At 36.8% G+C, this 288,358-nt stretch overlaps 1 protein-coding gene and 1 long non-coding RNA gene across 2 annotated transcripts; one reads left to right on the forward strand and one right to left on the reverse strand.

Moving 5' to 3' along the window:
* Positions 1–69,983: 69,983 nt before the first annotated feature.
* Positions 69,984–188,593, forward strand: VEGFC (vascular endothelial growth factor C). The gene is made up of 7 exons (XM_003899386.4): positions 69,984–70,724; positions 147,740–147,953; positions 149,555–149,745; positions 165,881–166,032; positions 184,174–184,280; positions 184,580–184,913; positions 188,092–188,593. The coding sequence occupies exons 1-7, from the start codon at positions 70,578–70,580 to the stop codon at positions 188,204–188,206; spliced, it is 1,260 nt and encodes a 419-aa protein (XP_003899435.1). The 5' UTR covers positions 69,984–70,577; the 3' UTR covers positions 188,207–188,593.
* LOC116274117 lies at positions 150,568–156,336 on the reverse strand. The gene is made up of 3 exons (XR_004182603.1): positions 156,258–156,336; positions 152,880–152,989; positions 150,568–150,651 (listed from the first exon to the last, which is right to left on the reverse strand). It is a non-coding gene; the product is annotated as an uncharacterized LOC116274117 (long non-coding RNA).
* Positions 188,594–288,358: the final 99,765 nt, after the last annotated feature.

Genomic DNA, 288,358 nt, shown 5'->3' on the forward strand with positions numbered 1-288,358 from the left:
TAATTAACTGCCACTGTATTTATTTGACTACCTGAAAGTTCTCAAGAATTGATTTGTACATAAAATTAATAGCTTCCATAATTATCATTAATTATTATCAATTTTACCCTTAAATGATATTTATGTGTTTTTCAACTGACCGATAAAATTCCAATACATGAAACACATTTCAAGGTGCATCTATCTAGAATGTGTACCTAAATTTGAAAGTGAGTAGTCAGATATTAACAATAAATCTTCCTGACACATCTTGTTCTTGTTCCTGAGATTCAATTTGATGGTAACCTAAATGATTGCAAGGATTTTACAATCATTCAACATGCAGTGTAAGTTCAGGTAAATAAATAAGTAAGACAGGCATTCAGCTTATGAGTTCCCAAGACTAAGCCAAAGGTCAAAAGCAAATAGCAGCTTTTCACCAATTAACAAGGTGAAGGCTAATTTTGATGTAGGTCAAGTTATTGTACTTGTATTATGCCCTTGCAGAGTTCAAGAATCTATTCCGGAAACAGGAAAACAGATAGTTCAGGGATTGAAACAAAAAGGCTTTATTTGTTTATAAACAGTTTTATACACTCAAAGTTGTAATACAGTTGGCTGCATATATTTAAGTATACAAATGGAAACATTTTGACATGTGTATATTTCATGAAACCATCACCAGAATCAGAAAAAGAACCTATCTGTCGGTCAGGCACGGTGCCGCACACCTGTAATCCCAGCACTTTGGGAGGCTGAAGCGAGGGGATCACTGGAGGTCAAGAGATTGAGACCATCCTGGCCAACATGGTTAAACCCCGTCTCTACTAAAAATACAGACATTAGCTGGGCATACTGGCTTGCGTCTCTAGTCCCAGCTACTAGGGAGGCTGAGGCAGGAGAATCACTTGAACCAGTGAGTCAGAGGTTGCAGTGAGCCGGGATCTCGCCACTGCACTCCAGCCTGGCGACAGAGTGAGACTCCATCTAAAAAAAAAAAAAAAAAGAAAAAAAAAAGAAGGAACATATCTGTCAATCCCCAACCCTTCCTTGCCCCTTGCCTCTTAATTCCTTCCTCGTGCCCACTTCACTCTACCACAGCCTTCCCTGGCTCTAGAAAACTTCTGATCTGTATTTGGTCACTATACCTCACATTTCCTAGAATTTTAGATTAATGCATTAATAAAATAATTTTTATGTGGCCTGGGTTCCTACACTTAGCATAATGAGTTTGAGACTAATTATATTATAATGTATATTGATAGTCCATTCTTCTGTATTGCTAAGAAGTGTTCTGTTATGTGGGGATATAACAATGGGTTTAACCACGGAGATGCTAATGGACATTTGGATGGTATCCACTTTTTTATTATTATAATAAAGTTGCTATTACTATTCACGTCCAGCTCTTAATAGGAGGATATATTTTCCTTTATCTTGAGAAAATACTTGGGAGTGGAATGACTGAATCATTTGATAGCTGTATGTTTTTTGTTTGTTTTTTTTTGCTTTTGAGACGGAGTCTCACTCTGTCGCCCAGGCTGGAGTGCAGTAGCGCGATCTCGGCTCACTGCAAGCTCCGCCTCCCGGGTTCCCGCCATTCTCCTGCCTCAGCCTCCCGAGTAGCTGGGACTACAGGCGCCCGCCACCACGCCCAGCTAATTTTTTTTTTTTTTTGTATTTTTAGTATAGACGGGGTTTCACCGTGTTAGCCAGGATGGTCTTGATCTGCTGTCCTCGTGATCAACCCACCTTGTGCTGGGATTACAGGCGTGAGCCACCACGCCTGGCCGATAGCTGTATTTTTAATTGTCAAACTGGTTTACAAATATGTTGCACCATGTACATTCTTACCAGCAGTACTTATGAATACCAATTACTGTTTGAAGTATTCAGTTCCTTGCAGCTATAGGACTCGCAGACTGAATCAAGAAAAATTTAGGGAAACGTATGAAAGAACAATATCAGGAATGAGAGCAATGACATAATTACAGACTTTACATATAATATTATGTAATTATAGTAAGGGAATATTACGGATAATAGGTCTAGCTTTTTATTCAACCTGACAAACTCTGACTTTGATTTGTGGTATTTAGAACATTTACATTTAATGTGATTATTAATATGGTTAGGTTTAAATCTATCATCTTGCTATTTGTTTTCTATTTTTCTGTGTGTTCTTTATTCCTTTTTTCCCACTTTTCCTGCCTTCTTTTGGATTAAGTACTTTTTATAATGCCATTTTATCTCCTTTGTTTGGTTATTTTAGGTGTTGTTTGGGGTATATAAAATGCAGCCCCTATAACAGTATAGTCTACCCTTCAGGAGCTATTATTTCACATAATATTTAGCTTAAAAATGTTACACTCATATTTCCTCTTCAAGCTTTTGTGCTATTTGTCACAAATTTCAACTTCATGTATTTTAGAACATCTAGAATGCATTGTTATTATTTTTATTTGGATACCCGTTACCTTTGAAAGATCTAAATAATAAAAATCTTACATATTGATCCATGTAATTATCATCTCTTCTTCATTCCTGTGAGTAAAAAAAATCCATATTTTTACTCAGTATCATCTTCTTTTTGCTTGACTTTCAAAATTTCTTAAAATGTGGGTATGCTGATCATTAATTCTTTCACCTTTTGCATATCTGAAAAGTCTTTATTTCATCAGAGGTTTTTAAAGATATTGTTGCTAGGTATACAGAATTCTAGGTTGACAGATTTTCTTTTGCTACTTTAAAGACATTGCTCCATTGACCTCTTGGTTGTGTTGGTTGCTGTGCAAAATATGTTGTCAATCTTATCTTTGATTCTCTGAATTTGACATTTCTTTTTCCCTTCTACTTTTAGTTTTTTTTTTTTCCTTATCGTTGTTTTGAACAATTTTATTATGATCTTCTTTGGTTAATTTTGTTATTGTTGTTTTTCTTTTACTTGAAGTTTACTGATATTCTCAGATATTTGACTTTATATTTTTATCAAACTTCTTAAAATTTTCAAACATTAATTCTTCAAATAGATTTCCTCCTCACTCCTTTCTCTTCCTTAGGCACTCCAGTCACAATGTATTTTAGACCACTTGAAATTGTGCCACTGTCACAGGTTACTGTGCTGTGTGCATTTTCTTTCTTTCTTTCTTTTTTTTTTTTGGAGGTGATGTCTTGCTCTGTCACCCAGGCTGGAGTGCAGTGGCACGATCTCAGCTCACTGCAACCTCTGCCTCCTGGGTTCAAGTGATTCTCCTGCCTCAACCACCCAGGTAGCTGGGATTACAGGCACTCACCACCACACCTAATGTTATTTTGTACTTTTAGTAGAGACGGGGTTTCGCCATGTTGGCCAGGCTGGTCTCAAACTCCTGACCTCAAGTGATCCACTCGCCTTGGCTTCCCAAAATGCTGGGATTACAGGCATGAGCTACTGTGCCTTGCCACTGTGTGCATTTTCAAAAATTCTTACTCTGTAAGTTTTATTCTTGATATTTTTTATTGCTATGTCTTTCAGTTTACTAACCTTTTCCTCTGAAAAATTTAATCTATTCCTTTTTTTTCTTTTGAGACAGAGTTTCATTCTTGTTGCCCAGGCTGGAATACAATGGCGCAATCTTGGTTCACTGCAACTTCCATCTCCCAGGTTCAAGTGATTCTCCTACATCAACCTCCCAAGTGGCTGGGTTTATAGGCACGTGCCACCACGCCCAGCTAATTTTTGTATTTTTAGTAGAGACAGGTTTCACCATGTTGGCCAGGATGGTCTCAATCTCTTGACCTCCTGATCCGCTTGCCTTGGCCTCCCAAAGTCCTGGGATTATAATTTTAATCTATTCTTAATCCTATCCAGTAAAAGTTTTCATCTCAGATCATGTAGTTTTTATAATTTGTTCTATTTACCTTACTTAAATTTCTTCCCCCCCCTCCCTTTTTTTTAAACATAGAATGCAAGTAACATAACTTTTTAATAACCTTGTGCTCATTATCACATATATGCCATTTCTGGATCATTTTTGATTGATCCTTCTTCTTACCATATTTCACATTTTCCTACTTTTTTCACATGCCCGATTGTTTTTAATTGGGTGCCAAACATTGTGATTTTCTCTTTGGAGAACTTTATATTTTTATAATCCTATATATATATTTGTGTTTTGTTGGGGGATATAGTTATGTTACTTGAAAACAGTTTGATCTTTTTATGTTTTCAGTGTTTTAGGTGGAACCAGAGCTGTGATTAGTCCAGAACTCTAGAGAGGCAAGGAATATTTGAGTACTGTACCCAATGTCCCATTAATTTGAAGTTTTCAGTTTTGTTAGTTCTGCAGACACTATTCCTTCTCTTTAATTCTTGTTTATGACTCTTTCCCCAGCCTTAGGAAGTTTCCTCACATGCACACATTTTTTTTTAATCAATACTCTGCTGAATACATAGAGACATTTCCACGTGTTTCTACAGTTCTCTATTTGCTTAGTTGTCTTCTGTTCCTTTGGCTTGGAAACTCCAGCTGCCTTGGTTTCTATGGACTCTTAGCTCTGTCTCCTCAACTCAGGGACTCCACAGCACTTTGGGTTTATCTGCATTGCACTACAGCCGAAAGCTAAATTACACAATAACCTGAGTTAATTGCTTAGTTTGCCTTTTCTTTTTTTTTCTTTTTCTGCCTCTCAGAGATCACTGTTCTTTCTCTGATGTTCAGTACTGTAAATAGCATGATTTTATTAATTGCATTCATTTATGTGTTGTTTTACTCCAGAAAGCAAATTCAGTCTTTGTTACTCCATCTTGGCCAAATGTAGAAGTCTCCAGATTTATTGTTATTATTATTTTAGTGACATTAGCATACTAATAAGGGTAACCCATGTAAAATGGTCCATCATCAGTCCTTTTTTTCCAACAGAAAAAGGAGTGCCTCATGTCTAATTTAGTTTTCATTTATATAGACTGCACTGCATCTAGAAGGAATGAAGAGCAACTGTTTTGTTATACATAAACCTGACGTTCCAGTGTTATACATGTTCTACATATTCTAATTCCTGGGGAAACATTTAAGGAAAGAAATGATTGGCAGGGTACAATATTCCATCATATAGATGTACCACAGTTTATCCATTCACCTATTATGAATAAAGCTGCTATAAACATTTGTATGCAGTTTTCATGTGAACATATGTTTTTTATTTATTTGGGCAAATACTAAGGAGCACAATTGCTGGCTCATGTAATAAAGCTATGTTAGTTTTGTAAGAAACTGCAAAACTGTCTTCCAAAGTGGCTGGACTATTTTGCATTCCCAATGAATAGAGTGCCTATTTCTCCACATCCTCACCAGCATTCAGCGTTATCAGTATTTTGCATTTAAGGAATAGGTGTATAGTGGTATCCTATTTGAAACTGGGAGTGTAATCTAGGCAATCTAGCTTTGGAGTCTGTTGTTTTTAACCACTATCTGCCACTGCTTCTCCAGGTTAAGTTCAAATCTCTGACTTGTGGACTGAACCCCATACCTTCCAAACTCAAAAAGGGGCTTTGCTTTATTCTGCAATATTATTTCCTCCCTTTTTAATGGATCATTCCCTTCAGCATATAAGCATGCTTTAACCCTTTTTAATTTAAAAAAATAAATAAATCCTTAGGTTCATCTTTGTTTCCTTAATCTTTGCCTCCTTTCCTGGCAAAGCTTTTCCAAAGATTTCTCTTTACTTGCTGTCTATATTTCTTCATCCTAGTTATCTTGATACTGTGCTTTCTTTCTCATTGTTTGATTGTTAATATGATCAATAATTTCCATTTAACTCTCAGCATTGGTTGACATACTAGATTCCTTATTTATTCTTGAAATATTTTTCCTGCTTGGTTTCTAGGATACCATACCTTTTAAATTTATCTCCTTACTACATTGGTCCATTGCATGTACATTTATTTTATTAATTCTTCTCATGTCCTAACTTTTATGTGTTTAAGTGTCCTCTTGACTCACTCTTCATTTAAATACTTCATCCCCTAAATGATAACATTTATTTCCACAAGTTTAAATACTATCTTCTATCTGATAATTCACAAATTTATCACTCCAACCCTTCCATATGCCCTCAGATCAGAGACATGTCAAATTGGACACTTGACACTTAGATATGAATCTAACACTTATGAAGTTCAAAATGGAATTCTGTTTCCCTCGAAGTCAAAACTCGCTTCTCTCATAGATGACCATTCACCTTATGCTTCTGCCAGAACATAGAAATCATCCTTTATTCCTCTTTGGCTCACATTCAAAAGCCGAGTTAAAACAAATTCTATTAGCTTAGCTTTCAGCATATACCTGAAATCCAACAACTTCTCACCACCTTTACTATTATTGTCCTCAGGTACTCCATGTTCCACAACTTCAGGGTACAACTTTCACTTGAAATACAATGAGAATGTTGCCCTAGAGTTTCCCAATTCAATAGACTTGATAAGATCATGCTACACCCTCATCTCTTGCATTGATCTTGCAATAGCCTCCTTGTAGTACTGTGCTTTGTGAGGAAGGCAAAACTTGTAAAGTAAGAAGAGTTGATAGCTCACACGTTCTACATCCTTTCCATCATTGAGGTTAGTTCTTATTTGTAGTCAGTGTTTCCTGAACAGAATCTCTTGGTTCACTACTCCTAAGAGATATTAGTAAAGAGTTTCATGGCCAAATATGTTTGAACATGATCCTTAATACAACCCTCCTCATGAAGATTCATAAAGTAGTTTAACATATGATAGTCTGTGAGAAGGCCTGCAGGAAAGAAAATTTAACTTTAAGCAATTTTTTTCTAATCTTATTCATAACAATATTTTTCCTCACTTTTTGCGTAAAGAAGAATGTTAATATCTTCCTTTTCACCTGGTCTCTTAAGAACAAGCTCTGTGTTCCTATCTATGCGGGGAACACACTGAAGTGAATACATTAACTCTGTTCATTATCTCATTTCCCCTTGACCATGCATGTTAGAGTCTCAGCTATATAAAATCTGGTTTATGTTAGCACTGTGGTTATTTTACCTCAAAATTAGGAAATAGGCTCCATGCTGACTATGTTAATTCCTAACTAATGAATCAGTAAGAAGGACAATGACCCCTTCTCTGATTCTTGTTTCCAGCCATTAAGTCTGCCTAAGCCAAATCTTCCAACATGGTGGTTGTCGGGAGAAGGAGAGTGTTCTCTCTGTCTCTCAATTCTAGGTTCTTCATGGATCCCATGACATGGAAATCAAATTAGAGTACAGCATAAGCTCACATCTCTTGAACAATGAGAAAGGAGTAGGAATCCTTATATAGACTTTAGGTTGAAATCATGTCTTCTAGCACATTTTACCCTAAACTCTGAAATTTGGGATGGTTTTGTGCTGCTAGACATTACTCTCTAAAATGAATTGATCTGTAAATTTTTATGCCATCTAAGAATGTGTGCTCTATGAGTTAAACCCAACTACATGTGAATCTTAGGGCCACTGACCTCCAAAATATTTCGTGGGCTGAGCATAGAAAACACTTATTATTAGAAAATTCCAATATCAGATGTTACGGTTCAGAATAAATTTAATTCACTATCTTGATTTTCCCTGAGATGTTAACATTTAAACTCCATCTCTATGCAAAGAATGAGATGATTTGTTCCTTATTAAGAGTCTCAAGTGCTTTGGTATGATAGTGGACAAGAGGCTAAAGGCCAGAAAATAAACATGGCATTTAAGCAACATTAACAATAACACAAATATGCAGCTTTTGTGCTAACTCTGACCTCAGACATTTCTCAGTGCCCAGGAGCTAGTGACACTTGTGCAACATCTTGGGGAAGAAAAGACAATATTATAAATTTTACATACTCCAAAAGATTGTCATTTATAAAAATGTACTTCCTTTACTTAAATAAGGTAAGACAAGATCATATACATATCTATATTTGCATAGCTGCTAAATTTATTAAATCATTAGATTTTTATCTATGTGTGGAAAATTATGGCCATTAAATTTTTGTTTGGAAATTTTCAACTATCCCTTTAGACATGAAGTATATATTGAAGAATAATTTTCTTCCTTCTTAATACCTGAGACCTATTTCCACTTAAAATGTTCCTTTCTCTTCTGCTCTGAGGAAGGAAACTTAGTTATTTGCAGTATATCACAAGTGAACTATGTTATATAAATAACTTTCTCCTTAAAGCACCTGTACTTATCCATAGATAAGTTAACGAGTATAAATCATCCATTTTCCTTCTGTTACATTAATTGTGGTATCTGAGTAGTGATTTCTGGTAGGACCAAATAATCTACTTCTCATGTAATGTTTTCATACTTTTAAACAAAATAATCTTTTCAGATTTTTCTGGGACTCTAAAAGAGAACTTGTTCCAGTCACTCTATCTCTCCTATTAATTCACCGTAAAACTTCTAGTAAAACATTTTAAATCTGTCTCAGTTAGCTCATAAAAAAAATTGAGCATCTCTTATCCAAAATGTTTAAGAACAAAAGTATTTCAGACTTTAAACATTTTCGGATTTTGGAATATTTGCATACACATATGCACACAATGAGACATCCTGGGGATGGGGTCCAAGTCTAAACAGAAAATATATTTTGTTTTATATACATCTTATATGCATAGCCTGAAGATAATTTCATGCAGTATTTTAAGTAATTGTGTGCATAGAACAAAGTTTGTGTACATTGAACTATCAGAAAGTAAAGGTGTCCCTATCTCTGTCACCCATGTGGACAATCTGTGGTTGCATGGCATCACCATTATTCCTGACTCTGAATTTATACGCTACCAACAAGCAATCATTTTCTCACACGTATTCACACATAGGTACTTAACAGTAAAAAAAAATAGACATGTCATAAATACAGTAAAACAATGATGTGTTCAGGGTAACTGAGCAGCACAACAGCCGCACCAGATACCTGTATCAGCTGTTAAACAACAGCAACAATAAACACCATCTCAGTCTCCACCTAGGATGCTCTGTTTCATTAAGATGCACTGTACACTGTGTTTTACTCTCTTAGGTGAGAAGAAATATCAGAAGCAGTCGAGACATCAGGAAGCGGGTGGGTCCTCTAGAGATGAAGAGACATTCTGCTGGATGACTTTTTAAAATGTTTTCTTCAAAGTCATCGGCTTCACTAACAATGGTTTTTGTCTTAGAAATCTCTCCAATTTTATAAACTGACAGATCTGCTTCTTCCAGCTTACTGAACTCCGAAGGCATATTTTTTGCATATGTAATGAGGTCAGACATCTTTTTTTTGTACACTTCACATACGGAATCCTTCAAAGCCATGACCTTGTTCATCATCATTAGTGAACATAGTCTCAGGCCTGAGGCTGCACCAGGAATAAACAGGAATAAGTGTCTTTAGTCACTGTGTTCTTAGCATTGGTAACAGAATATATTGCATCCTTCATGCTGAACTCCTTTTGAAAACCTTCTGCATCCATGCCTTTGTTCACTGCTGTTAGCCTGCTGTTCAAGAAAGTACTTGCATATTTACTCTTCATTGATATAAGGATATCAGGTCTCATGGTTGAATTCATGAAGTCAAATTTGGGGGAAATTTCATGGCATAAACATTATTTTTATGAGAATTTCAGCTGGAAGATGAGCAGAATAGTTGTCAAAGAATAATACAGTCTTGCAGTTGTCATCCAGTTCAGCTTCCCAACAGTGAGCATGAGCCACTAGTACAAAGCATTTGTGAAAACAATCAGAAAAGAAAGCTCTGGTGTTCCATTCCTTTTTGTTAGCATAATAAACTAGGAAGCAATTTATTTCCTGAAAACAGTGAGAGTGCAAGCTTTTGCCTATCATAACAAGTTTATGGTTATGCACGTCTGCGGCATTAGCACATCCCAGTTTTACGGTCCTTGGTATCCTTAATTCCTGTAAAGTCTGTCTCATCAGCTGTAACACCAAATTAGTGATGTTTCATCAGTATTACCGACTTCTTCTGGCATCAGATTTTCATCAGCGATGACCCTGGCAAACTCATCAAGGAATCTCTCCACTGCTTCATTATCAGCAGTGCTTTATTAACAAAAATCTTTAAAAATTTGATGCTGTGTCTTTACTTAAATTTCTGCAATGAAACTGTTGAATCACAGTTCTATCCAATGTATAGATCTTTGCTTGTTTCATCATCAGGATACTATTAAGTGCCATGTATTACTGTGATGCTGATGGATCCCCTCTTTCCATGCACAATCAAGATCTTCACTTTCAGCTTTATGCAGTATTTTTCTATTTTTCATTAACTTCTGTTCATTGCTTTCAGCATAGAATTTCAACAGTCTATCCTTCTGTTTCTTCAGGTCAATATAGGGTGGTCATACTCTTCTGTAAGATGTTTTACCCCTACATTACTTTCCAGTTTCTCCAATAGGTTGACTTCCTGTTCTATAGATAAACATTCCCTGTTTTTCTTATCACTGTTACCTGCAGGGTATCTGCAGGTGTTTTTGGCATTTTCAACAGTACTTTTACACTGCAGAATGAATAAGCAAAAAACACAGGGAGAAATGCACATAGAGCTTAGCACTACTTGGGGCATCACAGAGAACCTGCCATTGACATGTATGGTCTGCCTGTGTGCCATTCTATTACCCTTTGTAGGCATGTTTGCATGGGGGAATCTGAGTGTGTGAAGACTAGATATATTGCAGCTGAAAAAGGCTGGGAGTGTATTTATTCACTTAGGGATGCTGTATAAACTGTGTTGTATGCCTGCGTTTTGACTGTGACTCATCACATAAGGTCAGGTGTGGAATGTTCCACTTGTGTATGGCATCATGTTGGTGCTCAAAAAGCTTCATATTTCGAAGCTTTTGAGGTTAGAAATGCTTGACCTGTACTATTCATAATCGCTTGTGGGATGTTTACTTGACATAGATTGAGTAGAGGAAGGCTAATGAGACCTTGAAATAATTGTTTCTTTTTATTTTCTTTCTTCTCTGTTCCCTAAATGGTAGACTAAAGTATACTTTTCTCCTGATTGTTCCTGTACTCACTTATTCTGTCTTTACCTGCATTAAAGACTTTTCTTGCTAAGCACATAAGCTGTAAGATTACTGCTCAATCATTATTTGAACTGGTGAATTAGGCTTTCCTGAGAAACTTGTTGCCATTCAGATCAAACCACAGCCACGTCACTCCACTCCACTTGTATGCCTGGTAGGACCCTCAAAGCTTCTGTTGATAATGGAGTCTCCACTGTAAGTTGTCTCAGGAAGTTGCCTTAAGGAGAAAGGCCTTGATAGTACTTAACCCAGAAAAAAGAAATGTTATCTTTTTGTAGGATATAGAAATGTGACCTCTTCAATGAATTTTAATCAAATGTTTATTGCAGCTTTCTTACTATGATTTATTTTACTTTCAATATTTTTATTTCCCTTTGAAAACAACTTTCTGTTTATTTTTTCTGTTAAATCTTTCCAGCATAAATCTATTATTTTTGGCTTAAGAATCGGAATCCCCTTGTCAAAGGAAAACTTTACTTATCTGACTAATTTTGGCTAGTGTACATAAGAATATGAGGAAGAGGTGACTGGGAATGTCTTAATCGAATTAGGACTGAATTTACAATAACTCCTGGCAGAATATGTGAGAGAAAAATCAAGCAGAAAATGATGAAGCAGTTTCATAAACCTCTTGGCTTTGGCATATCTTGAAATAAATATATGATTTATTAGTATTATTTTAGCCATGCTAAGCAAAATGTTCACCATTAAAAAGACATTTTCTAGGAAGAAAATAAATACTGTCATTATTGAATGACTAGCAGCATTGTTTTGTAGCTGTTAATAAGAATAATGTATTTGATATAGATTTGTATACCTTAAACATTATGTATTAGAACATCTGTGAATACTAATAGGTGATCAATGCATTGATTACATAGAGTGTATTCTACTCATTAGTATACATGTATGATTTTTGGTTAGCTCATGTAGATTTATTCCAAATATTAAACGTGGAGGGCTTTTTCATAGTAAATTATAAGGCAAGAATATGCTATGACTATTACATTTTAATGTAATAATCTTGAATGAAAATTTACCTAAATCTGTTTTGCATCTGGAGCTGCATTTTGGCCACATTGCATCAGGAAAAACAATAAATGAATAGAATAAACAGAGGGCAGAAAAAATTCAACACAAAAGAGCTTGAAGTTCAGATGCCAAAGGTTATTGGGGCAAGCGAAAGTAGAACTGAGGACGAACTTGTATCAGAAAGAAATTACATCCAGAGAAGCCAAAGGCAGGGAAAGGTAAAGCAGAAGGCAAAAAGAAGGGACCCAAGACACTTCAGCAGTTTGGCTTGGAGAAGGTGTAGACTTGCTTGTGTCCCAGGAACAGGTGTCCCTGTGGCCTTGCTTCTACTGATCTTAACTACAGACGCTGTAAAACTTAGAAGTTACAATACTTAGAGTAAAAAACTAGAGTGAAAATGATCATTATTAAGTGCTTATGACATATATTATCTCATTAGTCTTCTCAGCTACACCTTGAGGTAAGTGCTCTTATGTCTGTCTGCTAGATGAGGAAAATGAGACTTCACATGGCTGGTTAACTCTACCCAACTCATCCAGATGGAAAGTAGCAAACTAGAATCCAACCTGAGGCCTGCTTAGTTTCAAAATTTTCTCTTATGTTGATAAACAGATCAATGCCAACAAAGGTAACCTGTATACTCTAAAGAACAGTGAAAGTAAATAAAATAAATTTTTAAAATTACTTGACTACTTTTTAAAAGGTATTTTTGTTTAATTTGCCTGAAACCTATGATAGCAAATGTTTACATTATTTGGATGCTGGACCAATGCAATGCTATGTACAGTTGTCCCTCGGTATCTTCAGGGGATTAGTTCCAGGATCCCCTTTGGATACTAAAATCCATAGATGCGAATACATTTGCTAACCATATAAATATACACGTATAGGAACTTGTTTGAATCTAATTGAAATAAAGGAAGTACTTTTTTTTTACATATAACTTGTGCATATCTTCCCGTATACTTTAAAATATCTCTAGATTACTTATGATACCTAATATAATAAAAATACTATGTAAATAATTGTTCACTGTATTGTGTTTTTATTTGTACTACATTTATTGCTGTATTGTTATATTTTACCTTTTTTTTTTCAAATATTTTCCATCTATAATTGGTTGAACTCTGAGGATACATAACCTACGGATACCAAGAGCCTACTCTGCTTGCATTGACTGTTTTTATTTCCTTGCATATGGAGGAAATAATGAGATTCAGGGGTTAGTGGGGATCCCTGACTTATAGCCAGTTGGCTATATACAGATAACCAGGGACTTGAGTTCTCAACTTTTTTCTCCATGAAAAAAAAAAAAAAAAAAACATATAAAAGGCCATATGTAGTTAAATAAAATTTTTGACATATTCTACAGATAAATTTAAGTTGATTAAGTCCTCAGCAATCTTATGTAGTGATGAATCAGAATGACAAACACACTCAACTTCTTTTTACATAGGTTCCTGTCTTCTTGGTACAAATTTAAGATACTAATCTTTAATTGTAAAAGATTAAGAATGGTTTTCCTGCCAGATGTTTGAAAATTTCTGTGCAAAAGAGTAAGATTGACAGCTATTCAGGGGATTTTCGGCCTTGTGCAATAAGGGAATGGAAGTCATTCTCGTGGGAGTAAAACCAATGCAAGGAGGAGAATAGAGGAAATCAGTATATCTGAAAAGAGTTTGTACCAAAAAATAATTGTCATTAATATCCAGCTAGAGTGAGACAGTAATGTTTCCCTGACATTTTGTAAAGAAAAAATAGGAAGATCATGAAATCCTATCTCCCTGGTGTATAATTTGCCAATTTTCACTACATTAGAACTTGGTAATAGTCCTCTGATATGTAATTGAATTATTTTTTTCCAAATTAGCTAATATTGGGAGGGAGATATTTTTAACATAGAAAAATAGTCTTCCATAAAAAAACTCATGTGTAAAATGTAATGTTCCATTCCTTCTACTGGGAGAGATAATAAACCTAGATGCTCCCTCTCCCCATTCCTTGACAGTATAAATTTTTCTATATTGATTTTCTGGTTCTCTTTTTGAAGTGTTAATTAGTCAAACACTAATAGTATTTATATGATTTCTCCATGCTATAGTTGGTCTGGAAATAATGGGTTTTCAGAAAATAGTTTTTAAAAATTCTCTTCTATATAGTAGCTTCCCCTTGTCCACATGGGATGTCCTGCAAGACTCCTTATGGATGCTTGAAACTCAGATAATACTGAATCTTGTGTATACTATGAACAAGTTTCTCTCTCCTCTACAATTTCAGATACTGGTACTAGGTTTCTTTTTTGAAATGGAATCTCATTCTGCTGCCCGGGCTGGAGTGCAATGGTGTGATCTTGGCTCACCGCAACCTCCACCTCCTGGGTTCAAGCGATTCTCATCAGCATCTGAGTAGTTGAGATTACATGGTGGCATGTGCCACCATGCCCAGCTAATTTTTGTATTTTTAGTAGTGATGGGTTTTCACTATCTCTGGCCAGGCTGGTCTCAAACTCCTGACCTCAAGTGATCTGCCTGCCTCGGCTTCGCATAGTGCTGGTATCACAAACGTAAGCCACCGTGCCCGGCCAGTACTGTTTCTTGTACAGTGTGCAGAAGGATGACACAATTAAACCCCTTTTCTTCTAAGTTACCCAGTCTCAGATATTTCTTTATAGTAATGCAAAAATGGACTAACACAAGAACTTTCACCTTTTCACTTAAAGGAAGCACCTTACAGCTTCTCTTGGCAAATCCAAGCTCACTAGCCTTGAATTTTGGGACCACTGTTAATTAAAGTAAGGGTTACTTTAACACAGCACTGCGATGATACTGCTGACAATTGATCTGATAGTCAAAGCAGTCACTAAGTGACTAACAGACAGGCAATATATAGAGCATGGGTACTTTGGGCAAAGGGATGATTCTGGTTCGGGATGGGCTGGAGAGGGACAGTGCAATATTTCATCACACTACTCAGAAAGATGTCCAATTTAAAATTTAAAATTAATTATTTCTGTAATTTTCCATTTACTATTTTTAAACTGTGGTTGACCACAAGCAGCTGAAACCATGGAGAGTAAAACCACAGATAAGGGGTAGGGGGAACTACTGTAGTGTAATAAGAAATATATTTGTTCTTTGTCCCAGTTCCTAGCACAGAGCTCCTAAAACTCTTGAAATTTCCTGATCGGAGAGTCTTCTTTTATGTATAAAGAGCTTCTTTCCACAGCAGAATGTATGCTAGTTAGTTGACTTTGCATGGGATCCCTACATAGCCTCAGTTTGGGGCTGGTTACCAGAAAGACCAAATGATTAGAGGGTGGAAACTTTCAGCCCCACCCTTGACTTTAGGGAGGGAAGAGGGCCTGGAGAATGAGCTCTATGAAAACTCTTGAATAACAGGAATCAATGAGCTTTAGAATTAGCGAACTTGTCCACCCATGGAGATGGATGCGGAAGCTCCTGTGCTTGGAAATCCTTCTGAGACTCATGTTATGTATCTCTTTATCTGGACATTCATTTGTATCCTTTATAATAAACCAGTAAACAGAAGCATCTTCTTGAGTTCTGTGAGGCATTCTAGCAAATTATCAAACCTTAGGAAGGGATCAGGAGAATCCTGAATTTATAACCAGTTGGTCAGAAGTACCGGAGGCCCAGGATTTATGACGGACACCTGAAGTGGGGGTAGTCTTGTGGGACTGAGCCTTTAAGCCGTGAGGTTTGAGCTAACTCTGGGTGTCAGAATTGAACTGAGTTGTTACACACCCAGCTGGTGTCCAGAGAATCAGGGAATTGGTTGTTGGAGTTGGAAAATCCCTCAGACTTCCCAAGTTTCCCTTTGCACATTTTTAACCAATTACTCATACTTATGGAAAGAGCAGTAGCTTCATTGATGAAACAAACATCACTAACCACTATTACTACTTCACTATGTGCCTTCAGACAATTAATTTGGGCTTAGTGAACGGTATTTAGAGACTCAAGAGAACAAGGCAATAGCCAAGATACACTTGGAAAACTATAAATCTTGAAATCAAAATGATGAACTGGTTCTATCGTCACCTTGAATTGATAAATGAGAATAACATTCCTTTAAGGTTATTCACTGTAGTGTCATGTTAAGTAGTTCTCTCACTGACCTTGGTTTAGATACTTTCTGAATATGCCATTCTCTTTACCCATTTTTATAGTTAAACAGTGAGTTAAAATATTTAGGCTTTCCTTCTAAATCATTTTCTCCATTGTCTAACTTTTTACTGCTGGTGTTTATTTTTTATTTTTGAGTTATTTCTAGCATTTCAGGATCCTAGTGGCCTTCCTGTCTGTGCAAGTCACAATACATGGCCGGCACTGGGCGTGCCCAGTAAGGTAAGACAATAAGAAATTGTCCATGGCATGGCCTTTAAAAAAAACTATAATACTGTGTTGGAATCATTCCAAACATCATAATTGCAGTTTGTTATATCTTATAGATCTGAACCAAAATGATTCTTTTTTTTAAAGATGTCATCATGCACTTATTGGGGAGGTAAGGCAATAAATGGATCATTTAACAAGAATATAATTTTGCACAGAACATTTGTCTGTGAAGGAACAGGAAACAATGTGTTTGTTGAAAAAATCTACTTTGGGTCAAGCATTATTTATTAATATTGATTGCTTTTTTACTCTGCATATAAATCCTCATCATTGGTATTACAGGTTCATAATCCCTTATATGAAATCCTTCAGGCTAAATATGTCTCAGAATTCTGAAATCTTCGGGTTTTAGGCCTGGGGTGTCTTTCTGCGGTAAACAGCATTAATACTTCCTCAGTGAAATGGATGCATATCTACACAGGATAGAATAAGTAAAGGCTATGAGTAGCCTCATGTCAGTTCTAGTCAGACATGGATTCAGATCACATCAGGTTTTTCTGCAAAGTAAGAAAAAAGTGGTCTCTAGTGGTTTGGGGGTTTCAGAATTGTGAATAAGGGATAGTGAGCCTGTACTACCCTAGTTTTATGAAGGGAAACTTGGCATCTAGAGTGCTTACTACAAGTTAAAAATAGAGAATTTAAACCTAGACTTGTCTTGATCCAAAGATTGTTGTTGCTCTATTGAACCTAAATTGAGGATTATGAAAATGTGTTCCTTCTTTAAGAGTAATTAAAGAATTGGGATTTCCAAGTGACACTTAAAATAAAAGCTGTAAAAGATTATCCATTATTGAATCTGTATTTTAAATATCTTTGAACAATTTTCCAATATGATCACCAATCACAAAATCACAGGGAAGGTTATTTTTCCATGTTTTAGAAGTTAATTTATATTCAATAAAAGGAAAGCTTCTATGCTTTCCTCACTTATCTAATCTCAAATTAACTCAAGTGGCTGTCAAAGAGATTGCTTTGACTCTGAAAGTTTGATGGTAGATTAGATTTGAAGGAACCAGGAAGCTATTATTTTCATGTCAATCCTTGTGGCCTGTTAATTAATTATGATTTATGTTCATCTGTATCCCCAACCTACAAAGATCTTTTTTTTTTTTTTTAAAGCCTACTAGAGTGTATAGGCCATTAACAAGGTATTAACTGGATATCACTGACATAATGACAATAGTTTTGCCTGTGCAAAAAAAAAAAAAAAAAGAAAAAGCTGGTATGCTATTTGACCAGAACTTTGACTAGGGTTTTAAGAAAAACATGATGTTTTATCTGGAATACTAGATGCTGCATGCTAAAACTTTGGACCAAGTAATCCTTTATTGGAAGGCCAAATATAGTCCCCATGTGTTGCAATAACCCAGGATTTTCTACACTTACCACTCTGCCCTTGGGTGAACTTCCCATGATTATACCACAAATGAAGAAACAGAGTAATTCTGGTGGAATACTTGACGCTGGAAATAATGAGTGCAATTCATGCCATACGTTTTAAGAAACGGGTTCTTAAAAATAACTAAAATTTTACTCCTACGCTATTGTCCTCAGTGAGCAAAGAATCACCAGATCATCCACTACAAGAAGATTTGACACTATAGTCAAATTGGTTAAACATTTGGCAAGCAAATTTCTATTGTATCTACAAATTTTATGTAATAACTATTTGTAGCCTAATAATTGTAAAAACAATTTTTAACCTCCATACCTAGGTCTTTACTAACAAACTTTGGTGATTCAAGAAATGAAGTTCTTAGGAATGTAACATTGAGAGCAATATTCAGAAAGGTGGAGTCATTATGCATTTTAAACGATGTTAAGTGTATCATGTACATTTTCCATATTTTTTTCCCATGGAAAGTTACAGTTGAAAACCATGCAAAGTAGCCTAAAATTAAATTTGCCTAATGAGGAAATTGCTAAATAATTTTCTAAAAAGTCAATAATTTAGATTCTACTTGTGATCTGCTTCGGAGTCATTTTTAATGTGCTCATCATGTTGGCCTAGAAATATAAACACTATGGCATATTTAGCATGAATAATTCCACAAAAGGTTTGAAATCAATTTAAAGGTGGCTTATTCTAGGACCCCTGTCCTATGATTTCAGATGGCCATCTTCTCACTGTGTCCTCAAGTGATCTTTTCTCTGTGCGTGCTTTGCTCGTGTCTTTTCCTCTTCTTATAAGGATGTCTGTCATATTGGATGAGGGCCCCACCCTTATGACCCAACTTTCAATACTTACTGTTGCAGTTACAGGGATAGGAGAGTAGGCAATTGTGTATAAACCCAGAGAGAGCAAGATATATATGTGGTGCGCGCTATTGTAACTAATATTCTACTGGCTCTTTATTAACTTCCACACACTCAGTTATTTACATGTAAATTGTCTCTTTAAGGACCCTATCACAAAATATAGTCATGTCAGGGGTTAAGGCTTCAATATATGAATTCTGGTGAACATGATTCAGTTCATAACAAGAACTTATACAAATACAGTGGTAATAGAAATAAAGAGAAGTAAAATTCGAGAGACATTTTTGTGACAGAATTATTGAATTAACTGAATGTAGAAAGTGAAAAGAATGAGAAAGGATTTAAAAAGACTTCATTGGGCATTTGGTATATGCCAGACATTTTGCTATGTGTTGAAGATTCACAGTTGAACATAGAAGACACAGCCTCTATGTTCAAAGAACAGATGTTACTTTAAAATAGCAAAATGAAACTCTATACTCTAGAATGACCTAAATTACTTAACTTCATATCTGAGCCTTAAAAACGTAAAAATTCAAATATTTACCTTTGAAAGAATGTAGACATTGGGATTTGTCCACTGTGATTTTGAAACATGAATTTGCAATTCATCAGTTTTGTGACTTTGAAGGGTAAATATTTCTGAACCTCAGTTTCTTCATCTGCAATATATGATGAATAATATCCACTTTATATGGTTGATGTCAGAACAAAATGAGTTGAAGTGTATGAGGTGTATAGGACATTACCACGTCCACAATAGACGTTCAATAAATATTGTTAGTAAAAACGCATGTAGCTTCCATAAACATCATGAGGTTTTTTGTTTGTTTGTTTTTCCTGATGGAAGAGGAAAGAGAGACACGTAAGGGGTGAGGATGTGACAGATGGGACTAAAAACTATAGAAAAGTTGGATAGAAACCAAAAGAAGCTTTGCTTTCTTCATTGATAAGTTCTCTCCTTCTCCTAGCTTTATTTGTGACCCAGAGACCCAAATCATAATTAAATACAGCAACCTGAATCATAATTTATTACAAGGGTTCCCAACAGTTTTTGGTATGAAAATCTTTCCTTAACATCAAAAAGGAATCCAGACACTATAGTAGTAGTAACTTTATTTTTAATCATTACCTAAGAAATATATAATAAAAATACACTCTAAATCCAATAAAATTTAACAGTAAATCTATATTTTATCACATTGAAAAATACAAAGATATTATTGCAATTTCTTTAGTTTATAAATATATATGTGTAGACATGAACCTCTTTAAAGTAAGTCTGTAGAACCCTGAATGTTTATGGCCCATAAATTTAGACCCATTGGCCATTTGTAGGTCAGAAATGTAGACATTAGTAGATTTCTGCTATAAACCTGGTAAACTTAATCAAGTCATTCGTTTAGCCTCTTAGAGCCTCCAATGAAATATCATTGAGATTACCTGTTCTACTTTTATGATTAAGTATTAAGTGTAAATGGAATCAGTGTAAAACATTCTCACAGCGAAAGTTCTGGTTGTCTTTTGATTCCATGTTGGCTACAATTGAAGCTATGAAAAGACGAAATGCTGTGAAATGTGAAATTGTTGTAGTAGCGGTGTTAGGAGTGGTTGTGGTATTGGGTTACAGTAGTGTTGTTAGGAGTGGTTGTGGTTATTGGTGGTTATAGTAGCGGTGTTAGGAGTGGTTGTGGTATTGGTGGTTATAGTGGTGTTAAGAAATTGGATTTGTGGTATTGAAATTGTTAGTTACAGTAGCGATGTTAAGAATTAGTAGTGGTATTGGTGGTTATAGTAGCGGTGTTAGGAGTGGTTGTGGTATTGGTGGTTATAGTAAGCGGTGTTAGGAGTGGTTGTGGTTATTGGTGGTTATAGTAGCGGTGTTAGGAGTGGTTGTGGTATTGGTAGTTACAGTAGCGATGTTAGGAGTGGTAGTGGTATTGGTGGTTATAGTAGCGGTGTTAGGAGTGGTAGTGGTATTGGTGGTTATAGTAGCGGTGTTAGGAGTGGTAGTGGTATTGGTAGTTATAGTAGCGGTGTTAGGAATGGTTATGGTATTGGCAGTTATAGTAGTGTTGTTAGGAGTGGTTGTGGTACTGGTGGTTGGTGGATTTTGGAGGTTGGTGTTGGTGGTTGCGTGGTGTTGGAGTGGATTTTGTAGGTATTAGTAGTTATAGTAAGCGGTGTTAAAATTAGTTGTGGTATTCAGTTATAGTAAGCGGTGTTAGGAGTGATTGTGGTATTGGCCGGTTATAAGTAAGCGTTGTTAAGTGGTTTGTGGTATTGGTGGTTATAGTAGCGATGTTAGGAGTGGTAGTGGTATTGGTGGTTATAGTAGCGGTGTTAGGAGTGGTTGTGGTATTGGTGGTTATAGTAGTGTTAGGAGTGGTTGTGGTATTGGTGGTTATAGTAGCGGTGTTAGGAGTGGTTGTGGTATTGGTAGTTATAGTAGTAGTGTTAGGAGTGGTTGTGGTTATTGGTGGTTATAGTAGCGGTGTTAGGAGTGGTTTTGTGGTTATTGGTGGTTATAGTAGTCATTAGAATTAGTTTAATGGTATTGAATTGGTTATAATTGCTTGGTGTTAGGAGTGGTTGTGGTATTGGTGGTTATAGTAGCGGTGTTAGGAGTGGTTGTGGTATTGGTGGTTATAGTAGTGGTGTTAGGAGTGGTTGTGGTATTGGTAGTCGTAGTATTTCCTGGGGACATGACCAAGTTTTTCTTCTACACCCTAGTTATTTGTAGAACCTAAAGCTCTACACTTACGTGTTATCTCCAAAATTCAGGTACTCTTTGGCTATTAAGTGGAAAAGATTCTTAAAGTAGTAAAACTTTTCTATCATGGCTCATGACACTTTTTGTTAGTGGAAATTGCCTAATAGTGTTGGTTGAACGAAGTCCAAAACAGACTTTCTTCTCTTCTTATAGGAAAATAACAAGAAACATAATGTTTTCTGAAGGAAGATTACATGATTAATGAGGGGGCATTGATGATACTGCTCTTTTGGTAGCATCAGGAAATCAATTAAGTTTCAGCGATGGCTAAAGTTTAAGGGAATGGGCAACACAGACAAATGTAGAGTGTTGTTTAGAGTCAATAGAGGATGTATTTAAAACGGGAGTTCCACTTGCATTTACAAAGCAGTTAATGACCAATAAGCAGTTCATATCCTTTCAAGGAGTTGAAGAATTATGAAGATGAGAGATTCAAGAGATTTAGAATTTGGTGAGAAACTTTTTTTTTTTTTTTAAGTCTTGTCACTTGTCTACTGTTAAGCATTTTACCCTAAGTGAATAAGTGAAATAATGTATATTTTTGATAAAAGTATTCTCCAAGGACAAAAATCAATGCTCAGTAAGGCACAGTCCTAACAAACTTTTTGATAATAAAGACTATGTTTCAAAAGTTAGCGGCTTTTCAAATGAAAGTATCTAAAGAAGAGATTTGAAACTGTCCACAGGAAGAGCCATTAGATTAAAAGGCTATAAACTATTAGACACCTTATTACCAGAAGAAAAAGAGGAAGAGACAGCCTGGCTGATCTTAAAGAGAGATAACAAGACCAGAAAAAGGGTTCCCAGCAGGACAGCAAAATTGGTGTGAGGAGTGGGAGAGGCAATCCTAAAGCTACAAGGGAAGGAGAAAGGAGCTAGACTGGACTGATGCAAAAAATCTGTGTCTTTCCTGGCTCTTTCCAAAGCTCCAGTTGACACATCCAAGCAAATTTTATACCTAATTTGCCTTATTTTGAGCTTGATATTATAGTTTTGCTTGCACTGTGTTACCAAATGTTATCTTTTCAATCAATCTGGAGAGCTTTATTTTCTAAAGGTTTGCTCAGTATTTTCCTCAGAGACACATTTCCAGACAGCCTGTTTCTCATTAGCTGGAATAAACAGGAGTATGTTTACAGCACAGCACCAGACTTAAAAGAATATCCTTTCCTAGGGAAGCTAGTCAGGGAATTAGCAGTGCTGGACTCAAAGGGGTGAATTGGAGTGCCCAGCTGTGACATAAGACAGAGTATTGTTTCATTCACACAGACTTTAAAAAGCAAACTGTGTAAATCTTTTTGACACAAAGGTAGAGTTTTCTTTTGAACCTGATTTTAAGCATATGAAACTGTAACACATTAAAAACCCATTTATACCAAAGAGATATCATATATAGTGATTATAAAATGTTTAACTTCTGTTCAGCAAATATTGACTACCTACTATGGGCATCACAGAGTATAAGGATGTATAAGACATTAAGTACCTCACAGTCTAGCAAGTAATCCAACTTATTGCAAAAATAAAACCCATAGAAATTGCTCATTAATACTATATGTATTACATAAACATTTCAGTTAAGTCCATTACAAATGCATGAGAATTTATCAGTGGAGGTCAGTAACCTCATCAAAGGAAGTAATAGAGAATATAATCGTCCCTCAGTATCCCTGGGGGATTGGTTTCAGGACCCCTCACAGGTACTAAAACCTGTGGATGCTTAAGTCCCCATAAAAGAATGTAGTATTTGCATACAAAATATGCACATCCTCCCATATACTTTAAATTATCTCTAGATTACATATAATACCTAATATGATGTAAATGCTATTTAAATAGTTATACTACGTTGTTTAGGGAATTGTTAGTTAAAAAAACAAAGGCTATATATGTTTAGTACAGATGCAACCATCCATTTTTAAAACATATTTCCAAACTGCATTTGGTTGGATCCACAGAGGTGGAACCCACAGATACGGAGGGCTGACAACAAATGTGTTGATAAGAGAGAATATTTGCACATATTTTTAGTATTATGAAACAAATATCAAATATCTTAGCTAGTAAAATTGATCAATAGCAAGGAAAAATCCACTCACACTTATGCAATCACATTGTATTAAAATTGACCTATCTTCTTATCCTGGAGGTAACTGTATTCTCACGGTGATCCCAGTCTACCAAGACCATAAAGTGCAATAAGAGTGAGAAATTCAGACAATAGACACTGCAGATAATTTACACATAACTAATTGGGAATGTGGTATTTAATAAAGAGACAGTAGAATGTTATTTACAGTAGCATCTCTCTCTCTCTCTCTCTCTCTTTCTCTCTCTCTCTCTCTCTCTATCTATCTATCTTGTTCTCTCTGAAAAGTTTTCCCAGAAAGACAGCAAAATTGGTGTGAGGAGTGGGGAGAGGTAATCCTACGGTTTCAAGGGAAGGAGAAAGGAGGGAAGACTAGAAAGATGCAAAAGAAATCTCAATATCTTTCCTGGCTCTTTCCAAAGCTCAAGTTAATACATCCAAGCAAATTTTATACCTAATTTGCCTTCTTTTAACCACACAGAACTATTTCCTGTAATATTCCTATAACAGCAGTTTTAAATATAGAATATTTGAAATAAATATACAACACAGTTCCTTCCTATAAAAAAGATAATTTTTAAAAGAATATATTTATATTACAGACATGTTTAATATTGGACAAAAGTCTTGTCCCCAGATGTTTGCAGCAATATTCTGGTGTCCCTCTGCTTCAGGTATTAAAAGATAATATTGAATTAGTTCCAGAAGAGAATATTTATTTATCCAAAAGAGAATTATTTATTTCCAAAAGAGCTCATTAGTTGCTTGAAACTACATGCTGTTTCTACATAGTCGTATGACATTTAACATTATTATTCTTATCACTACATTATAAATTAGATTTTAAATCCAGCAGCTATTTCTGTCTTCATGAAATAATTTTTAAAGGGATTTACATTTGCATTACTTTTTTCTTGGTTGGAATCAGTAAAAAAAATTAAGTGCCAGTTGAAAATTTTATAAATTATTACCTGTTTCTTGATGTCTCAATACATTTATTTCTGGGATCTAAAATATACACTTTTTTGAAGAGACTACATGTGGGGTAATAAAGCAAAACAAGACAAAACAAAACCCTACCATGGCTGTTTGGTGTAAGGAGAAAATGTTTTAATAGTACATACTCAGTGACTGGAATATTTTACACCACTTATGATTATCACTTTTTCTAAATATGGAGAAAAATGTATTAGGAGTCTATATAATAGTGATAGTTGTGGCTCAAAATAGAAAATAAATATTCTACAGAATATTTTGGCATATGAGATGGTGCAAAGAGAATAGAAACAGGGAGAAAGAAAACACGAACAGAGTATTTCATTCCATCAGAATGGAGCTAAATCTGAGTAGTCTCAGTTCACGTGAGCTGTGATCCTCTGGAAGTTACCCAGAAGAAACTGCTTGGAGTATCACAGTGAGCACTGGGGACGCTTTCTACTGGCTAAAGCTCAAGTGGACATCTATGTGGAATGCAACTTTTCAATATAGCCACTAGAGGATGATGAGGTCTCACCGACATACCAAAGGTGTTTTGGAGAAGGCACAGGCACACTCATTTTTGAATGTTGTCAAGTGGAGTGCTTTGATCAGAAAATGGAAAATAAAAAATCTTTCACCAGCAGAAAGAAACCTTGTGGAAGTTACAGTACATTAATAGCTAGTCTAGCAAACTTCACAAGGAAAAGCCTAAGTTCATCCAAACGTAATAGTTTATTTTCCCTGCAGTTGACCAACAATAAGGTCATTATTTTCCACTAAATATTCAGAATTATTCAAATTTAGTTTATCTTCACAATATACCTTAAAAGCAATTAAAAGCAAAACATGGAACTCTCACTTTCTTGATTTTTACCAGTGTGATGTTTAAAAAAGCAGTTTGTTTCTCAAAAGTTATAATATTCTGGGAAAATGTAAAAGAAGCTGCTGAGGGCCTTGGACTGAGAAGGTAGATGGATGTCCTGGAGCAAAGATCTTTTATTACAAACTGGATATAAAATTCACATAAGTTAAATTCAGCATTTTAACCATTTTACAGTGTATCATTTCAGTGGCTTACATAATACTCAAAACATATCACTATCTAATGCCAGATAATTTCCGTCACTCCAAAAAGAAGGCACTTATCCATCAAGCAGTCATCCCCCATTCCTCCTCCCCTCATCCCATGAGTAATACTTTTTGCCTCTTTGAATTTACCTATTTTCTGGATTTGCCTATCTCTGGATTTGCCTATTCCAGATATTTCATATAAACAAAACCATACAATATGTGACATTTGCATCTGGTTTCTTTCACTTAGCACAAGTGAATGTTTTTAAGGCTCGCCATGCTTAAATAATAACCCATTGCATATGTATACCACACTTTTTTTTTTTTTTTTTTTTTTTTTTTTGAGACCGAGTCTCTTTCTGTTGCCCAGGCTGGAGTGCAGTGGCGCGATCTCGGCTCACTGCAACCTCCGCCTCCCAGGTTCCCGCCATTCTCCTGCCTCAGCCTCCCGAGTAGCTGGGACTACAGGCGCCGCCACCTCGCCCGGCTAATTTTTTGTATTTTTAGTAGAGACGGGTTTTCATCGTGTTAGCCAGGATGGCCTCCATCTCCTGACCTCGTGATCTGCCCGCCTTGGCCTTCCAAAGTGCTGGGAGTACAGGCGTGAGCCACCTCGCCCAGTCCTGTAGGCGCCAGGCTGTGCAGGACTTCTTAAGAGAAATATCTGTTCAAGTCCTTTGCTCCATTTAAAAAAATTGAGTCATTTGGCTATTCGTTGTTGAGTTGTAGGAGTTCTTTTTATATTCTAGATATTAGACCTTTAGCAGATATATAATTTGCAAATATTTTCTCCTGTTCTAAAGGTAGTCATTTCACTTTCTTAATAATGTCTTTTGTTTGACAAAAGTTTTTAATGTTTTATGAAGTCAATGTATTTATTATTTTCTTTTGTTGCATGTGCTTTTGGTATCATATTTATGAAACCATTACCTAATCTAAGGTCACAAAAATTTACACCTATGTTTCCGTCTAAGAATTGTATAGGTTTAATTCTATAGGTGTAATTTAAAACAAGAATTAAAATTAATTATCTGACACTTTTAGGGTTAATTTTTGTAAAATGGTGTGAGATAGGCATCCAAATTCATTCTTTCACACATGGCTAAACAATTGTATCTATATTGCATATATTATTGAATTTATTTTTAGAAATTTTTGATTGACAAATCATAATTGTGTACATTCATGGGGTACAATGCGATGTTTTAATATATGTATACAGTATGGCAGGATTAAATCAAACTAGTTAACTTACCCATCACTTCACTTGCTTATCATTTTTTATAGTGAGACATTTGAAATTTACTCTCTAAATTATTTTGAAATAAAAAATACATTATTATTGACTATAGCCACTCTACAGTGGAATAGATCTAGATCTCAAAACCAATTCCTCCTATCTATCTAAAACTTTGAACCCTTCGATCAACAACTCCCTATTGTCTTTATCATTACCCTACCCCCAGCCTCTGGTAACTATTCTTCTGCTCTCCAATTCCATAACTTTATTAGATCAGATGATCTTTGTCTTTCTGTTTCTGACTTATTTTATTTAGCATAATGTCCTCCAGATTCATCCATGTTGTTGCAAATGACAGACTTTCTCCCTTTTTAGAGGCTGAATACTACTCTATTATGTATATTTACCACATTTTCTTTATCCATTCATCCACTGATAGACACTTACATTGTTCCTATATGTTGGCTATTGTGAATAAGGCTGCAATAAACACGAGAGTGCAGATATCCTTTTGACATACTGAATTCAGCTCCTTTGGAGAGATACCCAGAAGTGCGATTACTGGGTCATAGAGCAGTTTTATTTTTTGCTTTTTGAGGAACCTCCATACCATTTTCCATAAAAGGTACTAATTTACAATTTCACCAAAAATGTATGAGCTCTCTTCTCCTCATTCTCCCTATCACTTGTTTTATTTCCTGTTTTTTACCAGTGGGTGTGAGGTGATATCTCATTGTGCTTTTATTTTGTATTTCCCTAATAATTAATAATGCTGAGAATTTTTCCATGTACCTATTGGCCATTTGTGTGTCTTCTTTTGACAAGTGTCTGTTCAGGTTCTTTGCCCATTTTTAAAATCAGGTTATATATTTTCTTGCTATTGAGTTGCTTGAATTCCTTACATATATTGAATATTAACCCATTACAAGATGCATGATTTGCCAGTATTTATTCTCATTCTGTAGATTTTCTCTTCACTTTGTTATTTGTTTTTCTTGATGTGCAGCAGCCTTTAGTTTGATGTAATCCCATTTGCCTATTTTTGCTTTTGGTGCCAGTGCTTTTAGGGTCATGTCTTTAAAAATTATTGCCCAGAACAATGTCATGAAGTTTTACACCTATGTTTTCTTCTAGTAATTGTATGGTTTCAGGTAAGACCTGAATATTTAAGTTTTTCATCATTTTGAGTTGATTTAGTGGAGTACTTAGCCAGAGCTTAGGCAAAAGAAAGAAATAAAAGGCATTTTAACAGGAAAGGAATAAATGAAATTGTCTCTATTTTTTGTTAACATGATACTATATATAAAAAACCCTAAAGACTCTATCATGAAACTTTTAGATCTGATAAAAAATTCATAAGGTTGCAGGATACAAAATCAACATACAAAAATAGTAGCATTTCTAAATGCTAATAATGGGCTATCTGAAAAGAAAATTAAGAGAACAATCTCATTTATAATAAATACTTTGATGTAAATTTAACCAAGGTGGCAAAATATCTGTTAACTATAAAATGCTGGTGAAAGAAATGGAAGAAAATACAAATAAATGAAAAGATATCAAATGCTCATGGATTGGAAGAATTAATATTGAAAAAATGTCCCTACTACCCAAAGTGATATGCAAAATTCAATGCAATCCCTATCAAAACCGCAATATTATTTCTCACAAAAGTGGGAAAAAAATCCTTAAATTCATATGGATCTACAAAAGGAACTACAAAAAACTCCAAATAGTCAATACAGTCTTGAGCAAAAAGAACAAAGCTGGAGGCATCACTCTCCCTGATTTTATCTAGTCCAAACAAATACCAATCTAGTTCAAATTTGGACTTCAATCTAGTTTAGATTAATACCAATTTAATTTCAATTTTATAAGAGCTTTGCTCCTATACCACTCGATCTCCCTACTTATGTTGATATTATCACAAATTACATGTTTATATACAGTGTGCCTTCAATATAGATTTACTGTTTTATGCAGTTGTCTTTTAAGCTAGGTAGGAAAAAAATAGTTACTGCATAGCATTTTTTAATTTCAGCCTGAAGGACTCCCTTTAGCATTTTTGCAGAGCAAGAAAGTTACTAGCAATGAATGTTGCCATTTTTACATTTATCTGAAAATACCTTAATTTCTCCCTTTATTTTTGAAGAATAATTTTTTCCAATATAGAATTATTTTTTCTTTCAGTACTTGGAATATGTCATCTAACTGCCTTCTGGCTTCCATAGATTTTGATGCAAAATCAGAAGTTATTCTCATATTAATAACTTGTAGGTGACAAACTGCTTGTTGGTGACAAACTGCTTTTCTTTTGCTATTTTCCAAATTATCTCTGACTTTGATTTTTGATAGTTTGCATATAATGTGTCTTAGTTTTCCACCATTATTTCATCAAATATTGATTCTGCTCCCTTTCTTTCTCTTTTGTTTTTCTTGAAATCCCGTTATGCTTTTGTTGATATGCTTGATGGTATCCCACAGGTCTTTAGGCTCTCTTCACTTTTCATTCCTTTTTTAATTCTGTTACTCAGACTGAGCAGTCTCAGTTGACCGATATGCAAGCTCTCTGATTCTTTCCATTGCCTGTTCAAATCTGCTGTTTAGTCCTTCTAGTGAACTTTTCATTTCAATTATTGTACTTTTCAGTTCCAAAATTCCTATTAGGGTCCTGTTCATACTCTGTCTCTTCATTGATATCCATTTGGTGTGACGTTATTTTCATGATCTCCTTTAGTGCATTAGCCACTGATTCCTTTATTTCTTGTAACAAATTTAAAATAAATGAGTTGAAGTCCATACATATGAGACGTCTTCAAAAAGTCATATTATAGAAAAAAACCTATAAACTATGCATGGATTTAAAAAAAAATTTGTAACAAAATAAACTCATACTGACGTGTCTGAACAGGATAATTTTGAAGCACCAGGAAAAATAAAGCATCAGTTTAAAAGAGCCACTATCAGAGCAATATGAATTCTGCTCAAATTGAGGAAAGAACAAACATCAAATTTATGATGAAGTATAGGTTGAAGAACAGTAAATCATTGATGTTCTATGAAAGGTTTCTGGGGACAATTTTCCAAACAAATCAGTATTTTACCATGAATAACTCAGTTTAAGAAGGAAGAAACTCAGCTTAAGAAGGAACAAGATGATGCTGAAGACGAAGCCTGCAGCAGCAGACCATCCACATCAATTTGCAAGAAAAAAATTCATCTTGTTCATGTTCAATTGGAGAGGACTGATAATTACCAGCAGAAACAATAGCCAATACCATCGACATCCCAATTCGCTCTGCTTACACAATTCTGGCTGAAAAAATCTAAAACTGAACAAATTTTCTGCTCAATGTGTGCCAAACTGTTGTGAACAGATCAGCTGTAGACAAGAGCAGAGCTTTCAATGGAAATTTTAAACAACTGGTATCAAAATCCTGAATAATTTCTTTGAAAAATTGTAGACCCATATCCTTGATGAACATCGATGCAAAAATCCTCAATAACATACTGGCAAACCAAATCCAGCAGCACACCAAAAAGCTTATCTGCCATGATCAAGTGGTCTTCATCCCTGGGTTGCAAGGCTGGCTTAACATACGCAAATCAATAAATGTAATCCAGCATAGAAACAGAACCAAAGACAAAAACCACATGATTATCTCAATAGATGCAGAAAAGGCCTTTGACAAAATTCAACAGCCCTTCATGCTAAAACTCTCAATAAATTCGGTATTGATAGAACGTATCTCAAAATAATAAAAGCTATTTATGACAAACCCACAACCAATATCATACTGAATGGGCAAAAACTGGAAGCATTCCCCTTAAAAACTGGCACAAGACAGGGATGCCCTCTCTCACCACTCCTATTCAACATAGTGTTGGAAGTTCTGGCCAGGGCAATCAGGCAAGAGAAAGAAATAAAGGGTATTCAATTAGGAAAAGAAGAACTCAAATTGTCCCTGTTTGTAGATGACATGATTGTCTATTTAGAAAACCCCATCGTCTCAGCCCAAAATCTCCTCAAGCTGATAAGCAACTTCAGCGAAGTCTCAGGATACAAAATCAATGTGCAAAAATCACAAGCATTCTTATACACAAATAACAGACAAACAGAGAGCCAAATCATGAATAAACTCCCATTCACAATTGCTTCGAAGAGAATAAAATACCTAGGAATCCAACTTACAAGGGACATGAAGGACCTCTTCAAGGAGAACTACAAACCACTGCTCAGTGAAATAAAAGAGGACACAAATGGAAGAACATTCCATGCTCATGGATAGGAAGAATCAATATCGTGAAAATGGCTATACTGCCCAAGGTAATTTATAGATTCAATGCCATCCCCATTAAGCTACCAATGACTTTCTTCACAGAATTGGAAAAAAACTACTTTAAAGTTCATATGGAACCAAAAAAGAGCCTGCATTGCCAAAACAATCCTAAGTCAAAAGAACAAAGCTGGAGGCATCATGCTACCTGACTTCAAACTATACTACAAGGCTACACTAACCAAAACAGCATGGTACTGGAACCAAAACAGAGATATAGACCAATGGAACAGAACAGAGCCCTCAGAAATAATACCACACACTTACAACCATCTGATCTTTGATAAACCTGACAAAAACAAGAAATGGGGAAAGGATTCCCTATTTAATAAATGGTGCAGGGAAAACTGGCCAGCCATAAGTAGAAAGCTGAAACTGGGCCGAGCGCGGTAGCTCAAGCCTGTAATCCCAGCACTTTGGGAGGCCGAGATGTGCGGATCACAAGGTCAGGAGATCGAGACCATCCTGGCTAACACAGTGAAACTCCGTCTCTACTAAAAAATATAAAAAACTAGTCAGGCGAGGTGGCAGGTGCCTGTAGTCCCAGCTACTCAGGAGACTGAGGCAGGAAAATGGCATAAACCCAGGAGGCAGAGCTTGCAGTGAGCTGACATCAGGCCACTGCACTCTAGCCTGGGTGATAGAGCAGGACTCCGTAAAAAAAAAAAAAAAAAAAATGAAAGCTGAAACTCGATCCCTTCCTTACTCCTTATACAAAAATTAATTCAAGATGGATTACAGCCTTAAATGTTAGACCTAAAACCATAAAATCCCTAGAAGAAAACTTAGGCAATACCATTCAGGACATAGGCATGGGCAAGAACTTCATGTCTAAAACACCAAAAGCAATGGCAACAAAAGCCAAAATTGACAAATGGGATCTAATTAAACTAAAGAGCTTCTGCACAGCAAAAGAAACTACCATCAGATTGAACAGGTAACCTATAGAATGGAAAAAAAGTTTGCAATCTACCCATCTGACAAAGGGCTAATATCCAGAACCTACAAAGAACTCAAACAAATTTACAAGAAAAAATCAAACAACCCCATCAAAAAGTGGGCAAAGAATATGAACAGACATTTCTCAAAAGAAGACATTTATGCAGCCAACAGACACATGAAAAAATGCTCATCATCACTAGCCATCAGAGAAATGTAAATCAAAACCACAATGAGACACCATCTCACACCAGTTAGAATGGTAATCATTAAAAAGTCAGGAAACAACAGGTGCTGGAGTGGATGTGGAGAAATAGGAACACTTTTACACTGTTGGTGGGATTGTAAACTAGTTCAACCATTGTGGAAGACAGTGTGGCTATTCCTCAAGGATCTAGAACTAGAAATACCATTTGACCCAGCTATCCTATTACTGGGTATATACCCAAAGGATTATAAATCACGCTGCTATAAAAACACACGCACATGTATGTTTATTGTGGCACTATTCACAATAGCAAAGACTTGGAACCAACCCAAATGTCCATCAATGACAGACTGGATTAAGAAAATGTGGCACATATACACCATGGAATACTATGCAGCAATGAAAAAGGATGAGTGCGTGTACTTTGTAGGGACATGGATGCAGCTGGAAACCATCGTTCTCAGCAAACAATTGCAAGAACAGAAAACCAAACACTGCATGTTCTCACTGATAGGTGGGAATTGAACAATGAGATCACTTGGACATAGGAAGGGGAACATCACACAATGGGGCCTGTTGAGGAGTGGAGGGAGAGGGGAGGGATAGCATTAGGAGATATACCTAATGTAAATGATGAGTTAATGGGTGCAGCACACCAACATGGCACATGTATACATATGTAACAAACCTGCACGGTGTGCACATGTACCCTAGAACATAAAGTATAATTAAAAAAAAAAAAAAAGAAAAATTGTAACAGGAGATGAAACATGACTTTTCCAGTTTGATCAGAAAAAGAAGCACAAAGTAATGGCTACGAAAAGGTAGAAGTGGTCCAGTCAAAGCAAAAGCAGGTCAATCAAGTGCAAAGGTCACAACAATAGCTTTTGGGGAATGTTCAGGGAATTTTGCTTGTTGACTTTCTAGAGGGCGAAAGAACAATAACATCTGCTTGTTATGAGAGTGTTCAAAGAAAGTCAGCCAAAGCGTTATCAGAAAAACGCCCAGAAAAGTTTCACCAGAAAGTCCTCCCCTACAACAGTGCTCCTGCTCAATCCTCTCATCAAACAAGGGCAATATGGCTGGACTTCCAGTGGAAAGTCATTAGCCATCACCTTACAGTCCTGATTTGCCTCCTTCTGACTTTTTTTTTTGTTTTCTAATCTTGAAAAATCTCTGTAAAGAACATCCTTTTTTTTTTTTTTTCAGTTAATATGTAAAAAGACTGCATTTACATGGTTAAATTCCCAGGACCCTCAATTCTTTTAGTATAAACTAAATGGCTGGTATCATCACTGATAAAAGTGTCTTGAACTTGACGGAGCTTACTATGTTGAGAAATAAAATTTATATTTTTTATTTTTATCTTTTAATTCCATTTTTCACAATCTTTTTGAAATCCCCTCACAATAACTGGGCTTCCTGAGGACAGTTCCTATTGTTTTTTTTTCTGTGCGTGGGCCATATTTTCATTTTTCTTCAGATGCCTCATATTTTTTGTTGAAAACTGGACATTTAGAATACAATCCTGCACCATTTAACTATGGGAATACATTCTGAGAAATGCATCATTGGGCGATTTGATAGTTGTGCGAGCATCATAGGTTGTGCTTATACAAACACAGATGGCATAGCCTCCTACACACCTAAGCTATATGGCATAGCTTATGGTCCTAGGCTACAAACCTGTACTGCATGATGCTGCACTGAATGCTGTAGGCAATCGGAACACAATAGTAAGTATTTGTGTATCTAAACATAGAAAAGGTGCATTAAAAAATATAGTCTAAACAATTTTAAAAATGGTACCCCTCTATAGAGCACTTACGGTGAATGGAGCTTGCAGGACTGCAAGTTGCTGGGTAAGTCAGGGAGTCAGAGGTATGTATGCATGCTGCCTGACCCTTTGGGAAAGTCTCTTTACATGGAAAAGTCACTACCATCTTCTGATGCAATAAATAGAATACTAGCTCTTCTATTTATAGCTTCACTATAAATAGCTGTTCTATATAGATGTCTGGAGCTAGAACAACTATATTGGTATGTACAGTGAAGGGCAATGAAGGGTAGAACAGGAGCAGGGGAAGAATATGTTGTTCTCTGTCCATCATAGAGTTACTCACTATCCCAGTCTTGGACTATCTACCTCTGCACCTTTTCTATGTGAGAAAAGAAACATTTATATATTTAAGCTACTGGTTGTCATTAGTATTGTCAGTGGCTTTGGTTTTTTTTTTTTTTGGTTTTTCATTTGTTTGTTTCTGAGACAGAGTCTTGCTCTGTTGCCCAGGCTGGAGTGCCCTGGCGCAGTCTTGGCTCACTCAACCTCTGCCTCCCAGGTTCCATCAGTTCTCCTGCCTTAACCTCCTGAGTAACTGGGATTATATAGCTGCCCACAACACATCCGGCTAATTTTTGCATTTTTAGTAGAGATGGGGTTTCACCATGTTAGCTAGGCTGGTCTCGAACTTCTGACCTTAAGTGACCCACCTGCCTTGGCCTCCCAAAGTGCTGGGAGTACAGGTGTGAGCCACCGTGCCCAGCCTTGCTTTGTTTTTATTATCTGATATATGCAGAGAAATCTGATCCCAATACAGGGGTAGTAATGTACTTATCTCATAGAAGATTTTGTTATAATTTAACTGAGAGACAAGTGTGGAGCACTTAGAGTGACACCTATTGTGTAGTACTTTTCTGTAAGTACCAGCCATTCTATTACCTAGTTCTCTCCTTAGTTTCAGAGCCCAGGAGGAAGGAAGCAAGTTAGACCTCACTACTAAGAAACCTAGAGAAGAATGTAGAGGTCAGAGAGGATTATAGGCCATTATTAATAGAAATAGGACAAGAAAAGACCATTAAAATATTGAACCCATTTATTTAGGGACTCACATTTTTAACTAGACATGGCTGCGGGATAAAGAATTTGGTTACTCTTTGTCCCCAGTTCCTGATAGATAGCCTTTAAATTCTTGGAATTTCCTAAGAGATAGGAGTATCTTTCTTAATCATAGTGAGCCCTTCAGATCACACTTAATAGTTTATACTAACAAAGATGACTCATAGTGGGCTCTTAGTTTAGGCTAATTAGATGAATTAGAATGGGATTACCAGAAGGATCAACTATGTAATTAGAGGGTTAGGCCTTTGAACTGGGTGATAACAGCCTAATCCCTGAGGGAGGTAGGGAGGTTAGAGATTGAGTAGCATGGCCAAAAATTCAATCAATTACACCTATGTAATGAAGTCCCAATAAAATCCATGGACACTGAAGCTCAGGAGAACCCCTGGTTGCCAATACTCTTGAGTATTGCCACACAAGTGTCTGTGGAATAGAATGCCATCTAGGACTCCATAAAGACAGGACAATGGAAGCTTCAGGTTAGGCCCCCGTCAGACCTCACCCTATGAGTCTCTCCCTTTGGATGATTCTAATTTCCTTTTGGTGTAATAAAAGTATAATAAAAAATACAGCACTTTTGTAGGTTTGGTGAGTGAATCAAATGTGAAGAGGTTGTGGCAACCCCCAGATTTGTAGCCAGTTGCTCAGTAGTGAAGGTGGCCTGGGGAACCTCAAGCTTGGAGCTGGTGTCTGGAGGGTGGGCAGTCTCATGGAGGAGTGTGTCCTTAACTTGAGAGGTTTGGCTCAACCCCAGGTGGTTGGTGTAAGAAGGTCAGGGCAAGGGCAAAATAAACTGACTTATTTCTCTCTTCATTCCTTGTATGACATCAGCTTTGAAAGGCAGTGGTTTAGTTCTGAGCTTGAATTCTTCCTGTATTTAGCCCAAACTGCCTAGATGTGCCCATACCACATTTATCTTTGCATCTATTAGGCATTATGGAGTAACATTGAACTGCAGAAAATCAGTTCTCAAAAAGGGAACTGTCATGACTATCAAGAATATTGAATTTTAAAACTAAGGAAGTAACATAGCACAAGCTTAATTTGATTTGGGATTATATTACTTCTGTGGCAGATAAAAACCACAAACTCCTTAGCTTAAAGCAAACATCTAAAATAGCAATGTGAACACTCTGCTGAAAGGTCTTAACTTCAGAATAAAAATTGTGCCAGCTTTGAAACAATTTTATCTTCTTGCCAGCATAATTCATAACCCTCAATTTAAGAGCAAAACACCAAATTACTTTTAAACTAAATTTTTCTTTAGGACTACATTCCTGGAAATAAAATTTTTATAAAGAATCTAAATTCTTACAGAGAACTCCACTTGTTTGTGGAGTATAGTCCTGACTTGCTAAGTAAGCTGTTATTTTCTTTTCTTTTTCTTTCTTTCTTTCTTTCTTTTTTTTTTTTTTTTTGAGACAGAGTCTCACTCTGTCGCCCAGGCTAGAGTGCAGTGGCATGATCTCGGCTCACTGCAACCTCTGCCTCCTGGGTTCAAGCAGTTCTCCGCCTCAGTCTCCCGAGTAGCTGGGATTACAGGCACACACTACCGTGCCTGGTTAATATTTTTTGTATTTTTAGTATAGACAAGGTTTCACCATCTTGGCCAGGCTGGTCTTGAACTCTTGACCTCATGATCCACCCGCCTCAGCCTCCAAAAGTGCTGGGATTACAGACGTGAGCCACTGCAACCGGCCGAGCTAAGTTACTTTCATGGATGATTATTTCAATTATTTATATTTTTTATATCTATGTATCCATTTTTCTCCTATAGAAAAATGAGAGCTTTCTTTGACCCTCAGAAAACCAATTTTTTTTGTACAGAACTTACACAAATAATTAAGCTGATTGCCAAAATTAATGAGTTTTCCAGCATATAAGCATTTATGTGCTCAATTCCAGACATCCGTCTCATCAAGCGCTCCTATGTTATTTACAAGTATTCCCAAACATCATTAACACAAAATTCATTGCTCTGACAAAGTTTTGGCAAAAGTAAAATGGTGACTTAATGACAAGTTCCTAGAACTGAAGGGTCATTATTGATGTGAGCAGGCAAGGGCCAAGTCTGTACTCCAGGGAATTTAAGGATTCTTCTCAAATTACCTCCTACTATGGGTTTCTGGCCAGGAAAACCTGATAGTGAGAGTGGTGTCTGATTCACAGGCTGGGAGGTCCTTGAAATCTGAATAGGCAAGATAGGAGTGAGGAGCTAGGTTTTGAAGTCTGAGTTGCTGGGGTACATCAGGCCAAAGCAGATTCAGGGATCCTAACATGGTGGTGACTACACAGCTACGACGGGGTTCTACTGGCTCCATTACATCCGGCACAGAGGACTGGTCAGTGGTAGTCTTTCAGTCACGGCCCCAAAACTATCTTATAAACTTACACTCTTCTGCATCCTTGGTTTCAGATGGTGCCAGGCTGCATCTTATCCTGATCCCACATTCCTCACTGAGCAGCTCATGTGTCCCACATTGCTGATCCATCACTTTTTACCCCACACTCACAGATTTGGGTCAACTCACTCTGAACACTATTTTGATCACAACCACACATCAGCTCAGTCAGAATTAGGGCTAAAATCGAATCAGTAAAATTCAAATGTACCACTTTGGTAGTTTCCAGACATCTTGATGTTGAATGTTTTATATTTATCTAACCCTTTCAAATCTCTTACTATGTGCTAGGCACCATATTAAGTACTTTACAAATATTAATTCATACAGCTCATGATTTAGTTTTATAAGAATTATTCCTGATTTGCAGATGCAACAAGTGAAGTGTAAATAGGTTAAGTAACATGTCCAATGTCTGCCGCATGGCAAGTGGTAGAACTGAAACTCAAACCCAAGCAACTGAAACCCAGATTTCAGAATTGCTTTGCTCTGCTATGTCATCACCTGAATCTTCGTTGGATTGGGCTCTCCCAAGGCAAGACATTGTACTCAATTTGTTTCAGCAATCATAACTCACCTTATATATCATTTGACAATTTTCAGAATACTATTACAAACATCATTATGCCAAGTAAATAATGTTTTATTTGATATAACATGATTCAATATTTCTATTAAAAATTTATAAAAGTAAAAACAATCAGGGATCAACAGTTTTTGGTGTCTGAGTTTTTCCATCTTTGAAGGAATAAATACAGAGATAGTTTTTTTTCCTGTGGAATTCTTTGGTAAGAAATAACAGAACTTTTTTTTCTCTATTTCAGCTTTTAGGTTCAGAGGGTACCTGTGCAGGTTTGTGACATGGGTAAATGGCATGTCATTGGAGTTTGGTGTACAAACGACTTTGTCACCCAGGTAGTCAGCATAGTTCCTGAGGATAGTACCTGATGGGCAGTGTCTTGACCCTCACCCTCCTCTCACCCCCAACCCTCAATGGGCCCCAGTGCCCACTGTTTCCTTCTTTGTGTCCATGTGTACTCAATGATTAGCTCTCATTTATAAGTGAGAATGTGTGGTATTTGGTTTTCCATTCCTGCATTAATTTTCTTAAGACAATGGCCTCCAGATGCGTTCATGTTGCTGCAGAGGACGTGATCTCATTCTCTTTTCATGCCTGCGTAGTATCCCATGGTGTATATGTACCACATTTTCTTTATCCAGTCCACTGTTGATGGGCATCAAGGTTGATCCTATATCTTTGCTATTGAAATCACAGAACTTTGTTAGTTCTTAAAGTATGTGTTTCTTACATTTCATATTACATGTATATTCCTACATGTATACTTCATAGGAGCATAATTTATGTAAAAATCACTATTTCTCCAACTCATCTTAGGTTTTGATCCTTAAAATTTTCTACTCACTTTATCATCACTACAAAAATATTGATAGTTATTTTTGAAACTTTACTGAAATCTTGCCTCATGAAAATTTTCTCTGATTATCTCAGGCCCAAATCATGTCCTTCTGTAACACTATGTTCTGTCAGTTTATTTTTGTTTCAAAGCATTTCAAAACTGTATTCTGATATTTAATTTGTCATTTAAATTTTATGTTTTGTTCTTGTTAACTCTCTCACTATGTTGCAAATTCTCTGCAGACAGGAACTTTTCGTAGGGTTTTCAGTTCCTCAGTAACTCTGTATTTTGTTCATAATTGATGTTTATTCAATGATGTGAGAGGAATAGATTTACCTTTATTTAGGACCAACCCTGCATCAGATAAGACAAGGCACTGGATATATGCCAGTCCAAAAAAAAAAAAAAAAAAAAAAATGCTGTCATGTTGCTTACGTTGTAGTGGGGACAGATTGACAATACATGATAAACTCATTACTGGAATTGCACATGAAACATAGTTTATTCTACAGCCATGGAGCTGTCCAACCCTGATTTAAGCATGGTGGCCAGGCCTCAAGGAGAAGCAGCGAGGTGCAATGCAGGAAGGTGCCTGGCTGCAGGGCCGCATTGAGAGTACTCCACACACAGCCCATGGCAGGCCCACGTCATGAGGGGCTGAGGCATGGTGGAGATGAGGGAGGTGAAGCCTGGAACATTGTCACCCATGGTGGGCGAGGACTTTGAATGGCAGTGGGTCAGATCACAGCAGGCTTTTGGGATCAGGGAAAGAGGTAAGGCACTGTTCTAAGTGTGATGGAAACTGACTGATGTGTTTTAAGGTGAATGCCAATCTCATTTTCATTTGTAAAAAGCACGTTGACTGCAGTGTGAAGGAATTTTACAGGTAGTCATTTAAATGGCCTCAACATTCGGTCTCTCCCCTGAGTCCTACTTTCTAAAGAAGGGAAACAAATATTCCTAAAGCCACAAAATCAATCCAGAAGCAGAGGTCAAATTCAAATTTAGGTATGCGTAATCCAGAGCCTCTGATCTTTGATAAAAGAGGTCCTAATAATCTTTCAAATGAATTATTTCACTTTATCATTCAACTTTAATTCAAGATGACAATTATCTTTTATAATAGCATTGAACAGGGTCTTTATCTATGTTGTGTAGAGAGACACACGCTTTACAGGAAGAAATGGCTTTCTCTTGTTTACTGACTTTTAAGAGGTCTAGTGGCACATCTCTGCCACTTAGGAATCAGGGGCCACTAATCTAGAATCTAAAATCCTACACATCGATAGTGAAATGGCTATTTTACTCATCTGATAAGCAAAGTGAGCCAAATCTAAATTTTCATAGAACAATACTAATGTTGATAAATGTTAAGAAAAGGCTATGTTTTCTGTTTTTTTTTTTTTTTTTTTTATACTTTTTTCAGAGATGGAGTCTCGCTCTGTCACCCAGGCTGGAGTGCAGTGGCGCGATCTTGGCTCACTGCAACATCCACCTCCCCGGTTCAAGTGATTCTCCGGCCTCTGCCTCCCGGGTAGCTGTGATTACAGGCGTCCGCAACCATGCCCAGCTAATTTTTGTATTTTTAGTGGAGATGGGTTTCACTATGCTGGCCAGGCTAGTCTCGAACTCCTGACCTCAAGTGATCCACCCATCTCGGCCTCCCAAAGTGCTGGGATTACAGGTGTGAGCCACCACACCCAGCCCCATTTTTACTTTTGATGCATCTTTTCATATTCCTGTTTATCGCAGTTGTCTTGTGATCATTTCTGTAGATGAAATAGCAGTGAATTTGCCACTAAAATGGTATGCCTTGTGAGTATTCATGCCACTGGGAAGAAAGGCTTTCAGCTTGGTCGTATTCAGCTTGTGTGAACTTCTGAACACGATTACTGTGACACTGATGTATTCAGGACTATTGTATTCGTATTACTAAAGAGTCACTTTAAAATACAATATTCTCTTTAAGAGGCTCTCAGGCAAAATAAGGACTACAGATGCCTGAGAAAAGGAGTTAAGTGTCTAGAAAACAAGATTATCCTTCTTTACTTGATCTTTGGGAAAGAAAATTGAGCTGGAATGTTTCAGTTGCAGACAGCTATCAAGAATTTCACTTTTTCTTTGCCTTTACTAACTCAAGGAGCAAAGGCAACAGAGATTTCTTCTCTTTCCTTGTCTCACTGTTTTATTGTATTGCTACCCTTGTAAATAACCTAACATAAATGTAATTGGTAGATCCAGCACCCTAACACAGCTTGATAGGAGCTCAGCAGAAAATGCCCCAGATTCTACCCTAGAAGTATTCAATAAGATGCATCCTCATGATTAGCTACAGGTAGCATTTTATCTACTTTCTCTGTGTACAGAAACGTGGAAAATAGAATAGTCATTTAAAAGACAGACACATCACATTCACATGTTTTGCTGTTTGATTTATCACATAGCATGGATACTGATGGCAGGTACACTGTGTTTCCAAACAGTTATAGGAAGAATTAAGGGCCAATATTAAAACTATATCTACTTTTGCAATCCAGTGGTTTTCTCTTGAAGACAAGGCATAGTTGATGCTTTTGTTTAAAATTCATTTTCTTGGCATAAGACCCTCATATCTTATTTTAGAATATTTATTTAAAGTCAATATGAAAAATCAATAGCAAACTCAATGCCCAATCTTTTTGAATGCCCAATCTTTTGAATGCCTTTTTATGGATTATATAGTATATTCCACAAGTGCAAACTAGCTTCCTAGCACAGAATATAAAATTTTAAATTAATTGGATATGAAAGGAATACTGAGAAGTAAATTAATTTTCTGAATTTTCTGTCATTTTCTAATCACAGATAAACCTGTTCTTAAACTTCATATGGATTTTATTATTATTATATTTCTCAAGCTTGCAAGTTGGATTTAATTTGTCCAGGTAAGTGAGAAAGTTGGTATATTTCTTTAGCATGTTCTATTGTGTCAAGTATGTTTTCTCTCCTTGGATAAATTCATAATAAACAGCATGGTCTCACCCAATAATGAAACTCACATTATGAGAGTATGAACAGAGTTTTGATTTCCTGCTTTACCAGCTTGAGAGGCCAAAAAAATCACAGTTCTTTTACTAATTACATTAATGTGAACCTACATGTCCTGGGATAATCCCATTTACTTGGGAATGTTGATCATATCATTCAGGCATTTCTGCTCCTGAAATAGAGGTAATGTCAGAATTCAGGAGCATCATCTTGATGCTGGAGGACAGCACAGTGTCATGAGATGCTGGTTGCTTATTTTTGAACAGGTGTTGCCAAGCTGGAGACTCCAAGCCTGACCAATAAGAAGTCCAGCTTTACATACCACTACCAACAGCATGGATGCATCAGAGGAATGTCCTGAAAATATCATTGCCATGGAAACTTGATGTGCAAGGCAGTACTGGTTCCAAATACCACAGGCAGGAAGATCTGGAGCAAGAATCACCATTGTACACAAAGAGTATTGCATGTGGTTCCTGCTCACTGCTCTGCAAGTCTCATTATCTTACTACTGATCTAGCAAGGCCTATTGAAGGTAACCCTGGGAGAAGGGAAAGGTAAGCAAATCTCCTTGATCCCCCTTTTCCAGTGTTACATCAGCGATAGTCATTCCATACTTTTAGATACCTGAATTCCTACTTTCATGCTAAAAAAAATTATGTGTGCATGCCTGTTAAGCACAAAGCACTGGGCGAGTGCATTAGAGATTGAACACAGAGAGATTTCTGTCTTCAGGAATATTGATCCCACAAGCAGCCCTTCCCCACAACAACCTAGGCTTTGGCATCTTGCCTGGTTGCCAGCTTCAGCTCTGTATCAGGATGAGATGCCCCAAGAGAAAATCTTAAACTTTCCTGCTTACTCATCTCTATTGGTATTACCTCAGAAGGAAGAGGAAATGGGAGCTTGATCTTTTCTTTCACAGGGAGACAATTTCTGTGCTTTTTTGCAATGTTTCCCACCTTTTTCCCAGCGAATCTTGAGTTGTTCTGTACACCAAGAAGTAGCTGGAGTGAGGAAATCGCAACCTATGTCAACTTGCAAAATTTCCTGCTTTGGGCTGACTGATTACAGCTACAACAACAACAACAACTACAACAACAACAGCATCATCATCATCAGCAGCAGCAGCAATAACTTTAAATAAAGTGATCTTATTTTAAGTTTTTAAAATGAAATACCAGGTGGATAGCAAATATTTCTTTCAGAAAGGCTACTCCTGCTCTTTCCACCTCAATTTTGTCAGGAACATTCCAGAAGAAATGAAATTATGTCTATATTCATACTCCTTCTACATTCATACACTTTCATTTTCCTTAAACATCGTAACTATAATTGAAAATGTCAGTGAAAAGTCATGAACTCTATTTAGAAAATTTGCATGAATTTCCAATATAAATGTAAACCTATAAAAAAACTATCTCTTTGGCCCAATTTTGTAATCATATATAGAAAATGTTTTCTTTAAATTTTATCTATTTGAGGATATATATTTAAACTCTAGCTTTTTCATTTGAAAATACTTTTTATTGTGACATTTTCTGTTTTTCTGGAAATAGTTCTGTAAATGTGATGCATTCTAAATTGAATTTTGTATACTTTCACAATTGTTGGGGTCATTTTGATAGTTCAGTCAGCAAAAACAAAATCAATCCATACAGGCAAAAAACTTTGAAAGATTATGCTGACAGATAGAACATATAAATTTTAAAGAATCTATGACTTTTCTTCTCTATATAAACTAAAAATAGCTGTTTCTCAAAATCTTTGGAAGGAGTAAGCAAAACTTGAAATAATCTCATAGTATGAGAAGATAAAATAATTTCAATGTTTACTAAAAGAGAGTTGAAAAACCAAAAATAAATAGTTTGTCATTACAGAAATACGGTTCACAACCCTTGCCAGAGAAGCAGCTGACTTCATGAGGGTGGGGCAGGATTGCCCCTCAAGGATCCAGGATACACGGTCCCCTCCCGTTCCCAGCAGTCAATTTAGGAGAGAATCATAGTTTCCATTTAAACCACTGAAGTATAAAAGGTGTCAAACACACATTACCTTCAGGAAAAATAGGTCCACGTACCCTGCACTCATCCTTCTGAGGATTCCAGGGTCCCTAACTCTCCCCTTTTCTCTAAAGCATCAATGGGATGCTTTCAGTTGGTCATAGACGTTTTCTGGCATGGTCTATCTGAAAAATGGATCAAGGGGCTATTCTCACAAATTTAATTTCTGGTGAGACTCTCTGCTACATTTGTTTTATTTTGTATATTGAAACTCACTGCTAATTTCATTTCTAAAAATCATTCTGCTCTAAAATGATGCATGTGAAAGTCTCTGATACTGTCAATAGGAAGTGGATAAAATATTCTAAGCGTAAGGATAAGATAATCAGCTTTACAATTTACAAGAGTATGTTAACAGCACTGTGGCAACTGGTTTGCAACCTGGACTCAGGATGACCAATACTGATGCTATTTGTAATAGTATAAAGGTCAGGGCCTGAACTAAGATGCTGATTGTGAATAGAGAGAACAGGGGAGAAATTCAAGAGAGATTTCTGTAGAAGTACCGGAATCTGATTGCTTAAATATACAGAATGAAGACGTAAAGCTGGGAGGGGATAGCTCCCAGTTTTCTATTTGTTGAACTTGATAGTAAAGACATTAAAAAAGGGAGACAATGTGAGGAGAAGAGCAGGGAGAAGACAATAACAACTGCAGAAATCAAGAAAGAGACAAGAAATATGCAAGCTAAGGACAGGACTGGAAACGCCGGTACTGGAGCTAGCAGGGTACACGCTAGTTAAAGCCATGGAGGCTGATGGAATCACCCTGGAAGGGTCAACAGAGGCACGTAGCAGTGTCAAAGCTTGGAACCAAGCTGAGCTGCTCCTAGCATGCTCATATGTCCGAGCATCTTTGAAGTGAAATGGCGTGGAACAGGTCTATCATGGGCCTACTGTAACAGGAAACACAAAGAACACTGCAAAGGCCCTGATCTAAGGTAACATCATATCCTAGAGGCGGTTTTTAGCTCTGCTGACATCTGTTCCTTAGACCATCCTCAGATCAGGCTCTGTGGACTTCTGCCATCCATGCTCAGTATATAAATGTGACTAGGAAGAAGAAAGGGTCTAGAGGCAGAAGACAGAGGATTAGAGTGGCTGTACCCTCAATGTAGCTCAAAGAGTGAGGATGAGAGACTGGCCACATTGAAGGTGAAAGTGTGGGAGGTTGTAGTCTGAGCGAACCATATCAAAAACATAAGCATTGAAAGGCGTACTGGATGCATTCGAATGCGAAGTCCAGAGTCTGGTCTTGAGATGGAATGACTAAAGCTGAGGAGAGAGGAGATACATTTGATTTGAAGAGACCAGGGAACTGAGAGTCAAAATGTGAGTTGCTTATCCACATAAACATTTAAATGATGTAGCTAATGCAGAGTTAAAGACGAAGTAGTGAATTGAGTATGCAACGTTATCAATTAATAGGGTATGCAAAGGGATCGATTAGTGTGGACTTCCTTAAGAAACAGTATAGGTTAGTGAGAAAAAGAAATGTGGCTAGATAGTGTGGGCTGTACTGCAGGTGAGGGAGAATAATGGTTTAGAACTGTGCTGTGCACTGCGGTGGCCATCAGCTTCACGTGGCTATTGAATACTTGAAAATAGCAAGTCTGAATTGAGATGGGCTGTAACTAAAAATATATACCAGATATGCAAGACTTACTGCAATTAAAAAGACTTCAAAATAAGTATTCAGTTAATAATTTTATATTGATTTCAGGTTAAAATGAAAATATTTTGGATCTATTGGATAAAATGAAATACACTGTTAAAATTAATGTCACCTGCTGCTTTTTATTCTTCTTTAAGATGGCTACTAGAACATTTAGAATTTCCTCTGTGACTCACGTCTGTGGCTTACATTATGTTTCTATGGACAGGGCTGGTCTAGAAGTTTAAATGATTCTAGATAATCACTCTTTGTTCTTTCTTCCTACTGAGCACTGGTACATACAAACCCCAGAGCTATTCATTTTTATAGTTTTGATATGTAGCCTTATGATATAGTAACAAAAATAGTTATTGAAAGTACATGAGTGCAGCTGGGCATGGTGGCTCACGCCTGTAATCCTAGCACTTTGGGAGGCCGAGGCGGGTGGATCACCTGAGGTTGGGAGTTCGAGGCCAGCCTGGCCAACATGGAGAAACCCCGTCTCTATTAAAAATACAAAATAAGCCGGGCATGGTGGCACATGCCTGTATTCCCAGCTACTTTGGAGACTGAGGCAGAAGAATTGCTTGAATCCAGGAGGGGGAGGTTGCCGTGACCTGAGATTGGGCCATTGCACTCCAGCCTGGGGAACAAGAGTGAAACTCCGTCTCAAAAACAACAAAACAAACAAACAAAAAAAGTACATGGGTGCTAGCTAGGACAAAATACTGAGGGATACACTTTGTTCCCACTTCTTCCCTGATTCTGGGCATGGATTGGCGTGGGATTACACGGTTGGACAGTGAAACTATAACTGATACTACTCTACTGACCCCGGTTCCCTGTCCCTTACTTCCCTGAATATGTTCTCATGCAGGTACTTTCTTCCCTGGAAGGAGGATGTCAAGTTGGGTCACAGGTCATGTTATAGGTAATTTTACATATTAACATAAAAATTTAAAAAAGTTAAAATTTTAAATAATCCATATTACTAAACATATAGCCTGCAATGTAGAGTGATATAATAAAATTAATGTATCAGAGATTTAGGACGTCAGCCGATTTTAAGCTGTGACCTCCAATACATCTAGTGTTTTAAAATAACTCTCTTAACCATTAGTCATGGCTCATATTCACAAAGAATAAAACAGCGCTCTCTTTTTAATCACACAAATTCATTTTTTCTTTACATGTACTTTTCCCTATTGAAAACAAAAATATGGTGTCTAAAAATAATTTCATGGAATTTTTTCATGGAAGTAGTCACCTTTTTCTTCGTGCTGACAATCTTTACAGACACTGTAATAAAGCACACTGAAAATCTAAAGTGATACATAGCATAGGTTTAAGAGCAGGCCAAGGAAGACAAGAGGCCAGAAAATGATAATAATAATAGTTGTGAAACAAGAGGAAGCTAAGGAAAATCCTGGTCAATAATATTTAATTCATTTCTTCATTGCTAGAGGTAGGCCAAATATTTGCCAATGAGCTTCACAGCAGTCAGAGAAAAGACAGAAACACAATCTGACGAAATATTCACAGACCATGAGACAAGAATAAACCAGTTAGTTTAGCAAACTATATCTTTTTCTTATAATGAGCCTAAAGAAAAATTCCTGCTATAGTTCTTTAAAAATAACATACTATGTGATAGTGTTTATTCAGTCCAAGGGGAAATTTTAGGTTTTTTTTTTACAAAATTGTAATCAAATATCTGCTGGCATAAAGGCAGATACATTGACCAATGGAACAGAATAGGGTACCCAGGAATAAACCCATACATGTAAGGTCAACACATCTTTGACAAGAGAGCCAAGAATACACATCGGGAAAGGAAAGAACGTGTTTTCAACAAATGGTTTTGGGAAAACTGGATATCCACATGCAAAAGAATAAAACTGGACCCTTATCTTGAATCATATGTAAAATTTAACTTGAAATGGATTAGACTTAAATCTAAGCTCTGAAACTGTTCAATTCCTAAAAGAAAATGTAGGGAAAACCTTCATGACAATGGTCTTGGCAATGATTTTTTGGATATGACACCAAAAGCACAGGCAACAAAAGGGAAAATAAACGAATGAGACTACTTGTTTCAATTGAAAAACCTTCTGGGCCGGGCATGGTGGCTCATACCTGGAGTCCTAGTACTTTGGGGGGCTGAGGCCGGCGGATTACCTGAGGTCAGGAGTTCAAGACCAGCCTGGCCAACATGATGAAATCCCATCTCTACTAAAAATACTAAAAAATTAGGTGGGCATGGTGGCTGGCACCTGTAATCCCAGCGGCTCAGGAGGCTGAGGCAGGAGAATCGCTTGAACCCGGGAGGCAGAGGTTGCAGTGAGCCAAGATTGCGTCACTGCATTCCAGCCTGGGTGACAAAAGTGAAACTCCGTCTCAAAAACAAACAAACAAACAAATAAACAAACAAAAACTTGCACAGGAAACAACCAAGAAAATAAAAAGGCACTGTATGGAATGGGAAAAAATATTTGCCAACTATCTGACAAGGAGTCAATCTCTACAATATATACGGAACTCAGACAACTCAGTAGCCAAAAAGAAAAAAGCAAAAACAAAAACCCTCCAAATAACCCAATTAAAACTGGGCAAAGGACCCAAATAGACATTTTTTTCAAAGAAGATACCTAATTGGCCAACAGGCATATGAAAAAAATGCTTAGCATCACTAATCACCAGAATTGCAAATTAAAACCACAAGGAGATATCACCTCACACCTATTAGCATGGCTACTATAAAAAAGAAAACAGGTTACAAGTGTTGGAGATAGGGAAACCCTTGTACACTGTTGCTGGGAATACGAATTAGTCCAACCATTATAAAAAACAGTAAGAATATTCCTCAAAAAATAAAAAATAGAATGACGATATAATCCAGTAATTTCATTTCTGGGTATACATCCAAAGGAAATGGAAATTAGTATGTTGAAGGGACACTGCATTCCCATGCTTGCTGCAGCATTACTCACAAAAGCCAAGATATGGCAGCAACCTAAGTGTCCATCAATGGATGAATGAATCATGAAAATGTGGCACATATACATAAGGGAATATTATTCGGCCTTCTGTGACAATGTGAATGAACCTGGAGGCCATTATGCTAAGCGAAATAAGTCAGGGGCAGAAAGATAAATACTGTATGATCTCACTTACATGTGAAATGTGGAAAAAGTCAAACTACAGAAACTAAGAGTATAACAATGATTGCAAGGACTGGGGAATGAGAGAAATGGAGAGATGTCCACCACAGGCTGTAAACTTTCAGTTATAAGATGAACAGGATGTGTTCAGTAATCTGATTGTGATAACCATTACACAACATATACTAAATAAAAAAGTCAAAAGAACATTTTTAAAAGGAGGAAATTTAGTTTTTTAAAAAATATGAAATTGAGTATCTATATCTATATTGACACATATATATACACATATATAATCCTCTTAATCAATACTTTTCTTTCCATTACCCTGGCTTCACAAATAATTCTCTGACTGTCCAAGTTTCCCTATTACATATTAAAATTGGGTCAGTTTTATCAAGCTATTAAAAGTTAATTTTCTGGTTTTAATTGTTTAGCATCCTGTTCTCTCAAGTAACCAATCTGATTAATGGATTCTTTCTCAGAAGCAATACATGATTATGGGTTAGTATGTTACCTTTCCTGAGAACTGTATGTAATTTGATGACCTCCTGGTCATATGCCAACCTAGAGATTTTCAATTTTTAATTTTATTTAGCAGAAACTGTTTTCCCAAAGAAAAGTTAAGTGAATCTCTAATCTAACACATGGACACAGTGGGGGTTACCCCAGCTGAAGCACTGGGGCTCTGGAGTCCAGCCCTGTTAGCTTTGCCTTTTACCACACACAGTGGCTATAGAAGACGCTTAGCAGCACCCTGGCATTATGCAGAGTATGGTTGGTTTCCACACTCCTGCCTTTAAAAAAATGCTGTGCTTCTCTAGCACAATGGTAATATTTGAGAGTTTATCAACCCCTCAATTCTCTCCACCTAGAGAGAGTCCTACTCTGCCTTTGACTGGAAGCCCCCTTAACTCCCATTTTGTATGAATGTCTCATAAATGTAATAGTAAATGTGATCACCAGATGCTACTAAGTTCATTAGGATATATAAGGATTACTGAGAGGAAATAGGATTACTGCTATAAAATAGAGTCACAGAACTCAATATCAAAGACGCAAATGATTATCTACACTAGGGCAGTGTTTGACAAGCCATTAACGAGGAATCACCTGGAGAATCTGGTTAAAATGCAGAGTTAGTTAGAATGTGTCTGGGTTGGGACATCAGATCCAAAATTTCTAACAAATTCCTAGATGATGCTCAGGCTGTTTGTTGGAGGACTACCCTTTGAGGATTGAGGTTTTACGGCACCTCTTAGTACTGCCTTATACATTCACTGATGGGTACTGCAACTCCACACAGATAGGACCAGCAAGTGCTCAGAATTTTTGGCAATGAAGGTCTAGATTACCTGATATTGAATCCTGAACAGTTACAATGTTTTCTGAGAACAAAGCACATGTGAAATACAGGGAGATGGAGGGAGTTATAAATAATAACCATGACCTCATGATGTGTTGCAGATATCATGACTCATTAATTTTTTATGATTTTGTAATATACCAATTTATTGTTTTGACTTTTTTATGTCTGCAGTTTTACTTGAGGTGAGACTGGTAGATTACAATCAAGTAAGGATTGTGGCTGAAGTGTAAGATGAATAATTAGAAATTGAAAACCATGAGACATAAACTCTTGCATTTTGCAAACTAGAATTATAGTTTCAATTTGACATCATGTTTAATAGAATTATACAGGGGACAGCAATCATTATGAATTGTAAGGAACAACAAAGTATAATCTAATTCACATTTACAATAGAATGTGGCACTCAGAAGGTTTGAGGGATAGTGATACATTTAATAATTCTTGGCATAACCATTCAGAGTGGTTATAGTCTGTACTGTATACTAGTCTATGTAAATAGAAAAAAATGTAATAAAAACAGTTTACTCTAGAACTTTCCCAAGGGTCAGATTAGCTTTTAAAATATTGACTGAAGCATAGATGGATTTGTATATAATGTGTATGTGGTCTTTTCTGGAATATCATAACATAATAATTTTGGATAGTTAATCCTTAGACTATGAATTTCATTATTTTGTTTTATGTTATATTATACCATAGAAGGTAAACAGAATATAATGAATACTCATTTGCCATTACTTAGCTTCAATATTCATAAATATTCTGGGTTTTTTTTGTAAGACAGGGTTTCACTGTGTCACCCAGGCTGGAGTGCAATTGTGCAATCATTGTTCACTGCAGCCTCAAATTCCTGGGCTCAAGAGATCCTCCTACCTCAGCCTCCAGAGTAGCGGGACCACAGGTGTGCACCACCATGTCAGGCTACCTTTTAAAATTTTTTGGTAGAGATGGGGTCTTGCTATGTCACCCCGGCTAGTCTCAAACTGCTGAGTTTAAGCAATCTTCCTGCCTCAGCCTCCTAAAGTACTGGAATTACAGGCATGAGCCACCATGCGCAGCCACATTCTGCTATTCTTAAATCTATACTTTGATTGATTCCCCAATTGCCACTCAATACTATCAACAAAGATAGTAATTAATGATAATTATCTTATGGTTAAGAATAATGACAATTACTATTATTATAAGTCCATTTTAGGTATAAGATACATACACTGAATGTACTGAAATCTTAGCTGTAACATTTTCACAAATGTATACAGTTATATAAACCCAAATCCATTATGGTATAGAACATTTCTACCTTTCCAGACAATGACTATGTTCCCCTTGTTAATTACACCTCTCCCAAGGCAACTGTTCTGATTCTGTCCTTAAATTAGTTTTGTCTGCCTAGTCTAGAATTTCAATAAATGAAATTATAAGCACAACATCCTAAAATTTATGAGATGCAGCAAAACAAGTGCTAAGGGGGAAATTTATAGGTACAAATGCATTTATCAAAAAATACAAAAAAAATCTCAAATCAACAACCTACATTTACAATGTAAAGAACTAGAAAAAGAACAAATTAAACACAATGCTAGAAGAAGGAAGTAAATAATAAAGCTAGGTGCAGAGATCAATGAAATAGAGAATAGAAAAATAGAGAAGATCAGTGAAACCAAAAGTTGGTTTTTAGAAAAGATCAACAACATTGATAAAGCTTTTAGCTAGATAGACTAAGAAAAAAGGAGAAGACTTAAATTGCTAAAATCAGAATAAAAATGGGGATATTACTACAATTGTAGTACACCAACTGTACACCAACAAGCTGGATAACCTAGATGAAATAGATAAATTCCTAGAAATACAAAACCTACAAAGGCTAAAGCATGAAGAAATAGAAAATGTGAATAGATCTGTAACTAGTAAGAAGATTGAATCACTAATCAAAAATCTCATGAACAAAAAAGGTCTGGACCTGATGGCTTCAACAATAAATTCTACCAAACATTTAAATAACTAATAATAATCCTCCCAAAACTTTTTCAATAAATTGCAGATGAGGCAACATTTTCTAAATCCTTCTATGAGGCCAGCATTAATTCATACCAAAGCCTGACAAAGCACTGTAAGAAAGGAATACTACAGACCAATATTCCTTATGAAAATTGATGCAATAACTTTAAAGAAACTCTTTACAGCTTGACTTTTGTTCAAACTACTTTATAGACATTCAGAATTATTGTTGCCTTCTTAGACATGATTGTCATTTTTAAACACTATAATATTCTGTGAATTTCATTCAAAATAAATGTTTTTATTAAACATTTGATTATTACAGAGAAAATATAAGATGAAATGTAATTATTCATGTATGCTGTCAACTCTAAATGACCTATTCAATACAAAAAGCGAGTGATGTTATCTACAGTGTTTTATGGTGTTCTTTCGGAAAAAAGGCATTTCCTGTGATTTCTTTTGCAGCTTATCTGTATTCTAAAACATAATAACTATGGATGAAATCATTCTAATTTTAAACAACAATATATTTATATGTGTGCCAGTTTGTTATAATAAAATTCCTATAAAAACCTTATTGTTTTCTTTAAAACTGAAGTCTTAAAAATAACCTATTAAAAAACAGATGGCTAAATGTATTCTGTCATGAACTTAAGGTTGTCTTTAAATACAAATAACCATTTGGATGACTACACATAAAAATCTCTGATAAAGTAATTCACTCAAATATATTTGACGTTAATTTCACGTACTTTTAATTACTTCTTCTTTGGTCATTTGTCATCTTATTATCCTAAGCTTATTTTATTAATATTAATTGATTTTAGTTTATATACTGTTTACTCAAAATTGATCAAAGACCTAAATATAAGATCTAATCGTATGAAACTCTTGGAATTAAACACAGGGAAAAAGCTTCACAATATTGAATTGGCAATGATTTCTTGATATAGCACCAAAGGCACAGGCAATCAAAAAAAAAAAAAAAAAAAGACACACTGGACTTCATAAAAATGTAAAAAAAAGTTTGTGTATCAAAAGACAATATCAACAGAATAATATAAAGCAACAATAAAACTGTCATATTATAAACTGCCATAAATTATCTGAGAAAAATAGGGAGAAATAGAGATCATTAATAGATAGAGGGATGGCTTCACAGTCAGATAAGGGAAAATCATTATACAAGAAAAAAGAGGAAGGAAAGGAGGAAAGTGGATGGGTAAAAAAGAAGGAAGGCAGGGAGGAGGGAAGGGAGCGAGGAAGGGAAGAAAGAAGGAATAAAGGAATGAAGGAATTTCCATCAGTATTTTTGGGTTAAAATCTTTGGATTGAATTCCAGAAATGGCATTAAGAAGACTACTGAATTCTGTGTGTGTGGTATACCTTAATTTATTGACGTTCCCTCTGCCAAAAAAAACCAAAACCAAAAAAAAACAAAACAAAAAAACACCCAAAGCAATGAAAAAGACTTGGACATTAACCAAAAGTAGTGCTGTACTCCCCTATGTATCCTGCTGCAACTCCAATTTCAACAGATCCAAAAGTTATTTCTCCCTACTTCTCTATATTTTGGTTTGGCTTTTATGTCTTCACAGGGCTGTATATAATGTGTTGAGTAGAAAAATAAGACAAATTCTGGAGATACACACATAAGTTTTGCAGAATAGTATGAACTCAGAGAAATTAATATTAATATTTCTAACTCTGTTTCCTCATCCATAGAAAAGGTAATAAGCCCCCCACTGGATTGCTAGGAGAAACTAAGATGATGATTTGAAAATTCGATTTCCCCCGCTTTCACATAGTAGATCTTCAATGAGTAACAGTACCCTCATTTACTCATAGTCTCCAGCAATCCTTTTTAAGTTCAAACTCACATAATCAACCTAGTTTATTTCTTGGCCATCTGTCCTGTAAGTTTCTGGGGAAATTTTTTTATCCTATTTCTCTACATTCAAATTCATTTTCTCTATCTCCTAACATACCTCTATTCTGGCCCAAATAATGATAAAAATTCATTCTTCAAAAATGCTCTTCTTATCATGTCACTTTACTGTTTAAAATTTATTAGAGGGTGTTCATTACAATCAGAGTAGTAACCAAACTTACGGTCAATATCAAGCGTCTTTTCAGTTTCAGCTAATTCTAATTTGGCTTCCTTTCTCCCCAAATTTTGCAGTGTCATCTTACATCCTTCCACATGCATCTCCACCTTTCTACCCAACTCCACCATGTTTAATTCCGATCTGTATGCTGCCTGTATTCCAGCACCTTTCCCCAGAACATGCAGATTGCTCTTTTCTCATGGTCTTGCTTTTCCAATTCCCCGCTGGTCTTGTGAAGCCTTGTTTTCACTTCCTTCATGATTATTTCTTCTCATTTCCCTCCAATCTTGATTGCTTCTTGCAAAATTACTATAGTTTTTTACTATGCTTATGCTCGTTCAGGAATTTATATAAAACTTTATCTTTAATTAGTGTTCTATATTGTTAAATACAGTGAGTTCCAAGTTTCTCTTCAAAGAATCAGTATGTCAGTATGGTAAGTTTCTTGTCCTTTGTTCTCCATTTTAAAGTTTAACTTCCTCTTTCTCTTCGTCTCCTTGCCCCTAGTTTCAGTAAAAAACCTTTCCGCCAGTTCTAATCAGTAGTTCACATCTGTTCCCCTGGTCACCTGCTCCATCCTCAATCACCTCTGGTCACCTGCTCCATCCTGAGTCACCCCTGGTCACCTACTCTGACATGAGTCACCTTTAGTCACCTGTTCCTTAACTGTCCTCCCTGCCGAAACTGCTCACTGCGCCACTCTGGCTCATACCCCACTCTCTTTAAAACAGACAATCGGAATTAGCTTAGACTATGTGGTCCAACCCTAGCCAATAAGGGAATGACACAGCAGTAGGGGCTACCTGGGTCAGGAATAAGAACCCCTTCCCCTCCCTTGTTCAGGTGAGCTGTCACCATGGCTCCATCCATGAGATGCACCTTTCTATAGAAGTAAAATTGCCTTGCTGAGAAAATTCATGTTTCAGTGCTATTTCTTTTGCAGCACTGAAAATTTATTTCTAACATACATGCTAGCAATTTCATACGTATTTATTGTCTCAGGGAAAGAATGTTTTTAAAATTAATTGTAAATCAATATCCCCTAATTGTGAATATATATAGTATATGTATATTTTATATAGTATATACATATATACCCCTATGTATCTATGTATATATGTATACATATGCTATATACACACTATATACATATCTGTATATACATACATATACATATGTAGAGTATATATGTATACACTGTATACTATATACACAGATGTATACACATATATGTATATATGTATAGAGTATGTATATATAGCATGTGTATATAATGTATATATGTATATAGTACATATTCTATATATAAGTAGTGTGTATATGTGGCATATATTGTATATACCTGTATACTATATATAATATACATATACTACATATACACAATTAGTACATATTGATTTAGTATTTATTAACTATGTATATATCTTGTGAAATACACAAAGAACAATACAAGAAAAAGTCATTCTCCAACCTACTTTCAAGAGATAAACTGTTAAAAACTTACTGTATTTTCTTAGTCATTTTTTCTTTGCTTGTACAGTTAACAACTAGAATAATATTTATATGTTTATTTGAGTGCATTCCTATTTTATTTTTCTTTATCCTGCATATCTGCCCATGAAAGTCTATATTCTTTAAAAACATAATTGCACCGCACACATCTTATTTAATTAAAGATGAATATATCAACATTTGACCTCAGTTCCCACACCAGCTACCACTTAACCCTTCCCCTCATATCCGTATTTTCCAAAAGCATTTTCCATGCTCATTGTCTTTATTTCCTTGTTTTCTTTTCTCTTTTCAACCTACTGAAATCTGACTTATGCATCCAACATTACAACAAAATATTTTAATGAGATCAGCAGAGAAATCCAGTGAGTGTTTGCCAGAGCTCATCTTACTTAATTGGCAGGATTTTACATTGCCAGTGGCTACGTCTATCCTACTCTATTCTCATCCTTTGACATCTGTGACAACCCAGTTTCTCAGCTTTCCTTCTAACTCCTAGTCCACTTGTCACGTGCCTTTGTGGACTCATCCTCCTCTTCCTGACTTTTATGATAGTGTTTGCCAAGGATTGGTCTCAGGCTTTTCCATTCTCTTTATTCCTTCTCTCAAAGTAACTAGCTTCACTCCCTCAGCTCTAATTGGCAGGCATTAATGACTCTCAAATGTATATCTTCAAACCAGGCCCCTCTTCTGGGCTCCACTCTATTATATCATTAGTTAAGTATCTGATATTCCCATGTGGATGCATCACTGGTAACTGAAACTCCACGTATCTAATGTGGAACTCGCAATCTCCCTGCATAACTCGGTCCTATTCAGCTTTCATATCTTGCTGAATGGCACTTCCAATAATCCATTGGCAAAAGCTTTAAACCTGACATTTAGCCCTACAACTTTCTTCTTGTTCATTCCCGTGCCCATTAAAACAGACAATTCTGTAAACTTTAACTCTCCTGAGTCTATCCACCTATTTCCACATCTACTGCCAGTACTCTCATTAAACTTATGATCCTCTCTGGACTGAATTCTCACAATTGTATTCTGACTTTTATTTGCTCAAAAACTCTTCCAGTCTATTTTTGTCACTCTTGTCAGTGTATTCATTTAAAAGTGTATGTTTGATAATGCCACTCTCCATCCTTGGTCCATCCTAGGACCCATGTTTGACTTATCATTAATTTCCCTAAAATTCATATCCTTAACAAGTCCTACATGGCACTGTGTGATCTGGCTGAGAAACGGCGTAAGCCCTCGGTTGGAAAATTAATAAATCCACGCAGTTCAAGCAAACTGTAGGTGTAATACCTCCAGTGATAAGAGGGTTTTCAGAAAACTAAAATAATCCAGGAGAGTGAGCTCTAAACATCTGCAACCTGAATGAAAATTATTTCCTGACTTTCGCTAGTCTAATACTGTGCTTTCAATTAAAGAATATCGAAGGCACAGCTTTAGAACAGTAAAAGTGAGGAAATAATTTTCCTCCTTCTATTCTTTTGCCCCTCTACCTTCTTCCTTTTCCTTCTCTTATAGTGACTTGAAGCTATCAGAAAAGGTAGCAACAAAAAGGAGGTGGAGGGGTAGCAAAGTAAAACAATGAGAACTACCCCTTGTCTGTTGTTGGTATTGAGACTGTAATACCAGTAGGGAGAGGATGAAAGTGGTGATTTTTAGCAAAGACAGGAATTCTTTTTCAGATATGATTGTTAAACTGAATTAGGATAATAAGTTACAAAACTCAGACTGTTTCTATGTCTAGAGGACACAGGGAGACTTTTTATCATCTAGGAAAAGTTAAACAACTCATTTGGCTTGTCATCATTTTGATTCAATTGGCAAAAGTAAATTTGAGTATGTGGTAGGGAAAAAGTAGAGTTGTTTTCTAGTTAGACACCACAAATCTTACTTGTTCAATATGCCAGTTTGAAGCAGCAACATATGTGGGATTCAGTGATGGAATGGTAAGTGAGAATGAGAAATCTATACTATGCATATGATGTCTTCTATCTTGTGAGCATGGGGCAATCCTGAGATAGGAGCCATGTGGCAAAGCAGAGAGCCTTACTAACCCTGTAGCTCTGGGGAAAGCAGAGCCACCGCAATCAGCATGTACTTCTCACCCACAGTCCCTATTATGCAAGAGAAAAATATTTCACCACCATTTTCAACATGGATTGAATATATGCTCTCAAGACAATTTAGGTTTATTCCTATTGTTCCAGTGTAATTATCATTATAGCCCCTTTTAATTCTCAAAATGTCTTCTTTTCCCGACAGTATGTTACATAGTCACATATAACAGAGATTAAAGATACCTGAAGCAAAAACTGATTCAGCTGCAAGAAGAAATGGATAAATCCAGTTCGAGATATCAAAACTCACTCTCAATAATTGATAGAATATACAGACAGAATATCAGAACATCAGAGGGCCAGAGGGGATATAGAAAAGTTAAAACTATTCATCAACTTGACCTAATTGACAAGTATAGAAAATTCCATCCTACCATAGCAAAACATACAATCTTTTCAAGTGCAGATGAAACATTTACCAAGATATATAATGTTCTGAGCCAAAAAATCAAGGCTAACTAAATTTCAAAAGATTCAAGTCATAAAAACTATGTTTTCTGCTCATAATAAAATTAAGTTAGAAGCAACAGAAGGATTTCCAGGATATCCAAAAATATTTAGAAACTATATGCCACAATTATAAGTAACTCACAAATCAAAGAAAAAAAATCAAAAAGGCAAATTAGAAAGTATTTCTTACTGAATGAAAATTATGAATATTAAAGCATAACATATCAGATTTTGTGGGAAGTTACTAAATCAGTACTTACAAGGAAAGTTACAACACTAAAAAGGCAAAAGATCTCAAATCAGTGACTTGTTTATGTTAGGATACTAAAATATATATACATATATGTTTAGGCTGGGGTTAATTATATATAAAAATGTATATATTTATATGTAAGTATATGTAAATTTACCTTGAATCTTATATATTATATATACATATATAAATATATTATATTTATATATAAGCATATGTAAACATATATGTATATAATTACATAAAGTTAACTCCAGTCTAAACTGAAGAAAAAAATAATGAAGATGAGAGCCAAAATCGATGGAGTAGGAAAAAAAGGAAAAAATCAGAAAAAACAATGAAATAAAAAGCAATTTTTAAAGAAATCAATAAAATTGATAAGCCTCCAGCCAGACTGATGGGGGTTGGGGAGAGAGATGATAAAAGCTATTAAACTACTAATATCAGCAACAAGAGAGGTGACATCATCATAGGTTCCACATATATTAAAAATAATAAGGTAATATTATAAAAACTTTATGCCAACAAATGTGACAACTTAAATAAAATAAAAACTATCCTTGAAAGTTACAAAACACAAAAGCTCATTCAAGAAGAAATAAATAATCTGAATGGACTTATATTTATTAAAGAAACTGAATTAAGAGTTAAAAATCTTACCACAAAGAAAACTCCAGGTCCAGATGGCTAATTGAGTTATGCTAAACATTTAAGAAAAAATAAAACCAATTCTATACAAACTCTTGGAGTTATTTCAGCAATAAAAGGTTGGTTTAACACTCCAAAACCGGTAGGTATAATTCATCGTGTTAAGCAACTAAAAAAGAAAAACTATATGATCATCTCAACAGATGCAGACTCTCACAACTTCTATTCGATATTTTATTGATTATATCCAGTGGAATTTCTTTCTTTCCCGAAAGAAAAATAAATGCATCCAGACTGGAAAGTAAGAATGAGAACTGTCTTTATTCATAGACTACATAATCAGATATTTAGAAAATCTTATGGAATCTACAAAAAGTCTACCAGCATTAATAAGTAAATTTAGCCAGGTGGCAGGATACAAGATCTATATACAAAAATCAATTGTAATTAGCAATCAAGAATTGAAGTTTTAGGCTGGGCACAGTGGCTCACGTCTGTAATCCCAGCACTTCAGGAAGCAAAGGCGGGTGGATTACTTGAGGTCAGGAGTTTGAAACCAGCCTGGCCAATATAGTGAAACCCTGTCTCTCTCTCAAAAAATAAATAAATTAAAAAAATTAGCCAGACGTGGTGGCATGTGCCTGTAATCCCGGCTACTCCGGTGTCTGAGGCAGGAGAATCACTTGAACCTGGGAGGCAGAGGTTCCAGTGAGTCCAGATCATGCCACTGCACTCTAGCCTCAAAAAAAAAAAAAAAAAAAAAAAAAAAAAAAAAATCGAATTAAAAAAAATCAGTACAATAGCATAAGCAATTAAAAAATTGGGGAAAAATCTGTCAAAGACATACAAGACCTGTAAAAAGAAAACTACAGAATGTTGCAAAGTGAAATTAAAGAAGACCTACATATTTGGCAAGATATACCTTGTTCATGAATCAGAAGACTCAATATTGTTAGGATGCCAATTGTACTCAAATTGATCTATATCAAGTTTTGATCATTATGAAAATCGCAGCAGACTTTTTTTGGTAGAAACTTATAAGCTGGTTATAAAATTAATATGGAAATACATATTATACATATGTTTGGGTAGATTGGTCAAAATATTTTTGGCAAAAATTAACAAATTGGATGACTAACATTAGACAACTTCATGACTGATTTTAAAGCTTAAGTAATCAAGACAGTGTGGTGTTGGGCTACAGACAGACAAACAGATCAATGGAACAAAATAGAGATCCAGAATAAACCCATACATATATGGACAATGAATATTTGACACAGGTCCAAATGCAATACAGTGGGAAAAGCATAGTCTTTTCAATATATTTTGCTGGAAAAACTGAATCTCCATATGCAATTAGGAAAGGATGGATAGACAGAAGGAATATAAGAGTTGTTAACACATGAGCTTCTCCATAGCTCAGTGTCCTTGCTGATATATATATAGAGAGAGATTATAGTAATTTCTATATAATAATATTTTGGGGAGTACTAAATATATGAGCAATTGCAACATCCCTAAAAATATAGCCAGACACATAGTAGGCATGATATAGCTATAAGCCATTATTATAAAGGTAAAATGTCAATATCCATATGCAAGAAGTTCTAGAGAACTATAACAAGAGAGATACTTTGTATAGATTATTTGACTAATAATTTCTTAGAAATTACACACACGCACACACAAACACACACACACACACACACGCACACTGATTAAACGGGCTGAAACTGTGCTAAAAAAGTTATGAATGACTCCCTATGGACAAACAATGGTAAAATTCAATATAATAGAAAACAAAGAAAATGTTCTAAAATTTTCCAACAAGAATGGCCAACCATCTAACAAGGAAAAGTATCATATTTACATTCATAAAGGGGCAGGAGAGGACAGTGCCTAATCTCCTGAATTTAGGCTCAGTCAAAAACTAGCTCTGAAACATTAAACAAGATACTTCTTCATCGCTCAATTTCCTTGTTGATATAATATAGATTATAATAATTTCTATATCATAAGATTTGGGGAATACTAAATACATTAGAATTTGTAGCACCCCTAAAAATACAGCCAGACACATAAGAGACATAATATGGCTATAAACTATTATTATGCTTAGATTTCTTGGTACAATATTCGATGAAGGAATACAATAGAATGACATTTTTGAGGTGCTTAAAAAAGAAAGTCAATCTTCAAATCTGATACCATTTGAATAGTCACTTTAAAATGCAAGGGTAAAACAACAGAAAAATGTCGTAAATATAAGGAAGAAATAAAGATTAGTATATCAGACATGATATTAACAACACACAACAACACATCTGCCATTATTAATGCTTTATCCAAAATTTATTGAGAGGTTACTAGATACTAGATATTATTTTAAGTTCCTTATACATATTAACTAATTTAGTATTCACATAAACCCTATGTGACAAAAAGAGGTTCACCAAAGGTCACCCAGGGTATATATGACAGACAACCAAAAGAGTTACCCCCTTAGTAAGCCTTCTTTGCAAGATTTGTAAATCTGAGTCAGATCTCAAATACAAACCATCTGTTCCTTGTTCCCTTTCTGAGGCTTTTCTCCATGAAAGTTTGTTTGCAGATGTTATCTTTGAGAAAGGATCCTTGAGCATGATTTCAGTGGAGGCAGAAACTTTTGGTTACCTGCTCTGTTGTGTTCTCTTTCACATAAAAATTCAATTAGTGGTTGAGTCCAGTCATGAACGAAATCAAGTATTTCATAACAAACGACTGGTACTAGCAGGTTGGGACACACAGGGAAGAGTGTGCCTGATTGTTGGTTTTGGCCACCTCGTGCATGCATTTCTCTTGATATTTGAGTCGTCATGTCAAGGAATGACTAAAGGTACAGAAAGCCACATTCAAGTTAGAGAACATGAATTTTTACTGGGTAAGAAATAACAACCATCGGTTAACTATGCAGATTCTTGAGCCTTCAATGATGAAAGAAAATATAGAAGAAAAAAACGAAAAAAAAAACCAAAAACCCTGCAGAATCAAGCATGGCCATGTGGCCCAGTCATTAGAATCTACTTTTGTAAGTCTTGTAAAACTGTAAATTTTGTCAGTCTTTTGTAAGTCTGGATTTCTTTTTCTTTTCCTTTTTTTTTTTTTTTTGAGACAGAATCTCGCTCTGTCACCCAGTCTGGACTGCAGTGATGCGATCTCGGCTCACTGCAAGCTGCCTCCCAGGTTCAAGCGATTCTCCTGCCTCAGCCTCCCGAGTAGCTGGGACTACAGGCGCCCGCCACCACGCCCGGCTAATTTTTTGTGTTTTTAGTAGAGACAGGGTTTCACCGTTGTGTTAGCCAGGATTGTCTCAATTCCCTGACCTTGTGATATGCTCGCCTCGGCCTCCCAAAGTGCTGGGATTGCAGGCGTGAGCCACTGCGCCCGGCCAAAAGTCTACATTTCTATGAAACTGCAGTTCATACTTGTTGGTGATAAGACTGAGTATATTGTGTGAGTCCCTTATAATGCCTTGCCATGTCTGCCCAAAGTATGGTGGAGCCCCAAATTGGGTAAGAAATATCCAAACTTCAAAGACTTTTGTAAGTCACATTTGTAAGTCTTGAGTGGAAGCTGTCCACATCCTGCAGTTGCCATCTTGAAACAAAGATTCATGGTAGAAACTGTCTCTATTCCAAGAGCCATTTGCTTTTGAAAAATACTTTAGAATATTTAATTTTAAATCTTCTAATGAGAAGAATGTCAATCCTTTTGTCAGTGGGTCAAATCTTGTGTCTTTTCAGCTGGGAGACATGAATCCAGGCATCTATACCCTCAAGTTTAACTGCTGTTCTAGTCAAATTTATCTGCTATTTCTTTCCAATGTGGTTTCTAGGAATTTTTTTCTATGCTGTCTTTTCCAGATGATAAAGTCTTTGTTTTTCAGGTCATGCCAAGGTTCTTTGGGAGAATATGAAGAAAATGCAACTCATACTTGTTGGTGATAAGACTGAGTATATTGTGTGAGTCCCTTGTGGTGCTTTGCTATGTCTGCCCAAAGTGTGGTAGAGCACTAAATTGGGTGAGAAATATCCAGACTTCAAACATGTTACTGTCAGAATCTACGTTTCTAGCAAACAAAAGTTTCCTCTCACTTTGGAAATTAGCAAACATTGACTAGGATATTCAAAATCCATACCAAGGAGGTGACTGTATGAAACCCATTTGTAAGGGTTCAAAAGTACCCTGACACTTGAGTTTTTGTTCAGTCTCCACCTTTACAGTTTAACTAGATTATGCTGGTGCAGAAGAGACAAGCAACTGGAGACCTTCTCAGCAACCTCAATAAAATTACCCCACCAATGTCGACAAAGCACAGTGATCAATTTGTCCTTCTTGAGGTGGGAAATTTAATGAAAACTGTTTGCAAGGTTCCACCTGAGGTCCACTGGTGACAATAAACTGCCATTCTGAAAGTGACAGATTATGAATAACATTCCTTAGTAAGGTCTGAAGATGACAGGCACAGTATGAAACAGGGAGAATTTGTGGATTATTAGAGATAGCCACCACTGGAGTCATTTAACTTTGAGAAAGAGGTCATGTGACAGTGGCAAGTCTTTTGGTTGATATGATAGTGCCAGGATCAAACATTCGCAAGATCACCTTTTAAGACACAGAAATTCTCCTTGGGCATTTAAGGGCAAATAAGAAACTGAGTCCTTGATACTCATTTGGAAAGGCATCACTGATTTCCTACTTCCTTTTTCTCCCCTTTAGTTTCATTCCGTGAGGGTGTGGAGGTCTAGCAACAGGACCATTTTCCTTTCCAGTTTTTGCTTGTATGTTAAATTTCCCTATTTCTGACATTAGGCCACTCAGAGAAAGTGAGGCAGGAGCTGACGCTGCACATGCTCCAGGACCTACACCTGAATGTTTTCTACAGGTGAGCAGGAGCATCCCCCTGAGGTTTCCAACGCTGTCATCCTTGTTTTGGTGTGTAAACTCTGAAAGTTTTGTCTAAAATTTATAGCTTTTTAAAGTTCCTCTGGTTTTACTCTGAAATGTGGAGTCTCTTAAATCATACTCAAGGTATTCACACTGCCTTTTTCAACACATTTTGTTGCATTTGAGGTTCCTAATAACCTATAAATCACTTGATAGAGATCTGGGAACCCTGAATTATGTGTTTCTAGAACTACTGCAAATTTCTCTGTAAATTTATGCCTATCTTGCATAGACTTTTGAAGTTTTTGAAAATGACATTTAGCTTAGACCCAACCAGGGTTTAAAATCTGCCATAATGAGCTTATTCTGATTTGGTCAACTTTAAGAGCCAATTGGCATTTAGTGTTTCTAGATGGCCAGAAGAAAAGGGACATCAGAAAGAGTGTCAGGGAAGAGGAACTTGGAGGGCAATTGGGTGAGAGAACCGGAATAGTAAAGATAAAAGCTTCTTGAGCCAAGTGGTGATTTGGGCACATCTAAAAAAGAGCTTTTCACATTTTTCTCACTTGTGTCTTCCATGGAATAATTACTGAAGCAATTGTGGAATCTGGATTTGTATTGTAAGATTTCTTATATCAATCATAACATATATATCATTGAATGTTTGGAATTTCACTCTCTTTCCATAAGGCAGCTCTCAAATGAACAGTTTTGTTCTTACAAAAGGTTTCTCAAATGGCCTCTGAAATTCTAGATTAAGTCATTTAAACAGAGATACATAGTATTAGTTATAGTGCAAAATACATGTAGGAGGCAGGAATATGGCTTGGAGGGGATATGAACTTGGGTTTAGTCTGAGACAAAGGCAAAATGATCTGGGAATGGGTAGTCAAATGTGTTGTTTGTGTACCTCCTGCCCTTGGCTCCCCAAACTAAAGGTTAGGTAGTCTCCAGTGGCAAACCTGATAAATGTGCAGTTGGGGAAGATGGAAAGTTTGACCAAGAGATCTCATTCAAAATCAGTGTCTCACAGACAAAACAAGACTCCAAATCGTTGTATAAGCTTTTGATAAAGTTTATGGCAATATCTGTCTAGTCAATACCAATCTGAGGAAAACACCTTCTGGGCATCTAGTCCCAAGGGATGGCTCAGTGAATTGACTTAACAGGACCCGTGCTTATTCTCTTTCTTATGAACTTCCTTTTTTTGACTCCCATGAGAAAATTTTGAAGAAAGCAGTGACAAAAAGCAATAGTTAGTAATAAGGCAGATATCTATTGAGGATAAATTTGTTCAAGTCTGATGAAATAATCAAAGAGTTCTTGAGAGGAGATCTTAGGGGATAAAATACATTTAGCACTTGGTAGCTTGATAAAAAGAAAGAGGGACTGAAATCTAACAGAAGACTTAACCCTTTGTTGTAGTCAGAGTGATTGCCCCCGCCAAGCCAGGAAGCTGAAGAGGCCTCAGTGATTTGCACTATTTTGAATTTAGGATCTTTGCTTGAGCAACAAGGGGTTTCAATGGGACCTCCAAGTTGTCGAACACCCCAAAATATCAGTAGAAAACCTTTCGATAAGCAAAAGTTCCATTCAGTCGAACCTACTGCAGTAGGGAGAACGCCACCTGGACGGGGTCCTAGGGTATTTTGGGTAAGTCAGAAGCAGAACAGTTGTCGAGCTTTGGAGTCTGGACACAGTAGTTCAAGGCGGGTTTTTCAAAGTGGGGAATGGAGTAAGATTGGGCAAAGTTCATAACCTACTAGTTTAGGGTCGAACACCTGTAAGTGAGAGTTTGGGTAAGGAAACTGTTATTAATAAGCAGGCTGTTTACCAGAGTCAGAATATTATTGTCTTCAATATATTGTTTTGTCAGCATTTCCTGAGGCAAACAGTGAATTTAAGTACTGGATTGCAGTCTTATCTTTTCCAGGCTAATGTTTCCTAGAAGAAACAACTAAGTCATATGTACATAACTGGTTCATAGTTTTACCTAAGTCATGTTCACAGCTGATGTCAGTTCTTAAAGCCTATGATTTTAATATCAGAAAAAGTAGAACTTCAAGTAAAAATATCGGAAGTTAAAAAAATGACATTATTTACTACTAAGAAGAAAATTAGATCAAAATGATATGGTATCACATTATGTTAAAAAATAACAGAAAGAACTACAGTCAGAAACAGAAAAACATGTCACCAATTATAACTGGAGATTTTAACAAGTCATTCCCAAACGAGATTTGAATATTATAATAAGCTCAAAATTAATACCCAACAAAAATAAAGCACACACAGAATTAGTTGCAATGATCAGCTATATCCAGGACTACAAAGAAAGCCTGAATGCATTTCTGAAAGCAACATCATTTATAGCAAAAATTAAATATAATAAAATTAGAAATTGATAAAAATCATATAGCCCTAAACTAAGAAAACATAAATAACTTTTGGGTTAAAAATATAAACAAATTAAGATATATTTGTGACTGTTTGCCAAAGGAAGCACTACGTGTCAAAATTGAGAAACACAGGTAAAGCAGAATTTAGACAAAACTTGTATTTTAGTGATCAACTGACTGATTGCAGAGATGGGGTCTTGTTGTGTTGCCCAGGATGGTCTCAAAGTACCTTCAAGTGATCCTCCTTCCTCAGTCTCCCAAAATGCTGGGATTACAGATGTGAGTCACCACACATGGCCCGAAACTTGTATTTTTAAACTAAAAAGAAGAAAAATGAACTAAGCATTCAACTAAAAAAACTTGAAATGAAGCAACAAAGTAAAACTAACAAAGCAAGGAGGTAGGGAATAACAAATCAGAAGTAAAGTAGATGGTCAGAATGGATATTAGAGAATGTACAATGTATATACTATCATCATTATTTTGCCATCCAAAACTGTCATCTCCCATATCTACATGGGAGGCTGAGGCAGACGAATAGCTTGAACCTAGGGGTTGCAGTGAGCTGAGATGGCGCCACTGTACTCTAACTGCACTCCAGCATGGGAGACAGGGTGAGACTCTATCTCAAAACAAACAAACAAACAACACACACAAACACAAACAACAAAACCTATCATCAAAGAAAACAAAAACTCAATATGTAAAAGAGGTGTTATTCTGGCTGGGGCTCTGCTACCTAACTCTCTTTCTCCACTGACTGAGCAATGCTTTTTGAAAAACCAGATTGAGAAGACCTGTTGTAAAATAGGTCTTGCATGAAGCTAGTGATGAACTCACAAACCAGTGAAGAGGACTTTCTTAACCTTTAAAATCTGCTAGTGGCAAAAAGTGTTTCCACGGGCTAATGAAGAAAAACAACAAAAAGTCCTGAGCAACTATTCCTTTTTACCTTAAGACATTCTTAAACAACTACTGCATGATTGTTTCTGGAGACCTTTTTTTTTATTCAAGTAAACTTTTTGCCAGCATTTTCTGACTCAAAATATAGGAGCAGGAAGATAACATTTTTGTGAGAAAAAAGTTTAAATACAGCTTCCTGCTGCATTTAAATAGTACAGTAGTTAATATGATACTAATATACTTTGGATATATTTTGAGTTTGTTGGTTTTCCAGTATTCACCCACTGCTAGGCCTGTGGGTGTTGGACATGCCTGTGGTTCTCAATTTTGCTTGACTGTTAGAATCCTGATGTCCAAGTCTTACTCCAGTTAGACCAGTTCAGCCAGAAAGTCAGAAGGTGTACTCAAGCATCTGTTTTTTCAAAATCTCCTTTTGTGATGCCAAGTGCAATCAAAGTTGAGAATCATTGTAATAGCAAATGGTTGAATGGAAACTCCACCTTCTATTTAAATCTTACCCCAGTCTGCCCTTAGCTGTCTGAAGATAACTCAGTGTCTGAAGATAACTACGGCAGGCTGATCAAATACGCATATAGCAGGATGACAGCAAGAGAGTGATACACTGCCTGTGTTCCAAATCACAAAACATCTCAACAGGCTGGATGATGGACCGAGTCTGATGGGATGGAATTTCATAAAGATACATAAAAAAGCATCTTGGATACAGTAAACTTAACTCCACAAATACAGGGCAATTTAGACGTGACTAAGTAGCAGTACACATGAAAAATTATTGAGGAATTTTGTTGACTTTAAGGGTAGTGTGAGTCAACACTGTGATTTGGCTGCCAGAAAATAAACTCAATCCAAGGCTGTGTCAACAAAGGCATACTGTCCATTCTGCATGCTCATTATAGCACTAAGTACTGAGCCATGTTCTCAATCGCATACCTCACGAACATGGAAAGCTAACAGTATGGTTAAGCGGGGAAACTGGAACTGTCATCTTGGGGAATAAAAGGGATATTTAGCCAGGAGTAGTTAGCTTAGGGAGACCATGACAAATATTTTCGAAATATTTGAAGGACTCAGTTGTGGAAATGAGATTAGATTTATTGTGTAAAACTCCAGAAGTGGAAAGCAATAGAGAGATGGAAGGAAATGCTTTTCAGCAGTGTTGCTCATCGACAAATGGATTGAACAGCCACAAAGAATGGAGGGTTCCCTGTCCTTTGAGATATTTAAGCCTTCAAGTAAATTATGGGTGAGGAGTTTCAAATCTTCTAGAGTTGAACCAGATAAGAAAGTCATTTCTTCCGGTAAGATGTTATGGACCTATAACGTCAGTGTACTTAAAAGTAGATTGGGAGTGAAAGGCAGACTTTCGATGTTCTGTACACTGTTGAAACCCCTTAGCATGGTCTTCTGTAACCTGCTCACCCTGCCCCAAGGAGGCAGCCAGCCAATGCCACCAGCCCAACGGAGACCCCAGTGCTTTTCCAATGGGGAAATGCAGTCATTTTTCTTCCGATATTACATCCTTTCTAGAATATGTCTCACACACATCTCTCTTTACCAGCCCCTTTTTCAAGTAAACCAACTTCTCGCAGAAGCTGACAATATGTCTCTTTACTCTCTACGAAGATTCTGGCCCTTCTCCTCACCTGTCAGAAGTGGAGGATTCCAAAGGGATCATTAGCATCCATTCCAACAGCCTGCACTGCATCCTGAGAACTGCAGTTCTTGCATCCTCAGGCAACTTTCAACTACACAGACCAAGGGAGAGAGGGGATCCCTCCGAGGTCCCATAGGGTTCTCTGACATAGTGATGACCTTCTTTTGGAACTTTTAGAACCCCCAGGACATTTCCAAACTTTGAGCAGGGCGCTGGGGCCCAGGCGTGCGGGAGGGAGGACAAGAGTTCGAGAGCGGCCAGGATAAAGCGGGGACTCCCTCCACCCCACGGTGCCTAGTTTCTCCTCTCTCCACGTGGTCCAGGGTGGTCGCATCACCTCTAAAGCCGGTCCGCCAACCACCAGCCCGGGGACTGAACTTGCTCCTCCGGCCGCCCGCTCCCGGCAGGGGACGGGGGGCGGGGAGGGAGACATCCAGTGGGGGTCGGGGGAGGTGGGGCCGCCGGGGAGGAGGCGAGGGAAACGGGGAGCTCCAGGGAGACGGCTTCCGAGGGAGAGTGAGAGGGGAGGGCAGCCCGGGCTCGGCACGCTCCCTCCCTCGGCCGCTTTCTCTCACATAAGCGCAGGCAGAGGGCGCGTCAGTCATGCCCTGCCCCTGCGCCCGCCGCCGCCGCCGCCGCCGCCGCCGCTCAGCCCGGCGCGCTCTGGAGGCTCCTGCGCCGCGGCGCTCCCGGGCCCCGCCGCCGCCGGCCGCCCCGCCGCCCCTCCCTCCCGCCCCCGGCACCGCCGCCAGCGCCCCTGCCGCAGCGCCCGCGGTCTGGGCTCCTCTCACTCGGGGAAGGGGAGGGAGGAGGGGGACGAGGGTTCTGGCGGGTTTGGAGGGGCTGAACATCGCGGGCTGCCCCTGGCGCCCCCTCTCTCCAAAGCCACCACGCGGACCGTGGAGGCGTCCCCTGCCCCCACCTCGCGGCCCGGGAATGCGTATTTGAGCGTCCGGTTTCCTCGCGAGGCTACCTGACACCCGCCGCCTTTCCCTGGCACTGGCTGGGAGGGCGCCCTGCAAAGTTGGGAACGCGGAGCCCCGGACCCGCTCCCGCCGCCTCCGGCTCGCCCAGGGGGGTCGCCGGGAGGAGCCCGGGGGAGAGGGACCAGGAGGGGCCCGCGGCCTCGCAGGGGCGCCCTTGTCCCCACCCCTGCCCCCGCCAGCGGACCGGTCCCCCACCCCCGGTCCTTCCACCATGCACTTGCTGGGCTTCTTCTCTCTGGCGTGTTCTCTGCTCGCCGCTGCGCTGCTCCCGGGTCCTCGCGAGGCGCCCGCCGCCGCCGCCGCCTTAGAGTCCGGACTGGACCTCTCGGACGCGGAGCCCGACGCGGGCGAGGCCATGGTAGGTTTGCGTTAGGGTTTGCGGAAGACCCGAGAGTTTGCTTTAGGGTTTGCGGCGTTAGGGTTTGCGGAGGACCCGAGAACCTGCGCGGGGGAAAGTGTGTATGTGCTTTAAGCGTGTGTACGTGGGATCCAAAGTTACTGAGCTCAGTGCAGTCTGCTTTGGAGAAAATTTTTCTTCTTTTTAAATAGAAACTTGTTGCTAGAGAGGCAAGCAAGTTACACGAGTGAAGGGCCCGGAGGAGAGGTGCCCAGTGAGAGATCCCGAAAGCTATTTCAGACTGGTTTCCTCTGGGCCAACCAGGGGGTCTTGAACTGTGCCCAGTCAGCGGGGCTCTGGAGAGTATGAGTTCATTTTAGTCGGGAAATGCTCGTTTCTTTCCCCAGCGGATTCATGGGACTCCAGACAGATTCTGGGACACTGGTTATCAGTAAAGCCAGCCTTACTTTCCCGGAGTGTACATAGCTGCGGAGCACCAGGCGCTGTGCGCGACTTTAGAAAAAAAGTGTCAGGGACTTTAGTAACCAGGCTCCAGGGCTTTCAGAGTTCACTTGAAATTGGTCAGACTTGAGATGTAACAGGAGATTAGAGTCAGTTAGATCACAATCAAGCAAGGCTTGTTTCAACTTTATAAGCTCTTCATTCCTAAAATCTGGTCATGAGATACTGAAAACTAAGGTTTTTTTTTTTTTTTTTTCTTGTTTGGGGTTTTTTTGTTTGTTTGTTTTATTTTGTTTTAAATAAGAGGTGTTTAATCCTTTGCCTACAAATGTTGCCGAAATACTTTTGAGGCATTCTGATTTTCAAAAAGGATTTGTGTTTGTTCCTACATCTTACTGGCTCATCTAAAAGAGTATATATTTATCTAAAAAGTTCATACCTGCCATCGCCATAAAGAGTACGCTTACGAGAGTTCTTAAAGAAGTTATATTCGACATTTCAGTTCAAACACTTGCAGTATCCCTTGTTGGAACTACACTACAGTGGTTTATTTCAACTGGTGGCAAGTGGAGAGGTATACCTGTGGTGTGTTACAGTCAACTTTAAGTTGACTATTGATTAACACATACACAATGTGTAGAAAATAAGTAGCCTTATATTTTGAAATATTTTATTTTTATTTTGAAATACACTTTAAGGTTGAGAAGAGTAATTTTTGAAAATCAAACTACCTTTGTATTTAAATTCTGGGGAAACATTAAAATGTTGGAATGTGTAATAATTTAAGATAGGGGTTAAAGGAATGCCTCTTGAGTAAAAACAATATAAATGAAATAGCAGAACAGACTGCATTCTGTGAATTGCAAAAATAATTTTCAGTGCCTATACTCACATTGCCATAACTATAGTGATAAAAATATCTTTCTGTTCTTAAATACCACAGAAATGTAATATTGGGCTCAATAACACCTCTGATAATTTGAGTCCTTGATTTTGCAGTACCTATTTGCTATTTCTGCAAAGTCAAAACGAGTAAAAGTATGATTTAGTAAGGCAACATCTCTGTATTGGCTATGGTCCCTTCCTTTGGTTTACAGTAAGAAAATGTGCAGTAGAAAGTAAAATGAGAAGCATTCCCTGATAAGCCAATAGATTGTATGAGAGTCACTCACTGCTGGGTGAGTCTTGAATTCATGTACCCTGAGTGTGTGTGTGTGTGTGTGTGTTTACGTGTGTTATGTATAGGTATGGGATTGGAGAATAAAAAAGTTAACTTATTTTTAACTTTCAAAAGTGTCTTCATTGGTGATGTAAAATTTGCCTTTGGTGATATGGCAAATTTTACCATTGCCGTGAAAATCTCTATGCATTTTTGTTTGCAAATGTTGCTTTTGATATTTAACCATTTTTATATTCTGTATAGTGAATATGGGTTAGCATTCTGCATGTGATGTGGGTTCTTTTCCCATGTGATGTAACATCATTTCCCATATGAAACATAATCTCTCAGTTCCATAGACCACAAAGCAGTATTTCATTGCTCCATTAAAGTTTCGTTCCCCAGTGGGTGAATAGAGCCTTGACAGGGCATGTGTCATTAATGTGTTCAGTGAAACTACTGTGTCCTTGCTATGAAACATGTCACACAACTGCCAAGAAACTGATGTGAAGACTCTATGTCTCTCCCTAGTGGCCTATACAAGTGCCTCATTTAGATTTAAGCACTAGAGAAGAACTGGGGAGAAATCAGTTGTTAATTTTCTATAACTACGTGAACCCCAAGAAAATATTTCAGAAGGCAAACAGAAGATGCTAAATATCTATAAGACCAATAGATGCAATTTTTTCATAACTTTCACCTAGGAACTTTTTTAATATTTAAAAAATCAAAAATAGCACACAAGCTATGAACCAAAGTTAGCCATCCAGCCCTTCACCCCACCTGTAAAGCCATACAAAAGATTGTAGGTAAAAATCAGAAATGGAATGAAGTTCTCCTTATTCTTTGACTTGTATTTGCATTTACTGGATTCCTATTTCTAGTTATTTGTGGTTGCATGACTTACTGAAAAGTCTTAAAATGTTTCTCTGAAGGATGTTAACACAAACAAGACAGTGTCAAGAAAGTAAGGCAGGCAAAAGTAAAATTAACTGGACATGATAGGGACAAAAGAGAATAGCAAGTCCAAAGCTGTTATATTTACAGTTTTACTTATAGTATATGATTGAGTATGTTTGTCAACATCCACTCTTATAAGAGATTTCTGACATTCCTCTGAGTGATGCGGGCCATATGAGGTTTTAGATATAGAAAGTTCAATTCATCTTTCATTTTGATTTCTACTCCATTATATTCTTCTGAAATATGAATATCTGATTGGTAGCTATTTATTCACAAGACAGTTATCAAAATTGCTTTATAGGAAGCAGTTAATTACTGATTTTAGTGGCATATCTCTAAGACCCATAGATCTCTATTCCTGTCCTTTAGAGTTGAGTGGAGAAAGACAGAGGGTGATGGATTTAGATTTCATTCTGGACTTCCGGTTCTGATTCCGGTTCCTCTTGAGAGTAAGGTCCTGGCCTCCTAGTTATCTCCATGTGTCCAACCTGGAATGCTGTTTCTCAGCTCTTGCTGGGGTTTTCGCCAACAGAGGAACTGGCGTGAGACTAATGAGGGTTTCCCGAATCCCTGGGACTGTGCTTGCCTGCTTGCCTTTGGCAGTCCTGGGGTTCTTACTGAGAGTAGGAGTTTGTAACCGTTATCTGTGATGTCCATAACGTGTGTTATGCACTTCGCAAAGAGCTTTGCAAGTTAGCTTTGTTTTTCGCTACATTTCCATAATACAGACATTATTTTATTTCATTAAGGATGATGAACCCAAGATTTGAATGACTTAACCAGGAAAAAGAATAGATTTTTTTTTTCCTTTTCTTCTTTTAAAAAAAGTTTTATGGCATATAAAGACAGTCTCCGACTCAGAATGGTTCTATTTAGGACTTTTGGACTTTACAGTGGTGCAAAGTCGATACACATTCAGTAGAAACCATACTTCAAGGTTTGAATTTTGATCTTTTCCTGGGCTAATAATATGCAGTAAAATACTTTCTCTGGATGCTGGACAATGGAAGTGAGCTGTGACCAGTCAGCCATGTGATCACGAGAGTAAACAACAGGTACGCTGCTGTATATGAAGTGTATTTTCAACTCAGGAGGAATTTGTCGGGATGCAGCCCCGTTGTAAATCGAGAAGCATGTGTGTTTTAGAGAAATGTGGTATGGTTTTGGGCCTTTGGGCCTGTGATTCAGACTCCTTTCAGCCCCTCTGCTGGTCTCTGGCACACTGTAGCAGCATACAGGAAGGCAGAGAGAAGCACTGTGTGTGACTTTGCAGTTAGGGGCACCTTGTTGCATTTATTTAGGTCCTAATTCCCCACAACGGGACAAACGGAAATAAACCCAGACTTTCTTCCAGGCTTTACCACATGGTGTTCGTTTGACTAAAGATAAATTATAAATGACCTAATCCATGGTAATATTATAAGAATGACTACTTAACTGGAGGCTTAACAAGATTTCCTGACAAACAGTTTTTCAAAGTTGCGCTAAAGTAACTTCAGTGAAAGATTGTGATTTTACCTCTGCCAAATGACCTTTCACAAATAAGTGGATTTGGAAAGAACAAATTTAAGTTGGCAGAAGCATTATTATACCTCCTCTGACTTCTGAGCATATATTGTTTCACCTTTCACCAGTTACATTATTCCTTGTAGATGTGCATTTTATAAATACTATATGGGTCTACCTTTTTTGTTTTCTTGCAAACACATATTTGTAAGTACAGATTTGTATAAATTGTGGATTAAGGTATCATTGATTTTTCTCACTATAAAAACATATATAGCAGGGAACTTTAAACAAGGAGAGATGCCTATGAGTTTGATTTATAATGTAATTATAAAATTTACTATAAATATTTTAGGTTTGTGTAGTTGTTTTTCTGAAACTTACTAGTGTAAATTTTTGGGGTGACTTCTTTCCTCGGTTGATTAATTGTTTTTTCAGAGTTTATGTTTAACCATGAGAAAGCAGAGATTGTTTTTATTTAATTTGCTTTATTGGGCATCCATCATGGAATTAATCAAGTTGTACATTAAATACTTTGTCAGTGGATTCATACTGTTTCCTTGTACCGCTCATGCCCTAGTGGCTTTCAGGTGTTAGGAGTTACCCACTATAATTTTTTTTTTTCTAATTTTGAAATCCAAAAGTTCATTTTCTTTTTTTTCTTTTCTTTCTTTCTTTCTTTCTTTCTTTCTTTCTTTCTTTCTTTTTTTTTTTTTTTTTTTTAGACAGGGTCATGCTCTATTGCCCAGGCTGGAGTGCAGTGGCATGATGTCTACTCACTGCAACGTCTGCCTTGTGGGTTCAAATGATTCACATGCCTCAGCCTCCCACGTAGCTGGAATTACAGGCATGTGCCACTAGAGCAGGCTAATTTTTGTATTTTTCGTAGAGACAGGGTTTTGCCTTGTAGGCCAGGCTGGTCTCAAACTCCTGACCTCAGGTGATCCACTTGGCTTCCTAAACTGCTGGGATTACAGGCATAAGACACTGCACCCGGCCCCAGCAGCTCATTTTCTTAAATTATTTGGTGCTATAATCCTGATCTGTACTGACATAAAGCTGTTTATAGTCATCATTCTCTAATTTAAATATTTTTTATCTTCACTGGGAAAATAGTAATGTATTTATTTACATGATGCTGCCATCAGTCCTGCTGATTAATATGTCTATGCACTGGGTTTCCATAAAAATTCCAGGTTCAGAGACTCATGCAGTCTCCAGGCATTTGGGGTAAGCAGATGGATTATATCCCCGTTCCATAGGCCTTCCTCCATTGCTTTACTGCCTTGGGGCTGCCTGGAAGAGGCAGGGAAAGGTAATCCAGGAATTCAAGAAAGAAGCCATGTGGATGCTCCTAATTCCTTTTTACCCATTAGTACCAGGTTTATTTGCTCTTTAATCTGCTTCAACTCAGGGACATGTTAATCAATTCTTACTAGTGGCAGCTTCAGTTCTAAGCAGGAAATTACAGTTCAGTGTGTGATGCAAAAAATGTAGAGTGAGTGATCTTGTCTATAACAAGCTTATAATCATTTTGGAGGAAAGAATTTACTCATTAAAAATACTACAAGTGAATTAAACTGTAAATCGAGACCGTAATAGTGGTTTTGTAAGAGAGTCTTGTGAGTTGCCACCAGTTGTTGGCTAGCCTTCTGGGAGTTGCATGGGCAGGTCTGGGAAAGGTGGAATGATATGAGACCCAATGTTAAAATTGAGTAGATGCTAATTACAGAAATGGGGGAGAGAGGGATATTTTGAATTTTGAAGAATGACAGCAAAGTACAGAGGAAGTGAAGGTCAGGGATGTTTGGGGAACTAGCAGCAAACCCTCTGGTGCAAGAGTCAAGAGCTTTAAGGGAAACTGAAGGGAACATGGTGGGAAGTGTGAAAACCAAGAGCAAGTCTGAGTTTGGGTTGAAAGCAACAGGAGCCAATGAAGATTCTTTAGTGGTGTGCTGAAAGTGAGGTTTTAAGAAGTTTAACCTGGCATTGTTGCATAGAAGTGTCTAAGAAAGCTGACCAGAAGCTGATTAGAAGCTTCTCCGAAGCCATTTTCAACTGCAGGTTTCTTAAAGTGTCTGGCAGTGGCTCTGCCTTTCTAATTACAGTGGTCAACTATATACGGTATTCGAAATCCTCTATATGCTCCTGATTGCTGGTCATGATAGTGGGGATTACTTTTGACTTACTGTAGGCACCCATCATTGTGCTATCTGGATGCATTTACAAAATTATAGAAGTAGACATCTCTGCCATTATGGTTTGCATTCCAAACGGAGCAAGCAGTGTAAACAGTGGTCATGCTTAGATACACATACACACCCCCACCCCCCCCCAACACACATATACATGCATATACCTCTTAATAGTTCTTCAGACTGCCAAGTGTGACTTACATGTTCTTTCTTGCATGGCTAAGAATTTGTAGACAGTTCATTGAAATAGAATATTTAGACAATCAGAAGTGTACAAGATTAGAATCTCCATATTTGCACATATATTTATTTGTAGGTCGGTGGGCAATTAAAAAAAAGAGAGAGAGAGAGAAGGAGATAACCCTAAAGTGTCCTGGAAATTCCTACTTTTTAAAATCTGCTAACAATGAGACCAGAAAGGTGGGGGTGGGGATGTGAGGAGGTGAGTAAACTACCAAATAAACAATATAAATACTTTAGCTGTTCTTATAAAAGTTTTTTTTTTTTTTTTTTTTTAATATGGTGGAATAATTTACTCAAACTCAAGGGATGCCACCTACTAGAGAAAGGACATACTGAAAGAGGAAATATTCAAATGCACAACTTTGTGTAAAAAGCAATACTTACAAGTTTAAAAGACTCACTTCTAAAGGAGTTCGGCTTCCACCTGTCCTCATCTGGACAGGTGGAAAGATGTATATTTTGGGGTAGATCAGAAAGATGTGGTTTGTGACTTCTCTGTTTATAAAGGTTTCTATTTAGACATTTATTTTGTAATTTAATTTACCTAAAATTGGTCCCTAAATTACCATTTTCTCTCACTTTTATGCAGTAGTAAAGAATGCAGTCATAAGTGATCAAGGCTGGGATGAAAGCTAGCTATTTTGCTAATTGCAGAACTATGCACTCTGTTTACACTACCTGTGATAGTGCCTGGAAGAACTCACTGTCAATATTTCTGCCTGTTTCAGTCACATCACTGTCGCTTGTGTCAGTGACGGAACTTGTTTAGAGATGCAGTGCAGTGGATAAGAGCACAGGACCTGGACATGCCTTTCTGTATTCATGTCCTGGCTATGCCTTTTAGTACCTGTGTGGCCTTGGACAAGTTACTTAGTTTCTCTGTCGCTTCTTTGTAGCACAATGAGTAGATGCTAATTTTTAATTTTTGTTTGAGTCTGCTTTGTGTATTTACTTTATCTGTTTTTTGTTTTGTTTTGTTTTTTTTGTTGTTTTTTTTTTTTTGAGACAGAGCCTGGCTCTGCAGCCCAGGCTGGAGTGCGGTGGCGGTGGCGCGATCTCAGCTCACTGCAAGCTCCGCCTCCCAGGTGCACGCCATTCTCCTGCCTCAGCCTCCAGAGTAGCTGGAACTACAGGTGCCCAGCTAATTTTTTTTTTTTTTTTGTATTTTTTTAGTAGAGATGGGGTTTCACCGTGTTAGCCAGAATGGTCTCGATCTCCTGACACGTCTAGGCCTCCCAAAGTGCTGGGATTACAGGCGTAAGCCACCGCGTCCGGCCTAGTTACTTTATCCTTTTAAAAGTCCTCTTCCAAAATACAAAATAGAATTAATGCCTGCTTCATCAGGTTGTTTTGAGGATAAGAATGTGTATATAGGTCAGGTGTGGTGGCTCACGTCTGTAATCCCAGCACTTTGGGAGTCTGAGTCAGGTAGATCACTTGAGCCCAGGAGTTTGAGACCAGCCTGGCAACATGGAGAAAACCCTGTCTCTACAAAAAATAGAAAAATTAACTGGGCATGGTGACACGTGCCTGTATTCACAGCTACTCTGGAGGCTGAGGTGAGAAGATGGCTTGAGCCCAGGAGCCGGAGGTTGCAGTGAGCTGAAATCATGCCACTGCACTCCAGCCTGGCCAATAGAGTGAGACTCTGTCTCAAAAAAAAAAAAAAAAAAAAAAAGAAAAAATGAAAGAGCATGTATATATATATAAAGCCCTTGGAACCATGATTGGCATGTAGTAAGCTTTCTGTAAATTTGTGTTAAATAGTCTTCATGATCAGAAAACAAAGAAAATATAGCATGTAAGTTCTGTGTCCTAGACATACGACATAACTGATTATTCAGCACCTTGCAACTAATTTATTAAATTTTTAAAATTATAAGCTTGCTGACAATTTTCCCTATTTCTAAAATATAGCAAGAAGATGTAATACTGATGTTTGATTTTGAAACAGGTGAAGGAAATGCAGGGTGTTTAATCATTCAGTGTCTGGAGGCTATATAGTGTAGTTCTGCCTATAATATGTTCCCACTTTCCCTGGGTGCCTCGGTTTGTTCCTCTCCTGAAGGGCAGCGCAGGTGTCCATAGACCACACCAAACCAAAGAATCTGGGATGATGCTCTCTCCTTAAATGCCTCATTCATACTTAAGTCATTTGGCTGAAAAGGACTTTGGTACACATAAGCTTTCTAGAATGCCATATAATTTAATATGAACTCATCTTAAATATATTTAGAGCATATACATTTTCAAGTTTAAATGTTTATTAATGAAACATGCTACTGTTGCTACTTTGATGTGTAAATATCTATATTATTGCCACAAAAATAAATATGTACTCTAAATTTACAGTGAAATCATCACAGAATACCCAAAATATCAACAATTTCACTGAGGAAAATATAAAGAAAACTTAATGGTAGAATGCTAGATGCCAGAGTTAAACTTGTGTGAATTTGTTCAGGAAAACGTGATTGCACTGTTCCTAAGGGACCCTCTTCCTGAATGGTAACCAGTCCAGTGTGTGCTGTCTGAGATGTGTGGACACCAGGATGAATTATGGAGTAGATACTTTCCTTCTGTGAGAGTTAGCTGATTTGCTTGAGTACTCTAGTTTATGCAAAATAGTTGATTTTGTTTGCTGGTTCTCTTTGTCAGCTTGCCAGTCAGTGCTGTGACTTACATGGTTACCCTGTGCTGAAGACTATAGTGCTGGGGGCGTTGGAGGCCCGTGGGCAGACAGGAAAAAGGGATGAAAAATCAGTAGTGGACACACTTCCCAGCTCTTGAACAGCTGACAGCATAATTTTTGATTCAGTAACATCCAGAAAGTATTCACTTCCCTAGGATTCCAGTGCAGATGTTAGTTGGAGTATTTTAGAACTTTTGACCAGATAACCCCATTTTTAAATAGAATTTTTTTTTTCTGACTGGAACTGGAATGAAGCACCAAACACTAAATAGGCCCTCAGGTAGTATGTAAGTACATTAAAAGTTAGATAATACTATATTATTCATTCACATCTCTATGGATCATCTTTTTAAAAGTGATTTTCATATTAATATTTGTATTTCAGAATTAGAATTGTATGTAAGCATATAATAAAATGAAGCTTTATATTTCCATGCTATTATATTTTCCCAATTATAGATTTCAAATTAACATTTTAATGTGATTTTCTTCACAGTAATTTTTCATTGTCACACTAATTTATTTTTCTTTGAATTTTTTTTTTTTTAATTTTTTTTTTTTTTTTTTTTTGCGCCACCGGCCTCACTCTGTTTCCCAGGCTGGAGTGCAGTGGCATGAACGTGGCTCATTGCAGCCTCCGCCTCCTGGACTCAAGTGATTCACCTACCTCAGCCTCCCAAGTAGCTGGGACCTCAGGCACATGCCACCCCACCCAGATAATTTTTAAAATTTTTTCCAAAAATGAGGTCTCACTAAGTTGCCCAGGCTGCTCTCAAACTCCTGGGCTCAAGTGATCTGCCTTGGCATCCCAAAGTGCTGGGATTACGGGCATGAGCCACTGTTCCAGCCTAATGTCTTTTTCTCTTACAAGTGCTTTGCTTACATTTTTACTGTTAGAAACAGGATTCAAATAACTGCGTATTTAATATTCTTTTTATGTAGAAGAAACAGTCTTGAACTTGATGATACTTTTGGTTCCAACTTGCTAAAATCCTGGAAAAGGATGAAACATTTGTGAAAAAAATCAGACCGTGGCATTGCGGTAGTCGAGGAAGGGTCATGCGTGTGAGTGAGTGTCACTCTGAGACAGGCAGCGCTTTCTCCCTTGTGGTAATTGGATATGGTATGGGAAGCCAACTACTTAATCTGCTTCAGCCAAGCAGTGTTCAGAGTTTCATGCCCTTTTACTGAAATGGCAAACATAATTACCTTACCTAAAATGATGTGTTGGTAATGATTTTACCGAATAGTTCACTTGGTGAACAATAGTGAAAACAGTTCACCTTCCCTTGTCTTTGTTTACACTTAAATTAGCCCCTCCATGTCCCTCCCTGCCCCAAGAGTGGATGGATTTGGCAAATCAGACTGAAATGTTGAAGAAAATGGTCTTGACTCTCTTTTAACTGCAGTGACCACACAGCTGCTGTGAATCCTGTGACTGAATTCCTATAACCTGTAAAAGGGATTGTTATTTCCACTCACTCAAAATTTCTTGGAAGTAGCTAGTTAATATCAGATACCAGATGTGAGGCTATTTTTAATCATTGTCATTTAATTTACTATAATATCATTGCCTACATGGAATATTTTTAATTCTTTCTTTTTGTTTGTGTCTGTTTTGTGTATTTAGTTACTTTATCCTTTGAAAAGTCCTCTTCCAAGTTTATGTTTTGAAAAAGAGAACACTTATTTAGATTCATGTTTGCTTACAGGTCATGACATCTATGACTTCCCTAAAAAACAAACTAATCCTTTTGTCTCAGAGCCAAATTTTAGTTTTAACATAATAGTGATTCATTGTTTGTTCTCTTTGAGTCCTAGATCTTTCCTTTAATTTTGGTGTCTGTCCATGACAAATTAGAATTTTATTAAGGCCAAAATTATTCATGAGTCATGACCATCACACTTACAATTGGGTAATTTGAAGCTGCTTCAGATACACATTAAAGCAAATAATGATGTCATAAATTTTAATGCAATATTTTTCCCCTTCTTAACATTGTAGCAGTGAAGCCTGTTCTGTTAGAGACCAATTCTGTTTTACTTTAGAAAAATGTACCTCTGTGGTCATGTCCATCTGAGCACAGTATAGTTATTATATTACTGTAATATAGCACACAGTGACACATAACTTAGTAAAGATTAAAAATATTTAAAATTGGTGATGTTTTTGTGCCATGTTGATTAGACAGTTCTTATTCTTCTACCTGTCTTTTTTTTTTTGAGATGGAGTCTCGCTCTGTCGCCCAGGTTGGACTGCAGTGGCCGGTTCTCAGCCCACTGCAAGCTCCGCCTCCCAGGTTTACGCCATTCTCCTGCCTCAGCCTCCCGAGTAGCTGGGACTACAGGGGCCCGCCACCTCGTCCGGCTAGTATTTTGTATTTTTTAGTAGAGACGGGGTTTCACCATGTTAGCCAGGATGGTCTTGATCCCCTGACCTCGTGATCCACCCGTCTCGGCCTCCCAAAGTGCTGGGATTACAGGCTTGAGCCACCGCGCCCGACCTCTTCTACCTGTCTTAAAACTAGGAACAGTGTTAGTGTGACTGCCTCAAGTCACGTTAAGAGGACACATGTAGAAGACTGATGCTCAGGCTTCCTCTAGTACAAAACACCTGAAATTCAAATTTTGCTTTTCTGTGCTGTTTTCCTAATTAAATGTATCCTTGATGTTGAGTTTAACTTTATTACACCCCTGTTAAATATCTGCAATGTGTTGGGAAGGAGGACACATATGCCTGATTTAAATTTAATGTAATTGTATAGATATAATTTCATTTTCCATTCAAAAATTGAAATGATATAAATTAATATATGTACAGCTAAAATTAGATCTGTAATGTGGAGATGAACTCCATGCTGTCCTTTGTGCACTGTGTATTACACATGGGTATTAAATACGTGCTTCGTGAATGGGTTAGAAAGAGTTTTTTCTTTCTTTCTTTTTTTTCTTTTTGAGATAGAATGTCGCTCTGTCGCCCAGGCTAGAGTGCAGTGGAGTGATCTCGGCTCACTGCAACCTCCGGCTCCCGCATTCAAGCAATTCTCCCTGCTTCAGCCTTCCGAGTAGCTGGGATTACAGGCACGTGCCACCACGCCCGGCGAATTTTTGTATTATTTAGTAGAGACTGGGTTTCTGCAGGTTGGCCAGGCTGGTCTTGAATTCCTGACCTCAGGTAATCTGCTTGCCTCGGCCTCCCAAAGTGCTGGGATTACAGGCGTGAGCCACCGCGCCCGGCCTAAATAAGAGTTTTATTAGATACCCCTGTAAAATGCCAAGCAATCAGTTGCCATTAATAAGAACAGCAACAAGTTCCAGTTAAAGATGTACATGTTTAAGAGCTGTCGTTCTTTAATAAAATATGACCAAGATGCCTTAAACATGGGCTTTAATACGTGTTACTGTGGGTTTCACTCTGACTTAATAGTACACAAAGCTCTGAAGACGCATGGCTTCACCGGTGGTACATTGGCACATTGTTTTCTGTCCATGTTTAAGTTCATTCTTGTCCAGAACAGTTTCTGGTTTTGTAAGCCTAAGCTATTAACATCTGAGTTAATTAAATCGATAGGGAGCCTTTTATCTTTCTTTTTTTTTTTTTTTTTTTTCCTATCTGGAGGCTTTGTTTCCCACTGACATTAGCGGTTCCCTTCCTATGTGCAACAGGAAAAATGTGCATTCATTCCAGGAGCACGGTCTCCTCAGAAGGTTAAAAGTGATTGTAACTTAGAGGTTAATGTTTCACCCCAGTGAAAAGTGTTTCACCCCCCTTGATGATATGCCCCTGAGTGCTCACATAGGGTAGTACTCTTTTTTTAAACCAAAATTTTAGACACGTGTTATTCAAGTCTTCTTTACGAATTACACATTCTTTCCTTTTATGCCATCTTTGACCCTAGTATACTATTTTGCAATTAACACATTTTAAACTTCTTCCAGACAATACTTCTTCCAATAACTTCTTACTTCAAACTACTTTTACTAATGACAGAATACCTATGTCCATCACGGTGAGGAATTATTCATTGTTTACACCACCTTGTATTACTTACATAAATATCATCCTACAAAGAAAAACTACAATTCATATTGGGACTAGATTTTCTTAAATTTAAATTCTTTTGGAAAATCAGATTCTATTGGCTCTGTTGTCTTTTCATCTATAATTGTACATCTTCCCACTATTTTGATTTATAGATGATGTTATTATATTAGGACAGCTTGGCTTTTAATGTAATATTAGCTTTATGGCTTGAAAAACTTAGTACATATACTATATTCATAAATGCGGCACTGGACACTCTAGCATATGATGTGTGCACTTAATCTGAAGAATTAGACATTTTTTCCTGTTCTGTGATGATTGATTGATTGGTGGTGGGGGTAGAAGGTGGCCAGTCTTTGGCAACGTAAAATTTTGTTAAAATTTTGTCAAACTGATGTATTTCATTGCTAAATTTTGAAATCAGTATTTTTTTAGAGGGAATATCTCGAGTTTATGAGGACAGAAATAAATATTCTTAGAAAATTGAGAAGGTTTAGTCTCTGTACATGCAAACTAGGGGGTGTTTAGATCAGAGCAAATGTCTTGCAGTAGGGGTTGACGCTGGGCCATGTTTAGTCATCAAAGCATGACTTCTATTCTGGGAATGTGGTAATTAAGAGGTAAATATTATTTACAATAGCCCTCATAAATCTTTAGTTGTTCAACAAAATAACTTGCCCTCAGAGTTAGATGATTTGGCTGAAATTATTTAATTGGGTTATTCCTACTTGATCCAACATTTGATTATAATATATGTAGTAGCGCTAAATAATTTGGGATTTCTGGCCTCTGGCTGGCTGTTGGAGAAGTTTTTTTGGCAGGGGGTAGGTGGGGGACATCCTAAGGAACAACTTTCCCTCTACTAGCATTCTTTACTAGAAAAAGCCCCTATTTAGTTTTTTCCTAAACGTGTGTCTTATTTCCTTTTGGCATTGTCTTTCTTGCTCCCAGTTATAATTGTGAGCAAACAGCAATAGAAATTCTGTGTAACTTTCAGCACAGTTTGGTCATCAGAGCTTGCCAGCAAGTATGTCTATTATGAGAAAACTGCATTTGCCACAGCTAGACCATCAGCACGTGAAGTCCATTGTCTTATGTTCTGTAGTTGCTTTTTCCTATTTATGCTCTATTCTGATTCAAGTTCAGCATCTCAGTGATTATAATTGTGGGGAAAAAATTTCATTTTGAACTATAAACAGAAAAGATACCAAGTTGTTGTATTTGAAAGATTATTTTAGAATTTGGTTATACCTTCAAGTAAAATAAGCTGAAGAACCAGATATTTAGGCACTTTTTGACTATAAAATAGATACTCTACATAAAACAAGAATAGCTTTATTTTATTTTATTTTATTTTTTGAGATGGAGTCTCTCTCTGTCGCCCAGGCTGGAGTGCAGTGGAGCAACCTCTGCTCACTGCAAGCTCTGCCTCCCGGGCTCACGCCATTCTCCTGCCTCAGCCTCCAAAGTAGAAGGGACTACAGGTGCCCGCCACCATGCCTGGCTAATTTTTTGTATTTTTAGTAGAGATGGGTTTCACCATGTTCGCCAGGATGGTCTTGATCTCCTGACCTCGTGATCCGCCCGCCTCAGCCTCCCAAAGTGCTGGTATTATAGGCATGAGCTACGGTGCCTGGCCTACATATGACAAGAATAGCTTTTATATGTCTATATGTCACTTCACAGTATTTGTTTATTATTTAGCTAGTTTTTGCCTATAAACCAGTATTTAGGTATTATATAAAATCTGAGGAAAACAGTTCTATAAGATTCCAAGATGTTTTAGGTATTTAAAAGTTTTATATATACAATAGTGACTCATTTGTTATGGTATATGAATATGGACAAGAACTTAGACTGAAGCAAAAAATAACAATTAGTTACATAGCTATTTCAAAGCCCATGCAGTAGTTTTTAATGTTCAGTGAAGTTAAAACATCTCCTGTTCAGTTATGCTGGATAATAAATATTAAAGCAGGAGATATTAGAACAATACAACACTTACTGTGCTATTTATAATTTAAAATATTAAAGATAAATAATAGAATAACTATAAATATTGATACTATGATAAAAGTTTTAGCATGTCCACGTTCATTTTGATAGATACCAAAAATCAGAGCCAAGCAAAATAAAACACACCTAAAACTTTATGAATGTTAATAATTTTCTATTTTTGCCATAAATCTTTGGCCGTTGCGTTGTATTGTATTTAATAAAGAACAGTTGTTAAGCTGGGGCTTGGTCCACTGTATGTCAGTATCAGGATGGGATGATTCTTTCCTGAACCATATTCTTCTCTCTCTTTGGCTTTGGTCTCTTGTGAGGCTCTTCTGTAGGTGGCCTTGGCCACACCTGTGAAATCTAGGGCACAGTTGTGCTGCTTTTACTCATTGTGAACTTGGTCTTATGTTTTGTATTGTGCCTCTGTTCATTGGCTCCTCTTTATTTTAGTGTAATTCAAAGTGTTAATTGGAGGTTTTAAATGTAGTTTTGACCAAATTGTGTTTGAGGTCACATGTACCCAGTTTGAAAAACAAAGAAAAAAATTCAACTCACTTTCCAGCTTCCTCTGCAGCTAATATTGCCCTAGAAATGGTTCTTGCCTATAAGAGAAAATCTAGTAGGGATTTATGGGAAAACTTTTGCTTTTTTTTTTTTTTCTGCTAAGGCATTGCTTTTCTTCTTGTTCCCTTATTTATTTCCTTCCGTGGAAATGATAAAATGTTTTAAAATTTTAAAACTTTACCTTTGTTTCTCAAAAGAAGACTTTCAGACTTACATAAATCAAGATTTTAATAATTAATGTGTTGCCTCGACTATGGAGTAACTTTCTAAAGTTGTACTATCATGATCTTAATTTATTGACCCTTAGGGTTAAAATAATTTGTGTCCTTATAACCTAACATTCTTTGCTTGGCTGATAGATTTCTTTAAAATGTTATATGTTTATATTTTATACATACTTTAAGAAGCTTTATTCAATAGCCACATTTCAAATAAATAAAGGTTCTGGTTTTTGGTAAGCCTATACCTTTGTTTCTTCTAGCTTTTAAAAGTGTTAATAGCCTGGGAATGACCCTTGACCGTCTCTAATTGTTTGGGAAATTGTAACTAGAAAGAACTGAGAGAGGACAAACTTGGATGAGAAGTCTCAGAACTGATAGTAAAAACAAGTGCAAACAAGAAAATATTTTATGTACTTCATTCAGATTAATAAGGAATTAAACACTTGAACTAGTCAGAAATCTAGTTTGATTCTCGGCTTTTGCAAGCCTGAATTTGTCATCATAATCATCAAAATGAGAAATTACGAAAGAATGTTAATTTAAATTTAAAACAGCTGGAAATAACAATACATTGCATATAAGCTTATCTTCTCATCTGTCAACAACTGCTTGCAGATGTCACATGAACTATTTTAACTGCAATTATAAACTCAATGGAATGTTTAGAGGTGATTCCAAAAATGTGATTGGCTGACATACAGAGTTATTCCTAAGAAACAGGCTGTCCAACACAATTTTAAATATACTCAAGATAAGGAGTTTCAAGTTAAGGTTTTGGGTTAAAAAAATCAACATCAAATGATAAATGAGAAATAAATCTTATATTATTTTTTCTAATAGTTTATTTATAAACACAACATATTTCTATTTCATTAATTTTTTTTTCTCAGTTGTAACATTCTGGAGCTGGAGCCTATAGGCCAATCTGTAGTATATCTGAAATGATTAAAGATTTTATACTTGACAAGCCGTCTCTCTGCAGATTACTTTCTTATCCTTGGAGCAGTGGATTCATCATCCTCCACTCCAGGGTAAATGTCTAAAATCACTTCTGCCACATTATTTGCCATCTGGTAGATTGTTGCAACACCTGTGAGTCAGTATTATCTGCACAGTGTATTTCCTCTGCTCAAGGCACTTTGACCATATGAGGTGTTTGCATCTGATCAATCGGGCTGAAGCTTGCCCTAGTCTGAGGCTGGACCAAATGATCTCTAACGATATTCTTACCTGATAATCTAGAGGATACGAATCAAGACAATTCAAGTGCAGGAAGCAACAGTAAAGCATATGTTCTAATGTGTAATATATCTTCAAGACAATCTGGACCATGAAGTGTATTTTTACTTATTGAGTGTATATAGGGGGATCATTTTATAGGATTGATTATATTTTTTCATTTCTTGATTCTTTGATACTTAAATTTTCAGTTTCATATTCTCCTCTTTCACAAGTTGTCCTCATTTACATATGCAAAGATAGTTGTTTGCCACAAAAATAAACATTTAACAAACTCCAAACACATAGACTGTGTAATTAGCATAACGAAATAATAGTGGCTGAGTGATGAACAGAAGTGATTTTCTCATTTGGCTCTGTGACTTCCAAAGTTATTAACGACATTACATATTCTTTTCTATTTTATTTAAAAACTAACACTCATAAAGTTAATTCTCATAATTTTGCTGGGTTTAATAATTCAAAATACAATCAAAATTTTTATTTAGTATGCAGTTTCATTCTATTAAAATCATCTGCTAAATTACTGTTAAGTAGTCCTATAGCATACATTATTTAATAATTGCAAGTAGTGACATGTCATCAACTGTATAATATGTATTATTGATTCTGTTATTTTATTTTTCCTAGCAATGCACAGGGAACCAGTACATTTCACAAGCAGAGAATACTAACTTGTCATTTATTTAATATTCTAAATAAATGAAGCCACCTCCATAAGTGAATTTAAAAGTGAGCATTTTTAAGTTTAATAACTCAAATTTTTATGGTGTTAAGTAATGTATATTAAATATAACCTCACCCTAATGACTCAGCTATAATTAAAGAAGAATTCATGACCAGCCTGGGTAACACCATGAGACCCCATCTCTACAAAAAAAAAAAAAAAAAAAATTAGCCAGGCATGGTGGCATGCACCCAGCTACTCCAAAGGCCAAGGCTGGAGGATTGCTCAAACCAAGGAGCCTGTGATAGTACCACTCTACTCCAGTCTGGGAAACAGAGCAAGACCCTGTCTCTTAAAAAACAGCAACAAACCTACACACGAAAATTACTGCTTCCCATTGATTTTCAGTGCTATCATTATTTAACCTCTCTACTATTTGCCCTCACTTTTTACAATTTTGCTTTTATCCTTCTCTCTTCGGTCTCCTTCTCTAAGATTTCTCCTCTGCTTCTTTTATTTTTTTATTTTTTTAAATACTAGGAAGACATTTATTATTTTTATAGCTATGGTCAAACCATAAAATAAGTTTATTTCATTCTCTGGTGATTTCATTAACAATTTTGAGAGTATCAGTTAAAATGGGATTTGTTTGGGTGTAACAAAATCTAACTGTCATGGCTAAAGCAAATTGGAGTTTATTTTTCTCTAGTAACTAAAAGGCCTCAGTGGGCATTTAAGGGCTGGTACCACATGGAGCAACATCATATAATCAGTGTCCAGACTTCTGTGCTTTTTATACTTGATCATTTTTAGAGTTTGACCTTCTGTGCTTCATTCCTCGTGGTCACAACATGGCTGATTGTTCTGCAGTTTTATGTCTGATTTCAAGGAAGAAAGAATAGGGAGAGAGGAAGTTGTTGCCTCAACACATTCAAACCAAAGCAAAAGTTTTCTCTGAAATCCCCAGTAGGTTTGCCTTTACATCTTCTTAGGTAGAAATGTATTTTTGCCATTCCTGGCTGTAAGATAAGCCGATAAAGGAAATACATGCAGCTTCTAACAATATTGAAATTCTTTTTGTAAAGAAGAAAAGGAGAATGAATGCACTTTGGGTACGTGTCTTGGTCTGTTTTATGTTGCTGTAAATCACAAACTGGTTGATTTATAATAAAAAGAAATTAGTTTTCCTCACAATTCTGGAGACTGGAAAGTCCAGGGTTTCAGGGCTGTGTCTGGTGAGGGACTTCTTACCGTGTCTTCTCATGGTGGAAGGCATCACATCAGGAGAAATTGCTCCAGAGTGCAAGAACAGGTGGAATTTTATATAACAAACTCATTCCTGTGATAAGGATCACACTCCCAAGATAACACCATTAATCCATTCAGGTGGGCAGAGCCTCATGACCTAATCACCTTCTGAAGGTCCCACCTTTCAATGCTTTTGCATTGGGGATTAAGTTTCCAACACATGAAGTTTGGGGAACACATTCATGCCGTAGCAGAAGACAACTGCATTTGTGACATTGTGTCATTGTAATTTGTAGATTTGTTTTCTCCAGGTGGTTTGCAACATTGGTGCACTCTTTGTATACCCACCTGAAAGATTAATGTTACTGAAGTATTGTTTTTAAGTGAGAAAGATGAATGCTACCATGTAAGACCTTTTGACTGTCCAAAAGATTAAAATTCCAGTTTGGAGAGGTAGCACTTACATGAAAAACTTACAAAACTTGAGAATTTAAACTTGCTAATTTCATCGTGTCAAATTGCATAACAGAAAGGAAAAACTTGAAGGCCACTCCTCTTGAAAAAGTATTTGAGTAATGTCAATTTCAGTGTAAGACCAATTAAATCATGTCAAATTAATTAAATATAACATTAAAATAGTTTCTTTAACATATTGTTGTTGATTTCAGTTTTACTTTGTAATTTTTGTGACATTGGAAACAGGAAATTTTCAAATTTTGACTTCTTTTGTATCATTTCCTCTCCATTACTTAATGTGTAAACTGTAATAGGGCTTTCTGCAGCCAACATGCTCATTCTTTTCTTTCTGTTAGACTGTGCCTTTTCTGAGAACAGTTGGTACTGATGGAGATTTCTGTCCTTCCTTTTCTTCACACAAGTGTCATATGAAAATTGGGGGGTCAGCTATTGTCAGATCACAGGCTCCTCTGATAACAGAATACTGTGATTCCGACTTCGCTGTGTTGATTTGTAGATACCACACTGTGTGATCATGACAAACATCTAAGCATAAGAGGGGGAGGAAGGGGGCCGGGTGCGGTGGCTCACGCCTGTAATCCCAGCACTTTGGGAGGCCGAGGCGGGCGGATCATGAGGTCAGGAGATCGAGACCATCCTGGCTAACACGGTGAAACCCCGTCTCTACTAAAAAATACAAAAAACTAGCCGGGCGAGGTGGCGGGCGCCTGTAGTCCCAGCTACTTGGGAGGCTGAGGCAGGAGAATGGCGGGAACCCGGGAGGCGAAGCTTGCGGTGAGCTGAGATCAGGCCACTGCACCCCAGCCTGGGCGACAGAGCGAGACTCCGTCTCAAAAAAAAAAAAAAAAAAAAAAAGAGGGGGAGGAATGATTAAAATTTATTCACTTTACCCATGAAACACCTGGTACAGATGCAGTGTGTTGTCCTCACAGAGGAAAAACAGTGGTTCCTCCTTCCAGGTGACGTGTCCACAGCACTGGTACCAGATAACAAGAACCTCAGACTTTTCTTGTTGCTGCAGTGTGTCTACTTGTGCCTCTCTTAAGTGTCTGACACATTACTCATGGAGAAAGATATACCAAAATGGAAAACATAAGCTCACAAAAATGCATTTAGTGCATTTATGATGTTAATGGAAACCTTGGATACATTTCTCTGTCATTTCCTTACTATTGATATTTTACAATGTTGCTTTTATTATTCAAATTCATAATCATATACATGTTAAGCAATTTTTTTTTGGTAAGTAGACTGTATATCAAACTTGAGGGATTTGTCATGGAAAGACATTTAAAAGATGGCAGAAAACAGCTATTATAAGGGCATTTGAACTTTAGATAAATTTTCCCTTGGTCAGTTTCCATAGATGATCATCTGATACACTAGGATTTGGCCAGTTTATATTATTTACATTTTTTCCTCTGCAACTGTAGTATTTTCTTTAATGTTTTGAATTACTCTTCTTAACGTGCCTTGAATAAGGGTAATTGCACATATGCTGATGTTTTCCCATTAGGCAGAAAATATTTAGAAAAGCTATACTAGCAAAAAACAGGTTAACTTGTTTTCAAATTAGAATTTAATTATTTTATTTCAAGCTTTGATTCCTTTATTAAAAATTAAGTAAATGTCCTCGAGAGCCATACCTTGTGTGTGTGTATATTTATCAGTTACTTGCATCTTCAACTGAATGAAAGACAAGAGTAGGTTGTATTATGGCAGAGCGGTAAAAGAATGGATGTTCTCATGGGTACCTCAAAGGTCAAGTCAGAATTGGCTTCCCTGTGGATGGTAGAGAGGAGTGGAGAAGGTGCTCATCATATGGAAAAACAAGAAAAGTCTATGACAGGCCTCAGTGTTTGCCAGCTGCAGTGGAATTCTCATAGCTTTTATTAAACTCTGTGTCCTAATCTGAAACCACCTCAGGAGAGTATATATAGCTAAAATAGGAGCTCAGTTATTTTTTTCAGGGGCAGTGATCCAGAGGACACTGTAATAGAAATAGATAATTTCAAAGTTGAAAATATGTTAGATACTATTTTCATTCTCTATCTGGAAAGTCTGTATTGAGGCTTTATTCTATTCTGCTTTCTCAGATAAATACCCTATTCAGGTCACTGGAAATAATATGTCAGGTGTTAAAAGAGACTTCACATGTAGCCAAACAAACCTGCTAAGTATATTTAGAAAATCATGCTAGTGACTAATATCTTAAACTGTTTCCACAAAACAATGCTGTTAATAGTAGGATTTACCCTTTTGCATTGGAAATGAGTTGTCAAGGTTAAAAAGATGAGTAGCCAGATATTCTTGCTAAGTATGTTTTGAGAAGAATTTTAATAATATAAAGTTTTTATTAAACATAACCTATTAATTTTAAACAATAATACTGACTGAAGTCATTAGGTAGCTGTGAAAATAAGTTAACCTGGTTTTTGCTAGTGTAGCTTTTCTAAATATTTTCTGCCTAATGGGAAAAGAGGGATAAGATCCAACTACAATTGGAAGCTCGAACATTTAATCTAATCAAGTTTGCAGAACTACTATTAAGATCATATTAAGATATTAAGATCATAAGATCATAATATCAGATATTTTTTAATCTGAGGACTTCTTTCTAATAAATAGAGATTTCTTCCCAAGCATTATAGGAATATGTCTTATTGTTTTATTTTTTTTGGCATGGGTTACTAGGAAATAATATTTTCAGGGAGTTCAGGGACCCAGATTTGATTCCCAGATAATTCAGATGAACCTTCTTTAATCATTCTATTTTATGTTATTACTGGAGAGTACAGGGTAGGTTGAAACAGCATAGACTGCCAAATCAGAACTGGATATGAATTTAGTGATGTGCCTTAGGAGCTGTATGACCATAATTCTGTGAGTCAGACTTTCTGAGTCAGGCTGTGAACTGGGCAAAATAGTGTATACGTTACAACATTGTAAGAGAGCTCATTTAAAGCACTGTCTCATATTAGCTACCCATGTTCATAGTTCTGGAGGCTGGGAAGTCCAAGATCAAGTGCCGAGGGCCCACTCTTCATAGATGGTGCCTTGTTGCATGTCCCCCTCACATGGTGATAGGGGTAAGGAGGAAGCAGGCTCTCCCAAGCCTCTTTTACAAGGGTACCAATTTATTCTTGAGGTCTCCATTCTCATGACCTCATCATCTCCCGAGGGTCTGGCCTCTTAATACCAAAACACTGGAGTTGATATTTTAACATGTGAAGTTTTGAGGGACACCAACATTACAGACCACAGAATGGCGGGGTGGAGGGGTTTCTCCGTGTGGCAGAAGACAGGAAAGAGGAGAGAGCTTATGCCATAGCCCTTATTGGAGTTTCAGGGTAAAGGCAAGGCAGGGTAGGGTAGGGTAAACAGTTTAGAACTGACTGGTTTGAATAATTTCAGCAGGCTCTGAGGTATAGGATTAACCAATCCCTAGTTGCAGGATACCTGACTGTGGGAAATTAAGGCAGAGGAATATTGTCTTCTGGGGTATATGGCCAGATAAAGGAAGTGTGACTCTGGATTGGGTAATTTGCATACCAAAGGTGTGCTCCCTGCTGAGGTCTTTGCTATCTCTAAGGACTGGCAGTCCCTGGAGGGCCATCTCTCTCAAGCCATAAAGTTTTTTTAAGATGTCAAAATATATAATACACAGAAAAATTTGAAATAAATATATATATATATGTGTGTGTATATATACATATATATGTATAAAACATCCTTTTACTTGGCAGCATTTACAATGATTGATCATTATTTTTCAGCTTTGTCTTCAATGCGCTCATTTTACCTCGGTGGTGGTTACTCCATCCCATTCTCCATTGCTGGCTACTCTCCTTGAACTTTTAATGTTGAAGTGTCCGGGGCTCAGCCCACTGTCCTCTATTCTTTTTCATCTCTATTCACTTTCTTAGTGATTTAACCCAGTTCCATGGTTCTAGATATCTTCATATCTGTATCTTTCGTCCAAATCTGTCTTTTTAACTTTAAAATATAACTAGCTCCCTTTGTCATTTCCACTCAGATGGCTAACAGACATTTCAAATTTAACACATTCCCAATTGAAATTTTTATCTCTCTACTTGTCATCAAATTTGCTCTAGCTCTACCTATAGCCTTCCCTAACTCAGTCAGTGGCAACAAATTGCTCTAAGTTGGTCAGGTCAAAATTCATGGTATCATCTTTGACTTCTTTCTTTCCTACCCCACATTCAGACTCATCAGGGAATCCAATCCTCTTGGCTGTGTCTTCAAAAATATATCCAGAGTCTAACCACTTGCTACATCTGTGACCTGAGCCACCATCGTCTTCCACTTGGATCAGGGCAGTGTTCTGTTTGCCAGTTTCACTGGTTCTTATCTTCACCTCCCTAGAGTATATTCTCAACTGAATAGAAAGAAGAATCCCTTTAGGATGTAAGTCACATTATATTCCTCTCTTGTTACATATAAGGCCCCAGAATAGCTCCCTACTTCACAAAAAGTAAAAACCAAAATCTCTACCAAGTAATAGCAGTCATTGCCCTGACAGTGTTTCAATTAAAAGAGTTTAGTGATTGGTTCATTTTATAGAGGTGTGGACAGTGTCAAGGAAACAGAAAATAACTAAAGAACCTGAAGCATCCAGGTACTAGCAACAGTGGGAAGTCCTAACCACCCTAGTCCTGCAAGGGCAAGGTGAGCGAATAGTGCTGTCAGCCCTGGAAATTGCTGGGCACTGTAGGAGAGGGGCTATCAATAGGAGCTGTAACTGTAGAGTGCACACACTTCTCTAACTATGGTGAGGCACCATAAATGTGGTGAGGCAGAGGGAGAGTGAAGAGAATGATTATCCAACCTATGTTTTCTTCACATCCCAGCCAAATACTTGGCATTGTCAGTCTTTTTTATTTTAGCTATTCTGGCGGTGATGTAATGGCATCTCATTGTGGTTTTATTTTGCCTTTCCATGGAAAATGATGAAGTTGGACATCTTTTTACAAGCTTGTTGCCCATTTGGATATCCTCTTTTATAAAATGCCTGTTTAAGTGGTTTGTTATTTTTCTTTTTGGTTGTATATCTTTTTTTTTTTTTAAGACTACAATTCCTTAAACATGATTTGGTTGCCAGACTTTTGAAAACTGTGTGTCTTGCAGATATCTTCTTCTATCTCTTACTGGTGTTTTTTTGGTCTTTCTTTTTTTACTGACCAGATTTCTTTAATTTCAATGTAAGGTGTTTTTTTTTTTTTTCTTGGTTTTCCTCTATGATTAATATTTTTTATGTCTTAAGAAACATTTGTCTATCCAATGTTATGAAAATAGTCTTGTAGAAGCTTTATTGTTTTTTCACTTTCAGATTTATATTTACTATCAAACTGGAATTGATATTTGTGTAGCAGAGAGGGTAGAAATCAAGACTAGTTAATTTTAGTTTGGATAACTAGGTAACAGCATATTTCTCTGCTGCTCTGTAATATTACCCTTGTAAATAAATCATGTCTGTATACGGTTTCTTTCTGGACTCTGTTTTATGATTGTATGCTTTGTGGCATTAGTATCACACTGTCTGAAATTCTGAAGTTTCATAGTATTTTTCTTTTCCTTTCTTTCTTTCTTTTTTTTTTTTTTCCTGAAACAGAGTGTCACTCTGTCACCCAGGCTGAAGTGCAATAGTGCAATAATGGCTCACCGCAGCCACAATCTCTCAGGGTTCAGCAATCCTCCCACCTCAGTCTCCCGAGTACCTGGGACTACAGGTGCTCGCCACTACACTTGGATAATTTTTGTGTTTTTCTGTAGAGTTAAGGCTTCACTATATTGCCCAGCCTGGTCTTTAACTCCTGGGTTGAAACTGATCCTCCTGCATCAGTGTCTGAAAGTGCTGGGATTATAGCTGTGAGCCACCACGCCAGCTTCATTGTATCTTAATATTTGACAGAAATACCTACAGTTTGTTGTTCTTTAATATCACCTTGAATATAAATATTGAGATTCCATTGAATCTAAAAATTGATTTGGGGAAAACTGATATATTAGCAATAATGAGCTTTCTATTTTGGTCTTATAGCATTTATCCTATTATGTAAACATTTTTAAGTTTTTCTTTTTGTGTAGAGACCTTGCATATCTTCCTTTTCGGTACTTAGGTATGAGACATTTTGAAAGCTATGGCAAAGGATATTTGTTTTTGCATTTCATTTTCTTTTTTTTTTCTGGGTATAGTATTCTAGGTTGGCAATTATTTTCCATATTTTAAAGGTTTTTTTCCTTATTACCTTCTGTTTTTTATTACATCCACTATCAATCTTATTGTTGCTTCTTTGAACAAGAAATGATTTTCACTTTTACCATTTAAAATTCTGTCTGTGGGACCAGGCATGGTGGCTCACTCCTGTAATCCCAGCACTTTGGGAGACCGAGGCAGGCAGATCACGAGGTCAGGAGATTGAGACCATCCTGGCTAACATGGTGAAACCCCATCTCTACTAAAAATACAAAAATTAGCCGGGCGTGGTGGTGGGAACCTGTAGTCCCAGCTACTAGGGAGGCTGAGGCAGGAGAATGGTGTGAACCCGGGAGGTGGAGTTTGCAGTGAGCTGAGAGTGTGCCACTGCACTCCAGCCTGGGCGACAGAGCGAGACTCTGTCTAACAAAAAAGAAAGAAAGAAAAAAAAAATTCTGTCTTTGGATTTCAGTAGTTCTATTATGGTATAGTATTTTAGGTGTAGCTTTCTTTGTGTTTAATCTGTTTGATGATCGTTGCAATTTTTGAATCTATAGCTTGATGCTTTTTGTGATTTTGGAAAATCCTAGAACTCTATTTCTTTAAATATCCTTTCTTTATAGTCTATATTCTCCAGTTAAATATATGTTAAACATTTGCACTATCTGCTCTATAGTTCTGTGTCACTTTTCCTATCATCTGTATCTATTATGCTTTCTTTTTCTAGTTTTCTCTGGATGTTTTCTACTGATCTGTCTTCCAGTTCACTAATCCTTTCTTTAGTTCTAATATTATTAATTCAATATATCAAGACCTATTTTCAGTTATTACGTTTTACAGTTCTCAAATTTCTGTTTTGTAAAATAAATTCCATTCTTTGCTCAAAATCTTCATCTTCCTTTTTGTTTTCTCAAACATACTAGTTGTAGTGCTTTAACAATACCTATTTCTGTTTTTTTTTTTTTTTTTTTTTTTTTTTTTTGAGGCAGTCTTGCTATGTTGCTAAAGGTGGTCTTGAATTTCTGGGCTCAAGAGATCCTCCCACCTCAGCCTCCTGAGTATACAATACCTATTTTAATATCAAGCACATCTGAAGTTTCATTTTTATTGTCTATTTTTTCCATTTTTTTTGTTAGGCTTATTTGTTAATATTTTTCTTATTTGCTGACAATGTTTGATTGAATGTTTGATGCTGTATTTAAAAATTATAACTGTCTAGATTATGCAGTTTTTTTTCTACTAGAGAGGATTCAGTGTATCCTCCAGTAATCAGCTAAAAGGGGGACAGATCACTCCAGTTCCATTCAAGTATGACATGGCTAGAAGCTTTCCTGAAGCCTGTGTGTATCAGTCTGGTATGGCCTACCCACATTCCTTGGGAGTTGTCTTTCGGGATACCCATTCAGAGCCTATGAATTTATGAGATTTGTTTTCTTTGGTGTTTTCTGAACTTCAGTTTTTGTATCCTCCGCCCTGTGAGACTGTTGAATACATTCTTATGCTTTTCAGAAGATATTTGCTTAGCTTCTTTTCTTCTTACCATGGGTAATTTGAAAACTTAGTCCCTCAAAAGGAAAACCTTAAGTATCAGGGAGCTTTATTTCTCTCTTGTCTTGTGTACCCTCTGTCCGTGATCTTAGCCCCTCAAATGTGACTGTCTTTAAAGGCCCAAACTTCAATGTTTTGTATCTCCAGCTCTGTGAAAATGCTGGCTGTCTCACTTTTGTTAACTCTGTTGTTTTCCACCTGGATTTTCAGCTTCTTACCCATCCAAGGACTATCATATTATATTACACAAGGGAAAATGTTGCTCTCATAATGTCAGCTCACCTCTGTTTATTTTCCTGCCCAGGATCTTGGCAATTGAAACCTTGGCTGCCTCTACAGTTATATCTTCAAATAGGTGTTTGTTGCTTTTAATTTCACCTCATATTTCCTAGTTGTTCTCAGTGGGAACATTGTTTTGTCACAAGCTATTCCATCATGGTCAGAAGTGGAAGTTACTAAATCAACTACCTTGATAATTATTGTGCTTGTTAGTATGACTTAGTGACTAAGGGAACACATTTTTGTTTGGATAGGCCCTTGGTTTAAATTCATCTTACTGTGTTTGAGATACCATTCCATTGAAAACTTAGTTTTATCGTCTGTAATCAGAAAAGAAGACCTTTTTAAATAGGACTCTTATGAGGATTAATTGGAAAATATTAACATAAAAGAACTGATTACAATAACTATCACATAGTAAATTTAATAAATGTGTCTCAAATGATACAGAAACCTTATGAAACCTGTAAGGTTAAATCATGCATTTCTGAAAGTAATAATATTTACTTTACTCCCAATGGGTTAATATGAACCAAATCATTTGAAGATATTTCTATTAAATATTGATTACATGTGAAAGAATATAACATATACTTAAGATTTATAACAATAAATGAATGCCAGTGTACCACTACTCAAGTTAAAAATAAAATACTACCAGTTCCATTGTGTTTTATGTATATGTATTCCTTATAAATATTTCATTGAGTTTTGTTTGCTTTTGAACTTCATGTAATTGGAATGATGTTCTGTGCATCTCTTTGCAACTTGCATTGTTATAACTTGCTTTGTCTTCCAATCATCTCTGTGATTCATCCATGTTTATAACTATAGTTTTTTCATTTTCTCTTATTTTCAATGTGGTGAGATTATGTTGTATAATATCCCCCAAATATGTATTTATTATTAATAGAAATGGTGTGCTTTCTGATATTTCACTTTTGGCCCTTTTTCCTTGGAACTGTATTTGGGAATTAGTTGAAGATGAATTTCACTAGAGCAGGTTTTTGTTTGTTTGTGCTCAGCACATGTGGACACTATAAATAAAGACCACTTTCAAAAGTATTTTTGGCTTAAGGCTGCTGGAACCACACAGATAGTGTTACTTCAGACCACAACTAGGATGAGAGCTTTCTCATGATTATATCCCAAGGAGGAGGAGATTTCTTTCTTCCTTTTACCCAGAGCAAATGTTGAGACAGGCAGATTTCCTTGCAGTCTCGTTTTGTAGATCAGAGTTATTTTTCTAGTTTGCCCTTATATTGAGAGAACACCACAGATTCGTTCTAGCTTAATTTAGGGGTCTACTATTAGACTCTTTAAGAGAGCTCTGGGCTTTGTTGCCTGTTAGGCTGTCAATTTCAAAGCCCAGGTTCACCAGCTGGAGCACCTGTTCCAGGGTGAATATGACTTAGTGTTGAATACTCTCTGAATTATTTCACTTCACTTTTGCACCCCCAGGAATACTTTACCATCTTAATAGATCTTCATATGCAGACACACATATGTGTAAGCATATAGAAGTACATATGTGTGCATGTATGTAGATAAATAGATAGATAGATGCACTTTTTCAGAAAGAGTCTCTTCTACCGAACTTTTAGAAACAGAAATGTCTTAAGTCTGATTTGTGCTGCTGTGACAGAATACCTAAAACTGGGTACATTATAAAAAATAGAAATCTAGTTTTCACAGTTCTGGAGGTTGGAAAGTTCAAGATCAAGTTGCTGACAGGTCAGGAGCCTGGTGAGGGCCCAGTGTCTGCTTCTAAGGTGGCGCTTTGAAGGCTGCATCCTCTGGAGGGGAGGAATGTTGCTCCTCACATGGCAGATGGACAGAAGAGCAAAGAGAGAGAACCCATGACACATGAAAGCCCTTTTGTAAAGGCATTAAACCCACCCATGTGGGCAAAGCCCTCATGACCTAATCACCTCTTAAAGGCCCTACCTCCCCCTCATGTCCTTACACTGGCAATTAGAATTCAACATGCGTTTTGGAAGGGACATTCAAACCTTTCCAAGAAATAACCGATTCAGTTTTTATAAGAAATTTTAGAACTGTCCCTAAGACCTGGTGACTTTCAGTCCTCATGTTCTGAGCCTACATCTGATGTCAGCTACCGTGGTGTCCACTGTGCAGCCAGAGCCTCTTCAGTCATAGGTATGGGGTGAAATACGTTTCCACCTCTTCCCTGAGCTTCGCTGACACAGAGGCGGGGCAGTTGCTTAGTCGAGTGGAATAAATGCATTCTAAAGAAAACTGACAGGTCAGAGACAGCTGAGCTTACTCTTTATTGCTTTCTTACTTTTCTCTGTCTCGGGCCAGATTTTCTTCCAGGCTGATGGCTTCTTCCAACTCTGAATTCTAGTACTCTCTGCTGTTTCATTTTGTATTCCATGCCTTCCTCTCTGCTCTGATCCCTTCCGTCAGCCTGAAAGCACTTCCCTTTTATTATTTTTGTGTCCTATAAGAATAAAGTTAGCAAAGGTGTTGAGTATGTGTTTATTTTTCCAGGGTTACATAGGCACGTGTATAATGTAGGGAAACTGGTTGACAGTCAGAGACAGAAGATACATACACGTGCACCTACACACATTCGTTCACTGTTGTCCTTAATGCAGTATTCAACATTACAAATTCTTGTAATCTTAATAAAACTGTGACATAGTTTTCCTTATTTATTTAGGGAGCACCTATAAAACTCATGTATTTACTGATTTATTCATTCACTATTGTCCTTTTTTTTTTTTTTTGAGATGAGTCTCGGCTGTCGCTTCTAGGCTGGAGTGCAGGAGTGACCTCGGCTCTCACTGCAAGCTCTGCCTCCCGGGTTCACGCCATTCTCCTGCCTCAGCCTCCCGAGTAGTTAAATTCAGGCTCACCACCCGCTTCTGGCTAGTTTTTGTATTTTGAGACGCTTCACTGCGGTCTCTCGATCTCTCCTGACTCAGGATCCACCCGGGCCGGGCTCTCCTCCCAGTGCTGGGATTACAGGCGTGAGCCATGTCCTGAATGTAGTATTCAGCATTACAAATTCCTATAATCTTAATAAAACTGTGACATAGTTTCCTTGTTTCTTTATTTAGGGAGCATCTGTAAAACTCATGTATTTACTCCTCAGAAAACTTACATGGACATATAGTTATGAACCAGTTTGTATATTATGATTTTATATTCACAATATTTTTATATGTATGATCGTAGGTTAAGGATATTTATATTAGAATGTTCACTGAGGCCTTAAATAAGTTCTCATTGATACTTACATTGAATATTATCTCAATGTACTTGAGAGAAAAGGTATTGCAAGAAAAGTTAAGTATATTAGTGTATCACATAATTTAATTTTCTTACAATTTTAGCACAATTTTATATAGGATCAATAATCATACACTTTTTAAAATGTTTACTTGTTTTTGTTTCACCAATCACAAGAAAATAGAGAACTTTTTCCCTTCTACTTCTGAAGTGGAGGAAATCACTTCAAATTCATGGGATCTTTGACCTTTGCTCATGCGGCCGGACTTGCAGTATCCTAAACTTCTTTTTCCTACCTATGTATGATTTTGCCATGTGCAAAACAGTTGTTGCTAGTACCACGAGTGAGTGATGATGAGCCTAGAATACGTTCAGCTAAGATCAGTGCCACTCGAAGCCGCCTCTATATCGCATTTCTTCAGTTCTTGAAAAAAAATTCATTGTTTTGGAATCAGCAGATGATTAATGAATGGAGTATTTGAGGGGAATAAATATGACTTTGGCAAAATCACATGCATGGGAAAAAATTGGCTAGAGAAAGGGCTAAGTCTTTCATTCTGTGTTGTAGAGAACACCTTTAGCTTGTATGAAAAAAGCTCTGGAATGGATATGTGAGGGGGAGTGTTGGATACGAAAAGGAAAGAGAAAAAGCTTGCTGTGGAGTGGAATTCTCATTACATTTCTTTCTTACCTACTACTCTGGGAAACCTTCAGTTACAGGGCTGATAAATATTTATTCAGAATATATAGACAGTATAACCTAGAAACATTGGAAGATATTTTAACGAGGTTTAATTGAGTCAGATTAAATCTACCAACCACTAAAAGATGGCTTTGCCTAGAGAAATTCTTTTTTCTTTGGGTGTAGCTATTAGGGAAAAGCCTGTTGCCTTGTATCTTAATTGAAACCTATGCAAAAAATTAAATTGAAAATGGTCTATATTTTGAATTGTTTTTCAAGTTACAGAAGAACTTCAAGATCTCTGTAGGTAATTTCTAAAAAGCATAAATATCTTACAATGTGTATCTGTAACACCACCATTAAAACTTACCATTATTTGCTCTGTATTTTCCAAAACTATAATCAGAGAAAATAAAACCTGCTCAAAGTATTATTTCATAGCCTGCTTTAAAAATATCACTTAAAATGCCCTATTTTTCATCTCCTGATCTATCCCTCAAGAATATGATTTTAAAACTGCATTACCTCATTTCGACTTACCTGTTTTATGTCCTCCTTGTTATTAACTATTTTTATTTTTTTCTGTGTAAAAAGCACTTATTTCTTTACATATTTTCTCTAAATTTGGAAGCTATGCCTTATTCAGTGATACCATGTTAACATTTAAAAATTTTTAAAATATTTAAATATATTTCATTCAAACAGTCCCAATAATTAAATTTATTTCACTGGCAAATGCAATATAAACCAGTTGCTGCATCTCTCCTCTCCAAAGAGCGTGTCTTGTTCTAGTGATGTATTTGGAGATTGAAGACTTAAATTATTTTATTTATTTATTTACTTTTTTAAAATGAGAAATGAAAACTCGGATATATGCATGGTGTACACTGTGACGTTTTGATTGATGTACATTGTGGAATGATTAAATTAAACTGATGAGCACATCTAGCATCTCACATACTTATCATTTTTTGTGATGAGAACGTTTGAAATCTACTCACTTTATTATATTTACCATAGTCACCATGAGTACATTAGATCTTCAGAAATTATCCCTCCTGTCTAACTGAAACTTTGTACCCTGTACACAACGTCTCCCTGCTGACCACCGCACCAGTCCCCGAGCCCCTGGTATCCATCATTCTATTCTCTACTTCTATCAGTTTGATTTTTGTGAGTTTCTACATTTAAGCGTGATCATGCATATTTGTGTTCTTGTGCCTGGCTTATGTTGCTAAGCATAATGCCCTTTAGTTTTATTCACCTTTTGCAAATGGCAGGATTTTCTTCTTTTTTTATGGTTGAACAAAGTACCTTTTTTTCCCCCTACTCTCCCAAATATATGGGCTCAACCCCAAAATTGGCAGGTCTAAGAAATCTTTCCAAAGGGAAGTCTATTACATTTAATTTCTAAATATAAGTTGCAGAAAATTCATCATGACAATCCAATTCAATAAAAAGTATGGTTTTTCAGTTTTTACTTCAGTAAGGTATTATTTTAGTTTCTTAGCTTTTCAGAAAGTCTCAGTCTTTTCAATGAGAAACTCTCTTAGGGCATTTAAAATATAATTTGCTAACAATGAACTTTTAGATGAGTAATGGTGGCTGTTATCACTGGCCCTGGATGGCAGTGGGATGAGCTTGCAATGCCAAGGATGGAGCTGAGCAAATGCCACTGGAAGCTAAATACATGAAAGAAACCAGGATTTTGTTGCTGCAATGACTATATGATGGTATGAGTACAAGAAAGGGCTAGAACCTGGGCATCGGAGGAGAGAAGGCATTGATAGCATGGATGTAAATGACGACTGGTATTTGAATGCAATGTGGGGCCAGAGGTGGACACCATGGAAAGGTCTCAGACTTTGCATACAGGACACAAACTAAAGTAACTAACTAGGGTTAGAAGAGCAGCCCATTTTCTGGAGATAGGTTACTCAGAGCAAGAAATGCAGCAGATCAGAAAGTTGTCGATTTGGGAAGCTACTTATTAATGTACCTTACCTCCTCCCTGACAACAATCAAGATTGATAACCACATTTAATTCAGTTTTAGTGAGTAAGAGGGAGGTTTTCTAGCACCAGCTGCCAAAACTGAAAAATGTGCATGTCCTAGCTCTGGGAAGTGTCTGGTATGATTGATGCTTGACACTTGTTCATCTAAATATGAATTTCCTGGAAAAGAAATTAAACTTCTGGATGTTCATTTGGTAGATTGGTAAGGTGACTAAAGTGTGGCAAACCTCACAATGATTATGAATAAACTTTATTAAGAAAAACTGAGGCAATTGGCTTATTTGTTCTCCAAGACTGAGGAAATATTTGTCCTCAAATATATGATAGAATATTGTTTGCTGCTGGTAACCAATCTTTGCTTCCTTCTACTAATGACTTATTTTTCAGTATATCTTATTTCTCACTCTAATGAGACTATGTCTAAATAACTTCTTTCCTAAGGGCTAAAAATACAAAGAATTTTCACACATAACCAAGTAATAAAGAATCTATATTATTGAATGAATGAGTAATTTACAAAAGAAAGTGGTGAGAAGCAGTGGTGAAACAATTTCAGATTTATGAAATATGAAATTTCAGATTCAGGATATGTCCAGTGAAGTTCTGTTTCTACCTTTATGGGGATTAAGTAAAAGACTGTATATTAAATATAATGGAATAATATTCCCCCAAACATGGTAAATCTATACTTTTCCTGAATATAAATTTTCCTTTAGGACACCAAATCTTTAATTAGGTTAATTATAATTTCAGGTAGATTAAAGAGGACTGTTGCTCTTTAAACATAAGGATACTTACATGAGAATGAAATATGTGAGAAAGAATTGGAACCTGAAAAAGACAATGAAGAAAACTAGCAGAAGGTATGTTCAACTAGAAGAAAGAGAATTTAAAAGCTAAACCCAAGGTGGTGAATAATCACAAACATTTTAATGAAGAGCACTTTTTTTTTTTTTTCTGATGTTCTTTAAAGTTTTTTAGCCCTGGTAATACATACTTAGAATTATTTTAGAATTTGATTATCTATGACTGCACCAATATGATTGTGTTAGCAGTATGAGTCTTACTTTCTATTATTGAAATCATTGTTAACAGATCAAATTAGCCATTATAGTTTAATGCTCTGTGCATAGAGTGGCATGACTTAGATTAGAAGAGGTGGATAATATTGTTCTCATATTGATATTACAAGCTTTTATCACAGATCTAGAGACCTTTGTCTTCTAATTCTTGTGTATTTATCATTGCTTATTCCATTCAGGTGGCATCTAATTGAAATGGAAACGAAGACAAGTACCACATGTGTGTTCCCTTATAGCCCCTAACATTCACTGTTTAGTTATATAGGTCTAGATTATGAATGGTACTTAGAAAAAAAGTATGAATAAGGAATAATTAATAAGGAATACTTATTTCCATCACCTGTTATTATACTCTGTCCATTTTTTCCTCATTTTACCAGTCTACATTTAAGTTCTCTTTTCTAGCCACCAAGCATTATTGTCTAGCCACCATTTACTGAGTGTTTAATATGTGTCCAGAATTGAGCAGAGTGCTTTGTATATAATTCATATAACCAATCTGGCAAACATCCTTGATTTTTCATGTTACCTAATTGCCTAAACCTTCCAGCAATCTATCAGGAAGTCAAAAAGCTTCTCTTCCTCTGAAATATATTCCAAATCCATCCATTTCACTGCATTTCAACTGTTACTCTCCTAGACTAAGCTGGCATCATCCTTTGCTCTGGTGATTGCAATAGAACCTAATTGTCCTATCTGTTTCTCACTTTACACCCTTAAAATCTACCCTTAAAATCTAATCTACTTCTTGAAGCCAGCGTGCGTTTCATTGTAAATGAGATAATATCATTTCTACATCTCAACCTACCAGTGACTTCTTTCCATCATATCTGGACTAAAATCCAGACTCTGTATGGATGATAAGACCTATCAGAATCGGAGTACATTTTTTTTTTATCCCTACCACATGCCATGCCCGCTCTTTTCAAAAGGCTACAGTTCTTTCTTGTCTAACATGTAAGCACATTCTTTTCAAAGAGCCCAGAATGTTCTTCCCTAGATGGGCATGACTGGCTCTTTTTTGTGGAGGTCCCAGCTACCAATTCCTTAAGGGAATCTACCCTTCCTTATCTGTTCTAAAGTAGACACCCAGTTTCTATCATGACCCTCAGTTTATTGTCATCAACACTTCATTTTCTTTTTTTATTTATTGTTTATTCCTTAATTGATTCTACTTCTTTAGAATAAATTCCAGAAGCTTTGAAGTGTTTTGTTCATAGTTGAATTCCCAGAACCTAGAGTAATTTTTGACATTCAAAAAATGCTTGTAAGCATTTAGTACATTTTATTAAATAAGAAATTAGTATCTCCTGTAATCTCAGAATATTATAAATGTATATTGTTATCATTTAATGGATTTAAAAAGTCATGAATGTGGGAGATAAGCCCAGGGTTATCCAGTTATTTCAGTGGCAGAGTCAGAATTTGAGCTCACGTATGTCAGATATTAGAACTTTACCTATAGTCTTTGACCTCTACATCACATTATGCTCTCTCCCATGTGCCAAATTATTCTCTTAACTTACTATATTAGCTAATATATCTGTAAAACAATCTCTGGCATAGGAATATAGCATTCATATAATAAATCGTTACTGTAATGCATTGACAATGCATCACAGTAAATAATGCATTACTTAACTAGATACATCATTCAGCTGTTTAGATGAGTCATCAGCCTAAAAATATCTGACTGACTGTATAGTAATGTGGTAATACATTCATCGTAGAGAAATGAACCTATGGATTGAATATTCATAGTAATGTGAATACGAATATGTGTATCAGTAGGATTATAGATGTATTATAGTTTAGTATTTACCTAGCATACCAATGGATGATAATGATCATCTATAAATATTTCTGAGTGTTTTAATTTGGGGTTCCCTAGAAGTAGACTTTGAGACAGGGAATTGAGGCAAGGAGTCCATCTAGGAGGTGGTCCCAGGGTACTTTGGCAGGAAAATGGTAAAATGAGACAGGATGGGAGAGGACCCAATAAATGATATGTTATCAAGCAAGCTATCATTATAGGTATCTGGAGTTTAAATCTGCTGGGGGACTCTATGAAACAGTGTAGAACACACAACTCAGACTTATCATGACCAAGGTGCAAGGGAGCTGGGTATTTGTATTTATACAAAAACGCTTGTTAAACTTTGGCTTCGGGCTGCTCTGGGCAGCATAATGCCTTGTCTCCTGTCTGCTGTAAGTGGGCAGCATGGGTTCTGGCAGTAAGAGCAAAAACTCAGAGAATGAAATGGAGATGATAACAGATGGAAGTTGGACTGGTATCTACTGAAATACTGAGACCATAGACAGCTAGGCAGGCTATTAACAAGGTCTTCTAAACTACTCATATATGCATGGTAATCTGCATGCATTTCTGAATGTATACATATATACAAATTGGAATGAACAGATGAAAGGAGCTACAGAAAACTGTGAAATATAGAAATTACTTAGCTGTAATAGGACAGATAGAATATACAGACAATGCTCTTAAGTACATGGGTTTCTATTTGAATGTATATGTTGGTGCAGACCCTTGACAATCTGTATTTTCAGGAATTGTAGGTATATTTGCGAAAGTTATATTTTTATGTGATGTATAACAGTTCTCTTTAGGACTTATCAGTGGATACACTAAGAAACATTTAAATATTTTCCTATATTTATTCATCCCACTTCACACTGGCATAGATAAATAGTTTTTTGATAACTCAAATCTACCTATGTTAAACAGAATAATGGCCCCCAAAGATGTCCACAACCTACTCCCTGGAACCTGTGGACATGTAACCTACATGGCAGAAGGGGTTTTGCAGATGTGGTTAAATTAAGGATCTTGAGATGGAAAGATTATGATCCTGGATTATCTACGTGGTTCCAGTGTCTTCTCAAGTCTCTTTATAAGTGAAAGAGAGAGGATAGGGAGTCAGATTCATGATGATTGATGTGAAAAAGACTCATCTGGTCAGTACTGGCTTTGAATATGGAAGGAAGCCATGAGCCAAGGAGTGCATGGAGCTTCTAGAAGCTAGAAAAGGGAAGAAAATGTATTCTTCTCTAGAGCCCCTGACAGGCTTTGCCAGACACCTTGATTTTAGCCCAGTGAGAACCATTTTAGACATTTCACCTGCAAAGCTGTAAAAAAAAAATGCATTTCTAATGTTTTAAGCAACTAAACTTGTAGTGCTTTATGCCAGCAGCAATAAGAAACTAACAAGCTACCTAATAAACACAGATGTAAAAGCACCTCAAGTAAAAAAAAAAAAAAAAGACCTGTGTTTTAAAGATCATAGCAGTATTTCCACTGTCCATGTGTCACTGAAGTGATAAATGCTGTGTTTTGACCACTGAAAGAATTTGAAATTCGCGTAAGCAAAACTAAGTTGGAATTCTGCCTAATTACTCTCTATTTAATCTCAGATAACTTTTAATTTCTCTTTGCTTTATGTTCATCATCTAGAATATGGTTACAGTAAGTTCATTGTAAGTATTAATTTGAATAATCTAGGTGAAAGGATATTGTAGTCTGCAACATAGTAGATGCTATTTTATTTGACTTTGTTAGCAAAAAATAGTGCTAAAAGAAATCAGATATCTAAAAGATATAAACCACATAATCCTAGTCAATTTGTAGATTTCTGAGTATTTCTGTATCAAAGTGGCAAGTATATGTTGCATTTATGATGAGTAATTCATAACTGTTAAAAGATTGACTGTTAACTGAGAGTAAAAATTGTCCTTGTTATTGTCTTATGCATTTTAATTTGCATTTTCTATGCCTTAAATAGAAATATTTAAAAACAATTCATGTGTGCAGGAATAAAAGCACTTTAGTGAACTAGTAAATGGTAAACTTCTCCACATCATTCATGAGGGAGGAGTTATAAAACTGTTCTAATTCTCAATTTCCTAAAACTTTTGTAAAATAGTATTCTATGCCATCTTCTCCCTTCTGTATGTCTTCACGTTTGCAAAGATTCTTTGGGGCACAGAAATAAACAAATCATCCCTGATGAAAGGGTCATCTTAGCTGTCAGTGACCAAAAGAGCTGCCTGCTGAGGAGTTTCATAGTGTTACTACAGGCTGCCATGGACTCATGCGTGAGGAATTCACACAGCTAATCAATTCCATAAGGTGCAGTTTCTGGCTTCTCTCTTCTTAAACCTGGACATAAGGAATTGGCACTCAAGTGTTTCATCCTGTGGACTCTACATCATTCCTTCACACCCTCTGCCATTTCCTGGCCCTCCCCAAAATAGACCCAAAGCAAAACAATAATAAACAATTTGCTGTTTGAGTTTTAGTCAGCACTACCATTCACCAGCCCTTAAGAATGCCACCGCAGCTGGCTGTCACTGACTGTTTCAGCAGGATCAGGCTGGAGGTAGGAGAGGCAGGGTAAAATTTCTCCTCCTTGTAGGTTTTAGTTAATTGCTGTCAATGACAACTAGCTGTTGTGCATCTGTTTCCATGCATTTAGTTTCTACCCTCCATCAATAAATTCTAACAATCATTTATTGAACATATTCTATATCATGTACTATAGTTTTGGTCCTTAAAATAACATCTGAACATAGGTATTGTTGTTATCAAATGAGGAAGCAGACTTCACAAATAGCGACTGGGCCACAAATCTTGCTACTAAGTGGCCTAGCCGGTGGACTTGGAAGTCTAGGCTCTTTCCCTATAGCCCCTCTTGATTTTATTAGCCAAGTTCTAATTCTAACGTGGTAAAGTCCTATTTCTTCGTTATGTGTGATATAACTTAGATTTGCGTGTAAGTTATTATTTCATAGTTTTGTGTGATATAACTTACATTTCCTGAAAGGTGCTAGGAAACAGAGGGCACAATTTATATGGAAAATAAAGGCCTGAAGAGTCACTCATCCTCCAGTCTTGAGATGGCTTTTACATAGATCATATTGGCACTCCAAATGGCCTGCTGACTTTCCATAATCTTGAGTGTAATAGAGACAACACCTTTTGACTCCAAACGTACTAAGGTTACTGCCAACAAAAACCCATGTGCACATTTACATCTGACGTGGGAAATTTTAATCAGAGGATGTCTTCATCTTTTCATCACTACTGAACTGACTAAAGACTCACTCGAAGACATTTCTGTTTTAATAGTGAAGAGAAGGATGTGATTCTCTTTGCATCTCATCCCTTTATCTCTACAGGCATTGTGCTCCTATGAACACTGAAGAGTGGAGGATGGGTTTTTCTAGGCAGTAAACTTAAAAGGTGTTGTCTCTATTACACTATGGAAAGTCAGCAGGCCATTCGGAGTGCCAATATGATCTATGTAAAAGCCATCTCAAGACTGGAGGAGGAGTGACTCTTCAGGCCTTTATTTTCCATATAAATTGTGCCCTCTGTTTCCTAGCACCTTTACCGAAGCAGCCTGTCTGCCATTTTCCACTCGTTTAGTGCTTTAAAATCTTAAAGAACTTCATTAACTCCATGGAGGCCTTCAATTTAATATTGAGGATACTGGAGTATTTATCACAGAAAAGATACAGCTCAAAAATTTTAACACAATGTCATGGAAAATTAAAAAAAAAATCTATTACATTTTGGTAAGAATTGTATACTGAATTTTTCAGAATGTAAGCTAAATTGGGTTTAATCTTATACTTTATAAAAACAAAGAAATACGAAATTTACTCATGTATTTTTTTTCTTTTATGACATATTCCAAATATACAGAGGAGGACAGGGACCTAAAAGACTCAGTCACCCATGGCGGGGCTCTATCAGATTCTTTCATTTTGCCTTATGTTTCCAGATATTGTTATGAGATAAAAACTTACAGGTAAATTGAAGACCCCCATATAAGCCTTCAGAAATCTCATTCCCTGTCCTCCACCAAGTTAACTAATATTCTGAATTTAGTATTTTTATTTTTGTGCATTTTTTTCACGTTTGCGCATATCATTGATCTATACGACTTTTTGTAAATTATGTTGTGCTGAACATACATTCTTCGATATATTATTTTCTGTTTTTGTTTATGTTTTATTTTAGGGATTAAGCCTTGTTGATGCCTATAGCTTATATATATATATGGAAATCTGTTGTATGACCCATGGTTTAGCAATTCTCTGGTAGAGGATATTTCATTTTCTTCAAACATTTTGCTACTGCAATTAGTACTGTAGCAGACATTTTGATGTTTCCTTATGAAACAGAATGCTTGTCCTTTTAGTTTGTAGGAATTCTTTGATCATTCTATTAATCTTTTGTCAATTATGTGGTTGAAATGCCTTGAATTTTCAAATTTATTTGAATGAAAATACTGACAGTAGTCCCTTACGATTTTTGCCATCCATTCTATAAATAGCTATTCGTGTTTCAATTCTAAAATTCTTTGTAAGTTTTCTCTTTCATTCTTGGAAGACTGTTGACTCTTTAGTCTCTTTAAATAATTTTGTTTGGATTTTGGCTCTCTCTATTTCTGTGTTTATATTTCACTATTTTATACTGTTGCTTTGATTAAATCCTTCCTTTTAGATTCTTTAATACATTCTCATTCTTTTTCTAACTTCTTAAGTTGAATTACCTTAAATTTATTCTTCTCAGTCTTATAGTTTTTAATAAATGTATTTCATGCATTTCTCTTTTAAATTCTTCCCACACGTTTGAAAAAGTGTTCCTTTTATTGTAAAGTTCTGGTTCTCTTTCTTTTTTTTCTCTTTTGTCCTATTGGGATTTCCTGTTATAACTCATGGGCTACTGAAGTTTCCAAACATATGGAAATTTTTTGCATAAAGTTTTTGCAGTATCTATTAATTAATGATTTCTATTGTAGTTACACCATGGTCAAAAACATTGGTTCTGTAAGATACCAATTCTTTGAAATTGTTTGTGATCTTTTGGAACCCAGCTGGTGGTCAGTTTTCATAAATAGTTTTTGTACATCTGAAAAGGATGTCAATCCAGACAGGATTTTATGTATATACCTATGAGAAGAAACTTGTTAAATTTATGTTGGATATTCTCATTTTACTGAATTCCTGCTTCCTCCGAAGGGTTTAGGCATGCAAGTCCTTTAGAAATCTGAAAGTAATAATATTAGGTTTGTAATTGAAATGGCTTCTCTGTGGACTCTGCATCTTTTACTGTATTGTGAACCTTTGATGCATTGTTTTACATTTTTTTTCTTACTGGCATTAGTATTACTACATATATAATTTTTTTTGTGGTTAGTATCTATGTATTTTCTTCAGTCTCTTTCTTTTAAACTTCCAAAACAAATGTAATTTTGTTTTAAGTTATTCTTGTAATCATCATATAGTTTTATAAAAATCAAATTTGATTATCACTAATGTGTGAGTTTGATAAATCCATGTAATCAATTACTGATATGTCACAACACAATAAGGGCTGTGGTCTTCATTCTTCTGAACAATCACTTTACATTTAGTTTCAGAGATCAGGCTAATAATTAACCTTTCTGCATGTACCCAGTGTTATGACTCCTGTAAGGATTAATTTTAAAATGTTCAATATTTATTTTGCCTTTGGATTTTGCTGAAAATTTAATTTTAGAAATAAAAAAATCTCTAGTTCTTTCAAATTTTCCATTAATTAAAGATTGTTTACTGATCTATTTTTTTAATACTGCATTTTGGCATAATTTTTTATAAATGTTTACACTAATTTTCAGTAATTCAATGTAAAGCTAACAGGTTTTTTTCAAAGATGAAGAGAAACAATATGTTATAGAATATAATACCTGGTGGGATAGTTAAGTAGGGGTTCTGGAGTTTATTTTTGTTTCTGCTGCTACTTAACTATGTTATTACAGAGAAAAAAATCACATAAGAGACTCAGCCAAATTCTCTTCTGTATAACAAGAGGGAGTGACTTGCTATCTCAATTTCAGTTTTCATATTTAATGACTTACAATTGAATTTTTGATATATATTTGACCACTTTCTAAGATTTCCCTATCGGCATATTCTTAAAGTGCATATCTTCGTGGTATCGAAGCACTCAAGCAATAAGTAAAATTCTGCATCTGGTTAATAAATTCAGCAAACAGGAATTCATCAACATCTGGCATCTGCTTTATTTTACTGGCTTTATATGAATAACCGATGCATGATGACCTTTGATAAATTTGAGGGTTGCTTGAAATTTTAGTAGGGGTTTGTCATTGTTTGTGTGCTACTGTGAATTTAATATGGCAACCAACTTTCTCATGATTGCTTTACTCATGCTAGAAACCACAGCATCAACCAATCAAAAGACTGCTTAGCATTTGGTGTTATCACATATAGCCTAATTTGCACAACTTTCCAAAATATAAACACCAGGATAGAAGACACATCAATAAAATGTAAGAATTATAAGGAAGAGGAGGAGGTTTTTAAAAGTATATTATTATTCAGCAAATAATGGAAACTGATGCTTATAAACTACTAACTTAAGAGGGTTTTTTTTTTCCTTTAAAAATTAATGCAATGATAGTGCAGAACATCAAACAAAAACTGCATAGTTGATATCTTTTTCTTCATCAATGACTTTCTTATCATTATATGAGTATTATAAAAATATTGGGATGGAGATGCCAAAATTGCCTCTGCTAAATGCCATCTTTCATCCTAAGGCTATACAGGAACGGGCCTTGCCTACTGAACTTTGTACCTATAGGCCTACTACATTGCCTCCCACCTGAACCCTAGATTATAAATGGAATGGAGAGTTACTTTTCTACTCAGAGAAAAACCTTGATATTTCAGAAGGAAAAGTTAGCCCTGGACACTTGAGCATTTCTAAGAAAATAGGGCATTTTTTTTCTTTTTAAATTGTGTACCTGCTGCCCTGAATTCTCTAGACATTCTGAGCACTCTGTATATTCTTACTCATAACTTAGTAATAAATTGTGTTTATAATTTGGAGACTGGTATTGTATAATTTAGTTCACTGAAATAATTTGATCTAGTGACTTCATAGCCAGACAGAGTCAATGGATTCATAGAAATGAGAATCCAGGATTAATCACCATCAAACATTTTCAACAGGAAGTGACATTTTTTTCCTTAGAATGGGATTTTTACTACATTCAAATTTTACTAATGCTGTAAGCATGAAAATTTTGAGTCAAGTAATGAATTTGAGAATGGATAGCTGATCTTTAAAAATATAGTAACAAATGTTTCTGGGAATTGTGGCTGTTTTTCCCTTTTGGAATGATAACCAACATTTTTGGAAATGAAAACGTTGATAAATTTGTGTGGACTTAAATATGGAGTCCACATAAGATTGAGGTCATAGGACAGAAACAGTATTTGTTTCACATTTACATTGCTGAGGTATTATGAAGAGGTTAGAAAGGTGATTTTTATTTAGCTTGCAGAACAAATATTTTAAAATCACAGAGTAGTATACACTATGAAATGCCTACATATATTTATTATCCATATGAATAAAACAGTAGAAGCTGAAATATAACATGCAAGTGCTGCTGGAGAGATTTAAGACTACTTAAATCTCTCTGCTGGAGAGATCTACTCTGGAACATCAGACATGTATATTGATATCTATATATAATATTATTATATATAACATAATTTATATATTATTTTATATATCAGTATAATATATATTGTTTTATATAGATTATATTATATATTATTTTTCACTAATGTTATTTATATATATTATACATTATTTATATCCAATGTCTACATAATTGTGCATAATACATCCTGTCTCTAGTCAGTTGTCATGACAAGGGTTTTAATCATTTATACTTACTTTATGATTCTATTGTACAATTTTTATTCGACATTATTTTGGTTTTTATTAACAGGGCATATCAAACACCTCCATACACACTTTATTACAGATTTTTTTGTCCCAAATATTTTTAGCAATTTTATATCTTTAATATGAAAATAGTTTGGGAACAAGTTTCTATCATCTACTATTTCTTCAGTTATTTTTATTTTTATTTTTTATTATACTTTAAGCTCTAGGGTATGTGTGTACAACATACAGGTTTGTTACATATGTTTACATGTGCCATGTTGGTGTGCTGCACCCATTAACTCGTCATTTACATTAAGTATATCTCCTAATGCTATCCCTCCCCCCTCCCCCCACCCCACAATAGGCCCCAGTGTGTGATGTTCCCCTTCCTGTGTCCAAGTGTTCTCATTGTTCAATTCCCACCTATGAGTGAGAACATGCGGTGTTTGGTTTTTTGTCCTTGTGATAGTTTGCTGAGAATGATGATTTCCAGCTTCATCCATGTCCCTACAAAGTACATGAACTCATCCTTTTTTATGGCTGCATAGTATTCCATGGTATATAGCCACATTTTCTTAATCCAGTCTGTCATTGATGGATATTTGGGTTGGAGACAAATGGCTAACTAGAATAACCAGTGTAGAGAAGTCCTTAAATGACCTGATGGAGCTGAAAACCATAGCACTAGAACTACGTGACAAATGCACAAGCTTCAGTAGCCGATTCGATCAACTGGAAGAAAGGGTATCAGTGATTGAAGATCAAATGAATGAAATGAAGTGAGAAGAGAAGTTTAGAGAAAAAAGAGTAAAAAGAAACGAACAAAGCCTCCAAGAAATATGGGACTATGTGAAAAGACCAAATCTACGTCTGATTGGTGTACCTGAAAGTGACGGGGAGAATGGAACCAAGTTGGAAAACACTCTGCAGGATATTACCCAGGAGAACTTCCCCAACCTAGCAAGGCAGGCCAACATTCAAATTCAGGAAATACAGAGAACACCACAACGATACTCCTTGAGAAGAGCAACTCCAAGACATATAATTGTCAGATTCTTCAGTTATTTGAATGCAGATGGCCTACCACAGGACACAAGAAGTTGAGAATATGCTAGGAGAATTGCCAGCACTGCTCAGTACGGGTGTTTGCCCACATCTATCTTTTGACTCTCTCATTTGATCTCTTCTTGTGCTTCTCACTTCCCTGGGTGGCCAGTCCCTTGCTGAGTATTTCTGGCCTTCAGTATCTGCTTCTTCTGGTTCCTTTGATGCAGCACCCACTTGGGCTCTCTTCTGTAGTTCGCTAAACTCAGTTGCTTATCATTGTAATATTTCCATAATATCTGAATTACTAACTACTGTCTCAACTTAGGAGACATCCACTTGTCTTCTGCAGCACCTGACTGAGTTCTTGCCATATAAATTTTTGCTGAATAAATTCAATGTTTGGCTTTTCATGTTATCATAAACAAGACTTACACCAACAATCATGGGGAAATTTGAATAAAATTAAGATCAGCTCTGACTTTTGCAATTTTACAACTTACAAGTTAGTGTTAACAAAATGTATAAAGATGGTGATATGCCATTTTGAAACATATTGAGCGTTTTCTTCTTTAGAACAGCCTTCAAGAGAATTATGAAACACATTTAAACTTAAGAAAGCTGAGAATCAGAATGATTATTAATAATTATTTGAGGGTAGATGAAAAAGAAAAGGGAACGTTTATACAGTTTTAGTGAGAATGCAAATTAGTCCAACCCTAAGGAAAATGATATGAAAATATCTCAAAGAACTAAAAATAGAACTACAGTTTGACCCAGCAACCCCACTACTGGTATCTGGGTGGGAATATATAAGAGGGAAAGAAACATCCTATCAAAAAGACACCTGTGCTCATGTTTATCTCAGCACTATTTTTAATAGCAAAGTCATGGAATCAGCCTAGGTTCCCATCAGCAGAGGATTGGATAAAGAAAATGTGGTACATACACACCATGGAATACTATGCATCCATAAGAGAATGAAATGATGTCCTTTGCAGCAACATGGATGCTGCTGGAGGCCCTTTTCCTAAGTGAATTAACACAGAAACAAAAAATCAAATACTTCATGTTCTCACTTATACGTGGGAGCTAAACAACGGGCACACATGCACATAAAGATGGAAACAGTAGACACTGGGGCCTCCAAAATGGGGGGAAAGAGGGAGGAGAACAAGGGTTGAAAACTACCTATTGGGTACTGTGTTCACTATTTGGGTGATAGATTCAATAGAAGCCAAATTGCAGCCTGACGCAATATACCCTTGTAACCAACCTGCACATGTGGCCCCTGAATCTAAAATAAACCAAACAAAAAACGAGCAAACAAAAAGAAAGCAGAGGAACTAGGGTTTGAATTAATATTTTTGATACACGTATCACTATCTTCCTCTTAAATTATGTGCTTAAATATGTGAAGGAGGAGGAGAAGAAAAAACAATTAGGAGGCTTACTTTAATAATGTATCATTTGTAACTTTTCTTCCTAAATCTGGTTACATGTCAAGAAACTGTATAATGTGAATCCCTCTAGTTCACCCTTCCTTTCCTTTATGTACATCTTGGTTGCAATTCAGATTTTCTTTTTTCTAACGAACAGAACGATCAGTAGCAGTTGCACCAAACATTTCAATTTGCAATATACATTTAATAGTTTTTCAAGTGAAGGTTACATTTTATCTTTTTAAAAAATTATCCACAGAATAATGTGTTTTAGGATGAATGAAACCACAGTGTACTCAGTTTAAAATTAAGATCTGGTGGTCTGAGACATCTCATAGAAAGCATAATTCAGTAGCTATCTGACAGTTTCCCAATTGCTATGACACTAAAGATAAACCATACCAGATAACTCAGCCCCCTAAGTGGACTCTCTGGCCTGGCTTTTTCAGGTTTTAATGTGCCTATGGAATGTTCCAAGATAATTTTCATCAGTGTTGATTGTCCAGCTCACACAGCCCTGGGCACTAAAGTGATTGACATAAACCAAGTCGTTATTCCAGCAATTAAATCAGCAGGAATTAGCACAAACATTTTTTTTCCTGTTCTGTACACTAAAAGTGTTTTCATGCGGCAATGTTAGGATTTAAATGTAACAAACATAATCTTCCCTGTGTCGTATAACTTTCCAATCTACTATAAAGTGATTTTGAAGAAAGACAGCCTATGGAGCATTTGGTTTAAAAATAAATACCTGGACTCTTCCATGTGGCAGCAAGCAATACATAAGAGATATTGGACAATTAACAATTAATTACATTGGTAGAAATAATTGATGAATTAAGAATGTAAATTTAAATATCCTGTATATTCCTCTTTTTGGTTTAACTTTCAAGTCCAGAAAACTCTTAACCTGGTTAATTAATCGATGATAACTTTACGCAACAAACCTTTGCTGAGTATTTGCTATTCATTCATTGGACATTATTTTATTTTAATACACATGTATTAATTGAGGTTTTACTATATATGCCACTGTTTACGGTGCAATGAAAAAAAAATCACCCTAACTTGGGACAGATGTGATTTTTGTCTTTGCTTAGGGCATTTTTGGAATATTTACTTTTGAAAATGTCTCCATGACCTGTGGCAGTGTTTTCTTCTGAATAGTCTAAATGATGATGGCAAATCTAAAATAAGTAAAGTTATTTGGAGCCATATCTGGAAAATAATGTGAGTATTCCAATTATTAGGGAAGGCTAGCTTTGATCAACATGTCTCCATAACTATAAAATAATGAGATTTTTCTTTTCTTTGTGCCCTGAAAACAATTTCAAACCTATGGTTTTGGCATGTTCATAGCCCTTCTCCACAGCCTCTGGGGACAAAACTCCCAAATTACTAAACAGAGAAATCCTAGGACTCATGTACATTTTCTGCCACTCAATGAAGTAGGCTTGAGGCTGATTTCTTTCAGGGCCAGGCCTACCGTCATCAAGCTATAAACAAATGGTTAGTGCTACAAACCAGTGTGGAAACTGCCAATCATCACTTAATTTACATGTGGTATTTCCCAAAGCTCTTATATCTGATTTGTTTTATAATGTGATCTACCAAATGCCTTTACACTCTTGAAAGTTTGAGTTCAGCTGGAAGCTGAGGCACACTGGCCTACTGCAGACATTCCATAATCTCTCCTGGGTTTCCTGGACGTTGCAGGCTACTAAAATTACAAAGCATAACCTCCTATTAGCCATTTAGACTTGCAAGTGTCAACTTACTACTTACCTTGTTTTATTTTATTTCTTCAAAGATCTCGAAACCTTCCTCTCTCGATTTCAAGCTGTGGTTTGTTCCCACCATTTGCCTGGATCTAACATCTTATTCTTTGATGTTATTTTTTCTTTTCTTCAACTTTTAAGTTCAGGGGTTCATGTGCAGGATGTGTAGGTTTGTTACATAGGTAAACGTGTGCCATGGTGGTTTGCTGCACAGATTATCCTATCACGTAGGTATTAAACCCAGCATCCATTAGCTATTCTTCCTGATGCTCTCCCTACCTTCATAAGCTCCCCCTGCAACAGGCCCCAGTGTGTGTTGTTCCCTCCCATGTGCCCATGTGTTCTCATCATTCAGCTCCCACTTATGAGTAAGAACATGCAGTGTTTGTTTTTCTGCTCCTGCATTAGCTTGCTCAGGATAGTGGCTTCCAGCTCCATCCATGTCCCCACAAAGGACAGGATCTCGTTCCTTTTTATGGCTACATAGTTTCCCATGGTGTATATGTACCACATTCTCTTTATCCAGTCTATCACTGATGGGCATTTAGGTTGATTCCATGTCTTTGATATTGTAAATAGTGCTGCAATGAATATATGTGGGCATGTATCTTTATGATAGAATGATTTATATTCCTTTGGGTATATACCCAGTAATGGGATTGCAGGGTCAAATGGTATTTCTGCCTCTAGTATTTGAGGAATCACCACACTCTCTTCCAGAATGGTTAAACTAATTTACACTCCCACAAACAGTGTAAAGGGTTCCTTTTTCTCCACAACACCACCAGCATGAGTTGTTTTTTGACTTCTTAGTAATAGCCATTCTGATCGGCATGAGATGGTATCTCATTGTGGTTTTGATTTTGCATTTCTCTAATGATCAGTGATATTGAGCTTTTATTTCATATGTTTGTCAGCTGCACGTATGTCTTCTTTTGAGAAGGGTCTGTTCATGTCCTTTGCCCACTTTTTAATGGGGTTGTTTTGTTTTTTTCTTATAAATTTAAGTTCCTTGTAGACTCCAGATATTAGACTTTTGTTAGATGGATAGATTGCAAAAGTTTTCTCCCTTTCTGTAGGTTGTCTGTTAACTCTGATGATAGCTTCTTTTGCTGTGAAGAAGCTCTTTAGTTTAATTAGAGCCCATTCGTCAATCTTTGCTTTTGTTGCAATTGCTTTTGGTGTCTTTGTCATGAAATCTTTGCCTATGTTTATGTCCTCAATGGTATTGCTAGATTATCTTCTAGGATTTTTATAGTTTTGGGTTTTACATTTAAATTTTTAATCCATCTTGAGTTAATTTTTGCATATGATGTAAGGAAAAGGTCAAGTTTCAATTTTCTGCATATGGCTAGCCAGTTCTCCTAGCACCATTTATTAAATAGGAAGTCCTTTCCCTATTGTTTATTTTTGTCAGATTTGTCAAAAGTCAGATGGTTGTAGGTGTGTGACCTTATTCCTGGGTTCTCTGTTCTGTTCCATTGGTCTGTGTGTCTCTTCTTGTACTAGTATCCGCTGTTTTGGTTACTGTTGCCTTGTAGTATAGTTTGAAATCGGGTATTGTGATGCTTCCAGCTTTGTGCTTTTTGCTTCGGATTGTCTTGGCTATCTGGGCCCTTTTTTTGGTTCCATATGAATTTTACGAAAGTTTTTCTAATGCTGTGAAGAATATCAATGGTAGTTTAATGGGAATAGCATTGAATCTATACATTACTTGGGGCAGTATGGCCATTTTCATGACATTGATTCTTCCTGTCCATGAGCATGGAATGTTTTTCCATTTGCTTGTGTCCTCTCTGAATTTCTTATCGGTGGTTTGTACTTCTCCTTGAAGAGATCTTTCACTGCCCTTGTTAGCTTTAATAGCATCTTATTCTTTCAAGAGGACGGTTTGTTCAGTTTGTTTAAATTATTATCACCATCACAACCATTAAACCTTTATTCAGCAACTGAAGAATGTGCCACAATATCTCTCGGTTTGCAAAACATATTCTGTTCATCTTCTGCTTTCTGCATCTGTAGCTTATAAAGATATATAAGTATATTTTAAGCCAAATTTGTAATTATGTATGATGGGAATTGAAAACATGGGTGATTTTTAAATAATCACTAAGGATTAAAATATGCTAAAAATAGGTTGTGAAGAATTGATATGATTTTCTAAGGATGACTTTAATGGAGAAAAGCAGTTATCCTACAAAAGTTACTTAATATATAACTATTTTTATGATTATTCTGTTCAGAACATGAATTTATATTATTATTTGGGGCCTTTTCTAATCAAGTGAAGAAAGGATTTTTTTCATTTCAAACTTTTTTTAAAAATTTTGAACATTCATAAATTACATGAACACTAACAGACATAAATTTGTTTTTGGAAACATTGAATAAATTCTGGATTCATCTATATTTTATTGATTTGTGAAACATCTCAAATTTAACATAGAAATGTTAAAAAGAAATTATATTAAAAGGTTTGTTGGAAAATATTCTATATTTATTAATTTAACATAGAAATGTTAATGTTGATAAATATAGAATATTTTCCAACAAACTTTTTAATATAATTCCCTCCTTCAATGAACTAATTTTTATGGTGGTTTACATTTCTTTTTCAATGTTAGTTTACATTTGACATTAGGATGTTTATTAGTTAATACAACAAAGTGGGTGGTCTTTTCATTAATATTATCAGTCAGGCTTGTAAATAGTGCATGTTTTGTATAACCACTTAAAATTTATATACTGATACAGTATATATTTTGTTTAAGAATACTTCAAATAAAAACAGTAGTTATCATTTGTTGAAGTGGAAGGATAATTATTTAAAAATCCATCCTTAAAAGTAAAATGACTTATGCTTCACTGTGTAGTGCGTTGATAAATATTTAGTCTATAGTTTTTTCTATTGCTATGTGTTTAGCTAACAATTGTTTTTAATTTGGTGAACAGTACCTTATTAGGAATATTTCGAAAAATTTTGGGGCAATCATGAAATATTTAACAATTTTACAAACAAAGAAATATTTTTAAATCACCAGAAATATTTTCATTCAAATGAATATTTACAACCAAGATAGAGTCTTTTATTCCTTAAATGTGTATAAATTTAAACTTTAAAATACTTAATTGACTTAGTGCCTCAGAGAAAATATCTTAATAGTTATTAAGTGTTATGTGTACTAAGCATTATGCCAAATTCCATAAACACATCATCTTTTTAAATCATCACAAGAAATTACAAGGCAGGTGCATCTAGTATATTTTTTTTGCAGTAGAACTAATTGACATACAGTGAGAGGAAATAATGTACTCAAGTTCCACAGGTGATAAGTGGTACAGCTGAGTAGAATTCCAGGTCTAAAAACTAGTCCCTTAACTACTATATGTAGATGCATAGGTAGACCAGTAGTTATTTAAAGTTATATAAATCAAGAGAAAACACTACAAAATTTAGGTATAGGATATTTATGTAAAATATGGGCATTTCATTAGGAAAGCTTGCTGGAAATATGGGGGAACTTTAAGAAACAGTGAAATTCAAAGCTATCATTGTCCAAAAGCATGTGGTCTTGTGTTTTTGCGTTAGTGACTTAGGTGCTACTCACTTCCAGTATTTTTCTCCTAATTGAGAAATACCCTTTAGGCCTAGATTCCGTGGACGAGGTGGGGCTTCAAGGTGGAGATAGTGTCTTTTTTCTAGCAGGTAATGATGTAAATCCACTTTTGAATGAACAGGTGCACCTATTTCAATTAAGACGAATTAGTTTCCAAAGGCTTTGAGTTTTAGATATTATAGAAGGCTATTTAAATGTGCCAATTTACATAAAATATATTCTGAAAGATTATGGAAAACAGTTTTGTATAATTCACTGAAACAATTTCACAGTCCTCTCAAATGATGATTTTGAAAATGACCCAAATGGCAGGCACCTCTTTGAAGCAGCTGGCATGATGTTATGTGGTCCCATGGCCCCTTATATTTTCAGGTCCATACGAAATTCTCCAGAGTCCAACTTGAACCTTGCAGTATTCTGTTCAAAATTGCCCCTGTTCAGAAGCCTGCATATGTAACCTCTTACATTTTGTGTTTCACAATTTCCATTGAACTCTTCCTACACACCAGAATGGGCAAAAATAGGAATTTAATTTCTGGGAAGATTTCCTCTAAGAGCCTCTGTCCAAAACATCCAGTGCTGAAACAAGAAAAGGTGGTCCTGGCATATATTCACTAGTAATTTTTTTTTTTTTTTTGTCTTCCTGTCTTTCCTGTTTTGTGTGTAAAGAGTGAAACTCATCAGTTCAAAGACTGATGAGTCAGAATGCTGTCATTTTGTATCCAAATAGTGGAAATTTAAATTGTTAAAATAAAAATACAGAATCACTAACATTACCCTGATGAAATGATAATAAACAAAGTAGTCTTAAATTAAGAGGCTGTAAGTGTTGGATAAAGAACAATATTTTTAAAATTCTAAAGTCATATAATGAACAGAAGACAAATTTCCATTTATACCTGAAAGACTGGTTTTCAGAAGTTATAATAGAACTTGGGGATTTAAAGATTGTATTTGGATCATTTATTTTACAGTTAGAAAGTGATGTAGGAAGGAGTTCCCAGAGGAGATGAAACAAATTAAAAACAGCAAAATTCCATGACAGAGGTGGCTTGAAATAGAACCTTTTTTTTTTCAAAGCAATAACTGGCCTCTTCGTCATCTATAGATAGCGTTTTTGGCACAATCAGAAACATTTACTTTGCCAGTCATTGAAAGTAAAAAGAAAAAACAAAATTAGCTTTTAAATTACATTTATTAAATTTCTGCTTTCATACAAAGGCATAAAATTATTGTGTTTAATTTTCTTGAAGACATTATTATAAAGTTACATGCTTAGAAGTTTGTTGATTGTTTTCCCACAGCCATTTTATACCTGAAACCGTAAATTTTGGATATGAATATATAACAAATGCACATGTTCATTCTAAACATTTTCTTTTCAAATAGTTTTACATTCCTTTAGATTTCCTAAAGAAATGTAAATTCCTTCTGCCACTTAGCTTTTGCTATTTTTAGCAGTTTCTTAAAGTCTACAAATTCCTTTCACTCAATTTTTGCACTTAGTTCATAATGACTTCACATTTGACATTGATTGTCCACAAAAGGGGTTATTTTTAGTTTCCAAAGGTGAACGCTATTTGTTTTAGAAATTCTCGCATATATTTCTTAGCCTAAAGATAGGCTTTCTAACATAAAAAAGTGGTAGTGTGGTCTGTTTACTGAGCACTTGTAGTGGAACAAACTCTGTGCTAAATTCTTGGTTTTTAATAACTAATTTATTTCTTACAGTAATTGCTAAATATGCTTTGAATTATAACTATTTGCCAAAATCACAGATAATAATATAACCAAACACCATGTGGATTTCACCTAAACTGGAAGTAATTTGGTGACTTCCTTATTTAATCTTTTATTTATTGTACTTGGCCATACTTATTGTATGTTTATGTATAAAAACATGAAACAGTAGAACGTTTTACACAGATATTACACTCACTGTCTTATAAATGGAGAAACTGAGACCCAGATAATTTTAGTAACTTATTGAAAGTTACCTAGCTGATAACTAGAAGCAAAACCCAAATAAGACCACAGATTAATACTTTTCTCAAGTTCTTCAACATAATTCAATACTGCTGTCAACTCAGAGGTCTCGGAAGATGAGATCTTACCATCCGAAAACAGCAAAAAGTAAATTTCATAAAATCTTGTGTGTACCAGGCAATTTATTACTAGAAATAAATATCTTTCTATAAATAAATAAAGCAAAATTATCTTTTTAAAGTTCTTTAGATTGTTGAGAAATCAAGAGCATTAAGGTTGTGTCTCCCCTTTAAATTTACCTTTCAGTTTCTTTGGGTTTAAGTTTTTAGATGAAATTTTAAATTCCATTTAGCTCTCAGTTTATGTGTATTTAAAATTTAGATGTAGGATCTGGTTTTTTTTAATAAGGGTGAAATTACACATGGAGAAATTTTCTGTTTATAGTGAGTTTTGACAAATAGAGTTGTATAACCACCATCCCCACAGTCAAGATACATCACTTCTCCCCTTCCCAAACATACCCCTGGTGACACTTTGTGGTCATACTCATTCTCCACCTCTAGCCTTTTATGATGACTGCTGTTACTCCCCCTATAGATTTGCCTATTCCAGAATGTTATATAAAGGAATCATACATCATGTAGCATTTTGAATCTGGCTTGCTTTATTTGTTATAATGCATTTGAGATTCGTTCATATTGTGGCAGATATCAGTAGTAGTCTTCTTTTCATTGTTGGATAGTATTCCATGACATGAATGTACCATTATATTTTATCCATTTGCCCAGTTAGAGAACATTTGGGTGTTTTCAGTTTTCATTGTTATGAATAAAGCCTCTATAACCATATTGCATACAAATGTTTATGTGAACATAAGTTTTCGTTTCACCTGAACAGATACTATACAGGACTGGAATTTTAGTAAGTATATGTTTAACTTCGTAAGAAACTGCCCAACTGTTTTTGCAAAGTGGCAGTACAGATTTACATTTTCAGCAGCAAAATATGTGAGAGTTCCAGTTACTGCACGTCCTTGTGAGCACTTAGTGTTGTATTTTTAATTTTATCCACTCTGATGGGTGTGGAGTCGTGTCTTACTAAGGTTTTAATAGCATTTCTCTAATTTAATGGATTATATTACTTCTTTTTGTTTGTTTGTTTGTAAACTGTTTATTTTCTTTGGTGAGTTTGATCAAATCATTTGTCCACATTTGTGTTTTTGATTATATTTCAGATACGAATCTTTACCAGTTATGTGCTTTGTAAATGTTTTCTCACTGTTCGTCATTTGTGTGTTTTTTGGAAAGCAGAATATTTCGATTTTCTGGAAATATAATTTGTCATTTAAAATTTGTAATGTAAATTGCTATTGGCATTAAGTATGTAAATTACATGGTAAGCAATGTAAATTACTATTGGTATTAAGTGTAAGAAAACTTTGCTACACCTGTGATCACAAATATTTTCTTCTAGAAAAAAAAAGTCTCTGAAGACTTTTTTTTTTTTTCAATAAATGTGTTTTGTTTCTTCTCTCCATATTTATTGTCCAACTACCTATGCAATGTTTACATTATTTAGTCAGGCCTTTCCATACACTTTCACGGATTCCACTGATGGATAAATTGGGTTTGAAATCCTCTTTTCTCCAAAACTGACAAGTCATGCATCTTCTCATTGATATTATCTGGCTCCCCTGAATACCTCTAGTGTGGTCCATTTTTAGTGATATCTTTCTGCTCTGGTTCCTCAAACCAATCTATATCTAAGGGACCCCCAGATTAAAGTTCAATTTCATTCTTGTAACAAATTAGATGCTAATTGCTATTGGTATCAAATGCAAGAAAACTTTATGTGCAAATTTGTTAAAAGAATGAACTTGAACTTTAGTCTGGGGGTCTCTTAGATATAGATGGGTTTGAGGAACCAGAGTAGAAAGATATCATTATAAATGGATCAAACCTCTAGTTGGTTCCATTTTTTTTAACTTGGTAGAAAAAGTCCCATTCTCTTGGAGAATTCATCAAATACTGAATCCACCCCTCTTTATTTTGTCTGCCTGTTTTCTGCCTTACATTGTGCTGGATGAAATCACTCCTCTTGCCCCAATCCCCAGTGATCTTTTCAGTTGGTATTTCACAGAGTATGCAGAAGAATTTGACCTTTTAAACCATTCCCTCCTTTCAGAAACACTCTCTTAGTTTAGATTTCATGACACCCCATCCCCAGTCTCTCTCTTCTTGTCATTTCACTGGTTCACCCCCTGGGATCTGAATGTCAGATTCTGTAGTTCCCCAAAGATGGATATCTATTGCCCTTTCACTGTATAACCTCCTCTACAGGACTGTCAATCACACTCATGGTTACATTTTCCAATTAGATACATAGATAGCTGTGACATTTGTATTTACAGGGTAGGGTGCTCCGGATAAGTACAATCGTGTATCCTACTGTCAACTTAGAATTGTCACATTGATGGCTTAAATGCTCCCCAACTTGAAGGGTCAACATGAATCATTATTTTCCCACAGCCCAAACTGGTCCTCCCATAGCGTCCTCTATTCACCCTGTGCTTCTCATGACGGACACTTTGGATTCACCTGAACATTCTCCTCTCCCTCGCTATGTACATATAAACAAATAGTCTATATTTTACTACCAAATATGACTCTCAAATTTGTTTATGAGTCTCTTTGTCCAAATACAGAATGATTTCTTGTACACACAGAGGATTCAGCAAGAACTTGTTGGATGATGGTGACTATAATTGCCCCGTGTTAAAAGGTTTCTGTTTAATCAAGAGCTATGAAATGAATGTGAAATATTGCTTAAGTGGATGATGAAAACTTCCAGCTGAAGTTAATATGTAAATGTGCCCTTGAACAATGGGTACTATTTTGATGGATACAATAAAGGAAGAACTAGTTTAATGAGAGACAGAGATTACAGAAAGAGTGAGTTACACATGTGGACAATGAAAATTATTTGACCAGTACAGATTCATGTTGGGGAGTAGAGGAGAAAAGTTGTTTTAAAAAGTAGAATCTGCAGTGGCCCACACCTCTTGTCCTAGGAATTTGGGAGACAAGGCAGGAGGATCAATTGAGGTCTGGAGTTTGAGACCAGCCTGGGCAACAGAGTGAGATCCCATTTCTACAAAAAATTTTAAAAATTAATTAGGCATGGTGACACATGCCTGTAATCCCAGCTGCTTGGTAGGTTGAAGTGGGAGGATTGCTTGAGCCCAGGAGCTCCAGGCTGCAGTGAGCTCTGATTGCACCTGCTCTCCAGCCTGGGAGACAGGAAAAAAAAAAAAGTAGAATCTGAATTATGGAGACAATGAAAACATTTCCACTCTAGTGTAATAATTATATGCTCTAAAATATTGAGTTATGTATTTTGATTTTGCTGAAATCAATTTTTAAAAATCAAATGGTATGTGAAAATAGTTAAAAGTAAAACAGCTTCACTGGGCTACTAATGAAAAGCTGTCCTCTGCCTATTCTTTAGTTGTGTTCTCCAAAGACAGTGTCTTTCAGGTTTCTTTATGGTTACTATTGGTAATTATGTCCATATTCCCAATATTATACTTTTGGTACTCTTTGATGATTTTTCACATTGAGATTTTACGTATGGCTTATTATTACAGAAGACAAAGATCTGGGCTCTTATTCCTGCTTTTACTCTTCCTCCAAACCCCCATTCATTCTTTTCTTCCTCCTCAATCCCAGTCTCATCTGTTCATCATCTTAAAGGAGTTATGCTTTATCTAAGTTTGGGGATAAATACAAGTTTGTTGTTTATTTTTTTGCAGCACTGTATTATTTATTATTACTTTTTTTCTTACACAGGATTTTACCGTTATTTTAATGAATAATTATTTTGATTGTCTCTACCATCAATTATCTTTACAGTGTCTAAAGTAGTTGTAAAACTCCACTGAAAATTGGCAACAAATATAATAGTCTAAAATTCCATTTTTTTCTCTGTTCTTTCCTGGCAGCCTCTATTTTTCTGTCACAAGTGACTAGTTAGTTTCAAGGCTTATGTACAGCGCCTTTCTCTCCAGTGCTAGAGAACAATTTCCTGGTCTGTATGCTTTCTCTTTCTTAGCATTTTTCTTCATTTTATGGAAGTATGCCATATATCATGGTATAATTTACATACCATAAAATTTACTCACTGTAAGTGGATAATGATTTATAGATGTGCAACAATTACTACAATTCAATTTTCCAATGTCTTTACGATCACAAAATGTTCCCTTGTGCCTGTGCAGTCAGTCTTTGCTTCCACCCCCAGCCCCAGGCAACTAACTTCCAGTTGGCTTTCACTTTCTATAGTTTTGCATTTTCCAGAAATGCCTTATAAATGAGATTCTACAAAACGTAGTCTTTTGTGTCTGGCTTCTTTCACCACATAATGTTTTTGATGCTCATTCGTGTGGTAGTATGTATCCACGGTTTGATTTGCTGAGTAGTATTTTATTGCATTCCTATAACCTATTTTATGTATCTATATAGCCAATTGATTGATTTAGGAATTTTCCAGTTTGATGCTGTTATGTGTAATATGACTATGAATAGTCATATACAAGTCTTCCTGGGGACATATATTTATTTCACTTGGGTAGACAACTAGCAGTGAAATTACAGGCCATATTTTGTGTATTATGATTTTTCAAGAAACTGTCAAACTAGCTTATGAAATAGTATATATTTTATATTCTCATTAACAATATATACAAGAGTTCCAAATACTCCACATCTTCACCTATATTTTATGTTGTAATTCTTTTGGATTACAACTATTCTAATGGGTAAAGATAGTGATCATTTGTTGTAGTTTAATTTACAAAATTCACCCTAATAACTAATATGTTGAGCATCTTTTCATGTGTCTGTTTGCCATTTAAATACAATTTTTGGTGTAATGTCTATTAAAATATTTTGCCCTTTCTTTTTTCCTTGGGTTGTTTGTCATCTAGTTTATTGGGAAGTGTTATTCCTTTATTCTAGATAGAAGGCCTTTATCAGATATATGACTTGCAAAACTTTCATCTACATTTTGGGATTGTCTTTTAATTTTCTTAATGGTGTCCTTTGTAGAGTAAAAATTTTCAGCTTTGATGTCACCTCTAAGAAATTCACAAGAGCAAAACTTCATTTTGTTCTAACAGCTTCATAGTTTTAATGCTTACATTTAGGTATATGATATTTTATGTTAGTTTATGAGTATGGTGAGAAATGAGGGTTGTAAGTATTTTAAGTATTTTTATTGTTTGTTTTTGTCTTTGCATATGATTAACCAATTATTCTAACATAGGCTATCCTTTCCCTATTACTTTGCTTTAGTATCTTTATCAAAAGTCTTTTCACCATAAATGTAAGTTGGTTTTGTTTTCTTAATTTTGATGGTGTTTCTGGATTCTCTCTTCTGATCTATCAGTCTATCTCTAAGTCAATAGCACACCGATATGGTTCCGCTGTATGTACAAATCTCATGTTAAAATATGATCTCTATTGTTGAAGGTGGGGCCTGGTGGGAGGCATTGGATCATGGGGCTGGATCCCTCATGAATGACTTAGCTCCATCCACTTGGTCACGAGTAATTTCTTGTTCCATTAGTTCACACAAGATATGTTTGTGTAAGAGTCTGGGATGTCCCCTTCTCTCTCTTGCTCCCTCTCTCATCGTGTGAGATACTGGCTGCCTCTACACCTCCTACCATGAGTAAAAGCTTCAGGAAGCTTCACCAGAAACCAAGCAAATGCTGGTGCCATATTAAACTGTGAGCCAAATAAATCTCTTTCTTTATAAACTACTTACCTGGGTTCTGCATAAATTACCACAGTTCTGCATGGCACCAGCATTTGGTATTCCTTTATAGCAATACAAAAAAGACTAACACACACACACACTGTCTTCATTCCTGTAGCTTTAGAGAAAGTTTGAGACCTGTTGGGATTTTGATAGGTATTGCATTTATTTTTAGATTAACCTTAGGAGAAGTGTCAACTTAAAATTGACTGCTTGAATCTATGAACATGGGTGGGTCTTTATTTATTTAGATCTTTAGTATTTCTTAGCAAAGTTTTATAATTTTCACTGTACAGGTCTTAGGCTTCTTTAAATTTATTCCCAAGTCATTTTATTCTTTTGGGCTGTGAATGAAATTGTTTTCTTGATTTCATTTTGTGATTTTTCATTGCTAGTATATAAAATTCAGTTGATTTTTGTGTGTTGGTCTTGTATCCTGTGACCTTGCTAAACTTATTTATTAGTTCTATGAAAAAGACTCTGTAAATTCCTTAAGATTTTATACATTCAGAAACATACAGTCCATGAATAAATAAAGGTAGTTTTACTACTTTGTTGTTGTTTTGAGACAGGGTCTCACTCTGTTGCCCAGGCTGGAGTCAGTGGTGTGATCACTGCTCATTGCAAATCCAACCTCCCCAGGCCCGAGTGATCCTACCACCCTAGCCTCCCAAGTAGCTGGAACTACAAGTGCACTACCACACTCAGCTACTTTCTGTATTTTTTTGTTGAGATGGGGTCTTACTATACTGCCCAAGCTTGTCTTGAATTCCTGGACTCAAGTGATCTATCTGCCTAAGCCTCCCAAAGTGCTGGGATTACAAGTGTGAGCCACTGTGCCTGGCTAGTTTTACCACTTTTTTTCCAATCTGGATGCTGTTAGTCAATAAATGAATTAATTTGCATTATTATAATAGCTATAGCCTCCATATTTGATTAAAGTAGTGCAAGCAGATTTCCTTGCCTTGTTCCATATAACAGGGGGATAGCAGTCAACCTTCCCTCAAGTAGGATACTAGCTGTGGGTTTTTCATAGATGTCCCTTATTAGGTTGAGAAGATTCCATTCTATTTCTAGCTTACTGAGAGTGTTTAATCAGAATTGAGTGTTGGATTTTGTTAAATACTTTTTTGCACTTTTATGTAGATTATTATATCTTTTTTTTCTTTGTTAATATGGTTTCTTATATAAACTGATTTTCAGACATTAGATTAACCTTGCATTTCTGGGATAAATCCCACATTTTCATGGATTATAATCTTTCTCTGTATGGCTGGATTCATTTTGCTGTTTTGCTAAGAAATGTTTTGCCTCTGTGTTTCTAAGAAACATAAGCCTTTAAGAAATTTTTTTGTCTCCATGTGTTTCTTGGACTTTGGTATCAAGGTAGTAATGATCTCATAGAATAAGATGGGACATGTTTTTTTTTTTTTTTTTTTTTTTTTTTTTTTTACCTAATGTAGTTTTGGAAAGTGTTTGTGTAGAATTGGTAGTATTTTGTTATTTTCGAGAATTCACCTGTCAAGCCCATCTGGGCCTGGGCTTTTCTTTTTAGAATTTGACTTACTAATTTGGTTAGGTCTACTTGGATATAAGGTGAGTGGGTGGAAGATTTCTCTGACTCCCTCAGAGGAAAATCTCTGTAAACAACATATAACTTTCTCCTCTGATCACAGAGACTCTCCAGAGAAAAAGCTTTCTATTGCTTTGGGGAGTGTGGTGGTGAGTGGGTGGGGTTGGTGGTTAGGGAGTATATGTCTGGTTGTCAGCTATCATTGAGCCAAGGGGGACAAGGGGCGTGGAGATTTGCTATTCTTTCTGTAGACTTTCTCTTAATATTCATTCTTTCTCTCTCTCTCTGTTTCTTTCCCTCCCCCCATCCTTCCCTCCTTCCTTCCCTCCCTCCCTCTCTCTCTCTTTCTCTCTCTCTTTTAGTTCATCTTGTCCCTATTAATTGCTGTACCTAGGGTTCCTAAGTTTGAAACCCCTGTTTCAGTTTCTCTATGAAATGAGCCTTTAGGATTAAGCTAAGATTTAGAAGATGCAGTTGCTTGACTGGGCAGGGATGGTAGATAGGGGATCTGAAGGACAAATTGGTCTTTAAGTAAACTTCAGTCAATATCTCCATTTTTTATCTGTCTCTTCATTTTGTGTAGTACCTGCTGAATAAATATGTCTGTAGATCTGGGGCTTAAGATTAGTTGCTCATAGTTATTCTTATCTACAGATACATGGTATTTAGCTTTCTCTCCTGTGGTACCCCCTCTATTGATTTTTCATCTTCAAAAAATACACCAATATCTTTCCTCGTTATTTTCAACCCTGTTCATTTTATCTCTCTGGTTATAATTCATTACACTTATTTTAGTAGAGCTTTGGAAGGAAGTAGAGCTATATACCTGCTTTCAATGGGCCAAGCTTAACTAGTTATATCAATGATATTTTAACATCACAAGGGGAAGGATGTACAGATTAAGTATTTCATTCTCACTGATGCTGAATTCATGGTCCTTCAAACTGACTTTTGGTCACTGGTTTTGCTTTTTCACTTGGTTCTTTTTGGCGTTAGGTCTTTTGCAGTCACCTCTATTCTTACGTATTTTTCACCATTGTTTTCCAGTGTGGCAGAACTTTCTTTCTGATGAACTGGGGACAGTATAAACCACTGTTATTATTTTTTTTAGCTAATAAGAGGTTGGGGCCAAACAGGGAAATTCAATAAGGCTGTGTATACAAGAGACATAGAGTGCAGGAAGAAGATTCTTCAAGGTTCTGGACTTTAGATTCCAGAGTTACAGGAAAACAGAATATATCAATGGTATCCTTATAGAGCTCTGTAATGAATTTGATAAAGTTTATATACTATGGATAAAAAGGGGTTAGAGATGTAACATTGTAGTTCTAATATAACTCTGTCTTTCCTGTTCATATCCGTAGCTATTCAACTTTGGGAATGCATTTCTGAAACCATCTGTTTTAATTTACGTTGCATTACATAGAGGAAGAAAAATGCAAATAAGTGTTTAGAAGATTTTCATTTAAAAATACACGGTGAGGGGGTCTTCATTAATGTAATTTTCACAAATTAATATTTACATTAATAAAAACTTGTTGCTTTTTATAAAATCACTTTGAATCAGGCTTTATGTCTTCCTTCCTTTCTTCGTTCCTTCTTCTTTCCTTCTTTCTTTATTTTCTTCTTTCTTTGTTGCAGTTTGTTTTAGTAAGCTAGGATTTTAAAAACGTTTCTAATAGTTGACTCTTCATATTTGATTGTAATTGACTGTGAAAATAAATAGAGAAAAATATTCAGATTAAAGGGATGTGAAGTCCCTATCCTACCATTGACTTAATCTGGTGGAAGAGTTAAATATAAAAATAATTATTTGAAATGAAAATATTATACTGTTTTTTCAGTGTTCTCTCTAAAAGGAAAATTGTGTTAATTTTTTAAAATTTCTTGATTCAGACTAAACAGGGAACAACTTCTAAATTAAAACTTTATATACTGTAAAGAAACAAATGCAGCATTATAAATAATTACTTTTTGGGTAACTATAATAAGATTGTAATTAAATTACCTTTAAATTTTTAAAAAATGCTTTACTTTGAATTTAGAAACTAGTATTATTATTATTATTTATTTTATTTTCGAGGCAGGGTCTCACTCTGTCGCCCAGTCTGGAATGCAATAGTGTGATCATAGATCACTGTATCCTCGACTTTCTGGGCTCAAGTGATCCTCCCACCTCAGCCTCCTAAGTAACTAGGACTACAGAGGTGCACCACTATGTCTAATTTTGGTTTTTTAAAAAAATATATAGAGAGATGCGGTCTTGCTGGTCTCAAACTCTTGGGCTCATGCTATCCTCCCATGTGCTGGGATTACAGGTGTGAGCCACCATGCCCAGCCAGGAAAGTATTATTTATAGTTACTTCATGACACGAAAAATGAAAGCAAATTATCCATACCAATCCTCTTCTTTCATTTATTTCTTCACTGAACACCATTTGCCTGGTATGCTACGAGGGAGAAAGTACATGTGCCCGCCACCACGCTTTGGCTCATTTTTGTATTATTAGTAGAGATGGGGTTTCACTATGTTGGCCAGGCTGGTCTCAAACTGCTGACCTCAGGTGATCTGCCTGCCTCAGCCTCCCAAAGTGCTGAGATTACAGACGTGAGCCACCGTACCCAGCCCTACTTTGAAATAAATTCTTAATGGGTTTTAGTTACCCATTTAACTGAGAAATTTAACAGCTCAAGGGCTAGTAAAACTGCGAAATTGAATTTTTGTGTTTTAAGACACAGTATTTCTGGTTAAATAATTCAATTTTGTTTTACTCAACATTGTTTTATAGCAACAAATTCCCCACCCTGCCACTTTAGTAACTAATCTGGAATTCTTTAGAACCAAAGGCATGTAAGCAAGCAACAAGAAATTCATCTGGAATTAATTGCAGTACACAAAGCAGGTGTGCCTCAAAATTCACAAGTTCTTTGGGAATAACAGATTCTAAGGAGCTGATAATTAATATTCTTGAGCTCTCAAAATAAATGTAAACTCTTATAAACTCTGTGAAAGGAGAGACATTGTTTACAAGTAGCATGCCTTGAATATTCCTTGGCACATAGTAGTCATTCAATAAAAATTTTAAAATCATATTTTCCCTACTTTGTTATTTATTTAAAATATTGTATGAGATTCAAGTGGCTTCCTAGTATACCTGCCTTCTTCTTATGATTTTTACAAATATCGTCATATTTATACACACAATAGCTTTGCAAAGTATGTTTTATTATCTACATTTTATAGATGGGGGACCATAGGCTTTGAGGTGTTATTTTTATCACTAACTACATTTATTAAAAAAGTTCCTAGGACATCCAGAATGTATATAAGCTTTATTCATTAGTTAGTAGGATACCAGGAGAGACCTTTGAGGAAGGAAGTACCAGATAAGAGTGATACTTCAAAAACAGTGATCAGCTGGTGTATATGGGATGCATGGGGAGGGAGAGAAGCAGCAGTAGGGAAAACAATTTGATCTCACCATAATTTCCTACAACAAGGTAATTAAAGTATGAACTTCGGGAATAGCAACAGCAGAGCTGGAGAGGAAAGTATGAATGGGCTTCTAATCTCTTTCGCTGTTGTCATTTACTTTAGCTCTTGTGACATCTCTTACTTTGATCTTCCTCCCCTTGAAGACACTCTAAGTAAACCCTTAAATACTATGGAAACAGGCTCTTTCTTTTTGGTTATAATGCATTGTGTTTAAATGTATGGAATGGTATTTGCTGTGATTGTTTTAAGAAAAAGGCTTGTTCATGCCTTTGAGAGCTCCGGACTACAAGATGCTTAGGAATGTCTCAATTCTAGATGCAACTGATTCTTTGCCAAAATGAGGCAGATCAAGGATGGCACCTGTTGATTTTTGTGTTGGCCCAGCATCTTGCATAAGAGTGGGCATATTGTAATCACTTTGAAAATCGGTAAAACATCATGAGTCCCAGTTTCTGAAACTTTATTCTGTCTCCTGATTTCCTCCTTGTTTTCCAGATATATTTCCTCTCTGATAATCCTCTTTTTCTTTTTTGACTCTCTCTTTTCACTCAGTCTTTTCTAACAAACTTAATGGATCCTGATTATCGAGGCCTCCAGATCCTAAAAAGATGTCCTTTTAGGGGAGTAGTAAGGAATCTGATGACTTCACCTTGGAATTACCTTGCTTCTGAACACATCACACCTATTCTGAACACATCACACCTATTTGTTTGGCTTAATACTGGTCTTTCATATAACCCCTTGCAGCAGGTAGAAAAACATGTTTCTAACTCTTCTGTGTAAAGGGACATAATTAAATAAAAAGAACAGAGGCAAAAAAATATAGAGTTTCTTTGTAAATGGAAACATTAGAAGAAGAAAAAAATGAATCTCCTTCAAATAATAATAATAAATTCAGCTCAAGCCTAACTGAAAAAAGGAAAAAAATAAAATAAAATACAAATAAACTTGAGAAGAACTTAGGACAGAAACCTAGTATAATCAAGCACTGGGCTATTTGCATACCTTATTTCACAGTAGCTCGTTTTGTTGTTTCAGCAGTCTTCATATTTCAAATGAGGAAGTGAAAGCCTCAAAGGTTACAGAGATAGTATCTGGAGAAGGACAGATTGAAACACAAATATATCATTGCCCAAAACACATACGCTTAGTGTTATTTTATACCATACATGTATGGTCCTCCAAAGCTTGTTCTCTCTTAGAAAACCCAAAACTCTGTCAGACATTGTGTTAGATGTGTATCTTTGGATCTGCGTTGTGTTATCTTAAGTAGTGTGTACATTTGATTGGGGAAATTTAGATTTCACAAATAATATAGGTTTTAAGTGAGTGAAAATATTAAAGTATGCTTTGAGAATTGAACCTATTACACAGTTTAATAAATACCCATTAATATAATTACTGCTGACATGTTTACTATAATTTCCACTACTACGGCTATTACTAACTATAGCTATCTTTGAGTGTCAACGTATACAGTACTAGGCTATGTTGACATACATTATTTAATGCCATCAAGTACCACAAGGTTTTTTTCAAAAACATAATTGAAATTAGTCATAGAAGAAGAAAATGAAATTTCAAAAATTTTTGTATATCAATATCAAAATTTGTGCCGTCACAGGTATACGCCAAATAATATGCTTAGCATCAAGGCTAATTATAAAGCTGTTATAGTATGGTTTTAGCATAACATCAGACAAAAGGCTCAGTGAAACAAATCCAGAAGTCCAGAAAAAGAACCAACAACATATGTAGTCATGTGGTTCACAATAGAGAAAATGCATTATAAAAAATGAAAAAAAAAAAAAGCAGTAGAAAAGTTATTATTTATACTCTTAGGCTGAAAAAGGCCTTTCTAAAAGTGAATATAAAATACAATGACAATATATGTAGCAGAAAACACTGCAAACAAATTAAAAGACAATAAAATAGGAAATTATTTGCAATATACATAATGGATAAAAATGAACTAATACTCTTAAAATAGTGCATGAATACACTAATGAGAAACAAACTGGTGCTTCAGTAGAAAGATGAGCAAAGAACTTGAACTGAATATTGACAAAGAAGAGATAGAAATAAATGCTACATATTGCATGATGGCAAAAGTGAAGGAAACTATAATTCTTTTCAATCCTGGTGGGAGTATAAATTTGAACATCTATTCAAGGAAGATGTGGTATTGCAAGTTGAAAGGCCTCTAACACATGCTCCATTCAGATAGCCAATTCACTTTGGAATAAAATTTCCTATCCAACAGAAGTGATATAATTCTGTCAGGTATATGTATAAATTCATTGCGCAGCTGTCTATATAATGGTGAATGTAAAAAGCAACCTATTCAGACAATAATAAAGAATTGATGAGATAATTCATAGTAAAAACAGAAATTCGCACAGAAAGGAATGTAATAAAACTTTAAGATGATGATACAGATGTATAACTTAGATTTGAAAGGAAGTTCATGATTATCACAAAGTAGGATACAGAATTTATATACTACACACACACACACACACGGATCATATATATTTAAAATGTAATCTTTTCACAAAATAAAGTTTATATATAGATTGCATATATGTGTGCATGTAGTGTTAAGAGTAAAAGATATGCAACACAAAAAATGTTGTCTTCTCCAAATTACAGGGTTAAGATAATCATGCTCTTCTTTATACATTTCTGTATTTTAAAATTTAAATGATGACTATATGTAACTTTTTATAACCAATGCTAAATGTTCTAAGTAATCATACCTGAGCATTTTGGGAGGCCATATTATTAGCTCTCATTTTACCCTTTCATTTACTTCACTGCCCTGATTTCTGCATCAATTCCATTTCTGTTTATACACCCTCTGCTGATAACAATGCATACTGTGTCCATTAAAAGACATGTAGAGAATAAACTAGATTAATAAATTGCAGTAGTTCGTGTAATGGAAAACCAGTCAGCAGGGAAACCAATTGCTTTACATGATAAGGTTGAGAAGAAGAATACTCAAACACTGAAGATTATATACTATAGGATTTCACTTATGTAAATTGAAAAACTAAAAACTACTTATGTTGGTAGAAGTCAACAATTCTTGATTACATTTTGTGAAGAGAAATGAGAATAAAGATGGCTTCTAAGATGTGGTCAGTGTTCTGTATCTTGATCTAGATATGACTATAGGGATTTTTTCACTTTGCAAAAATTCATCACACTATATACTCATGATTTGTTCACTTTATTAATTAGAGGGTTTTTTTTCAAAATGGCACCTTTAATATTAGTACTACATTTAGCACTAAACAGCATTGACATAAATCGATCTTTAAAATATCAAAGAAGAAAGTAAATTTTACTGAACAGAAATATTTTAATAACATACTTTTTAATTTCAAAAGAATTTTATGAATAAACCTTTAGGGAAAGGATATAAAGTTGTTTTTGAAATTGTAGGCAAGCAAAGGAAAATAATTTTGAAATGTTTTATATTTACTTACCTAGGAATACTATGTCTGAACTGCTCCATTCTCTTCTCTTTATGAAACGAAGGATCACTGTTGAGAAATGCCTATGTAAAAAGAAAATAATATGTTACCCTGGTCAATAAATAATTCTCCCTAGGAACATTTACTAAATCTAGTTGCTAGTGGTATTTTAGATTCATTCATTAACTCATTCTGACATTTCTACCTGATTTTACACGGTGAAATTCAAGCAAATTCCAACTTTCCGATGTGTTAAGAGGCTAATAAATTACCCATACAGCTAACTTATTATATCTGACAAGGCCCACTCTTACTTAACTGCAGGGTTTCCCAATAGCGGCACTATTGACACATCAGCCTGGATAATTCCTTTTTTGGAATTTTGGCTTAATACTGGTCTTTCATATAACCCCTTGCAGCAGGTAGAAAAACATGTTTCTAACTCTTCGGTGTAAAGGGACATAATTAAATGAAAAGAACAGAGGCAAATAAATAAAGGGTTTCTTTGTAAATGGAAACATTAGAGGAAGAAAAAAAAATTAATCTCCTTCAAATAATAATAATAATTTCAGCTCAAGCGTAACTGAAAAAAGGAAAAAAAAATATTTTTCCTTTTTTCAGGGGAATGTTCTGTGCCTTGTAGAATGATTAGCAGCATTCCTTACCTCTACTCACTAGTGCCACGATTCTGAAAAGTGAACAAAAGGAGCAACAGGGGACTGTGTGATTGGAAGGTGGGGGAGGATCTATCATTGGCAAATCAACTCTGATTTGAGAACCATTACTCTACTGTTCTGTATATTGGAATATTCAAGTAATCAATTTTAGTTCCTTGGAATTGCCTTAATATTCAGTGAATAATTGCATTTGTTATTTTGTTATTTTTGGCTTCACCTGCATAGTACTGTTTTTGCAATCATATAGGGAAAAAGGTTTGAATTAATATTTCTGAAATTATTTTGCCATTTACCAAAGCGAAATCAATGAGGATCCCCTTCCAGAAAAGTCAAGCAAGTATTTTTCCGTGCAGGAAATCAGTACGTATAAAGTACTTTGTTTTCCAGTGTGTTGATTATGCAGAAGTAACTGATTGTCTACTTTGGTATTACATTAGAGAGTAAATGAATATTTAAAATTTCCTAAGAGCCTACTTAGATTTTGATATTTTTGTTTTTTGTTTTTTGTTTAATTAAAACAGGTAACGAACTAAAAAGAAGTGACTGAAAAAAATAAGATTTTATGCTGTTAATAGATATAAAAAGAGTCTGTTCTCTATTATGGCATTATTTTCAACATTTGCGATAGAACTTCTCAGACACAAATTCAACTGAAAATTAAAATTTAAAATTTCCAATTAGAAACTTCCAATATTAAGCTGAAATTTAAATATCTAATTCCAGGGTTCCCTATCTGTGGCACATCAGGTTGGTGTAGACACAGATGATGGGTGGCCTGAGGGTGAAAGAATCCTGACTCTCACACCTTCACTGAAACATTAGGTAAAATGGTTTGCTGAGGTTATGTGAAACATTTACAAATCTTGATTCCTTGGAAGGATACATTTGAATTTCTGTATATATTGATGACTCTCTGTCAAAGGGGAATTTTAAAAGTGAATTTTATAATTATGTATTGGAATTTTTCCCAAATCCAAAATTTTGTTTATTCTGCCACCTCACCCGATTTTTGCTTAAAAGAAAGTGTTTTTAAATAATTAGAATATATTTTTTAAATGTACAGATTTGCCCACCATAGATAGCTGAAGAAAACGAAAGAACCTACAAGTTCACATGTTATACAGCTGTCATTTTTACATAGGAAGGAATGAGAATATGCAAGTTTCTTTGCTATTTTAGGGGAAGAATAACTCAGCAACTAATGGTAGTATGCAGTTATTGACTTTGGTAACTACTTTATGAGAGATTAATGCCAATTTATTATTTGTTTTCTTAGGACACAGAGATGATGTGTGTAATGAAAATTATGATAAATATCTCATTTTAAAACATTTTAGTAAATTTCTTATATTGTTAATCTGACCATTTGAGCAAGTAATCCTCCTTATGCTTTACCTTATAAAATTATCTGTTGTAATGTACATGTTTTCAAATATGAGGTATTACTTGAGTCAAACTTTTAAAGATAGTATATGGACAGTTAAAAATTTCATAAACGTTTAAAGATATTATATGGACAGTTAAAATTTATAAACATTCCTTGTTTTCCAGTTTGAACATTAGGTAATTTTTTCCCCTCTCCACCAAAATACAGATCTTTTGGACAAGTAACCAGACTTGCATATGATCCTTTGTGGCTACTTCATGAAAATATGATAGAGGTTGAGTATCCCTATTCCAACACTCCAAAATCCAAAGTGCTCCAAAATATGAAACTCTTTGAGTATTAACATGACTTTCAAAGGAAATGCTCATTGAAGCATTTTGGATTTTGGATTTTTGGATTAACGTTGCTCAACCAGTAAAATACAACTATTTCAAAAACATACAAACAAATCCAAAATCCAGAACACATTTAATCCCAAGCATTCTGGATAAGGCTTGTATTGTGATCAGATGTTTCCTTTGATCTATTCTTGCCTATTATTACAGTTCTGATTATTATTATTTGATAAGAGTGTATGCTCCTGGGTAAAAGAACATTTTTCATAATTCAAGTCTATGCATTTCCAGGTGATTTTCAACTTCATCAAATTATTAAATGTGTCACATTTATATATAACATGGTCACTAACTTAAGAGAGTTGTTTGAAGAGACTGTTGGCACTGGTTTTATAGATTTTTTAGATATTTTTATAGATTTTAAATTCCGCTCATCAACAAGTCCAGAACCATGAATGGTATTAATCCCAGATGCCTCTTCTGCTTCGCACTTATTATTGACCCTCTGGGTATTACAAGTGGGACAACTTGCATGCACTTGCACCTTTTCCCTAATGGGCATCTGCACAACCCCTAGTCAAAGTAGAGAAACAAGAGAAAATTGAGGTTTTTTAAAAAAATAATAACTATGTGTGTAAAACATAAAGTTGTCAATTCTCCCCTAAGTGCTCACCTCATGTTATGACTCTTCATAACCCAAAGAGAGTTATAGAGCGCAGGAGAAACCCCAAAACTCTTTGTCATCTTGTAATTTCTCCTAGAAAGAGATATCTTGTATCATCCTTCTTCTGTTAAGTCAGAAGGGAATGCCTTTTAGGCATATGAATAATCAAGGAAGAGAATGACTCCTGATTCTCTGTAGCTCCCTGATGTTGTCATTGCACACTCAACTTTGGCTTCCGTAGCATCATAGACTCCTCCACTGAATATCATATAGGTTGCTGTTTGCTAATGCATTCATGCTGACGATTACTAATAGTTACTAGTACCTTCTAATTGATTCATCCAAGTTGGAATGCAAAATTATATTAACTTTTACGTTGGTTGAAGTTTTATTACAGTTTAGTATCCATTTGTAAGGTACTTTCTGTTTTAAACTGCACCAAATCCTTTGAAAGATAAAGGAATCTGTTAATATTCAAACAAATGACCTCAATGTTCTAGAAAACAGTGGTGTATATAAGGCTCAAGAAAGCATTAAGAAGGAACTTGACTTTCATATGCATAACATTTCCACTTGAAAGATTTTGGTATGTCCACGGCTCAGAACTCATTCTAGTTTACTGGGACCTCTTCATATTCTTCCAAACTAGAATGTGAATGTGAATGTGCCGTGGTTAGGTGGTAAACAGTCCTGTCACTATTCACTGAGATATTCACTAAACAACCCTATCAGTTAGGTGACAATGCTCACTTCCTAGGTTACTAGTCATTTAGAGTGAAAATGCAGAAGACAGATCTGAAGAAATACTGCCCCAGAACTTGGACAGTACTGAGGTAGAATAATGGTGTAAAAATTTCAATTTATCTAATAATCTCTGTACTGTGCATTTGTTTCCTAAAGATGTTATAATGACAATTCCACTCTGGCTGCAAGAGTCATATTACACTCGTATATCAAATGCCTATTTGGATCACCACAAAAACTCTATGAGAAAGATACTGTTATTTCCATTTTACAGAGTAAAATGAAGTTCAAAGAGATGAAGCCTAATCTTACTCAATTAAATATGATCTGGAGCAAAGATAGAAATCTGGGTCTTTTTAAAAATCCTTTAAGTTCTAGGGTACATATGCACAACGTGCAGATTTGTTACATAGGTATACATGTGCCATGCTGGTTTGCTACACCTATCAACTAGTCATTTACATTAGGTATTTCCGGGTCTTTTGATACTAAAGCTTCTTTTCCTTTCACACCAGTATAATAATTACAGTCTAGTGAGAAAAAGCGAATTAATTGCTCAATCTTCAAGCCATTTTTATTTCATTTGTCTGCCATAGGCTACTTTTGTCAATGATTATTATAAATTAAATAATATATCAAAGGCATGCTCTATGCAGAAATAGGAGCAGTGAAGTAAATGAAAGGGTAAAATGAGAGCTAATAATATGGCCTCCCAAATGCTCAGGTATGACTACTTTAAACATTTTGTTTTGGTCACAAAAAGTTACATATGTTCATCATTTAAAATTTAAAATACAGAAATATATAAAGAAGAATATGATTACCATAATCCTGTAATTCAGAGAAGATAAACTTTTTTTGTGTTGCATATCTTTTACTCTTAACAGTATTTGCACATACATATGCAATCTATATATAAATTTTATTTTGTGAAAAGATTATATTTTAAATATATATATGATCCTTCTGTGGGTATGTAGTATATAAATTGTGTATCCTACTTTGTCATAGAATATATCATGAACCTCTTTTCATATCTAAGTTACACTTCTATATCAACATCTTATAGTTTTATTACATTTCTTTCTGTGCTAGTTTCTGTTTTTACTATAAATTATCTCATCAATTCTTTATTATTGTCTCTATAGGTTGCTTTTTTTTTTGAGATGGAGTCTCACTCTATTTCCCAGGCTGGAGTGCAGTGGCATGATCTCGGTTCACCACAACCTCTGCCTCTGGGATTCAAGTGATTCTCCTGCCTCAGCCTCCTGAATAGCTGGCATTACAGACATGCGCCACTATGCCCAGCTAATTTTTGTATTTTTAGCAGAGACAGGGTTTCACCCCATTGTCCAGGCTGGTCTCAAACTCCTGACTTCCTGATCTACCTGCCTCGGCCTCCCAAAGTGTTGGGATTACAGGCGTGAGCCACTGTGCCCGATCTGCTAGGTGGCTTTATATATTTGCTATTATATAGACAGCTGCACAATGAATTTATACATATACCTGACAGAATTATATCACTTCTGTTGGATAGGAAATTTTATTCCAAAGTGAATTGGCTATCTAAATGGAGCATATATTAGAGGTCTTTCAACCTGCAGTACCATATTTTCCTTGAAGAGATGTTCAAATTTATACTCCCACCAGGATTGAAAAGAATTATAGTTTCCTTCACTTTTGCCGTCATACAATATGTATTATTTATATTTCTTCTTTGTTAATATTCAGTTCAAGTTCTTTGTCCATCTTTCTGTTGAAGCACCAGTTTATTTTTTCATTAGTGTATTCATGCAATATTTTAATAATATTAGTCCATTTTCATCTATTATGTATATTGCAAATAATTTCCTACTTTATTGTCTTTTAATTTGTTTGCAGTGTTTTCTGCCATACAAATATTTTCATTTTATTTTATATTCACTTTTAAAAGGCCTTTTTCAGCCTAAGAGTATAAATATAATAGCTTTTCTACTGTTTTTTTCATTTTTTAATATTGTATTTTCTCTATTGTGAATGTTATGCTTATGTTTTTCTCCAGTTGATCTTTGAGGAACAGTTTTTTTTTTAATAAATATAAATATTGTTATAGTTATTTCTCATTTTGAACTTTTACAATACTAATTTGTTTGCCTTAAAACTTCAAATAATACTTAATTGAAAGTCTCTGTCTACCATCATCCCTTTCTTAACAGTTTGGTGAATTTCTGATGTGCTCAGTCTAGGTCACAACCTGTCTTTAATCCCAGCGGACTTGTAGTGGAGAGTTTCAGGAACCTTCCAATCACACGCAGGTCCCTATTGCTCCTTTTCTTCAAGGGCTATTCAACAAGCAGACAAAAATAAACTTATCTGTTATGTTTTACTGCAGGTAACAGTGACCACAGATACACCTGTACACTGTTTTTTTTTCCCCCCAACATTATTGAGGTGTGACTGACAAATAAAAATGGCATATATTTAAGGTATATGATGTGATATTTTGCTGTACATATACATTGTGAAATGATTATAATAATCAGGTTAACACATCCATCACCTCACGTATTGTGTGGTTTTTATAATCACTTTTATAAATGTTCTCTTCAGTAGTAACCTTTTTCAATTCTGAAACACTTTTGATTTTTGAATTTTGTGTCATAAGTGAGATTTTTTTGGCAAACATTTTATAAACGTTTAATTGGGAAACTGTGAGAGGATGTTTTGTAACTTTCATTTAAACTAAGACCTCCTCTCCACCTCCACCCTTCCTGTATTCAGTAGATTTTCTATGGTTGTGTGGTATATCAGGAATCATCCCATATACTTCAGAAAGTAATGGATTAATATAAATATTTTTCTAATATAGACCTATAGAGATTAAGTGATATACTCAAATCACACCATAAATGGTAGTGAAAGTGTAAACCCAACATTCACAGCCAACTTCATTATCTAATAGGGAGCAGCACATTTCATATTCATAACTGACTTGTTTTTAGGAGACTCTGTTATAATGAGATTAGAAAATGAAATTAGATTATGTTCTCAATATATAGTACAAAAAACACTTACATAGAATAACTTGGATTATCAAAAATAGAAGTGAAAAATGCTTTTCAGATTAAATAGGATTTCAATTTTAAGGCAAATACGTTCATTTTGTGCTTCAAAAATTAGATAGGAAAACTGTAATTTGTTAAAATGTAAGTTCTTGATCCATCCAAGAAACCATGGAGAGGTGGGGGACAGTTACCTGCATTTCTGACAGTTCGTTCATTGACTCTTATTCCCACTAAACTTTGAGAACCAATGTCCAAAGTATTTACTTATACATTTATATTTAAAAGCTGGGATAATCATGACAATATAAAATAAACAATTGATGTTGTATTTTATTTGGCAGATAGATAAAGCTATACAAGTTTCCTTTTTCCTAATTCTAAGTGTAATTTAGAAAAAAAAAATTGTATTTATTTCGTAGATATGGTAACTACTAAAATATAATTTGGAATATTCTACTTAAATGAGTACACTTATATATGCAGTTAGCCATCAATAAGAATATTTAGTGTTCTCTGAACTATTTCATTTCTTTGAAGGTGGTATTAATTTTTTTTCTTTTTTTTTGAGACGAAGTCTTGCTCTGTCAGCCAGGCTGGAGCTGCATCTCGCTCACTGTAAGCTCCCTGGTTCACGCCATTCTCCTGCCTCAGCCTCCTCCCCGAGAAGGCTGGGACTACAGGCCACCACGCCTGGCTGTTTTTTTGTGTGTTTTTTCAGTAGAGACGGGGTTTCACCGTGTTAGCCAGGATGGTCTTGATCTCCTGACCTCGATCCATCCACCTCGGTCTCCCAAAGTGCTGGGATTATAGGCGTGAGCCACCGCGCCTGGCGGTGGTATTAATCTTAATGATAAAATTTCCTCTGAAATATTGAGAGATTCTGCCAAAATATAAATCTTACTGTGACATTGTTGTTGAAATTCCTTTCTTCGTGTGATTATTTGTTCTAAAATAGCTCCCATGAAAGTAAAATTCCTACTCTTAAGCATCCTGCTTAATTATATTGTATTGTTGCTGGTAGCTAAAAATAAAGCAAAGCATTAGGGCGGATTTCAGTGTAATTTTATCTGTTTAGGAGGGTGATACAAATGAATAAATTTTCAAACATACAAATTGACCAATTATTTTAAAAAGCTATGAAGAAAACAAGCTACTTTAAAATTATTTTACAATTATATCACAAAATTTTTTTCCTAACAACAAAATATATATTTTTAATTGTTTTGGTTCATACAAATTAAAATATAAATATAATTTTACCAAGGAAAGTGAAGTAATTTAGGAGCAATTAATAATATTTTTGTTAGGGAACAGAGCATAGATAATATGAAACCTAACCGTTTTAAAGTGCATTTGTTTCTAAATCCCTTAAGCTGGTAAGTCATTGATCTTGCATTTTTCTTTGACAGGCTTTTGCAAGCAAAGATCTGGAGGAGCAGTTACGGTCTGTGTCCAGTGTAGATGAACTCATGACTGTACTCTACCCAGAATATTGGAAAATGTACAAGTGTCAGCTAAGCAAAGGAGGCTGGCAACAAAACAAAGAACAGGCCAACCTCAACTCAAGGACAGAAGAGACTATAAAATTCGCTGCGGCACATTATAATGCAGAGATCTTAAAAAGTAAGTATGGGAAATAAAATATATAGTAAGCCTTATATATCAAACGAGTGGAAGTTGCCAGCCTGGTTCTTTAATTTCAATGTTTGTATCACCAAATACACCTTTAGGGCGGAAAACAAATAGAAAATAAAGAATTACTTCAAAATATAACATTTTGTGATTTCACTTTGAGTATTAAGATGACTTCTTAAAATACAAGATAGAAAGGTCCATGCATAACAACACACATTAATTTTTTCAGGCGATAGCCATTGGAAAATTTTTAAGACAGATAGCTATATTTTTGCACACTGTGTATGTTTATTAACATAAACATTCTTTATCTTATCAAATAATTATACCTTAATTTCCAATCTGATTTGGATTGAGAAATGCTTCATTTGAAATCGCGCCTTTTCAGATGCCACTTGTTGCCTTGCTGCTTCATAGATAACTGGCTCAGAGTGGGACTTAAGCTGATGAGGTATCTAGCATAAAGCTTCACAGAAAATGATCATGTTGCATAAAATGTCATAGCATCAATTGGTAGGGTAGGACTGGACAGAGGCTCATGTCTGTAATCCGAGCCGTTGGGGAGGCTGAAGTGGGAGGATTGCTTGAAGCCAGAGTCAGAGACCAGCCTGAACAACACAGCAAGACCTCATCTCTATAAAAAAAAATATATATATATATATATATTTTTTAAAAATTTTAAAAAAAGGTGGTGGAGTAATTTAAAAACCTACTTGCCTTCAGTTAGTAGCTCTTAATCGCTATAAAAGTTTGATATTGGAAAGTATTTTGAGAACAAAGGCAAACAAAATGGCTTCATGGTTGTATAACCAATAGTTTATGTCCTTTTCCAAAAATTCTATTTTAGGGGAAATATGGGAGAAATAAACTAGTATACTTAGGAAATACATCATTTGTAATGCAGAATTCAAAAAGTCAACAGTATTATAGGTGAGCTACTAACTCATCAGAAACAAAATTCCAGAGGAGAGCTAAAAGGGAGAGGAAACATTGACTTTGCTGAAGAAAGTTCAGAATGAGTCCCAGTTGGTGGAAAATAGCCTTGCATTTCACTGCAATGCAGCTACGGCCATGACATTACTCAAGGTTGCCAAACAGTCTGCCTGAAAAGGATTTTTGGCTTGAATCTAAAACCATAGCTGTTTTCTCATATGCAACTCAGTTTTAAAGAAAAATAAAATTATATTTATATTTGCATTGAGAGCACATAAATGGTCACACTATAGAGAATGAACATGACTCTCCACACATCTTATAAACTTTCATGTATTAAATTACCATTTGCCTAGGAAACAAAAACCAAACATTAGTGTTGTGGGATATTGATGTACTTTTAATAAAGCATAATGCTAATTTTGCTCATTGCCTGGCTATAGAAATGAGCTTAAGAAAATATTCTTAGCTTGTCTTTTCAATGTTGTATCATATTCTTATTCACAAGTCAATTTAGGATCCCATCAGCTGTCTCTAGTTATATATTGAACTTAAATGTTAAAATCTGAAATCGAATGTGAGTGACTTGCAGCTGCTGTGACTTTTTTATCTTGGTGGTTTCCATAAAACTTACTGATTTCCCTATGACTTGACAGGTATTGATAATGAGTGGAGAAAGACTCAATGCATGCCACGGGAGGTGTGTATAGATGTGGGGAAGGAGTTTGGAGTCGCAACAAACACCTTCTTTAAACCTCCATGTGTGTCCGTCTACAGATGTGGGGGTTGCTGCAACAGTGAGGGGCTACAGTGCATGAACACCAGCACGAGCTACCTCAGCAAGACGGTGGGTATTGCCCATTCCTGCTACCTGTGACAGCCCCTTCAATTAGAACCTTTCACTTTAGGGATGATGTGCTTAAACTTCTGGTTGCTTTAAAGTAACTTGGTTCAACTCAGGGTCTCCTATATTTTCTTTGGGGGAATGAAGTCAATTTTTTAGTATTTTGTGTTTTTGACAATACAATGTCACAAAGAAAGTAATTGATGCTTTATTGCTTGGCAAACTCTTCACATAATGGAGTCAAAGCCTCATGAAGAAAACAATAAATATGCGTATGTATGTGTGTACATGTATGTATGTGTGTGTGTGTTGATCTTTAAGAATAAACATTTTCATTTGGCAATAAAATACTTTTAAATGGGTAAGTTTTCGGATGGTGGAGAGAACAGTGCAAAGTATGCATTCAAAGTGTAAAATTAAATGCGTGTGTTCTGTGAAACAGTGGTGTAGTATTGAAATAAGCCGTCTCACTGAACAAATTGATTGTCTTCCTGACGAAAGCAAAGGAAATAACTCTGACACCAGATCTCAGATGTTTTGAATAAACTGGGAAGTTTATCTCATTAAATGGTGAGCTTCTGATAACCAGGAAATGTCTCTTAAGGTTGGCTTTGGATCAGGGATTTTCAGACCAGACACATAAACCCACTTTGTGGGTCTTATGTGGTAGAGGAGGCTGGCTGTGGAACACGCGTATGTGCTGGCGATAACCGTGAGAGTGTTGTTTGAAATCGTGTGCACCTCTGGCCTCTGCACAGAAATGTTTGGAGAAATCCAGTCCTGTGGGTTGGGCTGAAGCAAACTTCTCCCGAAAGACAAAACTGTGGTTGTCCTAATGGCCTTTCCAAGCTGTTTTTCAAGTTAGACTCACACACGTAAATCTGGCTAAATTCAGAACTGTTCTTTGACCTGGAGAATGAAAAATGAAATTGTTTGAAAGATGTGGTGTTAGATATGATTTTATGATGTGGTATGACAGAAAATTAACATTTTAATTTTATGCAAGCTTAAGCTGATCTACATGGTTTTCACTAATAAAACCTACTCTTATTTCAATATAATATTAATAGAAATCAGAGTTAAGATTACTATCTCAATTCCATGAGCTACGTTTTTTCAGCTAGTTGAATATTTCTACAATTTTTACTGTTATGATCATTTGGCCTCTGAGTTTGGAGACAGTGTCTTATTATACAACCGAAATTAGTTGCTTTTTTTTTTTTTTTTCCAAAAATTGAGTTTCTTTATATTGCTCAACCACTTGATAAAGAAACAAGCCATTTTAGATTAAGACTTGCAAGAAGAAACAAAAAATAAATTTTAAAACTAAATTTTCTGTTCAGCTTGCCTCTGCCTTAACTCTAAAGGTTAACAAAATTAAAAGTGTTGCTTTGGGGCCTTCTATCATTTCTATTAGTATCATAGTTAGTTAAGCTTAGCCAGATGAAGTTCATTCTAATTATTTCCTAAAAGCACAGCAAAATAATGTAGGGGTCATTCCAACATGTGTTCTCAAGGAAAACAGTGTGACTCTAAATATAGTCATGCATTTAGAAACTTTACCAGAAAAATGTACAGTTGTGGGAACATGATAATATTTCAGTGCTGGACAAAATTTTAATATTTTTAATAGACTAATATATAATTGTGCTATGGGGCATAGCAAAAGTTATCCTTAGTTCATTTATCCTCCCTGAATCTTTGTCAAACAACAATAAAATAAACAATAAAACATTATAGTTTAGTATTTACTATTCTAAATAAGTTAATCCTCCTTTAACAAGTTTTATTGGTATATACTTATTTTATCATAACCCTGAAATCAAACAGGATTCTTTAAAATCCTCTAAATTTTAGAACTGCATACTTTAAAATAAATTAAATAGAAATACTGAGGCCAAGCAGATATTCTCTGAAAGGTAATATTCATTTTTAAAACATATTAATAACTAAAATGTTGTTTTTATCTTCAAGCCAAACCCCTTAAGAGGAATTTTGGTATACTGAATCTCTTGACAAAAATATCATTTTCTTTTAAAGGTAGAGAAAATAAATATGGATGATTTAGGAATTGAAATATACAATTTTTGGAATGCTATTAATTTACATTTTAAAATAATCCAGTTAAGCAATATGATGTATTCTAGATTATATTCCTAATATGGTATTTGATTTAAATCAAATAGTAAACCAAGGTGCTTTGGATACTCTTTCCAACTAAGGACATAGCCTTCTCTCTGCTCTTCCTCCTTCCGTTTCCTTTCTTCAAAATCTTTTCTGTAAATTACTTTCAAGCATATTTTTTCAAAACGTAGATCCAAATCTATGGCTCTGCATGGTGGCTCATGCCTGTGGTCTCAGCTGCTGAGGCAGCAGAGGGAGGAGGATTGCTTGAGCCCAGGAGTTCAGGGCTGCAGTGAGCTAGGATTGTACCACTGCACTCCCAGCCTGGTTAACAGAGCATGACCCTGTTTCAAATATACAAAAAAACCCCCCACAGATCTGATGTCAGTCTCCAGCATGAAGGCCTTTCGGTGATTTCCCATTGCTCATAAAATAATACAAAAATCTTTTTTAAAGGTTTTATTTCTTGATATATCATAGTTGTATGTATTTTGGGGTCTTGTGTGATGTGTTGATACCTGTACAAAATGTGTAATGATCAAGTCAGGGTAATTGGGATATCCATCGTCTCAAACATTGATCTTTTCTTTCTGTTGAGAAGGCTACAATTCTTCTCTTGCAGCTTTTAAAAAAATATACTATATATTGCTATTCACTACAATTTTCCTGATGTACTGTTGAATACTAAAACGTATTCCTGCTATTTAACTGTGCTTTTGTACCCCTTAACCATCCTCTCTCCATCCTCCCTACTCTTCCCCTTCCCAGCCTCTGATAATCAGTATTCTTCTCTCTACCTCCATGAGATCCACTTATTTAGCTCCCACATAAATGAGAACATGCAGGATTTTAAAGACCCCATCTTTATCACAACCTGCAATCTCTACCCTATAGCCCCTCTTCAGCATCATCTAATGTAATGATTCTTGATCCTCTGCTTCCAATGCTCTAGGCTTTCTCCAATTCCTGGGCATCATCATGTTTCCTCTGCTCCTGGGCCTTGGCACACACACCATTAAGTTAACCTGGCCTTCTTGTCTCCTCTTTCCTGAGGTGCTAGTTCTTCAGATCTCAACTTGGGCGTCCAGTGGCTTCCGCAAGGCCTCGGGCAAGACTTTCTGACCTATTTAGATTAGACCCAATATTCGTAGTAAATGCTTTATAGTTTCCCATACTTTTAAAATGGTATTTATTACGGCCTGTAATCACGTAGTTTATAATTATGTAGTCATTATTACATGATTAATGTCTCCCTCCTCCACAAAGGCAAAAAGAGGTCTGTTCACTACTTATCCAGTGCCTGCCACAGAATCAGTGCACAAATCTCTTTTAGTACCACATAAAACCTGTGGACCCTTTCATGAGAATAAATGAAAATATAGACATATCCACAGCATTTTCCCCCACAGTTTTGGGGTGTTGATTCCCTGACCCCTAGCATTTTCCCTTTAAACCAGGCTTTAAAACTGCTGCCTTGAAGATGAATAATAATAAAATAGCTGATTAACACACTTGTATAATTTTCAGATAATGAGTCTTTTTGCCAAACAAAAGTTTATGCTATCAATTTAGCTTCATCTTTTAAAAAATATCTGTTTCTGGAGAGGAACAGAAAAGATAACTATTGGGTACTGGGCTTAGTTCCTGGGTGATGAAATAATCTATGCAACATCCCCCCATGACATGAGTTTACTTGTGTAACAAACCTCACATGTACCCTCAAACCTAAAATAAAAGTTTATATATACATAGACATATGTATATGTATATACAAATATACATACATATATCTTTTCTCCCTTATCTGTAAAAGAAACATATATAGTAATATAGTAATATATAATTATATACTATAATATATAATAACATATAATTATATATTACAGTATATTATATATTATATATACTATATAATATTACATATATAATATTATGTATATAATTACATATAATATATGTAATTATAATATTATAGTAATAATAATATATATAATACATATATAATATATGGCCATTATATATACATATGATAATATATATGTATGTATATATACATATATAATATATAATTATATATTACAGTATATTATACTAATTATAATTATATAATTATATATTATAATAAATATATAATACCATATATTATATAATTATACATATAAATATATAATATAATATATATTATATTTACTATACATAGTATATATAGTATATAATATATAATATATATTATAGTATACATAATATATCATTATATATAATAATAAATATGTATTACTATATATCTGTTTCTTTTACAGATAAGGGAGAAAATTCTTCTTTATTCTCTCATTCGTTAGTTAATATGAGCAAAAGCCAACACTACATTTTTCTTACTATTGGTCGACCAAATAAATGCATAATTTACCTGTGGGCCAAATAGATACCTAAGCATACCTTAGGTAAAATGTAAACTTGGAAAACAGAAAATCAGTATATTGTTAGTAAGCAAAGTAAGTAAATTTAGTCTTCCATTAACCATTAGTGGTTTTTCTGCGACCATTGCATATTCATTATCTGCGTTGGTCTAATTAGGTGTCACATTCACCCAATGGGTATTGGAGTGAAAGTATTTATTCAGGAGGAGGTGTGTATGCTCAGTAGCATAAAAATTACTCTATCAAGAGGGAGGTGTTGGAGAGGTTTAGGCTTTAGAAATTGCAAGGCTTGGCTGGGCCCGGTGGCTTACACCTGTAATCCTAGCACTTTAGGATGCCAAGACAGGCAGATCTCTTGAGCTTGGGAAATGGAGACCAGCCTGGGCAACATAGTGAAACCCTGTCTCTCCAAAAAAGTATAAAAATTAGCCAGGCCTGGTGTTGTGCACCTGTAATCCCAGCTACTAGGGAGGTGGCTGAGGTGGGAGGATTGGTGGAGCCTGGACGGCAGAGGCTGCGGTGAGTAGAGATCGCACCACTGCACTCCAGCCTGGGTGACAGAACCAGACCCTGCCTCAAAGTAAAATAAAATAAAATAAATAAAATAAAATAAAATAAAATAAATAAAATAAAATAGCAAGGGGCCAGGGGTAAGATGAGCATTTAGTGTTAAATGTAAGCTGCATATAGATGAAATAATTTTGCCCAGTATACTCAGTACTTAAACGTCAAATATTTGCTGTAAGAAAATTGTCTACTTTAGATCACATGGAATCATTTCTTGCTGTATTTCATCTCTTTCACCTCCCAGCTTTGCAGAATTTAGGCTTATTTTTATAATAATTTATAATGTTGATATGCATTTTCTCAGCTTCTTCCCCATCATCTGCTTGTGTGAAAAATCAGAATTTGCCTATGAAATTTCTGAAGTTTGTCTGCTTTTTGTCATTGGTTGATTTTTTTTTTTTTTTTTAGTTTTTTTCTATCCTTTTGGTAGGTTATATACTTGCAATAATCACAATATTTATACATTCTGATCTGTAATCAGTCATATTTTAAAATTTATGTAGCAATCATTTTTATTGTGTCATTTTAATTTTTTAAAGATTTGAGGATTTTGAGAATTAAAAATGTGTAGTTCATCAAAACTATGCTATTTCTCCTGAGAATTCTGACCTAAGACACCTTCTCTCCAGACTGTAACTCTCCTTGTGTTTTCTCATCTAATTTTTTTTTTTACTTTTCCCAAACCTTTCCCTCCAATTCAGGCTTCTCTGCTGATTTCTCCACTGTCCACTCAACCTTGTGCCTTGGCTTTCCCTCAGACCAGTCGGTCTGTCTCACTTAACAGTTACAACCTATTCCCCACCACCTTGTACAAATAAGCAAGTAAGTGAATCCTCTTCTTTTTCCAGTATTCTCGGTCTTAGTAAATGACATCATCATTCAGCCAGTTGGTCAAGCCAAGTTATTCTTCCTTTCACCAAAACTAATTGCTATTCGATCTACCTTGAAAACATCTCTAGGACCCATCCAGTGTCTCCGTGCTGCTAATCCCACTCTGATCTAGGCCACATTTACCCCTCACCTAGACCACTCCTCTTGGGCAAGCCTAGTAACTGGTCTCCTACCTCCATTCTTCCTTTCCTCCAATCCATTTGCCACTTTTTAGCAGTGATTTTTTTTTTTTCCCCTTAACTCTAGGTCAGATACTGCTAAAAACTCCTCGATAACATTGCCTTATTGGGATGGAGCCAGCATTCAACTAGTGTTGTGATAAGCTTGTCTTTTCTGATTGGGTTGCTCAGGCCAGCCTCTGGTCAGATTGATTGGTACAAATGTTCTAAGTTGTTAGTGTTTTGAATGAAACTCTTAAAATCCCTTAAACTTAATTTCCTGGGCCCTCAGTGATCTGGATGCTACTTAAATGTCCAGCCTCAAATGTCAATACTTTTCCCCGCAAAAACTACTTACCACTAAGACCCAAATTCTTTTCACTTTTTGGGTTATGTCAATATCTGTCACCTCCAGCATTGTAATGCTGTACTCTGTGTTTGAAACATCTCCCTACACTTGATCCCATATCTCAATGTATCTAGTTAATTTCTACTCATCCTTAGGCCTAAACGTAAATGTAACTTCCAGGACATTCTGTCATGTGCTTCCACAGCATCCATTGTTGCTGTTACTTCCAGAACGCTCTGTCGTGTGGTTCCACGGTATCCATTGTTGCTGTCTCTTAGCATCGTTACCTTGTCTCTCAGATTGTTTTATCTTTGTTTTATTCCCTAGGTGGGTTTTTTTTTTGTTTTTTGTTTTTTGTTTCTTTTTTTTAGATGGAGTCTCACTCTTGCCGCCCAGGCTGGAGTGCAGTGGCACAATCTCTGCTCACTGCAACCTCTGCCTCCTGGGTTCAAGTGATTCTCTTGCCTCAGCCCTCAAATAGCTGGGATTACAGGTGTGCACCACCACACCTGGCTAATTTTTTGTATTTGTAGTAGAGATGGGGTTTCACCATGTTAGCCAGGCTGGTCTAGAACTCCTGACCTCAGGTGATCCGCCCACCTCTGCCTCCCAAAGTGCTGGGATTACAGGTGTGAGCCACTGCACCCAGCCTTATTCCATAGGTTGTAGACTCCATGAAAGCAAAGATTGTGTTTGCTTATTACACTGAACAATAGCACAGTAGTTGGCACATAGCAAACACTTAGAAGTGAATAAAATGAATATGTGAATAAAAAGAAACAAATTTGGGGTCAAAGGTCAAATTTTGAATATACTGATTTGAAAGAGCCTGAATGCGGAGCTTGCAGTGAGCTGAGATCTGGCCAGAGCAAAGACTGCGTCTCAAAAAAAAAAAAAAAAAAAAAAAAAAAAAAAAGAAAGAGCCTGAATGGTGAATAGTGTTTAGGTGGAGATACCAGAAGTTTTGATGTATAATTCTAAAATTTTAGAAGAAGGATTGGGTCTTTAAATATAGATTTGGGAGGAAGCATCATTCTGATAAATGTCATTTAAAGCCTGGTGTGCTTATTAATTCTTAGGGCATTCATGTGTCAGAAGAGAAGAGCAAACATCAGTACCAAGGGAAAGTTAACATTCATCATTGACTGTGCCCTGCATTTCCCTCACTGATTTGTATTATCATGCCCTTTTCCTATCCAAAGGATTCACTTACATTTTTGTTTATAGTATAAGGGATAAATTTATTATTTTTTTTTTTTGAGATGGAATCTCGCTTTTATCACCCAGGCTAGAGTGTAATGGCGTGATCTTGGCTTACTGCAACCTCCACCTCCTGGGTTCAAGCGATTCTCCTGCCTCAGCCTCCCAAGTAGCTGTGATTACAGGCGCCCACCACCATGCCCAGCTAATTTTGTATTTTAATAGAGATAGAATTTCACCATGTTGGCCAGGCTGGTCACAAACTCCTAACCTCAAGTGATCCACTCATCTCGGCCACCCAATGTGCTGGGATTACAGGCGTGAGCCACTGCACCTGGCAAATAGTTTTAATTTAAATTCAGTTAGGCAAGTGCATATTGTACACCCATTATGTGGTGCTTCATACTAGGTACTAAAAGCATACTATGCACGAAGTGTAGGTATATAATGATGTATAGATCCTGCCGTAATAGAGCTAACAAATTAGCAAGGGAAATCAACATTTATCAAGTAATTAAAAGTAGTTTAAGTGTTGTGCAAGAAAAGTACAAAGGCTTATGGAAATGCATATCCAGGATGTTTACAAACCAAGGGAGGTCGAGGCCTAAAATTTCTGAAAGCAAGAAGGCAGTGTTCCCACATAGTTACTAATATCCCAAGTTCTGCAAACGTGTACTTAAGTAGAACCTTTTCCTGAGTTTATTCAATTTATTGCATTATCAATGTAATATGAATGGGAGTGTGTGATGATTTCCTTCAAATATAAAAGGAAATTTCTTATTGCTATATATTCTTAAGGTTAAAAAAAAAGAATTTTCATTTTGTTAAAAGAGTTCCAGGCACATTTTGTAGCAAAGTCACCAATTGGAATGATATAAATTGTAAGGACGATGTACCTTAGGTAATGTTAAACTCATGTTTTTTTTATAGATACTTCATAGAAATGTTTTTTCTTTTTATGGGGCTCAGTGAAGGGGAGGTTTTCAGAGTGTGTGAGGAAGCCAGCTGTTCATTGAAAAGTAAAAACATACGCACTGTGCATTCCAAAGTGTACTAATCGATAAAAACTGCTTCAAAGTTCTCCACACAAATATCTAAGTGGCTTTGAAAAGTTAAATAGATTGGATGTCTTTCCCACCTCTTTGATAAACATACACTTTGAGTATATTTTCCTATGAGAAGTTGTATATTTAAGAGATATAACCAAAAAGTAGAAAATGAATTTTGCAGGGGATAAATTATTTGGTGATGAAAGCAGAAGAAAATCATCTGCTTTTGAGGCACATATTTGGATTAAAAAGTTACTTGAATATTAGTATTTACCTTATATATTTTACTAAATCTAGGAAAGAATAAAGAAAAACAACTTAATCTCTGGAGTCTCCTTGAAAATGGTGGGGTTAAACCAAGCTCAAGAAACTAGAAGTTCTTTGCTGTGTTCATTAGTGCCAGACTAAAGAAGCCAGTTTAGTTTGGAAGCTAGGTCGCTATGAGCTAATTCTGATATATAGAGGCAGCATTATTTTAAATTCTACATTGCCATCTTAAAAACAAGCAGCTACTTCTTTTTCATTATTTTGTAAAGCAATAATATGATCATGTATATTAGGAAAGACATGCTTGATTATATTTAAGTTGGATGTTTCATAAAATTTCACAACAAAAAATATTTAAACCTAAGTAAAATATGCAACTATATAATGAAATTAGAGGTATTATTTTGCACTGCAGTCAGAGATATTTCTTCCATCAATTAAACAGAATACTGCAGCAGTCTGGAAAATTAATTTATTGCATTCCTATGCATTCAGCAAGTGGAACGTGATTTGTATTGTATCTTTAGCAAGTTAATATCTGGCAAGCACAGTTGTTAGAAATCAGGTTTTATCCTGATGTGGAAAAAGAACTCTATACCAGTACCAGTTATCAGAAGTTTCTTTAAGAATAACATTTGCCTTAAGAACATAATTAATGCATCTGTGAAAAATTCCACTTTTTTCCAATCCAAGGTACAATGAGATTCACATATTTTGTTCAGTATTTCTAAAACTCTTCAATTGAGGTTTTTATTTTAATTGTGGTACTGTGTATACTTTTTATGCATAACAATATGTTAAAATTAATTCAGTAACAAATTTAAATCTGTTAGGCTATCTGTTATTCCATATTCTTTCCCAAACCCAATTTAAGTTCCACAGGCCTTTTATAGCTAGCCATGTGGTTGCAATGCTAAGTCAAAATGCTAAGACTTTTTCCCATTTTGGGGGATTATTTCTTTAAATGTTATGTAGTTTTAAAATCTGATTTCACAGTTATTAATCATATTCTTCAGGGGGTACATATATATGTACTTAATGGACTAAAGTTTAGAATATTTATATTTAAATTAAATATGGTAGTGAGATTTCTTCTGAAGAGAAGCTGGTTATATTTAGGATATAATGGTGTTTTAGAGGAAGGCATTTTTTGTGTCATATTTGTGTCCACACAAACATTGCTTAGAATTTAGTACTAAATTATAACTCAAGATCTTCTCAGTAAGGAAGTTCTACCCGTTTTTCTTGAATAGCCTGCAAGATAAGTACAAGTAGGAATTGTTGCTTTACAGCCGTTGCTATGCTGCTGTAAACAACCTATTGTTTCAAAATGTGGCTTTATTTGATGTCCATTGTTGGTGAGAACTGACTATTAAATATTCCTATTAAAGAATGCCAGTAGATTACAACTGGGAACTTCTCAGTTGGAAACACTTTCCATTTCCTCTTGTTTATTGTAGTTTTACAGAATATACAGTCAGATGTTTTTTCCAGTTGCCAGCCTTGCTTAATTACCGTTTTTTATATGTCCTTTTGATCTTCTCCAAAACCAGCAGCTGGTATTATATGCCTAAAGTATACATCAGACTCCATAATGAATTGTATTATTACAACTTTTTTTGTGTCCTACATTGGATACAGGTTAATATCATTTATTGTTCCAGAACAATTCACTTTATTTTATAAAACTGTTTTAGAAAAATTATAGTTTTCAAAATATCAAATTATAATAGATTATATCATCAGTTAAATACATCATCAATCAGTATTTACTAAATAAACATACATACTTGGAGTTATTAGCTAGTGCTGAACATAATACATAAAGTTTATGCTCTATGAACTTAAATGTAGAACAGAAAATACTATTATATACACAATAAAGCACAAAATAGTCTGACAATAGTATCATGATTCATGTTTTCTTAAAATAATCTACTTACTGTTTCAAACATTGATATGTTTAGATAGATCTAAACTCTTTTGAGAGAAAATTCTAGTTACTGTGTTAGTTCAGATCATTATTTAATGGCAAGAACAAATTGCATAATGGAATTAAACTCCAGTGTTTATGGTAAGCTATTTGGTATTTCAGAAATTCTACCATAGTATCTCTTTCTGTGTATATGTATTTTCTCATTCACCCTCACCATGAGATTTCTTTTTTTTTTTTTTTTTCCTTTTTTTGTTTTTCTTTTTTCTCTTTTTTTGGAGAGGGAGTCCACCTCTGTTGCCCAGGCTGGAGTGCAGGTGCAGTGGCACAATCTGGGCTCACTGTAACCTCCGCCTCTCAGGTTCAACAGATTCTCCTGCCTCGGCCTCCCAAGTAGCTGGGATTACAGGCATCTGCCACCCCACCTGGCTAATCTTTGTATTTTTAGTAGAAACGGGGTTTAACCATGTTGGCAAGGCTGGTCTTGAAGTCCTGACCTCAAGTGTTCTGCCCACCTCGGCCTCCCAAAGTGCTGGGATTACAGGCATGAGTCACCACAGCCGGCCCTCACTGTTAGGTTTCTGATCAGCTGCATAGAGGCAAGGTCATTACTGATGACTGTTATCCTGAGATTCTAGCAAGGAGCTTGATATCATGTAGGTACTCAATAAATAGTTACTGAAAACTAAACAAGGAAAAGATTTTAAATAGAAATTTTAAAATTTGGAATTTCTTTAACAAAAATTTAAATATTGGCTGATGTGAATGATGATAAAGAACAAGAGGAAGAAGAGGAGGAAGAGAAATCCAAAGACTACACTGAAATCACCATTATTATTATCCCTATTTTATAGGTAATGAAATGGATGCTTGGGGAAGTTGGGTAATTTTTCCAAGTCTCAGAAGTAGTAAATTGAAGACCCAGGACTCTAATTAATGTCTGTTTCTCAAGACTAAGTAAACTCTTGTTTATTCTTACATATTTAGTGGAGTAGGGAAGTTGCCCGTGATTTGAAAAATGATATGTATTTATTTTGGTAGGGGAACATGCGAGTTTATAATGCACTTCTAATTATTATTTTGTCAGTTCAAAAATGTATATTTTTTAAGCATATAGTATCTAATTAGGAAAAAATGCTTATGGAAATTCTTAGTAACATAGGGATTAAATATAGCTATGTAAAAATTAACAAAGGGGTCTGTAAACAAGAAAATAGAATTTACTATATTTATTGAAAAGGCAATTGAAACTGTAATCATTTATACATGATAACAGTAGGTCAATCAATATACACACATGAGACCAGTACAGAAAGAATCTGAAAAATTGAAGAGGCCTCTTTAGTATATGACAAGAGCTAGTATAGGCACAATTACATCTTAATACATACCCAGACGGCATATTCCCAGTAGATATTACTAATTTTCCTGAAGTTGATAGGTAAATAAAACTCAATTATCAAGACTCTTTCTACTTTTAGTATTATCAAAGGTATCTTTCTCTGGACTCTTAAAATTTTTTCACACTGGTGTCAAGTAGCAGGTCAAAATTTGGGGATAGAGGATGTGTTTCAAGAGAAGAAAAAAATTTTTAACTTTAATTTTTCAGTCTCTGTTCCTTTTGATAAAATTAACTGAATTCAGCCTGCCAGTTGCCTCTTAGACACATAAAAGAGAAATGAGACATCAGTTATTAAGATTTTGATTTTTATTCCTTTATTTTATGTTTTGATTTTATTTCCTTTAAGTAGTTAAACTGCAATACAATTTTTCTCTCCAACTGTACTTCCATTTTATCACTTATAAAAGTCTTCACCTTAGAGGAAAAGACAGTTCTCTAAACAGTGATTTGGTTTTAGTGCTGTTTTACCTGCCTCCTTATTCTTTTAGTCAGTATATCCAAAAACACATTTCTCATAACCTTTGAAAGCATAGAGCCACACTTAGTTTTCCAGGAAGACGCTTTCTTAATGTGAATTAGCTATTCTTCATCTCACCAGAACGTTCTTCAAAGCTGCTGTTCCTGAATTCATGCTTGGTACCCACGGGTGGATCCTGATTTGTGAACGTTATCTACCTAGGCGTGGATGAGGTCTCTCCATGATCACTGATACTGCTCACTGCAATCTGTCTACCATTTGGAAAGCAGGCTGGGGCAGAATTTGGAAGGGCAGCCATCAGTGGGAGCAGGAATGATACTACCAAGGGTTAGGGGTGGGAAAACATAAAATCTTCTACAATGGCTGTTAGTATCTCAAATAATGCCTTACCTTCACTATCAGGCTCTGTCCTGTCTGGTTTCACTGGAGACAATGCCAGATCCTGCAGTGCTTACTTATTTGTTTATGCATTGCTATAAAGGAATACCTAAGACTGGACAATTTATAAAGAAAATAGGCTTAATTGGCTTATGGTTCTGCAGGTACAGGAAGCATGATGCTGGCATTTGCTCACCTTCTGGTGATGTCTCGGGAAGCTTGCAGTCTTGGTGGAAGGAGGTGCTGGTGTGTCACATGGCCAGAGTGTGAGCAAGAGAGGGAAGGGAGAGGTCCCAGACGCCTTTAAACAACCAGCTCTGGCATGAACTAACAGCAAAATCTCACTCCTTACCAAGGAGATGGTGCTAAGCCATTCATGAGGGATCTGGTCCCATGACCCATTCGTCTCCCGCCAAGTCCCACCTCTAACATTGGGAATCACATTTCAACATGAGATTTGGAGGAGAAACACATCCAAACCATATCAGATTACAAACACTGTGTGTATAAGCACAATTGTTTCTGCTGGTCTGAGCCACTTGAGCCCTTTCCCTCTAGTCCCATGGAGTACCTCTTCTTGTCTCCCATACCCACTGCTGCTTCCTTCCTATAGCCCCTGCCCTGCCACAGCCCTTGGAACCACACCAGGTGCTGGTTATCTCCTGTCAATTCCTGTTATATTTGATTTCCCAGAGACATGTGGCCCTGTGACCACATACACCTGTTTGAAGCTCTCCCCTGTTTCTCTGGCACCCCTTGACAGTCTCCCCTCCTGATGCTCCATCATTGTTATGCTTCTTCCCAGACATATTCACTAGTTCCTTTGCCTTTTCCCATCTCATAGATGTTCCTGTGCCCCGGGTTTCTATTCTTAGACATTTTCTTGTTTCATTTAGAGTGCTCATCAAGTAATCTCATCAATGTCCAAGACTCCAATTACAGCTTAAATGTTCATGACTTTTCAATGGCTCTCCTAAACTCACACATATGTGACTGCCTACTAGATCTAAAATCTTAGGTACACCTTCCTACCATCTACATTATTACAGAGCTTAAATAATCAAATTATAAATTATACAAATATAAAAAATAAGTAATTTTATGTTTATTAAAAATTGCTTCTTTTTAAAACCACTTTATATGTCTTCTATAGTGCTAGTTCTTAATACAGATTCCGTAGATATCTTAAAAGATAGAAAAATTGTAGCTTATGAAGACACTGCAGAATTCTCTCTTAAAATAGGTATATATCGAGCAAAGGATTACTGGCATTGCAGCATTTCACCTAATCAAAGATCTTATCCAATCTGTGTAAATGAATGTCTTCTTAGAGGACAAACTGGTCAAAATCATAATAGTGCCATATGTTGAGGCCACATAGTGTAGTTATCTACACAGAACTGACAGTATTGTGGAGAATACCTAGAATCTTGAGAATTTATACAGATAGTAATAACTTACATCTGTATAGCAAATAATATACATATCAGATTCATTTAGCTTGTATAATCCTTGTAATATCCTGAGAATAATGAGTCAGATGCTATCCTCAGTTTACTGGTTATCAAAAAAAAAAAAGCTTGGAGAAATTAAATGAATTTTCCAAATTTATACTATTTATAAATGGGAGAGCTAATGAAAGTCACCTGTCTGGGTGTAACCCTGTACCTATTTCTTCTAAAGCATACTGTGTGTATCCCAAGAAAGTAGCTAAATTTTTTAATAAATGTATAAGGAATGCATCTTGAATGAAGACAATATGCATTTTATAATTTAGATATTTCTGTATTTCATTATTCAGAATTCATTTTAAAAGTCTCCTTGTTGGTGTGGACGAAAGTGGCAACTAATCCTATCCCATAAATATTTTCAATGGTCTTCAGCTGATGGCGTGAAATTTCAGCAAAGGCCAAGTCACGAGGCTTTGAAGTTTGTCATCTTTTTTATCACTGCTCAGATTGCCATGAAGACACCAAGTAATACATGAATCAATTATAGTTAAATGACCCAAGTTGATCTTATCAAGCAGTTAGTGGGCAGGATTTCACTTTTACCATTTTTACTGGTAATTTAGAGTGTAAGAACCCTAGGAATTTAAATCTACTTAGTTTTACTTAATCAATGATGTATTTGTATATTTAATTTAAAACATTGTTTTTGGAGAAGGAAGAGAAAAAGAGAAGTTCTTCATCCATAAATAAGGTGTTCAGAAGGAGACCAGTTAAACTAAATTTTGACTATAATTCAGAATTGTGTAAAATTTCCTACCTTATTTCAAGTTCATTGTTTTCATAATGACTTTATCAAGATAGCAGAAACATGGCTTTATCTATTAAATTATAAATGTGTTTTTTTCTTTTAAACATAATCAGTTTATAAGAAATAAATATAAAACTACATTGAGGTAGAAATTTAGTAAAAATTAACTCTACATCTATGTAACTTATGTCTGTGTATTCAGTTTATTCAAAGTAGGACATAACCAAGCATTTCTGGGTTGTGTGACCAATAGCTTTGCTCTTAAATCACAAAGATGCTTCTGTGTGTGACACTTTTAAAATCCCTGGGATATTTTAAATGTTCATGTCAAAGAATCTATAACTTTGAAACAGTTCTTTTTTCTTGAACACATTGGTCTGTCACATCTCTGCTCTGTAATCATTAGTTGGTTATCCTAATTCTAATACGCTTCATAACTAGTGACATAAGATAAACATATGGAGTATTTATTACTCTGATAAAAGATACTGGTTAGGAGCAAGTCAGTTTTTACTTTGTAATCATAAAAAACATAGCGTCCTGCATACATTATTCAGTATTACTTATATAGAGCTAATCTCACTCTTTTTTGGACTCCAGTATTAACCATAAAAGTGCTTTATAGCATCTATATAATTTTTTCTTCTTTTTGTCCCTTCTTTGTAGTTATTTGAAATTACAGTGCCTCTCTCTCAAGGCCCCAAACCAGTAACAATCAGTTTTGCCAATCACACTTCCTGCCGATGCATGTCTAAACTGGATGTTTACAGACAAGTTCATTCCATTATTAGACGTTCCCTGCCAGCAACACTACCACAGTGAGTATGAATTAAATCCATTTTTTCTGCATCCTCTACTAATATTACATTATTTTCAAGTAAACATAAGTTTATTAAAATAACCTTTGTGAAATTTACTATAACATACTCTGCTTTGTGAAATTTACTATGACAAAACAAAGACAAAATTTGGTATAGTATACCATGAAAATAAACTGAAAATTAAAATTCAGTGGGAAGCGCATTTTAGAGGCAAAGTAATTCACAAAATAAAAGAAGTATGTCTGTGAAATAAAACACATTCCACCAGTGTTCATAAAATATCAGTAAGGTAGCTTAATTGATTTAACATCCCTGAAATCAGATATGCTAACTCATAAATCATATTAAAGCTCAAAACATTTCAGCCTTGATAAGATTTTAGGCCAAAACAGAAAGTAAATGTAAATAATTTTATATCTATTAGCATTCAGTTGCTTTCTTCAATCTTAAATATAAAAATATATATGTGTGTGTATATATATGTATATATATCTCCATGTTTCTTATTTCAGCAAGATTTGAATAGTGAAATAGTGATTAATTACTTGAAAAAAATTCTCTTAATATCATTTCAAATTGATATTCAAACCGTTATTTGTTATTCAGGTTTCCTTTCCATCTTTTTGTTTGTTTGTTTGTTTGGAGGGGCAAATGGCCGCATATATTTCATGTGATCATATAGGAGAACATGTATGTTCTCCTATATGATCATGTTCTGACCCTGTGAATAGTTGATTATGAATTCATATGAATTACTACCTAAGACCTGAGAGCTTTCTGCCCCAAAGTAGGGATGCAACCTTTGTTCCTTAGGATATGCAGTGCATGTGAATGAAACTTACATAACTCTAACATTTGTAACAAATGTATAAATAAATTGATCAAAAAACGTATATATTACAAAAAAAATTCAGAAAACCTTGCATTTTTTAAAGACTCAACAATAAATGTAATATGCAAACTATGGTCTTCCTCACTGAATCAAGTTGTACTGCTCTGCTTAGTGTGGCAGATGGGGGACGCCTTGTTTATCCAGGGACAGTTTAGGAAAACCTGGAGGATACCCTACTTTGAGTGACAGAGATCTGTCTCCTTTTACGTGAGAAAGCAAAGATCTTCCATTTATGAATATATGTATGCTAATACAAGCAAGAGACCACTACCACCTGAACTCAAGAGGATGCTGTATGTGCAATTTAATCCCCGCAGGCCCGAGAGTTCTGTTCACGTTCCTCAGCCCTGAGCAGAAACCCTTAGTGACTGCTTCATTCTGAGAGTTTTAGCCATTATCTCCATACTCATGGTTTCCAAAGTGGCATTTGAAGATCTAACCATATTTTTGACTTATAATATTTTATCTAAATATATCTTCTATTGCTATATTTGTAATTATATTAGCTGTAAGTACAAAGAGAAAGACTTGTTAAATCCTTTATTTCTACCTTCTTCATGGCAGTGTTTTTTCATTTTCTTTGAGGCCTTGGAATCACAGCGTTGTCATTATTTCTTCTTCTTCTATTCCATCTAAACACGATTGATTAGTTTGGAGGAGGAGGAGATATGTGTTCCAAGCTAAACTTATATTTCATTTCATTTCCATCACTGCCATTATCATCCACTTCATTATGCATGTCTTTGATTTAATGCAGTGATATTCATACTAATTTTCAAGCATCAAGTCTTTCTCCTGTTGTATAATGTCACTGTTTTATGAAGTAAGCTTTAAAAGGCATCATTTCATTCATCTCACCAGAAACAGTGATTTTCAATTGCTCAAAGAACTGAGCACAAATTTCTCACCATCCTATTCTGGTGTCAGCCTTCCTTTCTTGTTTTGTCTTCCATTATTCACCCAGTCTGTGTTTCACCAAGTCCTCTTCCCAGAACGGCAAGCTCATTTCCTGCTTTGTATCTTGTTTCTGTTCTGGCCCTGGCTTGTTTTCTGCCTTTCCAAAGCCCTCTCCATTTCTCAGAGTTCAGGTAAAGGTCTTTCTCCTGCATTTGTCTTGTCTAAATACCACAGCCACCTTTGCTTCTTGAATACCCATAGCACTCACTGAATTAACTTCATCCTCACGTGGCTTTATCAGGGTCTGCAAATGTTGCACGTGGAACTGGATTATGAGAGTGTTTCCAGTAAGTTTATGTCCTCTGCAACATTCAGCTAACAGTACTCAAAAATACTTGAGCCGTTCCTGTGCTCTCAGCCCTTTACCTGCATTGTCTGATTTAACCCTTAACAAAATCATCTAGAAGGTCAGCAGCAGCATTTGCCTGATTTTACAGATGAAGCAGGAAATCACACTCCAAAGCTATTGGCTAAACAATGTACATAAATGCTTGTTAAATAAAATAACTTATTTCCTGGATGTATTTTATAGCATTTGCCATGTTTTCATTATTCATATAATGAAATTATATGAATTTTATAGCATTTGCCATGATTACTTATTCATATAACAACTATCCTATACACTAGTTGAGGTCAAGAAGAGACAGGAAGCTACAGCAAAAAAAGCCTGAGTCTTAGAGTAAGCCATATCTGATTCTGAATTCAGATTTGCCACTAATTCATTCTTTATGATCGGCTAGGTGTTTTATGGCTCTGAAACTCAGTTTACTTATACATAAACTGTAAAGATGTAAAGAGGATTGAATGAAGTACTGAATGCTTATGCAATGCTTAGCAGAGTGTCTGGTATCCAGAAGGTAGTCATTAAAGGGCAGATTTATTATTACCATTAATATCCAAGTCTGATTCATTTCCTCATCCATGTGTTTTCCAGTATTTTTAAAACCACTATTTACAGTAAGAAATACATTTTATATTCCAAACCAGGATGTGTGATATACACACACATAGTGTGTGTCTGTGTATATATATATATATATGTCAATATTAGAGAGTTTTAAATTAGATAGCTAGATAACTTCACATGTAATTAGTTATGTGTAAGCATAAACTAAAACAAATTATCATTTAAAAGTATTGTCCTTAATTATAGTGCTGCTCAAGCTTTCTCATTATCACAACCCCAAGGATCCTTTTATAAACATTTTTTTCCTAATCACTTTTCCCATAAAATTTTAATATCACAAATATACTCTGTCCCTCTTTACACTATATGTATATCTGTGCTTTATATATAAAAAGGAAGTATGAAGTTTACTTTTCTATTCAATGTAGGGTTAAAAGACTAAATAAAATGTTTAAGTTAACATTTAAATTAAAAATTTTTAATCTCTTAACAGCTAACATAAATTTATAATTGTAATTGCCAAGAAACTTAAGGTAATCTATTTACTTATATAAATTGTAATATTTCAAATTACATATGCAAAGTAGCAATTGATATGAACATATAATGCAGATATAATAATTTATAAAATCATTCAAAATCACTATTTTTCCAGCAAAAGTAAAATACCTTTTTAAATAACTTCTTTAAAAATGTTCGGAGAGCTTAACTATTAACTTTGCTCAGTACGAGAAAACAACTTTTAACTTATATAGCTGATGAATATTAATTTAGATATTGCCAACTTTTTCTTTACATCATTTGACATGTAATGGTATGACTAACATTTGTAGAATTAATAATAAGATATAAATTATTATTATTTAATTCTCAAAGCTCCAGTCACACACGAAAACACCAAGGACCAAGCATAAGCAGTATCCACAGGACAACCAATGGCAGCCAATAGGCCCACATAGGTACCACTTAGTAAATGACTTTGAAATCACTCAGTCAGTGAAGAGAAAATCCTCCAATCACAGCCATCTAGTCACCATCATTTCATAGCTCATATATTGCAAACACTTGGGGTATGTTCCATTGCCAATGCTGTTCGTTTAATGGCCAAGAAAATCAAAGAGAATTTAAGTATTAAGGAATATTATTTTTTTGGGTTTTGGAGAGACAAAAATCATTGAGATACTGAGATTTCAGCCCCACCCCGGCCTCATACCCAATTTTTACCCCCTTGGGGATGATTTTACTCCCTTTATGAATATTTGCCATATTACATGTGATATACCCAAATGTTTTTTCTTTTCTGTTTTTCTTCATGAAAATATTGGTCTCAACCCATTATGAATTATGGCCCACAATTTAATAAAAACTACACTAGTGATAATATATATATGATGGACATGTAACTATGTTATGAAATTCTAACATTAGTTAAGATTTAAGAGGAACAGTCACCACCACAGTGACTAAAATTAAAAACACTGACAAAAACAAGTGTTAGAATGTGGTGCAACCAAAACTCATATGTCATCAATGGGCATTAAAATTGTTCAATCATTTTGCAAAACAGTTGACAGTTTCTTGTGAATTTAACAGGTACATGTTTATACACAATAACTTGTATACAAATGTTCTTTATTAGTCAATAACTGGAAACAACTCAAATGCCCATGAAAGATGAGTGGATTAACACATTTTAGTATATGCATACAGTGGAACATTGCTGAGCAATGTAAAAAGAATCAACGTAAAATGATCTCAGAGACATTAAGTTGAGTGAAGTAAGCTAGGCTAAAAGAAAGAGTACATGCCGTATGATTTGATTTACATGAAGCCCTTAAAAAAGGCAAATGTACTCTAGAGTGAGAGAACACAATTCAGTGTGTGTTTTGTGTTTGAGGATGTGGATTGGGATTGACTAGGAAGGGGCAAAAGAAACATTGTGAGGTGTTGGAAATATTCTATATTTTGATTGTAACAGTAGTTAATAAGTAAGCTTATGAAAAGATGATAAATTCAAACTAGCATTTTATTATATGCAAATTACTCCCCAATAAAATTGATTGTTGAAAAGCCTAGAAAAAAAAGCCTAGAAAAAAAATACCTTATTAAGCATAATTTTTAAAGTAGTTTAGGTTTAAAATAGTAGATTTCTCTTTTTTTTTTTTTTTTTTTAGTTGGAGTCTCACTTTGTCAACCAGGCTGAAGCACAATGGCGCGATCTCGGCTCACTGCAACCTCTGCCTTCTGGGTTCAAGCAATTCTCTGCCTCACCCTCCCAAGTAGCTGTGATTACACTTGCCCACCACCATGCCTGGATAACTTTTGTATTTTTAGTAGAGATGGGGTTTCACCATTCTGACCAGGCTGGTCTTGAACTTCTGACCTCATGATCCACCCGCCTCGGCCTCCCAAAGTGCTGGGATTACAGGCGTGAGCCCCCACGCCTGGCCAAAATAGTAATTTTTTTAAAAACTTTTACAATAACATGTTAAATCAAATATTTTATTCATTAGGGAGAGAGATTTCCCAGAGTCATCCATAAGCTGTACGTTGATTCACTAAGATAAGGAACACTTCTAGATCCTGTTAGAGAAGAAAAAGATGCACTTGGCTGGCTCTGAACTTAGAGCACGTAGAGTCAAGTAAGAACAACAAATATTATAGTTACATTATTATTGTTTTATTTTACTAAATATTACAAAGCACCAAGCCTCTGCCACACATTGCTTCATGCTCATACAAATACTGCTGGTGGCTCCATTCTTGATACACATCACATAGTACAGGGCTGAAGGGTATGGATGCTGTAGGTGGCTTCCAGTTTTGAGAATGTATTCTCTGATTTCTCTTTGAGTTTGAGTAGGTTCTCTAAACTTTGTTGTGACACATTTTTTTAATCTACAAAAGAGCACATAAGAATGTTATGTATAACATCATACAGTATAATATTTATAAGCTAATCTTCACTGAAATCAATCTGTTCAATAACATTATACCATATTATATATTAATCTGATATTGTATAATAGCACAATGTAATACTAATAACTCCTAACTCAAGGATGTTGTGATTTTCATAACCAGCAATCCATGTTAAATATTAGCACAGCGCCTAAAACATAATAAGCATTCAATAAACGATTGCTGCTATTTTTACTAACATCCTACAAATTCAGAAATTGAGTCTTAGAAATGTTAATGTGTACAATGCTAAGCAGCCAGAAAACTGCCAAGAAAAGATAAAAATTAAAATCATTTTATTTCTGACACCCATGTGTTCCCCCCCATATCTTCCAGCATTTCTAGTATTTACAGAAAAACTTTCAAGTCTCAATATCAGAAAGTATCATAAAAGCCAGAGGAAGTAGCAATTCTCTCTAGCAGACACAGTTAGATACCAATTTTCATATTGATGTTCTCACAGATTATTTTTTCCAATTATTTCCTCTCATATTTTCTTCAAATTGAACTCCATGTATTTCCATGGGCCCTTTAGTAGAGACTGTCTTTTCATGGAGGGAGCCATTTGTGATTGAGCAGCGATCCCCTAGATTTTCCTGCTTGGTAGTAGTGTTTATTTATTCATTCATGAGATATTTATGCCAGGTCTCTGACTCCATAACACTGTACTAGGAAATGTGGGGTACTTTTAAAATGAATAATACAATTCTTTAGCTAAAAGAATTCATGCACCAGAGTACAAACAAACGTATTATTTCTAATATAATAAGTGTCTAAAACACTATGCTGTACTTCATTCACTCATTCAACAAATAGCATTTGTGTTTCTGCTGGGTACTAATAAGGTGCTAGACCATAGAGATAGAAAGATACATAGAATTGTTACTCTGGAGGAAATTCCATTCTGGAGCCAGGCATGTAAACATACGACTGAAATCAGTGAAATAAGTGCGATGAGGAAGCGTCCTGGAGACATGGCTACAGAAGAGAGGGTATACATGAGTCTGGAGAGGTCAACAGAATCACATATGACAGCCTAGGATGGGCTCTTTCTTAAAGTCTCTTGAGAACCACTAAAAATATATATGCAGAGATGTGGTATCTGCAGTTTTGTATTATAGAAAGAACAGCCTGGTGGCAAGGGAGTATGTGGATTAGAGGAAGCAAAACGGGAGGTGGAAAAATTCAGGAGTAATCTTTTGAAATAATCAAAGAGAGAAATAATAAAGATGGTGGCCATGGCAGTGGATATGGGGATGGAAAGAAAAGAGGTGGAAAAGACATTAGAAATATAGGAACGCATATGACTTGGGAACCGCATATGGGGAATGGTAAAGAGGGAGAAGTTGAGGATGAAACTGTATGGATGACATTCAAAAGACAAGGAGCACCTGTTCATAGGAGGAACTAAGAGAACTGAGTTTTTACACATTAGCTTGAGTGCTTGTAATATTTGTAAGACATCAAAGTGCTAGAGCAATTGGAAGAGATGACTTCAACCAAAAGAAATATAGGAAGTAAGAAGACAAGAGGAACCACAGATGAAATTGTGGGGAAATCAATATTTAAGAAACAGTAATTGGTAGAGCAGACACAATAATCTGGAGAAACAATCTGTACAGGAGACTGAGAAGAAGCAATCAGAACAATCAGAATAACAACAGAGAGAGAGAGAGACCACAAAAGCCAGTAGAGACATGAGTTCAAGGAAGGAAGAACTGGTAAGAAGTGCCAAATATTAGAAAGGTTCAAGAATGACTGGGACTTACTCTATTAGCTGAACAGCATGAAATGTAGATGTTTATTTACTAATAACTTACCATAATCTGGGCACAGAGAGGGAGAATGTGTTTTGAGAAAGGGGGAGAGAAAGCAAGAGAGTGAAAGAAATTCGCATTTACACATGAGAAACTAAATCAGAAAGGGCAAGTAGATTTCCCCAATGTCACACAACTAAAAAAGTTGCAAAGCAGAGATTCGAACTAAATTTGTTGGAATACAATCCATTTCTTTTGAGGTATGGTTATTACTGCATTTTTATTGTTTTTAATTGATACATAATTATACATATTTATGGGGTATATGTGATATTTTGATACATACATATAATGTGTGATGGTTAGGTCAGGATATTTTGGATATCCAGCACCTCAAACATTTATCATTTCTTTGTGTTGTAAACATTTTAAATCTTCTAGCTATTTTGAAATATATAATAAAATGTATTAACCATTGTTACCCTGCTGTGCTATGGAATACTAGAACTTGTTTCTTCTATGTAACTGTACTTTGGTATGCGTTACCAACCTCTCTTCATTCCCCCCACAACTGACCCACCCTTCCCAGCCTCTGGTAACCATCATTCTACTCTTTACATCTGTGAGATTCACCTTTTGGCTCTCATAAATGAGTGAGAACATGAGATATGTGTCTTTCTGTGCCCAGCTTATTTCACTTAACATAATAGCCTCCAGTTCCATCCATGTTGATGCAAATAGCAAGACTACATTCTTTTTATGGCTAAATAGTACTCCATTGTATATGTATACCACATTTTCTTTATGATTGGCTTCTATAAATTAAAAAATATCAAATACCAAGGGCAAAACAAAAACAAAACAAAAAAGTGCCCTTCTACCAAAATTTGAAATGTAACAACTATCTTGTCATATTTACTAAAGATACAACCCAAATCCCCAGTCATCATTCTTCACTCTTTATTCCCAGAAGTAACCACCACTCGAACATTGTATTATTCTCACTCTTCTCTATTTTTATGGCACTGGATGTATTAACATACCAGGAGATATTATACAGTGCAGCTTTGAGTGTTTTGTATTTTAAGTTAAAATGTTGGCATTGCTTTTTTTCTCTTGAGATTATGTTTTACAGATACAGTCATATTGCTATCTATAGACCCGGTTTACTCATTTAATAACTATATAGCATTCCATTAAATAAATAAACACAAGTTTTTATGTTTTTTTTTTTCATTCTGTGACAGTGTACTATAGGGAAGTCAACACACACTACAGATTAGCAACAGTACAATCAAAGAGGAGAGAGTGGAGTCAAATAGACAAGGACCTTGAAGTTAATAGTGCAAAATTTATTAGTTACTTGGTTAGCATGGACAATGTCCCTAAAGATGTAAGAAAATAACACGTTCTGAGGACAGTTAATAAACCAGATTAATTTGGATCTTGAGCTGTGAAAGCAATTGGATATTAAATGAAAAGACAATGCTGTGATTCTAAAGCTTTGAGCACCAGCCTAGGGAATGTCACCTATTCTGTAGAGGTATTAGGGGAGCAGAGGTTGTTTCTGGGTAGAGGAATGAATGACAAGACAAATGTTCAGCATAGCCAAGAAATCTTGAATTATTTTTAATGGATAATAAATACAGAAGATAGGTATTATTGCAATTTGGAAGACAGTCACATTATGGTGGAAAAGAGAAAAAGGATGGAAAAAGATGAGAAAAAATGAATAAACCTAGCCTGAAGGCTAATTTGCCTATTTATTTATTTGCTGCCTTTTATTTCTTTTATTAAGATGTTGACATTGTTTACTCAGTAAAAGTTACTTGCTTGCAAGAAGTTACACTTACTAGGGTTTGTTTAAGAAGATTTTATTCTTATGAGAATACATCTTATTTCCAAGGAATAGAGTAGATTTATAGCCAAGGAAACCTTTGATTTGGAACTTGAGGTCTCAGTGTCTTTGGTCTATTAATCTTTAACAGATCCTCAGTCCAAATGCCTAGATATTTAAATATCCATGAGTTTTACTTTTAGCCATAATGCTTCACTCTTTCCTTTTCAATTTAAAGGTTATACATCATCGCTTCACCAAAAGAGAATGAAGCAAAATAGCATAATAACATTAATTTAATAAACTATCAGAGCAGAAATGGAGAGATAGCTCAGCTTCCAGTTAATTGGACCACAGTCTTGTACTAAATTATCAGAAACTACCGTTTTTCAACATTTTAAAATATGCATCTTTAGTCAGCCCTGAAATTATCCTCTTTGCCAGTTCAAAATCTTTATGTCCATATGCAGTTATTTTTGAAATCATGAGTCATATGTCTGTTCAGCCTCTTTCCTACAAAGCTCATTATGTAAACCTTGTCTCACACTTCAAAGGATCACCTGTTGATATGAATGGATTTACCAGTGGAACTCAGGAAAGAGATTCCAGGCTGTGAGCATTACTGTTTTTCTAAAGGGAAGGTAACTTTGATATATAGTTTGCCTGCCTTTGTACAGTTTCGTTTCTACCTTCTAAAATACGATAATTGAAAGCATCGCATTCCTATGACTTGCTGATAGATTGTGAGAAATAACAGCAAAATATATACAGCTGAGGAGACTGCATCAATATATCTCTGCACTGAGATTATGGCAGTGATTTGCCTAGAATTGGGTGCTATTAGATCAAAGATTGTCATAAAGTTTAAAGTTACATTCAACCAAACACATGGACAATTTTTGTTAATAAATATCATATTAGACCAGATTTACCAGTTGTTTTCTAAAATTTAATAGACGTTTTTTAACCATTTTGGTTTACAGAAAAAGCAGAAAGTATAGAGATTTTTCGTATAACATCTTATCCTCTGCCACGAATTTCCTCTATTTTTAACATCTTGCGCTAGCATGGTGCATTTGTTACAGTTGAGGAACCAGCACGGACATGTTATTGTTAACTAAAATCCATAGCTTACGTTAGGGTTCCCTCTTTTTTGGGTGTAAGTTCTGTGGATTTTGACAAATGTATAAATGACATGTGTCTATCGTTACAGTATCATGAAGAATACTTTTACTGCCCTAAAAGTCTCCGTGTTCCACCTGTTCATTTCTCCCTCTCCTGTATTCCTGGCATCAACCAGCCACTTTGATGTCATATCAACTCTTATACCCTCATAACATGTTTTGATTGTCATCATTGTTTTGTTTTTGTTTTTCTGTTAATGACGTGTGGCTGTTACAAGGTAATAAGACCAGAGGCTGTTGTTGAAGGACGTTTTTTCTTAATTCCTGGTTGCTTATCCTTGAATTACATGACAAGCTGATAAATCCAGTTACCATGGAATTTCCATTGTTTCAACCTGCCAATACTTCTCTCAAGCTTGTATATCCAAGAAAATATAAAAAATAATAGAGCAGAAAATCACAAACTTCCATACTTATCCTACTCTCCCTGTGTCCCCATTCCCAGTTCTGGTGGCTTTCCAACTCAATTAAATCCTGTACTTAGCCAGTTGGTAACCACACAATGTGACATGTTTTATATCCAAGTCAGTCTTAGATTAGGTGAACTTTTGTATGTGGCAGATTACTGCTTAATTTATACTCAGACAAAAAGGAAAAAATTAAACATATAAACACGATTTTTTTTTTTTTTTTTGAGAGTCTCATGCTGTTGCCCAGGCTAGAATGCAGTGATGTGATCTCAGCTCACTGCATCCTCTGCCTCTCGGGTTCCAGCGATTCTCCTGCCTCAGCCTCCTGAGTAACTGGGATTACAGGCACGTGCCACCACACCCGGCTAATTTGTATATTTTTAGTAGAGATGGGGTTTCGCCATATTGGCCAGGCTTGTGTCAAACTCCTGACCTCAGGTGATCTGCCCATCTCGACCTCCCAAACTGCTGGGATTACAGGCATAAGCCAGCATGCCCAGCCTAAACCCACGTTTTAAATTAATGCAATAGGCCGGGCGCGGTGGCTCAAGCCTGTAATCCCAGCACTTTGGGAGGCCGAGACGGGCGGATCACCAGGTCAGGAGATCGAGACCATCCTGGCGAACCCGGTGAAACCCCGTCTCTACTAAAAAAAATACAAAAAACTAGCCGGGCGAGGTGGCGGGCGCCTGTAGTCCCAGCTACTCGGGAGGCTGAGGCAGGAGAATGGCGTGAACCCGGGAGGCGGAGCTTGCAGTGAGCTGAGATCCGGCCACTGCCCTCCAGCCTGGGTGACAGAGCGAGACCCCGTCTCAAAAAAAAATAAAAATAAAAATAAAAAAAATAAAAAATAAAAAATAAATTAATGCAATGATTGTATTAGCCTTTCAAATATTAAGACTGGCAAAATTGTTACAACTATAAGTTTTCATTGATTCATCCTACTCACCATCTTTTTCTTTAATGTCTGAACAAACCCCAGCTCTGTGCACTGTTCTCCCTGTCAGTAGACTAATGGAACACGACCAAACAGTAACACAACAGACACAAACACAAGCTCATGCGGAATCAATAAAAATCAATAGAACAGAAGATAAGTCTATGTGTTCTTCGATACATACTAATAAGCCTGTGCCTTTTTAACAATTTATATGAAACCTAAAATGTATGTATTTCTGATTTCTACCTGTAATACTGAAGAATTTACTTAATAATGTTGAATATAAAGGCCACTTTTACTTAACTACTTTCCATTCACTATTAACTGCTGTTTCCAAAGTATAAGCAATCAGTCTCTGTGTACATAGTCAAGTGTATACAAGCGTCAGGCATAACAAACTCAAGATGAACACGACAGTTCAAAGACATTTGGTACAAAATTGTTGAAGCATTTTTACCCAGTGTTCTGTAGCTCTGACAATGAAAGAATATAGTTGCTCTTCCAGCTGCTATTCAGACAGAAAGCTTGGGCAAGAAGGGTCTGTATCTATATTCTTCCTAATATAATTACAGGTTTCAAGTTCAGATAACATCAGCAGTTGGCATTTGAAAACCAAAACCCTATTTTGCTATTTATCAAGATTGTTAATATAGTCAGATTTCGCTTGTTTCTTTTTTTTTTTTTTTTTTTTGAGTCGGAATCTTGCTCTGTCACTCAGGCTGGAGTGCAGTGGTGTGATCTCAGCTCACTGCAAGCTCTACCTCCCAGGTTCACGCCATTCTCCTGCCTCAGCCTCCCAAGTAGCTGGGACTACAGGCACATGCCACCATGCCAGGCTAATTTTTTGTATTTCTAGTAGAGACGGGGTTTCACCGTGTTAGCCAGGATGGTCTCGATCTCCTGACCTTGTGATCCACCTGCCTCAGACCCCCAAAGTGCAGGGATTACAGGAGTGAGCCACCGTGCATGGCCTATTTGTTTCTGTAATAAAGTACAGAACATCCTGTTTGATAACCCACTGAATAACATGAAGATGTTCTGAAGGAGTATATGAGAGCTCATGGTACCTGCCTTGAAACATGGGTTTCACTAATGCTAGTGGCTCACACTTCCCATTGAACAAGACTAGGGGTAGGAAGGCTATTTGAGGGACACAGCTATGGAACCATAGGTGCCACATAGTAAGCCAAATTTTCATTTGCTGTATTGTTGTGAAAAACCTTATTAAAAGAGCTTCCAAAGAGAGTACTTGATTAATAATGCAGTTCATATCTATAGAAATAATTTGCTTTTCAAAAAAGTCCTCATGTGTTACAGTTGAATTCACATTAAATTAGTGTTACTCATTTTGAATGATCTGTGAAGTATTTTAAGAGAGATCTGGGAAAGTAAATCGATAAGTAGTTTAACATAAATCAAGGTGCAGTTAATTTTTCTCAGTTAGAAATATATTACAAAGATCCTGCCATTTGCAACAACATGAGATAACCTGGAGGAAATTATGCTGAGTAAAATAAGCCAGACATAGAAAGACGCATATTGCTGATCTCCCTTATATATGGACTCTAGGAAAGTAGAATTCATAGATACATAATAGAAGAGTGGTCACCAGCATCTTGGGGGTGGGGGACATGGGGAAATGTTAGAGGGTGACAACTTGCAGTTACAAGGTGAATATGCTCTGGAGACCTAACGTATAGTACAGCATAGTTACTCAATAGTATACTCACGACACCCTCCCACCCCCCGACACACACAGTAACTCTCTGAGGTATGGGTATGTTAATTAGCTTGATCATGGTAATCATTTCACAGTGTATACATATACCAAAACATCACTTTGTATAACTTATATATGTACAATATTTATCAATCATACTTCAATAAAGCTGGAAAAATGCATGATTGTGTGTGTGTGTGTGTGTATGTCAAAGATTATAGCAGATTATAGCTCTTTGACAAAGAATAACATTTCAGCTCAGTTCTGACTAAGGCCAAACAAAAGGTGATAGCATGTTTTAGTTCCTTAAATGTGAATTTGAGGAGTCAAGAAATCTCCAAGTGTAGGAAAACCTCAGTGCCAAAAAGTGTGGAATATGAAAGAATCACAAAAATAGCATGCACAAAATAGCCTGCTATGATGTTCAAAGCATAAGAGCTAGTAATTATTAACCAACATTTAGAATATAATGTAGCAGAACATATTTGGAACACATCTATCTGTTAATATTTCCAAGGAGAGATAAACGCAAATAAGATTTTCTTTAACGTTAATTGTTCTTTAGTTGTTCTCACTCATAGGTGGGAACTGAACAATGAGATCACTTGGACTCGGGAAGGGGGACATCACACACCGGGGCCTATCATGGGGAGGGGGGAGGGGGGAGGGATTGCATTGAGAGTTATACCTGATGTAAATGACGAGTTGATGGGTGCAGCACACCAACAAGGCACAAGTATACATATGTAACAAACCTGCACGTTATGCACATGTACCCTACAACTTACAGTATAATAATAATAAATAAATTTAAAAAAAAAACAAAAAAAAAAAAAAAAAAAAAAAAAAAGAAAAACGCATATACTCATATTTTTGTCATCTGATTTTAACCAGCAAAAAGCAATAGTTGCCAAACCAAAGTCAAGTGAAGCTGTGAAAATAATTAATGAAACAAGTCTGGTAAAAAGCATCTTTATCCTTCATACATGTTATAGGCAGGATTGTGGTTGTGTCTGTGTGAGTGTGGTGGGGTCAGTCGGGGGATAGGAAAGTTAGTTTATTCACATGATTCTCAACGTAGATATACCTTGCAAATAATTGTGCAATTCCCTGCTTTGCGGACAAAATGTCTTTGAATCAATGTCTTTTATAAATACACTATACACAAAAACATAACTATAAACCTTTAAAGCATTTATGCACTTTAAATTGAATTTAAAGTATTAAACACTTTAATATTCAGAACTAGAAGAGAAACTTCAGGAAGGAGAAATGCTTTGGAGATTAAAATGTAAAGGAGATAACCAAATTTTACTAAACCTTCTGTCCGTCATGACCACATTTCCTTTCATTCTAAAATAACAATATTTTGAAACTTTTGACCCCCCCCCCATTTTTACATGAGAAATTTTAAATGCCAAGAACTTGCTCCTCACTTTTGAAGCAGGGTGCTTTCTTTAGGAACCAGTCTGTATCACATGCATTCTATTGGTTTGTATTTTATCATTTTTATTTTATATCATTCTGTTACATTTTAAAATGCATTTCTGAGCCCATGTCATTGATTTCATGATTCATTAATGGGTTGCAAGCAGCAGTTGGAATAGCACTGGTTTAGGTAGTGGCAGTATAAATCACATGTTGGTAAAGTGAAAGATGTCTTCCTACCAACATGGTATAATGACCACTTGATGCCAACATGGCAGTGTGTTACTTAAACCATATATCAATCAACATTGAAGCAACGTGACCAAAATGGTTGTGCCATCATTTATAGAAGAAGATTGTGAGTTTCATGCAGCCAGGAATAATTGCATTGCTATTATAGAACTTAACATAAGTTGTAACTTATTTGATGGAAGGACACTAACAATCAAGAGGATATAAATTTTAAAAACAATGATACTGTTTTGGACCATTGATAAGTACTGACTGTCTGCATTTTATCTAGAACAATATATGTTTATGATTAACCAAGAAAATATTGACAAAAATGTGCAATGAGTAGAGACTTGCCCTTGAAATTCCCTAAAATTAGTAGGAAGGTACAATGTTCTCCAGGAAATATTGGTAAGTGAAAAGACAAGATTTACAATAGTGTGTAAGGGATGCTATCATCTGTGTAACAAAATGAGAAAAAACATATATACAATTTTTTGGCAAGAAGATACCCTGAAAATATAAACCAAAAAGCTAAAAAAAGAAACTTGCTGATGATACAGAACTTCTCTGACTGTATATTTTTCTCATAGTCTTAACTCTTATAATTACATCCATGTTTGACATTTTCAAAAGTAAAAGCACAAAAGTACATAATATATTCAGGATAAAACAAATGACAGTTTATATGAAGACGGTTAGAAGCCAAGGTTTTCATGGAAGTTATTAGTATGAAGTCAAGGTAGTACATTAAAATCCAGTAATGTTAATTGGATTTGGAGGCAACAGTATGAAATGTTTTCTCTAAAAATATACACAAGAATCTCTTGCTTGAGATCAGTAATCTATTCCCAAAAATAGATATTGAGAGCACGTTTCTGTTGTTCTAAATGGTAACAATTATAGTGAGTGGAAGGTAAACCAAAACATAGCTATTTCTTGTAGAATAATTGATACCTAATAACGCCTGTAGAAAAGTGACAAACTATCTTGATAAAATCTAAATTGTATATTGTTTCCTAATCATCCAGCAATTATTGCTGTTACTAACATACAGTTGCTTTGTATCTAGTTACATGGACTGTGTGTGTGCTGTACGAGAAATTGTTACTTTATGGCATAGCATAGCAAGTAACACAGCAATCAAAAAGTTAAAAGTCAAAATTTAAATAAAAGACCCATAATACACTGTTTTTCACCATGCTAAAGGAGACATGACTCTTGAAGAAACTCAAGAAGGGACAAAGAAGGGACAAATCAGTCATTGCTGTTTGCAGAAGGTGATGGGTGGATGGAGGACAAGCGGGCAATCTTAGACAAACTGTCATATTAAGAGGAATGAAGAGACCTTCCCTATGTCTAGTAGATGCTGTAGTGACTGCTGGACAGGAAAGCTTTGGTCAATCTTCAGAAATGATGTTCAAGCTGAAGGAAGATATTGAAGCTGCATTTTGGTTGCAAAATGCAGGTTTGCTTGTTTTTCTATTGAAAAATTCCTTCATGTGATGCTGTAAGAGTTATCAGGCTATTATTAAAAGAAAGATGTATTGTCACACTGAGTATGACTGCAAAACTTTCTTAGCAAATGGCCTGTTTGTTTATACTCAATGCACATGTTAAGATGGCTACATAGGATTCTTACTCTGTTCTAAAATCAGTTTGGAATGTAACTCAACATTCTTCCAGCACATAAAGTTGTTTACAATATTATAGAGTGTGAAAGACGTAAATAAATACTTCCATTTGATGTCTGCACCAACATTAGATGAAAAAATGAGGTAGTGAGAAGTTGGTATGTATTCTGTAAATTAGGATATTTAAAACCAAAAATCCTTCTACTGGGTAAACATTAACTAGGAAAACATTCTACAGGATATACATGCATTTTTCTAGCTCTGCCCCCTGAAAAGATCTAGTAGTAATGTGATGTGATTTCAAATGATAGCCTCTAAAACACTGTTTTCCAACAAAAAGAATTAGGGCTTCTGAAGAAATGGATGATTCCAGGTGTGGAGGAGAAAATGAGCAAGCTGAGCTTGTGATATATGTTCACCCCAGAGAGGGCTCACATCACGTGGGCACCAACAGAGAGGGGTCTCAGGTAGCAACAGTGGGGCCATTGGACCATCAAAGGAGCAATTGGTGTACTTGATTGAAGCCTGTAGGTTGATAATTTTTACTAAAAGAAGGAAGGAAAGAAGGAGGAAGGGGAAAGGAGGGGAAGCAAATGAAGAAAGGAGGGAGGCAAGGAAGGAAGTAAAGAGCTAGAACAACAACAAAACAAAATATCTTTGATAACTTTTTGGTGGAGTACAGAGTGGAAATTTTGCATTACTGGAGCCTTTACAACATGGGGATCTGTGATTCAGAAATAAGTCAGTAAAGATACATTTTACATAGATGTTTCATCCAGCATTGCTTGGAAAAGCCAAAATTGGAAATGATGTAGATAGTTACCTAAAAGATAAATAAAATAAATAATGATACATCGTTTGTATGGAATATTGCATAGCCACCAAAAATAATGGAGCAGAACTCTATTCAATGACTTACAAAATTGTCCATGAGATATTGTATAATGGAAAAAAGAAATTTCAAAGTAAAAGGTCTTACCTTATATATTTCACAAGCTAAAACTCTATATGATTATACAAATCCACATGTATGCCTTAAAAAGATAAAATCTGGTGTCCTATATGACCATACCACAAATAGTGATCACCTCTGGGGTTGGAATTTGATAGCAGTTGTAGGTAGAGATAGTTTGGAAGAAAACATTCACATTTTATTTCATAATTCTTATGTTTTTAAAGCTTTTTTATAAGCATTATTTTGATACATATGTGAGCAGAGATGGTCCCTTCTAGGTACCAGTCACACCATTGCTAAACCTCACCTGTTTCTTCCAAAGGTGCCAGGTGGCAAACAGGACTTGCCCCACCAATTACCTGTGGAATAATCACATCTGCAGATGCCTGGCTCAGGAAGATTTTATGTTTTCCTCGGATGCTGGAGATGGTAAGCAGAATGATATTTTAAAGACTAAATGCCAAGGGTCTATATTGTGATTAACATATTCTACTATTAAAACCACATGTACAATATTCATCATTCTTTGAAATAAGTGACTAAAGAATAGTACATTTTCTACTTCACATTGGTATTATTTTGAACTCCTTTGTAAAGGAACATACTCATGTTTGTACACAATCCTTTGAGGGAAAACATACAAAGGAAGATGCTTTTAGAAGCTTTTGTTTCATGCCACACCCAGAACCAAGTAAGGTATAGTAAAGATGCTCTGACTGTTTGTCTAGACTCAACAGATGGATTCCATGACATCTGTGGACCAAACAAGGAACTGGATGAAGAGACCTGTCAGTGTGTCTGCAGAGCGGGGCTTCGGCCTGCCAGCTGTGGACCCCACAAAGAACTAGACAGAAACTCATGCCAGTGTGTCTGTAAAAACAAACTCTTCCCCAGCCAATGTGGGGCCAACCGAGAATTTGATGACAACACGTGCCAGTGTGTATGTAAAAGAACCTGCCCCAGAAATCTACCCCTAAATCCTGGAAAATGTGCCTGTGAATGTACAGAAAGTCCACAGAAATGCTTGTTAAAAGGAAAGAAGTTCCAACACCAAACATGCAGGTAAGAGATCCTCATGAAGAGTTTTAATTTCTCTTACTAGAAATATGTTCTAAACTAAAAGCAGTTTTCTTAACCAAAGTAGCAATTGCTTGTTAGAATGAGGCCAATAAGTTCTGAAAGATAAAATCTTATTTTTTTTTAACCAAATCTTATTTTTTTTTAACCAATGCATGAGACTGAATTTGCTTCCAAAAAAAGCAAGATGGGAGCCTTGAGGATCAAAACTAAATCCAAGTTCCGAATATACTCTAGACTAGTGGCTCCTGTGGGATGTTTTCAAAATACATCCAGGCAATCCACTCTCCCCCCACCAAAAAGTATAATGCTTTCAGACATCATTTAGGACAACTGTTCTAAATGCAGACAATTTTTATGCAAAACTTACAAACAAAGGATAGGATAGTACCATTGACTATAGAATTATACCTGGAAATGAAAAGATTTAAGCTAAGTATTTGATAGAATTAGAGAAATAAATGAATATATTGTTAAAGGTACCCAAGCCTCACTTCTTAAACTTGGTTTTGCACTCTTCTCCACCAAGAAAAAAAAAAAAAAAATGAAGTTACTGGACTCAAGCACATTCAGTGTTAATCCCTGAATCTCTTCCTCTTTAATCTCAGAGAATAAGGTGATCCCACTATTTAAGCCAGACCTGTGCATTTGACATTTTCTCCACATTCCTTCAACACTGCTTCATGCCATTCCTTCTTTCTTCTGTAACTTTAACATCTTCAGCTCTACTTTTTCCCCCTCAGTCTATAAAAGTTCCCAAATTTCTTCTATTTTATTAGCCTGTTACTGTGAAGCTGGGCATACTTTAGCAACCCAGCTCTGTCCTCTTCAGAGCTGCTCAAAAATGAGGCATTTGTTTTCACCTCTTTCATCTACCATGTATTCAACCAACTATAACCTGGTTTATGGCCTACAGTGCTATGTTAAACCTCTGTTTAAAGTTTCATTGGCCTCACAGTTGCCAAATCCAACAGAGAATTTTGTCTTTAGGTAACCTGTCCTTTCCGTGGCCTTTTTCTTCCAGCTCACCTCTTCTATGACGTGACATTGTACTTTGCTAGTTGTATACTAAATTTTCAGAGCATTTGTTCTTAATCACTTTCACTCTTTTACATCCACTCTTTACATATGGGAAGATAATGTTCTTTTTTAGCAAAAAAAGCTCGTATTCCATTTATTTACTACTATCTTCACTAATGTTCATTATTGTTTTTCCACAGTATATAACAAGTTCATCGTTTTATTCTCAAGAGTTTTGTGTCTTTATTGTAATGTACGTTTTTGATGATTTTCCTCAACTAATATTTCAGCTACTGCATAAAAAGGCTTTAGTGAATCTAGCTTTCTCATTGATTATCTTTTTCTTCCCTTATACTGCAAAGTACATCGTAAGTATCATTTTATTTTGAGAAAGAACTATATTCCAATTTTACCTACATATTCCTACTGTAATAACCAAAAAGATATTTGAAAAATGTATATGCTAGTATTTTCAGAAGGATACAGACACTCAATCTTTTTAAGCCTTATTAAACTATGTTTTATACTGAATTCTTGAGTGAGTTTAGTATACATTGAAAAACCTGAAATTCCTATGTCTGCATACAGACTAACCAGCCGTCATACTTTTCTACAGAATTCTTATATGAACGCAGACAACATTTCTATCATTGCATTTCTCCTAATAGTATACATTCTTTCAAAAAGGCTTTCTGTTTACTGCAACTCATCCTATGTTCATTTTTCTAAGTGTGTAATTCCAGACTTTGTGATATAAATTGGAGCAAAAGAAAATATCATATTTTGAAAATTTATGTTCTCCTCATTCTCTCTTAATATTTATTACAAAGTGCAGTGGGCAGAGTATATATTCTTTGGTTCATTGCCTTAATTAACAGCTTTTATGGATCATTAAGTATCATATCCCTTTTTAGTAGAGGAATACCAGTAGTCACAACTATGAATTCGCATTTGCAAAGTTTAAGAAAATTAACTAGACATGCTTTCTTTTCTAGAGCCAAATAAATGAAATATCAAAACCAAATTGCGTAGGGATTTTTGTAGCACACTTTCGATTTCCACCTCAGGTCATCTTGCACGTTTCCCTTTACACCTATTCCCGCACATTAGGCATGCTCATACTCCAAAAAGTTTTTCAAAAATAGCTCCAATTCTCACCAGGCGTGTTGACTCACACCTGTAATCCTAGCACTTTGGGAGGCCAAGGCGGGCAGATCACTTGAGGCCAGGAGTTCAAGACCAGCCCAGCCAACATGGCAAAACCTTGGCTCTACAAAAAATACAGAAACTTAGACAGGCATGGCCGCACACGCCTGTAATCCCAGCTACTCAAGAGGCTGAGACACGAGAATGACTTGAGCCCAGGAAGTGGAGGTTGCAGTAAGCCAAGATCACACCACTGCATTCCAGCCTGGGCAACAGAACGAGACTCTATTTCAAAAAATGAGGTCTCAATTCACTGGAGCAATGGGACAGGGGACAGATTGACCAGTTGGTGATTTGTCTTCTCTCTGCTACTAGAACCCGGAAGTCTAGGATGGGAGGAAGGGGACCCTACTGCTGAGTATTGTCCCTCTTACCTCCCTGCCCCAGAATGCCTCTGTTTCACCTGGAGCCCAGGTGGAAAGGAAGAGTTAGCCACCATCATGCAGCCAGCTGCCAAGTAGAGACACAAGAGTGAGGGTGGGGCTGCTCACTGAGGACCACAGTTCTGCCAACATGGCTGGTTTAATTGCCTGGAAGTCTGGGTCCCGTACAAGTCCCAGACTCATGCGAATTCAGCCATGCTTATGTGATCACAGTAAGTCAGCAGACCTTCAATGTTCACTTTCAAAATTTCTGTTTTATATTTCTTTCATCCATGAAGCAAAGAGCACTTCAAAGGAGCTAATGCTTACAATACCTCATCCTTCCTTCCATTTGTTATATCACCAAGCAAGACTTTTATTTTAAGGCCTTTCCATTCCTCTGAAATGTTGTAATTCTAAGCAGAAACAAACTTTTATAAATCTATGAACAATTGCATCATAAAATTAGTAATTTTGTTCTAGTCTGAAATATAAAAACACTGAAATACCTTGGTGGCATAATGAATCCACTGCCTTGATCTTTAACATAAGTGTGTTCTTGTTTGTTCTCCTAGCTGTTACAGACGGCCATGTACGAACCGCCAGAAGCCTTGTGAGCCAGGATTTTCATATAGTGAAGAAGTGTGTCGTTGTGTCCCTTCATATTGGAAAAGACCACATGTGAGCTAAGACTGTACTGTTTTCCAGTTCATCGATTTTCTATTATGGAAAACTGTTGCCACAGTAGAACTGTCTGTGAACAGAGAGACCCTTGTGGGTCCGTGCTAACAAAGACAAAATCTGTGTTTCCTGAACCATGTGGATAACTTTACAGAAACGGACTGGAGCTCATCTGCAAAAGGCCTCTTGTAAAGACTGGTTTTCTACCAATGACCAAACAGCCAAGATTTTTCTCTTGTGATTTTTTTTTTAAAGAATAACTATATAATTTATTTCCACTAAAAATATTGTTTCTGCATTCATTTTTATAGCAACAACAATTGGTAAAACTCACTGTGATCAATATTTTTATATCATTCAAAATATGTTTAAAATAAAATGAAAATTGTATTATAAGCTGCTAAGTTCAGTCCATTATCATCTTACATGATGAACGAAAACTGCTATCATGAAGACACTGATCTTTCTCTGCCCTTTCTTCTTCTCTAACCAGATGTCACATATGTATTACTATGATAAAAGTATGATCCTGTGAAAGACAGTGTCAGAGGACAACAGAATGCTATTGCTTCATCTCTTATGAACATTTTAGCACAGGATACTTTTGAATTTATAACCAAGTGAATCAATATGTAACATCTTGTAAGAGAGACTGCTCAGCATTGTGATTAAAAGTCATTCAGTGCTCTGGGAACATTCAGAATCTTACCTTGGTAGAAAAGCCTGCAGTATATATTAAAGTAGCTTTAAAATATTTTCACAAAAATAATCTTTTCCAAATATTTGATTTCTTCTGGCCAGCTAAAATACTTTTTGTGAGTGGAAGTGCTTCTATCCAATACATTTATAAAAAACTAAAAATAATATTTAAATGCTCATGCATGTTTAAAAGGAAACATTTCAGCCACACAATTGAAGTGCTTGTTTCATTTTCAAAAAGGTATTACACTAAAATACCTTTATATATATATATATATATATATTTTTTTTTTTTTTTTCTCTTGAGACAGTCTTGCTCTGTCGCCCAGGCTGGAGTGCAGTGACGTGATTTCAGCTCACTGCCCCCAACCTCTGCCTCCCGGATTCAAGTGATTCTCCTGCCTCAGCCTCCTGAGTAGCTGGGATTACAGACAGGTGCCTCCACACCCAGCTAATTTTTGTTTTTTTAATATAGATGGGGTTTCACCATGTGGGCCAATCTGATCATGAACTCCTAACCTTAAGTGATCCACAGACCTTGGCCTCCCAAAGTGCTGGGATTACAGGCATGAACCACCATGCCCAGCCTAAAATACCTTTTTCTAAAAGAAATATTTTGTCTGCATAAATAAAACCAAATAAGTGGTTGGTTTGTTGACAGAGAATTATATACTGGTATGTCATAACTACTGTATAAAAATAATTAGTCCTAAAAAGAGAAAATATTCCTCATAAGCATGTAAAGATGGCACATTAACTAAAACATTTTTTTTTTTGTTTTGAGAAGGAATCTCGCTCTGTTGCCCAGGCTGGAGTGCCGTGGTGCCATCTCAGGTCACTGCAAACTCCGCCTCCTGGGTTCAAGCCATTCTCCTGCCTCAAGCCTCCCAAGTAGCTGGGACTACAGGCGCCCACTAAAACATTTTTGACTGGTATAGGTGACAAATCAGCATGATACAAAGTATCAGTATCTATATATTTTGCTACAAAATAATGTTTCCTTTCAAAATTTTTAATTAGGAAGTCAGTGCCCTGAAAATACAGTGTTTTCAATACCAACTTTAAAAAATGGCTTTAATGCAACGGTTACTGAATTCCAGCTGTGTGCTCTGTACAGCATTATCATCTAGTTCATGAAGTGAAGTTTTTCATGTCCTGGAAAAGAAAAGGAAAGCAGTCTTCCAAAACACTCTTGTTTACAAATTATAGACATTTTTCTATGTTTTAGTAACAATGGATCTGAAGCTTGTGAGCAGTCAGCATATACCTTGGGCATTCTACATACTGGCTAAGGTCTAGAAAGTATTCAGACTTAAGAACAGTAAGAAAAGAAAAAAAATGAAAAGTAAATTTGACAACGGGTGATTACAAAACGAAAATTGGGATCAAAATAACCTCTTTTCATCTTATAGGGAATCACTAGTATATGGAATCACTAGTATATAAAATCCCTAGTATATAAAATGCTCCTCCTCATCTTTGAAATTCAGCTAAGATTCATTTTTTCATCTTATTGGAGCCAAAAAGAATATAAATAAACATTATGTAATCTGTTACTGTTGATCTGGCCAATCATTTTTAGATTTGATATATTTATTAATTTTTAAGCTAAATTAGAAATAAAATATATTCTAAGTTTCAGTAAGCACCCTGAGGCCATGCAAAGAATAGTAGACCCTGATACAATGACTGTTATATGTTATCAGATTTAAAAACCAACTAAACTGTGTGCTAAACGTTAGTTTTTTGCGGTAAACCAAAAAATGAAAACAGTAAATCAAAAAGTAAAGCCTGAATCATGCCAAAAAAACTATTTAATCTTGTCCCTGGAGATGTAATAATTTTGACCAAAAGTGAGAGTATCATGAACAAAGATAACACATTGCCAAAGATACTTGCAAACGATTTTATGTAAACCGTAAAAATCCCTCTTCAACACATAATGAATGAGATGTTGTGTAGCCAGCGAAGAAAATGGACTAAAGATAAAGCTAAGCAATTAATTAGATTAACAAATGTGATGCAGCAAAAAAGCTAAAAAATACAGTGAGAATGTTCATAAACTTTGCAGAAGAGTCCTCAGATGCCAATTCAGTCAACCTAAATGATAAGAAAACTCTGGAAGTTCACAGCCGTTATCATTTTGGAGCAGTTAATATATCCAAATCTTAGAAAATTTATAAATAGAACTTTATGTCCAGAAACTTAATAGCGCATACTCAGTTTAAAAGACTCGAGGAAAAAATGTTTTGGTGAGCCGATGTGTAAGATTTAGCATCCAGATTTTTTGGGGGAAAGCTTTTGACATTTACTAACTGCTTGACTGAAACAGATTCCTTTATTAGAATTTCTAAAAGTAAACTTTGTTCTTTATATTCACATCACTCAAAACAGAAGTTTGAGTGGCAAATACAAGACTGGATTCAGTGGCATATCTAGAATGCACTTTAAAGAAAAGAGAAAGGGTCATGAACTTATCTCTATGCACTAGGCTTTCTCAAGGGATACCCTGCTTATGAAGGAATTTTACTCGATGGATGAGAGAGAAGAAGCAGACACAACAGGTGAGAGAGTTCATATTACAGCAATTCTTTCAGCATATGGCAAAGCTTACAAAACTCCTTACTTACATGCTGAAATTCCCATGTTTATCTGTCTAGGAAGTGCTGGGGCTAAGAGTATACACAGGTCTCTTGGCCCACACCCTTCTACATTGCTATGCTGTCCCAAGATCTGAGTTTTCATTAGCAGGTTTTCCAAAGGATATTTTTTAGGGACTTTACCTTTTCAATTAAAAATGAGAGTAACATAAATATAGTATTTCACTCTGCTACAGAAGAAAGAGCATGAATGTGTCTGATTTTTTTCTAGATGAATTCTAGAGAGTCCTGAATAAATCCATTATCGTATTCTAAAAGTGTCTATCGTATACCCAAACAACAATTTAAGGAAGTCAGTGACACATACCGTGTTTTAAAGTAGTTACTTATGAAAGAATTACTAATTTATCTGTTCATATGTTTGAATTGTTGGTATATATGGACATTTTTAAAGTGGAAAGTAACTATCTGCTAACTTCTGGAAGTGTGAGCCAGTTTCATACGGTCTTTTCATTCCATACCTAACAACTCCTTGTCTAAAGAAGTATAGTGTAATAGAAGGAGCTCTGGATTGGGAATCCTAAACTAAGTTTTTAATCCTTACTTTTCTGTGTCCCTGGGCAAATCACCACCTCCCGAGTCTCAGCATGTTAATCTGTGAAGGAAAGAGTTAGATTAAAATTGTGCATGAAATCCTGGCTCTGAAGTTACAAAGTTTGTTCTAAACTACATACAAGGGAAAATCAAAACCAGAACATTTTAAGAACTCCAGAGACACAACATTCTTGAGATTACTGACCCCATTAAGGGGAAATATTTATCCTCTACAAATGTTGCATGTAAGAAATTATAAACGAAAAACCTATCAGCCTTATACTATAATTCTAATTCTACTTCTTAAATCCTCACACATTTCCATAGCTCAAAGCATCATTCTGATTTCTTCATATCAAAGGTGATCATGGATAGAGACTTGGAAAAATTTATTTTCAAACATCTTGAAAAAAATTAAACCATGCAACTTTCATAAGGAAGCAAAAATTAAGACTTCTTGTGCACGCTTTCCAAACCTCAATCAGATGCACATATACTGTATTCAGTCCAGGCAAGGCCTTTGAAGCAAAAATCGATTTCTAATGTTGTTACCATCTGGCATTCTGATGATAGGATTTCATTAGGGATTGGGCCTTTGTCTCTGAGACTTGACATCTATATAATTGTAAGTACAGAGATCAAAATGTTGGATGCTACCCATAGACTCACCCACCAGGACTGATTATATATCAGACTTGATGAAACATGACGATGACTGTTCACACTAACAGCAATAACTGTTTGGATTGGATAGAAATGATGGCAAAACACTGTTAAAAACTTCTTTAAAATTAACTAAGTAATGAATGTCTGGCTAAGAATTGAAAATGTCTCAAACAAAAATACTTAATTTTGCAAAGAAAATTTATAAATACTTTTAAAAGGAGAAGAAAGTTTTCAGGAATATTCAACACCATTGGACTTTATAGCAATATTTTTAATGTGCCATTAAAGTCATGTGGAATTTTTTTCATCATTTTAAGGCAGCTGTGCATCCTCTTAGCCTTTTTGAACGTTCATTTTCTTATATTCAAATATATATGGTTTATATAGCTCTGTTCAGTAATTGTTTTTTTTTTTTAAGACAGAATCTCACTCTGTCACCCAGGCTGGACTGCAGTGGTGTGATCTCAGCTCACTGAGCCTGCACTTCTAGCACTCAAGTGTCTCCTGCCTCAGCCTCCGAGTAGCTGGGATTACAGGCACTCGCCACCATGCCCAGCTAATTTTTATATTTTTAGTAGAGATGAAGTTTCACCGTGTTGGCCAGACTGGTCTCAAGTGATCCTGACCTCAAGTGATTCGCCAGCCTTGGGTTCCCAAAGTGCTGGGATTACAGGTGTGAGCTACCATGCCTGGCCCATTAAATTTCTTTATTGGAAATATCATTACACCTACAAAAAATGTATCTCTGTTCATTCAATTTTAAAAGGACCCCTTTTCTTTGATATTAGTGACATCTCTAAACACACACCATCCGGATTTCACAGAGCCCTTCCTAAACGTGTAACAAATGGCTTCTCCCTGTTATTCACACTTGTGTGAGAAACTTACAAGCTCAGTTGTCCCTATCATATTGATGCAGGACAGGCAAGCCCCAAAACTGGGGCTCAGGCAGGGAGGGTTCTTGGCTTCATCCAGGAAAGAATTCAAGGACAAGCCAGTGATGTGAGACAGCAACTTTTATTGAAGCAGCAGCGTACAGCAGCGGCAGAGGTACTTCTCCTTGTGGAGCAGGGCCACCCCATAGGCAGTGTGCCCAGAATAGCAGCCAAGACGCAGTTCTGCAGTCATATTTATACTCACTTTTAATTATGTGCAAATTAAGGGGAAGTTTATATAGGAGTTTCTAGGATGAGGGTGGTAACTTCTGAGGTTTCAGGTCACTGTGGTGGAAAGGGGTGCGAACTTCCAGGGTTGCCATAGCAATGGTAAACTGACATGGTACACTGGTGAGCATGTCTTAGGGGGAGGTGCTTCTTCCCTGGACCTGTTTTAGCTAGTCCTCCATTTGGTCGAGTGTCTGAGCCCCACCTTATACCTCAGTATCTGCGTGGGCAGTCATGATTGACAACTCACCCTCTAGGGCATGTAAGAAAGAGAACTCGTTTTCATCCATATCATGTGGTAGCTTATTCCCTGGCCCTCAGGGAATCTAGAGCTTCAATAATGGAGAGATATTGGAGCTTGCAGAGTTCACTTAAACAATCATTGGTCTCTTGTCTGCATCTGAGATAATTCGAGGAATTTGGGTTAGACCTAGAAGGGGTTTTCAGTAATTGTAGAGGTCAACCTCTCATTTTTACAAATAAAGTTATATACAATCCTGAACTTTTAAAATTCTTTCACCAAATTCATATGCCTTGATTCTCTCTTTTCTCATGAAAAGTTATTTTACCAAGGACTTTGCATCTGCATACAAACAGGGGGAGCAAACAGAGGTTTCCCTATTTGATGCAAATCCAAATGCACATAGATGCAAATCCAGATATGCCTAGGTTTTTCGGAAGGTTGCATTTTCAAACACACCTTCCCTGGTAGAGACTGGTAGAGTTTCCCTAACAGAATACCACAGGCTGGTGGCTTAAACAACAGAAACTTATGTTTTCTCAGCTACGGAGGCCAGAAGTCCAAGGCTGGTTTCTGGTGAAGCCTCTCTTCCTGGCTTCCAGATGGCCACCTTCTCACTGCGTTCTCACATGGATTTTCTCTGTGCGTATGGAGAGAGAAAGAGAGAGATCCAGTGTCTGTTCCTGTTCTTACAAGGGCACCAGTACTGTTGGATGAGGGCCCCGCCTGTATGAACTCATTTAACCTTAGTTGCCTCCCTGAAGGTCTTATCTCAAAATACATTAGCGGTTAGAGCTTGAACATATGGATTTGAGGGAGGGGACACAATTCAGTCCTTAGAAATCTTTATGCCCAAATTTTAATTAGCAAGAAAAAGTCGAACATGAATCAAACATTTTGAAGCCAATGAAAATATCCCAGGGCAGTTAGTGTATCTGAGTAATGTTGAGACCAGGGGATAAAAGAAAAGTAAACAAGAATTTTAAAATCTGGAGATGTGCAGAGAGAATAATTAGCCCAATAATTATTCAAGTTATACTGAAAACTCTACCTGAGAGAGCTTGTTGAAAAACGGCTTTACTGAGCTTGAAGTAAAAATGATAAAATATCTGTATGCATGAACTGGATTTTGCTCCCAAGTCAGATTTAAAACTAGCTGCCTTGATAGTTTGTACATCAAGATGCCCCACACTGTAATGAGCTTATATTGAATTCTAAACAATTGTTTGATGCTTTCATTCATTACCAATATAGTAACCAAATTACTGGAAGGAACTCTGGTGATAACTGTGGCAATCTATAAATGGTTTTCCAAGCAGAAGATACAACTGATGGCCTCACTCAACACTGGGATTCTGTGGGAGACCAAGAATCACAGTCACAGTTGTTGATTTCAAAGGGCAATTAATTCCTTGGTTGCTAGTTACAAAATTCACAATTATTTTAAAGGTTAGAAGAGAGCCTGCTTCATAATAAGCCCTCACTATGTAATTTCTATAATCTTGGGTAGTTTCAAATGTGAAATTCCCTTTCTAAGCAGAATTATAGCATTCGGAAATTAAGCCTCAAAATTCTAAGAGGGAGGAAACTTGAGAAAATATTGATATTCAGTCAAACATCAAATTTTAGAATCTAAATTTATCACCACTGTGATTATATAAAACAATGTTGTAATGCGTTTTGGAATCAATCATACTTTTTGTTGCATCAGGTCATGAAAGTTTGTGCTTCAAATATATCCTTCCTGATGTTTTGTCCTTTAATATGTAAAACAGCACACAGAGACTGGAGGTTTGCTGTGAAAGATCAAGATTAATATTCCAAGAATGAGAGGCAGTTTTGACTTCAAAAAAAAAAATGTTTTTGAAAAGAAAGAAACAAAAAGGAAATGAACATGAAAAAATTAAAAGTTCCTGAATATTAATGACAATAAGTTGAAAACAAACTTTTTATTCAAATTTCTACTTGATTAAGAATTTCTCATATTTCGGTAGGAATTTTTTTCATTTTGAATAAAAAGCACTTTTTTCATAAATCTGATAAACTCAGTTTAAATCAGAACTTTTCAAACATTAACTGTGAGGGAAATGTTACTGCATTTTTTAAAGGCAGCATGATCTGGAAAATGTCACTAAGCAATGCGAAATGTTCCTGTACTTCAAACTGAACAAAGGGGTAACACCGTGTCCTTAACATATAACTTGCTTGTAAAGTTATATGTAACTATTAAGCAGCTGTTGGAAAAAAATACTCTAACTCAGCAGTAGCTATACTGGAAATCCTTACCACATTTCTAGCATATTTGAATTTAATTTTTATTCTTTCTGTTGTCAGAGGAAAATAAATTTATAGAGATCCACTGAAATCCAGTGTAAGTTTCATAAAAGATGAACAACAGAAGGTTCAGTCAATGTGATTCAAAGCCTAGTTTGTCAAAAAGGCGAAAGGTTAAAGTGTAGAATTGTGAGAGCTTAGAGGAGAGGTGACAGTAATTTAAAAATAAAGCTATAAAAATCTCCAGACAAAGAGTGTGTGCATACATAATTTCAAACACTTAACAGACAACTTAAAAGTAAAACAGGACTGTACTATAATGTTCATAAAAAAATATAGACTATCCTCCATATTGTAAGTCCCAAGAAACCCTAAATATTATCCACAAGTTTCAGATTTCAGGTGGTATTTTTATTTTACTATAACCATAGAATATTCCTCTATAAGGACTACTTCTGCACACATTTGGGAAATGAGCTGGTCTTGAAATAAAACACTATCTTTATACATTTTGGTAAGGCAGTCACAACCTTGCAGACTATATTCAACATCTGAAGGTGACCAGGCATCCACAATTGTAAGCAACTTTATGATTTTCGAAAAATACCTACAGATTGTGTTAGCAGCATTTTATTTTATTTTATTTTATTTTATTTTATTTTATTTTATTTTATTTTATTTTTTTGTCCTCTAGTACAAGATTTTTTTTTTTTATTATTATACTTTAAGTTCTAGGGTACATGTGCATAACGTGTAGGTTTGTTACATATGTATACTTGTGCCATGTTGGTGTGCTGCACCCATCAACTTGTCAGCCCCCATCAACTCATCATTTACATCAAGTATAACTCCCAATGCAATCCCTCCCCCCTCCCCCCTCCCCATGATAGGCCCCGGTGTGTGATGTTCCCCTTCCTGAGTCCAAGTGATCTCATTGTTCAGTTCCCACCTATGAGTGAGAACATGCGGTGTTTGGTTTTCTGTTCTTGTGATAGTTTGCTAAGAATGATGGTTTCCAGCTGCATCCATGTCCCTACAAAGGACACAAACTCATCCTTTTTTATGGCTGCATAGTATTCCATGGTGTACATGTGCCACATTTTCTTAATCCAGTCTGTCATTGATGGACTTTCGGGTTGGTTCCAAGTCTTTGCTATTGTGAATAGTGCCCCAATAAGCATATATGTGCATGTGTCTTTATAGCAGCATGATTTACAATCCTTTGGGTATATACCCAGTAATGGGATGGCTTGGTCAAATGGTATTTCTAGTTCTAGATCCTTGAGGAATCACCACACTGTCTTCCACAATGGTTGAACTAGTTTGCAGTCCCACCAACAGTGTAAAAGTGTTTCTATTTCTCCACATCGTCTCCAGCACCTGTTGTTTCCTGACTTTTAATGATTGCCATTCTAACTGGTGTGAGATGGTATCTCATTGTGGTTTTGATTTGCATTTCTCTGATGGCCAGTGATGATGAGCATTTTTTCATGTGTCTGTTGGCTGTATGAATGTCTTCTTTTGAGAAATGTCTGTTCATATCCTTTGCCCACTTTTTGACGGGGCTGTTTTTTTTTCTTGTAAATTTGTTTGAGTGTTTTGTAGGTTCTAGATATTAGCCCTTTATCAGATGGGTAGATTTGCAAAAATTTTCTCCCATTCTGTAGGTTGCCTCTTCACTCTGATGGTAGTTTCTTTTGCTGTGCAGAAGCTCTTTCGTTTAATTAGATCCCATTTGTCAATTTTAGCTTTTGTTGCCATTGCTTTTGGTGTTTTAGACATGAAGTCCTTGCCCATGCCTATGTCCTGCATTCCTTTGGAGGGGAAGATGTGCTCTGATTTTTTGAATTTCCAGCTTTTCTGCCCTGCTTTTTCCCCATCTTTGTGGTTTTATCTGCCTTTGGTCTTTCATATTGGTGACATACTGATGGGGTTTTGGTGTGGGTGTTCTTTCTGTTTGTCAATTTTCCTTTTAATAGTCAGGACCCTCAACTGTAGGTCTGTTGGAGATTGCTTGAGGTCCACTCCAGACCCTGTTTGCCTGGGTATCAGCAGCGGAGGCTGCAGAAGATAGAATATTGCTGAACAGCGAGTGCTGCTGTTTGATTCTTGCTCTGGAAGCTTCATCTTAGAGGTGTACCCTGCCATGTGAGGTGTGAGGTGTCAGTCTGCACTTAGTAGGGGATGTCTCCCAGTTAGGCTACTCAGGGGTCAGGGACTGACTTGAGCAGGCAGTCAGTCTGTTCTCAGATCTCAACCTCTGTGCTGGGAGATCCACTGCTCTCTTCAAAGCTGTCAGACAGGGTCATTAACATCTGCAGAGGTTTCTGCTGCTTTTTGTTTAGCTTTGCCCTGTCCCCAGAGGTGGAGTCTACAGAGACAGGTAGGCCTCCTTGAGCTGCGGTGGGCTTCACCCAGTTTGCGCTTCCCGGAGGCTTTGCTTACCTACTTAAGCCTCAGCAATGGTGGGTGCCCCTCCCCCAGCCTCGCTGCTGCCTTGCAGTTAGATCTCAGACTGCTGTGCTAGCAATGAGGGAGGCTCCGTGGTTGTCGGACCCTCCCAGCCAGGTGTGGGATATAATCTCCCGGGTGCCGTTTGTTAAGACCCTTGGTAAAGCGCAGTATTAGGGTGGGAGTTACCCGATTTTCAAGGTGTTGTGTGTCTCAGTTTCCCTTGGCTAGGAAAACGGATTCCCTTCCCCCTTGTGCTTCCAAGGTGAGGCAATGCCTCACCCTGCTTCAGCTCTCACTGGTCGGGCTGCACCAGCTGACCAGCACCGATTGGCACTCCCCAGTGAGATGAACCCGGTACCTCAGTTGAAAATGCAGAAATCACCCGTCTTCTGTGTCACTTGCGCTGGAAGCTGGAGGCTGGAGCTCTTCCTATTTGGCCATATTCGACCCCGTTTCCATTAGCAGCATTTTAAACTATGTTTAAATAATTTCCAATCAGTTAGACTTGTGTGATTTTGTTAACATGATATGTGAAAAAGAATAGATTGACCCAAATAAACTATGGCAATGAAGTTCATTTGGTGTAGGAGAAAAAGCCCAGTTTGAATCCCAACGCTCCTCAATAGCTGTTAGGCCGTGTAACCTCTCTAAGTCTCAGTTCCTTAATCCACACTGAGGTCAGTGTTGCTGTAAAGATTCAATGCAATAGTGTCCATCAAAACCACAACAGATTTTGCATGTAAATGATGATCAGTAAATATTTATTCAATACCCCATTTATTGTTCATGCATGTTAAGGTTTCAGTTAATATTTTGGAATTAGAGATATCATAAGCTGATCACATATTTCACTTTTTCCTATACTTGTTTACTCCTTTGGAGAAAGACGGATTTGATTAGTCAAATTCCATAAGATTCTTCCTTTCAGCATCAGTCTGGGCTCACTTGTATTAGTAGTAGGTACATATGAGGAGGAACAAGCAGGAAGGAAAAGAGAAAAAAAAATCACAAATTCAACATTTTAAGAAGCAAACTTTAATTTGCAGGATAAAAGATATCAGATACAACAGAGTATGAAATAATTCATTTTAAAACAGCTATTGTAATCTTATTTTATCTACTACCTCTTATTAAAAGTAATAATTTTGGAAAAAATTCATGTTTACACTAGAAAATTAATAATGTATAAGAAAATTAAAGTAGCCCATCATAATACTATTCAAACATACTTATTACATTGTTTATATTTTCATGACTATTTTAATGAATATACAAAACTGGGATCATATGACTTACACAAATTTGTTTCATGCAGTTAGCACATAATTTTTTGTGTACACATTTTTGTTTCACAATGTTTCAATTTTGAATGACCACATAATATGAAAGTTGAACATAAGTTTTCACCCTTCATATAATAATAATTTGTATTTGTTTATACATTTTTGTCCATGGATCTAGTTCCTTCGGCTAGTTCCTATTTGTAGAACCTATGGGTCAAAGCTATTAAGTTTTTAGGCATCATGATACATAATCCCAATATTGCCTTCCAGAAAATATGGTGACCATTTTTACCCGCACCAATAGTTTGAAAGACTTAAGTTTCCTTGCAACTTGACTAATATTCGCTTCAAAAAATCTTGGCTAATTTGTGAGTGAAAAAGCTGTCTCAATTGTTTTCATTTGCAGTTTTATTGATCACTAGTGAGGTAGAACATGCTTCCAAGCACTGACAAAGTATTTCTCTGTGATAAACCTATTCAAGGCCTTTGTCCATTTTTATAGGGTTGCTTTCCTTACCAAACTGTAAGAGCTTTTTAAATGTTACTATATAACTTTTAACTTTTGATACTCTGCTTGTTTGCATTTTTTTGTTTTCTATTGAGAATGTAGTTTATGTTGTTTCTATGTACTAAACAAAATGTTATGTATTGTACTATTGTACAATACATAAACTATTGTACTTTGCTATCTTTCATTATATTAACCTCAAACTATTGTACTTTGGAGGAATTTATAAGAAAAACTCTAAGATTGAAATAATCAGGTTTAGAAAAAGGCTGTACTATTGTACTTTGCTATCTTTCATTATATTAACCTCCTAACCCCCACACCCCCAACCCCTTTCTTTTTTTTTTCTTTTTTTTTTTTTTTTTTGAGACTGAGTCTTGCTCTGTCTCCCAGGCTGGTGTGCAGTGGCATGATCTCGGTTCACTGCAACTTCCGCCTCCCAGGTTCAGGTGATTCTCCTGCCTCAGCCTCCCAGGTAGCTGGGACTACAGACGCACGCCACCTCACCCAGCTAATTTTTGTATTTTTAGTAGAGACAGTGTTTTACCATGTTGGCCAGGATGGTCTTGATCTCTTGACCTTATGATCTGCCCACCTTGGCCTCCCAAAGTGCTGGGGTTACAGGCATAAGTCACTGTGCCCAACCCTCCTTCCCCTTTTAAAAGAAGTGCTGTTGCTTCCTGTTCACCAAAGGCAGAAATCAGAAGATATTTCAGGATTACATAAATGATGAAGGAAATGTCATTACTCATAGAGGAATATCTACACGGCACTCTAAGATTGAAGCTGGGATATGAACCAAGTCTGTATCCTCTGTGCGCTCAGTGTGGAGGAATGTTCTACATGGCAAAGCTTTCACTTCCTATTTTCCTTTCACGATTCTACAGGAAGGACTTTTGGTTCCCCTGGCAGGCACATTCACGTGCTCCTTCGGATTGCGACACCAGTGATATTTCACTGAACATGCTTGTTCTTAGATTAGAAAATTCCTAGAGTCGTCGCATATCCAGCGTCAGGAGGTGAAACTATCCAGAGGAGAAAACAAAACAAATTGTAAGTATGCCAGAGAATCTGTGATATAAATTATCAATTATTTTGTCTTAATAAAAATCTTATTTTAAACAAGTAAATGGTTACTTAATGGTAATATATACAAAGTTTAACTTTTTAAACAAGAATTTATTTCAGTATATGGTTTGATGTATGTTTTGCCCTAATCATTTAGTCAATTACTCTACCAATATTTTCAAATAATTATTTTCTCCTGTGGGATGTGCATGTGTGTGTTTATTCCATGTATCTTTTATTATGTATTATTTTCTTATGTATTTTTGGTTCCTTCCTAGGCCATATACTATTTTTATTCATTTTTTTTAATTCTTTCATCAGTATTATGATATTTTAGCCTTAACCATTTTTTTTTTTTAATTTCTGGTGAATACAGCATGCATTCCTTATTTCTCTTCTTTTACCTAATTTTCTTAGGTCCTAATAGCCACAAGGACTTCATCTCATAAGACATACTATCAATCATTCCCACACCTTCCCTACTTTGTATTTTCTGGGAATTTTAATCTCCAAATGGTGTCTAAAGGTGTGTGAAGGGGAGAATATTAGTTTAATCACCTCAAAATTAGCACCAATACAGAAGAGGAAAGCTGCCTAACTTCCCCTGGTGATCTCTCTAGCCAACTGTCACACTGTGGGAGAATTACCCAGCAACTTGCTTTTTTATTCCCATCTGCCTGACTGCTTTGTTTCAGAAGGTAAATGACTGGATCCATCACCAGCCTTTTTCTAAACCTGATTATTTCAATCTTAGAGTTTTTCTTATAAATTCCTCCAGACACTACCTGTCATCTGTCTAGCAGAGAGTTATTAGTGGTCTTTTTTTTTTTCTTTCTTTCTTTTTTTTTAAATTATTATTATACTTTAAGTTCTAGGGTACATGTGCATAACGTGCAGGTTTGTTACATATGTATACTTGTGCCATGTTGCTGTGCTGCACCCATCAACTCGTCAGCACCCATCAACTCGTCATTTACATCAGGAATTTTACTACAGAGTTTAGAGAATTGAATGAGGGACTTCTAACCAATCTGGTGGCATTTTATCTCCAAGTCCCACTGCTTCTTAAGATTATAATGTTTACGTAGCACAAATATTGAAAGAAGTCACATCTTAACAATTCGTCTTTTCAACACGCTGAGGATAAACATGCCTTAATTTGGAAATGGCCTTTACAACTTACTCTCTACACAGAAGTGGCCCCCAAAGATGGTTACAGAATTGGCACCGGCTCTTATTAGTCACCAACCAGGTGACTTGTAAGGAATCCTGGTGAAGGTGTTTTCTATTGAGAAAATTATAAAATAACTTATTTCTCTTCTAATGGCATTTTGAGTTATTGGTCTTCACATAAAACTATAAAATCTTTCTGTTAATATCGAAAACAACATAGTGTAAGAGGAAGGTTAGAAGCAGGGGAGAGAATGGTACTCCCCGAGTGAAAGTGGTAATAGAATCTCAATTGAAGTTCTATGTCAAACTGCGCATGACCCTTGGCAATAGGTGTGGAATGTACGAGGTGTTTAATTTTCTTTCCTTTCCTTTTTTTTTTTTTTTTTTTTTTTTGTTGAGATGGAGTCTTATTCTGTCTTCAGGCTGGAGGTGGTGGCGCTGACCGGGCTCACTGCAAGCTCCGCCTCCCGGTTTCACGCCATTCTCCTGCCTCAGCCTCCGGGAGTAGCTGGGACTACAGGCGCCGCCACTGTGCCCGGCTGATGTTTTTGTATTTTTAGTAGAGACCGAGTTTCACTGGTTAGCCAGGATGGTCTCGATCTCCTGACCTCGTGATCCGACCGCCTCGGCCTCCAAAGGGCTGGGATTACAGGTGTGAGCCACAGCGCCCGGCCGAGGTGTTTAATTTTCACTGTACAAAATTAAAACCGTTAAAATATGTGTTTTTAGCCTCTGTTATTTGTGCAGCATAAAGACTGAAATCTATTGAAATAGAAAGGTCTTATTAAGTAATCAGAGTGCATTGTTGGTGGCTCATTAATCTAAAAGTGAAACTGAAGATCATTAAGTATAATATAATCATGTTTTAAATATAATTGAATTTTATATATACACGTGTAACAATTCACTAGGCTTCTGTTGTGGGAATGAGACTTGTTCTTTGGAGTTACGTGTTGGCTTTCTTACAGACATAATACCTGGGATCCTTTGTTTTTAAGTTTTTATTTTAATAAAGTGGATTAGAAATTCCAGTTTCTCAAAGCAATCTGAAAATAAACTTACTTTTTGTGTGATCCAAACATCAATAGTTGATTTGTGCATACCTAGTTGTTCAGCTTCTTTTTTTTTAAATTGACTCAACTTGATGTGTCCTTCCAAAGCATTCAGTCAGTTTTCCTAGACTTTCTAGTAATTTTCCATATATTATGGTTCTTTTCAATGGAGTCACTAAATAGGAAGAAAGCATTAAATAAATATGCATGCATTCATTTCACGTAAATAAATCACAATGTTATTATATATTTATATATAATATTATATAAACGCTTGAAAGACGCATTGTTTAGGTAACTAAAAGAGACATGTGTGTTATTCAGAGGATTCAAACTGTGGACTATGATGTTTCAAAAAGCTACTCTTTCACTTCAAGAACAAAGCATCTGGGTACACAAAAACAAACAAAAGCATCAAGCCACATGTTCACAAACAGAGAACAAGAAACTAATAGTGTAAGTGTGAACATGCTGGTGGTTTTTCTGTATTTTCTCATTTCATATCCTTACGATGACTTTGTAAGGATATGCTCAAGATTAATCCATTTATCTTTGAAACTTTTAATTATGTAGTTTTCTTTCCATTTCCTGCACCCCCACACTCGCATCTCAACCCCTCAGTGGCAGCTCTAAGAAACTTCAAAATAATGTGTCTGGCTAAAAGCTGAATGATGTCTGTTAAAAGCCTATGCTAGTTACAATAAATAAGAATAATAAAAGAATACAAATTTAACCTCTGACCTCTTTCAATCGTGAAATGGCTTTTCAGGCTACAATGCCATGAATATTTTCCAAACACAAGTCAAATAAGTTGCAGGTAACAGAGTACATTTAAAACATTACACCTTGCAGCCTTGTTGTATTTTTTCTTCACATAATATTATGAGCAATAGACATATCTGAAAGAATCATTGTAGAAATAGCCTCAATTTTTATTTTTTTCACTTTTTCTGTCTTCATTTCATATGATAACCTTCTCAGAAAACTTCAGCTCCATCTACGCACTCAGTGTGCCCATATACTATGGAGCCATATGAAGAAGTCTCAAACTATTCTGCTTGATTTTAGATACAATTTCTAATAAATCGCTATCCAGTAGTTTATGTTTTGTGTTCTTTAGACAGACTAAAATATTCAAATGTTATTCATTCCATTTAAAAGTATTTACTCCAGCCCACTAGCTTTTTTCTTTATCACCAAGGAAATCAGATTCTTTTTCTGTCCACAAGTTATTGTGACTAAAAAGAATTTCAGTACTTTAGACAGCACCTTTCCAATTTTGAGTCCTGTCAGACCCTGTGCAGACATTAGCAGGTTGACAATCCTATTTCCTGCGTGACTTTATTCTTTCATGTGTGCAGTCTGTTTACCTAGTTTGTTTTGAAAACAGAATAACTTTAAATCTCCATGGCCTCATGAGCTTCTGTGCCACATAATTCTATTTATAGCAAACCGGATATTTCCATGTAACTTCATAGTCTATGAAATGTTTTCTTCATAGCCAAGTAAACTCAACACATTCACTTTTGAGATAATATCTAAAAAGAAAATCTTATCTGCCTCAGACTAAAGGAATGGGTTTCATTTAAATGTTTCCTGTTTTCAGTACATCACCTGAACTATTCTTACAAAACTATTATTTTTAACACAAAGTCTGACTCAATTATAAATGAAACTGTTACAACTGAATTTTAGGTCTAGTTACAAAAATATGTAACAAAGTTGAACTGCTGAAAAAACAGGGTGATACCATTCTTAGTTGGGAGATTGAAGTGTCTTCACATTGGATTATAGGACTTCTGCCATTGAACCAATGAGTTAGTTTAAGACACTGTTCAAATGATTGACAAAATGAAGAAACTGAAGAAACTGATTTTTTTTTAATCAGGTGTAGCACTAAATAAGTTGCAATAATGGTCACAAATATCCATCTATCTTTATATTTTAAATATTACACCCCAAATCATCTACAAAGTTGAAGAGCATGACAGCAGAATGCCAGAATGCTTAGGATAAGAACATTTCCAAAATGTGTACAATTTCCACAGAAGCACCTAGCATCAGTTTTTGCACATGACAAGATGCACACAATGCAATTACTCTGAGGTCAATTATGAAGAATATATTTTTGAATATATTTTTGCCCAATAGATTGATGTACTTTTAAATCAAACTGGAACTGAAATGTTTTACACAATATACCCTTTATTCTACTCAGTGCTTTCATCTTTAAGGCCTATATTTTCTGGTATTAATAGCTCCACTCTTCTAATTTAGTTTGCAATTGCCTCTTTATTTTCAGTCTCCCTTGATTCATTTGTTTTAAGCTTGTTTCTTGAAAATCGCAAATATGTTTTTGAATTCTAATGTAAGAATTTGATTTGTTCATATTTAATGTCCCATATAATTGATTTATTTTATACACAATCATTATTTATTTATATTGTTATTTCCTCTTTACTTATTATCCTTATTGTTGTTATTTTGAGACAGAGTTTCACTCTGCCACCTGGGCTGGATTGCAGTAGCACAATCACAACTTCCTGCAACTTGGACCTCCTGGGCTCAAGCAATCCTCCCACCTCAGCCGTCTGAGTAGCTGAGACTATAGTCTCGCACCACCACACCCAGCTAATTTTTTTTTTTGTGGAGATGGAGTTTCACTATGTTGCCCAGGCTGGTCTTGAACCCCTGGGCTCCAGCAATCCTCCCCCACTGGCCTGCCAAGTGCTGGGGTTACAGGCATGAGCCACTATGCCCTGCTCTTTCTTTGTTGATTTGATAAAGAAAACCCACTACAAATGTCTACTCAATTTATTGATAATTTCACTTTCTATCTTCTCATGCAGAGCTTCAACTATAATATGAAGATAAAAATCATTTTCTCTACTAAGACCCACAGTCCTCCCACCCACCTGAATTCGATGACGACTTTGCAATACATAGATTTCCATCATGTCTTTCTTGATGTCCCCATGGTAGCGGTAGACTTTCCCTGGTTCACCTCACATCTCCTATCCCTGTGTTTGCTAAGATACGTAAAATTCTCCTTTATTTCCTGCATTTCATCTCCTAGCTCCCTTACACTCAGGCGAGGCCACCAAACAGTCCTCAGCCAATAAAATGCAAGAAGTCATGTTGGGTTTTTCTAGACTGAGGCAGTGAAAAGTCTTTGTGAAGTTCTGGAACCTCCATCTTCCTCTCCCAGAAAATCAAGGATCAAGGAGAAGTACTTGTCTTAAGATGGTATAGCCACAACATGTAAGCAGCTTGAAATTTGAGTGGACTTATGGAGGTCGGCTGTTTGGGAGATTTGCCCAACATAAAGAGGATTTGTATGAGCAAGTGAGAAGTGAGCTTTTAGTGTAGAAAGCCACAGAAATCTGGGGGCTAAGAGTTACCAAAATATAGTTTATTCTATCCTTCCCTTTCAAAAGTCCTAGTTACCATTTGCATTATATATTCTCATCAATATCCATGTGACAATGTTAACTGTATTTCCTTTCTGCATTTATCTTCCCCATATCTTGAGCTCTTTATAATGGTCTATTTGGTGATTGGTTAATATCTTTTCTCAATTCTTTTTCTCATGGGGTAAATGCATGATATGCATTCTAAACTCTCTTTTATATTTTATTTAGGCATATACTAGCTCAGCTTGATAGCTTGATCTATAATTCTTTTTTTTTTTTTTCCGGGGTCATGCTGTGTCATCCAGGCTGGAGTGCAGTGGCGCGATCTCAGCTCACTACTGCAACCTCCGCCTCCTGGGTTCAAGCGATTCTCCTTCCTAAGCCTCCTGAGTAGCTGGGATTACGGGTGCCCACCACCACACCTGGCTAATGTTTGTGTTTTTAGTAGAAACGGGGTTTCGCCAAGTTGGCCAGGCTGGTCTCAAACTCCTGACCTCAGGTGATCTGCCTGCCTCGGCCTCCCAAAGTGCTGGGATTACAAGCATGAGTCACCGCCCCTTGGTTTTTGATCTATAATCCTTGAGTTGCAGTTATTTGTGTCATTCACTTATAGATATTATCCTACTGTCTTCTGGCCGACATTCTTGCAGAGACATATGTCAGGCCAGTTTCGCATTTTCTACTTTGATGTAACAGGTGAGTTTAATCTTGAAGCTTATTTGGTTTCCACTTGATATTTAGCATTGGAGACCTTTATGGAGAATATATGTGCATGTTTTGTTATTGACCTAGCCTGGAATTCAGTGTGGCCTCTGAAATTTCAGGTTCAGGTCCTTCAACTCTAGAGACATTCCTTCTATAATATTTGTGGCAGATAGCTTCTAAGATGGTTGCCAATAATCTCCACCTCCTAGTATTCCCACTCCTGTGGAGTCCCCTCAAATGTTATGCCGAGATTGAAGTGTTGCAGCGGGCAGTAGAAGAGATGGCAAGTCACTCCCAAGGTTCAGGTATGAGACTTTGGCTTCTATCTTGAGCATTCTTGCTCACTCACTTTCACTCTTTTTCTTAAATCACTTGCTCTGGGGACACCCCTGCTATGGGCTGTTTTGTTTAAAACAACCCGTATGGTAAATCTTTTCCCAGCAGCCACATGAGTTAGCTGAAAGCGGATGTGTTAGCAACAGTCAAGTTCAGAGATTACAGTGTCAGCTGAGAGTTTGACTGCAATCCCACGTGAGACCCTGAGCCAGAAACACGCCACTAACCCTCTCTGGGATTCCTAACCCATCTAAACTACGAGACAATATCAGTATAGTGTTTTAGGCCACTTTGTTTTAGGATAATTTGTTACAGAGATAGATATTTAATGTAATATTATTCATATATTTATTCCCCTTTGGCTATTTGTTTTTTTTCTTCTAGAAGTTCTGTTAATCACCTGCTTGACTTCTTAAATATATCCTCCCAAAGGTATTTTCATTCCCCTCACGATTTTCATCTCCATAATATTTTCATTCTGGACTTTAAAATATTTTTATACCTGATCTTCCAGTCAAATAATTCAAGCTTCAAAGGTGATTGACCTCTCTTGCTATTTACCTACTGAACTGATTACTTGGAATATCATGATTTTAATTCCTGTGGCTCATTATTAATAGTTAAGAAGTAGTCTGTTTCTAGGGAAAGTAGAACACCTCGGGGAGTTCTACTTTCCCTAGACACGAGACAAGGAAGACTCAACTGGGGTGTTCAGCTCCTTCTTTGGCTTTTGAGAGTCAGATCAATAATGTGAGACCAATGGAGATCTTCCTATGGATCTCCACAGATCTCGGAAATCAGATCCCAGGTCATTCTCAGGTTACCTTGCTTTTCAGTCTTTGTCCCCAAACTAAGATACTACTGTCTAGGGTCTTAAATAGCCAACAGGTAAGTCCCCTCACCGCTTCTCTGTGTCAGAGCCCCAGAAGAACCCAAGCCTGCACTTTCTCTATTTCATGTAGAGCACAATGCTTTTTAGCCCAGTAGACACAAAAAGCTTGGAGTTAGAAATGGGCAGAAAAGAAGTCACTGTAGATTATCATTTGCATAGTCAAATTTCAGAGAAAAAATGTATTTTACTATTAAATCTTCAGTCTTAGAAAGTTATGGCCAGGCGCGATGGCTCATGCCTGTAATCCCAGCACTTTGGGAGACTGAGGTGGGCAGATCACGAGGTCAGAGATTGAGACCATCCTGGCCAACATGGTGAAACCCCGTGTCTACTAAAAATACAAAAAACTAGCCGGGCGCGGTGGCGGGCGCCTATAGTCCCAGCTGCTCAAGAGGCTGAGGCAAGAGAATGGCGTGAACCCGGGAGGTAGAGCTGGCAGTGAGCTGAGATTGTGCCACTGCGCTCCAGCCTGCGTGACAGAGCGAGGCTCCACCTCAAAAAAAAAAAAAAAAAGAAAGTTATAATATATGTAAAATATTGTTCAATAAAAGACACTAGTGTATTGAGATCATACAGTCACTTCCTGGAAATAAAACAGGCTATTTCCTGCTGAAAGTAACTGAGTTAAGGAGACTGGAATCAGAATTTAATGGTTTTTCAAAACCTGTAATATATGTGGGGTAAATATATTCTTGCATTTTAAATGATATGGAATCATACTCAATCTGGGAACTTTTCATCGCAATAAGATCTTTTAGCTGTTTTTAAAAATTAAGTACTACAGTACATTAGGCATAACATGAGATATTTACAAAAATTATCTTCAATTCTTCAAAATCCTAACATTTGAGTTATAATTGTTCCCATTTAGAGATTTGGAGAATGAGAAGCTATTGGTTAAATATATGTGTTCTAAATACAAAATAACAGGTTATTTAACTTTCTCAGTCCTGGTTTTTTCATACTTAGATAAAGTTGAGAATCATGTCTATTTCTAGGATTGTGGTGAAATTTCAAAGTGGGGGCTCAGGAAATCAAAGTTGCCCTGAGTGTTAAAGAGAAGTATTATTTTGAAGCAGAGAATAGACATGAATTGATTTTTAGTTGTGAGGTGAGCGTGCTGGGGAGCATAGGGTGAGGGGTATGGTTTGCGTTAAGGCAGTATGTCCAGTGTCCTTTGGAACGCTCTTCTTCAAAAGCTTGAGAGAAATAAGAGGAGGATTCTAATGCCTCAGAAATAAGGTCTACATTGCTATATTCACATGCATATTTTAGCCACCCTGAGTATAAAAGTCCTCCAAAATCAAGATGATGAAGCAGTGTTTTGCTCCAAAGCACCCTGTTTCTTCTAATCACTTAAAATCCAGCTCAAGAATCTGCCAAATCCTGAATAATTATGTGAGAGATCTAATCTTTCTCCCATGTTGTTATAAATCACAGAAAACAATGTTCAGCTTCAGGCCCACAGAGTTTCAAGTGCAAAGTACACAAAGAGCATTTCAACAGTCACATACCACCAAATAAAAGTATGACCAAAAAGGTACTCAAACGTGTCAATAAAGGAAAATAAACCAGGATGTCTGTAGACACAGAGGTCTTACAAATCGGGAGCTCTCACAGGTGACTGCTTGGCCCACTTCTAAAGCCACCCTAGCAGAAACAAAGGTGCCAGACCCCTTGCTGCTACAGAACTCCTTTCATCTGCCACTGGGCAAACATAATAATAATAACAGTAATAATAATCATAATAAATAAGTTGCCTCTAGCTACAAATATCTCAACTATTTCTCTTTGAGAGAGGCAGTCATACCTTTATAAGGGTGACAAGGTGATCGATTGGTCTTTGTGGGGAAGTTGGAAAACTTCCAGACAGCAAAGTGCTCACATATTAAATTCAGTGGCAGGGGACAGTTGAGGAAGGCAGAATTATTTCTCCATGAAAAAACATAGATGACACTAATATGTCATTTTGAAGGTGCTGACGTTTAAGTAAATCCAAGTTGCTACAGGTCAGAAGTCATGAGAAAATCCCAAATTATTCCTCTCAGCTGTGACAGTCCAAAACGACACCCAGAAAAGTATGAGGCCAATGTTCAAGGAGAGGAAAATTTTTATCTGAAGGCTTAGAATCAGCTCGTGCTTTTGGAAATTCTTGGCCTCGCCATTTCCAATATTTTCCACTCTGCCCTTTTTTCCTTGGCCCTACTTATCGATAATATTCCAGTGTCATATTTTTTACTATTTATTTTCAATATAGAGTTTTTTTTTAAGTGATTTTTGAGTCCATAAAAAGAGAATGCCTTTATATTTGCAATTGAAAACAGTAAGTCAAGTAAATAATTATTATGTCTTCATGATTGAGTCTTCGCTCTACTGAAAACTCTTCACGTATTTTCTACAGGCAGAAATTGAGAAGTGACTATGTAGTACACTATTCAGACCTTCTTTAAATATTGTTATTCAAAAATGTAAAGCTAAAACAATTCGACTAATTAATGTCCTTAAAAAACCTGCTTCTGGAAAGGATTCCCTATTTAATAAATGGTGCTGGGAAAATTGGCTAGCCATAAGTAGAAAGCTGAAACTGGATCCTTTCCTTACTCCTTATACAAAAATTAATTCAAGATGGATTAGAGACTTAAATGTTAGACCTAATACCATAAAAATCCTAGAGGAAAACCTAGGTAGTACCATTCAGGACAGAGGCATGGGCAAAGACTTCATGTCTAAAACACCAAAAGCAACAGCAGCAAAAGCCAAAATTGACAAATGGGGTCTCATTAAACTAAAGAGCTTCTGCACAGCAAAAGAAACTACCATCAGAGTGAACAGGCAACCTACAGAATGGGAGAAAATTTTTGCAATCTACTCATCTGACAAAGGGCTAATATCCAGAACCTACAAAGAACTCAAACAAATTTACAAGAAAAAAACAAACAACCCCATCAAAAAGTGGGCAAAGGATATGAACAGACATTTCTCAAAAGAAGACATTCATACAGCCAACAGACACATGAAAAAATGCTCATCATCACTGGCCATCAGAGAAATGCAAATCAAAACCACAATGAGATACCATCTCACACCAGTTAGAATGGCAATCATTAAAAAGTCAGGAAACAACAGGTGCTGGAGAGGATGTGGAGAAATAGGAACACTTTTACACTGTTGGTGGGATTGTAAACTAGTTCAACCATTATGGAAAACAGTATGGCGATTCCTCAAGGATCTAGAACTAGATGTACCATATGACCCAGCCATCCCATTACTGGGTATATACCCAAAGGATTATAAATTATGCTGCTATAAAGACACATGCACACGTATGTTTATTGCAGCACTATTCACAATAACAAAGACTTGGAATCAACCCAAATGTCCATCAGTGACAGACTGGATTAAGAAAATGTGGCACATATACACCATGGAATACTATGCAGCCATAAAAAAGGATGAGTTTGTGTCCTTTGTAGGGACATGGATGCAGCTGGAAACCATCATTCTTAGCAAACTATCACAAGAACAGAAAACCAAACACCGCATGTTCTCACTCATAGGTGGGAACTGAACAATGAGATCACTTGGACTGGGGAAGGGGAACATCACACACCGGGGCCTATCACGGGGAGTGGGGAGGGGGGAGGGATTGCATTGGGAGTTATACCTGATGTAAATGACGAGGTGATGGGTGCAGCACACCAACATGGCACAAGTATACATATGTAACAAACCCGCACGTTATGCACATATACCCTACAACTTACAGTATAATAATAATAAATAAATTTAAAAAAAAACAAAAAAAAACCTGCTTCTGTGGGACATTTCCTCCAGGCTTCTTGGGGAGTCATTTAAACAGGCTCACCACAGACTTCACTGTCTGGAGAATCATTCAGGCAGAAAAAGAGGGAAGTGATTCAGGTATTGTAAAAATGTTTCCTTTTCCTCAGTGCCTTTTAGATTTTTGTTAAATTTTGTGTTCCGAATTCTTTTAGACCCTCTGAGCTCTCAAATGTTCACGACAGTACAAATCTTTTCCTTAACCATTGATTCACAAGGGCAGTGGTTCAAGGTTTTTACATGTTTGGAGGGGAAGGGTGGTGGTGTCTGTGTGTGTGTCTATTCTTAGTCGATTTAGTAGTAAAGATGAGTTGAAAAGTTGATTTCATAGAAACTATTGAGTACTTGCTATATCTTATATTGCTTTATGTGCTTTACATATAGATATTAATTTGGTCCCCATTGCACTGGGTGAGGAAGGTAACGTGATCTCCATTTTAGAAACGTGGAAAGTGAGGCACTAAAAGGTTGAATAAATTTTCCTAAATTAGGAACTAATAAGTGATATAGCTGGGAATTGAACCCAGAGAAGTTGGCTCCAGAGTTCACTCTTTTCACTACCTGGCTGTTGAGCCTTAAAACATTTACACTGTATTCTTTTGGACTCCTTCAATGAGACATGATTGCTAATTCAGGAGCTGTCTCTACATTACATTGGTTTCCTGATTTATCATACAGATGGGGGTGAATGCTTGCTCATCATGAATGCTGAATCGGCTTGGTTCCTTTAACCTAAAAAGGGTTGTCTTTATCCTGAAAAGAGAAGATTTATTTTAAGATAAAAATTTTCAAACAGAAAAAGAATTGAAACTTAGCACTTATTATTATTATTATTATTATTATTATTATTATTATTTTGAGATAGAGTCTTGTTCTGTCGCCCAGGCTGGAGTGCAGTGGCACGATCTTGGCTCACTGCAAGCTCCACTTCCTGGGTTCACGCCATTCTCCTGACTCAGCCTCCTGAGTAGCTGGGATTACAGGCGCCCGCCACCATGCCCAGCTAATTTTTTTCTGTTTTTAGTGGAGACGGGGTTTCATTGTGTTAACCAGGATGGTATGGATCTCCTGACCTCATGATCCGTCCGTCTCGGCCTCCCCAAGTGCTGGGATTACAGGCGTGAGCCACCGCGCCTGGTTGAAACTTAGCACATATTATAAACACCTAAACAAGAAAGGAGGAAGATGGTGTGACAAGTGGCACGGCAGTTGCCCCATCACGAGTCCTGTCCACTTGAATCTGTGTGGGCTGTGACTGATGGAGCCCGGTGGGGCCACGAGGCTCTCCAAACACCCTTTCAGGAAGATCCCTTGGTAACTCTGCTTCCATGCTATGACGCCTCAGCAACACAGAAGAGCCACATGCAGATGCTCCGGTGCACAGTCTCTGCTGAGCACGGCCTTCGATTCATCCCAGCCCAGGCGCCAGACGTATGGGTGAGGAAGCTTCCACATGATTCCAAGTCACTGCCATTCCAATGAAGTCCAGCAGAGGCCCCAGGTATCACGGAACAGAGACAAGACATCTCACTGAATCCTGTCTGAATTCCTGAACCACAAGATCTTCGAGGAAAATAGCATGATTATAATTATTTGAACAAGGTCCGAGGTGCTTTATTTATGCAGTTGTGGTAAATGAAATTGAATTGGGGATCTAGAAATGAAGTACCACCAAAACAAAACCTAAAACAGGTGGAATTTGTTTTTAGGATTATGTGTCAGGCAGATGTCCAAAAAGCCTTGTAGTAGGCTAAAAAGTTTCTCTTCAAAAGATGTCCACATCATCACCCAGGAAACTGTGAATGTTATCTTTTTTAAGGTTCTTTCCAACTGTGTTCAAAGTATTTTGTGATGGGGAGATTTTCCTGGATTATCCAGGTGGGCCTTAAATGTGATCACACATGTCCTTATAAGGTAAAGGCAGAGGGAGATTTGACCACACCCAGAGACGAAGACAAAGTAAAAACAGAGGCAGAGATTGGAGTAATTCAGCTACCACAGGCTGGGAGAGGCGAGGAACAGATTTTGCCCTAGAATTTTTCAGAGGGATTGGGAGGCTGAGGCAAGTGGATCACTTGAGGTCAGGAGTTCAAGACCAGCCTGGCCAACATGGTGAAACCCCAACTCTACTAAAAATACATAAAACTAGCCGGGTGTGATGGTGGCCACCTGTAATCCCAGCTCCTTGGGAGGCTGAGGCAGTAGAATCACTTGAACCCAGGAGGCAGAGCTTGCAGTGAGCTGAGATGGCGCCACTGCACTCCACCCTGGGCAACAGAGCAAGACACCATCTCCAAAAAAAAAAAAAGGAATTTTCAGAGGGAGCATGACCCTGCCAATAACTTGACTTTCCCCAATGAAACTGATTTTTGACCTGTCCTCCAGAACTGTTACAGAATAAATTTCTGTTGGTTTAAACTACCCAGCTTGTGGTACTTTATTGTAGCTTCCACAGAAAAGTAACACAGCCCTCAAAAAGGGAGTCAGTGAAAGAGACTGAGGAGATTGTTATTGGAAGCTAGAGGATGGAAACTTTTATATACAGTAGTAGAAAGCTTGTCAACACAGTTACCACCAGTAAAATGGAAAATAAGAAATATGCTAATGAACTTAATCAAGGTAAGGAGGCTTTTGGAAGAGGAACTGGAGGTGCACGTGGCTTCTTCTAGCCAGCTATAGTAGAATGTGAGAGCAGAGAGAGACTAACGAAAAAGTAAACTCTTCCTTTTCAAGAGCAAGTATCAAGGGTTTAGGAAAGTCTTTCCTGATAGAAAAGGCTTATCAATTAAGAAAGAGTCGGGGCTGGGCATGGTGGCTCACACTTGTAATACCAACACTTTGGGAGGCCGAGGCAGGTGGATCCTGAGGTCAGGAGATCGAGACCATCCTGGCTAACATGGTGAAACCCCGTCTCTACTAAAAAAATACAAAAAGATGGGAAGGCACCAAGATGGCCAAATAGGAACAGCTCCAGCCTCCAGCTCCCAGCGTGAGTGACACAGAAGACAGGTGATTTCTGCATTTTCAACTGAAGTACCAGGTTCATCTCACTGGGGCATGTTGGTCAATCAGTGCAGGACAGTGGGTACAGCCCAATAAGCAAAACTCAAAGCAGGGCGAGGCATCCTCTCACCTGGGAAGCGCAAGGGGGAAGGGAATTCCTTTTCCTAGCCAAAGGAAAACTTGATACACAACACCTGGAAAATTGGGTCACTCCCACCCTAATGATGCACTTTACCAAGGGTCTTAGCAAATGGCACACCATGAGATTATATCCTGCACCTGGTTCGGAGGGTCCAACGCCCACGGAGCCTCCCCCATTACTAGCACAGCAGTCTAAGATCTAACTGCAGGGCAGCAGCGAGGCTGGGGGAGGGGCACCTGCCATTGCTGAGGCTTAAGTAGGTAAACAAAGTGGCTGGAAAACTCGAAGGGGGTGGAGCCCACCGCAGCTCAAGGCATGCCTGCCTCTGTAGACTCCACCTCTGTGGACAGGGCATAGCTAAACAAAAAGCAGCAGAAACCTCTGCAAATGTAAATGTCCCTCTCTGACAGCTTTGAAGAGAGTAGTGATGCTCCCAGCACGGAGGCTGAGATCTGAGAGTAGACAGACTGCCTGCTCAAGTGGGTCCCTGACCCGCGAGTAGTCTAACTGGGAGAGCCTAACTGGGAGTAGCCTAACCGGAGTGGATCTCAAGCAAACTCCAACAGACCTGCAGCTGAGGGTCCTGACTATTAGAAGGAATACTAACAAACAGAAAGGACATCCAGACCAAAACCTCATCTGTACATCACCATCATCAAAGACCAAAGGTAGATAAAACCACAAAGATGGGGAAAAAGCAGTGCAGAAAAGCTCAAAATTCAAAAAAATCAGAGTGCGTCTCACCCTCCAAAGGAACGCAGCTCCTCACCAGCAACGGAACAAAGCTGGACGGGGAATGACATTGATGAGTTGAGAGAAGAAGGCTTCAGTCGATCAAACTTCTCAGAGCTAAAGGAAGAACTACGAACCCAGGGCAAAGAAACTAAAAACCTTGAAAAAAATTTGACAAATGGATAACGAGAATAACCAATGCAGAGAAGTCCATGAATGACCTGATAGAGATGAAAACCATGACACGAGAACTACGTGACAAATGCACAAGCTTCAGTAACCGACTTGATCAACTGGAAGAAAGAGTATCAGTGATTGAAGATCAAATGAATGAAATGAAGTGAGAAGAGAAGTTTAGAGAAGAAAGAGTAAAAAGAAATGAACAAAACCTCCAAGAAATATGGGATTATGTGAAAAGACCAAATCTACATCTGATTGGTGTACCTGAAAGTGATGGGGAGAAAGGAACCAAGTTGGAAAACACTCTACAGGATATTATCCAGGAGAACCTCCCCAACCTAGCAAGGCAGGCCAACATTCAAATTCAGCAAATTCAGAGAACACCACAAAGATGCTCCTTGAGAAGAGCAACTCCAAGACACATAATTGTCAGATTCGCCAAACTTGAAATGAAGGAAAAAATGTTAAGTGCAGCCAGAGAGAAAGGATGGGTTACCCACAAAGGGAAGCCCATGAGACTAACAGCAGATCTCTGGGAAGAAACTCTACAAGCCAGAATAGAGTGGGGGCCAATATTCAACATTCTTAAAGAAAAGAATTTTCAACCCAGAATTTCATATCCAGCCAAACTAAGTTTCATAAGTGAAGGAGAAATAAAAGCCTTTACAGACAAGCAAATGCTGAGAGATTTTGTCACCACCAGAACTGCCCTACAAGAGATCCTGAAGGAAGCACTAAACATGGAAAGGAACAACTGGTACCAGCCATCGCAAAAACATGCCAAAATGTGAAGTCCATCGATGCTAGGAAGCAACTGCATCAACTAACAAGCAAAATAACCAGCTAACATCATAATGACAGGATCAAGTTCACACATAACAATATTAACCTTAAATGTAAATGGGCTAAATGGTCCAATTAAAAGATACAGACTGGCAAATTGGATAAAGAGTCAAGACCCATCAGTTTGCCTTATGCAGGAGACCCATCTTATGTGCAGAGACACACATAGGCTCAAAATAAAGGGACGGAGGAAGATCTATCAAGCCAATGGAAAACAAAAAAATGTCAGGGGCTGCAATCCTAGTCTCTGATAAAACAGACTTTAAACCAACAAAGATCAAAAGCGACAAAGAAGGCCATTACATAATGGTAAAGGGATCAATTCAAAAAGAAGAGCTAACTATCCTAAATATATATGCACCCAATACAGGAGCACCCAGATTCATAAAGCAAGTCCTTAGAGACTTGCAAGGAGACTTAGACTCCCACACAATAATAATGGGAGACTTTAGCACCCCACTGTCAACATTAGACAGACCAACAAGACAGAAAGTTAACAAGGATATCCAAGAATGAACTCAACTCTGCACCAAGCAGACCTAATAGACATCTACAGAACTCTCCACCCCAGATCAACAGAATATACATTCTTCTCAGCACCACATTGCACTTATTCCAAAACTGACCACATAGTTGGAAGTAAAGCACTCCTCAGCAAATGTACAAGAACAGAAATTATAACAAACTGTCTCTCAGACCACAGTGCAATCAAACTAGAACTCAGGACTAAGAAACTCAATCAAAACTGCTCAACTACATGGAAACCGAACAAGCTGCTCCTGAATGACTACTGGGTACATAATGAAATGAAGGCAGAAATAAAGATGTTCTTTGAAACCAATGAGAACGAAGATTAAAAAAAAAAAAAATACCAGAATCTCTGGGACACATTTAAAGCAGTGTGTAGAGGGAAATTTATAGCACTAAATGCCCACAGGAGAAAGCAGGAAAGATCTAAAATTGACACCCTAACATCACAATTAAAAGAACTAGAGAAGCAAGACCAAACACATTCAAAAGCTAGCAGAAGGCAAGAAATAACTAAGATCAGAGCAGAACTGAGGGAGATAGAGACACAAAAATCCCTTCAAAAAATCAATGAATCCAGGAGCTGGTTTTTTGAAAAGATCAACAAAATTGATAGACCGCTAGCAAAACTAATAAGAAAAGAGAGGAGAATCAAATGCACGCAATAAAAAATGATAAAGGGGATATTACCACCAATCCCACAGAAATACAAACTACCATCAGAGTATACTATAAACACCTCTACGCAAATAAACTAGAAAACCTAGAAGAAATGGATAATTTCCGGGACACATACACTCTCCCAAGACTAAATCAGGAAGAAGTTGAATCCCTGAATAGAGCAATAGCAGGCTCTGAAATTGAGGCAATAATCAATAGCCTACCAACCAAAAAAGTCCACGACCAGATGGATTCACAGCTGAATTCTACCAGAGGTACAAGGAAGAGCTGGTACCATTCCTTCTGAATCTATTCCAATCAATAGAAAAAGAGGGAATCCTCCCTAACTCATTTTATGAGGCCAACATCATCCTGATATCAAAGCCTGGCAGAGACACACACACAAAAATTGAATTTTAGACCAATATCCCTGATGAACATCAATGTGAAAATCCTCAATAAAATACTGGCAAACTGAATCCAGCAGCACATCAAAAAGCTTATCCACCATGATTAAGTGGGCTTCATCCCTGGGACGCAAGGCTGGTTCAACATAGGCAAATCAATAAATGTAATCCAGCATAGAAACAGAACCAAAGACAAACACCACATGATTATCTCAATAGATGCAGAAAAGGCCTTTGACAAAATTCAACAGCCCTTCATGCTAAAAACTCTCAATAACTTCAGTATTGATGGAACATATCTCAAAATAATAAGGGCTATTTATGACAAACCCACAGCCAATATCATACTGAATGGGCAAAAACTGGAAGCATTCCCCTTAAAAACTGGCACAAGACAGGGATGCCCTCTCTCACCACTCCTATTCAACATAGTATTGGAAGTTCTAGCCAGGACAATCAAACAAGAGAAAGAAATGAAGGGTATTCAATTAGGAAAAGAAGAAGTCAAATTGCCCTGTTTGCAGATGACATGATTATCTATTTAGAAAACTCCATTGTCTCAGTCCAAAATCTCCTCAAGCTGATAAGCCACTTCAGCAAAGTCCCAGGATATAAAATCAATGTGCAAAAATCACAAGCATTCTTATACACCAATAACAGACAAACAGAGAACCAAATCATGAATGACCTCCCATTCACAAGTGCTTCAAAGATAATAAAATACCTAGGAATCCAACTTACAAGGGATGTAAAGGACCTCTTCAAGGAGAACAACAAACCACTGCTCAATGAAATAAAACAAGGCACAAACAAATGGAAGAACATACCATGCTCATGTACAGGAAGAATCAATATCATGAAAATGGCCATACTACCCAAGGTAATTTATAGATTCAATGCCATCCCCATTAAACTACCAATGACTTTCTTCACAGAATTGGTAAAAAAAACTACTTTAAAGTTCATATGGAACCAAAAAAGAGCCCACATTGCCAAGACAATCCTAAGTCAAAAGAATAAAGCTGGAGGCATCATGCTACCTGACTTCAAACTATACTACAATGCTACAGTAACCAAAACAGCATGGTACTGGTACCAAAACAGAGATATAGACCAATGGAGCAGAACGGAGCCCTCAGAAATAATACCACACATCTACAACCATCTGATCTTTGACAAACCTGACAAAAACAAGAAATGGGGAAAGGATTCCCTATTTAATAAATGGTGCTGGGAAAACTGGTTAGCCATAAGTAGAAAGCTGAAACTGGATCCCTTCCTTACTCCTTATACGAAAATTATTTCAAGATGGATTAGAGACTTAAATGTTAGACCAAATACCATAAAAACCCTAGAAGAAAATCTAGGCAATACCATTCAGGACATAGGCAGGGCAAGGACTTCATGTCTAAAACACCAAAAGCAATGGCAACAGAAGCCAAAATTGACAAATGGGATCTAATTAAACTAAAGAGCTTCTGCACAACAAAAGAAACTACCATCAGAGAGAACAGGCAACCTACACAATGGGAGAAAATTTTTGCAATCTACTCATCTGACAAAAGGCTAATATCCAGAATCTGCAAAGAACTCAAACAAATTTACAAGAAAAAAAAAAAAAAAACCATCAAAAAGTGGGCAAGGTATATGAACAGACATTTCTCAAAAGAAGACATTTATGCAGTCAAAAGACACATGAAAAAATGCTCATCATCACTGGCCATCAGAAAAATGTAAATCAAAACCACAATGAGATACCATCTCATACCAGTTAGAATGGCAATCATTAAAAAGTCAGGAAAAAACAGGTGCTGGAGAGGATGTGGAGAAATAGAAACACTTTTACACTGTTGGTGGGACTGCAAACTAGTTCAACCATTGTGGAAGACAGTATGGCGATTCCTCAAGGATCTAGAACTAGAAATACCATTTGACCAAGCCATCCCATTACTGGGGATATAACCAAAGGATTGTAAATCATGCTGCTATAAAGACACATGCACATGTATGCTTATTGTGGCACCATTCACAATAGCAAAGACTTGGAACCAACCCAAATGTCCATCAATGACAAACTGGATTAAGAAAATGTGGCAGATATACTCTATGGAATACTATGCAGCCATAAAAAAGGATGAGTTCGTGTCTTTGCAGGGACATGGATGCAGCTGGAAAGCATCATTCTCAAGAAACTATCACAATAACAGAAAACCAAACACCACATGTTCTCACTCATAGGTGGGAATTGAACAATGTGATCACTTGGACATAGGAAGGGGAACATCACACACCAGGGCCTGTTGTGGGGTGGGGGGAGAGGGGAGGGATAGCATTGGGAGATATGCCTAATGTATATGATGAGTTAATGGGTGTAGCACACCAACATGGCACATGTATACATATGTAACAAACCTGCACTTTGTGCATATGTACCCTAGAACATAAAGTAAAGTAAAAAACAAAACAAAACAAAACATTAGCTGGTCGTGGTGGCGGGTGCCTGTAGTCCCAGCTATTTGGGAGGCTGAGGCAGGAGAATCACGTGAACCCAGGAGGCAGTGCTTGCAGTGAGCTGAGATCGCGCCACTGCACTCCAGCCTGGGTGACAGAGTGAGACTCCATCTCAAATAAACAAAAAACAAAAAACAACGACAAAAAAAGAAAGGGTCATTGATTCAAATATTAAATCCAAATCCAGAGAGCTAGCAGGAAAACATTGTCTTGGAATCAAGATGAAACCTTAGATGTGACTACAGAACCCTTTATACAGACCTCGGAAAAACTTATATTTGTGCCTTGTAGACATATTGAGATGGACCAAAAGCTTTCAACCCATCTTCAGGGCATGTCTCTGTTAAGAATAATATTAAGGCTTCTAAAGGTCTTAAGAATGTTATTCCAGATTGGGTGCAGTGGCTCACACCTGTAATCCCAGCACTTTGGGAGGCCAAGGTGGGCGGATCACCTGAGGTCAGGAATCCAAGACCAGCCTGGCCAAAATGGCAAAACCCTGTTCTACTGAAAATACAACAATTAGCCGGGTGTGGTGGTGGGTGCCTGTAATCCCAGCTGCTTGGGAGGCTGAGGCAGGAGAATGGCTTGAACCCAGAAGTGGAGGTTGCAGTGAGCCGAGATTGGCTCTGCGCTCCAGCCTGGGTGACACAGTAAGACTCCCTCGGGAAAAAAAAAAAAAGAAAAGAAAAAAGAAAGAAAAAAAAAGAAATGTTATTCCATAGACGTCCCACAAGGGGCCTGAAGTAGAAATGGGTTTATCTCTGAGACATTTGTGAGTATAGGTTTTTTTCCTAAATGTTAGACTTATAAATTGACATACAACAAACCCACATTTTTAAAGACATCATATCAGATGGGACTAAAAGGGACAGAGACAGTATCGAATGAAAAAAGGCTTTTGAATTCCAAAACTTTTACTGGCAAGGCACATGATTTAAAAAATAAAGAAACACACAAATACAAATCTGCCTAGTTGTAGACATGGACTACTCCTTATAAAAAGGAAAAGTGACTCGGGGTGGAACAAAGAGCCCAGGATGAATATAAGAGCTGTGGAGACAACTCTCAGGTTGTGGGTCTAAGCCTTCTCAAGGAACTGGTAGCATATTCCCTGCTGGATTTCAGAATTGCTATGGAACAGTGATTCCATTTTTGAATAGCAGTGGTTATCCTATATCGGTTTGACTATTGTATGTTTGGTGTCTCGGAGAAAGATAACCTCTCTCTTACATTCACAGGTCAGATTGCAAGAAATTATACTTGAGGAACTGCACTCGAGGTGTCTTATTTACATATCACCCATTCGATGGATTGATTGATTGATTGAGATGGGGTCTCACTCTGTCGCTCAGGCTGGCGTGCGGTGGAGCAATCACAGCTCACTGCAGCCTGGACCTCCCAGGCTCAAGGGATCTCCCACCTCAGCCTCCTGAGTAGTTGGGACTGTCGGCATGGCACCACGCTCACCTAGGTTTGGTTTTTGTTTGTTTGTGTTTTGCAGAGACGAGGTCTCACTAAGTTGCCCAGGATGGCTTCAAACTCCTGGGCTTAAGTGATCCTCCTGTCTGGGCCTCCTAAAGTGCTGGGATTACAGGCATGAGTCAGCACGCCCAGCCCCATATCACCCAATTTAGATGATAAGATTCTGGACCTTGAGTCTGAAATGAAGGTCAAAATAGAGACTTTGGGGGGTCTTGGGAGAGGGTGTTTTTATCTTGCATGTTGCTGGGATACAAATTGTTGTAGCCCTAGGGCAGATTGTGGCATGCTGCAGTGTCTAAAGGTGGCCACCAAATAGATCCCATTCAAAATACTTCTCTTAAATGTGCCTTGCTACTCTCCCCTCAAAAAGTGCAGCCTACGTCTCCTCCTCTTGCACCTGGGTGGACTTGTAGTTGTTTCAACCAATAGAGTACAACTACATGTGGAAGTGCTGCTATGCGACCTTTAATACCAGATCATAAATATCATAATGCATTCATGGTCTGGGATGTTTGAGGACCCTCACTCTTTGGACATCACCCCTCGGTATGTTTCTCACAGAACCTAGCCACAGTTCGGGGTGGGTTCAGAACTAGCCTGGAACGTAACCATAACTGGGGAACACTTACCTGCAGCCTGTCCAATGGGTAAATATCCTAACCCAGTTCCAGTCAACATTTCCAGCTGAGTCCAGCCTTTGTTTTTGGTTTTTTTTTTTTTTGAGACGGAGTTTCACTCTGTCACCTAGGTTGGGTGTACACAGAGTCCTGGGTGTAACTATTCTAGGGTTCTTAATGGCTTTAGAGCTTAACCAGGCTGGAGAGCAGTGGTATGATCTTGGCTCACTGCAACCTCTGCCTCCCAGGTTCAAGTGAGTCTCCTGCCTCAGCCTCCTGAGTAGCTGGGACTACAAGCGCCTGCCACCATGCCCAGCTAATTTTTATGCTTTTGGTAGAGACCAAGTTTCACCATGTTGGCCAGGCTGGTCTGGAACTCCTGACCTCGGGTGATCCTGCCTCGACCTCCCAAAGTGCTGGGATTACGGGCATGAGACACCACACCTGGCTGTTAGTCCAGGTTTTGAGTCACATCAACCCAGGTACCAGGGCACCAGATGGGTTGCTGAGTGAAGAAACCCCCAGGTTATTCCAGCCCTCAGATATTTGAATCACCCTCAGCTGAGGTCACAGACATTATGGGGCAGACATAAGCCATCTCTGCTGTGCCCTACCAGAATTCCTGACACCTAGAATCAGAGAGTGTAACACAATTGTCGCAATTTTACAGTACTGGGTAAATAATGGTTGGTTACATGACACTGGTAACCAAAACAAGGCTAGATCAAAGAATACAAGAGTAAAGGAAGAAACCACTAAAGAAACAGAGAAGTGAGTAGACACAGACATTACAAATGCTATTGTTTACGTGTCTAGGCCATTTCAACAATGAGGCTTTCCATGGAATATAGAGCTCCTGGATAGGGAAAATGAGGCCAGTAAGTAATAAGGGCAACCGGAAATATGCACACAAGAGCAGCACGAAGAAAGTGCCAGCACACTCTTGTGTGATTGCTAGACAGATGCTGGAGAATATGTAAGCAAGTAGTTTGTTTTTAACTTAGCCTGATTTGCCAAAATACCAGTGATGTTTTAAGCATGGGGGTTAGAGGCAGAAAGGAGGAGGGAGAGTGGAAAGGAATTTTAAATTATCAAAGAAAGGTTCAGCCCAAACCATTTTAATGAAAACAAGACTTTATAGCAAAGTTGCCAGATATTCCAGTGGACTCAAAGTCTTTTTAATTCTTGACAGCACACAAGACACTTTTTCTGCAATAACTTCTTTCTTTCACAAACACAGACATACTCATTTTGTAGACAGCATTCCACTACCAGGTAGGCCTTGCATCTCCTATTAAAAACATGGTCCACTTTTTGGACATATAGAAAATATTACATTTTAGACCAAACTGTATCCTCTTTTAAAAGAAATGATCTTTAAAGAACTAACAGTTGACAGAATCAATGCATTATTCTGATTTGACACGCGTCAGCCTGCTCAGATAAAGAAGAACACGTCTTCCAGTGGAGGAAACCTTCGCATACTAAAGAAGAGTAATACATTGACCCAATTATTCCAGTAAACTCATAATTAAGAACTGTGTCAGGAACAATACTAGTATGTGTAAGTGCAAACAATGCTAATTTGACCAGTAACCCAATGTTCTCTATTGCTGCAAAACAAATTATAGAAATTTTGCAGCTTAAAACAGCACACATTTATTAGCCTACCTTCCTATAGATCAGAAGTCCAGAAGGTCGATTCTGCTCAAAGCCTTACAAGGTTGAACTAATGATGTTGGCTGGCCTGGACTCTTCTCTAGAGGTTCTTGGGAAAAATCTGCCTCAAAACTCATGCACGGTGTGGGCCGCATTGAGTTCCTGGCTGTTGTAGGGCTGAGCACCTGTTTTCTTGCTGGAGGTTGACCAGGGACCCCTTGCAGCCCCTAGCACCATTCTCATCCCTTAAGCCATCTGTTTCAGCTTTCATATCAGCAGTGATTAATTTCCCTCACATAGAATTCCTTCCATGTTTAGATTATTTCTGACTTACTCTTCCACAAGCAGCTGGAGAAAACTGTAAAAGGCTCATGTGATTAGGTTAAGCCCACTGAGATTATCTCCCTATTTTAAGGTCAATTGATCAGTAATTCCAACATCTGCAGACTCTCCATGCCTCATAATATAACACAATCAAAGGAGGAACATCCAGCGGAATAAGGAAGAAGGTCATGGGTCATCTTAGAATTCTGCCTAACACACTTGTTATCATCAACGGAGCCACACTGTAAAAACTACAAACAAAATCCGCTAATTGACCTTCGTTCCTTCCTACTTAAACGGCCAGTTTCAGCTCTTAGGAAGTGAAAGTGGCTTATCAGCCCGGTCTAAGTTTTAGAGTAGAAAATGAACTTTGAATTCTACTTCTGCCTCTAACCAACACTGTGATTACATACACATGCATTCATCACAGTGAACCTCAAGTTCTACCATTTGGAAAAAAGGAACAAATAATACACATTCCAAAGGGTTTTTATGAGGATTAAATGAGCTAGTACATTAAAAGATATCTAGTGCTATGCGTTGTACATAGTGGGCACTCAAAAGAAATTCCCCAGCCCTGCCTGCCATTCCTGTATAAAGCTGCACTGGGCTATAAGCACAGCTGCACTTCAACCTCTACCCCCTCAGGTACATAGTATATTTTAATTATCAGTATCCCTTATGAAGCATCCACTATGTGTCCACCTTTGCATCTGTAACACTAAATGAAGGCAGAGCAATAAACCATCAGCAGATAAATATTTCAGATTAATTTTGGATATAATGATAGTTACAAGTTTGGGCTATACTAGTTAATGTCAATGTACGTGTACTGGCAGAATTTGATACGAATAAGAGAAAAAATAAACATCTGGAAAATTTGATATCAAATACAATGCCGCTAAGTCCTGGAAATGTCCTATTAATTATATTACAATCTTAGTTTTCAGAAGAGTAGACTATAGTATGAGTTCTATTTCTCGCTGATGATTTGTAAAGTAAGTTACCAATAACTATCTTTGTCATGATTCAGATAATGCCCTTGAGATTGACATGTATACTTACTCCTATCTTGCTGATGGAACTTGAGACCAGTTTAAGTAGTTCTTCCAGGACCTTAAATAAGTTAATGGAATGTTAACTTATTTAAAGAGGAAGTTTAGAATAATTGTAGGAAGATTGCAGAATAATTGTCTCCTACTGGAGACCAAGTCCCAAGTCTTACACAGACCCCTGAGGCCATAATGCTACCTTTGCTGTCACTGCCACATCTTCCAGATGTTTCCACCATCACATGCATGGAGACGGCTTGATGCCATGAGGTGAGTGCAAACCAGATTCAAATAGCAAGTTAACCTAGGTCATAGTTTGGGTTGTTAGGAGCTGAGAATTCCTTGCCAATCCAAAGTGCAGATCGGATGGTTCAGAAATATCAGATTCCCAAGTTTATTTATTCCTGTTGTTTTTCAGAAAGCATCGTAGAAAAATCAGCCACTTTATATTCAGTTGGTAATAACTGAGGAATGGATATGGAAAGTCACAAAGACTTGAAGGAAAACAGATGTTTTTTGTTTTTTCTCTGATACTGAAAAAAAAAAAAAAACACAACAACTTAGAAAAACATGACTTGCTTGAGTGTTTTTTTCTCCATAAAAACAAAAGTGAGAAACTGCTGCATTTTCCCTGTAACTGAATTCAAAAGCACCAGGTATCAAAAATTATCAAAACCATCACCAAAATATTCACTCTAGGTCAGACCAGAAAATTGGCATTTATATTGACTCATCTGCAACTATTCCAGAAATTTGGAAGGAAGCACAGAGCTGGTTTCTGTTTTCCGTCATTGGAGTTTGGAAAGAAAAAAAAAAAAAAGCTGAAAGGATAAAGGATTTTGGAAGTATATTACTGAGGAGAACGCTACAATTTTATTCCTCAATTAAAGATAAATTTTCTAAACTCTTGGAAATTTTCTAACTTTTGGACATGAAGATGAATTCAAACATTTCACTTTTGATTTTAAATAAGGAAGTGGTCGGTTTATAGATTGAAGAGTCACACTTTTAGTAAGACGAGGTTTAAAACTAACTGTCAGGAGGTAATGCCAATTGTTTTCTTGTTTGGATAGTTTTTCCAACTTCTCTTTGATTCTCTGCTTATGCCTTTGAATTGCCCAATGTGTTTCCAATAAAAGAATTCAAGCAATATAACACTTCTGTTGGGCTGAGAGCTATAGTTCAGTTGCCTAATCACTATTAATCCAAAATGACAATCACAAAAATAATCGTCAATTAAAAAGTTAATAGGAGGCTGGGCGCTGTGGCTCAGGCCTGTAATCCCAGCACTTTGGGAGGCCGAGACGGGCGGATCACGAGGTCAGGAGATCGAGACCATCCTAGCCAACATAGTGTAACCCCGTCTCTACTAAAAATACAAAAAATTAGCCGGGTGTGGTGGCGGGCGCCTGTAGTCCCAGCTACTCAGGAGGCTGAGGCAGGAGAATGGCAGGAACCCGGGAGGTGGAGCTTGTAGTGAGCCGAGATCGCGCCACTGCACTCCAGCCTGGGCGACAGAGCGAGACTCCATCTCAAGAAAAAAAAAAAAAAAAAACTTGTAATACTTTTTCTTTTTCATATTAACTTCTTTTGTTTGTTTTTTGAGACGAGTCTCTCTCTCGCTCTGTGGCCCAGGCTGGAGTACAGTTGTGTGATCTCGGCTCACTGCAGCCTCTGCCTCCTGGGTTCAAGTGGTTCTCTTGCCTCAGCCTCCTGAGTAGCTGAGATTACAGGGGCGTGCTACCATGCCTGGCTAATTTTTGTATTTTTAGTAGAGACGGCTTTTCACCATGTTGTTCAGGCTGGTCTCGAACTCCTGACCTTGTGATCTGCCTGACTCGGCCTCCCAAAGTGCTGGGGTTACAGGCGGGAGCCATGGCGACCTGCCCCTACTAGTTCTTAAAACTAGTTTATAGGGTGAGGGCTTTATTTAAGAAAGAACTAATCAGTAGAAACTAACTCCTTTGTTGATTTGTACAGAGTCTACAGAGAAATACACGGTTCTTTTGTCCAGGAAAAATACAGTACAGCCAGACTTACTTATTATAGGATTTTTCTTCTTTATCCTCTGTAAAGCTGCCTTGACTCTCAGATCAGCTTGTGTCCATCATCAAACATCTTTTATTCTTCTAAGCAGGAAGCAAGCAACTGTGCATTATTTTATCAATCCGCGTCTCCCCCATTGTTCACTATATTTCAAATGAAGCACGATGAATACAGTCATCTTCCGAAAACACTATTCTGATTCTATTATTTACCTAAACATTTAATTTACAATCTTGAATCCTATATCAGAAGCAGAATCTTCCTTTTAGCTTACAAAGAACTCCACAAAAATCCCAGTAGCATTTTCTACCACTGTCTGGTTTTTCGTAAGTCTGGACTGGACCCTCCACTTTTCCCAAATATTTCTTTTCTTTTCATAACACTAACACTTTCCTGGTGCCATTAAGCCTCTTGTGGTGCCTATCCCATTCCTTCTCAATCAATTGATATGTCCTGTCATATTTCTCAAAAACTATTTTCACTTTAAACTAGATTATAAAAAGAATATAAATTCATTATACAATGTTCAGAAAATAAATAAATTTAGGACTAAAATTTTAAATTCACTTAATTCTATCATCAAGAGATAATCACTGTTAATATTTTGATGTAATATTGTCGTAGACTTTAAATTTGGGAGGTACTTTTTAAATGATATATTCCATGTAATGTCTCCTATGCTCTATTTTCATTAGCCACTACATTATAGACATGTCAATGAATATATATATTTTTTCACACCTAATTCCTTGAGTTCTCTCAAGCTATATGTCACTCACCTTTTTGTACCTTGCAACTCCAGACACATAGTGTGAGATGACATCACATAGAACAATGTATAATCTGCAAAATATTGTGATTTTGCAGCTTTTGTCTATTTATAGCTATCAGAATAAACATATCCATTATGTTTAATGACGTTTGTTGCATTTTATATAGCCTTTTGTTTCATATAAGAAAAACAGATTGGTAAACATATACATAACCAAATAAATGTGTTTGATAATATACATTTATATTGTCATATGCATAAATACTTAAAAAAATATGTCTTAAAATAAACTGAATCATAAAAGACTCTAAAAAGGAAGATGGTCCCAGAGGGAGATAATGTTCTCTAAAAGAAATGTGGATAATGTCTTTAAAATAATCCATATGACCAAAAGCGGAGAGGATACACCAAAGGCATGATGGGAAAATCTCTACATGAGCACACGTAAGTGTGTGTCAAATGAACGTTCCCATGTTATAAAATGGCATGGGAATCTTTCAGTCATGAAGCTGCATCTCCGGATTCGTGATCTCCGGCCACCAGCTTAAGACATTGCCTATGATCTTTAAATGAGTATATACAGAGCATGAACTAATCAGAGGCATCTAGTTTGTTCTTGTCACAAACTTCTTGTAAAGGAACAATTACGTACATGCCTGATTAAATTAAGGCCTTTTTGCATGATAGAACTGTAGGATTTTTAGCTCGATTGGAGAATAAAAGTAACTTTTCCCTTGCAAAGGAATCATATAGGTGACAAACTAAGTATGTGTTTGCAAGGATGGCCCCAGGATGTACCATAATTGAGCCTGGGGATAAATGTATATGCAAATAGCAGTCATGTTCATGATGAATAAAAAATGTCAATTTTATTTCTTTTTCTTTCTTTTTTTGAGATGGAGTTTCGCTCCTGTTGCCCAGGCTGGAGTGCCATGGTGCAATCTCAGCTCACCACAACCTCTGCCTCCAAGGTTCAAGCGATTCTTCTGCCTCAACCTCCCAAGTAGCTGGAATTACAGGCATGTGCCATCACACCTTGCTAATTTTGTATTTTTAGTAGAGACAGGGTTTCTGCATGTTGGTCAGGCTGGTCTTGAACTCCTGACTTCAGGTGATCCGCCCGCCTCAGTCTCCCAAAGTGCTGGGATTACAGGTGTGAGCCACAGAACCTGGCCAAGAAAATAGCCACATATGTAGTAAAGGTAATAAAATTATTCCGAAAGTTGCAGTCTAGTAACTAATACTATTTACATAGAAACTAACTTACATGTTGTAATAGTTTTCCCAGTTACTGGAAGTTATGATATGGATTCCACTAGAATCAGGAAAATCTATTATTATATGGAATATTTTTTTAATTCACAGGTAAAGCACAAGGAAATTACTATGTACACTATAGTTTTAGTCAGAATTTTTTATTTTATATACTTTTGGGTAGATTTACTTCTTTTCTCAACCAAAATTTTTATTCAGAACTTAGCTTTTAAGAAATACGATGTTAGTATATATTTTGCTTTTCTAATGAAGGTATTCCAGAAATCTCTCAATGTACTTATATTTCATCAGCAGAAAACCATGCTAATTTTTTCCTTAAATTAGGTTTCCTTCAGTTTTATTTCCTAGGAAGTAGTTTCCTTTTTTTCTCCCCATCATTGGCAAAAATGGTTTCCTTTGAAGATAGCAAAGAACTATATTCCAGATATTACACAATGTGTCACCTTTAAAGAGATTTTTCTGAAGCGATCAGAGTCTTCAGCAATCCCCTTGGACTTGTAAAACATTTTACAAGGATCTATAAAAATCTTGCATTTCCACAAGTCATTGAACGAAAGGCATTTTAGGTCACTTCTGATAATGACATAGTCACAGGACAAGAACATGTCTTAGTTAACATTCAGTGAGACTAGGTTTTCCTAAAATCTCTTAAAATTATATAAGCTATCTAAAACTAAGTTTATAAATAACTCAATTATTTTGTATAGAATTTTATAATGTAACATGTTTGCTTCAGAGAATCAGCGACACCTGATGAACATTTTCTCAAGAGATACCTAATCTGCTGACACCTTGATCTTGGATTTCCGGCCTCCACAAGAGTGAGAAAACAAATTTCTGTTATTTAAGCCACCAGTCAGTGTTTTTTTTTGTTATGGCAGCCCCAGCAAACTAATACACTGTAGATTGTCTTTTGTATTTTCACTCTGTTGATTATATACTTTGATATGCAGACTACAAAAATAATTTTGCTACCAGTATGTAAGATGAACTTCTATTGTAGCACATTATTTGCAAATTCTACCACATTCATTATTTCTTTTGATTAAGAATTGGGTCTCCCCAATCAGGCATACTTTGTTTGGTTCCCAGTTTTGCCCTATATCGTCTATGTGATCTTGGGCAAGCTTCTTATCCAAAGCTTACAATTCCCTATGTAAAAATGAGAACAATAATAATAATCATTTCTTCACATAACTATTGTGGACATTAAAATCGTGTGTGAGATTGGCGTGAATTTCATCCCATTTATTCAGTAGTGCAAAAAATGAAACATTTTTTATAAATACTGTAATTTTTGTCTATAATGTGATTTTCTCTCTCTTTTTAGGTAATATATACCCAATGAAAAAAATAATGTTGGTCAACTATGGAAAAATTTTGTCATTTCAGACTTTAAATTTAACCAAGTAGCATCTTAGCCATGAGGAATTCACACATCACGGTGCAGAGAGGGAACACCTGTTCTTGGATACCAACATCTGTTCCAGACGGCCCTGTGTGAATTTCTGCACTTTCTGGTCCTTGGATGAGGTCAGCCAACCACACTGGCATTTGCTTAGATGTCTGCTTTTCTGGAATTCTCCAATTGCTAGTCAACACAATCTCTATTTTCCTTGACTTGACTGTCAAGGATCTCAGATACATGGTTTCATATTTGGCCATCCCTAGTCTCGTGGGCTTGGAAGAAACACAGATGATATTCAAGACTGCAGAGACTCAGTACATTTCCTCAAGCCTTTTCTGCCTCAGCAAGTCATGCTAGCATCTCTACACTTCTGCTGCTATCACCGGCTGGCACACATCAGGAAAAGCCCACACCCTGCTTGTTCACTTTTCCGAGAAAGCAGAGTTCACAGCTCTGTTTAGATTATCTCAACTAAAGCTTAATCCAACCAATGGCTCTCTGGAGATGGGGCCAGGGCCATCCAGCGTCCCTGTACAGAGAATCTCACTGTATTCTTCCCTCCGTAATTACTTGTCTTATTCCCAGCCTGTGGAATTTTAGATACAAACTAGGTGGCTGGGAAGGAAAAAGCCCAGCTCTTACTATATATTCTCTGTTTATTGTTTAGACAGGGAGTCTTGGCTCTTGCTATTCAATAGATACATGTGAAAACTCAAAAAAGTTTTGTCTCAATGACATGGACTTGACCTTGAGGCTCAAACGTCTACTTTAAAACAACAGCAACAAGTATGCCCAGCAGCTTCCTTGTATCACTACTGTAAGAACTCTACCCCGAGGGCAGTAAGTGTAAAACGTCTTGCCTCCACGCGTCCCTAAATTTGAGAAGTGGGTGGGGAAAAGACAGCGGAAGCTAGAAATGTTGGAAATGAAAAGCACAGTAAGTCATTATAATTTTATTCCTCCATGCATGTAAAGTACTTGGAATAATGCCAACTATGTAATAAACACTGATTTATTTTAAATCTGTAGGAAATTAGCAGAGCATATATTATCAGGATTTTACAAGATAGCGAAATTGAGACATAAAGGTTTATTTAATCACTAACAGTCTCAGGCAAGTGGGAGAGGCATAACTAAAACATAGGCTCCCTGATAATTTTCTGTTTTCTTTCCAGGATACTGTGTGGCCTCAGGCATTTGGGTAAAACTAGGAGATACTAATTAGTCCTTCATGTGTGCCAAGGCAGCAGTTCATGTTTTTATCTTTCTTTTAAATGAATAGTAAACAGATCTAAAATAAAGATACCATTTTTGAGATTTTTTCCAGGTTATAAGACTTTCCCTAATACCATGTCAATTTTAACAAATGGATTCTTCTGCTATACAACATGGATATTCCGTGAACGTACAAGAGCATAAAAGCTTTCAGTATTTAAGTAGGGTATAGAGAAGTAACATTTTGGGAATGTTTTGGACACATTTTGTACGTATTTCTATATAAGTCCATATGTCTAATAAAGCTGGAATTGAAAGGAGTCTAACATTGTCAAGTGTGAATATGAGAAAGAGGGAAAGTGTGTGCTAATAAATGACCCCATATAAAGCTCCAGGGTAAAGAATAACATAATAAAAGAAGCAGTGTGATTTTAGCTGTTCTACCGGACAAACTTTATTTTGTTTGCTCTGTGAAATTTTCTTATATAATTTTTAAAGAGTCCAAGAAAAAATATAATAAGTGAGATGATACATAGATTTTATAATGGTTCACACTGAGGCTTTTTTAGAGCATAAAGGAATATCCAATTCAATTTGGGCAAAGTAGGTGGCAAAAAATGTCAAGTTCTCAACTTTCCTGAAGTTTGGTCAGCATATTTAACAGACCTGTACAATTCATTTTCATCAGGAAGGATAAAAATGTCAGTGATTTAAAAAATGGAGAAATCATTTAGTGATAAATTTGTGCCAAAAAATCCAACTCATTTCTAGAATGAGTTTTTATTCTGTAAAAAAAAAAGGAAAAATCTTATTTAAGGAAACAAGTATTTTCTTCTATGATATATTTAGTAACCAATATCCCTGATTAACACAAGGATTTCATAGACATACAAATGTAAAACAGTCATTTTATCTGTGATTACTTTAAAACTACACAATAATAAAAGACTTTCTGAGGTTGATGCATGCAAGAATCCCTGAGGAACTCTTGTCTTAACTCTTAAGAAAATAACGTGTCATCACATGTCAGATATTCCATAACAGGTTGAGAAGACAGAAAATTAAATTTCATATATGGTGATCTAAAAGGAAAAACTTCAAATAAGCTTTGGAAACACACTGATGATTCAGGGAGAATTAAGTTTTTAATCCCAATGGATTTACCAAACATGGAAGACACTATTTTGTTCTGTTCGTTTTGTGTGGGTTTTGCCCAATACTCATTGTTTTGTAACTATGGAATTGTTTGCTTGTTTGCGTTTTTTTACTTTTGAGTGTTGAGAATCCTTTATGTATTCTAGGTACTAGTCCTTCGTCAGATATATGGTTTGCAAATATTTTCTTCCAGTCTGTAGCTTGTGTTTCAATCCTCACCTTTCGATCTTCTTTAATCCTTTCACAGTGCATTTTCAATGCAGTACAATTTATCAACATTTTTTTATGGATTGTCCTTTTGGTGTTGAATTTAAGAATTCTTTGCCTAGCCCTACATCTCAAAAATTTTATTTTTTCGTAAACATTTCATAATTTTACATTTTACTTTTAAGTCTTTGATCCATGCTGAATTAATTTTTATATATAGTGTGATGGTTACAGATTCAATTTTTTGCTGATGAATAGCCAACTGACCCAGAACCACTTGTTTAAAAATCCATCTTTCCTTCAACAAATTGCTTTTGCGCCTTTGTCAGAAATTAGTTGAGCATAGTTGTTTGGATATATTTCTGGGTTCTCTAGTCTGTTCCATTGATTTATCTGTTATCCCTTTACCAGTACCACACAGTCTTGATGAGTATAACAACATACTATGCCATGAAATTGGGTAGAGTAATTTCATCCTATATCTTGTTTGTGTCTTTTGATGTATTTAAAATGTTTTAGCCATTATTTGTTCAAGTATTTTTCCAGTTCCCTGCTGTCCTTCTCCTACCCCTCCAGGACTCCGATGACACCAATAGTAGATCTTTTGCTGTAATCCCTCAGATCCTTTAGGCTCTTTATTTCTTTCGCAGTCTGATTTCTGCTTTCCAGATTGGGTAACTGCTTCATTCCAACTTCTGTTGAGATGTCGTTTTTTGTATTATTACGTTCTAAAATATCCATTTGGTTCTTCTTCCTCTCTTCTATTTATTTGCAGAACAAATAAAAAGCTTCATCAAAAAAATAGAAAATATTTGATGAGGATTTCTATTTTTTCATCTACTTAAAGTGTCTTCATAATTACACAGTGAAATATTTTTATGGCATCTGCTTTAATCCTTGTCATATAATTCAAACATCTCTGCCATGTCAGTGTTGGTATCTGTAGGTTGACATTTTTTATTCAAATTGTGGTTTTACTGTTTCTTGGTATGACAAGTAATGTTAATTAAAACCTGAACATTTAGGGTATGATGGTAGAAGACTTTTGATCTTATTTAAACTTATTTTAGCTGGTGTCCTCTGATGCCTCTTCAGCCGGGGAAATGAGGGGTGCCACTTTGTTGCAGATGGGCAGGGGTAGAAGTCCAGGTACCCCAGTTGACTTCTGTTGACACCCAAAGTGGAGGGGCTACTTGATAATCCTGGCTAGAGGTGAGGTTCTGTCTTCCTTTTGGCTCTCCTCTGATGCTGTCCTGGCTGGGAGGGGTAGGAATTTCGTTTTCAGTCTCTCTATTTGTTCTCCATTGACACCATGAAGTGGCGTCTCACCGCCTCTGGACTGTGCTGAAATTCTCACACTAGGCCTCCACTTTCATAACCACAGCAGGGGAGAGGGATAGGAAGAGGTGCCTCATTACTGACAGATGGAGAGGTCCTGCATCTTCTCAAGGTCTCCACTGACACTGCCTCAGAGGGATGCTTCATGGCCACTCAGCAGGGATGAAAGTTCCAGCACTCTACCCAGGCTTCACTGATCTCACACTGCCACATGGGTTGGGGAACTTCATTACAGTGGTGAGAATGGCAGTCTGGGCTATCCACTCGGTCTTTATTGTCATGGGTGGGAGTGGGGCCACAGTTTTTTCCACGTTATTTGCTGGAGTAGAGGAGTTAGTGTCTAAAAGTGTTCTTACTAGGCTGCCCTTTTTCTGGTCTCTTAGCTAGAGACAGCAAACTTGGTTGAGGTTTCTGCTGTCTTTGCCTATTGACCAATCTGGGTTGCTGCTGCTTCATCTCCAGGTCCGGGATACATGAGGTAAAAGAAAACCCAAGGGACACACTGTTGTTTTATTCTTTGGGTTCTGAGATTCCTAGCCAGTCTTCCTTCTTTTCTCCACTTTTCAGAATTTGTTTTGTGTACATAATTAGCTTTTAATTGTTCTCAGAGGGAGAAATTGGAAAATGTATGTCTACTTCCCAAAAGTGAAGTCCTATGGTGTGATGTTTTAGATGGTACTCTCTCAAAGGCATAATGGAAAAATTCACTTTATTAGTGATTCTACAACACACTGTGGGTCCTAAATTGATACTACTATTGAAGAACTTTCAGGAGAAAATCCTTTTGGAAAACTTCAAAAGTAAATACTGTCAAATAGTATTCTTATGATTAAAGGCATCACATTTATAATAATCCCATATGTTAGTGTATTTCTAATTACCTAAAATTTACTTAAAGATCAGAACACTGTTGGCAGACTACTCCAAAATGATCATTCTCTCTATCTTTTTGTGGGAAAGGAGAAAACCAAATGATATGAAGAATGCCTTTGCATTATCAGCTTGAACTATGTGACTTTTCCCACAGTTGGTTTAGTTCATGATTATCATTCCCATCTGATTATGTCAATCTAGTTATCAAGGTGGAGGTCATCTAGAGGACTGTCCTAGGGGAGTAAAGATGCTGAGCAGTGCACTGAGTCTCACAAGGAAGTCCCAAACTTTCACTATGTCACCGCTCCTAGTAACTCTATGCATTCCTGAGGACAAAATAATTCTAATCTATCTCAATTAGGAGGTGATTACATCACAAAGACAATAGATGTTGAAAACTGAACAAGAATTGAATGTAAGAATTAAAGCATTGTAAATAGTGAGAAGATTAGTCCATTGTACAGGCTCTGCTATTTAGTATGAGAAGTGTGAAAAGGCAGAATCTGTTTTAAAGTCATTTTTGTGCTATATTTACTTGAGGCCAAGATGCTGAATGAAAAATAGCTGAACAGTCAATTATGTGGTTGTTTGTAATTATCTCAATTTTGAGTTTATATAAGCAAAATTTAATGTCAATTTCGGTATGCAATACCCTATACATAAAAGTGCACTGACACATTAAGAGGAAACGAAGAATGAAGAGGAAAAGGGTAGCATTAAACCAGCTCAAATATTTTCTAAAACTGTGACTTAGAGTCTAACTTTGGTGAGGACCGTATATGCTTTGGAATAGGTAGTTTCAACAATGAACATGCTTGTTCTCATGATTTTTCACCATCTGTTTGCAGTCACAAATCCGTGAAGCAAATTTTTCTCACTTTTGTGACATTTTCATATGAATTGATTGTGTCTTTTTTTTCCAGAGTTGTATATTTCAGAGTCACAAAAAGGGGTAATTTAAGGAAGATATAGGATTTCTTCTTTCTATATACAAAGCGGTAACAATGAGTGGTTTTTGATCATGTCAACGTCCTACAAATCTAAACAAACATAAAGATCCTCAATTTATATAGCAACTCATTTAGAAGAGGTCCCACATAATGACTCAATTAGCTTAATAAACAGCAACACCAAGTTTCTTTTAATATTTGCTCACTGTGAATTCTTTCCCCAAATGTTTGGATTGCCTAGAAAATTATTACTTCCTGTGTGAAGTCTTTCCTGATATACTCCAATAAAGTTTACTGTCCTGTCTCCTACGCTCTCATGATTCCTTACATAGATTTAGACAAGTGGTTCTCAACCGGAGGTGATTTTTTGCTCTCCAAGGAACATTGCAATGTCTGGAGACATTATTGGTTGACCCAGCTGAGACAGTGCTACTGAAAACCAGTGAGTAGAGGTCAGAGATTCTGTTAAATATTCTACAACTCACAGGACAGCCCCCACAGCAGAGAGTTACTTAGCAAAAAATGTTGATAGTAATAAGATGGAGAAACTCTAGGACCCTGGTCTAGAATAAGTCACCTTGACGGCCATTCTTGACCTGGGATTTATGTCAAACCTGCCTTGCCTGCCCTGTATCAGAGAAGCCAGTGCATCTGCTCATCTCCTGACAACATCACCAGTCCAGAGGAATCTCAGGAACTCTGTTTCTCTGGATTTGAAAAGATGGGCGGATCACCTGAGGTCAGGAGTTTGAGACCAGCCTGACCAACAGGGTGAAATCCTGTATCTACTAAAAATACAAAAATTAGCTGGACATGGTGGTGGGTGCCTGTAATCTCAGCTACTCTGGAGTCTGAGGCAGGAGAATCTCTTGAGCCTAGGAGACAGAGGTTGCAGTGAGCCGAGATGGCACCACTGCATTCCAGCCTGGATGATAGAGTGAGACTCCATCTCAGAAAAAAAGAAAAGAAAAAAGAAAACTCATTTCCTCTCTCACATCATCATTATTGAATGAAGGGTACCTTCTGGATCTCCATGCCCTCCTGACAAGAGTTTCACTCTCCTTCCATCCAGCAATCCAGGTCTCACTCTCACCCTCTGCCATAAAATATTGAGAAATCATCTTATCTTGCTTTTCGCAAGAATTCAAGCTCTCCCCAGTCATGTCATCCTTCAGATTCTAATCCACATTGCCTTTTCTGACCTCTCTCCATTCTTCCACAACATCTAAAACCCTTCTTCCACTGTACCCTTCAGAATTTAAAGTCAGTAGTCAGAAAAATTGCTGTTATCTTTAAACTTAACTCTAACCAAAATATGGCTTTCTCTTAAGTGAATGGTTTTTTCTAATCAGCTCACTTCAGAGATGATTGTTTCTTGGCCACATCCCTGGCACCTCCAGACCAAGGAAGGCCTTGCTCTTGAGACCATTCTCCCCTCTACCCCCACTCAAATCCTTTAGTTTCAGCTTGCGCATCAGCACACTCCATGCACTTTCCTCCATGTTGCAGTCATCTACTAAATTCTTCATAAAAGTCTTTATTAAGAGTTCTTTCCTGGATGACTCTTACTATTTGTAATCTTATATTACAACACCAAAACTCATACAGATTACATAATATCCTGTCTTCTCAGTTCCTTGATCTTCTTTTCTACAATATTTAGTTAATAAGTGAATGAAGGATCTCCTACTCCACCTATCTCATTCTCTTACTCCCATGGCCATATTCTAGGTCTTGTCTTTGTCAATATCCACAATCCCTCTAAAATATCAATTCCATGCATTCTACTCTATGAGACCTTTCCAGATCATTCCCTCTGATTACAACTATCTTCAGCTTGTTGAGAATTGCTAACCATTAACCAACTACCTCCTCATGCTATCATATCTCTCTGATCTAATTTAAATTAAATTTTATACTTCCTAATTATAACCATTACCTTGTCGCTCATCATGCACTCTTGGCAAACACTTCAACCCTGATAAAACCCAAGTCTGTACCTGCTCATCATCTGCCCACATGCATCCTCAGTCTCCTAGACAATTATTTTATACCTTCTCTTCCCTCTTAGAACACCTAATATTTCATCCCCAATCTTTACTTTCAGCTACTTTTTTCATTGAAAACTTGGAAGCAATCAGAAGGGCACTTCCACAAGGTTCTTCCCAATATCTGTGCATTGACCAGCTTCTGATATACCAAAATTACCTCCTTTTAAGCTGTTGCCCTCCTGATCTTATCTGTGGCCAACTCCTGACTTATGTTATAGATTTCATCCAATCTTACCTACTAGAGGACATCATTCCAGCAATTCTACTCTCTTCGTCATGATCTCTTTCTTTCTCTGAACTGGATCAGTCACTCATCATTAAATTATATGATTCTACCTCCCATCTCAAGTAGAACAAACATCTGAACACCACATTTTTTCTCCATTACCCTTATTTTTCTGCTTCCTGTTTTTGCAAAATTCCTTGGTAAAATGGTTTATAGCTGGATGCCTCAAGTACCTCTAGTCTCTTGCTTTCTTGAACCCTCTCAAATAAAAATTTTGTCCTAAGCAATTCAACAAATATTAGATTTATCAAAACTTGTCACAGGCACCAAAATCCCCGGGGACCTCAGAATGTGTGTTGGATTAATTATTCTTTAAACCCCTCATAATATCAAGTACTTTGGAATTTTCTTCTCATCTTTGTATTATTGTCATTCACTTATTTGCCTTATTCCACTATAAACTCACCCAGCTATCTGTATCTACTAAGATATTTAGCTAAGTATCGCCATCCACACTACTGTTGTAATCACTATCAATATAGCTAATATTTATTGAATTCTTAGGACAAGCTAAGCACTATTCTCAGTACTTTCAATAATTGATTCACATAATCTTCATATAACCCTAGAAAGTAGACGTACTATTATCCACACTTCATTGTATCAGGTGAAGAAGTTGGAGCATGAAAACATTAAGTAATTTTCCAGAGGTCAAACAGCTGTGATGGATGAATCACAAAATCTGACCCAGGTGATCTAACTCCTAAGCCAGCATTGAGAATAAATTATATATTTAAATTATCGATCAAATACACTTAATGGGCTAAGGGCATGCCATTGCTATACTTCAATGAATATCCATAAAATTCAGTGTAATTGGAGTTGAGCTTATTTTCTTATTTTTTTTTCCAAGATGGAGTCTTGCTCTGTTGCCCAGGCTGGAGTGCAGTGGTGCAACCTCGGCTCACTGCAAGCTCCGCCTCCTGGGTTCAAGCAATTCTCCTGCCTCAGCCTCCTGAGTAGCTGGGACTACAGGCACGCAACACCACACTCAGTTAATTTTTGTATTCTTAGAAGAGACGGGGTTTCACCATGTTGGCCAGGCTGGTCTCAAACTCTTGACCTTGTGATCCCTGCACCTTGGCCTCCCAAAGTGCTGGGATTACAGGCATGAGCCACCGCACCCGGCCCAGCCCAGCTTATTTTCATAATAAAATTAAGTTGAACAATATTGGTTTCAAATTTCTTCAAATTTTTATTCTTTTATTTTCATTTATTTATATTTTCTAAATATAATAGAATATACTTTAATATTTTAGATAATAGAGAATAAAATATTTGATTTGGAGTGAAAAAGGAGAACATACAGGATTCACTAAATGATAAATCTGTCGCATTGAAATCAGCTAAACTTTTGAACAGGAAAAGAATAGGAAAAGCCTTTTTTCTAGCCCATCCCCCTTTTTTGTTGTTTCTCTCCCTGGAGAAAAACTTTAAAAAGCACAATGATGGGGAACACTTATGGAAATAAATGGTTTGGAAACTCATGTTAATAATAATTCCAATAGCATTGTCATGTTAGATAAACCCACTGAACACTCAGAATCATTTGTATTTATATTTTTTGGCTTGACTTTCATAATTACATAATTACATTCCTGAAATTAGGGTGCAGGAATGTTTAGTCAGTTACTAGGACTGAGGATTTGAGTTTCATTTACAAAATGAACGATTCATTATTATTGAAAAAGCAACAGTTTAAGTGACTGTCAAATTAGAGTTCCTTATTTCAGGGCTGCAAGCAATTGAGCTCTGAGCATCCCACACTTCTAAGGAATAAATTTTGCATAATCATTCAATCATTTTGAGTGGGCAGCAATATAGCTTTAGCACCTTTGCTTCATACACTCAAATCTAATTACATAGCACTGAAGAGAAGTAATCGTCTTCCAGAAATGTCCATTATGTTTGCAAGGCTTATCTGCTTAACAGTTTTTGTCCAGGATCAGGCAGAACTGGCTGCACTTTGTGTTGGAAATCACGCTGTCCTCATTCTTTTTGGAAATAATCAAGTACTTTTGTTATTCTATAGATGGCACCATGCAAGGCAAATATTCAAAAGGAGCATCTCACTGAGTTTAAGCCTCTTCTACCATATTCTGTGGAAACTTCATGTGGTGGTTTCTTTAGCTGCAGAGAAATTCCAGGGCAGACAATCCCAGCCTTGATGCTGATACTTGCTGATACTATAAATGACCTTCCCCGGGTTCTCTACGTGAATGGTGTGCACAAGGGAATGACGTCACCATCACTTTAGTTATTTGAAGACGGCCTGAAACATCCCAGGGGAGCTGTGAGAACAATCAGCCCCTCCTTCAGGAAATGAGAGGAAGTGCCAACCCAATGGAAATTTATTTATTGCATGTTTGAAGGCTGCTGAAATAACAAAACATCCTTAACAAGCAAGCCTATGCTATACAAAACTAATAATAATAATAGTATTCTCACACTCGGGCAGTGAATGTCATTCAGGCAAGTCTAAGGAGCATTCTGTTAATGGCACTCCCAGAAAAGGAAGAGGGCAATGTGGTAATATTAAATAAATTACTCATCAGTGAAAAACTTTCCTTGACCCATTTGCTCGCAGGAAATCTGTTCCACGTTGGCCTTGGCACCAACCAGGTCAACAGCTTCTGCGTCAGAGCAAATGCCTTGTCACAATTATATTGTGCTGAGAAATCCGTACTCTCAGGTTCAAATAGTTAAAATAAGACCTGCTGCAGGAGAGCAGACACTCCCCAAATCAGGTGAGATGTCAGCTTTCATTTGTCAAGCCTGCAGGAAATCTAAGGTTTGAACCTCTTCATCATTTTCTCTCCCTTCCCAAAGCTGAGCTCTGCAATCTGGAGACATGTTGTGTGCCTGCCCTGGGTCAAAGTGCAAGGCCATCCCTTACCTAAACTGTACTTTCAGAGTCAGATCAAGTGTGGGAACCTGGCTCTTCCTTTGAGCTTTCTCAGTTACATGTTGCGAGTTACTTCTGAATTGTACATCTCTGTCAATCCCTGAAAAGGAATTCCTTTTTGCCATTTTACACGATTATTTCTTGTTAGAGTTTGTATTTTTCCTCCTATTGAAGGTCCTCCTTTTTTCCAGTAGAGTTGAAATAAAATTATACATTAAAAATTATACGGAAGAAGAAATTCTGTCTCAAGAAAGTACCATAGAGGCCAGATGTGGAAGCTTATGCCTGTAATGCCCTCACTTTGGGAGGCCGAGGCAGGAGGATCTTTTGAGCCCAGGGATTCGAGGCAGCAGTATGCTATGATCACACTACTGCATTCCAGCCTGGATGACAAAGGAAGACCCAGTCTCTTAAAAAAAAAAAAGAATGTACCATAAAAATCCTGCGTAAATTCTCACCCTGCCGGTCTGTCACACAGATTCCAGACTCAAGACCACAACTTCAACTCTTACCTGAATTTCCAGCCTGCCATTCTGCCCTTTCCAGCCCCCACATCATTAATTCCACCTATCGAGCTACATCGTTGCCCATGAGGGTATGAATAGTAGGACTTGGGTCTGCAAGCTCTGCCAAACAGCTCTACTTGTCCAGGCACTTTTCCTTGTCAGTGATTAGCAGCTTCTCGTTTGCAACATGACTCTGGGCCATGGTGCCCTGAGGTCTGGCTGCTGGAAAGCCCTGGAAGAAGACCATCCCTGCATTGCTATGAAGTGTAATTCTCTCCACCTGAGTGGCCCCATTTCTCTTCCAGGGCTGCCTGAGCCACCGACCTTTTGTTTTAGCAGCAATAGGAATTAGTGTGAGCAAGGAATATTCCCTAGCACAGGCCTGCAACTAGAGACGCTGTCAGTCTGAGAACTGAACTCTACCTACAGACACCCAGAGGCCTTTTTTTTCTGACTTAGGACAGACCAAAACAGAGAATCCTCGAAGTTTTACTAGGGAGGACTCATTCATAGCAGAGTCTCTGGGGATGGACAAGCAGACTCTTAGCCTGAGTCTACCTGAGAGACAGTAAGAGAATAAGATGTGGTTTGAAGAAATTAAAAGTGGCAAATTTAGTCAAAAGAAGATCTGCTCTCCCTGCAGCAGCACACTTTCTGAAGATGCCTCTGTGGACTACAGACTGGCTCCAGGCTGACCTTGAGAGGCATGTGTGGAAAATGGCAGGGCCACATGAGGGAAGGAGCCTGGATCATGAAGTCAGGCCCAGAGGAGACTCATCCCCATCCAGGAACACTTGGATCAAACAAGGACTAAGTCACTCCACAGAAAATCCATGAAATGTGAAGACCTTGGCAGTTTCCACTGATCTCCCCAGAGTTCTTAAATGATTAATACCTCTTGTAGTTCTTTTAATACCTCTAGTGAGCCCCTTCAGTCCTCTGTGTCTGCCTGCCTGCCTTGAGCAAACACAGGGGAGAGTGGGAGCCGTCAGGGCAGGGAGATCTCTGTACTTTTAAGACAGAATCAAGTCTTCCTGTTGCAGAGAGAAACTTTGATTCAAGAGAGCTGACCTCACCCAGGGCTATGAGGACATGAGCCCTCTTCTACTTCAGGCCCATTGTCACGCCCCACCATGCCCATGTGCAGACAGGTGGGAATAGCATGGTACTGCTTTCATCCTCTGGGGCTTCTGTATGGCCAGCTGGGGCCTAGAGTGGTGCAAGCTCCAAGCTGGTCTCTGGCTGCAGTCAGATCTTTCCATTTCCCCAGATGCACTGGATAATAATATCACTTTCTATGTGTGCAGAGAAAATCAAAGTGCCTTTTTTTGTGGGGGGATGGGGGGGATGGAGTTTCCCTCTGTCGCCCAGGCTGGAGTGCAGTGGCGCAATCTCGGCTCACTGCAAGCTCCGCTTCCTGGGTTCACGCCATTCTCCTGCCTCAGTCTCCCGAGTAGCTGGGATTACAGGTGCCCGCCACCACGCCCGGCTAATTTTTTGTATTTTCTGTACAGACGGGGTTTCACCGTGTTAGCCAGGATGGTTTCAATCTCCTGACCTCGTGATCCACCTGCTTCAGCCTCCCAAAGTGCTGGGATTACAGGTGTGAGCCACCGTGCCGGCCTCAAAGTGCATTTTATAGAACCTGTTGGTTTCCCCCTCTCCTCAGCCCAATTGTCAGTCTGTCCTGCTTGCCAGGCACTTGTCTGAATTTAAGGCAATGCTCTCTAAGGTTCCATGCAGTCAGCTGTGGCCTACAGGATACTGATAATCACAGGAAGGGCTGCAGTGCCCTTTGGAGCCATGGAGGGCCTGCTTTCTGTCACAGAGTTATCCTCCCAGCTGTCCCAGAGTAGCTGTGGGGTGCTTCTCTGGTGTTCTCCTAAAGCTTGAGACAAGTCTCAGGTCTCTCTGGGTTTCCCTGGAAGATCCTGGTGTGTGCTGCTATGGTTGTTTTTATAGTAAACAGCCAACAGACTTCAAGGAGGGATGAGCTGGTCAAAAGACTTTCTGCCCAGGTCTAAGAATATCACGAAGTTAGTGAAAAGATTGGAATAATGACAGAAGCCTATCAAGCCCTCAAGTCACCCATGGTGACAGCCAGTCCTCCAAAGTAATAAACTCTGGGTTTCAAAGCACTTAATAGAAGTCCAAACGGTTCTTCACTTGGGGCCACGGTATACTTATTCGGAAAAGGGCAGAAAAGTGAGATTGAATTTTCATTGCATAGGCTAATGATGATCACTCAAAAAGGCATCAAACTCCCTCTAATCTTGGCTGGGTGTAGTGGCTCACACCTGTAATCCCAGCACTTTGGGAGGCCAAAGTGGGCAGATTGCTTGAGTCCAGGAGCTTCAGACCAGCCTGGACAACATAGCAAAACCCCGTCTGTACAAAAAATACAAAAATTAGCTGGGTGTGGTAGCCTATGCCTGTAATCCCAGCTCCTTGGGAGGCTGAGGCAGGAGATTCACTTGAATCTGGGAGGTGGAGGTTACAGTGAGCTGAAATCATGCCACTGCACTGCAGCCTGGGTGAGAGTGAGACCCTGTCTCTAAAAGAAAACAAACAAACAAAACAAAAAAAAAAATGAAAAAAAAAATTCCTCTGATCTCAAGTGACTGATGCAAAGAAAAAAAAAAAGGTCTTAAAAGTATCTCAGAAGGATGCATAATTGCTTCAGAATAAATTAATGCACACTTTGAAAGAAAATACTCATCTTCACGGAAGTCAAAAACTGTTTGCTCAAGAAACTGCAGTATTGAAGCAAAGCTTGAAGAACAGTAAAAGAAGTGTCTGAAAACTCAAACACAGGAATGAAACCGGTTGTAAATAACAAAGAGAGACAGCTAAGATGTCTGACTGAAACTGTACTGAAGATCACACATTTTCCTGATCTCTTTCAAGATTACATGAATGACAGCAACATGGAATTAGAGACAAAGAGTGAATCAGAAAATGGAGATCACCTAGGCTAGCAGTCAGAAGTTGAAGAAAGTCATTGAAGCTATTAATGTAGATGTTTCCACTAAAGGCCTTCAAGGAGAAAAATAAGAAATATTCAAAGAATTATTTGAAAAAAATCAAACAAATGAATAACTTATAGGACAAATAAAAGGTCTCCAAACTGAGCAAGTGTCTTTGCAGTCTGAAAACTCACAGCTTGAAAGTGGGATTCAGAAGCTTCAGCTGAAACTTCAAATACCGCCTAAAATACATCAAGAACATATAATGAAGCTTCAGAGAACATCAGCTAAGGACAAAATGTGCTGCTTAGAAACAGAGAACAAACTTCCCAAAGCGTATGAAAATGTGTACTATGCATCTCAGAAGTGCAACCTCTATGGGAAGATGGCCAAAGGCCTGGGCCAAAAATTGGAAAGAATTATTTTTTCCTTTCAAAACCAGGTTCTCTTCTATGGGAAATGGCTTAAGAAAGTTGGATGGCAACTCTGTTGACCAAGAGAACTCTCAATGAGTTAAGAAAAGAAAATGACCATAACAGATAAATATTGCCTAAAACAGAGTTTTAATTCCAGTCTTTTCCAGTGGCCCTTTTTCTCCTGCTGTTCTGCATGCAGCTCACAGGTCCTGACAACATCAGGAGAGCCCCTGAATCTGCAGGGAGAGCTTGAAGCTGTGACGGGGTCAGGAACCCAGAGTCACATGAAGGTTTGACTCCATCTTCACAGCAGCTGACCTCTGAGCACGCATAATCGCAACAGAAGAGTTGTCTGTGTTTTCTCTTTTCTAAAGCAATTTTATCTCTTTTTAGTTTAATTGCTGTTATTTAATTGCTCCTATTGAAATTTGATAGCATTATAAGATAGAGTTTTTTTATTAAGATTAGTTTCTCTTTTTAGTATTATACTTTAAGTTCTGGGATACATGTGCAGAACGTGCAGTTTTGTTACATAGGTAGACACGTGCCATGTGGTTTGCTGCACGCACCAACCCGTCACCTACATTAGGTATTACTCCTAATGCTATCCCTCCCCTAGCCCCCAACCCCGGACAGGCTCCTGTGTATGATGGTCCCCTCCCTATGTCCATGTGTTCTCATTGTTCAACTCCCACTCCCACTTATGAGTGAGAATATGTTCTTGTGATAATTTGCTGAGAATGATGGTTTCCAGCTTCATTCATGTCCCTGCAAAGGACATGAACTCATCATTTCCTATGACTGCATAGTATTCCATGGCGTATATGTGCCACATTTTCTTTATCCAAAGATAGTGCTTTTTTTAAAAAAAAAAAATACACATTTATTTAACATAATTAGTAAGAATACATTTTTCCACTTCATTTGACCCTCTAGAGTTAGATAGTGTAAGTACTACATTCTGATTTAAATAAAAAGACCCCATTACTTAAACTATCATTGACGTTTGACATGGATGGAGACATTTAAAACAAGAAAGACCATTTCTGTTTGTAAAAAAATAAGAACAGTACAGATATTTCACACAAAATTTGGTTGTAAGTTCAACACATTTTATCTACTTCTTCCACTAAAAATATTCTAGTCTTCCATAACACTTCATTTAATCCATAACACTGCAACTGAATTTTGTTCTCAGAAAAAGAGAGGTATTATCCAAATTCTTCTCCGCTGAGAGAAATATGAAACTGGAAAAGGAGTCAAACGCAAGACATTTTTATCTGTGAAGCAAGTTAAAGATGTAGTAATTGTTGCTCACCTGTGCGTTTGTATCACAAGTGCTTATTGACCATCTACTGACTGTCAGACACTGGGCTGGGTGTGGTGGACTCGGTGGGTCTCACTTCAGTCCAGGCACCCTGAGAGGGCTCAGTGGGCAGAGAATGCCCAGGAGGGCAGTGCCAGGGGAATGTCAGGAAGCAAATCCTTCCTAAAATGGAAAAGGTATAACTTGAGGGGAAGTGTCCATCAACTCTGTATTGGATACAGAAAATATGGTACATAAACACCATGGAATGCTACACAGTTATTACAAAGAGTGAAATCACGTCCTTTGCAGCAACATGAATGCAGCTGGGGGCCATTATCCTAAGTGAACTATCACAGAAACAGAAAACCAAATATAATATGTTCTCACTTATAAGTGGGAGCTAAACACTGACTACACATGGACACAAAGAAGGGAACGTTGGCCACTAGGGAATATAGGAGAGGGGAAGGAGTTGGGGGGACAAAGGCTGAAAAACTACCTGTTGGGTACTATTTACTACTACAGAAATGGATCCAATCGTATTTCAAATCTCAGCCTCATGAAATATACCTTTGCAATAAACTTGCACATGTATCCACTGAACCTGTAACAAAAGTTGAAAAATAAATAAATAAATACATACATAAAAATAATTTCCTATTGGTAGAGAAATAAAAAATAAATAAAACACACTCTCATATTGAAAAACCAGATCAGTTGTCCTTAGTATACCCACATTCTAGATCTGCCTGTTTGCATCAGCGGATCACGTGGGGTGTTCTCCTGTTCACTTCCTGTAAACTGGATGATACATGCCATCTGCATGTCTTTGCTGATAAGTCTATTCAAATGTTTTGCCCACTTTTTAAAAGTGGTTTGTTTCCTTACAAAAAGAAAAAGAAACCTACAGTAAGACAGTCATCAGCCTCTAATTTTGTGGTTCCTCTGGTCCCTTCCTATCTGCCTCCACCCAACCTAAGGCAATCATTATCCTGAAACCATTGTTTTTATGGCTTTATGATATATATACATAGACATGCATATAGGCTCCTAAATGGATATTTAAAAATTATACTTATTTTTGGCTGGGAACCGTGGCTCACACCTGTAATCCCAGCACTTTGGGAGGCCAAGGCGGGTGGATGACCTGAGGTCAGGAGTTGGAGACTAGCCTGACCAACATGGTGAAGCCCTGTCTCTACTAAATACAAAAAAGTAGCCAGATGTGGTGGCACATGCCTGTAATCCTAGCTACTTGGGAGGCTGAGGCAGGAGAATCACTTGAACCCAGAGGCAGAGGTTGCAGGGAGCCAAGATTGTGTCACTGCACTCCAGCCTGGGAAACAGAGTGAAACTCAGTCTCAAAAGTAAAATAAAATAAAATAAAAATTATGCTTATTTTTAACTTTTGACTTTAATAAGATATAGCTTAAGATTAATCCTTAGTATCAATGTCAGGCAGTGTCTTTTTTTTTTTTTTTTTCTGTGCTGTATAATTCTCTTTTATGTGCCATTTATCCACTGTGCTGTTGAAGAACATCAGGCTGTTTCTAGGTTTGGTCTCTGTGTACAGCATTGCACACATCTGTCTTTTTTTTTTTTCCATTCTATAAGATGCTGCTAACAGGTTGGGATTCTTTGTTAAGGAGAAGATGACATAAATTCTCTTTACACATTTTCTTTCCATGTAGATTTTTAAAACACTTATTTTAATCCAAGTGATGTATCTTTTCACACTGATCATTGATCCTTAATTTACAAATTATCTCTGCTTATATAACATGAAAACAATAAGTCATTTTGCCTAATTCAAACTACCGGTTAACTCAGTGGAAAATAAATCACTCCTACAAATTATTCGAATTAACCAGTCTAATGAGTGCAAACAGCACATGCAGAAGCCCCATAAATCCTCAACAATGGTAGGCTTGATTGTTTCTTCCGACTCGTAGATAAGAAACTGGTAGCTGAATGTACTCCTGACCCTTGAGACTCCCTAATCTTGGAGAACACACTAATCCACAGTCAGTCAGCTAACGCCTAAATCAAGGATGCTAAATGTACTCCTAGCGATTAAGACTCCCTGAACTTGGAGAAGACACTAGTCCACAATCAATCAGTTAAAGCCTAAATCAAGGATGCACACCTGTTGCAAGAAGAAAACATGTTGCTCATGTATTTTGAAGCACGAGCATTAGCATGGTCATTGCTATGCTGTGAGGATTTCTTCTCCAACACACCTCCCCAAAGTCTTAAGCAGCCGACCTCTCTGTGGCCTTCCTGACCTGGTTGTGTCTGTGTCAGATACAACTGGACAATGCTGGCTGGGGCCATTGCCCAACGGAATTGCACAGATTGGGAAATGAGGTCTTTCATGCTTTCAATGAGGTACCACCTTCAAATCTTGCAGACTTGACTAGCATTTCACAAATGGCACGGAATCCAAAAAGATTTCATGAGTGGAGCCATTGATGTTTGGCCCATTCACTACACTGGGAAGAAAGGAAGTAGGTGGGTATAGGCTTTGGGGACGAGCATAAGCTCCATTGATTCCAGCTGACGTATCAACCTATTTCTAGAATTTCTGTCTCAACAAATTTTGAGCAACAAATTCAAAGGGCTTTTTTCTAATCTTTTCATTTTCTATAATCTCTCTGGAAATTAGGATTTTTTTTCTCTCTTTCTTAGCAGATTATATAGCATCCATTTTATTCTCTCATTCGACAAATAAGTATTGAGTTAGAATTAGATGCCAGGTACTGTGCTAGATACCAGAGACACAATGCTAAGCAAAAGAGACAATGGGACTTGCCTTAAAGGAGTGTATTAGGTTAGTGCAAAAGTAATTGCAGCTTTTGATTACTTTCAGTGACAAAAACTGCAATTACTTTTGCCCCAACCTAATAATTAATCACACTGTGATAAGTATTATGAAGGAGAAGGTGGTGCTCCCTGATTTATTCTGGGCAGCGTATGACAGACAGATCCTTCGTAAAGAAGTGAAACTATGTAAAAGTGAGATCTGAATACGGATTAGCAGCTATCTACGGAAAATGCATTTCCTGTCGCACCTCCTCTTTCCATCTCTCCTCTTGCCACTCTCATTCAGAACATACCTGCCCTCTGAGCACTTCATTGCCCAGATAGGAGCCCAGTTTTCCCACTTCCAGCCTGCCTAGTCCAATCTATTCTTTTCTCAGATACCCTTCTAAGTACTTTACATATAGCCACTCATTTAATCTGCACAACAGTCCTAGGCATGACTGTCATTCCTCTTTCACAGGTCAGCAAGCTGAGACACAGGCTCAATAACTTGTCTAGGGACAGAGCCAATAAGAGGCAGATCTCGGATCCGTATCTGGGCATGTTTGCTCTAGAATCTGTGTTCTTAGCTAGTGCACTTGACTGCCTCTTGAAGATTAATTATGTGCCTCTTGTTTACTCATGCTAACTCTTTAATCCTAACATCAACTCTGTGAGTTAAAAACTATTACAGAAAGAAAATAAGAAAACAAAGTAAGGAAACTGAAGCAAAATCATAAAGTGACATATGCAAGGTTACAATTCCAATTAGTAGAATAAACCATTTTTCTAGTCAAATGTTTGAACCCTGAGCCAAATCTATTTCAAATATTCCTCAACCATCTCCCTCCTGTGTGTGGACGGAATTCAAGTGGGTTCATGCAGGTGCAAAGCAAAGTTTCCAAACAAAGATGAAACATAATCTCATATTTACAACATAATCAGGATCATGGAATTTTAGTGAGGTCATATTTTTTCTATGCAAATTATATGTATGCAACAATACTGGATTAATAACTCTTATGCAAGTAGCGTTATATTTCTGTCTTCCTTTTCTTTTATTATTGTCAATGATAAAAATTTCTATGCCAGCCATTCATTTATAATTCAGGACACTTACATGGTGATTTAATGAATATATAATAAAATATTGAAGCAGTTACGTCATCTGGGATATAAACCTGTGGTTCATCGTCACGTGGTGGCCAAGAAAGAATTCAGAATAGGGACACACAGGAGGAGTTTAAGACTGGAGGTTTAATAGGTAGAAGAGAAGAGAAAGAGAAACAGCTTCCTCTATTGCAGAAGGGGTATCCCAGCGGAAAGGAGTGGCTGGCATCCAATGCCCTGAGTTTTATAGCCCGGTTTGTGGAGGTGGTGTCTGATTTACATAGGGTTCACAGATTGGTTCAATCAGGTATGACGTTTGTATAGTGCATGAGGAAGGCTGGTCACCCCACCGTAATCTTTTTATGCAAATGGACTTTCCAGTTGATGGGTGCCGTCTTGTCTGCTCCTTACAATCTATGTGGCTGGTGGAGAAGGGAAGATGGAGCCACCATTTTGAAAATGTCTAGTCCTTAGTTCCCGCCAGCATTCACCGATGCAGGCTCCCAGCTTGCAGGCTGCTATTTGTTAGAAAATGATTTGGGGCTGCTTTTCACTAAAAAGAAAAAGACTTACTGAGGACTCCTGTGTCCTATTTGTCTAAGTGATTCCTTCTTAACTCCCATATCAACATGTCTAACCCATTGGCTTAGGATATACAAAAGAGAAAGAAGATGATCTAGCTATACATTGCTGAGAAACCAAGTTTTAGCTAGGCAGACTGAGCAGTCATCTGGGGCATTTTAGCAAGGCTTGTCAGTAGCGAAAACCCATTCTACTATTCTCCATACTTCTAGAATTCTCCTTTTGTGAATGGAAGGGGAGTAGTGAACCTGACTAAACAATCAGAAATCCCGAGTCCACCCATACATGGTTTTAAGTCTGCTTAATCAGAAATAAAAGGCCCTCTGGTGCACGTTGCCTTTTGGTGAACGATGGTCTAGGCCAGCCATAGCCAATTCACCTCTGATTAGCAAAACAAAGCAGATGCCAGGATTTGCTTCAGACAAGCCCCGCGCACACTGTTCCTCCTTATCTTTTTTATTTTTTATCTTTTCTACCATTTTCTCTCTCTCTCTCTCTATATATATATATATAACATATTATATATATATAACATATTTTATATATATAACATATTTTATATATATATAACATATTATATATATATATAACATTTTATATATATATATATATATATTTTTTTTTTTTTTTTGAGACGGAGTTTCTTCACGCTTGTCACCCAGGCAGGAGTGCAATGGCATGATCTCGGCTCACTGCAAACCTCTGCCTCCCAGGTTCAAGTGATTCTCCTACCTCAGCCTCCCACGTAACTGAGATTACAGGCACCCGCCACCACACCCAGCTAATTTTTTTTTTTTTTTTTTGTATTTTTAGTAGAGACAGGGTTTCGCCATGTTGGCCAGCTTGGTCTCCAGCTCCTGACTTCAGGTGATCCTCAGTCTCCCAAAGTGCTGGGGTTAGAGGCATGAGCCACCGCGCCTGGCCCACTGTCTAGAATTTCTCCTAAAATTAACTCACATTCCATAGGTTGCTTTAATAATAATTCTAAATATTTCAACCTACTGTTCAAATGTTTATGGATGTACATTCATCTGGTTGTTTTAAAACAGTCTTAGGAATGATTGTTTACCTAAAAACATATTTCTTTCAGATAATTACATATAATTACAATGATGGGCTTGGGTTTGGATACTGTGCAATATAATATCTAATGCATTAAAAAAGACATTACAAATAATTAACATTAGCTAAATGGGCAGCTGTGAAGTGTGTTTCTCAGCAGATATTTTTTTAATAGACTAGATTCCCATCTGCCCAGCACAGTTACTGAGAAGCTGCCTAGACGCCTAGAAGCAAATACAAGAGAAAACAACTTTTGAAAAACCGTATTCCCCTTGCTTCAAGGATAAGTAATCAGTCTGGTAGGACAAAACTGTTATTTTCCAAAAGTTTTCTGGCTTTCTAAGCAAAGTCTAAGGAAGTTATGGCAATAGAAAGCAATGCTGATTTTATAAATGTGAGTTTTCACTTAAAAACATGAGATTTGTTGAGGTTTGGCTGACAAATATTTCAGGTTATATCCTTGGAGAAGCTCTGATTCTCTACCTGCTGATGACACACAGACTTAAACTTTGTTCAACCAATCCAGAAATAATGAGCCCACATCCGAGGATGAGCTCCAGAGTTTGACAGTAGCACAGTGAAAATGCACATTGGAAACATCCTTGAGGAAGAGGTCTGGACAGCTGACAGAGCTTAAAGACAGTCTGTTAGCTGCAAACAGAGAAGGCCAAGCAGTATTATTTACAATGCTCAATTCTCTCTTGTGTTTATCTTGGACAAATCCCTCAAATCCTCTATTTTCTTATAGTATTGACTGACCAGATAGAAGCCTTTCCACTAAGACTTGCATTTTATTTTCAGTCCTGTCATCTTTTTTTAGTGGCTCCATAAAAGATATAAGCACAAGGTGCCAAAGAATGTAATTCAGTGATTGCAACTCACCAAGGAGTTTACTCTGTTTCCCTATGGCATGTTCTGTAATTCTTTCTCTCTTTTAAGAAACTGATGGAGTTGTACCTGTCAGGAATAGCTGACTGCTATGCTTGGCATTTCCCCAAGTTGTGCTAACAAGACCTTGAATTTGACTCTGTTATCTTAGCTTGAAATATTTCAACCCTACTATAAAATGGGACACACCCGCCCAAGAAGTGGGGAGAGGAGTGTATATATGTTTTGGAAGAGGAAGATGTAGTCTTATCTTCTGCAATGTGTCACCAGCTAAGATTTTTAACTGAAAGTACAAAGTTCGAGTTCACACCAGTCATTACTTCTTAAAATGTGTGGCTTATTGATGCATAGAAAATGCAAACAACTTACAGAAATAATGTTGCTTTTTATTTTCTGCTATCTCATGGGTCTTATAGTTAGAAATGTGTTTCCAAATTCCACAACTACATGTATTATTAAACCATTTCTATACCCCTCTGAAATCATTAAAAGAGGTATGTAATAGAAATCAAAGTCAATTCCCTTATTACATAATAAATACATTTTTTCAATATGTCCGCACTTTAATTCTGTGTGCAAGAGTTGTGTTGATGAAAAACAACTTATCTGAAATGACTGTTGAAGGAGTTGCTTTTCCCCTCTGCATTGCAATAGATACTTCAGCTCTGAGAGCCACTTGGAGGTTTTTTCTAGGTAAGTATTGTTCCTGGCTGCATCCATTCAGCACATTGGAACTCACAGAACCTCAGCTGAGAACATTCTAGGGCTAAGTTACAGGAAACCAAAAATTAACAGAGATTTATTTGAAATTTTGTGAGCCAATGAACACTTGATAGACTAACTGCATACAACGAACCTCGTCTGTACAAAAAATTAGAAAGGGGGCCAGGCATAGTGGCTTACACCTGTAATCCGAACACTTTGGGAGGCAAAAGTGAGAGGATTGCTCAAGTTCAGGAGTTCAAGACCAGCTCTGGCAACACAGCAAGACTTTGTCTTTACAATCCTTTTTTTTTTTTTTTTTTTTTTTTTTAATTAGCTGGGCATGGTTGCACATGTAGGTAGTTCCAGTTACTTGGGAGGCAAGGGGTGGGAGGACTGTTTGAGCTTGGAATGTCAAGGCTGCAGTGAGCCGTGGTCATGCCTCACTCACTGCATTCCAGCTTGAGCAACAGATCAACATCCTGTCTCAAAAAAAAAAAAAAAAAGTAAAATAAAATAAAATAAAAATACAAAAATAAAATAAAAATACAAAAATGAAAATAAAAATTTAGCCAGTCATGCTGGCTTACGCTACTCAGGAGGCTGAGGTGGAAGGACTGCTGGAGCCCAGGAGTTCAAGGCTTCAGTGAGGTATGATTGCATCACTGCACTCCAGCCTGGGTCACAGAGTGGAACCTTGTCTCTCCCAGAATAAAGTAACTATATGAATGAAGCACCAAATAGTTACTTTGGGAAGTTGTGAAGGAAGTTTAGCACTGGATGAATTAAAATCAGAGGGTACAATCAATGACTAGATTGAGTACATCAAGGCAACTCTTTGAAAAATATTTTCAATTTATGTCATTTTACTGCCAAATTTATTTCATTTCACTTTATTTTTTTATTTACTTCAAATTTATTTTAAAACTTATTTTTTTCAAATGACAAATAAAAATTTAAGCTTTCTTTGCAACAAATTGAACTTCAATAGTAATTATGGTTGAGTAAATTTCAGTCGCCATCTCTTTCACCTTACTGAAATGGATCTGGGTTCCACACAGCACCTATATTTGGGATTTAGTTTTCACCAAGTAATGTATAGACATCCCAGATATTCTATAGCCTGACAGATTGCACAATTTGGCAGTAACATGTATTGGTGTGGATGTGTATACCAACACAATATTCTCTTAAAATATACATTCGAATCATTTCCTGCTACTGTGCTATTTTAGTGTTGAGGTCTAACCAGGTCAGTGTGTTCACTTAAAAAGCAACATTCACATTGTATTTCATTTTCCACTTGTAGATTATTGTTACTCCCAACTTACCGTTTCTAGGCTGGGGACCTTGTTTGGAAAAAAGCCTTCCCTTAGTTCTTTTGGATCACATGAGACTCACAAAGTAGCTTTCCTATCGTGTTTCTTCACATCTCATAGAAAACTAACTACAAAGAATGGCATCAAGTCCTTATCTATTGCCATGCCATGGCCAGCAAGAAGCGAGTCACCCATTGCTGATGGTGCCAGCTTCGTTGCCACTCAGGTGCATCAGAGTCTAAATGATGCTTTTTCTGTGTACTCATTCTTAGTACCCTGTGTAAAGGAAGGCTGCAGAAGAGGATACAAGATTGGGTGCCCCCTGGGGAGGAGGAGCTCAAGCTCCAGGCTAAGGGGTAGTGGGGTTGGAGGGGGTGTTCTCAAGTGCCAGTCATTGAATTCCAAACTTCTAAGGAGGCAGGATAATAAAGCAATGGGGTTAAGTAACAAGAAATAAAAATGTAATCCTACACCCCCCAACCAATGGAAAGAAGCCCCTCTTGGCCAAGGAGACCCCAGAAAAACCTTGAAAACTGAGTTTCCAGCCATGATAGGCACATCTTGCTATACCCCCACCCTTTCTAACCACCATTAGGCTTTCTACCCTGAAGACTAAAGAGAAGCCAGTCCTTTGGAAAGACTGGCCCCACCGCTGATTTCAACCAAAGGCCTGACTGCTGCTCTCCCCTTTTGTGGTTTCTGCACAACATCTGACCAGCATGCCTTTCTGATAAGAGACCGCCGATCATGGAGTGGTTCTGGCCAGTCTAGGGAGGATGCAAAGACAGGGCTTTCATGTCCTCTGCTTCACTTTTTGACATCGAAAACTCCACCCTAAGAGTATGCTAATGCCACCATTTTTTGGACATGGGTCCCATGAAGAGGCATGAAGCTTAATTGTGCATGTGTCTGCTCTCCCTTTATGAATATTCATGACCCCCCCCCAGTTCCTTGAATATGTATAGTCACCCCGCACACACATGAAGTCCTCCTGTTCTCTTTGCTCCTCCCTCCAGGTGCCTGTTTTTGGCTTCTGACCAGAGGCTGTGCTTCCCAGCCTGTAAGAATGGCCACCCTGTAGACTGCAATCCTTTATGAAAAATGAAGCTCTGTTTTCCAAATTTATGAACCTTGTAATTCATCAGTGGACAATAAATTGGGATCAGTGAACCTAACTGGGAATGGGAAAGCAAATAAATCACTGAATTCAAGCACAGATAACTCAATTAAGAAACCAGTGCTACCCTATCCCCAACTCTGTAATCTCATACCGTGTTTCTCCCCCTTTCTTCTTCTTTACATAAAGCTTCTACAGGCATCAAATTATTTGAATTTCCAGCACAACACTTGATAACTCTCTGGACAAACCAGTCATCACTGGAATCCATCAGGACAATGGAAACACGTATTGAGCTGATTCTCACTTACCACTTTGTGGCTACATGGGCTGTTTTTTTTGTTCCTCAAAGCAACCCAGTGAGACAGGTCCCATTATCTTCTTTGTCCAATTAAAATAGAGAATAAGAAAGAGTAAGTAACTAATCCAAAGACATAGCTATCAATTCCCAAGACAGCTTCATTCTTTCTTTTCTGTTTGCAGTTGTGGAATATTCAGACAGAATGCCCAGGGGATCTCAATCCCACCTGAATTTCTGTTTGCCTTCAGAAGTGGCAAACTGGCAGCCCCCCAATCTGTTAATATTCAGACCGCAGAATGACTCTGTGTGAAGCACATAGCATTTGCAAATTTGGGATTAGTTGCAAATATTTAAAACTCGAGAGATAATAAAATCAAAATGTAAATTTCTGGCTTCTCTTGAAAAACTCCTATACCCATTCATAGACTGTAAATTAAGCCCCTATTAGGAGTCCATAGAACCAAGTTAAACCCCATCTGATAGCAACTTATGAACAGTACCTGGACATGCAAAGCCAAATAGTCAGAAAAATGTAGGTACACAGAAGGAAAAAATATACTAACTAAACTAGTATCTTCTATAAACTGAGAGGGAGAACAGACCTGATGGTGAAATGGGAGCCAAGCTCTGAAATGGCTTAGGAACTACTTAATCTTCACTTGACAAATACAATCTGAAGTGTTAGGTATTGCTAAGCAGTCATTGCTGAAGTATGGTCTTTAGAGTCTCTGTGTAATTACATTTATTACTTCTTCTGCCCTGGCAGCAAAATCCACCCGAGAGTCTCAAAGGTCTTTTCTATCTAAGATCTATGGGCTAAAATCTATGCTGCTTACTGAGACAAAATACCCACTGAGCACTTCTGCACTTGGCAGAAGCTTTAAAATATAATTCTTTGGTTCCATAAATGTCCAAATGCTAGAACTTATCTGATGATTAAGAAGCTTGTCTCTGTGTCAAAGGGAGGTTCATTTTCTATAAGCAAACTTGGTGGGCAGGAAGGTATCATTTATAATCCTGTATTTAAGCACACAAAACTGAATAAATGTTGTAGGAGTATCTGTCGAATTAAAAATAAAGATGTTTCCTTTGGTCTGTCTGATAAGTGTCATGAATTATCTATAAACCCACGTTCCGACCCCACCTTCCATCTTTTTCTGTTGTTTATTTCTGTCTTCTGTTTTTTATATCCTGAACCTCTTATTTTTTTTTTTTTTTCTTTTAGACAGAGTCTCACTCTGTCATCCAGGCTGGAGTGCAGTGGTATGAGCAGAGCTCATTGCAGCCTCAACTTCCTGGACTTAAGTTATCCTCCTACCTTGATTTCCCATGTAGCTGGGACTATTTTTATTTTGTATTTTTTATAAAAAATAAAAATGTATTATTTTTATTTTTGTAGAGATGAGATCTCACTTTGTTGTCCCGATTGGCCTTAAACCCCTAGGTTGAAGCGACCCTCACACCATGGCTTCCCAAAGTACTGGGATTACAGGTGTGAGCCACCACACCCAGCCACAAACCTCTGTGTTTCCTCGAGATTCCTTCCCATTTTATTTCATGAAGCTCATGTTCCTCCCATAGGACATGATTTATTGGTATCCCTGAAATCTTTGTTCCTTTTCTTGCATTTTGTTATCAGAGGTGGCATGATGTAGTGTTTAAGAACCCTGGGTCTGAGGCAAACAAATCTAGGACTATTTATTTTCAGCTGGGTGAATGTGGATAAACACCTTCCATATATGAGATGCCTGAATTTGTAAAATGGGAATAGCACTTATCTCAAATGTTTCTTGTGAAAATCAAATAAGATAACACATTAAAAAAAAAAAAAAAAAAAAAACTTGCCAGGAAACTGTTGCTCATTAAATGCTCTTTTATAACTATAAAGAATATATTGACTTCTCTGATTAAGTTGAAGTAGAAACTTAAAATTATAAAATAAAAAATATTTGTCACTTGTCTTACAGCAAAAGGCTCGTATTTTCTACCTCTTCAATTTTTATATAATAATGTGAAAAAACATACAAAAAAAATTAAGCACTGCTTTAGCTTTGTGTAAAATTTTCTTTGCCTTTTTTCCCCAACCTGTAAAATATTTTTAAAGTAAAATTGAAACTGAGTCTTTAAGAATTCAAGTTAAATTAAAATATTTCGTGCATTACTACATTTAGTTCAATAGATTTTCTTCCCTTCGTTTTCAACAAAGCCTTCAGTGAAAGAGCCTATACTTGAGAAAATATCTGAAAAATAAAATAAGAAGTTAGCATTACATACTCTACGTGCTCTCAGTGAATAATTGAACCTAAATGAGAAGTAAATGACTCACAAACAACCCTTTGAGGAATCGTAATTTACAGAAGTAGAAAGTTAGGGTGAAGAGGTTAACTACTTGCCTGAGGCCGTGTAATTAGTAGTCTGTCAAGGTAAGCAGTTGAGGCAGGTTTAGAATCTAATCCTATCTGGTTCTAAAGCTAGTGTTCTTTCCACTCTACCACATTGTTTCTGCAATTTCCCACTGGAGCTTAAAGACCCGTGTCCTCTTTATCACAAAGTGAAATCTGAGGCAAATGAACAAGAATGCAATTATTTTGAACTCATAACACACTACAAATATCTTCATAATCTTTATTTTAAAATATCAATACTCTAGGGCAGTGCTTCTCAACTAAGGAGAACTGTGCTTCTCAGGGGCTATTTGGCAATGTCTGGAGACATTTTTCATTGTCATGATTGTGGGGGCAAGGAGGGTGCCACTGGTATCTGGTTGGTAGAAGTCAGAGACATTGCTAAATGTCTACATTGCACAGTAAAGTGCCCTCAAACAAAGAATTGTCCAGCCCAAAATGTTAATGGTACTAAGAATGCAAAACCCTGATCTAAGGACTTCTGACTCATGACAAGGAAGACTATTTGAACTAAACTTCCCATGGAGGGCAAATTTTATAAGTAAATAAAATATACATGATTTTAAAATAAAAACAACAACACTGAAATAACAGTAAAGAATGGTGGGTGCGAAATCTGAAAAAAATGCAATACTCTTGAGATGTAAGCCTACTATGTAAAAAAACTCAGTGCTGTGACTTTTATTAATTAGAAGAAATAGCTACCAAGCTAAGAGCTGGCTATGTTGGCCTTGCAGGAAGAATAGAACAAACCCCAGGAACCACTTAATGTGGAAAATCAATTTACATCCTCTTCCAATTTAAGCTAGCACCCAATGACTACATACCCAGAGTTGCTCTGAACTAGAAATTAATTAGCTCTTGTGCAAACTTGCAGCCGAAGTGTGTGTCCTCTGGATAGTTCAGGGAACCTGAAGCTTTATTCTTTATTAAGATGATCTCAGACTGGTAGTGCCCCAAGGTGCTTGGCAGAAGCTAATGCAAAATTTCTCTTCAAAAATGATACAGTTATATTAGGTCTCAAAGTTGCTTAAAAATAATTTTGTAACTACAATGACCATCATACCATTGAAAATAATCTGACACATAAGTAAACAAATCCCTGTGATAAAATGCTCTGGAAATCACAGCCAACAGAAACATCTGCAAGAACTCAACATGTTAGTATAACTAGATACAAACTCTAAGACCCCTGTGCTCACTATGGCTGGTGAGCATCCTACAGTTCACCAGTATCCGTGATGGATGCCCTGCTTGCAGCATGGGAGAGGATCGCAGTTCTTCATCTTTGAATTCAGGCAACGCCAATACCTTCTTTTTGTCATGGCTCTTTATAGTGCAGTTTTGGCGGTCTTTGCATCCAGAAATGTTGTTACAGGCCCACTTCCACTTCATTCTAAAAATTACTGTGGTAATCTGAAAGAATTCCACCTTGGCGTTCAGCTGCAATACACTGTTAACCAGGTCATAAAGAAAATGACTTTATGGATAGGAGGTACTCTAGTTCTCAGATTGCCAGGGTGTTTAATCCTGGAAACACCAGGAGGTTATTCATAGCCTCAAACCTGTCTGTCTCCAGACACTCGGCTCATCTACCTGACAGGCTCTACAAACAGCCTTGCATGTGGCTGAATAACATAACTGTACAGTTCTGGCACCAATATAATGTGATATTTTGATATTTGTATTTCTTATATCCTCAAACTATAACCCCTTGATGGCAGAAACTACTCTTGGCTCAGGCTATTTATTCTACAATTATTGTCATGGTGCCCAGCCTCTCCTAGATAATATACCATGGAGGTGAGATTGTGAATAAGTGAACAAATCCTCAAAGAATTTATCACATAATATTCCCAATAGTAATAATCCAAACATTTAGATAAATATTTGTAAATTTACACTTTATGATCAAAACCAATACTAGAGTTTTAGGACCTCAAATATTTACCTCTGTAAGGAAAGTGACCCTCTTATATATAAAACCCCTATTTTGGGCCTTTGTTATTTAGTAGAAAGTCTTTGCCACTAAGAACATTATTAAAATGATAACATTCTCTTAAAAATATCCTTACCTCTGGCCTGGCTTAGATCTCCATAGAAAAGAGTATTGTATAAACAGAGCTGAAAATGATCTGTTTTGTATGACCAGATTTGTTCAGGGACATACACCGTGTAGTGTGAAAAGAATATAGAACCATTTAGGGGAAGAAAACAAATGTTGTATCTTGAAATGTTGTAACTGTGAATGTCTGCTTGAGAAATGTTCACTTATTGATGAAACTTTTCTTTTGAAACATATTTTATTAAGAATCTTGTGTACATGCTGTCTTTCATGCAAACTTTCATTTAAAGGTGAATTATTTTGCAGTTTAATGTGCAGAATGTACTAATTATATGAGGTTTAATTCTTCTTGAATCACAGATCACTATGCTTGGATAATTAATGCCTCACTACAAATATTAGGGAATTATGTTGTATGTAATTAATACCTAGAAATATAGAAACTGCTAAATATATGAAATGTTGGACTCACTTTTTCCTTTCTCAGCCAGGGAAAGGCCTTACCATTTGTAAAAGAGAGAACTTTCCTTCAGGGTATGTGCTGGAATCAGGCATTGATACACATCTAGCTCCAGGGAAAAACTGCTCCTTGCTGAGATCTGCCTAAGGGACTTCCTGCATCAGAGTTTGCAAAAGTATAGCAGCCATGCCCGGAGGTAGTCATTTTAGCATCTCCCTTGTGCCTTCTTTCCAGGAGGACTATCTGGAACAATGTAAAATATGGTAGCCATACGTGGACAACACAGTGGTGGTTTGTCCACTGTCCAATGGTGGACACATAGTGGTAGTTTGGGGAAGGTCATTGGTTTCTCCCTTTAACTTAAACTCATCTGAGACACTCCTGTATTAATTTTTTTAAGGCTGTTATAGCAAAAGACCACAAACCGGATGGCTTAAAGCCAGAAATGTATTGTTCCACAGTGCTGGAAGCTGGACTTGTGAAATTAAGGTGTTGGCAGGGCCATGCTCTCTTCAAAGTCTCTAGGAGAGGAAACTTCCTTACCTCTTCCAGCTTCGGGTAACCCCAGGTGTTCCTTGGCTTGTGGCAGCATCACTCTAACCTATGTCTCTGTCTTGATATCTTCATATGGAGTTCACTGTGTCTGCTCCAAATTCCCCGCTTTGTAGAAGGACTCTAGTCATATTGAATTAAGGGCCCATCCTACTCTAGCATGATCTCATGCAATTACAGCTGAAGAGACCCCAGTCCCAAATGAGGTCACATTCTGAGGTACCACGGGTTAAGATTTTAGCCCATCTTTTAGAGAGACACAATGCAACCCCAATACAATAACAACTCCCAATTAATAGCAAAGCAGAGTCAGGCTGAATTGCCTCTGTTCTTTGAATTTTCTGAACGTCAAAGTGTCCCTCTTTAATTTCCTCATAGAACTGGCTCATGCCTGGCTACAAGCAGAGAGAACCAGAGAGGGAGCCACAGTTCAGTAGGACACTGAGGCCAACAGGAGAACATCTCTGTCCACCTTCAACTTGAGTGGCAAAAGCTTTCCACAGAGAGCAATTACCCCAAACAAACACAGGAGAATAGTCCCTGAGGTGAACGTGGCTCTAACCTTGAGAGAACAGAGACAGTTGCCCCAACCCATCCAAGGTGAGCTCTAACAGGCAAGCCAAAACAGTCCTAATCCCACCTCTGCCCATTGCTCTCATGCACAAACTCACAGGTATGCACACTTTTACTGCCCTCCGTCCTCCAGTCTACACCATCCAGTGTTCCTTCTGGGATTTCATGTCTAGAAGCCTCTCAGAGGCTCTGCAGTAATAGGGTTGCCTAAGTCTAATAGCAGGAGAGGGAGACAAGAGGGAGACAGGTTGGTGGGGATCATCTTCTCTCATAAAAATAGTCAAGCAAATGTCAAAGAGGTTACAAGGGAAAATGCCATTCATCAAGGCATGATTCATAGGTTCTATCATTTAATTATCACAATAAGGAAGTTTGCTTTAGGATTATACAATTTGTCTAGAGGAATGGCCCTTGCACATATTGTAGGCAGTGTCTAACAGGAATTACTGGCCGTAAGCGGTGGCTCATGCCTGTAATCCCAACACTTTGAGAGGCCGAGGCAGGCGGATCATGAGGTCAAGAGATTGAGACCATCCTAGCCAACATGGTGAAACCCCGTCTCTACTAAAAATACAAAAATTAGCTGGGTGTGATGGCGTGCACCTGTAATCCCAGCTACTCAGGAGGCTGAGGCAGGAGAATCACTTGAACCCTGGAGGCGGAGATTGCAGTGAGCCGAGGCGGAGAATGCAGTGAGCCAAGATCGCACCACTGCACTCCAGCCTGGGCGACAGAGGGAGACTCTGTCTCAAACACACACACACACACACACACACACACACACACACACACACACACCCAAAAAAACAATACAAAAAAAAAAAAAAAACAGGAATTACTATCTTGCTATATATGGCCATTCTTGTTGCTACTGAAGTTTGGTGGAGGGCGTGTGGGATTGAAGGGATGATTCATGCAATAAACCTACTCAGTTAAAGAGAACATAGGAAACTATGGTTTCAGACACTTCCCAAATCTGACTTTTTGCTACTAGGGCCAGTCACTATATAAGAAGTGCAAGGGCTTGCTTTTAGTGTCACACCAATGATTTACACCCTTTCATTGCTTTTTGTTGTTGTTGTTCTCCCAAAGGAGGACTGATCTATTGTTTTTATTCTCCTCTGTCATAATTCTTAACTTCACTTGCAAATCTTTATTGAAAATGTTATTGCTTTGTCTTTGCTGGAGAACCATTTCAAATTCACTACTCTTCCACTTAAATTTTGGATGAGTTACATGGAAACTTCCTTCTCAGGAGCATGTGCAAAGTGTGTTTGTAACATTCAAGTTCTGAAGAGCAAATGCATCTACGTCTTTTCTAGAACAACAAAAAAAGAATAACTGGAAAAAAGGAGCAAGTGTGGTAAAATATATTTTAATTTATTATGAATGACAAACGTTGCAAATACTTTTAAGTTAAAGAGTACAGAATTAGTATGTTAAGTGCCAGGTCACATTTAAACAGTTAGTTCATACCTAGAGGATTATCCAAGCTATCACTGACATTGGCAATAAGACAAGAATAACATTGTTTAAAAGGATTAAATGTTCTTGAAAAATATCTCAAAGGAATCAGATGTGGCTTCACTACTTTCATCACTATGCATATTTCTTTGCCTATTTCTCTTTTTCATCCAAAAAATAGGGAGTCTTTCAAAATAAAAGTGGGGAAAAAAGTCATCTCTAACTCTAATTCCATGTCTTGGATTACTGCTGGTACTTAATACAGTCATCATGGAAATTATTTTCTGAAGAAGTGCAAATATTTTATTTCTCTTTATGTCAAATGATAGCAAAAGACAATAAATTGAGAACAGGGAAAGATGCAAAATTCTGAACTGAATCTAGATAGAAGTCAGATCCTTGTAAAAATTGTGTGTGTGTGTTTGTGTGTGTGTGTGTATGTGTGTGTGTGTGTTTGTTTTAATGTCAGGGTACCACAGACCAATCCTTATTTACACACACAAAAAAAGATTTTATGAAATGAAATAATGAACCAGTCAATTACTCCATTAATGAATAAATGTATAAAGAAGAGTATATAAAAAATAAAAATGCATTTAACACTGTAATTTGTCCTTTTGTAGATTACATCCTAAGTTTTAGGGATAGACATTTAATATTTTTAATGAAGTAATGGCAGTATCAGATGGTAGTTGCATTCTAAATATCGTTTCCTAGAAGAATAAAAGCTTAGAAATTATAAGGTACCCACAGACATTTTTTGTTTTGTTTTGTTTTTTAACTGACAACTTATTTGTGAAATTCAGAAAATCACATGATTGTCATCAGTGAGTTGACTGCTCTGGGTCTTTGTTGACGTAGCCACTTTCATGAATAAAGAAATGTAGTTTATTTTGGGCAAGAAATTTCATAGCTAATCACAAAGCAGATTGTAGACTGCTTTGCTACACTGAGCTCCATTCAGTTCCTCGGAATGAATAATTGCATGAAAGGACGCTTATTTGAATAAATGAAGCCACTGGATGACCCTGAGTAGAAAAAATAAAAGCAATGAGGCAGAGAGACACTTTTTCAACCATTTGGATTGTGGAGATTATCACAGGATCTATACAAATTGGGAGACTTACCTCATTATTGTCATTGCAGAAGGGTAAATGAAAATAAAGATGGATTCTTCAGATTAAATGTCTCCTTCAAGTGTCCCACAGGACAGATTCATCCCAAAACTATATTCACCGAATATTTATGAGTTCCTACTATGGACCAGACACGCTGCCACAAGCTGCCTGAAATCAGAATTAAAAAAACAAAGTCCTTGATTTTACAGAGTTTCTATCCCAGTGAGTAAGAACAGCTTGGCACCTCCCTGTGAAATTTTAGCACATCAAGAATAAAGCAAAGATCCTAGATGATGCCCAAGAGGAAAAGAAAAAAGGCAATCATCTCAATGGCTCCCAGATTCTTATCAACAACCCAGAGTGACTGAATGTTTTGGAGAAATATCTTCAATATTCTGGGGGAAAATTTTGAACTGATAATTTACGATAAGCTAAAATAGCAACCAAATGATAAACCTTGCATTTGGGAACACAAGGGACAAAATGTTTATTGTTCGTTTTTGTTGTCTTTCACATTCAGTCAGAGGGATTGCCTGTGATTGCCCCTAGAAAACACTAGAAAGTGATTTCCTAGGGCTTTCTTCCCTTTCACATATTAAAGAACAGTCTCATTTTTAGGCATGAACATTTTCAGTCATATTGTGTTGTATCAAGCTTAGAAACTTCTCTCTCCTCTATCCTCCTCCTACCCTCCAACACATACCACATACATGCTGCGCACACAAACACACACGTATATACACACACAATTCATTTCCGACTCAGGTTTGGAGCTAGAAGTAGGAGAGGGAAGGAACAATGTCTTCTCTCTCTCTTTCATTCTATCTCCTGCTCCAAACACTTCTACTGTGTCTGGAAACGCTCAGTTGAGCAAAGATACCCTGAGCGGAGGGATATTGCTTGGTAAAAATACATGCAGCTGCCTGAATCTACACAGACTTTCCCTCTGTTCGCATAACTTAAGGTAACAACATTTACATGTGTTATTACGAAGAGAATCAGATCGTTTGTTTTGTTTGATGAACTTAACTACTTTACCCCCACAACACGTCAGAACAACACATTCTGGTATTGGGCATTACAATTTAAAAGAGCTTTCCCATGTGTACTCTCATTTGAATTTTACATCCCTGTGAAACGTGCAGGCCAGATATTTTCATTCCTATCTTACGCAATAGACAACTGAGCTTTAGCAGGCTCTGCGGCCTGCTCATGGCCACAGGTAAATAGCAGAGCAGAAATTTAGCTCTGCATTTTGGACTGCAAATTGTTCTTCACATTTCATAAATTCTCTGTCTTTTCACTTCATAAACACAGTATCACATCAATGATTTCTTTTATTTTGGTGTATTAGGGAATCTCTAAGCAGGCTTACCACTTGCATTCAAATCCAAGAGAAAAGTAAACATGCATCTCTGCCATCTCTCTTCTTTCCTGGTTTCAGTAAGTGCCTGAACACTGCACACCCAGGCACTAGAGCATGACGTGTTCTTCTAAGTGCAAAGTGTGCTTTTCATGTCATGTACTACCTGTTGGTGCTCTCATTCAATGTGTACTTGGGTGACAATATTTATTATGGTCACAAAGCACAGTTTTAAAAACTTTACCTGAGTAACTCATTAATCTTTACAATAAGAAACTGTATAAGGTACTATTAACATTCTCATCTTACAGATAAGAAGACTGAGGTAAGATACAGAAGATAAGTAACTTTCCCACAGTCACAAAACCAGTATGTGGCAGTGCCCACAGCCTAGTCTTAACTGGTTCCACTTAGTCAGGGCTTAGCTTGTGCCTTGCTAAGACTGTGTCTACACATTCAGTTAGACAGCTGTGAAAACTATCTTGCTAATTCATCTGACCCGCTGATGGATTACTGAGGGACCTTGCGAAATTGTAAAACGAAGGTTGCTCTTTTGAATTTCCTTACGTCTCCAGACTCTTTACATCACTGCCACCTTTCCCCATTTGCCACTATTGCCAGAAACTCACAGAAACAGAGTCTGTGAGTCAAAGGGAATTCGAGACATTATTCAGCTCCACATCGTCCAATCGAATGAATCTTTACTGCAACTTTTCTGTGACATTTGGCTGCTGCTGCTGTGGGGCTCTGGAAGCACAGAGAGATCTCTCATTGCAGAGGTAGATTGTTTCCTGGCTAGACTGTGCTAATGATCAAAAAAATGTCCTAGAGTTACCATTTTTCTCTCTGTAACTTCTACCACTCTTCCTAATTCTATCCTTTGGATACACGAAAATAAGTCTATTCTTTTTTCAACATAACAATATAACAAATGAAGCCTATGATGACCTAGATTCCAGACATTTTAATTTTCCTTTGAAATCTACCCAGTATGATCCTCAATGACCAGGAAACCCAATCAGAACCGTTCTCCAGATGTGATGAGATCTGTTTTGTGCAAAGTAACACCAGACTCTTATCTACCTAATTTTAGGTGTTGATTCTCAATTAAGATTCTAACAGTAAGCTAGGCCAGCTGTGGTGGTTCAAACTTGTAATCTCAGCACTTTGGGAGGCTGAGGTGGGCATATCACTTGAGGCCAGAAGTTCAAGATGAGCCTGAACAACATGGTGAAATCCTGTCTCTATGAAAAATACAAAATTTAGTCGGGCGCAGTGGCTCACGCTGCAATCCCATCTACTCAGGAGGCTGAAGCACGAGAATCACTTGACCCATGAGGCGAGTGTTGTAGTGAGCTGAGATTGTGCCACTGCACTCCCGCCTGGGTGACAGAGTGAGATTCTGACTCAAAAAAAAAAAAAAAAAGAAAGAAAAGAAAAGAAAAGAAAAAACAACAACAGAAAAGATTCCAACATTAAGTTATTTAGTGGCCACAATTCCCCACTGACTAATGTCAATCAATCGCAGGGTGTAGCTTTGAGAATGAAATGGTTTAATGACTTCTAAAGAATTATCTCAGAACCTAACAAATAATAAGCACTTGGTAACTAATAATGAATGTTATTATTATCTACATTTCATAATTTGGAATTTGGTCTATTACTTAATGGTGATCCTTCAACATATTAGTTTTTTCTTGAGCTTTGTCATTCTTAAATTTCAGAAGTAAGCTTTAATGGCTTTGTCTGAGGTCAAAATTAAAACGTTGAATGTGTCGGCGTTAATAAAATGCCAAGGCCTGCTCTCTGGGAGGAGTCTTACCGCCCAGTGCTTCTGTTTTGCCAGCATCGTTGGTTATGTACCCTTCATTTTATTTTTGCATGTCCAATTTCTGTGTGTCATGGGCACATGGATTTCATTAGATAATTCAGCCCTGTCCTTCTCATTAGGATTGTTAATGATTATGTCAACATTTCATTTTATAAAGATCTCCATAAGTTCCCTGTGAGATACCGATGGTCCTGGAAATACTATCTGTATCTTTACCTGTATTGATTTTCCAGGGCTGTCATAAAAAATTATTAGAAACTTTGTGGCTTAAAACCAAAGCAATGCATTTTCTCACGGTTTCAGAAGCCAGAAATCTGAAACCAAGGCGTCGGCAAGGAAATGCTCTGTGAGAAGGATCTAGTGGAGCCTTTTCAACTTCTAGTGGCTGCCGCTGTTCTGTGGCTGGTGGCTGCATAAATCCAGCCTCTGTCTCCATCTTCACGCAGCCTTCACTGTATCTGTGTCTTTTCCTCTTCTGTCGTGTATTAAGAGACTTGTCATTGGGTTTAAGGCACCGGATCATCCAGATGATGTCACCTTAAGATCCTTAACTTAATTACATCTTCAAAGAGGCTTTCTTCCCAATCAAGGTCCACATTTGCAGGTTCAGGAGTTGGAACATGTCCCTTCTTTCCAGCGAAAGCCCTTCATCCTGTGACTCTCCTGCCTGTCCCCTCACCCATATATCTGCGCATCAAATCATCTCACCTCTTCTAGGCAGAACCACAATTAAATCATCCTTGGGAGAATCTTATTTATTTTATTTTAAAGGAGAAAAAGAGTCTCTATAACATTTATTGATAAGACATTCCAATAAATTTCCTCAGTTGTTGTATTATTCCATTATTTAACTTAAATGCTCCAACTTTTTATTCAAATCTGTTCCAATTGAAAAGTCTTCAGTGGCAGTAACTTCAAAGGATTCTCTTTCCTTTGACTAAGAGGATATCTAGGTTACAGACCATTATTAAAATGCCTTATAATACTGTTATAAAAGAAAAATGAATACAACTCCTTCAAAATTTCTTCATTTGTCTTCTTCTTCTCACATAAAGTTGTTATTTTAACCACTTTTGAACTCTTCACAGGATCTCCAGAAACCTTTGCATTACAAGACAATGTAATCTTAGAGTCAAACTTCCTAGGTTTACATTGTGCCTACTCTGCCTGGTCTAGGACCTGGGGAAAGTCACAAAATCTTACTCAGCTTTCTCATCTGTAAAATAACAATAGAAAATAATTCTGACCTCATACATTTCATGAGAATTGAACAGGATGATGCAGTAACATCCTTAACACAGTGTTTGGCACACTGAAGTGCTCAATAACCACTGGCTGTCCTTTTCATTGCTATTGATTTCAGAAATAGACAGAATACCACCTGTCCAGGGACAAGTTCAATAGTCTAATTTGATGCTTAGCTAAAGGTTATTGCATTTTATGCTATTAGGAATGTCCCCTATGATGGGCTTCTTCCTTTCTTCCTGCATTCCTTCCTCCTTTTTCTTTTCTTCCCTCCTCCCTTCCTTCCTCCTTTTCTTCCCTCCTTACTGCGGAGCTCCATTGTTGGTTCCTGACCTGCTTATTATTCTAATATGATACCTTCGTTCTAATTACCTCATTTTTTGATTCTAGAGAACTGGACTATTCCTTTTAATTTCCCCTGACAGGGGATTTTGTCCAGGCATCTGGTGCTACAGAAAATTAATTGCCCTTTCTGATCTTGAAATAAAGTATCTCTATTCTCATATACAGCCATCCCACGTGTGTGGTAGTGTTGTTGAATAATTTACTGGAAATACTTTGGTCAGAACAGTCAAAACAGTTATACCAACAGATTTTTCTAGGCATGTGAGATTAATTTTTAGGCATCTTTTTGAGACAAGGCTGGTTTTAATAATACTTTCTCGAAGCATCTGGAGCTGAGAGAACTCAATATTTTACTCAGCTTAGCAATTGGCAATCATTTTCATGTACCAAAAATGTAATTGTATGTTTTATAGAATTGGGGAAGCTTCCAGTTATGAACAAGTTTGTGAACTAATACGAGCTGTGTCCTCCATCCTTGGAACCCAGTTGAAGAGATGTCACAGAAGCAAGAGGGAAGCAAATGCAGCATCTATCTTAACACAAAACAGCAGGAACCTCTGGGAGACACATAAACTAGTGGTTGTGTCCCAGCCAGAAAGAAAAACAGCATCCTGTCAAAAGAGAGGACCAGGACAAGGTGCCACAAATGTGGGGCTCAGTTTGAGGAAGACATTCTAGTGGTGCATTAGTCTCCTTCACATTGTTCTGTTCCTGACATGTTATAAAGGACAGGCAGGATAGCAGCAGTGTCCACGGTGCCATGCGCAGGGCTGGGTGATGTCTCTCCAGCACCAGAACCAGCTGTGCTAGAGACAGATATAATGTCTGGAAACAAGCTGGTCAATGCCTTGGTATTTTTTCACCAACTCCCACATTCTGGGCCAGACAACTGCAAGTGACAATATCATCTCTTGGAAAAGAATGGTGACTGGAGTAGAAGAAACCACAGGTTTCCTGTAGAGCATAATATTACCTGAGACGGGGTGAAATGGTAAAAGCTAAAGCTTCAATTTCAAGGCCAAGGCTTTCTGTCCTGAGACAGGCCTCCAACCCTTGCTCCTAAACTCATGAAAATGAGAAAAAACTAGGGTTTGTACTTACTCCTCTTCCAGGCCTACAGACATGAAAGACCGACAACAAATTGAAAAACCTCTTCAAAAAGAAGAATTTATAGTCCTGCAAAACAAGAAATTTAAGAAAGAATAATACATATTCTCAGATACGTAGGAGAAGATGTTAGAAACATAGGAAAATGATTTAAGAAAAAAATCAATGGAAGATATTGGGTATGAAAGTGTAACTGCTAAAATAGAATCTAACATATGGGTTGCAGAGCAGACTACAACTGAGCCTTGAACAACACAGGTTTGAACTGCAAGGGTCCATTACACGTGGATTTTTTCCAATATAAGTTACACTGAGTGTGCCTGCCTCTCCTCTCTCCCCTTCCACCTCCTCCACCTCTTCTATCTCTGTCATTCCTGAGACAAGACCAACCCTTTCATTTCCTCCTCCTTCTCAGCCTACTCAACGTGAGGATAATGAGGATGAAGACATTTATAATAATTCCCTTCCCCTTAATGAATACTAAATATAGTTGTTCTCCCTTAAGATTTTTTTTTTTTTTGAGAGAGTCTCGCTCTGTCACCCAGGTTTGCTCACTGCAACCTCTGCCTCCTGAGTTCAAGTGATTCTCCTTCCTCAACCTCCTGAGTAGTTGGGATTACAGGAGCCCAACACCATGCCCAGCTAATTTTTGTAGTTTTAGTAGAGACGGGGTTTCACCATGTTGGCCAGGCTGGTCTTAAACTCCTGACATCAGGTGATCTGCTCACCTCAGCCTCCCAAGTGCTGGGATTACAGGCACGAGCCACCATGTCCAGCCAACCTTATTATTTTCTGAATAACATTTTCTTTTCTACAGCTTACTTTATTGTAAGAATACAGTATATAATACAAACAACATACAAAATACATGTTAATCAAATGTTTGTATTATCAATAAGGCTTCCAGTCAGCTGTAGACTATTAGTTAAGTTTTTGGGGGAGTTAAAAGTTAAATGTGTATTTTTGACTGTACAAGGCGTCAACCCCCACATTGTTCAAGGTTCAACTGTATACACAAATTACAAACAAATCAGTGCGCTGGAATATTTGAGCAAATATCTCTTCTAATGGGCATAGGAAATGTAAGAGATGAAAAAAATAAGATGGAAAAGATATGAGTACAAGTATTTCACCCTTCTTAAAGTAGTTCAAGAAGAAGAGGAAAAAGTAAAATGAAATTTAAAAAATAATGGAAGAAAAAATAATTTAGAATTTCTTATAATGAAAGAAAAGATGCAAGACTTCAGAATAAAACAGAATATTGAAAAGAAACCATAAACTTCGTGAAAATTTGGAAAGTATTTGCATATACTTGCAAGACATGGTTATTACAAGATCTAAATGACAAATGAGTGTTAATAAGAGTAACCTACAGACAAATAAAGATAGAAATTGTCACTCTCAAAACAACAACCAAAAATTGATCTAGGAGATAGAGAAAGTAGTAAAAAAAAAAAATTCTGATTGATATAATACATAAAACAAAATGGTAGAACAAAAACTGAATAAAATGCCAGTTTCAGTAAAAGTATGATCTCATTGATCAAGACAGACTCTCACCTTGCGTTTTCTTAATCCTTTTCAAGCCATAAGTGACTTATAAGAGATATGTTTTAAATTACCATTTTCTCTTTAAAATATTTTTCTTCTTTTGATACATGCTAATAATTGCCAACTGCTAAAGAATACATAAAGTAAAAAATATAAAGATAAAAAAATGCCAGGTAAATATAAACAAAGCTATCTTTAAAATATATTGAAATTTTAGTATTAAAAACAGACATTTCATATTAAAACACATTAAACAAATTTCTAAAGGACAATTATATGCTGGTGGAAAAGCACTCTTAAACCAAGTGGGTATACATAATATACATACATATGCACATGCCAATTTTAAATCAAAATATATAAAAATAATTAGAAAATTTATGAAGATACATTTTTTAAATTGGCAATTTTTTTTTGAGATGGAGCCTCGCTCTGTTGACCATGCTGGAGTGCAGTGGCATTATCTCGGCTCACTGCAAGTTCTGCCTCCCGGGTTCATGCCATTCCCTGCCTCAACTCCCTGAGTAGCTGGGACTACAGGCACCTGCCACCACACCTGACTAATTTTTTGTATTTTTAGTAGAGATGCGGTTTCACCATGTTAGCCAGGATGGTCTTGATCTCCTTACCTCGTGATTCACCCACCTCGACCTCCCAAAGTGCTGGGATTACAGGCATGAGCCACCGTGCTCAGCCCAAAATTGGCATATTTTAAGTATTCTTTAAAAAATTCTAAATTCAAATGTAAAAATACATATATACACATACCAACTATTCTTTAAAAAATTCTACATTGAAATATAAAAATACACATATACACATATCAATTTTAAATCAAAATATACAAAAATAGTTAGAAAATTTATGAAGGGAAATTTTTTAAATTGGCATATTTTAAGTATTCTCTAAAAAATCCTAAATTGAACTATAAAATAGGCAAAGCCATGAAAGAGCTGAGCAATACAATAAATAAGCTTGAATTAGTATTCAAATATATAGCTTTACATTGAACAAAGGTATGATATCCTTTCTTTTAAGCCATAAAAAGCAAATTGATACTGGGTCACAAAGGAAGACTCTATAAATTCCAAAGAATCAACATCATATAAACTATGATGAAAACCATAATGCTACAAAATTAGAAACTGATAACAAAAAGATAGCTAAAATAGTCCCATATGTTTGCAAACTAAAAAAAAAAAAAAAAAAAAAAAGACTACTAAATTACTTGTGGGTTAAAAAGGCATTTGCAATGTAAATTATAAGAAACACAGGCACGGCTGAATGACTGTGAGACCACCATGTATTAAAATTTATGTGAAAAACCTAAAGCAATATTTGGAGAAAAATTTAGAGCTTTGAATATATGTGTATATGCCTATGGGTAAGTGTGTGTGTGTGTGTGTGTGTGTGCGCGCGCAGACATATTAGAAAACAAAAAATATTGAAAACAAATGACCTAAGATTCAACTCAAAAGTTAGACAATAAGCAACAGAATAAACAAATAGAAAAAAGGAAACAACAAAGAAAAAGACAAAGGGAATGAAATGGAATAAACTGAGATGAGAACTGGATCACCCCAGCAGGCTCCCTGAGATACAAGAAACTGTGAGTCTGCTTGCTTTCTTAATGGGGAGGTTTGTGGTCTGGGGCAGGTTCTCAGCCCTAGTCACCAGCTGCCTGGAAATAGACTAGATGCTGATGTGAGGGCATGGTGGGAGTGAGACCATCCTTTAGGATTGCAGGCTGCATGGGAGCAGGGTAAGGCCTGTGACTGCCGGTTTTCCCACACTTCCCTGGTGTCCAGTATGACTCAACAGAAATAGCCATAATCCCCCAGGGGATATAACTCCATTGCACTGGGAACCACACCAGCATCCCTTACAGCAGCCGTAGCAAGCCCCGCCCAAGGAGAGGCTGAGCTCAGAGATACTCATCCCTGGCCTCACCTGGTGTCTTTCTCTACCTGCCCAGGTAGCTGAAGACAAAGGTCATAATCTCTTGGAAGCTCTATGGCCCTGCTCACTGCCTGAGGAACCTGAATATTTTACCAGGTGTCCCTAGGGCAAGTTTGCATCCTCCTTATAGGACCATAGCTGATGTACTTTTGAAAACACCACCTCCTGACTGGAGGTCAACCAACACAAAACCAATGCACTGAACAAAAACACAGCCAAGGATCCTCATAGAGTCCATTTCACTCCCCTGCTGCCTCCACCAGAGCAGGTGCTGGTATCTATGGCTGCAAGACCTGAAGAGAAATCACATCCCAGGACTCTTTGCAGACACTTCCCAATACCAACCCAGAGCCTGGTGGCTCTGCGGGGTGGCTAGACGTAGAAGAGAAAAACAATCACTACAGTTTGGTTCTCAGGAAGCCCTATTCTTAGGGGAAGGTGGAAAACATCATATCAAGGGAGCACCCTGTGGGACAAAAGAATCTGAACAACAGCCCTTGAATCCTAGATCTTCCCTCTAAAATAGTCTACCCAAATGAGAAGGGACCAGAAAAACGATTCTGGTAATATGACAAAACAAGGTTATTTAACACCCCCAAAAGATTACACCAGCTCACCAGCAATGGACCCAAACCAAGATAAAATCTCTGAATTGCCAGAAAAACAATTCAGAAGGTGAATTATTAAGCTAATCAAGAAGCCACCAAAGAAAGGTGAAGTCCAACTTAAAGAAATAAAAAGCATGAGAGGATATGAAAAGAAAATTCTTCAGTGAAATGGCATAGATAAAAAATAATCACAACTTCTGGAAATCAAGGACAGACTTAGAGAAATGCAAAATACACTGGAAATTCTCAGCAATAGAATCAAACAAGCAGAAGAAGGAACTTCAGAGCTTGAAGATAAGGCTTTTGAATTAATCCAATCTGTCAAAGACAACGAAAAACAATTTTAAAAAATGAACAAAGGCTCCAAGAAATTTGGAACTATATTAATCTTAAAAACCTAAGAATAATTGGTATTCCTGAGGAAGAAGAGAAAACTAAAAGTTTGGAAGACATATTTGAGGGAATAATCAAGGAAAACTTCCCTGGCCTTGCTAGAGATCTATACATCCAAATACAAGAAGCTTAAAGAACATCTGGGAAATTCATCCCAAAAAGATCATCATCTAGGCACATAGTCATCAGGTTATCTAAAGTGAAAACAAAGGAAAGAATCTTAAGAGCTGTGAGGTAAAAGCATCAGGTAATCTATAAAGGAAAATCTATCAGATTAACAGCAGATGTCTCAGCAGAAACCCTACAAGCTGTAATGGATTGGGGTCCTAAAAGCTAGAAAGGATTCTGCAAGCTAACTTGGGGTCCTACAAGCTAGAAGGGATTCAGCCTCCCTAAACAAAACAACCATTATCAGCCAAGAATTTTGTATCCAGCAAAACTAAACTTCATAAGTGAAGGAAAGATGCAGTCTTTTCCAGATAAACAAATGTTAAGAAAATTTGTCACTACAAATTTTCCAACACTACAAGCCAACACTACAAGGGACTGCTAAAGGGAGCACTAAATCTTGAAACAAACTATCAAATTGCACCAAATATATAACCTTCTTAAAGCATAAATCTCACAGTATCTATGTAACAATAACCCAATAAAAAAAATAAAAGCCCACAAGGTATTCAAGCAACAAATAGCACAATGAATAGAATGGTACCTTACATCTCAATACTTACATTGAATGTAAATGGCCTAAATGCTCCACTTGAAAGTTACAGAAGAGCAGAATGGATAAGAATTCACCAACCAAGTTTCTGCTGTCTTTAAAAGACTCACCTAACACATAAGGACTCATATAAACTTAAGGTAAAGGGGTGGAAAAAGATATTCCATGCAAATGGACATCAAAAGTGAGTAGGAGTAGCTGTTCTTATATCAGACAAAACAAACTTTAAAGCAACAGTAGTTAAAAAAGACAAAGGGGGACATTAAATAATAATAAAGGGACTAGTCCAACAGGAAAATATAACAATTGTAAATATATATGTGCCTAACACTGGAGCCCCCAAATTTATAAAACAATTACAACTAGACGTAAGAAATGAGATAGACAGCAACACAATAATAGTGGGGAACTTCAAAACTCCATTGGCAGCCCTAGACAGGTCATCAAGACAGAGAGTCAACAAAGAAACAATGGAGTTACACTATACCCTACAACAAATGGACTTAACAGATATTTATGGAACATTCTACCAAACAACTGCAGAATATACATTCGATTCATCAGCACATGGGACATTCTCCAAGACAGACCATATGATATGCCACAAAACAAGTCCCAGTAAATATAAGAAAATCAAAGTTATATCAAGTACTCTTTCAGACCACAGAGGAATAAAACTGAAAATCAATTCCAAAAGGAACTCTCAAAACCATGCAAATACATGGAAATTAAATAACTTGCTCCTGAATGATCATTGATTCAACAATGAAATCAAGATGGAAATTTAAACATTCTTTGAACTGAACAACAATTGTTACACAACCTATCAAAACCTCTGGGATACAGCAAAAGTGGTGCTAAGAGGAAAGTTCATAGTATTAAATGCCTACATCAAAAACTCTGAGACAGCACAAATAGACAATATAAGGTCACACCTCACAGAACTGGAGAAACAAGAACAATCCAAACTCAAACCCAGGAGAAGAAAAGAAATAATAAAGATCAGAAATAAATGCAATTGAGAAAATAAATGCAAAAGATACATGAAACAAAAAGCTGGTTCTTTGAAAAGATGAATAAAATTGATAGACCATTAGTGAGATTAACGAAGAAAAAAGAGAGAAGGTTCAAATAAGCTCAATTAGAAATAAAATGGGAGTACAACTGATACCACAGAAAAATAAAAGATTTTATTCAAGGCTATTATGAACACTTTTACATTCATAAACTAGAAAACCTAGAGGAGATGAATAAATTACTGGAAATATACAATACTCCTAGATTAAACCAGGAAGATATAGAACTTCTGAACAGGACAATAACAAGCAGTGAGATTGAAGTGGTAATAAAAAATTGCCAACAAAAACAAGTCCAGATCTAGACAGATTCACAGCTGAATTCTACCAGACATTCAAACAAGAATTGGTACCAATCCTATTGACACTATTTCAAATGATAGAGAAAGAGGGAATCCTCCCTAAATCATTCTATGAAGCCGGTATCACCCTCATACCAAAAACAGGAAAGGATATAACAAAAAAACGAAACTACAGACCAATATCCCTGATGAACTTAGATGCAAAAATCCTCAAAAAAATACTAGTTAACTAATCCAGCAGCATATCCAAAAGATAATCCATCATGATCAAGTGGGTTTCATATCAGGGTTGCAGGGATGGTTTAACAAACATAAGTCAATAATTGTGATACACCACATAAACAGAATTAAAAACAAAAATCAAATGATTATTTCAATAGATGCAGAAAAAGCATTTGACAAAATCCAGCATCCCTTTATGATTAAAATTCTCATCAAAATCAGCAGGGAAAGGACATACCTTAAAGTAATAAAAGCTATCTACAGCAGACCCACAGCCAACATTATACTGAAGTGGGAAAAGTTGAAAGCATTCCCCTGAGAACTGGAATGACAAGGATGTCCACTTTCACCACTTCTGTTTAACATAGTATTGAAGTCCTAGCCAGAGAAACCAGGCAAGAGAAAGAAAGGGCATCCAAATTGGTAAAGAGGAAGTCAAACTGTCGCTGTTTGCTGATGATATAATTGTATACCTAGAAAACCCTAAAGACCCATCCAAAAAGCTCCTACAACTGGTAAATGAATTCAGCAAAGTTTCAGGATACAAAATTATTCAGCAAAGTTTCAGGATACAAAATCAGTGTAGATAAATCAGTGGCTCTGCTATCTACCAAGAGCAATCAAGCTGAAAATCAAATCAAGAACTCAGCCCCTTTCACAATAGCTGCACTAATAATGATAATGATAATAATAATAATAAAATACTTAGGAATATATGTAACCAAAGACATAAAAGACCTTTACAAGGAAAACTATAAAACACTGCTGAAAGAAATCATAGATGACACAAACAAATGGAAACACATCCTATACTCATGGATGGGTAGAATCAAAATTGTGAAGATGGCCATACTGCCAAAAGCAATCTACAAATTCGATGCAATTCACATCAAAATACCACCATCATTCTTCATAGAACTAGAAAAGAGAATCCTAAAATTTATGTGAAACCAAAAGGGAGGCCACATAGCCAAAGCAAGACTAAGCAAAAAGAACAAATCGGAGGCATCACATTACCTGACTTCACACCGTACTATAAGGTCATAGTCACCAAATCAGCATGGAACTGGTATAAAAATAGGCACACAGGCCAATGCAAAAGAATAAAGAAACCAGAAATAAACCGAAATACTTACAACCAACTGATTTTCAACAAAGCAAACAAAAACATAAAGTGGGGAAAGTACCCCCATTCAACAAACTCTGGTGGGGTAATTGGCAAGTCAAACATAGAAGAATGAAACTGGATCCTCATCTCTCACTCTGTACAAAAGTCAACTCAAGATGGATCAAAGACTTAAATCTAAGGCCTGAAACCTAAAGATCCAAGGACATCAGAAAAATCCTTCTGGATATTAGCTTAGGCAAAGACTTCATGATCAAGAACCCAAAAGCAAATGCAACAAAAAGAAAGATAAATATATGTGACTTAATTAAACTAAAAAGCTTCTGCCCATCAGAAGAAATAATCAACAGAGTTAACAGAAAACCCACAGAGTGGGAGAAAATCTTCACAATCTGTAGATTTTCGACCAAGGGCCAAGGACAAATATGCAGAATTCGACCAAGGACAAATATGCAGAATCTACAAAGAACTCAAACAAATCAGCAAGGAAAAAACAAACAATACCATCAATAAGTGGGCTAAGGACCTGAATAGAAAATTCTCAAAAGAAGATATACAGATGGCCAACAAGCATATGGAAAAATGCTCAACATCACTAATTATCAGGGAAATGTAAATCAAAAACACAATGACATACCACGTCACTTCTGCAAGAATGGCCATAGTCAAAAAATAATAGATTGTTGGTGGGGATTTGGTGAAAAGTGAACAATTTTACACCATTGGTTGGAATGGAAACTAATACAACCACTATGGAAAACACTGTGGAGATTCCTTAAAGTACTAAAAGTGATCTGCCATTTGATCCAGCAATCCCACTACTAGGTATCTACTCAGAGGAAAAGAAGTCATTATACAGAAAAGATACTTGCACAAGCATGTTTATAGCAGCACAATTTGCAATTGCAAAAATATGGAACCAGCCCAAATGCCCATCAATCAACAAGTAGATAAAGAAAAATGTGGCATATATATATATACACACACACACACCCCGTAGAATACATAGAATACATACATACATATACACATACACACATATATAGAATATTGGCATATATATATATACACACCATAGAATACTACTCAGTCATAAAAAGAAATGAAATAATGACATTCACAGCAACCTGGATGGAATTGGAGACTATTATTCTAAGTGAAGTAACTCAGGAATGAAAAACCAAACATCATATGTTCTCACTCATATGTGGGAGCTAAGCTATGAGGATGCAAAGGTATAGCGTTATACATTGGACTTTGGGGACTTAGGGTAATGGGTGAAAGGTGGCGAGGGATAAAAGACTACACATTAAATATAGTGCACTGCTTAGGTGATGGGTGCATCACAATCTCAGAAATCATCAACAAAGAACTTATTCATGTAACCAAACACCGCCTGTTCCCCAAAAACCTATTGAAATAAAAAATTAAAAATGAAAAAAAAAACACTAAAATAATGCTATATATGGCTATACACAAATAAATTGGGTAAATAGGATGAAATTATTGAATATTAATACCATAAATTGACAAAACTATCAAAATAGGACATTTTGTAAACAATAATCATTATGGAATAAAAAAGTAATTAATATTTCCCCTAAAAAATCCACAGAGATAATTTAACACATGACTTGTACCAAACTTCAAAGAAGCACATTATCCCTACTTTAAACATGGTTCATTCCAGAAAATGATTTAGAAAACTAGAAAACCTGTGTAAGTTTTTATATATCTTTAATTCATTACCAGATAAGACTAGCACAAAAAGAGAAATTACATAGCTCCAAATTAAAATATTATTATTATATATTATAAAATCTATCTGAAATTACATGAACCTTTAAATAAAATGTTATCTAATTTAATTCAACTGTGTGTTAAAAACATAATACATCATGATCAAGTAAGATTTACCCTAGGGTTATAAAATAATTAAACGCAAGAAAATATATCAAGGTAAATTATCACAGATCTAAAAAAAAGATCATTGATCTCTTCAATAGTTGCAGAAAATACCTTTGAAGTAAAATCTCTTGTGAAACTAGAAAAGACAAGCTTGTCTTTAGTTTGTAAAGGCTATGTGTTAAAACACCATATAATACTCGAATAAACATTAGAGGTATTCCTTTTTAGTTCCAGGAAGAGTAATATGCCTCCCATCACTGCTGTTTTCAGTGAAGTACAGGAAATTCTAGATAATATAATAAGACAAGAGAAAGAATTAAGGAGTACATGCATTAACTAAAATAGTCATTATTTGCAAATAATCATTCCATGAGAACCAGAAGAAAAACTATAGACTTAACAAGAGTTTAGAAATTTGCAAAGTTTGTGATCAAATTAAACTCTAGTTCCTCCTTCTGTGTCTCAATTATTCCTCCTTTTTTTTTCCAGACCTTCTAGTGTTAGAACACTCCAGGGTTTACTTCTTGTTCCTTTCCTCTATGAACACCGGAAATTTCAAACTTTCTCATGGCTTGAAATACTGCCTGCGTATATCCAAGTTTGTATCTCTATTCCATACCTGTCTCCCATCTCCTCCAGCTCTGGAGACTACATTTCCACTTGAAATCTACTTGACATCCCAAACTTAAGACATGAAAAACTTAACTCATTTTCTTCCCTAAACCTACTTCACCAGCATCATCCTCATCTCAGTAAAAAGCAGTCACAGTCTTGAAATTGCTCAATTAAAAATCCTTGAAGTTATCATAGTCTTCCCTTTCTACATCCTACATCCAATCCATCTATACATCCGGTTGTTTCCTTCATTAGAAATTATTCAGAATATGATTACCTTGAACCATTTCTATCACTACTGCCCTTTCTCGGGCAATAACACCCGTCCTTGGAATTAATGAAATAGCCTCCAAACATCTTCTACTCTTATCTCTTCATAATCTATTGTCAACACTATACCAGAGTTCTCCTCATAAACTACAGGTCAGATCATGCCACTCCTGGGCTCAGAGGTCCTCAATGTCTTCCCTTTCACTCATGGTAGAAGCTACAATCCTTACAAGGGTCTACAGACCCTACATGATCTGCTCCCCGAAACCCTAAGCGCTTCAACATTTTCTCCAATTGCTCTTTTCTCTTTCTCAACTCCTTTCCAGCCCCACTGGCCTTCGTGCTGTTCTTTGGGTTTTGTGTTGAATTGATTTACTTTTGTTGTTTTGTTTGCTTTTTTTGGTTTTTCTTGCTGAAGCTGTTCCTTCTGTCTAGAAAGCTCTTTTTCTTACAGACACCTGTTTGTTTAACTCTCTTTCCTCTTTCAAGTCTTTGTTCAAATCTCACTGCTTCAGTGAGGTTTATCTTGACCACCTTATTTAATCCTGCAAACTCTCCCCTCACAATACTCCTGATTTTCCTGACCACATTCTAGTTTGTCTCTTGTCCATAGAAATTATCACTATATAGAAAATAAAATTCCTGTGAAAACTCCAGTAGAATTTTTAGAAGTTTAGGAAACTAATTCTAAATATATATTTAAAATATAGCTATATAAAATATACTTGTATATATAGTATTTATAAGTATATAAACTAGTATATATAGTATTTACATATAAATATTATATATAATTATGTATATGTAAGTATATAAAATATACATTATGTATATAGCACTGAATAAAATTACTTTAAAAACCTAAGAAATTTGAGAATATAAAAACAAAGCCAAGTAAATGAACAAATGGCACTTGTAATCCTACCACTTTGGGAGCCCGAGGCGGGTGGATCACGAGGTCAGGAACTGCAATCATCCCATAACACGGTGAAATCCCTGCCTGTAATAAAAATTAAAAAAAAAAAATTAACCGGGCATGGTGGTATGCTGGCAGAAGTCCCAGCTAGTCAGCGAATGGGAGGCTGAGGCAGGAGAATGGCGTGGAACTGGGAGGTGGAAATAAGATCCCATTAATGTAATTTTAGCCTAGGGGACAGAGCGAAATGCCTGGAAAGGAGGGGAGGGAGGGAGGGAGGATGGGGAGGGGGAGGGGGGGAGGGAAGGCAGGCAGGTGGATGGAAATAGTGGATAAATAATGGAACTCACACACGCATGGCAAAGCTAGAAAAATGCAGTGTAAGTAAGATCGGAAAACTGGTGCAGTCATTCTAGAAGTAATTTACCAATGTTAGCTAATTAATGTGTTTATATCCTTTATCAGCTCTCCTTCCCTGGATTTACCAACAAAATGTCTCATCCAGGTCTATGAAGAGACTTGATAAAAGAAGTTCACTAGGGTGTTATTTAAGATACTGAGAGATGAAGTCAGCCTAAACTTGCATTAAGTAGTGGGAATATGGTAGACTGATTGCTCTTCACCAACATCGAATTTCTCTCCCTAGGACAGGAGCAAGAATTCACAGGCAGTCTGGGGAACCCCCCTAAGAACTAGAGAGAAACAAATGGAGCTGCTGTGTTAATTCCAGAGCTGGGTCGTTTCACCAGATCAGCTTTGTCCCGAAGCTGCCATTGGCCCCACCACACTGGACATTTGACCCAACACCACTGGATTCTTGTGTTTTGCTGCTGCCACTAGGCTTGTGAGAACCCTGCTGGTGTTCTCTATGCTTTCTCCAAATCCCTAGGTCATTTTTCATGCCTCCGAAAGTGAATGATAGTAGCTCCACATGCTCTTTGACTGCCAGGAGAGAGGGATAGGGGAAGGGGTGTCTTCCTATTTTGCTTTCGGCACAGTGAAAAGATGGAAACTGCTTTCACCAAATCTCACAATCTGTGGGGAAAGGGGGAGTTTCTTACACAAGGAGAAGGGGCAGGTGCAGAACAGACTGCACCTGACAAATGTCTAGTTACTCTGCCTTTATGACAGTTCATTATCCCATATCTGATTTATCCCATAGTTATGCTTCACAAAAATGGTTCCTGCCTGTAATACAATTATGTCTTGCACTAAAACACAAACCACATTTACATCCTCTCACAGACAGACAACTCCAAAATTGTGAGTTACTGCATGTGACTCAGATTCCATACAACTGAGTAATGTCAATTCCTCCTCAAATTCTATTGCTTTCTCGTTTGGGTAATTTGCATTTTAGGCTAAATTGTATCATTTTTGTAATACTGAGGGAATTTAGAAGAAGTAAAAAGGAAAATCATTAAAATATGTAAATAAATATATATCCTAGCATGAAAAATAAGGCCAGGATCTTATTTGTACAATTGACCATGAATTCATTTATGTAAATAAGACCAGAGTCATTTGTACAGTTGACCATGAACCCATTTATAACACCTCCTCACTCCCAATTCAAAATTCCTTTTGCCTATACCCCAAACCTTAACTTTTTGGAGGACCCTGAACTTATAGGGTCACGTAAATATTCTCTCATAATGGAGCTAAGCTCTTGTTTGTCCTGCCTTTATAGAACTGAATTAGACTTCCATTAACTTTCATGAATGAATTTGGTAACATGACAAGGAGCGTCCTTCCTTCCCCATATAATACAGAAAGGCCCATAAATACTGGGATTCTTTTTTAAGTGGTAAGAATAAACACACACACACACACAAATCCTATTAGCTTAGAGGATGTTTGCCTATATGCTAAATCTGACTGGGTTTAGCAGTGCATTTTATACTGTTGTATTTTAATATTTTTATCTTCTACTTGATGGTATGGCTCTTACCAAGGCATCTGGAATATCTATTACTTCCTGCTCTTTAGGGCATATCTATAGAATGCTATAAATGCAGTGGAAATCATGTTAAACCTTGAGATAATGAGATTATCAAGGTTCCTAAAGACTAAACAAAACTCAGAGCTAGAGGATTGGCACAGCCCTGAGATTAGATGGTGAAATTCTACGTCTACCCTTGCATATGCAAAGGTAACTATTTCTGGTGCTCTTTGCTTGGTGGAATAGAAGAAACAATCTATGAGTTTCTAAGAGCTATGTTATTTTGCTCTTGTATTAAATTAATGCTTGTTATAATAACTGCAATTGAGTGCAATATATTTTTAATTACCTTCCTGCAAGATATGGTATTGATTTACAATTACTATTTTGGTTGAGAAAGCAGTCTTTATTCCAGAGATCAAATTATGTGTGTTTATAGATAGATAGATAGTATAGATAGATAGATAGATAGATAGATAGATAGATAGACAGATAATAGATAGATAGATGATAGGTAGGTAGATAGATAAATATGAATAACTAGATAGTTATAGATATTAAGATACATACTATATATATCTAAATATTCATCTATATCTATATTTAGATATTTGTAGGTAAGAACCTCTATTCTAAAATTTCACTCAGGTTCAGTAGTACTACTTGGACCAAAATCCATTGGTCATTTGATCTTTGGAAACTCTCCCTCTGACCGGTGGACTGAAAAGTCTTTCTAGGTCCCCATACATTGTCTAAGTTCAAAGTCAATGTCCACTGAAACATTTGGGTAGATCTAATTTTCCAGGGCACAGATTGATGGATAGAGAGATTAGTATTCGTTTGGAAAAGTCTAGGAGGAACATTATTTATGTGTAGTTATGATTTTTGTTACTGGGTCACTTCTACGAGGCAGGGCTTTCAGCCTGTTTGACATCATGGCATGCATAAAAATAATATGTCTACAGTATACCAGAGTAAATGGAGAAATCAGCAAAACTGCATGTACTTGGCCTGGAAACTCTAGCTGCTCACATGCCATCCATTTATTTCAGGCTGAAGAAAACAGTTATCTCAGCAAGCTATAACCCCTGCAAGTCACACCAGTGTGTTGTGACCTCCAATTAGGAGATTCTGCTCTGATGTACCTGATCTACTCTTTATTTAGCTCTGGGTCTGTGAACAGCTTAGATATGCAAATCAAATATACAAGTCATTCATGGTGACTTATGATGGGCTTCTCACTAGAGGGAGGGTGTTTTTAGGATAAAAAATGTTTTATTCACTTAATAGACTGCTCAATCTTTTCAAACACAGGGATCCCATGTAAATTAGCCACAATAAAAAATGTCATCAGGCCAG

This window comes from Papio anubis, chromosome 3 (genome assembly GCF_008728515.1).
Source record: "Papio anubis isolate 15944 chromosome 3, Panubis1.0, whole genome shotgun sequence".
In the NCBI taxonomy this organism is placed as follows: Eukaryota; Metazoa; Chordata; class Mammalia; order Primates; family Cercopithecidae; genus Papio; species Papio anubis.

Excerpts from the sequence above, each read along its gene's own strand:
- VEGFC (XM_003899386.4), top strand. The coding sequence starts at position 70,578 with ATGCACTTGCTGGGCTTCTTCTCTCTGGCGTGTTCTCTGCTCGCCGCT. Across the intron at positions 149,746-165,880 it reads CGAGCTACCTCAGCAAGACG|TTATTTGAAATTACAGTGCC; the intron begins GTGGGTATTGCC and ends CCTTCTTTGTAG. Across the intron at positions 166,033-184,173 it reads CTGCCAGCAACACTACCACA|GTGCCAGGTGGCAAACAGGA; the intron begins GTGAGTATGAAT and ends TTTCTTCCAAAG.